Source organism: Jatropha curcas, chromosome 4 (assembly GCF_041381405.1).
Source record: "Jatropha curcas cultivar XTBG-Jc1 chromosome 4, XTBG_Jcur_1.0, whole genome shotgun sequence".
In the NCBI taxonomy this organism is placed as follows: Eukaryota; Viridiplantae; Streptophyta; class Magnoliopsida; order Malpighiales; family Euphorbiaceae; genus Jatropha; species Jatropha curcas.
The window spans coordinates 651,819-910,316 of NC_143154.1; the positions used below are offsets into that span (position 1 = coordinate 651,819).

At 32.7% G+C, this 258,498-nt stretch overlaps 28 protein-coding genes, 5 long non-coding RNA genes and 4 pseudogenes across 43 annotated transcripts; 26 read left to right on the top strand and 11 right to left on the bottom strand.

Moving 5' to 3' along the window:
* The first annotated feature begins 5,501 nt into the window (after positions 1-5,501).
* On the top strand, positions 5,502-14,084 carry LOC105628553 (uncharacterized). Its single transcript, XM_012209986.4, has 15 exons — positions 5,502-5,690; positions 5,782-5,857; positions 5,934-6,047; positions 6,370-6,467; positions 6,612-6,695; positions 6,843-6,979; positions 7,196-7,268; positions 7,373-7,418; positions 7,537-7,646; positions 7,848-7,955; positions 8,034-8,090; positions 9,761-9,822; positions 11,553-11,865; positions 12,789-13,682; positions 13,801-14,084. Exons 1-14 carry the CDS (start codon positions 5,625-5,627, stop codon positions 13,551-13,553), a joined length of 2,109 nt encoding a protein of 702 aa, XP_012065376.1. The 5' UTR covers positions 5,502-5,624; the 3' UTR covers positions 13,554-13,682; positions 13,801-14,084.
* A 6,693-nt stretch (positions 14,085-20,777) lies between these two features.
* LOC149496597 (uncharacterized) lies at positions 20,778-23,115 on the top strand. Of its 3 annotated transcripts, none has more exons than XR_016320349.1 (3): positions 20,785-21,386; positions 22,105-22,182; positions 22,355-23,115. It is a non-coding gene; the product is annotated as an uncharacterized LOC149496597 (long non-coding RNA). The 3 variants fall into 3 exon arrangements; XR_016320350.1 differs by having other exon boundaries at positions 22,878-23,115; XR_016320348.1 differs by having other exon boundaries at positions 20,778-21,386; positions 22,105-23,115.
* A 1,411-nt stretch (positions 23,116-24,526) lies between these two features.
* LOC105628552 (G2/mitotic-specific cyclin-2) lies at positions 24,527-27,604 on the top strand. Of its 2 annotated transcripts, none has more exons than XM_012209984.4 (11): positions 24,527-24,773; positions 24,891-25,023; positions 25,119-25,175; positions 25,448-25,493; positions 25,616-25,771; positions 25,889-26,014; positions 26,320-26,409; positions 26,497-26,718; positions 26,804-26,902; positions 26,992-27,170; positions 27,255-27,604. In XM_012209984.4, exons 1-11 carry the CDS (start codon positions 24,719-24,721, stop codon positions 27,397-27,399), a joined length of 1,308 nt encoding a protein of 435 aa, XP_012065374.1. In that variant the 5' UTR covers positions 24,527-24,718; the 3' UTR covers positions 27,400-27,604. The 2 variants fall into 2 exon arrangements, with proteins under 2 accessions (XP_012065374.1, XP_012065375.1); XM_012209985.4 differs by having other exon boundaries at positions 24,529-24,773; positions 25,619-25,771.
* An 893-nt stretch (positions 27,605-28,497) lies between these two features.
* On the top strand, positions 28,498-30,110 carry LOC105628551 (phosphoserine aminotransferase 2, chloroplastic). Its single transcript, XM_012209983.4, has one exon. The coding sequence runs from the start codon at positions 28,596-28,598 to the stop codon at positions 29,865-29,867; it is 1,272 nt and encodes a 423-aa protein (XP_012065373.1). The 5' UTR covers positions 28,498-28,595; the 3' UTR covers positions 29,868-30,110.
* A 1,116-nt stretch (positions 30,111-31,226) lies between these two features.
* Positions 31,227-42,948, bottom strand: ATGRIP (Golgi-localized GRIP domain-containing protein). 4 transcript variants are annotated; one of them, XM_089720457.1, is made up of 22 exons: positions 42,717-42,948; positions 41,709-42,229; positions 41,325-41,440; positions 40,148-40,317; positions 39,347-39,440; positions 38,555-38,641; positions 38,365-38,445; positions 38,016-38,141; positions 36,831-36,939; positions 36,671-36,750; positions 35,697-35,825; positions 35,509-35,609; positions 34,459-34,592; positions 34,234-34,331; positions 34,019-34,138; positions 33,894-33,921; positions 33,692-33,750; positions 32,819-32,890; positions 32,698-32,745; positions 32,013-32,118; positions 31,827-31,885; positions 31,227-31,540 (listed from the first exon to the last, which is right to left on the bottom strand). In XM_089720457.1, the coding sequence occupies exons 2-22, from the start codon at positions 42,178-42,180 to the stop codon at positions 31,430-31,432; spliced, it is 2,400 nt and encodes a 799-aa protein (XP_089576583.1). In that variant the 5' UTR covers positions 42,181-42,229; positions 42,717-42,948; the 3' UTR covers positions 31,227-31,429. The 4 variants fall into 4 exon arrangements, with proteins under 4 accessions (XP_089576583.1, XP_089576584.1, XP_012065370.1 ...); XM_089720458.1 differs by having other exon boundaries at positions 41,709-42,251; XM_012209980.3 differs by having other exon boundaries at positions 41,709-42,323.
* A 523-nt stretch (positions 42,949-43,471) lies between these two features.
* Positions 43,472-47,807, bottom strand: LOC105628549 (serine acetyltransferase 4). Of its 2 annotated transcripts, XM_012209979.3 has the most exons (11): positions 47,332-47,807; positions 46,359-46,556; positions 46,189-46,248; positions 45,888-45,983; positions 45,743-45,767; positions 45,353-45,447; positions 44,756-44,922; positions 44,566-44,639; positions 44,016-44,075; positions 43,863-43,911; positions 43,472-43,775 (listed from the first exon to the last, which is right to left on the bottom strand). In XM_012209979.3, exons 1-10 carry the CDS (start codon positions 47,578-47,580, stop codon positions 43,904-43,906), a joined length of 1,032 nt encoding a protein of 343 aa, XP_012065369.1. In that variant the 5' UTR covers positions 47,581-47,807; the 3' UTR covers positions 43,472-43,775; positions 43,863-43,903. The 2 variants fall into 2 exon arrangements, with proteins under 2 accessions (XP_012065369.1, XP_012065368.1); XM_012209978.3 differs by lacking the exon at positions 43,863-43,911.
* An 804-nt stretch (positions 47,808-48,611) lies between these two features.
* On the top strand, positions 48,612-52,082 carry LOC149496598 (uncharacterized). The gene is made up of 2 exons (XR_016320313.1): positions 48,612-49,417; positions 51,431-52,082. It is a non-coding gene; the product is annotated as an uncharacterized LOC149496598 (long non-coding RNA).
* A 1,704-nt stretch (positions 52,083-53,786) lies between these two features.
* Positions 53,787-57,178, top strand: LOC149496599 (uncharacterized). The gene is made up of 2 exons (XR_016320341.1): positions 53,787-54,736; positions 56,750-57,178. It is a non-coding gene; the product is annotated as an uncharacterized LOC149496599 (long non-coding RNA).
* A 2,722-nt stretch (positions 57,179-59,900) lies between these two features.
* On the top strand, positions 59,901-66,444 carry LOC105628547 (isocitrate dehydrogenase [NAD] regulatory subunit 1, mitochondrial). 2 transcript variants are annotated; one of them, XM_037641400.2, is made up of 4 exons: positions 59,901-60,559; positions 61,241-61,468; positions 63,515-63,593; positions 65,707-66,444. In XM_037641400.2, exons 1-4 carry the CDS (start codon positions 60,035-60,037, stop codon positions 65,979-65,981), a joined length of 1,107 nt encoding a protein of 368 aa, XP_037497328.1. In that variant the 5' UTR covers positions 59,901-60,034; the 3' UTR covers positions 65,982-66,444. The 2 variants fall into 2 exon arrangements, with proteins under 2 accessions (XP_037497328.1, XP_012065367.1); XM_012209977.4 differs by having other exon boundaries at positions 59,902-60,559; positions 61,229-61,468.
* A 1,064-nt stretch (positions 66,445-67,508) lies between these two features.
* LOC149496600 (isovalerate--CoA ligase AAE2-like) lies at positions 67,509-71,644 on the top strand. 2 transcript variants are annotated; one of them, XM_089720845.1, is made up of 3 exons: positions 67,509-67,960; positions 68,586-69,061; positions 70,129-71,644. In XM_089720845.1, exons 2-3 carry the CDS (start codon positions 68,714-68,716, stop codon positions 71,566-71,568), a joined length of 1,788 nt encoding a protein of 595 aa, XP_089576971.1. In that variant the 5' UTR covers positions 67,509-67,960; positions 68,586-68,713; the 3' UTR covers positions 71,569-71,644. The 2 variants fall into 2 exon arrangements, with proteins under 2 accessions (XP_089576971.1, XP_089576973.1); XM_089720847.1 differs by lacking the exon at positions 68,586-69,061 and having other exon boundaries at positions 67,510-67,960.
* Positions 71,645-73,659: 2,015 nt separating this feature from the next.
* LOC105628545 (protein STRICTOSIDINE SYNTHASE-LIKE 5) lies at positions 73,660-76,854 on the bottom strand. The gene is made up of 4 exons (XM_012209973.4): positions 76,404-76,854; positions 75,140-75,447; positions 74,284-74,413; positions 73,660-74,208 (listed from the first exon to the last, which is right to left on the bottom strand). Exons 1-4 carry the CDS (start codon positions 76,812-76,814, stop codon positions 73,927-73,929), a joined length of 1,131 nt encoding a protein of 376 aa, XP_012065363.3. The 5' UTR covers positions 76,815-76,854; the 3' UTR covers positions 73,660-73,926.
* A 10,664-nt stretch (positions 76,855-87,518) lies between these two features.
* Positions 87,519-95,142, bottom strand: LOC105628613 (protein DETOXIFICATION 45, chloroplastic). Its single transcript, XM_089720385.1, is given in 12 exon segments — positions 87,519-87,876; positions 87,969-88,084; positions 88,334-88,429; positions 88,565-88,681; positions 88,766-88,837; positions 88,978-89,141; positions 90,046-90,146; positions 90,238-90,334; positions 94,196-94,234; positions 94,237-94,330; positions 94,564-94,704; positions 95,131-95,142. Coding segments are annotated over 12 exon segments (1,167 nt in total). The 3' UTR covers positions 87,519-87,758.
* Positions 95,143-95,165: 23 nt separating this feature from the next.
* On the top strand, positions 95,166-98,586 carry LOC149496601 (uncharacterized). The gene is made up of 2 exons (XR_016320492.1): positions 95,166-95,827; positions 98,085-98,586. It is a non-coding gene; the product is annotated as an uncharacterized LOC149496601 (long non-coding RNA).
* Positions 96,923-98,371, bottom strand: LOC149496602 (protein STRICTOSIDINE SYNTHASE-LIKE 4-like). Its single transcript, XM_089720354.1, has 2 exons — positions 98,078-98,371; positions 96,923-97,097 (listed from the first exon to the last, which is right to left on the bottom strand). Exons 1-2 carry the CDS (start codon positions 98,369-98,371, stop codon positions 97,026-97,028), a joined length of 366 nt encoding a protein of 121 aa, XP_089576480.1. The 3' UTR covers positions 96,923-97,025.
* Positions 98,587-104,359: 5,773 nt separating the features above from the next.
* Positions 104,360-109,485, top strand: LOC149496603 (uncharacterized). Its single transcript, XR_016320574.1, has 3 exons — positions 104,360-104,610; positions 104,827-104,965; positions 106,226-109,485. It is a non-coding gene; the product is annotated as an uncharacterized LOC149496603 (long non-coding RNA).
* Positions 109,486-130,060: 20,575 nt separating this feature from the next.
* On the bottom strand, positions 130,061-131,659 carry LOC149496604 (uncharacterized). Its single transcript, XM_089720386.1, has one exon. The coding sequence runs from the start codon at positions 131,657-131,659 to the stop codon at positions 130,061-130,063; it is 1,599 nt and encodes a 532-aa protein (XP_089576512.1).
* Positions 131,660-132,618: 959 nt separating this feature from the next.
* Positions 132,619-137,168, bottom strand: LOC149496605 (uncharacterized; annotated as a pseudogene).
* Positions 137,169-140,659: 3,491 nt separating this feature from the next.
* On the top strand, positions 140,660-143,626 carry LOC105628546 (isovalerate--CoA ligase CCL2). The gene is made up of 2 exons (XM_089720059.1): positions 140,660-141,170; positions 142,118-143,626. Exons 1-2 carry the CDS (start codon positions 140,823-140,825, stop codon positions 143,555-143,557), a joined length of 1,788 nt encoding a protein of 595 aa, XP_089576185.1. The 5' UTR covers positions 140,660-140,822; the 3' UTR covers positions 143,558-143,626.
* Positions 143,627-145,735: 2,109 nt separating this feature from the next.
* On the bottom strand, positions 145,736-149,129 carry LOC105628543 (protein STRICTOSIDINE SYNTHASE-LIKE 5). The gene is made up of 4 exons (XM_089720355.1): positions 148,626-149,129; positions 147,206-147,513; positions 146,353-146,482; positions 145,736-146,277 (listed from the first exon to the last, which is right to left on the bottom strand). Exons 1-4 carry the CDS (start codon positions 149,034-149,036, stop codon positions 145,996-145,998), a joined length of 1,131 nt encoding a protein of 376 aa, XP_089576481.1. The 5' UTR covers positions 149,037-149,129; the 3' UTR covers positions 145,736-145,995.
* Positions 149,130-151,073: 1,944 nt separating this feature from the next.
* Positions 151,074-157,342, bottom strand: LOC149496606 (protein DETOXIFICATION 45, chloroplastic-like). 2 transcript variants are annotated; one of them, XM_089720641.1, is made up of 16 exons: positions 157,256-157,342; positions 157,023-157,085; positions 156,877-156,934; positions 156,315-156,632; positions 155,973-156,139; positions 155,358-155,498; positions 155,115-155,281; positions 154,746-154,881; positions 153,672-153,768; positions 153,480-153,580; positions 152,440-152,603; positions 152,228-152,299; positions 152,027-152,143; positions 151,796-151,891; positions 151,424-151,545; positions 151,074-151,331 (listed from the first exon to the last, which is right to left on the bottom strand). In XM_089720641.1, exons 4-16 carry the CDS (start codon positions 156,608-156,610, stop codon positions 151,250-151,252), a joined length of 1,758 nt encoding a protein of 585 aa, XP_089576767.1. In that variant the 5' UTR covers positions 156,611-156,632; positions 156,877-156,934; positions 157,023-157,085; positions 157,256-157,342; the 3' UTR covers positions 151,074-151,249. The 2 variants fall into 2 exon arrangements, with proteins under 2 accessions (XP_089576767.1, XP_089576768.1); XM_089720642.1 differs by lacking the exons at positions 157,023-157,085; positions 157,256-157,342 and having other exon boundaries at positions 155,115-155,266; positions 156,877-157,016.
* Positions 157,343-164,379: 7,037 nt separating this feature from the next.
* Positions 164,380-167,253, bottom strand: LOC149496607 (butanoate--CoA ligase AAE1-like). The gene is made up of 2 exons (XM_089720111.1): positions 167,002-167,253; positions 164,380-165,961 (listed from the first exon to the last, which is right to left on the bottom strand). The coding sequence occupies exons 1-2, from the start codon at positions 167,197-167,199 to the stop codon at positions 164,519-164,521; spliced, it is 1,641 nt and encodes a 546-aa protein (XP_089576237.1). The 5' UTR covers positions 167,200-167,253; the 3' UTR covers positions 164,380-164,518.
* A 7,643-nt stretch (positions 167,254-174,896) lies between these two features.
* Positions 174,897-176,633, top strand: LOC105628541 (endochitinase). Its single transcript, XM_012209964.3, has 3 exons — positions 174,897-175,386; positions 175,614-175,761; positions 176,160-176,633. The coding sequence occupies exons 1-3, from the start codon at positions 174,939-174,941 to the stop codon at positions 176,530-176,532; spliced, it is 969 nt and encodes a 322-aa protein (XP_012065354.1). The 5' UTR covers positions 174,897-174,938; the 3' UTR covers positions 176,533-176,633.
* Positions 176,634-178,378: 1,745 nt separating this feature from the next.
* Positions 178,379-180,845, top strand: LOC105628609 (NAC domain-containing protein 6). Its single transcript, XM_089720486.1, has 4 exons — positions 178,379-178,567; positions 178,744-178,959; positions 179,401-179,669; positions 180,059-180,845. The coding sequence occupies exons 2-4, from the start codon at positions 178,764-178,766 to the stop codon at positions 180,248-180,250; spliced, it is 657 nt and encodes a 218-aa protein (XP_089576612.1). The 5' UTR covers positions 178,379-178,567; positions 178,744-178,763; the 3' UTR covers positions 180,251-180,845.
* Positions 180,846-183,511: 2,666 nt separating this feature from the next.
* LOC105628538 (endochitinase) lies at positions 183,512-185,336 on the bottom strand. Its single transcript, XM_012209963.4, has 3 exons — positions 185,016-185,336; positions 184,688-184,841; positions 183,512-184,117 (listed from the first exon to the last, which is right to left on the bottom strand). Exons 1-3 carry the CDS (start codon positions 185,281-185,283, stop codon positions 183,745-183,747), a joined length of 795 nt encoding a protein of 264 aa, XP_012065353.1. The 5' UTR covers positions 185,284-185,336; the 3' UTR covers positions 183,512-183,744.
* Positions 185,337-189,980: 4,644 nt separating this feature from the next.
* On the top strand, positions 189,981-193,212 carry LOC105628537 (Tetratricopeptide repeat (TPR)-like superfamily protein). Its single transcript, XM_012209962.4, has 2 exons — positions 189,981-191,528; positions 192,729-193,212. Exon 1 carries the CDS (start codon positions 190,122-190,124, stop codon positions 191,523-191,525), a length of 1,404 nt encoding a protein of 467 aa, XP_012065352.1. The 5' UTR covers positions 189,981-190,121; the 3' UTR covers positions 191,526-191,528; positions 192,729-193,212.
* Positions 193,213-195,400: 2,188 nt separating this feature from the next.
* LOC105628608 (uncharacterized) lies at positions 195,401-196,309 on the top strand. Its single transcript, XM_012210055.1, has one exon. It carries the CDS (start codon positions 195,401-195,403, stop codon positions 196,307-196,309), a length of 909 nt encoding a protein of 302 aa, XP_012065445.1.
* Positions 196,310-197,416: 1,107 nt separating this feature from the next.
* Positions 197,417-198,941, top strand: LOC105628607 (uncharacterized). The gene is made up of 3 exons (XM_012210054.3): positions 197,417-197,535; positions 197,637-197,712; positions 198,187-198,941. Exons 1-3 carry the CDS (start codon positions 197,515-197,517, stop codon positions 198,594-198,596), a joined length of 507 nt encoding a protein of 168 aa, XP_012065444.1. The 5' UTR covers positions 197,417-197,514; the 3' UTR covers positions 198,597-198,941.
* Positions 198,942-199,984: 1,043 nt separating this feature from the next.
* Positions 199,985-201,123, top strand: LOC105628606 (uncharacterized). Its single transcript, XM_012210053.4, has one exon. It carries the CDS (start codon positions 200,079-200,081, stop codon positions 200,976-200,978), a length of 900 nt encoding a protein of 299 aa, XP_012065443.1. The 5' UTR covers positions 199,985-200,078; the 3' UTR covers positions 200,979-201,123.
* Positions 201,124-206,013: 4,890 nt separating this feature from the next.
* Positions 206,014-207,128, top strand: LOC105628536 (uncharacterized). Its single transcript, XM_012209960.4, has one exon. The coding sequence runs from the start codon at positions 206,126-206,128 to the stop codon at positions 206,957-206,959; it is 834 nt and encodes a 277-aa protein (XP_012065350.1). The 5' UTR covers positions 206,014-206,125; the 3' UTR covers positions 206,960-207,128.
* Positions 207,129-208,981: 1,853 nt separating this feature from the next.
* Positions 208,982-210,063, top strand: LOC105628605 (uncharacterized). The gene has a single exon (XM_012210052.4). It carries the CDS (start codon positions 208,993-208,995, stop codon positions 209,926-209,928), a length of 936 nt encoding a protein of 311 aa, XP_012065442.3. The 5' UTR covers positions 208,982-208,992; the 3' UTR covers positions 209,929-210,063.
* Positions 210,064-210,862: 799 nt separating this feature from the next.
* LOC105628535 (Regulator of Vps4 activity in the MVB pathway protein) lies at positions 210,863-214,469 on the top strand. The gene is made up of 7 exons (XM_012209959.4): positions 210,863-211,090; positions 211,200-211,332; positions 212,523-212,626; positions 212,705-212,876; positions 213,098-213,238; positions 213,418-213,506; positions 213,606-214,469. Exons 1-7 carry the CDS (start codon positions 210,999-211,001, stop codon positions 214,297-214,299), a joined length of 1,425 nt encoding a protein of 474 aa, XP_012065349.1. The 5' UTR covers positions 210,863-210,998; the 3' UTR covers positions 214,300-214,469.
* A 635-nt stretch (positions 214,470-215,104) lies between these two features.
* On the top strand, positions 215,105-216,680 carry LOC105628534 (uncharacterized). The gene has a single exon (XM_012209958.4). The coding sequence runs from the start codon at positions 215,242-215,244 to the stop codon at positions 216,406-216,408; it is 1,167 nt and encodes a 388-aa protein (XP_012065348.1). The 5' UTR covers positions 215,105-215,241; the 3' UTR covers positions 216,409-216,680.
* Positions 216,681-217,573: 893 nt separating this feature from the next.
* Positions 217,574-238,150, top strand: LOC105628604 (GDSL esterase/lipase At4g28780). Its single transcript, XM_037636774.1, is given in 9 exon segments — positions 217,574-217,681; positions 220,997-221,197; positions 221,799-221,819; positions 221,983-222,232; positions 222,395-222,595; positions 235,985-236,164; positions 236,591-236,865; positions 237,005-237,266; positions 237,918-238,150. Coding segments are annotated over 9 exon segments (1,731 nt in total).
* Positions 238,151-241,172: 3,022 nt separating this feature from the next.
* LOC149496608 (GDSL esterase/lipase At4g16230-like) lies at positions 241,173-243,329 on the top strand (annotated as a pseudogene).
* A 7,181-nt stretch (positions 243,330-250,510) lies between these two features.
* On the top strand, positions 250,511-252,095 carry LOC149496609 (uncharacterized; annotated as a pseudogene).
* A 2,156-nt stretch (positions 252,096-254,251) lies between these two features.
* On the top strand, positions 254,252-254,847 carry LOC149496610 (putative disease resistance protein At1g15890). Its single transcript, XM_089720387.1, has 2 exons — positions 254,252-254,351; positions 254,468-254,847. Exons 1-2 carry the CDS (start codon positions 254,252-254,254, stop codon positions 254,845-254,847), a joined length of 480 nt encoding a protein of 159 aa, XP_089576513.1.
* Positions 254,848-255,494: 647 nt separating this feature from the next.
* LOC149496611 (putative disease resistance protein At4g27220) lies at positions 255,495-257,168 on the top strand (annotated as a pseudogene).
* Positions 257,169-258,498: the final 1,330 nt, after the last annotated feature.

Sequence of the window (258,498 nt, forward strand, 5' to 3'; positions counted from 1 at the left end):
GTGGGGACAGAGAGGACACCATGATGGCTTGTTTTTTGCATGCGTCTCGATTTTTTTAAAGCTGAATCCAAAAAAAGAAAAAAAAATTTAAACCAAAAGAATATTTAATCCTCAGCCAATGAAATAATGCTACGCCATCATCATACGCCTGCAAAACTCGTATGTACGCGACACATTCATGTAGGATAACAAATACCCTCTACATACATGATACATAACATCATTGTTATATTATACGACGGAATGCATAAAATTCTCCTGAACTTTTTCATTTTAATTATCTGTCAACTTTAACTTTGTAGGAGACCTAACGTGCCTCTGAATTTATTTTTTTATATATTTTACATCCCGTTTAGTCATAAAATTGAGTGTAAAATACAATCAGTTTTACGTGGCATTTTTTTTAAACACGTCAACATATTTTATTTCACATGGCATTTATATGTGCTAAACCAATTTAAACCCATTAGAACTCTATAAACCAATTAAAAACCAAGGAAAAATCCATGATATGGGCCAAATTGGACCTTAATCAACCCGAGTCTGCCCCAACTTAAATCTATCTTCTCCCTTCTCCCCGATTTTGCACAGCCCTCCCCCTTTATTTTTATTTATTTATTTTTTTGATCATCTACTTGTGTCCAGCCAACATTGACTCCTCTTTCTCCATTTTCGACTCCTCCCTCTCCACTTTTTGATCGATCCATACCTGCCGCCGTTGCCTCTCCATCTTCCTCTCTAGTTTTGACCTGTGTAGCGCAGCAATGGTGGAGGTGATGGGCTGCAAAAATTAATTTTAGGGATTTCAAGGATTCAAAATCAAATTTTCAGAAACTTTATTGTAAAGAAATTAAGGAGGAGAAGAAGAGAAAATTGAAAAGAAGAAAAAGAAATACAATTAAAGAGATATTTGTTGAAAAATTTAAAAGAAATATCATTTTCACCCTCTTTTCCTTTCTTCTTCAAATCTTCTTTTCCATTTTTTTACTCATCAAATCTTCCTTCAAACAAAGACCCATTATCAAACAATCATGGAGAGATAAATAAAAAGATAAAAAGGGAAAAACAAGTCTGGAGAGAGAGAGAAAGGGAAAGAGAAAAAGAGAAGAAAAAAAAAAATCAAATTGAGAAAGCAAGAATTGTTTCTTCTCCATAGATTTATAGCTTCAAGAATTGCAAGAAAAAAAAAAGATGAAGAGAAGGAGAGATGGAGGAGAGGAAAAAGTAAGTGTATTAATAATTAAAAATATCAACTGTATGAGAATTACAACCTTCACGTGTGAATTTTAGAGTGTATTGACGCGCCTTATTGACTGGACCAATAAAGGTATAATAGATAAAAAAACGAACGAGTTAAGGTGCACACGCAGTCCCTCGCAAAGTTAGGAAGCACAAATGACAATTTGAAAAAAAGTTCACAGAGGAAATTTTGCATTCGGCCTATATTATGTCAATAGCTAACACGGCTCATATGCTAGGCAAATCATGTTCAAATAAAAGCCCTTCCTCCTACATAGGGGTGGCCATTTCCCGGGTTTCGGAACTGGAACCAGTCCGAACTAGAACTGGAATCGATGGTCTACGTCTGGTATTTTTAGAACCGTTAACCAGCGGTTCCAAGAATTGGCGGGAACCTGTAGTTTTTCTTGCAAGTTAAAACCGACAGTTCGAACCGGTAGTTCTAAGTAAAATTTTAATTTTATTTCAAACAGCTAAAATCGGCGATTCCACTCGATTCTACAGCTTTTTTATTTTTCTAAATACTTTTATGAAATCCCCAAATTAACCCTCCCAATGGCTATATAACCGCTAATTTTAAGGGTATTTGTGAAAATTTAATTTTTTAGATTTATTATAAATACCCTTTTCCATTTACAATCCCTTCACACAAAATTATCTCTATTCTCTCTAATCTATATTATTCTCTACTCTACAATCTCTCCAATTTTCATTTATAAATTGTTGTGGAAAATATTGCGAAATAATTTCTCCAAAGTCTAATTTTCAATTATTCTCTCTAATTTTTTTATTCAATTTTCCAATTTACATATTATTATCCAATAATGGCAAATAAAGAAAAGTCAAGTTCTGCTAAAGGCAAAGGAAAGGTTGGAGAACACAAAATTCATCAATGCCTATGAATGACATGTTCGATTTCACTCCCGACGAATTTGATCTTCAGGGATATCCAAATGAAAATTTGAAAATTTCAACTCAAGAATTTGAAATTGAAAAAAAAAAAATTAAGCTCAAGCTTTTTTTTTTAAAAAAAAAAAAACTAAATTTAAGAATTTTTTTTAAAAAAAATTAATTAAGTTCAAGCTTTTTTTTAAAAAATAAATTAAGTTCAAGAATTTTTTATTTTTTTCTTAAATTTTTTTAAGAAGAAATTATTTGCAAATCTTCAAATTTTAAAATTTAAAAAAAAATTTCCCTAATTTTTTATTTTATAATTATACAATTTGCTAGAAAATTGATAGAGCCGTCGATGAAACTGTTGAGAAATCAAAATCGTAATTATTTAATTTCAAATTATAACCGGAACCGTCAGATTTTGAAACTGTGGCCACCCTAACATCAACTCATCATCCAGGACAACCATCATTCATCAATCACTGTTACAGCACATCTATTTACATCATAAAAATTTCACATTTGTCAATTATGCTCACGAGCTTAATCGAAATCAAGGTACATTTCCTCAGTCAAAATTCAATCACGAGTTTCAATTTTTTCAACATAAATAAGTTCAAAATCATAGTCTCACAGGTTTCTCAGCAGCTTAGTTCTAGGATCTAAAATGTATCAAACTTCTTCTACTGAATTGCTTGGGCAGCATTGCACCATTGGGCAGCATACTCATCCTTCCATGTTCAGAGCTCCAATATTAATTAAGTTACAAAGATTTTATTTTATTTTTAAATAAAAGGCAACTGGATCAAATTGCATATGGGAGAGAGAGAGAATCAGTTCAATTACCAGTTGCGAACTCTGTTCTCCAACTTTAATCCTTCTGGTTCTGGCCTGAGAAAATTGAAGTATTTATATACTGCTGCTGCATCTGACTTATGACATCCAACTCTCCAGTAACAGGCATCGGTCTGATAGGTGCCTGTTACACCTGATGCTTCGTCTTCAACCAGAAATGTTACGTAATACTGATTACCAGTAGCAGTTGCATATATTAATTTAACAAGTTTCAGCTTTGCACACTACACCTTAGTGGACGAACATAAGCTGAACATCTCCAGGTAAAAGTCTGGGATCGACGAAAAAAAACTGAAGGGGAAATGCTTGGTATAAGAAAAAAATTTGAATAACCAAACTAGAAAGAGAATGATCTAATAGAATAATTAAAATTAAAAATAAAAAAAAATGATATTACATCGGACCGATCAAGCTGTCTCCAGTATCTGTGAAATCTCTTCCTGTCGACCTTGTCTTTGTATTCCCCTTCGCTATCATCATTTAAATCTTCGCTATGTACCATCTGAGCTGTCGTCTAAACCGCTACCGTAATCAAGTCTCAACGCCATTAGTTCGGAGGTCGTCTTCATCCATCGCATCCTCAACCTTTTCCTATTCCAAAGTGAGTGGATCTTCACTTGGCTCTTCCGCATCCTCAACCTTCACCTTCTCCTCAGATTGTTCATGGACGCTGCTGGCCTCAACCTTCGGCTTTCTCCGAAGCCGATTCGAAAGTGAGTGGATCTTCACTTGGCTCTTCATGCACCTTTGGATCCTCGACGTTGGAACCCATGATTGAGCCCTTCAATTAAATCTGATCGAGAATTTTATTAACACTTTATTAAATTTTAAAAAATTTTAAAATTTCAATAATACCTGATCAAGATTTTTTTTTAATCTATTAAAATTATGATATTCAATTAAGACTCTTACGAAATCAATAAAAATCTGGTAGTATTAAATTATGATTTTTAAAAGTCCATATAAATTATGATGGTATTCAAAAAAAAATTACCGATTTGAAAGAATTTTATAAAATTATTGATTTTATTAAATTTTAGGGGGGGAATTGGATTAAGATTGTGTTAGATTTAAAAAAAATTGTTACTAGAATTCCACATCGATGGAATTGGTTGGACTTTTTTTTAATAGGTTTTGATTGACTTTGATGGAATTACAATGATTTTTATATATTTGATCAAAATTAATTTCATGATCTAATTGAACAAATTAAAAGGTTTTGAAGCTCAATTGAAAAACAATGAGAGACAAAAAGGTAAAATGCAACATCTTCTTCAAAATCTTCATTAAAACCTTGCCGTCATTGCAATGAAGGGCCTGCAATGGCCAGCGTCGTCGACTGCCATACTGTGCTCTTAGAACAGTCGCGATGTAGTCAAAGACCACAAACTTCTCATCCCTTGACTGAACAATGACCGTTTCATGGGAAAATCACAAGTTTATATATATATATATATATATATATATATATAAAATTTAATCTGCCTATGTCAAACTTTGTCGATTTGTTCTCTTTTATAACTGCTACATGGGGAAGGATAAATTGGAGGAGGTTGGAATGGGAGCGTGGTATATTTGGTTTAGTAGGAACCAGGTTATTTGAGTGGTGAGAAGACTTTGCCAGACATGTTCGTTATACTTGCCCGCTGGTTGTTAGCTGAATGGCGGGAGGCTTAGGTGTCGTGTCTGTCTCAGGGTCAGTAGGAGGAGAGTGCAGCTATCCTACCCCACTGGCTCCCTCCACAAATGGGCATGTGAAATGTAACCTCGATGTTACGATTAATGTGAATTCTGTGAGGTTTGGATTTGGTACTGTATTCCGCAACCATGCTGGTCAATTCTTAGTGGGTATATCTGATTTAATGCATGGAAATGGAGAGGCTAGGCTTGCGGAGGCCATTGCTTTGCGGGAGGTTCTATCATGGATTGAGTTGAGAGGTTTTGTGGATATCCAGGTTAAAACAGATGCCCAGTTGGTTGTTGGTGCTATAGGTAACCATGGGTCAGATCAATCGGAATTTAACATGGTTATTGATGAATGTAACACCTTCTCTCTACACTTACAGGTGTTCATATGAGTTCAGTTCGAAAACAGGTGAATAAAGTCGCTCACGCTATGGTTATGGTAGTTTTTTCTTATGCTTGTTTTCAAATTTGGTATGAGCTTCCAGCTAATATAAAAGTTCTAATTGCCAGTGATGTTCCTTCTTTATCTTAAAGAAATTCATTCCTTTCTTAAAAAAAAAAAAAAAATTAATAATAATAATTATATCGATAAAATAAATTTTAAATAAAAAAAATTTAATAGGAAACCCACAAGTGCGGGTACTTTTATTGGCTTGGTGAGAACTGTTTTCAAAACGGGCCGAGCCTGGATATTGAAAGTTCATTTTTTCAATGAGCTTTTCGACTCGCCCGTTTTGGGACCGAGCCCACGCGGGCAGGATCGCGCGGCCCGTTTTGACAGTGTTGCGACCAACTCTATGCCAAATTTGCAGTGTTCTTTTATATTTCGCACGACGAAGGGTAATTCGATAATGATGCGAGCAAAGCAACCCGTTTTCCGCGGCTATCTTCCCCACCGAGATCGCCACAATAATAAAGAAGCATAATCGCGCCATGAACCTCACTCTCTAATGGCTTTATTCCTCAGAAGCAAAACTTGCTTGCAATCTCGTCTCAAATCTCTATCCACCTTACTGGTCTTTAATTGTCTTATTATTATTATTATTTTTGGTTGTGGCAATTCGTCGAACACTTACTGACGAATGGTTTTTGAAATTTCATGTGCAGAGATTTAACCACACTTTAACTGAATACACTCAATTACCCCCTGAAATGGGGAGCTATGATTTTGCTTCTCAACAAAGTGAGCAGAATTTTGAATTTTCTCTTTGTTACACTATCAAAACTACTTGAGACTTCAATTCTGATTATTGAAGCAGATTCCATTATTGACTTTTCGAAATGGAAGAAAATAAACGCAAAGAGTGTTGGTGTGACCCGTTCAAAGATTCCACCTTCTCCATGGATTGTTTTGAAAATTCTGCATGATAAGGGTATATATATATTTTTTTTCTTTTTGCATTTTCTTTTACTATGTTTGATATGCTTTTTATGGTTTGAAACTGTAAGAAAGTTCATCAACTTAAATGGGTAACCCATGTTTTCTTCAACTTGTACTTTTTTGAACGCTGAATATGCATTAAGATTCTATAGTGTGCCAATCCATTCGGAAGAGCTGGTTTTATTTGATGCTGGGGTTTTTTTTTTTTTTTTTTTCAATTGGTTTATTCTGCACTTTCAAATTATCAATCTTTGCTTTACATGAACGCCTAGTTTGTTTCTGATCAAGTGGCCTACTTTCCCTATGAATTTCAGGATTTGAAGCTTACTTAGTTGGTGGATGTGTGAGAGATTTGCTTCTAAATAGAATACCTAAAGATTTTGATGTGATCACCACAGCTAAGCTTAAACAGGTCTTACACTGCTGTTTTTTGTTTTCATTTCACTGCCTATCATTTTATTATATTTTTGTTGTTGGATTTTTTTTTTTATTAGTAATGAGTTTCTTGGTGTTGATTTCACAACGTTTCTGTTGGTTTTGTACTATCGCATTAAAGGTTAAGAAGCAATTCAGAAGATGTGAGATTGTTGGACGACGTTTCCCTATATGCATGGTGCACATCAAAGGATCAGTAGTTGAGGTCTGAAACTTCTCTTTTAGTAGATGTAATAGATTAGATGCTTATTCATTTTGATTTATGATGGCTGGTACACAAGTATTTTGCATTCTCCCATGTTAGCATATGATCTTACCTTTGGCATATTTATGATTTTCTTTTGGGTGATAGGTTTCCAGTTTTGAGACAGTCGCAAAGCATGCTGAAGAAAAAGAGAAGTTTCTCTTATCTCAAATGCCAAGTAGCTGTGATGAAAAAGACTTCATCCGCTGGAGAAATAGTATGCATCGAGATTTCACAATTAACAGGCATAATTTCTTGTTCTTTTTATTTCTTTAGGGACAATAACTTTTACCATTAATGTAGCAAGATTGTGAAGAAATACGCAATGTTGATTATGTTCTAAATCTAAAGCACAACATATTTAAGATCAGAACTCTAACTTAATTTTACTTTAAAACTAAAGCACAACATATTTAAGATCAGAACTCTAACTTAATTTTACTTTAAAATTGTGGAAGCAGTTTATTCTTTGACCCTTTCATGGATAAAATCTATGATTATGCTAATGGCATAGCAGATTTAAGGTCCTTCAAGGTAAGTTTTCCCTTTTCCCTTGCTAGGAAACTTTATTTCTAGTTTAATGCTTCATTTCAACCACTATGTTTGTTCCTCTATTTTAATTTGTGAGCTTGTCACAGCTAAGGACCCTAATCCCTGCTCCTTTGTCTTTCAAAGAAGATTGTGGTAGGTTCTTCCACCTTTATATATAAGATATTCTTAGGATTTAGAGAGTTAGGATGCCATGTATAACACGTTATAAGTTCAAACTAACTGGATTCCCATTGCAAACTATGTCATTCAGCGAGAATCTTGCGAGGATTGAGAATTGCAGGACGTTTGGGCTTGTCAATATCAAGGGAAACAACACTTGCAATACGTGAACTTTCATCTTCTCTAAAGAATTTGAATAAGGTAACGTAAGAGTTAACTAAGAATAGCCTGCTGCATGAAACTGAAAATAGAGATTCTATGTTGTTCTTGGCCTCTACAAGGAATATATTCTATTTATTCCTTGTATAGTCTTTAGTGCCTGTTATCTACAGTAGTATCTTGTTGAATTCGAATTTCTTAACTTCATCATATTCTCACCAAAATCATTTTGTGTTTGTTCAGGGTAGGATAATGATGGAATTGAACTACATGCTATCTTATGGAGCTGCTGAGACTACCATCTGTTTGCTTCGAAGATTCAACCTACTTGAACTGTTTTTTCCATTTCATGTTTGTATTTCCAACTATATATACTGGGTTATATATCTGTTGGTTTAGTTATTTTTGACTTGGAACTCCTGATTGCAGGCGGCATACTTTAATCAACAGGCTGCTGAAAAATCTCAGAGTCCCATGATGCTGATGGTAAGCTTTAGATGTACATCAAAAGCCTTGAGCTGTGTGTAACTTTATCGATGATAAAGATGCCCTTAGTTGGACATTCAAAAATAGCTGTGATTGATGAAGTTTCAAATTTTAGGAATTGGTTGTGGCTTATGCAATATCATATTAGGTACTGGAAATGCTCAAGAGAGTATCTGAGACAATAACTAAAGCTAGAGAAAAGAAGTTTGTTGAAGAAAATCATATTAATTCATTTTATTCTAGAACTTTCTGAGTAATTGAGATCTGGTTGCAACATAAAATATTACTCCCTTTGTCCCAGAGTTATAGTCCCAGTTCCCATTCTGTGGCTCCCCAAATAACAATCCCATTTATATTTTTGGAAATGTTTTTCTTTTAAACTTCCCACAATATCTTTATATAATAATTCTTATCAATAATTAATATCAGCTGAATTTACCAGATAGTGGCGAAAAAAATCTTAAGATAAATAATTTTGAAACCTTGATATATTAACTATTCATCTTATTTTGAAAGTTTCAAGGAATCATTAATATACAATCTTTAGGATCTTTAAGGGTAATGTATGGAAAAATAAGAAAAAAGGTTATAGTTAAACTAATTTAACTAACTATTTTGAAACTGTTTGACAAAAATTTAAACCTATAATTTTGGGTTGGAGGGAGTATTATCTATGAAAACCAATTTTAAATGGGAATTAGTTTGCTTAAAACGAAATTGAAAGTGATTATTTCTCAGCCCAATATTATAGGCAAATCCTGGAAATACTTAAGATAGAGAATCCAAAATAATAATTTAAGTTGGAGGAAGGAATGTTGTTGGAGAAAAGCACATTAATTTTGTTCTAGACCTTTCTGAATAATTTAGACTTAGTTGGAGTCTATAATATTAAAATTTATGGACATTATATATAATTTTTGGATGTGATTTCGTCTTCTAAAATGAATTCAGGAGTTGGAATCTGGAAGAACTATCTTTCATTTTGATGAAGGAATTTGAAACTGTGAGATTTGAATTTGATGATATAGGTTTGATTGATTAGGACTATGAACCTTAACGGTTCATGAATGCAGATGATTGAGCGTCAATTTGAAATACCTATTAAAGGTGGAATTATAATCCACCTGAAATGAGTTCTTAACCATGTTCATGAATTTATCCTTCATATAGGAGTCTAATCAATTTAAGATTGGGCTGACTTTTTATCCAAATAAGTTAAAATAAAATAAGGTCCAAATCTCATTGCTTCCATCCAAATGTAGAAATTCTTCAGATCAGGAGGGTGATTGGTGACAGTTTGATTGAATAAGTTCCACTTATATTTGCTGATATAGATTCTCTCATGGGACTGGACTTGGCAGTTTCACATGGCATTTTTCTTTGACAGCATAACAATCATGTTAGGAGGGTGATCCACCTACAGCCCACTTGAGTCTTTTAACCCATGTCTGGAACAAGAAGTGGCTGTACTTGATTGAAGCCAGTCACTTCCTACTGGAAACAAATTTTCGCAAAGTTCATAACTGGCTTCTTCTATCTTTATTCTGCTTGCATGTCCTTTGCATATTCTTGTTTGTCTTCCATGTATAGTCCCAGATGAATCGTCATTTTCGAACTGATTTTACACGTGAAATAATGACTTTTCGATAATCTCTCTATCTTCTTGGCAGAAATTGTTCTTCAATTTGGATAAAGTGGTTGGCTGTGATCGACCTTGTGATTACACTCTATGGTGAGATATCTGTTACTATTAATGTCCAGTTGTAAAATTTAATAATTTGTTGATATCATCATTGCCGTCTTGGCTGTCCACTTCTGGCATAGCTGCCAATGCAGTTATTGGAATACTAATGCGACTCTCTTGGAATTTATTGAGTTTGAAGAAGTTTGCCATTTTTTATTCAAAACCATCTGGCTGTCCTTTTGACAAATATAATCACAAAATGTTTTCCTTGTCCCAAAGCTGATTGAATAACATTAAATGTCTTCCCCGAGTTTCATATCTAAATGCCTGCTCAGATTATTTGACTCTCAAATCATTGTCCACGAAAATGATACAGTGCTAGATTGATTTTCTATCAAGATCAACCTCAAACGAGTATGGCGATGTGTGCTAGTAAATTACCATTTTTAACTCGCAGGGTAGGAGATTCAAGCTATCTTGGTGAAGGAATTCACCTTGATGTAATTTTTCAGGCGAGACAGTAGGGGGTTACTGATGGACAATGGTGAAAGATTAAACAGAGATTTAATATTTGATTATTAGAGATTTGAATATTTATGATTCACTTCTTAATAAGGATGCATAATGCTACTTTATCAAATTTGACAATCTGGATTCCATTTCTTCAGTCATTTAGCTGGCTTGGCAGTTGGACTCATACGAATATTATTCATTAGTCCATCATGAACTGAATTGCGAGTTGATTAATATGGTTCTATCATCTTTTTGGATAGCTAAAAGCTATGGATATGAAACTTTGTTTTCTAGTTTTCTACAAGCAAACAGGACCTTATTCTCTAATTGTGTGTCCTTTTTCTTGCTCCTCCCATTTGCTTTTCCCATTCATTTTTGTTTTCCCCTTCTATTCTTCTTTTCCTTGGTGTTGTTGTAACCAAATTTGGCCAAATCCTATTCCAAAATCAAAGTCTGGATATGCTAATCTGAGAGAGATTCAACTGTTACTGCCAGAAAAATGGGAAAGCTAAAAGAAAAGCTTCCTGCTAGTTTGCTGTTGCATCACATTTGATCTCTTACTGCTCTGAACATTTGTAATTGAATCGCATTGCTGTTGTCATGGCTCTTCATTGCTGATGAGCTGTTTGATTTTGCTTCTATTCAGCTATATATTGTCAATGACTATTTTATTTTCTAAGCTAGATGGGCTACTGTAGGATCCATCTATACTCTATGCTATTGATAGTGATAGTCTAAAAGCAGGTAACTTGTGAAAATTTGAACTACTATTCTTTGGACCTTAATATGAAGGGCTATTATGCTGTGCTAAGAATTTTTCTAACCTAAACATTTTCCTCTTCTTTCCTGTGCACAAACCCTTTTTTTTTTTCCGAGGAGTTACCGGGTGACAAATTTTGCCTGGTGGATATATTGACTTGAAGGCCTTGGATCAACTTATAGTTCACAACTATTTTCACTCCGTTTTCAATCCCCATGCTATACTTATCAAATTCTTATTGCCTTAACTCCTGGTAGGTGATCAACCAGTCTGGGTAGGTGTAAGCAGGTTCTTTAAAATGCCGACTTCATGACTAGTTAAATTGTTATGCAATATGTATATATTCCTCTTTCTCCCTGATAATGATATTCTTTTTTTTCTTCAATTGATAGCTTGGGAGGGGATTGAAATATTGGCCAAAGTGAATTCACATGGCATTATATTTTTGCAATCAATGTTCTCATCTCAAGAGATGGCTGCTGATCTTGCTTCATCTTTGGAACAGGGTTGGACTGTTAGCTTTTCACCAAGCATTAGTATCTGACCCACAAGATGCTCTTGTTATCTGGGTCTTTGCTTCTGTACTGTATCATGGATCATGGAAGGAAGGTGTTAAATTTGCAAGAGAAGGTGCTAAACCGCAATATAAATTTGCACCTGAGATGTCAGGGTTCTCTGAATTTAAATCAGATGAAGAACTTGCAAAAGAAGTTAGTCATTTAGCAGCTTTGGTTCGACATTCCATTGGTGCTTTGGTTAATTTAGATATTCTTGCTCAGTCCATGTTGCAATTTCCAGTTTCCGCATATTCTGATTTGGTGAGTGCATATATATATATATATATATATATATTATATTTGATTTGTATGCTTGTAATCTTTTACAATAGTGCTTCATCTAGCTTTTCATTTTCATAGGCAATGCTTACTTTCATAAGCATATAGCTTCAGCTTGTTTTCTAGTTTATATCTTATAATGGCTTACTTTCATATCATGTAGCACATGTGTGATTGGTTAATGGACATGGCATTCCATTTCTGTTTGTTAGACTTGTCTTTAATTGCATATACATGATACGTCCACCATTATCATTTAGGTAACTTTTTATGACATATATGCAACTATAGCTTTTCATGCTAAGGAAATATCTTCTTTGTGTCCAACATGGACATTGGGAAATTGTGCTATTTATAGGAACTAGTGGATATACAAAATATGACCATAGCATAAATAGGAACGAGCTGATATGTTTAAGAAAAATGTAAAAAATACTACGTACAAAGAAAAAAATAGGAGAAGGATAGAGATAGGACCATTTGGAAGATAAATCTACATTTTCATGTGAACAGTATTGCATAATAACACATTCATCTAGATGGTGAGTTAAATGTATATGGATTTGTAAACTTTATTCTATGTCAGTTGCCTCCTTGATCCTGCTCCCAATTGGATAAGCAACGCACCGAGCATTCACCCTTATCCTGGTTAAGGTGAATAGATTATTCAAAATATACTTTAGCCTGATTTTCATACTATCAATAGTCCATGCCAATAACTAGTAGATAACTGACATCTCTGAAAGTGAATGAATTCTGCATGAATCCTTCCATATTCCAACTGGAATTATGAGTTCATGAAAATGAACGCATCATGCTATAGTTCAATGTAGAGTGAAATGTTCTCTCATTATGTATAATCTATAGCTTTTGTGTTTGAGTAAAAATCTTGTGTTGTGCTTCAGGTATTTGTATCAAGGAATGCGGGAAGTTATGTTTCTCAACTTTTTGATGAGTTGGTGGATGATGTTGAATCTTTTGAAAGAGGAAGGAAGAGTTTTATGATTGACTACTACCTGCTTGGGAAGGGAAATCTACACGAGACTAGATGCGTTCTTGGCCAAGTTATTTTGGAAACTTTGAGTGGTGGACTTGCTAAAGAAGGAATGGAGGTTGCCGAGGAGAAATGTGATTTGGAACTGTCTGATATGGTAAAGCATCAAATTGACATTTGGAAGGATAAAAAGCGAATCCTATCAAGATCCGATTCAGAACAAATGCAAGAGAGAGATAAGAAACAAAAATTGGTAATGACAAAAAGCATATCTGAGCCAGAGGTGGATATAAAGAAGGAAGTGAGAGTTGTTAAAAATGAGTCCAAGGAGATGGCTAAGAAGCACCAAAAAGTAGTTGACACAAGTGAATTATCTGAAGGAGAACTAAATATGATCAAAGGGAATATATTAGGGAAAAAAAAGCATCATATGCAACGGCAAGAGAGTGATAAAAAGAACAAAACTTTTCGAGAAGAGAAGTGCCAGGAGAAGATTAGAGAACCTGTGAACCATAATCAATTAAATGTGTCTGGCAGTAGTAATGTAGGCAGTGACAAGAATATTAAGCGGAAAGAGAAGATCGATCGCCACGCACTATTGCCGGAGGTGATCAATGGTAAGACTGAAAAAGTGAAAAGCGGCCGGACTTTGCTGTCTGAACTTTTCAAGCAATAACTGTTTTGTTTATTGTAAAATACGCTAAAGAACCTTGGGGAACAGCATTCGCCATCTTCTTTTCCCCCTCTTTCAGTTAAAGCACATTCCAACAAGTAACAAAATTGCCATGAAGCTATGAAGTGAATGGTAAGTCTCTTTCTGCGTCTCTATCATTATACTCGCACTCGAATTGTATATAGCTATATGCATGCATGTCATGATTTTGCCTCAATGACATAACCTTTATCTTCCTTTTTTGCTGCAGGTTTTCAGTAACACCTAAAGGCTCGTGATAGCTTGTCGACATTGCGAATGTAACATATTTTTAATATAAGCAGATTCTTTCTTTCTGCAGTTTGGTTAGAAATATCATGAGAATCCCATATGGATATCAAAATGTTGTACCATAATGTTCTCTTAGGCTACTTTTTGACTAGTGTTAGAGCAGCAAATATCTTTAGCAAGCCATACAATTTTGGGACAGTTAATGGATGTATGCTGTGCGCTTAATGGATTAGGAAATGAAGAGGTTTATCTTTGTGTGCTGAAGATCTCGTTTTATCTTTACGTTCAATATTCTCGTAAGAATGGATTTATATGATTTAATTTTTTATGTATAATTTTTTACAATTTTTTTTATAGAATTCCTAATTTAATTCAAATATTAATCTTATTATCAGTAATATAATTTTGATTAATAGAAATATTATATTAATCCTTCTCATAATAATAATAATAATAATAATAATGACATACAAATTATTATATAATCCAAACAATTCGTAAATTAGAAAATCAATGCATGGTATGAATTAATTCAACGCAACAGCTTAGGCTTATAAAGGGAGTTCGAGAATTACTCTTTAATTAATATATCTTTTTGAAAAGAGAAGCCTAAGTATTAGCTAGCATAAGGAAAAATTCTGGAAAAAATAAAAATAAAATTAGAAAATTCGACTATGACGAAAATTAAGAAAATGTGCATAACAAGAACAAATAAATAAACTAAAAAAAAAAAATTTAAATTCGAAACCCGCGGTGCTGGAACTATAGTCATACCTAAAATTAGTATTCATACCATAGTTAACATATAATTTCATATTATTATAATATTATTTATTTTAATCAATAGACAGAAAATTATATGCAATTAAATTAAATTTTTTTTTTCAACCAATAAAATTAAAAATCTTTAAATATGTTTTTTTGTAGATGTATAAAATTAGTATGGTTATTTTTTGTAATGCCAATGTTTCCTTGCTCATTTTCACTTTTATATATATTAGTTCTTTTTATGACGTGCGATGTATATTGATTGTATTGGTTATATGGTCATTTTATATACTCGTTTAGCTTTTTTATTTATATAATTAAAGAATAAATTTTTATTTAGATTGCAATAAATATAGTAGTTTTTATCTATATAGTAAAATATTTTTTAATTATATGTCTTACACTATAATATCTCATTGATATGAAAATTAATGTATTTGTTTCTCCCTTTTAAACTAGCAATTTAAATATGAAATATATCATTTATATTTTCTTCAACATATTTGTTCATATAGTTTCTATTATATAATAGTTGATTTTATTTTTTGTTTAAGTACCAAATTAATTTATAAAAATCATCTTATAGCTTTTATTTTAGGTTTTATAATTAACTTACATGTTTTGATAATAATTTTCACTATAATCTCTTTTATTAAATAAATAATATACTTTAACAATAGAATAAGAAACTAATCTAATAAATCAAATTAAATATTTATAAATAATAATTATTTTTATTTTTATTTTTTTTAGCCAATCAAAATTATGAAATCATTTAAAAAATTTATTAATAAAAGAGATAATAGTGTGGTTGATATTTTTAAGCATCCTTCCTGAACTAAAGAAACTTCTAATAGCCTTGAACATGTCTTCTTTAATAACATCCCAATACACGTGAAAAAATTGAGTTGTCATACCATCATCACCAGGAGCTTTTGATGGATGGATGCTGAATACTGCTTGCTGAATCTCATCATCAGAGACCTTCCGAATTACAAAGTCATTCATAGCAGAAGTAACTCGACATCGGATACCTTGAGAGACCCTCTGAAAGTTACAGGGATTGGAAGATGTGAATATCGCTTGAAAATAATCCAAAACAACAGCTGCAATCTCTTTTTGTGCAGTATGCCATACTCTCTGAGCATCTTCAATACCATTAATGAAAATTTTTTTTATACCGCTGAGCTGCTTTAGCATGAAAAAACACAATATTTTTATCTCCCTTTTGCAACCACACTTGTCTGGATTTTTGAGCCCAATAGATTTCCTCTTTAACAACTTCAGCCTTTATTTAGGCTTCTAAGTTTTGCACTCTATTGCTACTCTGGCCATCCCCACTCTGCTTAGCTTCTTTAAGAAGAATTTTAAGTTCCTGGAGTCGTTTCTATGAGTTCACAGAATTATTTTTTGCCCACACCTGTGCTCACTTACATTTCTTGAGTTTGGAGAAAACTTTAAACAAATCTAAGCCAGGTGTCTCATATTACCAAGCCTCTTCCACCACATGACGAACCTTAGGATTTAAGGTCCACCTGTCATCGAAATGAAAATATTTAGGACCCTTGCACACATTTGGATGGACATCAAGGAGGATAGGACGATGGTCTGATCCCAAGTCATCAAGATGATAAACTTTTGCTTTGGGAAACTTGATAAACCAAGAACTAGTAGCAAGAAAATGATCTAGTCTTTCCTAAACATTCTAGGATCTGTCTCTTCGATTATTCCATGTCATTGGATGTCCTTGAAAGCCTAAATCAGCCAGCGCCATACTATTAACAAAATCCCGAAACATAATTCGGTTTCCACATTCCATAAGACACTCCACCTTGTTTTTCTCTTAAACTCAAAATAGAGTTCAAATCCCCAGTAAAAAGAGTATAATCAGACAGGACTTACTGATATTGTATCAGAAAATCAAATTGTTTCTTCCGATGCATATCATCACTATTAGCATAAACACACATAAGATCCCAACATAGATGCAAACTATCATCTTTCACCTGGCATGCATAAAGAACCGTTCTTTTTAATGATCATGACATTTACTGTCTCCCCCCAGATTAATGCTAAACCACCTGCTCTCCCCTCTGGTTGTACTATATCTAGCACCTGGTATCCAGATGTACAAAGTTTCTTAGTCACAAAAGCATCACTATTTTTAGTTTCAGTAAGAAAAACAATATCAGGGGAATGAGATTTAAAAATCCCTTTGAGGTTATGAATTGTCAGGGGGTTCCCCAAACCCTGACAATTCCAGCTCAAAAGCTTCATTGATCCCCTTGGAGCCATTTATGGTAGCTTCCTCCTCCATTGTATCATCAGGGCAGATTTTCTTGTTTTCCAACACCAATTGTTCTGTGAAAGGCCTCTTCCTGGAGCTTCTATTTTGCAACTCAAGCTGGCTTTGTAAAGCTGCATTATTTTCCTCAATCAGTTCTTCTATAACAATCCCTTTGCTATGCGCCAGTCTTTTCCATTGCTTCTTCTTAGGAACAGGGTCTGAAGGAGTATTTTGGCGTAAAATACTGGCTTGATTAATAATCAGGTCAACCGCCTTTGAAGCCTCCTCTAATAGCGTTTCCTGATTATTAGTACTTAAATTGTGGAAATAAAATATTTTTGTAATCAGCACAAGTTTGTCCAAAGATAATTGGTCTAGAGGGTGTTGGCCTGACGAGATAGGTCTTGGAGACCTGTATTGATGGGTTGGATGTTCTCAAGGAATATTTTTTTTCCTAACTTGCCAGGTGATCTTATTCGGCCCAAGAGAAAAGAGTGAGGAAGAATCTGTGTTTGGGATTGGGCGTTGATTTAGAGAATTGGGTATTTGGACCATGTTTTCTAAATTAAGGTTGCTTGTTGGGCTTGATACAGAATGGGCCATAACTGTAGAATGGGCTTGGTCAGGCTGAGAATCTTGGTCTTGGTTAAGGTGTGCAGGTTGATTAGGACTGGCATTTAATGAAGGTAGGTCTTGATGTGATAGGTTGAACAAGTTATCATGAGGAGATTTGATGGATTAGGGTACCACTTGGACGCTCCTGAATGTTGGAGCTACTACTACTACCTTTCTTAGGGCTCTTTAGACATTTACTTAACATACAATCTTCATTTCTAACAGGTGAAGCATCTAATTGATTGAATGTTGTGTCAGACCTCTTGCTTTGCATGCATCTTTCTTGATTGTCTTCCTTTCTATCTTCAGCATGTTTAGCGGTGTGAACCCCTAATCGATTTTAAATCATCTGCCCCAATTCTTCAGTAACTTCTTCCATGTGTTGAGACCTATTGGTGGGTGTAACTGCTCGAAGCCATGGACCAAATCTTAATTGTGACTTCATGTTATGGCCTCTGCATGGCATTTTTTCATAACGAAAGCTCACCCAATTGAATTCACCTTGTGCTTTTCTGTTATTAAATCCCAATAACAAAGGTTGGGTGACATTAACATTGGCCTTAAATCTCAGATATCGTTGCCATTGATGGGCTTCATCCTGCCTAAGATCAACTTCTAATAATCCCCCAAATAAGTTACCAATTAGAATTGCATTAGAGCGATTCATTTGGCTTGGGGACAGACCATGAGCTTGAATCTAGAGAGGGGATAAATTGAAATTAATATCATTAAAAGCAATGTCTGGTGGCCATTCCTTTAGAACTACATGTTGGTTTTGAAGTGTCCAAGGTCTTCCTGCAACAATTCTTTGAACATCACATGCATTATGGAAAGTAAAAACAAAGGTGTTTACCTCTGTTAAGTACACAGAGAAATTCTCCTTACAGAGATAGGCTTTAATCATAATTTCTTTTACAACCTCCGCACTATACTTCCTAGACGTAATAATTTTCCCAGCAAGCACATTCTTACTATTAATGCTTCTATTATCTTCTTCAATTAATGCTAGCACTGGATTGAAATCATGTGGTGCCAAGTTTGGTTGGTGAGAGGCATTAACCATTAGTGCAGCTTTGTCCATAAAGCAAGAAGACGAAAGGAAGGAAAGAGGGACACACAAGTAAGGAAAAGGATGAAGAGGTTAAAGGACAAAAAAAATAACGGAATTTGAAAGAGTAAACATGGAGGTGGAAAGTTGAAATGGCAGGGTACAAAGGGATAACAGGAAGACCCTAGAGTAGAGAGAAGAGCTCTCAGCAAATAATACTATAATAATCTTATAATACTAATGTAACTCACAATTATTTATAATATCAAATATTCATATAATACAATATTGTCATATCATGATCAAGGCTCTCAGGTCATAGTATCCTTAATCTACGGTTTAAATTTCAAACCGGAGAAGACTCAACCATCCTTCATCATATATCAATTTTAATCTCAACATAATATTAATTGAAATTATATCGGTCCGTACAAGTACTAATTGAAATTAAAATTATAATTATACGATAAAATTGCAAGTTTAAGGTGAAATTTGATTTAAAATTGAGTTTTGAATTTCACTTTTTAAAATTATAAGTTCATTTGAATTATGTGATTGAATTGCAAATATTAAAATTGACACTTTGTTGATACAAATTGAACTACAATTCCAATTTATAATACATAATAAAATTAATTTGGTACCATATAGGTGTTGTGCTACAACATATTCAGTTGTTGAACTTAAATCGACCTTCGAACTGATAATCTTGATCCAATTGTGGTTCATTAAATGATAATATTTGTGTGTCTTATATATAATTAGGCATGGCCGGTTCAGTGAACCGCCGGTTCCAGTTCACTGAACCGTCGGTTCGAGATTTTTAAAATTTTGAACCGGAACCGACCCTTGAACCTTCGGTTCCTGTCCAGTTCCGGTTCCAGCACGGTTCAGCACGGTTCCGGCGAACCGACGATTCAAATTACAGTTCTGATTCGGTTCCGGCATTACGCAAATCTTAAAAAAAATAATAAAATTTTGATTCCGAATTCATGAATAAATAATAATTTTAAAATGTTTAAATTTTATTAACTAGATGAATTATTATAAATTTTAAAAGAAAAACTTCTATTAACTAAGAACTATTATTACATTAAATTTACAAATTTTGCTAATTTACTAATATAAAAAACTATAAATGGAATATAAAATTAATGGAATGAGTTGGAAATTATTATTTTCAAATACTAAGAAAATTATTTAAAAAATCAAATGAAGTAAATTTATGAATGGAAAAATTTGAGATCAGAGAAAGAATTTGGAATTGGATGTAAGAAAATAAAAAATAAACAATAGATAATTCCAATATTAAAGAAAATAAAGCAATAGAAAAAATAATGAACTATAAAAATTTGAGAGAATTTTGATTGAGAATAAGAGAAGAGTTAGGATATAATTGATTGTGAAATAAAAAATCATCAACTCATCATATTTATACATGTTTCTCATTTATTAGTTTTCCAAATTGTCACTTATAACAGAAAAATAACAACTATATTTTTGGATAATTTAGTAAATTACAGTAAATAAATAAATAAATGATTAAAAATGAATAAAATTTATTTACTAAAAAATAAATAAAAAACACCTATCATATCAAAAACTATCCGTTACACTCTTTTTTTTGTACATTTGAAAGTATTTTTTTTATATAAATCAACTATTCATGTACCGTTTTTTATATAAATTAAGTCAAAAAATGTGTATTTTTTTCACAACTTTTTATAATTATGTACCTGTAATACCCCGAATTTTTATTTTCGAAATTTTTGAATTTTTATTAAATCAAAAATCATAAATTTTGGCCGTGTGGGCTGCAAATGTAACACAGTCTCAATTCGAGCCCAAATTTTCGAATTGGGCCTAACCCCAAAATAGTTCATTAGGAAATTTTCGATTTGAGAACAGTTAAAATTTTCAAGAAATAATATGAAACACCAGCGATTAATCCATTATAAATATATATAAATTAATCATTCTAAATTTAAAATCATTACTATTAATATTTTTATTATTATTAAGTAAATGGAGGAAATGTTATAGAATCTAATAAAAATAATTAAAATAAATCGAACCGGACCGAGGAATTAAATTGATTTTTTGAAAACTACACGAATAATCCGAAAACCAAGCGAAAAACCTACAAACTGAGCAAGAATCGAGCCAAATCATTGAATTAGACCGAACCAGTTCGGATCGAACCGGAATGGTCTAGAAGCGTTAGCCTTCTTTCTTTTCTTTCTTTTTCTTTTCCTTTCTTTCCTTCTTCTTCTCCAGTCGCGCGATCCCTCCCTCCTCCCTCTCCTTCCGTCTCCGGCCACCAGACTGACGATGGTGGGTGGCGATCGATCCCTCTCATGCCACCGGTCACGTTGCCATCCTCTTTCATGTCGATCAGGCCCTCAGCAGCGACGACGCGAGCTCTTCCCTGGCGACGCGACTGCCTCCTCTGCACCAACGCGATTCTCCGGTGAGGCTCGACGGTATCGGTGATCTTCTATGGCTTAGCTCGATAGGTAATGAATCTTCAACAGTTTTATTAATGGTTTGATCACCGGATGGAGATTTGAGAAGAAATTTAGATCTAGTTTTCAATTTGCGTTGATTTAGGATTTTTGACAAATTGGGTGTTGAACGGTGAAATTGATTTGAGATTTGGGTTCCTTATGTAAAATCGAGTCAAATGGCGTGAAAGGCACTTGGTTCTGGGCATCCGCGACTACCCGGCCACCGTGTACGGCGGCGGAGGCGGCGGCCCGGCGAGACTCCGAGAAGGACTTAAAGAGGCAGAATGGTCTCCTCTTCGGGCGGATCACAAAAATCAAATCCGATTTTTGATCGGTACATTGTAAGGCCTAGTTGCTTGTTTTCGTTATAAATTTCGAAACTTGAATTAATTAATTAATTGAATATAAGATTAATTGAATTAGTAAAAAATTGGAAATTTATGAACATCGATTACAAGGATAATAAAGATTTTCACCGAAAATAGAAATGCTTAAATTCAAATTAATACGTAAATATCGTTAATTATGATTAATTATATTATAAAAGGGAATTAATAATTATAGTACAGCGGTGGTATAAGAACCGGTCTAATTAATTATGCTACTCTCATTTTAATATTGCTAATATTATTAATATCATCATTATTATGCAACACTTAATTTACTAGCGACATTTGTCTAAAAGATATAAACAAGAAATAAATAAACAAGAGTAACGAATTTATATATAGTTTAATAAATAAAATACCGACTAAAATTATTGTCGTTATGAATATCGTATGAACAATCGTATTATCATTATTAATATTATTACTATTATTAGTAATATTAATATTTTGATTAGTATTATCATAAAATATTACTTAACAAATAACTAAACGTTTTATCTAGAGGCGATAAATTAGAATAAATAAATAAGGAAACTCAATATATATCTATAAATACATATATAGTTTAAATTAAGAAGTGAATTAAATGACTGGTAACCAAAACTAATAAATGAATGTAAACTGCATTTCCCAAATTAGAATTCTCATTTAGAATTTTCTTATTATATAGATATTTATAAAGTGTCGGCATGTGAAGACAGGCTGGAACCGCACAATAAGGTAGTCCTTTTAAGGACAACAAAAAACTGTGAGTAATGTTAGATAATTCGCCTCATCCGCCTGCATTCATGCATTCACGGTTAAATGTTATCATGCATTATTTTGTTGAATTGTCATATTGTGTTGCACTATTGTTGATATTAAAAATTGCTTGATTACTTGTGATATGATATTACTGTGCTTTGTTTGTGTGGAATTAGGATGAAGTGGGTCACCATGGGTTTGAGAGGACGGTCGGTAAAGTATGGATCATGATTATGATGAAATTGTGAAATTGGACCGTCGGCCGGGCAAATGGGAGATCGGCGCCCCCGTGTGCACTTGATGATATGATATGAATGATATGGAAAAGAAAAAAAAGAATGTAAAAAAGAATGAGAGGACTGATCATGTGAGGATTAGACTGGTCGGTCAGAATGGGGGATTGGCTCCCTGGTGCACACGTTTGAGAGGATGGGCTGTTTGAGAGGACAACTCGTCGGGGGTTTAGGTGACGCCACTGACTAATTTCCACATGATATGATTATATAAAGGTGATAATAATTGTGATTGCTGTTGTATTGCCATTTGTGTGACAAACTGCATGCTCATATAACCAAACGGGTGATCACATTAAAATATTTTAGCATTTGTATGATTGTGTAGGGTGAGAGGGTTATCTAATCCTACTCACTGAGTTTAGTACTCACCCCCTCCCCCCCCCCCCCTTCCAACCCTTCCCAGGTAATAGATGGAAGAATCCTGGAGTCCAATCGAACGAGATACGGATCGATAAAAGTAATAAGCATTGTACTGAATATGTAAATGCAAAGGATAGTAAATTATGGAGTAGAGTTCCGTAATTGTATTCCAAATGGGTTGTAAATGAATAAATAGAGTATAGATATTTATTATATGGATTGTACTTTGGATATATTTGTGAAAGAAATTATTGGGTCTGAATCCACAATTGTGAATAGAATGCGAGTTTAAGTAATACAGGCTTACTACGGGCTTCGAGGGCCTTAAGCCTACACAGGTCCTAGTGCCGGTTCGGCCCACGGAAATGGGTCGTGACAGTACCGTTTTACTTTTCTTCACCATAAATCAAATCAACTACAATCAAATCAAGTGATATAAATTTTTTTATAAAAATTTTAAGCTACAATTTTTTGTGTATCCGGTTCGAAACGGACCGGAACCGCCGGTTTCGGGCCGATTCTAGTTCATATTTTAACATTCACATGAACCTTAACCGGCCCTTGAACCGCCGGTTTCGGTTCAAAATTATGAACCGCCGGTTTCGGTTCGATTTCGGTTTGTCTACAATACAGTTTGGTTTCGGTTCAGTTCCGATTAGAACCGAACCGGTGGCCATGCCTATATATAACCATGTTTTTGGCCATGTCATCAAGCAATAGATTTTCTTCAATGCATTTATTATCATTTAGCCCTCACCGTTTACAATGTCATTTTAACATGGTTACTATACTTGCTCTAAAAGATATATAGATTATCATATATATTTCAAATTCTCATTTTTCAGCATATGATAAGGGTATTATTGACATTTAACTTTGCAGAACTATTTATGATCTTAATCATAAGTGGTAATCTAATTAGCATCGCCCTATTTATTAGTTAACCGTTATTAACTACAAGCAATTATAACATAAACAATTTATTAGTTAACCGTTATCAACTACTAGCAATTACTATTTGGTAACACAAACAATTTATTAGTTAACCGTTATCAATTATTAGCACAAGAACTTACGGTATATATTATATTTTTAATTTTGAGGAGATTGGCAAAATAAAAAAAAAAAAAAAGGAAAGAAATTTCTACCATGTAAAATTGTTAAAATCCATCCATGCTTCTCAACTATGATTTCAATCTCCCCTCTTCCATCATTCTCTTTCCATAAACATGATTCATGCCAAGACCAAAAGTGATTGAAGTTTTCATGGGAAACATAACATAAAACGGGCTCTAAAATGTATAATAACAATCATAACAACCAAAAAGAACACAAAAATCCATCAAATGCTGAGATGGCAAGATCCTATTTGTCCATCAAGGACTCAAAGTCAAGAGACCCTACAAAAGCCCAAGTGGGGAAGAGCGCATAGGAGCGCAATTACAGTCAGCACAAAAAAGAGTAAACTGAAAGCAACGTATAAACCCACAAAAAAGCCCAACAACTCAAACTCTTAAGAATAATTTGAAATCAGATGCGGCGAGCCACATGCCAACTAAGTGAGTTACCGTTATTAGGACAAGAAAGGAAAGTCATCGTTAATCTCATGATCCAACGGTCATATTTCACTAGCCGTTTGATTTGAAAAAAGGGAAAGAAAAGGGAGAGGGTACTGACTACCTATTTCTTTTACCCGTTGTTGTTGTGTCTTTTATTTCTCTATCTATATCTGGGTTTTGTAGATTCAGTTGCCTTAACGTTTCTTTTAAATGCACTGTAGTTAAAGTTTAAATCTTTAAGGTCTCCTGGGCTTTCTTCTTCTTGTTAGTGGGTGTGATTGTTCCTTCAGATTTTTTTATCTTTGTTAATTTGATTCAAGAAGATATGAATTTATCTGATGAGAACAATCCTAACATCGTCAAACCCACAACTTTTCAAGGTAAAGAAGTGAACTTATGGAGTTTCTTGAAGTTTGACAGAGAGTATATGCTTTTGAACATGAAGATCTGATATGGGTTCTTGTTTTTCGTTTTCTTTTTCTTTCTTGAATTTTTAGGAGGAATGGAGATGGGTAACAGAAAGTTTGGGCAGGAGATTAGGCACAGCAGAAGAGCTTTAAATGTGTTAAATCAGAATTTTATTGGAGCAAAAGCATATCCTTGTGTTGTTAACAAGAGAGGATTGACTGAGTAACTTTCTTGAAACTAGATTTTGAGTATTCTTTCTTTCTTCCTTTTTTACTAATTATTCTGAAGAACAATCTTTGATTTTCTTGTATATTCAGAAATCATGGAGTCTATGAAAAAACCTCACTTAATCTCGCACATCGACCAATTACAAGGTTAGAACCATGATCTTTATGTTCTTAAAATCTCTTTTTGTTTCGCTGATGAGGGGGAAAAAAGAGCATAAAGAAACAAATAATAATAATAATAATAAATTTACATTTGAATAAATACATCTTTTACCACAAGAAAGAAAATAATGCCTGCAACTTAACTGAGTTAATGATTGAGCTAGAGACAAGTTTTTTTTTGTTTCCCCCTCATTTTGGCAAACCCACTGATGGAGGCTCTAATTTTGATTGTGTGATTTGAATTTTCCCATTTTTAGGAAGTTTGCTGCACAGTTGTCAAGTACACATCAGCAATGTCCCCAGGTACCATCTCTTTCTCTATAGAAAGAAAAGATGGATCCTTACATGCATCTTGATCTTTATATAGTGTTAATTATTCTACTATTCAAGAATGGCAAATTTAATTTCTGGGAAAATAATGTTAGCAGGAGGCTAAGAAGCACAAACCATCAGTTCCAAGCACAAATGGATTTGGAGACTGTATATTCATAGATGTTGAAGAAAATAAGGCAGCTGCAGATCATCCAGTACCAATGTTTTTAGAACAAACAGAAGCAATCCATGATGAAATAGATCAGATGGTAATCTCTCTATCTCTCTCTCTCTCTCTCTTTCTCTCACTCTCTCTCTCTCGCTCTCTGGTTATGGGGCTAAATTCTTACTTTTAGAACTGTAATTGATTTTCTGAAATCTATCAGGAAGAGGTTGAAATGGAGGATATAATTGAAGAGCCAATTGTGGATATTGATGGCTGTGATGCAAAGAATCCACTTGCAGTTGTTGATTATGTTGAAGATTTGCATGCCTATTATAGAAAAATTGAGGTAAATAAATATATTTATTAATGACAAGTTCGATATTCTGTGCAGTTCTTCAAACTTCTTTTCTATTAATTTTGAAATCAAAGTTCTGTTAAAATTGATTTCTCCAAAAAATTAAAGGAAAATAAAAAGAATTAGGTTAGTTTAAAATGATTTTGTGTAAATTATCTTGGCAATTATTTTGTGAGTGATGTTTCAGAAATCAATTTGTGAAAATCTAATGTTTTGGAATAATTGCCTGTTATGGCAGCAAAAATCTAAAATTTCCACCTTAGTTTGATGACTAATTAACAGCTCAATTTGTGCAGAATTTTAGCTGTGTCTCCCCAGATTATATGGAACAACAGTTTGACATTAATGAAAAGATGAGAGCTATATTGATTGACTGGCTTATTGAGGTAAAAAAAATGTTCTCCCCACAAAAAAATAATTAGCTATTGAAATGTACATAACTTGATTCTAATAACATTTGAAATTCTGAACAGGTGCATGACAAGTTTGAACTCATGAAAGAGACATTATTTCTTACGGTTAACCTTATCGATAGATTTCTATCACAACAACCAGTTGTGAGAAAGAAGCTTCAATTGGTTGGACTGGTTGCTATGCTATTAGCCTGCAAATATGAGGAGGTTTCTGTTCCAGTAGTGGGAGATCTAATCCTTATATCAGATAAGGCCTACAATAGGAAAGAAGTTCTTGAAATGGTAACTTTTCTTTATCTTGATTTTTGAAAATTGTATCAGAACTCTAAATTAACCACTAAACATTTTCATTTTTCACAATCTGCAGGAAAATCTGATGCTTAACAAATTACAATTTAACATGTCATTTCCAACACCATATGTTTTCATGCAAAGGTTCCTCAAGGCTGCTCAATCTGACAAGAAGGTGAACAATTTCTTCCTTTAATAAACTTGCATAATTTATTTAGTTAGATTGTGTAACTTATTTTTTTAATTTATGACCTGAAAAAACAGCTTGAGCTTCTTGCCTTCTTCTTGATTGAGCTTTCTCTGGTGGAATATGAGATGCTCAAATTCCCACCTTCTTTATTGGCGGCTGCTGCAATCTATACAGCTCAGTGCACTATCTATGGCTTCAAGCAATGGAATAGGACTTGTGAATGGCACAGTAACTATTCAGAAGATCAAATTTTGTGAGTTTCTTTGCTTACCAATTAGCATCTTTCTTTAGATTCTTGCAAAGGAAAGTGCTAATGACGTTTGTTTCTTGGTTACAGAGAATGTTCAAGATTAATGGTTGCTTTACACCAGAAGGCAGGGACAGGGAAACTAACTGGAGTACACAGGAAATACAATGCATCTAAATATGGCTATACCTCAAAATCTGAACCAGCAGCTTTCCTATTAGAGCCTCAAAAATAGCAGGAGGGAATGTGTACAGCTTCTGACTTCTTTTACTTGATATTGGGTTGGTGAGGATCTACACAACAATAATCAGCAACTTTTTGGTTGCATCTTAGGAATTTATTGATATTTTGAATTTTTAAGCATTGCAATATCTGGCTGTTCGATGCTGATATTTTCTCACTGTAATTTTCTTTCAATGGAAAAGAATAATTTTATGACACCTCATTGTATCTTTTCATCTTTTCTCTCTTTTACTCGAGCATTAAAGAAGTGTTTGAGAGGTGTCAAAAATTAATAACAACAACCAAACCTTAATCTCAAACTAGTTGGGTCAGATATATAAATCCAAAATGAAAATATTAAGATACATGTTTTAGAAAATTCCGCACGTGTTTGAAATTATCAAAAATAACGGTGTCGAATACGAATACGATATGTATAATATGTGGTTGGTCTATTCAATAACCATATTGCTATGATTGGCAAGGCAATTTGCTCCTCATATTATTATTTCCATATTTGATTTCAAGGTTCATAGTCCTGCATAAAGTTGAGAAATAGTGTTCCTACTCAAGGAGTTGCAATGAAATTTAAACACCGTGTGCATAAATATATAATACAGTCAAAAACCAAAGGAAAAGAAGTTGGCAATTTCCAATTTTCCTCCATTAAACTAAGACCCCGCCAAAAAAACACCAACCCCGCCGCCACTCCTCTGATTGGTTTTGGAGTGCAAGGAAAGTAAATAAATAGTAAATACACTCTCAGTACTTAAACGGTATCGTTTTTTGTCTTCAAAATTTCACCAACCACCTACCTCAAATAAATTATGCTGAGTGTTATTTTGAGAAATAAAAATTGGCCCTAAATTGTAATAATTAAATTAATAAATAAAAATTCTTGTTTTTCAAAGATTATATGAAAAGTTCGAAGCGTTAATTTAATCATAGTTTAGAGGTTTCATAATTTTAAAAAGTAGACATTTTTTATATTAGTTTGATCAATTTAGAAATAAATTATTTTTTTCTTTTTTATTTTTTAGAATATAATTTTATTTTTATATATTTTATTTAATTTGTTAAATGTTCAAGTTAGCCTATATATTAGTCTCAAAGATTCAGATCTTTTGCACAATTGAAACAGAACATTAACTCCTCTGCTTAAAAAAGCAGTATCTCTGTTTCTCTCTGTTATTTCCTTTCTCAACAACTATGGCAACAAAACTCACCGCATCGCCGAACTCTCTCCTCCTCCAAAACCCTAATCGTCAACACCTCCTAAAACCTAATTCCACCACTACGTTCTCTAGTTTCTCCACCCAAAACAAATCCATTTCAATCAGATGTGCAACCACATCAACAGCTCCCGTTTCTCCAATCCCAGCCCAAATCCAAGATCCCGACCGTGTATTCAATTTTGCTGCCGGACCAGCCACCTTACCAGCCAACGTCCTCAAGAAAGCTCAAGCAGAGCTTTATGACTGGCGTGGATCTGGAATGAGTGTAATGGAGATGAGCCATAGAGGGAAAGAATTTCTCTCTATTATTCAAAAAGCAGAGGCTGACCTCCGCACACTCTTAAATATATCTGACGATTATTCTGTTCTGTTTCTCCAAGGTGGCGCCACCACCCAGTTCGCCGCTATTCCATTGAATCTGTGCAGACCCGATGACCCAGTTGATTTTGTGGTCACTGGGTCATGGGGCGATAAAGCATTTAAGGAAGCACAGAAATTTTGTAAACCCAAGGCGATTTGGTCTGGGAAATCTGAGAAGTACACAAAGATTCCGTCTTTTGATGATTTAGAGCAAAACCCAGATACTAAATATTTGCATATATGTGCAAATGAAACAATCCATGGAGTAGAGTTTAAAGATTACCCAATTCCTAAAAGTGGGCTTTTGGTGGCTGATATGTCTTCAAATTTCTGTTCAAAGCCTGTAGATGTATCCAAGTTTGCTGTGATCTATGCTGGTGCTCAAAAGAATGTGGGTCCATCTGGGGTTACAATTGTGATAATCAGGAAAGATCTGCTTGGAAATGCTCAAGAAATTACTCCTGTGATGTTAGACTACAAGACCCAGGCAGATAATGATTCTCTCTATAATACTCCTCCTTGCTATGGTATTTACATGTGTGGTTTAGTATTTGAAGATCTTTTGGCACAAGGTGGGTTGCATGAGGTAGAGAAGAAGAATAAGAAGAAAGCAGAGTTGTTATATAATGCAATTGATGAAAGTAATGGGTTTTACAGGTGTCCAGTTGAAAAGTCTGTTAGGTCATTGATGAATGTGCCTTTCACACTTGAGAAATCTGAACTGGAAGCTGAGTTTATCAAAGAAGCAGCTAAAGAGAAGATGGTGCAGCTTAAAGGACATAGATCAGTTGGAGGAATGAGAGCCAGCATTTATAATGCAATGCCTTTGGCTGGTGTTGAAAAGTTGGTTGCTTTTATGAAGGATTTTCAGGCAAGGCATGCTTGAATCTTTTGATTGACTGAAATCAATTGAGACTCCAAAAAGTTTCCCTTTATTAGTTTTTTTAAGAGGCTACAAAGGCTTCTCTTGTGTTAGAGATATATAACATTTTTGGGCTTTTCCCTATTGTTTCTTTTCTGTATTTTTTTTTTTTTTTTGAAAGTTATTTCTTTTCTTTTCTGTTTGATTGATGGTCTCAATGAATGTTGTAATGTTAAACTATGTGCATTACTCTCTAGTATTATTCCATCTCATGAGCTCAATCTTTACTTGATGGCTTGAACTCGATAGATTAGTAAAATTTAATTCAACTTTTGACACTTGCTGTAATTGTTGGTAATCCTAGGCGTTCCAAGGCAATTACTATAACAATACAGGTTTTGTGATGGAGCTTAGGTTGCCTACTTTTAGACTGCGGTGTAAATGAGTCTTGATGGCCTGGGAGCTGTTTGAATTCGGCTCGAGAAAGGTTCAAAAAAGTGAGGCTCGAGCGATTAAGGCCTCGTGTGGGGCCTCGCGTATGCTTGAAAGACTTGAAAGACGACAAAAGAAGACAATCATGCGATAAAAGTGTTTGATGCATTTGTTTATTTGGGAGGGTGGAGGAAGATCAGCCGTGGATGGTTTGTCTGTTTCCCTAAAATGCTGTGAGGATGACATTGCTAAAACAAATCCAAAAAAGGTGTGCACCTATTTTCTGGATCAGGTCAAAGTTTTAACACGGGTGGGTTACAAGTTAACTTAGCCAAAGTTTAGGTTCTCGCCATGTAAGTTTGGGTTTCATTTTTGTATAGTGCAGATGCGAAAAAGAAAAAGAAAAAAGTGAGTGAATTTGGCCTGCCTTGCTTATGAGTCGGGAGGATTTAGCTTCATGTCATGCCTTTTTTGAGATCAACATCACTACCAACCCAAGTATGAAAATGATGGATAACCAGTAATTCATTGTTTAAGTCAAAACAAAAATAGCTTTTGCACTTGGTCACACTACTAAACACACAGAAATCCATTGGATGGTGGGGTACGTTATAGCTCTGTCTAATTGAATTTTGCCGCAGTAAATTTTGTCCGTACAAAATAGCATACACAACATTTTTGACAAACGAGAAATTTAAATTTTTTATATTATTCTTATAAGTGAATAACTTGAAGTTAAATAGAAAGTCCTTTCATTTTCCCAAAATAGAATTATTGCGAGATGTCCAAACTGCCGACAATAGAATATTAGTTTATCCAACAATTTTTCCTTTTCACATATACAATGATTTGTCAAAAAGAATAAAACAAAAAAGAAAACAGTTTAAACAAAACAAAAGAAAATAAGAACTGCCTAGCTTCAGGACATTTTTTCCGGAAAGAAAAATAGAATGATGAAAACTGTTTATCATATATCATTCTCTTGTTATTTCCTTTACAATATCTAAACAGAAAAAGATAAATTGGCTTGCGTTACAAAAAGATACACAATGTGACCACTCTCAACTCTGCTTTCAGCGTCAGCAATCACCCAATACAACTGCAGCCAAATAGCAGTTGGGCCAAAAGAATTCTCTAGGATGTTCTTTCAGGTGTTATGAAAAAGAAAATCTTGAGAAAAGAGAGAGTGTTGACCCAGATGAGTCGCTAGCCGGACTTGGTGTTACGTCATTAGCTGCACGATATGCTTGTTGACATTTCACCACCTGCTCTTATAAACAAGGGTAAACAAGAAGCACAATGTTAAGTAAATTGCAATAGCATAAAAACTTGACAAATTAATCCCTAAACCGAAATGTGGTGTAATGCTACTACTATTATTGTCAGCACTGAAATGACAACACGAGCAATAATCGTGGTGTGTGATCATGTAACCCATTGATAAACACAAGGCACAAGAAACTCGAGATTTGAATCTCCAAATTCCACACCATCATTTCTATGATCCACCAAGACTAGTTCCAGAACTAAGGTACAGAATAAGAATTTCACCTCTTGAGGGCTGAATTGCAGAAGCATTGCAATGACAGGCAGTAGAGCCTCCACTTCACCTAGTCAGACAGCATTCAAAGTAAATCAAAATCATCAGAATTTCAAACATGCCTTGTAACTTGATATTCCTATCAATTAACGCAAGGAAAAATACAAAGTTCTAATAATCGATTTGTCGACATGTACCTGTTTCAAGAAGCTTCAAGATGACATTTTTCAGATATGTCATATCTACCCCCTCCCTTTTCTGCGTTCTTTCCATGTTGCGTAGCTCAGCCTTCAGCATGGCTTCCTGTAACCATCAGATTATAAACTATCCATCATCAGATAAAAGGAACTAATTATAAAAAATAAATAAAATAAAAGGGAAAAGAAATGGAAAAGGGCAAAAGAACAGATGACCTTAGCATGCTAGCTAGATTTCCTTATCCACTTTGCTTACTCCCCTTTATTTAAACTAAGCAGTCTACCCCCCATCCAGCACATTTCGAATAACAATACCTCATTCTCTCTTGCTATAGCCCATTTGAACATGTGGTCTTCTGACCACAACAAAGAACTTACAAGGTAACCCTCCTCAAAAAAGTTCAATTAAGATAAATTGCTCACTTCATGAGGTAGTCAAAATTTAATCACTACTAGTTGATTTTCTTGGCATATCATTCAAGAATTAAACTGGTTTCACATTTTCCAACTGACTTCTCACAACTAAACACATAAATTTCTTGTCATTTCTTGCAGCCTATTCATCCATCTCAATGTTGCTACTGCAACTATTCTGATTTCATAAAGACATTTCTCAACAAGAGTTCTGTGAGTCTGCATGGATGTACGGATAATAGAAATCATCAGAAGTCCAGTCATTTTATACCTGTTGGCTGTGAAGACGATTTTCCCGTTCAAGTTCCTCAATTTCCTCCTGAATCAAAACAATTATCAAAAACTGTACTGCATGAAAGTAAACAAAAAACTAATGTGGGAGCATAACATACTTGAAGAGCCAAAATATGCCTCTGTGATTGTGCCAGCTCCTCCTCTCTCTGAGCTTGTTGCCGTGCCAAAAGCTAAAATTTGAATAAAGACTATCAAAAAGGTAATTACTGCACTATTTCAACTTTCCTAGTTCAAGCAAAGTCTGAAGCAATCATTTATAAACTAGTAGTTTGTCTGGATGTACAAGATTGTTGAAAAAAATGAATAAAAAAAGAGAAGATTGTATATAGAACTAAATGAGGTTAAATATGACATATACATGATATTAGGATGCTTTAATATATTGTTTCGATTATCACCAGATCCAGCACTGCAAGCTGTCAGCAGCACTTTTCACATAATTTCATTTTCAGCTTTTAACTATGAAATGACATTTGGAAATCACTCTCCACATAATCAGACAATAATATTCATATATTGCTCTCATGCATCTCTTCCTAGTTCTATGCAGATAAACATTTGAGAAAATAAGTTTCTTGGGGAATCACCCATCTCCATCGAGAGCAGTGTGCTTTTTCAATAAATATAGACATCAAGAATTATCTAGACAAGTCTCATATGAGAAACAAGTGTCAAAGTTCACTGTACAGAAACATAATGAGCCTTTGTGGCAGCAATATTGCTAGGCAGGAACTATGACAAAAGTACACAAAAAAATCTGTACACGTAGGTAAACCAGCAATGTGTTGAAACTATCTTGTCTTTTATACACGATGTGTATTACATGGTTTTTCCAGTAATATATATATATATATATATATATATATATATATATTATATATATATATTTCTGGTTGATGGTTTGAGGTACCCTGATGATGTCATACCCAGCAAATTATAGTGTATGATAACTCCAAGGAGAGTGTTTTTACCAGAATCTGCTGTTCTGCAGCTGAGGTGCTTAAATTTGGTACATCCTGCTTTTTCAAGGCTGAAAATAGCAGCTCAAATAAAGGACAAGTTAGAAGCATGTCAAGCTTCAAATACAAATAACGGTTCAATTTCCTATAATACCATAAAGACTCTAATTCTAGCTCACTGAAATAGATTGGCAAAATATATAGGATTTCATACCTGTCATGTTATTTCCATTTTGATCAACCTGGCACACATGGTGAGACCAAGAGAAACCATTTTATAAGAGAATTTGACATACCATAGTGAGCTTTAAAATTAAGGTCAAAGGAGGAAAAGCTTACTTGTGATCTTGATTCCAAAGAGCTGCGGAGATTTTTATTATCATCAACAAGTTTAGAGATTTCTTTGTCCTTCTCCCCAATCATTCTATCAGCAAGGTCACGAAATGACTCGTGCTCCTCCTGCATGTTACAAATGCAATTAATCCATTAAGAAGTACTTGCTTTATGTAAGCCTGGAAAAAAAGGAGCGGAAGGTGTTGGGAGCAGTAAAATACCTTCAGCTTTTTATACTGTAGCTTGAATTCTTCCAATTCTCTTTGTATATCTTGTCCTGAAGAAACTTCTTTTTCTGCCTTCAATGCCTCGTATCTAGCTGCAAATATTTATAAACTCTAAAATTGTTTCCAATCTCAATCATATGCTGCTTCAGAGGAAAGGCAGCAGAAAGGATGAAAATAATAATTAGAAAAAGATTAGGAAATTAATCATAGATATATTACATTTCCACGATTCTTCCAAGTTCTGAAGGTTGGTTTCCCATGCTTCTTTCTCTAATTGGTGGCGAGCATTGGCAGAATCAAGTTTTATTTCTATGCTCTTAATCTGCTTCTTGGAATTGTTCAGTGCTGCATCTCTGAAATAATTGGAATTGTTAAGTGTAAGACAGATGATCTTCACTACCCAGATTTTCAAGATCTGAGGTCAAAATACTGTTGAAGCACAGTATTCCGGAAGGGATAATAAAATGTGACAGTATTGCCAGCAAAAGAAACACAGGCTATCAAAGAGACATATGTTGATGACAACATTGTAAAAATAATGACAACGAGAACGTGAATTAGCGCTATTATGACACAAATACACAATAAAAAGGAGGTTAAAAAAGAGGGACAAACATAGATAATCAGAAGGAAGTAATTCCAGACATTGAAAAGATAAGCTCAAAGCACAATCATACAAATTCAAGCCTCTTTCAAATTATCTATTTAAGGTACAATAATGAGTTGTCAAGCTAAGGAATATGCAACCTAAAAATTATAAATGCAGGAGTAAAGCATGATATAGAACTGCCATTTTGGAACAATCTACTAAAGCAATATGAATATGCCAATATATCAATGAAATGCTTGGAGGGAGGCATACATCTGAGTGTCCGAAAGGAATGGAAACAATTGCTTCAACCTCGTCATACAGGACACCAATGATATTAGTAACAGGTAACGTGTTGCCCGTCCAAGAACATAAAGAGTTCAAGAGCATTAGATTAGGGATTGGAGTGACAGAGAGATTAGAGACTAGATCCAAAAGAACGGAGCATACAAACATGCATGAGAATCACCCTCGTGATACACATGCAGCACTATGACAGACCTGTCCCTTTCTGAAAATTTTTTATGTCCCCTTAACTTGTACAAACATGGACTACCATTTTACTATCTACCTCAATAATTGCATGCCCATAGTTCTACTGTAATTCCACGTAAAGAGAATGGCAGAGACAGATTTCAATAAAGATACTCCATCATTAAAATTTTGAGAAATTAATTCACCTCTCAGCGAGCTCTTTATCACGATGAGCCAATGCATCTTGAAGATCCTGAAGAGCCTTGTCCCTTTCTGCAGATATTATTGACACTTCTTTTTCAGCCTCCTACAGGGCAAAAGAAGTTTCATCAGCAAATGAAAATATGTGAATCAGCCACTTTTACGACAATTAAAGGCAACCATGGGCATGTACTTTTAGTGCTTCCTCCAAGACTCTAAGTTGTTCAGAGTCCATTGCTGCAGCTAGCTCTGAATCTTTTCTCTGGAGAAGTGCATGAGCACGAACTTTATATGAGGAAAATTCAGTTTCAAGTCGGTTGATCTGCAACATTTAAATTGACAAAGAAATGTATCACATCAGGATTTCAGAAAATTTATATCTGTATTTCCTGTTAGGAGAGTATTAACACAGAAATGTATGTGTTACTAATGGAAGAAGTTCCTGGGTGTGCTCAAGTTTTACTCTGAGGTTTTGTTCTCAGTACTTAAATGAATAAAGGCAGATAAAAGGTCCAATGAGGAAATTTCTACAGTCAATTCAAAAAATAACTGCAGGTTATCATCCTATACATGTTCACTTGAACCACCACCTCTATTTTGAGGTCTGCTTGAGAGACTACAGCCCAGTATATTATACTATTATGCAAAGAAGAAACACTAGGCTTCCATTCTTTTCTTTTCTCGTGTTGATTTGATGGTGGAGGATTGAATCAAAAATACAGAAGAAAACTGCCTTAGGTTTAGGAGTTTCAATAATAACTATGCTCAAACACAGATGCCTTAGCCATGGGAAAGTAAGTTCAATCCACAAGATGTCCGAGTTCCTAATAATAGAGATTGCTCTTCATGAATTTTTAGTTTACTTCTTAGAGCACCCTTTCAACAAAGACATTACAACTGTACTTGGAATATTTGGCTCAACTGATTGACAGATCTTTTTTTTTTGTTTTTTTTTGTATAGGTAGGATTGAGATCAAAGGACCAATTTGTCTCATCATGAGCTCTTCTTGCAGCAATTAACACAGATTTTGAAGGAACATTTCTTTTCAGATTGACATGAACTAAAGATAAGAACACCCTCACTACTACTACAATGTCAATCATTGTATAAGCTCTCTCTCTCCCTCTCTTATTCCAAGATGAAGTTGTGGAAAAACAACTGGATACCTCCTCTTTGGCAGCCAACAGTTCAGCATCTTTTTTATTTAGCATCTGCCTTTGCACCGACACTTCTGATTCCAGCTGACCTGCCCAATATTCAAAGCATGAATAATTCAACTAACGAGCAAAAAAGCTAAATAGAATTGAAATAATGAGTTGTACATACTTCTCATTTTAGCTGCTTCAATTTCAGCACGTATGCAGTTACTCTCAGCAATTTCAAGTTTCATTTTGAGACCCTGGGAAGCCGCTTCCCAGCTCTCCTTTTCTTTCTCCTGAAAGTATGACACACATTAAGGAAATAGAAGTCCTAAAATACATGCATGTAGATTAGCTAATACACATAATAATGAAAGAACAAATGTACATATGTGGCAAAAAATTATCTCCATTTTCTGAAGGAATCACAAAATGGAAAGCAAACCAATGATCTTCACAAGATAGAATGGATGATATTCCAAAAACAAAAGAATTATTTATTAATTGCCCAATAAAGATTTTCTTTTCTTATAGATAGGTTGTCATTATAAGGATTTGGGACTATAGCATCTCCATGATCTAATAGGCGCCTACCACCCCATTAGTGCAGTGTGTAGTCCAATGAAAAAATGGTGATCAGCTAGTGCTCACACCATGATGCTCTCCAATGATTGTTATAAGCTGGTCATTTTGATCAGAAGAATTATCTTAAAACCGCATCAAAGTAAGACAAACAGACAAAAAGTGGAATATATGTGGAATGCGCTTACGGCAAGCAAATAATCTCAATATAAATTTTGCAAAAAATATTTTCCTAAGATACATACTGTGCATTTTCTGGCGTTTGAAGCACTCAAGAAAATTTGTCAAGAGGGAAGTCATTTCCGAAATTTAAAAAATACATCACAATGAAAGGGAAGCACAAAAAAACAGATCAATTAATCTACCCAATAATCAGTGGTCACCATTGCCATCACCATCGGCTATTGCCAACCACCACTGATCATTGGCAGTGTCCACCGGTTGCCAACAACCACCTGAATTTACCATTTTTACGCATTTTTTCTCATATTTAACAATATAAGTACAGAAGTTTTCTCATATTTAACAATAAATTAATTTTCAATGTTGAAACCAAATAACATAAAATGAGTTCTTTGGAAAGTAATTTTCAAGAAAAACATTTTTATGGGAGAATATTTCGCAGAACAAATAGAGAGTCAGTAAGACTAGGGAAAACTTTTTACAACTCAAAAAAGTAAAAAATAAAAATAAAAGAGACCTTCAGTACATATACTAGACCATACAACATTTCAGGGAAAATATCAGTCCATTAAGGTATTCAATTTTTCAATCTAAATATTTAACTCACATGTTCGTGTTTTTGGTGAGCAAGCTCTCCCTTTACACTTTCCAAAGCAGCTCTAAGCCGAGCCACTTCACCACTTGAAGCAGCATCCATCTCTGCAATTTCAGACTCTTTCTCTGCAATCAGCACCTGCAGAAAGATAGCCTGGCCAGTTGAACTTATCTCTCGATTTCCAGAATCAAGCAGCATCTATCTAAAACTAGTTCCTTGCACACTTTTAAAGCCAAATGTTATCTTCAGCTGGTATTTGTCTACTAAATGTTAAGAATGAAGTTTTTTTAAGAAAAGAAATCGAATACTAAGGGAGAAAATACAACCACTGCTTCAAGCCTGAACCATTAATGAGTCTCACCTGCAATGAAGATATAGTTTCAGTAGCCTTGGTCCTATCAGCTAAAGCATCATTGAGTTGGCCTTCCAAATTCTCTATATTCTAGCAAACAGAAACAAACTTCAGGCAAACATTCTTCTAAAAACAGAATGGCAAGTAAAGCAACTGCATCTCAACAGTTGAAAAAAAATATGCCTTAAAAACAATTTACCTTCTGATGTTTAGCAGATAGTTCAGCTATTGAAGCTTGCCTTTTCTCTTCTGCAGATTGCAGCAGACCTCTCATGTCTTCTAACATCTGAAAATTGCAGTGTTATATACAATATGGGTAAAAAAGGAAAGAATATCATTTTTCAGCATGCATGAGTAAACAGAAAAGGTACAGACACAAAATGCTTGGAAGAGTTTAACAGAAACTAGAAAATTAGTAACTAAAAAGTAATTTGCTACTAAATTGGAGGAGATACATGCTGAAAAAAAAATTTGTACTAATGCATTAGTAGGAAAAGAATATGGCCTGGTGAAACACAACACACTGCATCTTAATTTGTGACAAGATATGACATAACACAAGTCACCAAAGATCCCAAACATAGTTATCATTGACACTGAAGTGCAGAAACTAATCTTGGTTGCAAATATAATAGGACTTAAGTGAATAAAGAGAAAATTGAGAGGTTTCAAAATAAATTATAGCTTTGGATGGGCATTAGGGACATCTACAAACAAAAATAGCCATGTTGTGTGAAGAGAAATTCTCATTCATGTGTGAAAAAATAGTTACAGGCCTATTTATACTTAGGACTAAGATTATAAGTAAAGACCTAAGCTACACTTAATCTCCTAAAATACACAACTAACAAGACAACAATGAGTTTATCATGAACATAAGATAGAAAACACACGCGTGCACACATGCGCACGCACATATACATATATATCTGTGCATGTTTGTGTGGCTATTGGTATATATATATATAAGCATATCATAACCATTCAGCACCTGCTCTTTCTCCAAAAGTGTCTGTTGTAATGCCTCAAGAGCATTCTCCTTAGGTTGAAATGAACGGCGCAACTCCTCAATATTGTCGCGGAGTCTGGAAATTACGTAATTGTTACTATTTGGAGAATAAAATGGAAACAAGAAAAAGATATGAAAAATCCAAATTCAACTATAGAGACATTTGTTCCCTTACCACCCCACAGAATAACATTAAGAGCCATATAATGCATGAGAAAGTCATGTAAGTAAGTTTCACCTATCATGGAGATTTATTCTAATAAGCTTACAGTACCTAACTAACTTTTATCAAGAGATCACAAGTTGACAGCAGTGATCAGGACGTTACCACAATTGTTCATTAATCTGCTTAAAATTAAAAAGTTTCAGCCGGAAAAATATGGAGAAGGATAAATTTTAGTCCTCATATTAGATCAGAAATGACAACTCTAGTGAATCCTCTCTCTCTGCCCTACCTAGAGAAGGAAGAAAAACACATGGCTGTTTATGCGCACAGAGGCACAAGCTGATGGAGAGTTTGCTAATAATTTAATGGGGACAGATATATAATGTAAAATCAATTATAAAGACAGTTTTCTCCATCAAATTTATCTAGAAGCGGAGTCACAAATTTGCAAGTGATGAACAGGCACAACATTCTGATATTTGAGCACAAATTATCTAAATGTGCAGTTTTTTTGTTTTCCTCCTTTTTTTTTCTTTTTTTGAGGAGGACAGAGAGGGATAGAGGAAGGGATTGACCAACGAATAGATAGAAAAAATGTAGCGAAATAAATATTTTACTTATTGTTGGCACTTCTTAATTGCTGCCTCTCTGCATCCATTGCTCTCAATGCATCATTCGCTTGTTGCCTAGTGCGCTCCAGCTCTTGCTGCAGTGCTGAATGCTGGGATGATGCTCGCTCGGCCGTTTCATTTACATCACGAAACCTGGCTTCGAGATCATCCTTTTCCTGAAAAAGATAATCTCAAAGCAACAATTGAACTCAGTTTCTGAACAATTACAAATAATCCCTTGAAAAGAAATATATTTCTTAGTAGAGTTGCAACCTTTAAACCACCCACAAAAAAAAAAAAAAAAAAAAAAAAAAAAAAAAAAAGAAAAAGAAAATGAGGAGGTGACACTTGAAAGCTAAATGATTTCCCCTTCCTAAAGTTTTCCATTAAACCCATGCACATAAGGGCAGTATGGTGAAATAGTTTTCAGTCTAGATTTGTCCCTCAGCCTCCATTATTAGATTTAAAGGCTCACACTTCTGTTTGTCTTTACTTGATTCACTAGAATATATACTAAAGGAAGAGACTTGCCATGGAAACCAGGGGGAGAGAGAGATAAGGAAGGAGGGAAGACTGTCCTAATCACTACGAATAACAAAGATTCACAAAATTTTTGCAATACACTTTCAGACAAGAAACAAAAAAGGATACTCATGTCCAAGATATAAAAGTGTTATAGGAAATGCTAAAGAAGCATTTTCCATTGAATTTAATAGAGCCTTTTTCATTGGTTTTTCTGTTTCCTCTGTTTTTGTCTGGATTCTGGAAAATGAATTCCCAAGAAGGTTCAATGACACAGTTCCAGAATGGTTCTACAAATGGACATGGAACCAGTCAAATCATTCACGTTTTCGTGAATTTAATAGAGCCTTTGTCATTAGTTTTTCTCTTTCCTCTATTTTCATCAGGAAAATGCATCCCCAAGAAGGTTCAATGACAGTTTCAGAATGGTCCTATGAATGGATATGGAACCAGTCAAAACATTCATGTGCTCGTGTCTGAAAAATGTGAATAAAAAAGTAGATAACATTTTATATTAACTCAAACATCTCTAGCCCTTTCGATTTGGACAGATAACAGAGTATACACTATCCTTCTTTCCTCCATTTTACTCTACATATAATAGTAGTTTAAAACACAAAATAAGGGTGTGCAAGGAAAATGATCCAGAGACAGAAGTTACCTTCTGAACCTCTTGAATCCGCTGTTTCGCTCGTTTATGAAGCCTTTGAAATTTGGAATCGAGCTCAGAGTACTTCTCTTCACGCTCTTTTATTTCTTGATCCAACTTCTGTTGAGCTACCCAAAGAAACCATGCTATGTATTTAGAGTTTCAACAAAGAAGGATAAAATGATTGTGATATTATTCCTCAAACTACTAAACTTTAGCATCGTGCAATGCAGCAATTGCAACAACTTCCTTTTCTTATTTAAGATTTTCACAAAACAACATAGAGCACAAGCCTCTGTCCAACAGATATAAACATTTGTTTCCATCAACATCAATACAATTTCATCGGTATTGAAGATAATATAAAAAATCCCAAATAAACAGACAGAATCCGACCTTCAGTAAGCTTTGTGAGGAGCTCCTGGGCTTTTGCATCCGCTTCAGAGTATGCCTCACGAAGATGATTCAAAGCCACCTCTGCAGCACCACGTGTTTGTTTCTCTTCACTAAGTTCTCTACTCAAAGACTCAATCCTTTGACGAAGTTCTTCCACATCAGTAGATCCCACAGTTTTCTGATCACTTACTTCTGTTCTCTGTTGTGACTCCTCACTTGCTGATTGATTATTTTTCAAACCCTCAAATTGTGATTTCAAGAACTCATTCTGAAACTTAAGCTCAATAACCATTTGTACAAGCTGCTCCTGTGTATTTTCTACCAATGGAATGCCATCATGCAACCCATTTTCCTTCACAAGATTTTCATTCTTTCCATGGGGTATATCAGACAACTGTTTCTCAGGATCCAAAGGAGAATCTTCTGTCTGAGTTTCCGTTGTTTCACCAACATTGCCTTCCCCCATTGACATTGTAGCAATCTTTGAGAACAACTATATTTCCCAACTTCTAAACTCTCACCTGTTAAAAACAAGTGGAAGAACTAAAACAGAGGGTATATCACTGTAACTGTAACCATATAATCCACTCCATGGCATAGTAATGACAAAGCAAGCTAAACAAAAACCAAAACAGAAAAGTCAGAGAAGAAACGGCATTACAATTAGAACATGAGAGAAGCACAGAAACACCAGATATGAGAGTTATCGCAATCCTAACACAGCTAATTACGGACTTTTATTACTTCACAGACATAAAGTTACTTCTGCAACTGAATTATGCAAATTTGACACAAATCGCTCATATGTCGAATAATTTAGATAGAAATAAAATTGAAAATAAGCAAATGGAAATTCATTGGATCTTCTTTACATTTGAAAATTCAATAGCTACAAAACGCAGGAGATCCAAACTCATCTAGAACTAATCAAATTTATAAATAATCAATATACTGAGTTAAAGTATAAAACAAAATACCAATATGAAGAGGGAAATGCAGTGACTCTACCTGTTCTTATAACCGTATAACGGGAGATCTATCAAGTTAAAATCCCTAATCTTGGTTCAATTTTAATTAGGGAATTCAATTGGGATTCGATCAACAATGGACATGGATGAAGATCAGAAGATGGGATCTGAAGCTGTCTACTATCTAGCGCGCGAGGGCCGATTAGAAAACGTTGCCGTTTTTACACGCCCCCTTGTTTCCTTTCCTGCACATGCGCAGGGCAGTTTTGTTATTTTGATTTTTGAGAATTGTGGAATTTCATAATTATGGTTCCGTCATTTGGAATATTCAGTTTCATTCATTTTCAGTTAGGTTAATTTATGTTTCCCGGTGGGCTGGGCCTTAAGTACAGCCCACTTTCATTTGTCCGTTAAAATGTGAACTCCTGAGTAGTCCTGCCATCCTGTTTTTCTTTTCTATTTTTTTTTTTTTAATAAAAGTCTCCTGTATTAAAAGTTAAAACTAATGTTGGTCGAGCATTTGGATGATTCAGTTTAAGTTTAAACCAAACCAAATTACTATGAAAACCAAATGAACCGAATCAATTTGATCTTTATAATTTTTTTTCTGATTTTATATAATAAAATTAGTCTACACACTTTTTTTTTTCATGGAGTAAGAAGTCTCTGTTCCGAGTCTTTTTATGATAAGAATTTTCACCGATTTGCGTGCATTTCACAGCAGTATATGCTAGCCCATGAACCATTGAACAAAGAAAATCGAAAAACCATACCAATTTTTCATAACCAAACCCATCAGGATGAACGTTTAGGCCTTTATTTATAGTAGAAACAATACAGAAACCAGGTTCTCCAGCTAAAAACCTGTTGAACCTTGAATAATAATGGCAAGAGAGCTCAACGTCTCAGCCTAGGTATTACAAGCGTGTGACTACAAATGATTACTCATTACAACACCATATTAAATTTAATCTTTAGCTATCTTTTATGAGGTTCTGTTTCTCCTGCGGTTCACTCTTGAACTTGCATCGATAGAGAAGGTAAATGATTACATAAATCTCTCAAGTTTCTTTGTCTTTTTTCCCCTGATCAAGACCTCCTGAAAAGAATTATTTTTGATTCAGTAATAAATATGAAAAAAGAATGTAGTAAAGACTACACCGATATTTGTATGCTCGATGCTTACCAAAAAATAGAATTAGTGAGCACCTAATCCAGAGGTTTTAATTAAAGCTCTGAGAAAAGCAATGACATCCCAAAATTTGATAGCTTTCTTGAATTTTTTAAAAACCAAATGAAATAGTGTAGGAAAAAAAAAAAAACACAGGCTTGCACTTACCACTTGATATTCCCTCTTTAAAAGTAACAGCAACAAGTTTAAAGAATTCTTTCGAGGCATCTGCATATTCAAACATTATTCACAATAAGAATCTACATCTTTCGATCATATTTTAAATGCCAATCTCAACTCACATTGAGGAACATAGGCATATAGTTCACATAATATACTGTTTTCTTCTGTCAACTGTCTTTTACTGTTCCAATAGTGGTTTTAAATGCTAATTCTGTCGTGAATCTCCCATACCATCCTCCATATTAACCAGGAACTATCAGGTCCATAATTTTGGCCAAAGCACTCTTTCATAAATCTAATCATTTAATAAGAATTTCTATATGCTCGCTAAACTTGAAAGGCAGTTTTGTTCTGTAACACTAGCAATTTTTCAGCTTATAAATGATAAACCATTAAACCAAAACAAAATGAGCGTATGCCTATCTCATAAGAGTTTTAGCTAAATGCTGGAGACAGAACCTTCAGTCGCAATGGAAATTGTAGATTTCTGAAGAGAAGTGATGACTATAAGTCTATGCTCATGCACATTACATACCATGCTTCATTGTAAGAGATGGATCTTTCCCAACCACATATCCTATCAACTTTGCTGGTGTTCCTGCCATCATGCTTGAAAACAGCACCCGAAAAAAGAAAGCACAAAACCCAGATTATCATTATGGTTAAAGTAATTTTACAAAGTACTGCTTTGGACAATGCTGATAAATTAGGAATTGGTATCCTACCTGTGTGGGTCAACATTTTTTAAGACAAGAGAACCAGCAGCTATCATTGCCCCTTCACCTATTTTTATATTCCCAAGTATCGTTGCACATGCTCCAATCAGTGCACCATCACCTACTTTGGGATGGCGATCACCAACTTCTTTCCCAGTCCCTCCTAAAGTAACACCCTGCAAACATCTTAATTATAAGCATAATACAATCTCAAATAAACAAGCTGTTGGAGACTAGGACTTGGACAGATTTATATGGATTGATTATTGAATGAATTCCACTGACTAGCAGTCAGTAAAGGTTTGAAATTTGACATTTTTTTTTGGGAGAGAGAATGCCTTTTCTCAATGGGCCAGAAAGGCAGGCATTAAAAAGCTCTGACGAAAAGGAATTTATGACATTTCTGAACAACAAATTTATACCAACAAATAACAAATGTGAAAATGAAAAAAAAAAAAAAAAAAAAAACTTCTCAAGGAGAGATGTGGAAGCACTTCAGAAAGCATTATACCTAACTAACCAAGGTAACTGCATAGAACAATGTGAAGACAACCACACGAACTATGAGTTAAATAATAGCAAAAGTGAAGAATGAGGCTGACTCACATGCATCAATGAGACCCTGTTTCCTACAACAGCAGTTTCCCCAATAACAACACCAGTCCCATGATCCAATAATATCCCCTCTCCAATTTTGGCAGCTGCAAAGTGAATGGAAATGATATAATATACCCTTAGACAATAGCAAGAAATAATCTTCATTGTTTGACAAAAAAACACAAAGGCAAAAAGCACTATTCAAGGATAAAATTGATTAATCTTCAACTTGTTCTTTTGATTTCAGCAAAGTTTTCTTAGCAATATAATATACAACTACTTTCTACAATTGGTACCAGCCAATTACACATGAACGGTGCCACTCTAATTTTACTCAGTCTCAATGATATGCATATTGATGAAAATGGCATAGGACATGTCAGAAAGAAAAGAATGTACCTGGATGTATGTCAATTCCAAAAACCTGGACAAAGTAAGCATAGTGTTACAAGGATATAAAACAAAACTTGGAACCAAGAAACCTATGGTGTTACTATTAGTTACTGTAATGCCCATATGAAGTGTCAGACAAGTATGGAACTACCTCACTGATTCGACTTTGTAATGCCAAGGCCAATATTTTTCGCCCCTGGTTCCACAACACATGTGCTACTCGATAGGACTGCAAAGAATGGTAACCCTGAAAAGCAAAATAACTAGTCAATTGATAGTCAGCTTGTCTATTTTAGTTCCAACACTTCATAACCATACAAGCAATAAGATAGAATTATCATATCAAAGAGCCAACAACCCCTACAAAAAATTAATTTAAAATAAGAAAACAAAATATAGCAGTATTAAAGTAAAGAGACACTTCTGATCTCTGAAAGGGAAAAGAAAAATACCTTAAGATATAATAATGTTGAACAATATGATAAACAAGCAGGATCCCGGTCTTTGAATGCCTAGAAAAAGGAAGGAAGATGCGGTAAATTACAATCACATTCACCACTTGTATCAATGAATGATCACCAACAGGGAATGAACATATTCTGTGAATTACAAATTAAATTACCTGCATGTCTAGGCGAATTGAATGCTTAATACGTCTATCATGCATTATTACATGAGAAATTATATCTAACAATTGAGTTGCCAACAAAGTAGGATTTTGAAGCCGATTCGCGAGAACAAATGCCAATGCTTGCTCCAAGCGATCATGGGATAAGATACTGGCATACAAGAAGCTACTTAGTATGGGTTCTTTTTCTGCCTGCAGGATTACATGAAAGCTATAGATGTATGAGAATTATCAAACAAATAAATCCTCAGACACAAAACAGTTCGTATATTGTTTTCGGTTCCACCCATTTGTCTGAATCATAAAATTCATATATTCATCCAAAATAATCAAAGCAGCAAAGAATACCCCTCCCTATCTCCAAAATAATAACAGAAGCCTGTATGATCAATCATGCTTCAAGGATGCATTGATTTTAAATTCAATATGAATTTAGAAAGGAACAGAAACAAATTACTAAAAATTATCAAAATGGATTTATTTATTAAATCTTTTAGGCAACACTTGATATTCTCTCACTGTGTATTTATGATATTACTGGTTTAGACACACGTAGCAACCATAGTACTATTGTTCTTGCAGCAACTATAAGATACACAAACACATCACTAGAAGTTTTATAATAGCTAACTATACATTACATCAAAACTTGAAGTACTACCACCAACCCGAATGAATTGAAACTCACAAGTTGGTGGTATAGTAATGATTGAAAACTCGATTGATTTTCCACGCTAATCAAGCAAATCTAATTTCCATGAAAGGGTAAATCAATCTATATAAGATTGAATATTAAAACTCAAAATAAACACTGTACCAAGGACAAGGTGCCATGCAAGAATTTCACATAATTAAGCCTATAAACCTTAACTTCACCGCACAAAATTAAAAAAAAAAAAAAATCCTTTCTTTACCGATACATAACCAACCCAATAACAAAAGCAATAAAAAATAACGAAGTGAGTACCTCCAACTTAGCCTCTTCTCTCACAGCGTCCCAAATCGGGTCGCCCGAATCACCAGGCGATACAACAAACTCGGAGTCTGGCTTCGAAAACCCCATTGCATAAACTGGAAAGACCTTCTCAATAGGAAAAGGAGTAGAATTGGCCTCTGCTTCTCCATTTTCTTGGTTGTCTTTCAAAGATAAGCGCCTGGAGAGCATTTCAGGAAGAGAAGAAGAAACCCAGCAGCTCTCCTCGCTTAAACAAGCCATGAGAAGAAGAAGAAGAGAAGCTATGGATTGATTGATATAGATAAGAAAGATGACATCTCATGAATATTTTTACGAATGAGAGGGAGACGGCTTAGAAGAGCAGCTAGCCAGGTTTCATTATGCTGTTAGTTTTGGAGAAAGAGGGAATGCAGGTGAGAGGGATATAAAGATGTGAGCGAGAGCTACTCTTGTCTATGAGTAGCGGAGTGGTGGTGGCTTTACTTTTTTTTCAGTTTTTCTATGCTTCACAAATATATGCCTCTATCAATTTTTATTTATTTTTTATTATTATGTAAATACCAAAATCAAGTATAAAGTAGTTGATGCATGAAATTATATCCTAGGACAACTTTAGGACATAGTAATTTATCCTAGTAACTTTTTTTCTTATTGGGGATCTAAAATCATTTTTTATTTGATATATAATAATAATAATAATAACAATGTAAATTCCTATAGGCAAAAATTCTAGTGGAGGACTAAATTATTTTCAACTTTTATTATTTCTTGTCATACTTACCTCTTCCATGGATATTTTTCTTTTATATCCAACTCTTACCTTTATGAAAGTTAACCATAGAATTCAAGTATTTTCTTAATGTATAGTTAAAAATATTATCACTTAAAAAAAATTATTTTTTGTTGGTTTTGAGTGCGCTGGTAGACCACATTTAGATAAGTTGATCTCTTCTTTTAATTGATTATATTAGGCAATGGCTATTCAATTAACTTTTAACGTTTTGACTAAATATTATTTTTATAGTGTTTGATAACATAGCGTTTGAACTAACTTTTAGATAGCATTTTATAAAATATTAACCCTTTAGCTTTAGTGTTTTATGAAAAACTAGCTTTTAGGTAGGGTTTGATAAAATGTTAACCCTTTAGCTTTAACGTTTTATAAAAAAACTACTCAAATAACTAATAATTAAATGCTGCTAAAATAGCTAATTTTGCATCTTAGATTAAACTTGTCTATAATGAATTATGACCTTAGATCGTATCTGAAACGACCCGAAAATTTAATTTCGTAGAATTTTCATTTAAAAATTAATTTTTTTATTTCAACCAATGAGATTATACCACTAGTATTTTATTATTGCTAAACTGGACCCATAAATCAATTTGATTTTTTGAAAACCAAGCGAAAAACTCGAAAATCAAGCAAATTGAGCCAAATCATAGAATTAGACCAAACCGGTTCGAATCGAACCGGAATGGTCTAGAAGCTTTAGAATTCTCCTTCTTTTCTTTTTTTTTCTTCTTTTTCTTTTCTTCTTCGGGGGAACAGCGTCGACCCACCCTCCTCTTCTCCTCCTCTCGTTTTTCCGACCGCCTGAGACCAGTGCCGATTCCGCCTCAGCCATTGCCTCCCTGCCGCTGCCGCCTCCTCACCGCAGCGTCTCCGGTATCTCTCCCTTTCTCCCTCTTTCCGTTCGATTTCAGCGCAAGACAAAGAGAAGCAGGAGGCTGTGTAATCGCGAATCGAGCTCCACCTGCGATTCCGGCCACCTGAGTGTGAGTCACGTCGACCTGAGCTCCTTGCTCCGTCCCTTCGCCGTTCATTTTCTCTCCTCTCTTCCGGCGAGCACAGTAAGAGTGAGCTGCGATTTCACTTCGATTGGCAGACTCCTTCAGCGCTAACCTCTGCTTCTCCGGCAAGACCAACTAAAGACCGGCCGATTAGACCCTTCCATTGTCGCTAACAGCTTCGCCGGCCACTGTTTTCGTCAGTTCCGATCAAGCTAACGCCGGCAGAGCTGGATTTCGGGTATTTGGGTTACCACCGATGACTTAAACCGGAAATTATTCAACTTCCGATGCATTTTGTAGCCAGGTAAATTAATTTCAACCCGTTTCAATACATTTCATGAATTTTGATCATGATTAGGAGAGTTGATATAGAAATGGAAATTCTTAGCTACTGTTATGCAAATTAACTAAGAAATGTTGATAAATATTATTAATGGGAGCTACAGTCTAAGTTTTGGATAAGTTAAATAGGATATATATACTATATATGCTAGACCATTGAGGAAATTTTGATTAAAAATGAAAGATTTGAAGCATAAATTAAGCTATTGCGGAAAATTTAGACCCTAGCTTTTATTGTTTATGCATTCTTTAAGGGAATTTGGTTTTTTTTTACTTTAGTCTGAATTAATAGCTAATTTAATGGGTAAGCATGAATAAGGAGATTTTAGTTTAGAAATAAGTATAGCGTGAGGGTGGCAGCAACCAATATTGTTAATTGGTTGAACTATTGTTGAACTATAAACCAAATGAAGTCGTGAATTAAGTTCTTAGTGCGGTAAGCATAGTATATAAGTTTAAGCAAGGGAGAACCTAGTGTTTGATGGGCAGTAGCTATTGCAGATAATTGATACCATTTTATATATAAACTAATGTAATAATGGACGTACATATATTTTCAATGTTTTTATATGATTAGTATTGGTTATATCTAGAAAGGGAATTTTTATGTCAAGATGGAGAAAGATTCATGAAGCTTTAATTGATATATAGTTAAGTTGTTAATTGGGTTACTTAGAATATGCCTTTATTAAATTGTAATTTAATTGAACCATCGGTTCTTAATAGCTAGTTTAGAATTTAATAAATGTTTAAGGACGTTGTTGACATCTTAAGTAAAGAATGGTTGATAATATTATTGGACCAGGTTGAAAGTTACTTTAAATTGTAAATTTATAGTTGAGTGTGACATTGCTATTTAAGGAGGACGGGTGTTTAAATTGGTTGATCGCCCGATGGATGGGCTGTGTGATTGATGATTGTTAAGTATATTATTGTGATATTTGAATAGGTAAATAGCCCAATTTTTAGGGGAGGTGCTACCGAAATTTCGATAGAACTTAGACTAGTTTTAGTTAACAATATAAAGTAATAAGTTTATTTAGAATAATTCTATAACTTGATACATAATAAATAAAGTATTCTAATTATTTTACTATCATCACTATTTACTTAATTATTCAATTACTTATTTATTTTCATTATTATTATTATTTCTATCATTGTTGTTTATTGTTAATATTATTTATTTATTTGCATTTGAGTATGAATGTCTAATTGTGCATTGCATTCCGATGTTTAACTTTGCAATATTTCTGCAATTAATTGCAATGCTTGATTAGTTGTGATGTGACAATGCCTTGCTTTGTTTGTGTGGAATTGGGATGAAGTGGGTCACCATGGGTTTGTGAGACTGTTTCTGTTATACGGATCCTGATTCTGATTCTGTTATATTCTGATTCTGTTATATGGATCCTGATTCTGTTTCTGTTAGCCGGGTAAATGGGAGATCGGCGCCCCCGTGTGCACCTACCGTTACCGTTACTGTTAACCACAGGTTGGCTTCTTTATTGGGCGCACCGGATAATCTAGATTTGATCGCAGCCCGCAGGGTGGCCTCCTGTTGTGAGCGCCTGATGATCTAGATTTGATGGAGACGACCGGGTTGCCTCCTGTTGGTATGGAAAAGAAAAGAGAGAATGGAAAAATAATGAGAGGGCTGGTCAAGTGAGGATTAGACCGGTCGGCCAGTATGGGGGATCGGCTCCCTGGTGCACATGTGAGAGGATGAGCCATGTGGGAGGACGGCTCATCGGGGGTTCGGTGACTCCACTGACTAATTTCCACGTGATGTGATTATATGAAGATGTTAATAATTGTGAGTGCTGGTGATATGCCATTTGTGTGACTGGCTGTGTGAGCATATACCTAGTCGGATGACTAGGTTGATATATTTATACAATTGTGTGAATGCATGTGTTGTGCAATAATTATTATTCATTAATAAACTCACATCTCTTTTGTTCAAATCTTTCAGGAAGTAGCATTTTCTAAATCCCAGTTATAACTCTGCTCTTCACCGTTAAAATGAAATTCGCTAATTTTAGTATTGATCAATTAAATAGATAAATGTCCGAAGACTTATATGTATACATCCGTCAGTAAACTCCGCAGTTATAGAACTTGTATACTTTTAAGTTGTGTATTATTATAGATGGAATAATTCTGTGAGCCTGTATTATAACTATAGTGTATTGTAAGCAGGGAAATTTGTAAATGTTTAAAATTTTACTGAGATAGCAAATTTGTAGTGTTTCAGGCTTGCTACGGGCCTCGGGGGCCTTAAGCTTACCTGGGCCCTAGTGCCGGTCCGGCCCATGGAAATGGGTCGTGACAAAGTTGGTATCAGAGCTTAGGTTAGGGTTCTAGGACACAACTGCGGAGTATAGGAAATTTCTTTATGTTGGGATCGGCCGTAACCAACATAAGGAAGGAAACTTGTGATTTTCCTCCCTAAGGAATAGAGTAATACCTGATGGTAGTGGATTGGCCTGATCACCCAGTACACTACTTTTCATGCGAGCTCTATTCCTATAGTGAATAGGATGGTGTAGAGAATAAATAGATTTTTCATTTGTATGGTGGATTGATGAATTTTGGGTGATTAGGAATCGGTATTTTAGTATTCAGTTCGGCTACTGAATTTCTTTAAAATTTCTTTTTATTGTTTTATTTACTTGATATTGATATTTAAATTTAAAACCTCATTTTTATTTTGAATTCAAATTGTGTTATGATAAATAAATTGAAAATTGATTATTTGTATAGAAAATTATTTTTGAAAGTTGTCTATTTATATCACGGGGCCAGTTAGGTAAAACAACAAGGTAAGTTGATCGTGAGTATGGTTAGAACTTAAAAGGAAAGTTTTAAGAAGAACAAGATTAAAGGTAGTAATGAGAAATGATGATGTTAATAAGAAGTAAGTAGACAATTAATAGTTGAAATAAGGACACAAATGTTGGAAAAGTTTGAGGAGACAACTTTAGTTTAGAAGCGAGGTTGCAAAATAAATGGAAGGAATAACATTAGGAATGGACTTGAATGGTTTAAGGATATAGAAATGGTATATGTAACAAGGTGTAATATATGCTAGGAGCAAGTGGTAGACAAATCAAAGTAATTTATAAATATCTTACTCGACTTGAATAAGAGAATATTGTTTGATTAAGGACAAATGAGATAGGTAAGTTAAATATAAAGTTGACTCAAGTTAGTGATAGGTAGACGTATGGCTAATTAAGACTTTTAATTAAACGTTAAGACTATAGTTTAGAAAATTCTAGTCCATGACATGGACAGAAAAGTGAGAAGTTATTAGTATATATGCATTAGGCGATAAAAAGCTAATGAGATTGATTTGATGTGATATTTGGGTGTTAAGATAGCATTAGGTCAGGACTTAAGAAATTTTTATAGAAGACATTTGTATTGATGTGTAATTTGATAAAAGCGTATAGTTAGAGTAAATAATAAGTTTTAGATCGAAATGTTGGTGATTAGATAGATCACGATTAACAATGATTAATAGACGAAATAATTAATAAGAATACTCTAATATATCTAGAATGGATTAATAGGCAACATAAGCACAATGGAAGGTTATCAAATGAGATTTGGGTTATTAACTGAAATTTGAACAATTAAAAGATGTTATTATGAAAGTCGATTTTAGTGGTAAGTATTAAGATAACTTGAGGAATAAGTACCAGAAAGAGACGCTGGCGGTTAAGTGGAAGGAGTGAAAATTTTTATAGGAGTGAAATAGCTAGGGGCCACAGTGATCTAGGAGCTATATAACAGATGAACTAGTCTATGGTAAAGATATCATAGGGACAATCAAACTGGTATAGATGAGAAACAAAGACAGTTATTTCGAAGTGCCCTATGATATAATAGACAACGGAAGTAACAGACGATTTTTCTTAAAGTTTTGAATTAAAGTAATAAGTTCTTGAATATTTGATTAATAAGAGTTTTAGTAAGTATATATGTAAATTAAATGAGATAATTTTTATCACTATATATAAAATCAAATTTCAATTATTTTTAGTTTTCGTAAGCTATGTATTATTATTATTATTATTATTATTATTATTATGCATGTTACTGCTAAACTCGGTTTTATTGAATGACTTCCTAAAGATTTCAGTAGCTGACTGATAATAGAAATTGGAGGTTATAGTAATAGACTTAAGTTTCCTGTGAGTTTTAATCAAGTGACAATAGATGTAATAGATGGTTGAATGAATACATTTTGAGTGTGATGGAACCTTGTTTGCTAGTTTAAGGGGTTTGAGTTATAATGAAACCATCCATTCATTATTCTTGGATGTCAATCAAATGATAATTTGTTTGTTAAATATCCTTACATGCTTTCTTTTCTAGTTGCATTCCTATTTCTTGCTTATTTCTAAAATTCGAGGACGAATTTTTATAAGGGGGGGAGATTGAAACGACCCGAAAATTTAATTTCGTAGAATTTTCATTTAAAAATTAATTTTTTTATTTCAACCAATGAGATTATACCACTAGTATTTTATTATTGCTAAACTGGACCCATAAATCAATTTGATTTTTTGAAAACCAAGCGAAAAACTCGAAAATCAAGCAAATTGAGCCAAATCATAGAATTAGACCAAACCGGTTCGAATCGAACCGGAATGGTCTAGAAGCTTTAGAATTCTCCTTCTTTTCTTTTTTTTTCTTCTTTTTCTTTTCTTCTTCGGGGGAACAGCGTCGACCCACCCTCCTCTTCTCCTCCTCTCGTTTTTCCGACCGCCTGAGACCAGTGCCGATTCCGCCTCAGCCATTGCCTCCCTGCCGCTGCCGCCTCCTCACCGCAGCGTCTCCGGTATCTCTCCCTTTCTCCCTCTTTCCGTTCGATTTCAGCGCAAGTCAAAGAGAAGCAGGAGGCTGTGTAATCGCGAATCGAGCTCCACCTGCGATTCCGGCCACCTGAGTGTGAGTCACGTCGACCTGAGCTCCTTGCTCCGTCCCTTCGCCGTTCATTTTCTCTCCTCTCTTCCGGCGAGCACAGTAAGAGTGAGCTGCGATTTCACTTCGATTGGCAGACTCCTTCAGCGCTAACCTCTGCTTCTCCGGCAAGACCAACTAAAGACCGGCCGATTAGACCCTTCCATTGTCGCTAACAGCTTCGCCGGCCACTGTTTTCGTCAGTTCCGATCAAGCTAACGCCGGCAGAGCTGGATTTCGGGTATTTGGGTTACCACCGATGACTTAAACCGGAAATTATTCAACTTCCGATGCATTTTGTAGCCAGGTAAATTAATTTCAACCCGTTTCAATACATTTCATGAATTTTGATCATGATTAGGAGAGTTGATATAGAAATGGAAATTCTTAGCTACTGTTATGCAAATTAACTAAGAAATGTTGATAAATATTATTAATGGGAGCTACAGTCTAAGTTTTGGATAAGTTAAATAGGATATATATACTATATATGCTAGACCATTGAGGAAATTTTGATTAAAAATGAAAGATTTGAAGCATAAATTAAGCTATTGCGGAAAATTTAGACCCTAGCTTTTATTGTTTATGCATTCTTTAAGGGAATTTGGTTTTTTTTTACTTTAGTCTGAATTAATAGCTAATTTAATGGGTAAGCATGAATAAGGAGATTTTAGTTTAGAAATAAGTATAGCGTGAGGGTGGCAGCAACCAATATTGTTAATTGGTTGAACTATTGTTGAACTATAAACCAAATGAAGTCGTGAATTAAGTTCTTAGTGCGGTAAGCATAGTATATAAGTTTAAGCAAGGGAGAACCTAGTGTTTGATGGGCAGTAGCTATTGCAGATAATTGATACCATTTTATATATAAACTAATGTAATAATGGACGTACATATATTTTCAATGTTTTTATATGATTAGTATTGGTTATATCTAGAAAGGGAATTTTTATGTCAAGATGGAGAAAGATTCATGAAGCTTTAATTGATATATAGTTAAGTTGTTAATTGGGTTACTTAGAATATGCCTTTATTAAATTGTAATTTAATTGAACCATCGGTTCTTAATAGCTAGTTTAGAATTTAATAAATGTTTAAGGACGTTGTTGACATCTTAAGTAAAGAATGGTTGATAATATTATTGGACCAGGTTGAAAGTTACTTTAAATTGTAAATTTATAGTTGAGTGTGACATTGCTATTTAAGGAGGACGGGTGTTTAAATTGGTTGATCGCCCGATGGATGGGCTGTGTGATTGATGATTGTTAAGTATATTATTGTGATATTTGAATAGGTAAATAGCCCAATTTTTAGGGGAGGTGCTACCGAAATTTCGATAGAACTTAGACTAGTTTTAGTTAACAATATAAAGTAATAAGTTTATTTAGAATAATTCTATAACTTGATACATAATAAATAAAGTATTCTAATTATTTTACTATCATCACTATTTACTTAATTATTCAATTACTTATTTATTTTCATTATTATTATTATTTCTATCATTGTTGTTTATTGTTAATATTATTTATTTATTTGCATTTGAGTATGAATGTCTAATTGTGCATTGCATTCCGATGTTTAACTTTGCAATATTTCTGCAATTAATTGCAATGCTTGATTAGTTGTGATGTGACAATGCCTTGCTTTGTTTGTGTGGAATTGGGATGAAGTGGGTCACCATGGGTTTGTGAGACTGTTTCTGTTATACGGATCCTGATTCTGATTCTGTTATATTCTGATTCTGTTATATGGATCCTGATTCTGTTTCTGTTAGCCGGGTAAATGGGAGATCGGCGCCCCCGTGTGCACCTACCGTTACCGTTACTGTTAACCACAGGTTGGCTTCTTTATTGGGCGCACCGGATAATCTAGATTTGATCGCAGCCCGCAGGGTGGCCTCCTGTTGTGAGCGCCTGATGATCTAGATTTGATGGAGACGACCGGGTTGCCTCCTGTTGGTATGGAAAAGAAAAGAGAGAATGGAAAAATAATGAGAGGGCTGGTCAAGTGAGGATTAGACCGGTCGGCCAGTATGGGGGATCGGCTCCCTGGTGCACATGTGAGAGGATGAGCCATGTGGGAGGACGGCTCATCGGGGGTTCGGTGACTCCACTGACTAATTTCCACGTGATGTGATTATATGAAGATGTTAATAATTGTGAGTGCTGGTGATATGCCATTTGTGTGACTGGCTGTGTGAGCATATACCTAGTCGGATGACTAGGTTGATATATTTATACAATTGTGTGAATGCATGTGTTGTGCAATAATTATTATTCATTAATAAACTCACATCTCTTTTGTTCAAATCTTTCAGGAAGTAGCATTTTCTAAATCCCAGTTATAACTCTGCTCTTCACCGTTAAAATGAAATTCGCTAATTTTAGTATTGATCAATTAAATAGATAAATGTCCGAAGACTTATATGTATACATCCGTCAGTAAACTCCGCAGTTATAGAACTTGTATACTTTTAAGTTGTGTATTATTATAGATGGAATAATTCTGTGAGCCTGTATTATAACTATAGTGTATTGTAAGCAGGGAAATTTGTAAATGTTTAAAATTTTACTGAGATAGCAAATTTGTAGTGTTTCAGGCTTGCTACGGGCCTCGGGGGCCTTAAGCTTACCTGGGCCCTAGTGCCGGTCCGGCCCATGGAAATGGGTCGTGACAGTATCTTTTTTTTCTTTTGTATATAATTAAAAATACTATTGTTTCAATAAAAAAATTTATTTTTTATTAATTTAATCTATAAATGAATTTATGGAGCGGTAAATTAGGTCTATGCAAATCAATCTCACAAACATATGCATAGCACATTGCAATACACTTTTTTTTTTTTTTTTTTGAGCAAAAAGACATAGTACTAGTAACGTGGACGTGGGAGCAACCCATATCAAAAGTACATATGCAAATGCAATTCAGACTTCACTAGAGGCTTTATGAACATGGTCATGAATATGGCTAGAGACATTCTCAAATGTATTATTCCTGCCTCAAATCATTCGTGTCTGAAAAATCTTATATAATATATATAGTGCTCTGACTCATATTTGTATTCTTTCCCTAACAAATGCAAAGTATTAAACTTTATTGTTTTTGTTTTGAGGTTGTGGTGGACAATCCATTTTTGTTTTCCAATGCCATTTTGCGGAGCGGATGCGCCTACAAAATGCCGCATCAAACGTTCAATCATTCTCGTATAAAGTCGTCGGTTTGTATAATATAAAGTGATTATATTTAAAATTATATTATGATAAACATAATATTTATATTTATATTAAAAATGTAATTTTCTAAATTTGAGTTAGTCTAAACATTGTTGGGTAGTGATATCTATTTTAATAGTCGTTAATCGTTCTATTAGCCGTTAACTTGTGATGGAAAAAAAAAATTAACTAAATTTTGTGAATGCAAAATAACATTTCATAAAAAAATCTTTTCAAATTTTAAAAATTATTATAAAAGCTAAAATTAATATAGATTGAAAATTGACTTAATCAAGACACTAAAAGTTAACTCAAAAGCTACTGTTAGACATGACTTAAGTACATTAATTGAGCTCAGCCTTCTTAAACAAGTTATATTGAATTTGATTTGGAGCATGTGTAAAATTCACTTAAAAGTAAGAATAGAATCAAAACTAGTATTTTTAGAGTACTTATCTCATTTTGATCGGTTCAATGAGAATATAGGTAATTGTAAATGAGTTTTTGAGTTTAAGACAAGTACGAGTAGCGAATTACTATTTGTGATGATACTTGTAGGGTATATGTATAGATTTTTGAGTTCATGCTACTCATTATTTACTATAATAAACGAGTTTGGTCATGTCTATTCCTAATAAAAAATGTATTTTAAATAAGTTCGGATTTGAATACTTGAGAATGTATTCTAATTTTCTCTTTTAAATAGGAAAATGTTGTCTAGACATTAATAAAATTTTTCTTTTTGTCAAAAAATTAATAAAATCATTATAATTTGATAACCCATTTATTAATCCAATGACTATTAATATTCACAATTACCAATTATCACTGATCACCATCGATATAACTATAATAATCGGTTACTACTCACCATCAACTGTCATAATTTATTATTTTTATATATTTTATCATATTTAATAATAAAATTTTTATAATTCTAAATATTATTATAGACTTATAAAAATAAAATTTTAACATATATTTAATATTCTTTAAATTGTAACTTAATAACAATTATTTTCTGAAAATAAACGAAGTATTATTAATATGAATCATATACGTCTAGTTTAAAAAAATTCCCCGACCCTAGAATTCTTTATTGGGCCCAGTTTGAGTATTGATGCTTGAACCCATATTCTGGCCGAGCTTGGCCGATGATTCCTGACCCAGTGCTCGAACTCTTGTTTATGCGCGTCTATATTGGCTGCTGCTGCGCCACGGAACAAATACGTTTTCCGAAGACGAATATTTTTCGAAAATAGAAACAATTCGAAAGTCATTTATCGTGTTGACAATTTCGTTGACTTAAACAGCCAACTAAAACTCAACACATAAGATGCCTCTAGCTCCAGTCAACGCTATACTTTTCTGCTATTGGCCATGATAGAATCACTGATAATCTTTCTCTTAGTCTTGAGCGCAGCGGAACATTATAGACCAATTAGGATTTACTTTGTCAAATCCTTTTTTATTGTTTATTAATAAAAAAGTATTCAATTTAGAGTTAATTACTATTTGCCCCTAATTTTGCCCTAAACATACTCTGTTGGCCCTTCTATTTAAAAAAATATAAAAATTAAAAAGGTCAACTATTTAGTCATTTATGTAAATTTATATTATGTTAACCATTTATCCTCATATATTAATAAAATTCTTAATTTTCTTAAATTTTACTTTTTTATTCATAAAAGGCACAATGGGTCGAAATAACCATAGGCTATAATGTAAAGTAGCCATTCTCTTTAAATGTCATTCACCAAATTAGTGATAACTTTTCTAATGGAGGTGACTCGAAGTTTAAACCTCTCACTTTCTATATCTTCTATAAAAAGATATATAAAATGTAAGAAAATCAACCGGATCACGTCTGATTGACAAGATAATTAGAAGAAAGGTGATAGTTTTTCTTAAATTTTATTTTCTTATAATATTCTAAAATTTTATGTATAATCACAGTCATCAATTATAACTTATTGGAAGTTTATTGAACATTCAATTTATAACAATGAAATATATTTATTTAACTAATAATTTGTTTATCTCCTCTTTAAAAATGTTTTTTTAACTAATAATTAATAACTAACTAAAATCACTATGATCTACCATAGAATGATTAAATAATTTCACTTTTTAAATTTGGAAGACGAAATAACATATTTTAAAAATAACAATGACTGATTAGTGTATTATTAAAAATTATGGGGCAAAAAGTGAATTTACCTTTACTAAGTCACCGTCTCCCTGTAATTAGGGTCTTTTTTTTATCTCGCCCCTTCTCTTCAATGCTTTCCATTATGGCTTCTCCGATCGCCTAATTGATCAAAAGCCAAACATCAAAACGGATAATTTCTTAGAACCTAAACTTCGACCCGGAAAAAAGTCCAGACCCGATGGCTCGACGATCCATTCCAATCCTGAAGAAACTGCTCTCTTCATCAAACAATCCCTCTCCATCTTCCAGACTCACTTCTTATAGATCCGTGACTTACATGCCCAGACCCGGTGACGGCGCTCCACGCGCTGTAACCCTAATTCCTGGCGATGGAATCGGCCCTTTAGTAACCGGCGCCGTTGAGCAAGTGATGGAGGCGATGCACGCACCGGTTTATTTCGAACGCTATGAGATTCACGGCGACATGAAAAAGGTGCCGCCGGAGGTCATCGAGTCGATTAAGAAAAATAAGGTTTGTTTGAAAGGAGGATTAGCAACTCCCATGGGCGGTGGTGTTAGTTCCTTGAATGTGCAGTTGAGGAAAGAGCTTGATTTGTACGCTTCGCTCGTTAATTGCTTTAATTTGCCTGGATTGCCAACCCGCCATGAAAATGTTGATATTGTTGTGATTAGGGAGAACACTGAAGGAGAATACTCTGGTCTCGAGCACGAGGTCGTTCCTGGTGTTGTTGAAAGCCTTAAGGTAACTCTTATTTATCATTCGTTTCTGTTTTTGATTGAATTAAGAACTTTTTTGTTATAAATGAATCTGAAAATATAAAAATCACGAAAATATATGCAATTCCAATTTTGTTGGAACCAAACGGGGTCTTGCATAGTTTTTTAGAAAAATCCATATCCAATTCATATCATTTGCGAATGAATTTTCATATTCGGATCAACTACGGAGTTCAATTTTAAATAGCCAGTTTGAATTCATTAGCTTTTGTGTACTTTTATTATTTTTCAGTTGAGATTTTATTTGCAAATTCTATCAACTTTGGAACAATTTGGTCCAAGCATAACCAATTACATGGAATTAAAAATGTGAAATTCAGAACAAATTTTTATTTTTGCCAAACATCAAATTTTGTGTTTGTGAATGGATTCTGTAAAATTTTAAGGAATTCAATCATAACAAATAATTGATGTTGCACGGACACGGAAACGATAGGGGGAAACGACATTTGAAATATAATTTTACATGGAAAATGGTATTTTACATAGGGAAATGTTTCCGAATCCTTCCGTGCATAATAGCTATTAATGAATGTCAGTTTTTTTTTTTGGGTTTGTTAGGCTATCAATGGAACTATTTTGGTTTTTTATTTTTATTTTAATTTTTAAAATCTAATTACTACCAATTTGTTAGGTGATAACAAAGTTCTGCTCTGAGCGTATTGCCAAATATGCTTTTGAGTATGCGTATCTGAACAACAGGAAGAAAGTGACTGCTGTGCATAAGGCAAACATCATGAAGCTTGCAGATGGTTTGTTCTTGGAATCTTGTCGGGAAGTCTCTTCAAAATATCCTGGAATCAAATATAATGAAATTATTGTGGATAACTGCTGTATGCAACTTGTTTCAAAGCCAGAGCAATTTGATGTCATGGTATTGAATTTTTATTCAACCAATTCTGTTGTCTTTTTTTTTTTTTTTTCCTGCTCGTCTTCGTATTTTCTGTATGTGTCTCCTTATATTTGCAAGTATGGTTTTTGTTGGAAAACTGTGGTCCTATATTTGAGGTTCTAAGTTATTTAAACAATTAACAAACCCATTGATAAAGTGAATTACTTCTAGAAAAACCGATAGCACTAACATGCTCATTGTTCATTGTTCTTACTGTCTTTCTACCTGAATGTTGCAATCAAGGCAGCTGTAGGGAATGGGACATAAGTTTTGGGGATTAGATTACAGATTCCAGTAATAACTTTGGGGAAGTCAGTGAGTTAACATGTTTTTAGGTGCTGGCAAATTGAGGATCCTGATTTTAGGTGGCCATTTCTTTTCTAAAGATCTGTAGTAATTTCTAATCGGGAGAGAAACCCTTCATCCTTACTATTGCAAGGATGAGCATCTAATTAGTTTAGCTATCTTAAGAAAATGAATATTTCCAGCTTTTGACATTAGATGCTAGAGAAGGATATCCTCTTTGATGTAGGTGGCATCACTTAATAGTTAATACTAAAATTCTGGACTGTATACTGTAGGTAGCTTGTCTCATACATTTTAGTACTGAGAAGGATTTATCAAGAGAACTATTTTCTTAAAAGCTGGGAGTTAGCATTATTAGTTAGAAAAATAAAATAAGAAATGAAGAGAAAGCAAACAAAATTGTATGCTTACTGATATATTTTATGGTTTTCAGATTTCTCATTTTGGTTATGGACTCTGTCAGTATCACCCCTTTTAGTGTTTGACGAATATTCACTTGTCAAAAAAGGGGGGAAAAGGGAAAAGGATTTTAGATTTTTTTTTTATTTACTATTCATTAGAGGATTAGGATTTATTAGAATTTAATTTAGTCTCCATTTGGACAATTTTGACCTTAGTAGAATAGAATGATGTGGATTGAATTTAGAGTTGAGGCTGTGCCAAATTTGTACTGTGGAGCTCTGTGTATTGTATTATCAGCCATGATAAGGGATTGGAGAAGGATATGAAATTTACCGTTGAGGATGGTTAAAGCGTTGAGCTAGCAAGATATCAATCAGTTGGCATAAGAATCTTTCTTTTTTGTAATTTTTTCAGTGCTGTCACCAGGCCTCGCCTAGGCACAAAGGGGAGGTGAGGGGTTGGTGCTTGGTATACCTTAAAATGAGGCGCCTTCAACTAGGTGCTGCCTAGATGCCAAAGTGCAAAAAGGAGGGGCGACAGGTAGGCGAGCGACTCAAACTAATTTTGCTATTTCCCTATATAGCTACTAAAAGATTAGGTTAACAAATGTGGGGATCAAAACAAAAAGAAAGCGGCTAGAAATTGGAAAATTGGACAGCCATTAAATAATTAAGTCAAAAACTTCATACAAATATGGAAAAGAAAAAGAAAGTGGCTGGAAATTGGAAAGTTAATCTACCATACAAATATGGAAGAAAATAAGTTGCTGGAAATTGGGAAGTTGGACAGCCATTAGATAATTAGGTTAAAATCTAACCTAACCTAACCATTAAAAATAAGTACAACAAATATGTAAAAGAAAGTGGCCGGAAATTGGAAAGTTTGACAGCCATTAAAAAAATTAGGTTTAGTTAAATCTAATAGTTATGTTAAATGGTTTTATGTGCTTTTTGGAACCAATGTTTTGATGCATAAGTTCTAAATGAATGACATGGTTTTGTTCTTTAACAATACATCTAGAATTCTAAATTATAAATAACCTAAAATTCCTCACTTTACTCTGGTGAGCGCCTCTAATAGTGCCTAGTGCCTCGGGCAATGGAGGACCTTGTCGCCTTAAGGGCGCCCATCGCTTTGACATCGCTGATTTTTTTATTTGAGAATTCACTGCTAGGATGTTCGTGCCTGTTATCGCTGATTGTATTTGGCATTAATAATTGGGTTTTGCTCAAAATCTCAATGCTTGGTTTCCATAGATTGAAATAGTGAGGGAGCGAACATGAGTTCTTTCGCTGATGAGGCTCGGTTTACATTTTGCAGGTGACACCTAATCTTTATGGGAATCTTGTTGCAAATACAGCTGCAGGTATTGCTGGTGGCACGGGAGTCATGCCAGGAGGTATATCCACGAATATAATTTGTTGTAGAACTTTGTGTTTCTTTAATGTTTTTCTTTTTGCAGTTTTGGAATTAGTGATAGAAAGGCCATAATAACTTGACCAATGTATAGTTAATGCCAGGTGATTATTCCAAAGGCATCTAAATAAAGCTTCGTTTTAGTAAACTTCAATTGGTTGCTACGTTCTTTAAAATTACTTCATGGTCCATATGATTCTTTTAGGCTTCTGAGTTTTGATTAACAAAAATGAGTGTCTTCGATGGCCTTAGTTTGTCTGAGAGCCTTAGAGATGCTGCAATAATGCTGTGTGTTTTCTACAAGATATTTGTGTCAGGAATTTGGTTTTGGTACGTCAATTAGGGGCCAGCATATAAATTAGGTGCTTGCATCAACTTTAAGAAACTGACTGAGCCTGATTTGTAATCAGTGAACTTTATAGTCATTGGGTCAGTGGCCACTGGAAGTGATAGAGGAAATCCAGTTTGTTGTGGTTTATTTAAACACTAGAAACCTGCTTGAGCTTGACCCTACTTGAGCAACGATTATTAAGTATTGTCATTTTATATAAGCTATAATTGTGCTCTTGAGAATCCTTTTCTTTGTCATCCTCTCTTTTAGTTATTTCATTTCCCAATTCTTCTCTCTCTCTCTAAGCCTGTTTCATGTCTGATCTCTCAATCCTGAAATCTGGTCCTCAATTGGAATCCTTCAGTAGCTCAAACAAATATTTCTCATTTTGGCCTGCTAGATATTTGCTTAGATATGTAATAATACATATTATAATTCTTGTTTGTGAAAGTATTTAATGAATTCAAAGTTGGGTTTCTGATTGCATGAGATTTTTACCGTTAATTGAAGCTTGATTTCTTGATGAGTATCTGAGGGCCTATGATTTGATATATTGTAGGGAAACAAAAATGCATGGACTCAGTTTCTATAAGCAAATTTGCATTTTCTTAAATGTATTTTGCAATTGTTCTCACACTTGATTTCCTTCAGTTCAAGTTGAGAACTCTATGCTATGTTTAAATGATGTTGATGCTAAGGGTTTGATTCAGAATTGTTGATACTTGAGTGTTTATACCCTATCCCCAAATAAAGTTGCATGCATGTGCTCAACTTGATGAAACTCCTATAATTTCATGGTTTTGGCGCCCTAAATTCAGAATCCGATTGCATCATTTCAGGCCACCATTTGATGTACAATCCATCTGATCTGATCCATGTACAACCTTTCTAATAATGCTGAGCTCAAAATCAAATGCTTCCTAGATCTTTGGAGCATTTGATTTTTTTTTCATGGGCTGCATTAATAAAATCTTTCCTGAACTTTAGTGCAAATATTTTCCTAGAGCTTGGAATGTAATGTCTTATACAAGTCTTGGGAAATTAATGTCTAAGATTGAAGATAGCATATGTACTTGTTCGCTGTCCTTTACAATTGCACCTGTCACTAGCAATTAGAACAACTCTAAACAAGATTAACGTTTTATTGAGTATAAGAGGCATACAGAGTATTGGTCTTAGGTAGGAGATATAATATGGGCAGGTTTTGATTTGGAAATGATTATAAATGCTTTTGCGAAATTCAACTTGAAACTGCTGTTTATCTGTTCTGGAGTCTGTTATGGCTAAAACCTACAGAAATATATCTTATGTGCTATTTCTTATAGATTTTATCTACATATTTCATATGCTCTTTTCTGGTGAACTTCACCATAATGCCAAACTTACCCTAAATCATATATCAACTCCATCCATCCAAAGTTTGATATAGTCATCTTCTCAAAAATTTTGATATAGTCATTGATGCATTGTAGATAAACGCGCATGTTTGTACGGAGTTTGTTATGGCTAGAACCTATAGAAAGTTATCTTAAGTGCTATTTCTTATGGGTTTTTATCTACATATTTCATATGATAAACGCTCATGTTTGCACAGAGGGTTGAGAATCTACAGTATTATTTGCAATTTTCTCTTACAAATGTTTCCCTGCCCTTTTGTTTCCTCGCGAACAGGAAGAGTAAATGAGAATTTTGCATAATTTGTTTCTTAGACAATTTCTCATTCAGAATTGCTTATATTGCCAAAAAATGGGTGCTGATATTGCAGGCAATGTTGGTGCTGATCATGCTATTTTTGAGCAAGGTGCCTCAGCAGGAAATGTGGGCAATGAGAAAATAGTGGAAAAGAAAAAGGCAAATCCAGTGGCGCTGCTTCTCTCATCTGCTATGATGCTCAGACATCTTCAGTTCCCTTCATTTGCAGATCGATTAGAAACTGCTGTGAAACGGGTAATTTTAGAGGGAAAGTATCGAACGAAAGACCTAGGAGGAACAAGCACTACCCAAGAGGTTGTCGATGCAGTCATAAGTGCTCTAGACTGATCGAGTAGATACTCATTTAGCTGCAGACCTTACTAAATCATTTGCAGAGCCAAACATGATATTCTTTATGACACTTCTATTTCCAACATTTCCTCATTGCTGCTTTCACCGTTGAGATCATCATTTCCTTTTTTGTTTAAATAATCTCAAATGGAGATATGACAAAAATGCATTTGTTAATCGAGTTAAATACCTGTATAGGGAGGAGGTCAAATTCTGTGTTTGCTGCAATTATCAAGTTCACCTTTATATTTGAATTAAGTGAAGTCATGACCATATTCGAGGGAAGTGGATCTTGAATATGGTTTTTTGGTATTTTTTTAGCTTTTTCACTTTCCTGTTCAGTGAAGGATTGTGATGCCCGAGGATTTTTGTGAAACTGTGTTTCTGTTTTCTTGCATGTTTAGCATATTGGGGATAGAGAAAATCCTGTCAAAATAATAAAATGACAATTAGTAACCAAGTACTGATTCTTAGGTCCTTGTTTGGATTGATGGATTTCAATTTCATGGATGTGTACAATCTCTTGTTTGGTATAGGTTCATTTTATGAATTTTTTGGCCAAATTACTCCAAAACTTAGATGAATAGTGTCAATTTGCCCATTAGTCTACGGGTCAAAATTTTAGATTTTGAGTTCGAGCTGGATTTACATTTACATTCCTACTTACAAGCATGCTTTAAGAATTTTTCTAATGTAGTATAGAATATTTCCCAAATATTCATCAATAAGGTGATATATTAATCAACAAGTCCATCAACGAGAAAGAAAAAATTAATCAAATCCAAACACAAACTTAATTTTCATATATTTATATAAAAAAATAAAAACAAGAAATATTGATTAAAAGAAAGAAAAAGAATGAAATGGCAACAAAAGGAAAGACAAATTTAAAAAGGCTTTACAAATAGATCTGAAAATAAAGAGAAGACAGATACAGAAGAAGAGAGAAAGAGAAACTGAAAATCAAACTCTAAGGGGCAAAAACGCAATAGTTTCCCAGTAAAAGAAAGAGGCAAAGAGCTCTGGCAATTTAGGGTTTTAGCTAAATTTAACAAAATCTATTCATCAGCTTGTCCCTTTCTCCTTTGTGTAATTTACCTTATAATATATATAATTTATATTTATAATCATTGACTATTTACATTCTAATTTTAATAATAATAATATAAAAAAAGCAGTATTCCTTCAAATTATTCAACATCTATAATTTAAAAAAAAACATTTATTTAAAAAATAAAAAATAAAAACAATAAAAAGCTTCATATTTAGTTTTTTACTATAGTAAAAATAAGCTAAAGTAAATGATTCAACCAGTAACTTCTTGTCATGTCTAATAAATTCTAGGTCCTACTAATAATAAATGACATTGGCTAAATAATTATTGTTCCTGAATATTTAGGTTTCAGGGTGATTTAGTAAATAACAACAAATGAAATTCAAATTATTACGAAATAACTATAATATGAAATTCAATTGAAATCTGCATTTCAAATTGCATTGGAATGAATTTCCATAACTGTCTTAGAATCCATACGTATAGAATACAAAGTTTGATGATATCTATATATATTAGATAGCTCTTTTATTGGTGGTCACAAAGTAATTCAAAAGTTAAGCACTTGGTTTGGTTTAATTTTGTTGAATTAGGCAACATGATCCAAATCTTCAGAGCTCCTTTGATTCAAACCAGTTCAAACCGATTTGGTTTAGATTTGCATAAAAAATCTCGAGTCTTCTCTCATTTTTCTGGGGATTTTGAGAAAGAATCATTGAAATCCATGGAGGGTCTTATTCATTGCTCTGTAAATTACGTTCCTTTATCTCCTATAAGCTTCTTGGAACGAGCAGCTAAGATATATGGAGACAGGAAATCTGTTATTTATGGTTCTTTGGAGTACAGTTGGAGTGAAACCTATAACCGTTGTCTTGGGCTGGCTTCTGTCTTGACACAGTTGGGAATTTCTAATGGCGATGTGGTGAGTTCATTTCATTGTCTTTTCTTGAAAATTATCATTTTATATCTTATCAAAAAGGAAATGTTTCTATAGTGTTGTCTAAAATTTTTATGACTGAAATATGTGAAATTTGATTTAAGAAAGCATTTTTGGTTAACTATAGTTAAATAATAATTGTTCGAATTCCTTCCATAAACTTAACGAGCTAAGTAATTTATTTATGATGCTCATTTAACAAAAAAAAAAAAAAAATTGAACTTAAACTTCATTCGAGTTGGATGAATTATAATTTTTTTTGATAAATAAATTATAGATGAGCTAATTTTAAAGTTTGAACCGGAAACCTATTAATAATTTTAAAAAGTAAATAATATAACTGCAATGAAATAAAATAATTAATTTTTAATTTTTTGGAGGGAAATTACAGCGAAATACATTTAACTATATAAAAATGATTAGCTCAGACGTTTTATTGTAAATATTTTTCTTTATAAACTTGAAATAAAAAAATTAATATAATATTCATCACAGCAAATATAATTTTCAGCACATAAGAACAGTAATAGATTTTTCATGTCAGCCAAAGGACTTGAACTTTGTATTACATCATCCATGATTTTATCTCTTATCTTACATGCTTCGGCAGTTCAAAGACTCTGTTGACAGTGTTACGTCTCCAATCCCAGAGGAAAGCTTTGCTTTGTGTTTCATTTTCTCGTATTTGCCACTGGAGTCTGCTACCTGTTTGTTTAAGTTTCTCTGTTACCCACAAACATGAACCACCTTTTCAAGAACAAATCCTATTATTTTTACTGTACTCGTTTCATTTCCTCTAGTTTCAACCGGTTTCTTTTCAATTTCCCACAAAATTCCCGCGTTTTGTCTCATTTTCCTGGGGATGTTGAGCCTGAATCATGGAAAACTACGGAGGGCCTTGTTCGTTGCTCTGCAAATTTCGTTCCCTTGTCTCCTATAAGTTTCTTGGAGAGATCAGCTAAGGTGTATAGAGACAGGAAATCTGTTGTTTATGGTTCTGTTGTGTATACATGGAATGAGACTTATAAGCGTTGTCTTAGCCTTGCTTCTACTTTGACCCGATTGGGAATTTCCAGAGGTGATGTGGTGAGTTGATTTTGATTGAGCTGCTTTTTTGTACTGTTTTAGGAGAAATTTGCTCTTCTGGGTTGGCTTTAATTAATAAAAAGGTTTTGATTTTTATTCTAGTTTTTAGATTACTGCCATTGACATTTGATCATTATATTTTGATTTTGATTGTTTTCGAGTTCATCTAGATTTTCTTCTCAAATGACTCAATCTGGTGGATATTCTATACACTGGACCGGATAAATCCCCTTCATTTACTGGTGGATCAGCAGCCTTCATTCTTCTTTGCCATTAATATTTTAAATCATTCTCTACACTTCTTTTCACCCTTTTTGTACTTTTTTTAAATCTCTACATCAAAATTCAAAACAACCATTGATCATCTTTCTTCTATTATTTAATTCATTGATAAGATTGAGTAGGATTTGGTCGATGAAGCTTAGGTCAGTTGGGTTAATCCATTGGATGTTACGTAAACTATCATGCATTTTTAGTTTATTGTTTTGTTGAATTTGAATTGGCTCAATAGTCAATACACAAACTGACAGCTGAACTTAAAAAAAAAAAAAAAAAAAAAAATAGTGACAGTTCTAACTTTTAGATTAACCCTTGAATGCTTCAATTATTAAAAATTATAATGTATTGATATTTTAAATCTAAAATTTCATATGTTAAACTTTGTTTTTATAAAATTTAGATGTCAATTTATAATTTCTGCATTTATGAGTTTATCAATTTGCTTCAGGGGGAAAACCACTAGCTCGTGAAATAAGTTTGTTCTCCAGATTGTTTAACCATTTATGCTGTAGAAACCCTACAAAATGGGATACGACAAAAACATTGAAAATTTCAAGCCTTTTAAGATAGAGTTGTTTATATTATCTATTGGTGTACAGAAAAAAAAAAAAAGAAAAAGAAAAAGAAAAGGGAGGCGACTTTGTTGTTTTCTAACTGTTTTCCTGGAGTAATTGCTAGTATTTGTTTATCTTGTCTGTTTGTGCGTGTTCAAATATTGAAAATGCTGTTTTACTGAGTCTATACTTAAATATATCAGCATTTAATATTAGAAAGAAACATTAACGCAGGTTGCTACTTTGGCCCCTAATGTTCCAGCAATGTATGAGCTGCATTTTGCAGTCCCAATGGCAGGAGCTGTTCTTTGCACGCTTAATACACGCCATGATGCAAATATGGTTTCTGTTTTGTTGAAACATTCAGAAGCCAAGATCATTTTTGTAGACTATCAATTATTTGATGTTGCTAGTAAAGCACTTGATCTTCTGGCAAATACAGAAACAAAACCACCTATAATGGTCTTAATTTCTGAATCTGATGGCCCGATGCTCTCTGGCTTTACTTCAAACACTTATGAGTATGAAAGTCTCTTGGAAAATGGAGATAATGCATTTGAGATTAGACGACCGAGAACTGAGTGGGATCCAATCAGCATAAATTATACTTCCGGCACAACTTCACGACCCAAAGGAGTTGTTTATAATCACAGGGGTGGATATCTCAATTCTCTTGCTACAGTTTTCCTTCATGGGATGGGAGCAATGCCCGTTTACCTTTGGACTGTGCCTATGTTTCACTGCAACGGATGGTGCCTTACTTGGGGAATTGCAGCTCAAGGTGGCACTAACATATGCCTCAGAAAAGTCTCTCCAAAAGGCATTTTTGACTGCATAGCAGAGCACAAAGTGACACACATGGGAGGAGCTCCAACTGTATTGAACATGATTGTGAATTCTCCGGTTTGTGATCGAAAACCACTTCCTCACAAAGTGGAAGTAATGACTGGGGGTGCGCCACCACCCCCTCAAATCATTTTCAAGATGGAAGAGTTGGGTTTTGGTGTATCCCACTTGTATGGCCTTACAGAAACTTATGGTCCAGGAACTTATTGTGCATGGAAACCTGAATGGGATTCTCTGTCTCATAATGAGAGAGTAAAGTTGAAAGCTCGACAAGGAATTCACCATCTTGGTTTAGAGGACGTTGACGTAAAAGATCCTATCACTGAAGAAAGTGTACCGGCCGATGGTAAAACATTAGGAGAGATTATGTTCAGAGGAAACACTGTAATGAGTGGGTACTTCAAAGACTTGGAAGGAACAAAGGTAGCTTTCAAAGGTGGATGGTTTCGAAGTGGGGATCTAGCTGTGAAACATTCTGATGGTTATATAGAAGTAAAGGACCGGTTGAAGGATATTATAATTTCTGGAGGAGAAAATATAAGCACAGTTGAAGTAGAAACAGTTTTATACGGCCATCCTGCAATTCTTGAAGCTGCAGTAGTTGCAAAACCAGATGATCACTGGGGACAAACCCCTTGTGCATTTGTGAAGCTAAAAGAGGGATTTGATGCAACCGAGCAAGATATAATTAAGTTTTGCCGAGATAAATTGCCTCATTATATGGCTCCTCGAACTGTCATTTTTGAGGATTTGCCAAGAACCTCAACTGGGAAGGTTCAAAAATTTATTCTGAGGGAGAAAGCGAAGGCTATGGGCAGCCTTTCTTGAGAAAATGTATCAAATTGTGTAAAATATATCAAATAACATATTGAGTTTAAAATAAACGAAACTCGATTCAACTTTAGATGATTGATTTACATCTATATTAAAAAAGTTATTTTAAATTTTAAGTGGAGAAATTTTTGAATTTTATCTTTTAAGCCACATAAACAAACTATTAATAAATTTTTTTGAATTTTACTTCTATTATAAAGAAGTTCAACGTAAAAATTCAAAAGCTTAAATAGCCAAAATATTAAGGTCTCGTTTGGTTGGGATAAGTAAACGGAGGAAGTTGAAGTTTCCAAGAAATATAGATTTTGAGCATGTTTAGTTGGCACAAATTGTGTAATTTCTGGAGACTTAAAAATAAAACTCCCCCGCCGTTTACTTCCCCTGCTCACCCATAGGAAGTGGAGTTCCTGTACTTGTGATTCAACACATGCTCTTTCCTTATTAAGCTTTTTTAGAGAATTATTATTCTTATTTTGTGTGTAATTATAACATTAACCAAATAAATAAAATTATAATAATATTTTGTACAACATGTAATTAAAAGGTTATATTGATTACAAGCAAGTGGATCATATAAAACGAGTTTTATTAAATTTTTTTAATGAAATATTTCAATTAAAATTTTTTGAATGAAATATTTCAATTATTATATATAATAGGGTATTTTTGTCATTTACAATCTCACATTTCATTAACCGAATTTTACTTTCTGGAAATTCAATGTATCAATCAAATACAGTCCCACTCAACTTTTCGGAAAGTAATTTTTTTAAAACTCTACTTACTTGGAAGTCAACTTTCCAGGAAATAGATCTATGCTAAGTTCCAAATAGATATTTTATTCCTATGAAATTCAATGACGTTTTGGTTTCAATGTAAAAGTCAAAGAGATCTGTACAAATCTTGAAAGCATCAGCGATTCCAGGGGGTCTCCCACCAATATTAACCCACTTTTAAACAATCGAGTCAGACACCGAGTCATTCACCGTGACTCGCTTGATCCACCCATCTTGACAGCTCGTGTAAATCAGCCCCGACTTGCTGTCATATGCTATATCTTCGGGTCCCTTTATCCAAAAGTTCTGATCTTTCAAGGACATGACTATTTTGCATCAACACATTAGGGGGCTGAGTCAACTCGTGGATGGGAATAAAAGCTGGGTCGAACGAGTCTATTTGGTAAATAAGTATAGCAGCTATAACAGGAGATATTATTGAAAAGGCAATAGTGAAAGAAAGGCATGGTCAACTCTTTCCTGATATGTTATGATATGATTTTGTTGGATTCATATTTTCTGTGGTAGCAATAGGTTGGAGATGCGTGTCAAATTGAAGAGTTTTAGGCCTTGTTTGGAAGTGACAAGTGAACTCGGAAACTTCAACTTTTGGAAAAGTAATGAATTTGATCATGTTTTATTTCCACAAATAAAGAAATTCTTATGAGGAAATTATTTCCTTTCCTCAATCTAAGGAAGTGCATTTCCTAAAAATTTGATAATCTCCAGTTTGTCCTTTCCTATTTGATGTTACTGCTCAACAGTTGAAAGCCATTAGAGCTTCTGGAAGTTCGGTATTTGGCTTAAGATGATTTGGATGCATGCAAATATGATCATATTGGTCTATTCAACCATGCGAGGAGTGAAAGCTTTCAAGTTCGAGTTTTCTTGATCACAGTTATTTTTATCAATTTGGTGAGCCAAAAGAGAGTTATTCCTGTTGTGTAGCCCGGAATATTATTTCCGCCTATAAAAGCCTCTAATGAATTAAAAAAAAAAAAAAAAGAGATCATGTTGCACTTCACATGATGCCCATGCTTGTGGAAACAATCCAACCTCTTAACAGCCCTGGTAAGTTAATTTCATTTGTTAATTTACTGAACTCTTCCACAAACACAAAACTTTTGTAATTAATTAAATTAATTGTAATATTTTCTATGTTCATTTACGACAATATTTTGTTTATTATTATGTTAAAAAAATTTTTGTATTTGATTATAAGGTGAGTGAAATGGTGGCAAATATATGTGAAATGCGCTTCGTAATATTTTTTTCACTAAATTATTTCAATTATTATATTTAGGTGAAATTAAATTAAACGCGGCAAAAACATCATACTATTACTATATTCAATGAGAAATGTTTGCTAGACAACTCTGACAATTTCTATAACATTTGCATAGTGTAAACACATTTTTTGAAAAAGAAAAAGAGGATTACTAGATGTTTTAGTCATTGCCTCTGTAAGCTCGGATAACTAGTCAGGTGTTGATGGCCCGATTGAGGACAACCCATAGGGCGCACCAACCCTCTGAGCACTGATGAGAGACATTAGTATAGCATTAATCTACACAACTTAGGTATTGGCAAGTGCAGGATACTTGGCCAAATTTAGACGAATAATATAGGGATAGGTGATAGAACCACAGTATAGATGATTTCCAATTTTTACACTACTAGAAATCAATTTTAACTCAGGATCATAGTAATGGGAAATCAGTTTCCCTTCCAAATCCACCACAAAAACTCCTCCATTTTTTCCTGTATCACCTATATTTCCTTTGTGCTTCAAAACAATTCCTGCAAGCTTTCGGACAAAAGGATATTTGAATACTGCCTTCCAAAATGTTGTGATTTCCTGTCAAATTGATCAAAATTACTAATCTGCTCAAGTTAATTTAACAATTACTTTAAATATATAAAGATATTATACCATGGGTAATGCAATCCAGAAGTGGCCATGTCCATCATAATGGATATTGTCTGGCATTCCAGGCAAATCAGTAAATTTTTCCAAGCTTCCTTTTTTATTGCCTTTTATGTAATATTTTCTACACCTCCTCCTGTAGTGAACAAGTCCAAACCAGGTTTTTAAAGTCAAATTCAATATATAAAGGTGTAAGTAAGCCGAGTCAAGCTTGAACTTGACGAGCGCAAATCTCGGCTCGGAAATCAACAAGCCTGAAAATTTTAAATTCAAGCTCGATTTGAGCTCGACTTGAGGCTCTTAGTTCAATTCAAAAAATTTTAAGTTTGAGCTCGGCTTGAGACTCGAGACTTGAGTAACCTATTATACATATGTATATAAAAAAACTTGATAAGGCTCGACAAACTTTTAAGCTGAACTTTATTAGGTTCGAGCTCAGATCATTTGCTAAATGAGGAGGCTTGAGATTAAGTTTGAGCTTGATTCGAGCTGAACTTTTTCGAATGCAAACAGTTCGCGAGCTGACTTAGCTAATTTACACTCCTAACAATATATTAACAAAAATCTAAGTATATGCTTGCATTACAAAAGTTTAAAGGTTGAACCAAAAAAATTATTTGAAACAAATAAATATTTTAATTATTTTATTAGACTAGCAAACAATCTAGTCATAACTTTATATGTAATACTTGAATATGATTCAATCTATTGATTGACCTACTCAAGTTCGAGTTCGATTTAGTTAAAATTGAAGCAAGTTTGAATAACTCCTAAAGTAACTCGACTCGACTCAATTAAACTTTTAGAATTCTCATTAGAAGCTAAGTTTAATACCAAAAGATTTTAGAGAACAATTACTTACATGGAAGTTTCACAGAAGATTAAAGAGTCTTGATCGGGAGAAATTGCAAGTCCATTGGCAAAATATAGGTCACTGACCAAAACTTTGGTGATTCTGGTTGCAGGATTATAGCTCAATACCCTACCGTGGGGCTTACCCTCCAAAACGTCCCACAAATGGTCATGAAAATTGTACTTATAAGAAGCATCTGTAAAATAAATAATGCCATCTTCTGCTATATCTACACCATCTGTAAGTTTGAATTTCAGACCCTCTGCCTCATCTGTTAATAGCTCTATTTCACCATCTCTACTAATCTTTAGCAATCCCTATATATTGCACATCAACATTAATTTGGTAAATATCAAAACATTCTTGAGATTAATTATTTTTTTTTCCCCTAATTTCATGGTTAGCATTTCTAGACTAATGCGTTTATCATAAACACTTATGTGGAACTAAGCTACTGTTTGTTTCCGAAAAAAATAACTTACTACCTCCGTTCCTAAATACTCATCACATTTGTGGTTTGAAGGAATAATAATTTTTTTTCATATTTACCCTAAGTGTATGACCAACAATTACTATTTCAATTCCCGAAAATTTGATTCTTAGACATATTAAATTAAGGATAACATAGTTAATTTACTCAATAATTTAGTATATTCCATCCGTTTAAAAAACAATAGTCCGTTTTTCCTTTTTGATTTGTCTAAAAATATAGTCCACCTTCCTTTGTACATTATAGTTAATTTTTAAATTGTCTATTATACTCTTATTAAATTTTATCTTATTTTCAATTACCTCATTAATTTCTTGCTTATTACTCACTCTATTCCAAAGTATAAGTCGTTTTTAGATAATTATTTTGTTTCAAAATATAAGTCGTTTTGAGCATTTTAATGAGTAATAAATGACGTTTTTTCAATGTTACTATTATTTGCATTAAATACAATAAATATACTTTTATAAATAACTATTGATTTTGAGATAAAAGATAATTTAGTCAAGTTATCTTGGTTTTATTAGAATTTACGTGAATTAATTGTTTTCTTAATATTTGTACAACAACGATTTATATTTTGGGACAAAAGGAGTATTTCAATATAATAATAAAATTATCCTTTAACCACGATAATTACTACCGTAAAGAAATGCAAAGAAATATCAACGCAAATGAATTCGTTTTAATGATTTTTTTACGTTAAATTTTTTTATGGGCACATATTTTATATACACACGACAAATTGGTAGTATGTATAAGATTTTGTCTTCAAATACTGACCTTGTAGGCGTCAGCAACAATTACATCGTTATCTTTTCCCAGGACGAGTCCAAGTGGTCTACCACCAGTGTTAACCCAGTTCTCCACAACCGAGTCAGACACCGAGTCATTCACTGCGACTCGTTTTATCCACCCATCTGCACACGTTGTATAAATGACTCCTGATTCGCTATCGTATGCTATATCTTCCGGTGCCTTCAACTGCCCAACACCAAGAAATTCTGAGCCTTGAAGAAGGCGACCAATCTTCATAGAAGCCTCCGGTGGCGGGTCAGTCAACTCGTGGATAGGCATAGGAGCTGGATCGAACGAGTCAAGCTGGAAAATGAATATAGCAAGCAGAACAGGAGCTAAGATTGAGAAAATAATAAAGTAAAATGGCCATGAATGAGATGTGGTGTTTGCAGGCATTTTTAGTTTCTGAGAGAGAATGTATTTGAAACCATAGACGGAGCTATTAATACTACACGTAGGATCCTAATTAGTAACGTTGAATATTAAATATTAAATTAAAAAAATTGAAAGTTTAGATATTTAATTGTTATAATTTTCGTTCAAACGCTAAAATAAAAAAAAAAAAGTATATGCACTAAAATTAACGTTATCTCCTTATCTGCCGGTTGCTTTCAGATAATGTGTGAGTTGATTTTGAGTTAATCCACTCTATGAAAACAAGAATGACAGGCCGACAAGGAGCTTTCGCGTTGAAAGTTGATATTTTCAAAGCTTATGACAGAGTTAATTGGTGCTACCTACAGGCTGTTATGCAGGGCTTGGGTTTTAGCCAGCGTTGGGTTGATTTGATCATGTTGTGTGTTTCATCTGTTAAATACTGGGTTGGAGTGAATGGGGATGAGGTTGGCCCAATTATTCCAGAACGAGGGTTGAGACAAGGTTGTCCATTATCGCCCTATCTATTTGTTCTTTGTGCTGAAGGACTGTCAAAGCTGTTTTGTAAGTCTGAACGAGAAGGTCGTCTCACAGGCTGTAGAGTCTCGAGAGCTGCTCCCCAGTTATCTCACTTGTTATTTGCGGATGATAGTTTGTTCTTCTTTGAGACCTCACAGACTCAAGCTCTGGAGATTAAAAATATTCTAGCTACCTATGAAGCAGCTTCAGGTCAAGCAGTTAATTGGCAAAAATCCGGTATTTTTTTCAGCTCTAACACTTCTGAATTGGATAAGACTGCTGTTACAGGTGTTTTTAGTGTGATTGCTCCTTTGAACCATGGACGATATCTTGGCCTGCCATCGTTAATTGGTAGGGAAAGGAGACGTGTTTTTTCGTTCTTGAAGGATCACGTGAGGAAGTTGGTCAGTGGTTGGAACCAGAAACTCCTATCCAAAGCGGGTAAAGAGGTACTCATAAAGGCTGTAGCACAAGCTATCCCTTCATTCTGTATGAGTTCTTTCCTTATACCGGTATCTATTTTAGTGGAGCTTCAGCGACTAATGAATTTCTATTGGTGGGGTGGGAAGATGAGATGGTTGAGTTGGGAACGGCTTTGTGTAGCGAAGGAAAATGGAGGTTTGGGTTTTAGACATTTACAAAGTTTCAATCTGGCCTTATTAGGAAAGCACTGTTGGAGGCTTTTACACACTACAAACTCTCTCTTTTATAGCTCTTTCAAATCTAAATATTTCCCAAGTGGGAATTTTCTTGGTGCAGGTGTTGGCCGTAATCCAAGTTTTGTATGGAGAGGGATTTGTGCAGCCAAAGATGCTATATGTTCTGGTTTTCGATGGAGAATTGGAGATGGTCAATCAGTTAATGTCTGGACCGAACCGTGGCTATTGAGGGATAATCAGTTTCGGGTTCCCTTACCTATTCTTCCTGGCTTTGAGCATATACGGGTTTCCAATCTTATTTTGACACATGGGGCACATGCTTGGAACTTGCCACTGATACATGGTCTTTTTAATCCTTCAATTGCTTAAATTATTACTTCTATTCCTTTAGCTGCAAATGTTCAGGACTACATCCTTATATGGCATTGGACAGATTCTGGGATATACTCTGTGAAATCTGGATACAGAATAGTAGCATCTCAATATGTGGATACTGAAGATGCTTGGCGGTCGCGTTTCTGGAAAACTCTTTGGTCACTTCAAATTCCGCCGAAAGTGAGGCATTTTCTCTGGAGATGTTGTCGTGACATCCTGCCAGTTAAAGCAACTTTGGCAAGAAGGGGACTGGAGCTTGATACAGGATGTGATTACTGTGGTACTACTGAAACATTAGTCCATGCTCTCGTTGAGTGTCCGAGAGTAAGCTTTTGTTGGCAATTTTTTGGTATTCGGCTGAGTATTGGGAATTTTCCAACTTTCTTACAACTGTTGGAACATTTACATCATGTGTGGGAGAACGAATTTTTTGAGAGCTTCGTTATGGGACTATGGAGTGTTTGGTTGAGCCGTAATGCGTTGAAATGGAATCAAGAGGAAGAAAGACCTTATCATGTGGTTACTCGTGCCAGAAGTATGCTCGTATCTTGGAAGAAAGCCCATCTGAAGTTGCCAGGTTCAGGTACAGGTACAGGTACTCCTGCAAGTCGAATTTGGTGTCCGCCACCTGTCGGCACTCTTAAAATAAATTTTGATGCAACTCTTCTCCCCTTTGTCGGCTATGGAGCCGTTGGTGCAGTAATTTCAAATTGCAATAGCGGGTTTGTATCAGCAGCAACGTCTTCCTTGCAAGGTTGTTTTTCTCCTGCAGTAGCAGAAGCTCAGGCGTTAAGAATAGTGTTGTCTTGGTTGCTGTCAGGCTACTCCAGCTTGAAGATTCAGATTGAGACCGATTGTCTGCAAGTTTTCTGTGCTATGAGAAACTCTGTCCAAGATTGGTCTGAGTTTGGAGTTGTTATTTCTGAATGTAAGCTACTGTTAGTCCAATTGCCAAATGTCACGTTGGTTTGGATTAGAAGACAAGCTAATGATATAGCTCATGTTTTGGCTAAATCAGTTCCTCGTGGGGCTTGTTTTCAAACTTGGAATATTGTGCCCACTTGTATTGCTCGTTTTTTTTCTCTTAATAATATATAAACCAATATTAAATGTAAAAAAAAAAAAACGTTATCTCCTTATCTGCCTTAGCCATTTTAACTGGAAATTGTCGTATATATATATTCTAGTTTATAGAGTCTTTTGTAAGGTCATTAAAATTTGATTAAAATAGAAAAATTGATCTAATTCGGTTTTTTCATTTGGTTATATAACATATGCTTTTCGAAAACCGATCAGAATTAATTAAACCGAAGAGTTTAGTTCAATTCCAAATAAAGTTGGGTATGGTTTCAATTTAAGAAAAAAAGGAAATTCCTTTTGAGAACCGTTTGCATACCCCTTGTCTTTTGCTATTGTCGCTAGAAGATGATTGATTGATTCAATTTGAATGCAATTTGCTTTTGTTGGTTGTGGATGAACAATTACTATTAACTTGAGCCTGAATTGCTAAATTTCAAATATAAATGGCTTAATTGACTGCAAGTAGAAGTGATGGGCTTAATTGTTTTCGTCAATAAGTTGAGGGACTTATCAGAAATTATGGCCAAATTTAAATTATCATTAGAAATAGGATAAATGACAAATTTGATGCCTTAGCTTTTTAAAAATTTTCAATTTGGTGTATGAACTGAAAATGAGTTTCTCGACTTTTTAAACTATGCAATCAGGTGTTTACCGATGAATTGACAACTGGAAATATGAATCATCAAGTGGCTCAGTGACCCACTTGAGCATAATCACATACTGATATGACATGACACATCACTGATGACCGGTTCAAAGAATAAAATAACACGGCAATTGTTGTGAATTTACCCCTTTGCTCTCACTTTCAATAGCTCGTTAAAGGTTTTGTCAGTTGCATTGAAAATGAATTTCTCTTCCATCGATTATGGCTCACTGGACTTCAATGTTGTCTCTGCCCAGCAAATTTCAAGATTTTGTCATCAAAAAAATATTAAAAATCCTAAAAATTCCAAGCAATTAAAAAATCAAAATAACTAAATAATTGGCCTCAACCTTATTATTTTTAAATTTTCAGATTATTAAAATAAACAAAATATATATTTTCTACTAGAATTTTTGATTCCATAATCAATGAACAAAAAATGAAAAACCAAAACTGTGACATCCTACTGAGTCGAGTCATTTCATAGAGTCGAGTTGAGTCGGGCCGAACCAAACCCGGTTGGGGTAGAATGGGATTATAAGTGGACTTACTTGAATGAGAGAAAAAGATCAAAGTATAAGGGTTAGGATTTACTTGCATTAAAAGATCAAGCTTGGGTATTAAGTTGTAACCTGTTGACTATTGAGGTACCATTTAGTAAGTTTCACATATAAATTCATTGATATTTTGATGGCCTACCCGTGATAACCATTTCACTTTCCCATTTTCATCTTTATCTTCATCTCCTTCGTTTCCCTTCCTTTCTCCATCCATTTTCATGGTAGTTAAGCATTAAGGCAACCTCTATTTTCTACAAGTAAGTAGAATTTCTTGAAGCTTTATGTTATTCAACCTCTAATTGAGTTATATTGTAGATAAGTTATAAGAATTCTGATGTGTATAGGAGAAGTGAGTTCAAAGATTGTAGAAAAAGGAAGCTAAAGAAGAGCTCAAGCTTTTTGGAGTGAAGGTTTGATATCTCTTGGCATTTACCATTTTCTTTGCATGAGACTTTGTGTGGTGTGTTGATAATGAGATAATATGTTGCTTAATGTTGAGTGAGAGGCCTGGAAATGGTGAGAAAACATGGGATGAACTGAATAAATGAAGTAGATATTGAGTTATGCTGAAACAGGTTTTGCTGGAAAAAGAACCAGTGACTTCACCTTGATTTTGACCCTATTTAATGATGGAATTAGGAAGTGTCATAGAAGAATTATTTGTTCCTCTATGTGTTAGCTTTACATGGGTTTTTGAATCACCCAAATCGGAGTTATATATTGAGAGATATGACCAAAAGAGTACAGACTGCGCAGGCTGGAAAACACGTCGCGCGCTCGCGAATTTCATTTGCGCGCTCGCGACTTGTGCCTGGAAACTCTTTGACTCTCATTTGGTGCTTTTCGCGCTCGTGACTTTCATTGCGCGCTCGCGAATTTGGCTTGGAAACTCACTGACTCTCATGTGTGCTTCTCGCGCTCGCGACTTTGCAAGGCGCGCTCGCGACTTGTGTTTTTATGCTCTTTTGGACTTCATTTTCTATGCAATTGTATTCCTTTGCTCAACTTGTATGCCTCCAATCATTTTAAAACAAAAAGACAACATTAGAACATGTATCAAAACAACCTGCAAGCATGCAAATGATGTGAAATCAAGTAAACATTATGATTTATGAAGTTATGAAGCTATTAATATGATGTTGTGTTATACTATTGACATACCAACATTATGCTCCATTGAGGTTAGGTAGAAACCATGTAGATAAGGCTATGTCGCGACATAGGATAGCAGATCTGCACCCCATACAGTTTGGTACTCCGGCTAAAGGCCGTCGAGTGGATATGATTATATATGGGCCATAGCAGCCAAGCATACAGTTTCATCCAGTTTCATACAGTTTTTCTTATCACTTCGGTTTCACTATAACCTTATGGAGCCATATAGATATCTTGACTTAACATTGCATAAATCATACAGTATAATAAACAGAAAGAAAGACCATCAAGTTAAAAGGAAAGTATCATGATATGTGTGCTTATATGTGCCATATGTGTTTACATGGTTCTTTCTACACATGTATGTGCTTAATTGTTTCTTTTTATGTTGAGATATCCACTGAGCTTTATTTGCTCAGCGAGTTACCTGTTTAACTCGCAGGTTTTGAGACTAGACCGTAGAGAGTCAGCTTACAACTGCTGCAGTTCATCTGTAGAAGACTCAGTCTTCAGGGTAGCTACTCCTTTGGATGTGTATCTTTTGTCTATCCTTTTCATGGCATGTACAGGGCACACAGTTGGGCCCATTCCATTTTGAAACTAGTATCATGTCTTGTAAATATTAAGTACATTATTAATGAAACTAGTATCAGCATGATATTATATTCAATATACATTATGATTTCAGCATGTTAGGCCATAAAGTCAACCAGTTTGTAGCGTCTCGGTTCGGTTCATTCGGGTTAACGGGTGGACTGGGAAGGGATGTTACAAAAACCATCTTAGCAATTCAAAATTATAAGTTAAATATGTTATAATTTCTTTAAAACAAAAACGTTAAATTCCAAAAGTTAATATTGAAAGGAAATGAAAAGGTGGAATATGGAGCCAAAGAACCAATACAAGAAAGGCTTATGGACGGAGGAAGAAGGCAAGATCCTCATGGACTATGTAAACCTTCATGGAAAGGAAAATGGAATACATTTCAAGCAAGACAGGTTATTATCATTGCTTTATCCCATCTAAATAGACAGCGCTTCGATTTCTTTGAAATTTTGAATTGTGGAAGCTTTTTCAGGTCTTTGGAAGACAATTGGGAGTGTGTTGGGGGAGAGCAGCGGAAAAGGAGGAGGAGGATAGCCGCAATGTCTAGGAAGAGAAAGAAAAGAGTGGTAATAGCTGTCATTATCATTGCTTTGAGAATCATAGATAGGACTGAGGTTTTGATTTTGGAGATGGCGACTACGACAGAGAATCGATAGAAGAAGATGAGAGAGTTCGCGCAATTGAAAATGAGGGCAAAGGGGTAAATTCTCACCATTTGCCACGTCATTTTATTTTTTAAACAGTCACCTATGACATGTCATGCCATTCAGCACTTGATTAGTCTAAAGTGGGCCCACTGCTTGCTGATTCATATTTCCGGTTGCAAATTCACCGGTAGACACTTAATTGCATAATTTAAAAAGTCTAGAAACCCAATTGATAAAGTTTTCGGTTCATACACCAAATTGAAAATTTTTTTAAAAGTTTGAGACTAAATTTATCATTTATCCTTACAAATCAAATAGCAGCGAACTTCCATGAAAAAGCTTCAACCATGAACAACAGATTTATGATAAAAATAATGAAGTCAACTGAAATGAATCAAGGCTGTACATCATGTAAATCTGGAAAGAATTGGGTTTTCTATATATTTCGTATTGAATAATACAACTCTATTTATACAACTCTGTATATAGAGTAGTTACAAAGGATAACTATAAGAGTGTAAGACTATCATTAGAATACAACTACATGCAGTCATTTAATAACAAATAATATAACCAATATTATCTGTAACAGCCCCCTTCAAGCTGAACGGCAGGAGACTACAGTCGAAGCTTGCATGAGTGAGATGCAAATAGTTGCTACCCCAAAGGTTTGGTCATGATATCTGCGATTTGCTCTGAACTTTTAAGAAACCGAATAGAAACAATGCCAAGCCGTATCTGATCTCGAATAAAATGATAATCAATTTCAACATGCTTTGTTCGAGCATGAAAAACAGGATTTGAAGTAAGATAGATAGCACTAACATTATCGCACCATAAAGTTGCAGATGCTGCAGGAGCATATCCAATCTCACATAAAAGAGTAGTAATCCACATTATCTCAGCAGCAACATTTGCAATAGCTTTATATTCACTTTCTGTACTTGAGCGTGCTACCGTTGGCTGCTTCTTACTAGACCAGGAGATTAAATTGTCACCAAAATAAACTAGATAGCCTCCTGTTGACCGTCGATCATCAGGACAACCAGCCCAATCACTATCTGAATAACATTGAAGTGAGAATGTTGATGAAGGACGAAGCAAAACACCTCGAGTGGTTGTACCATTAAGATAATGTAGCAGTCTTTTGCATGCTTGCCAATGAACATCTGTAGCGCAATGTAAAAATTGAGCTAATTTGTTAACCACAAAGGCAATGTCCGGTCTAGTAAGAGTTAAGTACTGTAGAGCCCCGACCACTTGTCTATACTCTGTCATAGAATCCAATAAAGTTCCTGTTTGTTTACTGACATTTGTGTTGCTTGTAATATTTCAGAGAGATATTTGCTTTCAGAAAGCAATAAACCATCCGGCGTCTTCGTGGCCTCAACTCCAAGGAAGTAATGTATCTCACCAAGATCTCGAACAGGAAAGGTAGCAGCCAGCTTATGAACAAACCAATCAATGATTGAAGATTTGGTTCCCGTGACAAGAATGTCATCTACATAGACAAGCACAAATAATTTATCAACTCCATTGGTGTATATAAATAAAGAATGATCAGCCTGTGTGCTGCAAAATTGAAGAGAACATAAAAATTGCTTGAGTCTTTCATACCAGACCCGCGGTGCCTGTTTTAATCCATAAAGAGATTTCTGAAGTTTGCAAACATAATCCGGTTTAGTACTATCAACAAAGCCTTTTGGCTGCTCCATATACAAATCTTCTGTTAAAGAACCATGGAGGAAAGCATTTGAAATGTCTAATTGCCACATATCCCATCCTTTTGTTACAGCGAGAGCCAAAAGAATGCGAACAGTAGTGAATTTCACAACCGGAGAGAACGTTTCTGTGTAATCAAGACCCATCTGCTGTGTAAATCCTTTCACGAATAGACGAGCTTTGTAACGCTCAATATGCCCATTGGAGTGCTGTTTGACCCGATACACCCATTTATTTTGAATAACATTCACATTTGCTGGTTGTGGCACCAATATCCAGGTTTTATTCTTTAATAATGCTGAAATTTCCTCCTACATTGCATCACACCATTCCTGTTTGTTTTTAGCTTGCAAGTAAGTTTTTGGTTCCTGAAATGAAGCAAATTGAGCAACAGAAGCATATTTTGGATTTGGTTGAGGATTTGTCCTTAAAACCATAGGATGGACTCGAATTGGAGGTGGACTGAGTGAAGCAATATCAGAGACAATCTGTAAACCCGTGGAGATTGCAGATTGTGGTGTAATTTTTGCAGAATGATGAGAAAATAATGAGATTGAATTGGAGTGTGTGGGGAAGATGGAGTACAAGAGAAGGACATACCTGATGAAGGCGTTGGTGAAGATGGCGATGTACAAGTAACTTGAAGCCATGTGGGATCAGCCTGCGATTCTTGTATACTTTTTGACACAGTCATCTTGGCATAAGGAAATTCATTAGTCACAAACTGAACATGCTTCGCCAAATACACTCGTCCTGTTCTAAAATCCAGACATCTATAGGCAGAATGAAAAGGACTTTGCCCAAGATATACACATTTAGCAGATTTGTAACTAAATTTATGATTATTGTAGGGTCGCAATAATGGGAAGACACTACATCCAAAAGGTTGAAAGGACAAATAGTTGGGATCCTTAGAGAATAATTTAAAGAAGGGTGAAATTTTGTGCAAAACATCAGAAGGCAAGGTGTTAGTTAACATAGCACTTTGTTCAATAGCAAAATTCCAGTATTTCAAAGATAACGAAGCATGAGCTAAAAGGGTGAGACTAGTATCTACAAGATGTCGAATTTAGTCTGAATGAAAAGCCAAAATAGGCATCCTAAATTGACGTTTGATTAGTTGCTCAAACTGAAGAAAAATGTCATACACCTTAGTTTTATTTCTCATGAAATAAACCCAAGTAAAAAGAGTAAAGTCATCAATAAAAAGAACAAAATATCGATGTCCCAAACTAGATTGTACAGGTGCAGGACCCCATACATCTGAAAATACAGTATCAAATGGTTTTCGACTTGTATGTTCTTTAGAAACCAAAGACATACGAGACAATTTGCCTAAGTGACAACTAGAACAAAGACTCATCTCAGTATCAGAAACTGAAATTTTATTCTGCTTAACTAAATCAAACAATTTTTGAACGTTCGGATGCCCCAACCGCTGATGCCAATCATTCATGGAAGAAGCTGCTGACACTTGATTTGCCATGGGATGTGGTCGAAGTTGAGTTAACTTGTACATACCATCTTCACTTGGGCCTTGCATCAGTGTGTTCTTGGTGTACTGGTCCTTTATTGCAAAATAATGAGGCCAAAATTCAAAGAAAACAGAATTATCAGTGGCAAATTTTTGAACAGAAAGCAAATTTTTTGTAATTGCAGTCACACATAAGACATTATTTACCTTAAGCTGGCAATTTGAGTTGGAAATAAGACCATTACCAGTATGTGCAATCTGCAGACCTTGCCCATTCCCAACCAATAATTGATCATTACCTGAGTATTCATTAATAGCACTCAGTTGTTGCGAATCTGGTGTAACATGGTAATTAGCAGCAGTATCTGGAAACCAAGAAACAGAAGCAGAATCTGTCATAGAAGGAGCAGTCGGGTAAGTGCCTGTATGCACCATATTGGCAGCAGGTGGTCGATATGGTCGAAAAGGATGATAACTTGAATTGTTGCCGCTAGTGTAACCAGATTGAGTACCATTGTTATTCTGCCCAATATTTCCACGATAAAACCGGCGACGACAATTCAAAGTAGTATGATTGGGTTTATTACAGATTTGGCAAGTCACACGAGTCTTCGAGAAATCTGAGGGAGTAACAGGAGCAGAAGTTGTTGATCTTGGTGTAGATGAACTTGAACGAAGACTGAGATTAGCCATTGGTTGATGGAGATTATTAAGAAGCAGTTCATGTGCAACGAAATGGCTATGTAACTCGAAAAATGAAACTGGTTGTGGACGAAGATTAAGATTTGTGATAATTGAATGAAATTTGAAACCCAGATTTCGATAGATTATCGCATTAAACTCAGCCGGAGAAAGAGGACATCCAGCTGCACCAAGTTCATCGGCCAGAGATTTTGCCTTCTTAAGATAAGCAGAGACGGAGAGATCATTTTTCTTGAGTTCTTGAAGCTCAATATGTAATTGAAGCTGACGATCCTGAGATACAGCACCAAACGCGTTGGCTAGAGCTTGCCAAACTGCATATGAAGAATTGAGTCCATAAACAAGAGAGTAAACCTCTTCTGTAAGGGAGGCTAACAGCCATGAATGAAGCATGTGGTCTTTATTAAACCAATCCTTATATGCTGGATTTGGTATAGGTGTAGTATCTGTGGCAGATGCGGGTATAGTTTTAGGAGGAGCTGCTTGCGAACCATCAATAAAACCATTGAGGCCTTGGAAATTTAGTATTGGACCAAACTGGGTTTTCCAAGTTAGGTAATTATTGTCTTTTAATTTGATTGAAAAAGAAGACGCAGAAGTGATAGTTGAAGAAGAAGAAGAAGAAGAAGATAGAGGAACAAGAGCCATGATGAGGAATTATGGTAGCTCTGATACCATGTAAATCTGGAAAGAATTGGGTTTTCTATATATCTCGTATTGAATAATACAACTCTATTTATACAACTCTGTATATAGAGTAGTTACAAAGGATAACTATAAGAGTGTAAGACTATCATTAGAATACAACTACATACAGTCATTTAATAACAAATAATATAACAAATATTATATGTAACACATCAGCTATTTTCAAAGTTTCATCAATGTCGTCCTGCAGGAACCACCATGGCCCATTTCTCGATAATAATCTGATAAAAAATGTAAGGAAATGCAGTTGAAAACTAAAGAGTGAAGTCATTTCTCAGAATACTAAAAGAATAAGGGATAGTAAATCCACTAGCTCATATATCCAGCTATTGTTCTCATTTCCATGAAAAGAGTCAAGCCAGACCATACTCCAGAAAGGCCAATAATGGAGGGTGCATAGAGCATAAATGCAGAAGAAAGTGCCCCAACCACTATCTATTAGCTATTTGTTAGACAACTTGAAGCAGACTATGTTCCATGGAAACGGAAATGAAGAAATGTGGAAATTTGGAAACGATATTTAAAATGTAATTTTATACGGAGAAATAGTATTTTATATGGGGAAACAGACGCGTGGAAACGTTTCCGAAACACGGAAATGCCTATGGCTAGAAGATTTCATGCATCATAGAAGCAGACCAATATATTAAAATCATAACTGAAATTTGTGAGATGAAGTCTTACCATAGACCAAGCAGCATATGAAAAGTCTGATATACCATAATGAAGACCATCAAAGATATAAGCCAGAGCATTAATCGGTTGACTGGCACTGACAAACTGTGGTAGATTTAGATTGCATTCATAAACCAAGTCGAGAAACAAGTAATTGATTCAGAATCATAATTAATTAAAGAGTAAAAGAATTGACACCTTGGAAACAAAAAAGAGCAAGAACAGATATTTTAGACTCACCAGTAACCCAGCTCTAACAATTGCTAGTACCTCAGCATCTTTGGTGAACAAAGTTGCTAAAGAACTAAATGATACACCCAATATGATGGCTAAGGAAATGCCGGTAAATAATCCCGTCTAAGGGAAAATGTATAAACATTTTATGAATCTTTGTGATATAGAAGATAATACTAAATTGCAGCCAAATAAAAGAACAATCACCTTTAAAGCACACAAAGCAATTTCTTTCACTTTACTATAGTCGCCTTTTGCAGAAGAACTTGCAATTAGGGCCTGTAAGTGTTTCTCAACTATTAGAAAATAAAGGTTATACCACCATATATAAGGACTAAAATGAAAGAATCAGAATGGATATTGTTGGAATTTGCATATTCAGTTCAAGAAGAGGTTAACGGGAATTGAAATTGAGTTACCTGCCTAGATGCAGCTTGAGCATCTACAAGGAGTGAGACAGATAACCACACTTGTAAACATATTTGATGAGCTGCCATGGCTAATGCTCCCTGACGAGCAGCCATAGATGTACTCAATGTTATTGTCATGACAGCAGCTAGCGTTCTCCCAAGAAGAAAACCACCTGAGGAAAACCAAATCTTCATCATTGCAAATGTCTCTTACAGAAGCAAAAAAAATGCTGATTGATTTGGAACCAGAAGTACTGGAAATATATGTATAAGCATACAAGTAGCATGCATGAAGAAACGAAATATTTGGAACCAAGTAACCAAAATTTTGCTTGTCTGTCTATGATAGTTGCAAGTAAAAAAAGATACTGCATTAAAATAAGTTCTAAGAACTGAAAATATATACATAAGCATGCAAGCAAACAAGGCAGTGAGTCTGTAATTGCCTCAGAAGACACAGACATCAAGCAAACATCATTCTCCATGCTTTTCACAAAAAGAAAATGAAACAAAAATTGAGTTACAAATGATCTCCAGTTTAAGAGAATCAATTTTTGTTAAGGATTCAGCTATAGATCATAACAGAAAAGGACACATGCATAGCAGTTGAAATCAACCATTGGGTTCATCTTCCTTAATTTTGTTGATTAATTTAATCGCACATTAACAATTGATTTAACAGTTTTCGTACAGAAAACCAGCATACAGCTTTAATTGTAAAAAGACAGAATACTACAAAAGCATTCTCATAAGATTAAAGAGACCAAGTATTCACACATTAAAAAAAGACTGGTGATACTTCGCCAGAGGGGCAGGAAGTAAGCCCTTCAACCATCATTGTGTAAACTTTCAATTAGATACAGTAGCTTACTACATTAATTCAGGGTGGCAGGCAGATTTACTGATCTCAGGAACTTGCATGATTCAAACACCAAATATCCTGCCGCATTATTGTGAAAATCCAGTACTGGAATACATCCTACACATATATTCTGACAAAAAGATGCAATTCAACCATAACAACCACAAGTGGATGGTACTTAAAGGGTTTTGCATAGCTAAGTCAGTAACACTTACCAGATTTTAAATAGCCACCAAAATGCAAACCTTTTACACTAGGAAGTAACAATACCGTCCTCTTGTTAAGATGCCAAATCATCAGAAAGCTTATAATGTATCTGAAAATTTTGAAGCATAACTGTCACTAAAGATTCATACTGTCGTAAAACTATAAAAGTGACTAAAATATCAAATGTTAAAAGCACATACTGAGACACAACAGTAGAAATGGCAGCACCAGTTACACCCAAGTGAAAACAATAAATTAATATGGGAAATAAGAATACAGCTGACAAATTGCCCAATCCTGCAATTCAGTTTCCTTATTATTGGTCAGATCAAAATAATATCTATACATATATTGCTTGAAGAATGCGTTTGTACTGTAACAGTTAAGTGGTCTTAATATTTTAGTATTACCTACATCAAATAGAATTCTTAACTATGCATTAAGTTTGGTCTAAATAAAAGTTAACTTATTGTTACCATCAGAAAAGGAATGAAAAGAAGTTAATTGGATGAGCTTTATCATTTTATAAGGCTTTGTAGTCTGTTACAAAATCCATTAAATGCTTAAAAGAAAAATATAATTCTTCGTTCCCCCACATAAGCAACATAACAATTGTGGGTTCCCGTCTAAAAACTTGGAGTACTTGAAGCATATAATTAATTGGGGGCAACATGGAAAGATACCGTTAAAGTTACAGCTACAACTCCATTGAAGCTAAAATTGATGCAAGTGTTGTTGACAGTTTTTGAAGAAATTTTGTTAAAGTCATTTAGATTTTGTTGTACTTTGTTGAAGTAAGAGGTAGGTGAACTACCTTGCTTTTAGGTAAGTTTGGTGAACAAATTTCTTTGACTTATGGAAGGTTGGTAAACAAACTTTAGAATAGCTCTAGTATAAATATTTACATTATGCTGTAATAAAAATGAGATGTGAATATTTGTTTCTCCACACTTACAAAATCTGCAGATTTTTCCTTCTCTGCAGAATTTTCCTTCTCTTTCTTATTTTTCAGCTCTTCTAAACCAACAAGTGGTATGAGAGCAATCTTGATCTCGAAGGGTTGTGTGTGTATTTGAGTGAAAATCATAGAGAAAGCCATCAAATAAACTAGAATTTGTGAAGTTTTCAGTTTATTTGCTTTTCCTCAAATGGCGTCCAGCAGCATGTCTCTTTCACCACCTCATTTTAATGGGGAAAACTACCATGTTTGGGCTGTGAAGATGAGAGCTTATTTTAAGGGGCTTGGATTATGGCAGTATGTGGAGGAAAACAGAGTACCTCCACCTCTTAATCAAAATCCAACCCTTCAGCAGATTAGACAACGAGAAGAAGAGGTTGCTAAGGCTCCAAAAGCTCTATCCTATATCCATGCAGCTGTTGCAGATCCTATCTTCACCAAGATTATGACATGTGAGACAAAACATGAAGCTTGAGAGAAGTTAAAAATTGAGTATCATGGATCTGAAAAAACTAGACAGATGCAGATATTTAATTTAAGAAAAGAATTTGAAATGTTGAAAATGAAGGACAATGAAAAGGTGAAAGATTATGTTGATAGAGTTATGAAAATTGTAAACCAAATTCGATTGTTGGGAGAAGAGTTAGAAGAGAAGAGAATTGTGGAGAAAGTTATGGAGACTCTCCCTGAAAAATTTGAAGCCAAGATTTCTTCTCTTGAAGATACTTGGGACATGTCACAAATATCATTGAATATGCTTTCAAATGCTCTACAAGCTGTAGAACAAAGAAAAGCCTATAGGGAAGAAGAGAACTTTGGAGAGAAGGCTCTTGTAGTGACTCAACAACCAAAAAAGAAGAAGAATTTCAGAAAAAATTGGAGGAAGGATAGATTTCCACCTTGTCCACATTGTAAAAAAACAAACCACACTGTAAAAAAACAAACCACACTGAGAACTACTGCTGGTTCAGACCTGGAGCTCAATGTAAGGTTTGTAAGCAATTTGGTCACACCGAGAAAGTTTGTTCTACAAACCAGAATCAACAAACACAAGCCCATCATCCACAAGTCACCGAAAATTCTGAAAAGTATAAAGAACAACTATTGCTTCATAAGAAATCGAAAAATATGGTGTGTCAGTTGAAGCTAAAGAAGCATGGCTTGTTGATACTGGCTGCACTAACCACATGACACCAAACTTGGTGAATTTCGATAGCTTGGATACAAACTATTCTTCAAAAGTCAGACTTGGAGATGATAGGCTTATTGATGTCAAAGGCAAATGAGTTGTGATTGTACAAACTCCTTTAGGTACAAAGCTTGTTTCCGATGTTCTTTATGTACCGGAACTAAATCAAAGCTTGTTTTCGGTTGGTCAATTGCTGGATAAGAATTATAGCTTGCTATTTAAAGATAAAACTTGTGAAATAAGTGATCCTTCTGGCTCAAAGTTATTTGCTGTCAAAATGAAACGGAGAAGCTTTCCTCTAAATTTAAGAAGATTCGAAGAAGAATCTTGCTTGAGTCATAAAGAAGAATCTGATTTGTGGCATAAGAGACTTGGTCACACCAATCTCAATTCATTAAAATTGCTACAATCCAAGAAGTTAGTTACTGATTTGCCATCTGTAGTTGAAAACAACAATGAATCCAAAGCCTACAGAATTTTGAATCCTGTTACTAAACAGGTGTATGTCGGCAAGAATGTCAAATTCGATGAGAAATGTGAATGGGATTGGAGTAAAATGGAACTAGAAAATTCTAAATCAATTCTTGAACAAGATCATTTTCAGCAAGAGGAACAACTTCCAGTTGACAATAAAGAAGAATCAAATGAAGATGATTATGCAATTAAAGGGACTACATCCCTAGATGAAATTTACAGCAGATGTAATGTTGTCTCACTTGAACCAACTCAGGTGGATGAACCCTTAAAATTGCCTGAGTGGAGCGTTGCCATGGAGGAGGAGTTGAAGATAATTATGAATTTTCATCAAGAGAATCCAACTAAAATACTTTGTGACAACAAATCAGCTGTTGCTATGGTTAAGAATCTAATCTTCCATAGAAAAACCAAGCATACAAAAATCAAGTACCATGCAATGCGTGAAGCTGAAAAGGAAAATAAAATTCAGATTGTTCATTGCAGTTCTGAAGACCAAACAGCAGACATTTTCACCAAGGCATTGCAAAAAACCAAGATTTAAATTTCTTACGAATAGACTTGGTGTTTGTCTCAACTCTTGCATCAAGGAGGAGTGTTAAAGTTACACCTACAGCTCCATTGATGCTAAAATTGATGCAAGTGTTGTTGACAGTTTTTGGAGAAATTTTGTTAAAGTCATTTAGATTTTGTTGTACTTTGTTGAAGTCAAGAGGTAGGTGAACTACCTTGCTTTTAGGTAAGTTTGGTGAACAAACTTTTTTGACTTATGGAAGGTTGGTAAACAAACTTTAGAATAGCTCTAGTATAAATATTTACATTATGTTGTAATAAAAATGAGATGTAAATATTTGTTTCTCCACACTTACAAAATCTGCAGATTTTTCCTTCTCTACAGAATTTTCCTTCTCTTTCTTATTTTTCTGCTCTTCTAAACCAACACTTACATAGCCTGATTTAGAGAGGTATATATAACTTTTGGGTGGCATGAGTCTATTGAATCCTTGAACAATTCAACAAATAAACAACTCTAAGTTTTTTCAAACAAATAGGAGAGACTATTCTTTGATTCTAAAGAATCCATGAAAATGTGAATCTAGACACAAAAGGACAGTAGGTGGAGCAAAATGATTCTTGAAGTCAACCCCCAAGCCTTTCGAATTAATATATAGTTATACTGAGTTACGGAAATTGACTTTAAACTAGAAAGTTAATGTTCTTTGGCACTACTCATTATCATCATCTAGGTAATTTGGGCATAAATCTCATATTTCCTTCATTGAGTGGCTTTGGGTTCTATGTATCATTACATGTGCATGTGTGTGTGAACGCCATCATTGTGCAGGTTACACTTGACAGATTGATAACACCTTGGCCATTTTTACATGGTCATATTTCCTCTTCATAGGATTCTATTTGGACATTAATTCTAATAAAGTAAGTAGTTGGCATGATGATCTCTCACATGATTATATGTGATCAATCTACAATGTCCGAGTTAATAGTGAAAATTGCAAGAGGTAAGTGAGCAACTGGCCTAGACATAGGACAGGAGTCCTTGTATCCTTAAACCCCGGAATATACCCTGAATGGCAAGATAAAGGACAACTGCGGGAGCACCGATTGCTCTTAGTTTGAGAAATCTTTCGGCTGGAATCCGCATGGGTGAAGCCTGCCCAAAAAATGAGTTTTAGAAAATAGATAACCTTTTAAATGGAATAGTTTATGTAAAACATAATCCTGCGATCAAAACATAGAGGTGTGAAATGTCAACAGAATGGATCCTGTTCCAGAAAATAATACAAAAAGTCTGGTACCAGATTTTGAGTGCAACCAAAATCATTCTAAAAACAGAAAATTATGAAATACAATAAAGTGATCTATTACTAATTATTTATTACTTACAGATGATATGCCCATCATGTTGAGAAATATTCCCGACCCCAAATACATTGCCAAAGCCTCAAATATTCCAATTCCGACAGCTAAAAGTAAGGCTGTAGAGACAGAAGGTAGTGACTTCTGTCTTGACACAGTTGGGAATTTCTAACGGCGATGTGGTGAGTTCATTTTCATTGTCTTTTCTTGAAAATTATCATTTTATATCTTATCAAAAAAAAAAAAAAAATTCTATAGTGTTGTCTAAAATTTTTATGACTGAAATATGTGAAATTTAATTTAAAAAAGTAGTTTTGTTTAACTATAGTTAAAAAATAATTGTTCGAATTTCTTTCATAAACAAACTTAACCAGCTAAGTAATTTATTTATGATGCTCATTTAACAAAAAAAAAAGTTGAACTTAAATTTCAACTCGAGTTAGATGAATTATAATTTTTTTGATAAATAAATTATAGATGAGTTAATTTGAAAGTTTGAACCGTTTCACGAAACCTGTTAATAATTTTAAAAAATAAATAATATAATGCAATGAAATAAAATAATTAATTTTTAATTTTTTGGAGGGAAATTACAGCGAAATACATTTAACTATATAAAAATGATTAGCTCAGACGTTTTATTGTAAATATTTTTCTTTATAAACTTGAAATAAAAAATTAATATAATATTCATCACAGCAAATATAATTTTCAGCACATAAGAACAGTAATAGATTTTTCCATGTCAGCCAAAGGACTTGAACTTTGTATTACATCATCCATTATTTTATCTCTTATCTTACATGCTTCGGCAGTTCAAAGACTCTGTTGACAGTGTTACGTCTCCAATCCCAGAGGAAAGCTTTGCTTTGTGTTTCATTTTCTTGTATTTGCCACTGGAGTCTACTACTCCTTTGTTTAAGTTTCTCTGTTACCCACAAACATGAACCACCTTTTCAAGAACAAATCCTATTATTTTTACTGTACTCGTTTCATTTCCTCTAGTTTCAACCGGTTTCTTTTCAATTTCCCACAAAATTCCCGCATTTTCTCTTATTTTCCTGGGGATTTTGAGCCTGAATCATGGAAACCTATGGAGGGCCTTGTTCGTTGCTCTGCAAATTTCGTTCCTTTGTCTCCTATAAGTTTCTTGGAACGAGCAGCTAAGGTGTATAGAGACAGGAAATCTGTTGTTCATGGTTCTGTTGTGTATACATGGAATGAGACTTATAAGCGTTGTCTTAGCCTTGCTTCTACTTTGACCCGATTGGGAATTTCCAGAGGTGATGTGGTGAGTTGATTTTGATTGAGCTGCTTTTTTGTACTGTTTTAGGAGAAATTTGCTCTTCTGGGTTGGCTTTAATTAATAAAAAGGTTTTGATTTTTATTCTAGTTTTTAGATTACTGTCATTGACATTTGATCATTATATTTTGATTTTGATCGTTTTTGAGTTCATCTAGATTTTGTTACTTGAACTTTTTGTTTCTTCTCAAATGATCCAATCCGGTGGATATTCTATCCACTGGACCGGATAAATATCATTTACTGGTGGATCAGCAGCCTTCATTCTTCTTTTCCATTAATATTTTAAATCATTCTCTACACTTCTTTTCACCCTTTTTGTACTTTTTTTAAATCTCTACATCAAAATTCAAAACAACCATTGATCATCTTTCTTCTATTATTTAATTCATTGATGAGATTGAGTAGGATTTGGTCGATGAAGCTTAGGTCAGTTGGGTTAATCCATTGGATGTTAACTAAACTATAATGAAAGAGATGTGCTATATAAAATAATGCATTTTTAGTTTATTGTTTTGTTGAATTTGAATTGGCTCAATAGTCAATACACAAACTGACTGCTGAACTTAAAAAAAAAAACAAAAAAAAAAAAAAAAAGTGACAGTCTTAAATTTTAGATTAACCCTTGAATGCTTCAAGTATTAAAATTATAATGTATTGATATTTTAACTCTAAAATTATTAAACATTGTTTTTATAAAATTTAGATGTCAATTTATGCATTTAGTGAATCTAATTGGATTATGTTACACTGTCTTGTGCCAAATTTAGTTCATCAAAGTTGAGCTTGTAAGCCAATGAGACTTTAGCCTTGTGGGGAATACTGAGGCTTTAAGACTCAAAAAGTTCTCATATTTGATTCTTGTGTATATTGGGTATATGAATTATATTTATAATTTCTGCATTTATGAGTTTATCAATTTGCTTTAGGGGGAAAAAACACTAGCTCGTGAAATAATGGGATACGACAAAAACATTGAAAATGCTTTAGAAACCATTTATGCTGTAGAAACCCTACATAATGGGATACGACAAAAACATTGAAAATTTCAAGCCTTTAAGATAGAGTTGTTTATATTATGTATTGGTGTACAGAAAAAAAAAAAAAAAAAAAACAAAAAAAAAGGAAAAGGGAGGCGACTGTGTTGTTTTCTAACTGTTTTCCTGGAGTAATTGCTAGTATTTGTTTATCTTGTCAGACCCTCTGCCTCATCTGTTAATAGCTCTATTTCACCATCTCTACTAATCTTTAGCAACCCCTACATATTGCACATCAACATTAATTTGGTAAATATCAAAACATTCTTGAGATTAATTTTTTTTTTCCCTAATTTCATGGTTAGCATTTCTAGACTAATGCGTTTATCATAAACACTTATGTGGAACTATGCTACTGTTTGTTTCCGAAAAAAATAACTTACTGTCTCTATTCCTAAATACTCATCACATTTGTGATTTGAAGGAATAATAATTTTTTTTCATATTTACCCTAAGTGTATGACCAACAATTACTATTTCAATTCCCGAAAATTTGATTCGTAAACATATTAAATTAAGGATAACATAGTTAATTTACTCAATAATTTAGTATACTCCATCCGTTTAAAAAACAATAGTCCATTTTTCCTTTTGATTTGTCCAAAAATATAGTCCACCTTCCTTTGTGCATTATAGTTAATTTTTAAATTGTCTATTATACCCTTATTAAATTTTATCTTATTTTCAATTACCTCATTAATTCTTGCTTATTACTCAATCTGTTCCAAAGTATAAGTCGTTTTTAGATGATTATTTTGTTTCAAAATATAAGTCGTTTTGAGCATTTTAATGAGTAATAAATGATGTTTTTTTGATGTTATCCTTATTTACATTAAATACAATAAATATACTTTTATAAATAACTATTAATTTTGAGATAAAAGATAATTTAGTCAAGTTATTTTGGTTTTATTAGAATTTATGTGAATTAATTATTTTCTTAATATTTGTACAATAACGATTTATACTTTGGAACAAAACAATATTTCAATATAATAATAAAATTATCCTTTAATCACGATAATTACTACCGTAAAGAAATGCCAAGAAATATCAACGCAAATGAATTCGTTTTAATGATTTGTTTACGTTAAATACAATAAATATACTTTTATAAATAACTATTAATTTTATGGGCACATATTTTATATACACACGACAAATTGGTAGTATGTATAAGATTTTGTCTTCAAATACTGACCTTGTAGGCATCAGCAACAATTACATCGTTATCTTTTCCCAGGACGAGTCCAAGTGGTCTACCACCAGTGTTAACCCAGTTCTCCACAACCGAGTCAGACACCGAGTCATTCACTGTGACTCGTTTTATCCACCCATCTGCACACGTTGTATAAATGACTCCTGATTCGCCATCGTATGCTATATCTTCCGGTGCCTTCAACTGCCCGACACCTAGAAATTCTGAGCCTTGAAGAAGGCGACCATTCTTCATAGAAGCCTCCGGTGGCGGGTCAGTCAACTCGTGGATAGGCATAGGAGCTGGGTCGAACTAGTCAAGCTGGAAAATGAATATAGCAAGCAGAACAGGAGCTAAGATTGAGAAAATAATAAAGTAAAATGGCCATGAATGAGATGCGGTGTTTGGAGGCATTTTTGGTTTGTGAGAGAGAATGTGGAAGAAGACATTGGGTTGTATTATGCTATTTTTATAATTGTCTAAACCAAGACAACAGTCTTAGTTGGGCCGTGCGATGTGATTCGCTTGTTGATTTAAATTTGCTAGCAATAAAGACTTTTATGATTTTAGATAATAAAATATTTGAAACGCTAACAATATTACACGTAAATAAAATATTCGAAACCAACGACGGAGCCATTAATACTATACGTAAGATCCTAATTAGTAATGTTGAATATTAAATATTAAATTAAAAAAATTAGAAGTTTAGATATTTAATTATTACAGTTTTCGTTCAAACGCTAAAATAATAATAAAAAAAGACAAGTATATGGACTAAAATTAACGTTATCCCCTTAGTAGACTTGGCCACGGTTCCGGAACCGAACCGAAATGGTCCGGTTCCGATTCCGGTTTGGAACCGTCTGGTTCCGGTTCCGGTTCCGATTCCGATCCGATTACAAAACCGACGGTTCCGATTGGTTTTCCTGCGAATCGCATAATTTTAAATTTTAAATTTTGAATGCTGGTTTAAAAAAAAAAATTTATTTGAACATAAAAAATTAAAAAATACAGTTAAAAAATTTTAAAATTTGAAGACTGGTTAAAAAAAAATTATTTGAACATAAAAAATTAAAAAATACACCTAAAAAATTTTAAATTTTGAAGACCGGTTTAAAAAAAATTATTTGAACATAAAAAATTAAAAAATACACCTAAAAAATTAAAAAATACTTCAATTAAATTTATTTTTTTAAAGACTTGAATTGTTGAGTGTTGAACATAATTATTTTTTTAAAAAAAAATTTGAACTGAATTTTTTTTTTTTTTTAAGTTTGAACATAATTTTAAAAAAAAAATGGGCTTGAACTTAATTTTTTTTTGTTTTAAAAAAAAATTAAGTTGCCTACGTATACTCTTGGGGTTTAGAGGAATCAAAACTCACGTGGTTCTTACTTACCTTATATCAATTTCACCCTTTTTACCTTAATCGCTATTTGCACCATCGGTTGATGTTCCCGTTGAGGATCCATCGTATAAATCAAATAAATCTTCATTTTCTTTTGGATTTTCTTGGGCTCTTAGTTCGGCTTTGGTCCAATCATCCACGCACGCTTGTGCTTCTAATGAATCGGGTGTCATACGAGATCGTGTTTCATCAAGTATGTTTCCTCCTTGACTAAAAGCTTGTTCAGCCGCAACAGTGGAGACCGGAGCTGCTAAAATTTGTTTTGCAAGTAAAGAAAGAATTGGAAAAGTATTTGCGTGACGACTCCACCAATCTAAAATTGGAAAATCTGCATCTGCATAATCATCACCAAACTCAAAAGAAGTTGTTAGATAATTATCAAATTCAGAAATAGAACTGGATTCCCTTGTTCTTTTTTGTCTTTTCAATAAAACTTGTTGAGCAACACCAACACCACTTACCCTTTGTGTTGAAAATTGTGGAATATTAGATTGAGAAGAAGTAGAAATAGAAGTAGATGAACTAGAAACTTGAACAAATTCATTATATAATTGCATAATATTTTGTGTAATTTCATGCATTACTACATTTATATTAACATTATCTTCTACATCAAGATTTAATACGTCATAATAAATAATCAAATAATCACATAAAACATCCATTCTACATCTAGGATCAAATACAATAGCAACAAGATAAAGAGGTAGTATATTTTTAAAATAAGATAACCATTTTTTTTTCATTGAAAAAATACAATCTTTTAATAAATCATCATTTTGAAATTCTTGGAGTGCAGTAACAATATTAATACACATAGGTAAAAATAAATTAGATGTGAGATAATAAACCCCACTAAATTTATAGGTAGCATCATTAAAAATTTTTAAAATATCTAAAATTTTTACACAAATCTCCCAATTTTGTGGATATAAATTAATATCCTCAATATTATTAGTAACAAAAAAACATAATAATTCTTTATAAGAAAAAGACTCGTTTAGTAATTCATATGTTGAATTCCAACGAGTTGGGACATCCCTTGGAAAACGTTTTGGTCTTTTATTATTTTCTTTACAAAATTTAGGCCAACTTTCATCACTTGGGAATGTGTCCATAAATATGAAATAGTTTTTTTAATTGGAGAAATAAAAGAATCAAGAATTTTTAAACCATCTTGTACACATAAATTTAAAATATGGCATGCACATCTTATATGAAAAAATTTACCACAAATATTTGGTTCACAAATTTTTTTAAGTTCAATAATTGATCTAGTATTTGCAGAAGCATTATCAAATGAAATTGAAAAAATTTTTTTTGTCAACTTATATTTATCTAAAATTGAAACAATTATTCTATAAATATTACTTGCAGTATGTTTATCATCAAAAACACGAAAACCAATAATTCTTTTTTGAATTTTCCAATCATCATCAATCCAATGACATGTAATACCCATATAAGAATGCATTTGCCAATGATCACTCCAAACATCACAACAAATTGAAACACGAATTTTCAATTGAGAAAATAAAAGTTCTAACTCTTTTTTTCCTTTATTATATAAAAAAATAATAGTTCGTTTTACAGTATTTCTTGGTACTCTTTTAGCAGAAGGATTTAAAGCTTTTTGACAATAATTATTAAAACCTACTTTTTCACCAAAACTAAAAGATAAATGTTCCATAGAAATCATTTTTGCTAATTCTTCTTTTTATATTTTTTCGAAATATTTAAATAAAGAAAGGTTAGAAGCGTACCCGGAAATTTATTGTTGAGACCGATCAACTCCTATTTTTGTTGGATGTTTTGTCTCCAAATGCTTCCAAAATGATCCATAGCCGCCCGCTTGTTTAAATTTATAAGATTTTCTACAATAATTGCAAATTACATTGTACATTTTCTCACCTTTGAATTTTTTTGTGAAATGAATGGAGAATATGTCGGAACTTTGTCTTGCTCTTGTAACAATTTTTGCTCGTTGCTCTTGCTCTTGCTCTTCATCTTCTTGAAATTGCTCATTAAATTCAGATTCTTGAGTTGGAATATCCAAATTTTCATTTGAAAAACCCTCAAAATTAAATTGATCGGGAATCATATCATAGATGTCGTTTGTAGGGATAGATGATTCTTCAATTTTTCCCTTGCCCTTACCCGAATTTGAGTTTCCTTCACTTGCCATTATATGATAATAAAATATAATTTGGAAAATTGAATAAAAAAAATTAGAGAGAATAATTACTTAATAAGAGAGATTGTAGAGTAGAGAAGAATAAATGAATAATATAGAGTAGAGTATAGTATATTGTAGAGAGAGTAAGTAGAGAGTATAGTATATTGTAGAGAGAGTAAGTAGAGAGAGTTGAGATTTTTTTGTAATGAATTTGTAAATAAAATGAGGTATTTATAATAAATCCAAAAATTCATTTTTCCAAAAATACCCTTGAAACTAGCCGTTATGTAGCCATTTATGGCTGTTGGGATGGGTAATTAAGACATTTCACAACACATTTAAAAAAAAAAAAAAACTGCAGTTTCTGACAGTTACAACGGCTAGAACAGCCGGTTCGAACCGGTTCAAACCGGCGGTTCTAACCGGCCGGAGAACCGGCGGTTCCAGTCCGGTTCCGACCGGTTCTCTGGAACCGCCGGTTCTGGTTCCTTATTTGCTGGAACCGGAACTGAACCGGATTTTTCGGTTCTCACCGGTTCTGGTTACGGTTCCGGGCCGGTTCGAACCGACGGTTCCGGTTCCCGGAACCGTAATATGGCCAAGTCTACCCCTTAGCCGCCTTAGCCATTTTAGCTAGTAATTATCATATATATTCTAGTTTATAGTCTTTTGTAGGGTCAGTAAAATTCGATTAAAATAGAAAAATTGATCTAATTTAGTTGTTTCGTTTGGTTATATAATATGTGCTTTTCCATAAAAAATCTCGAGTCTTCTCTCATTTTTCTGAGGATTTTGAGAAAGAATCATTGAAATCCATGGAGGGTCTTATTCATTGCTCTGTAAATTACGTTCCTTTATCTCCTATAAGCTTCTTGGAACGAGCAGCTAAGATATATGGAGACAGGAAATCTGTTATTTATGGTTCTTTGGAGTACAGTTGGAGTGAAACCAATGACCGTTGTCTTCGGCTGGCTTCTGTCTTGACACAGTTGGGAATTTCTAATGGCGATGTGGCGAGTTCATTTTCATTGTCTTTTCTTGAAAATTATCATTTTATATCTTATAAAAAACATATATATATATTTCTATAGTGTTGTCTAACATTTTTATGACTGAAATATGTGAAATTTAATTTAAGAAAGTATTTTTGTTTAACTATAGCTAAATAATAAATAAGAGTAGAATTTTACCGATCGGTTAAATAATTGTTCGAATTCCTTCCATAAACTTAATGAGCTAAGTAATTTATTTATGATGCTCATTTAACAAAAAAAAAAAAAATTGAACTTAAACTTCAACTCGAGTTAGACTAATTATAATTTTTTTTGATATATAAATTATAAATGAGCTAATTTTAAAATTTGAACCGTTTCATGAAACCTGTTAATAATTTTAAAAAATAAATAATATAATGCAATGAAATAAAATAATTCATTTTTAATTTTTTGGAGGGAAATTACAGCAAAATGCATTTAACTATATAAAAATTATTAGCTCAGACGTTTAATTGTAAATATTTTTCTATATAAATTTGAAATAAAAAAATTAATATAATATTCATCACGGCAAATATAATTTTCAGCGCATAATAACAGTAATAGATTTTTCATGTCAGCCAAAGGACTTGAACTTTGTATTATATTATCCATTATTTTATCTCTTATCTTACGAAAGGGAATAAAAAAAAAAAAAAAAACGTTTTCACGCTTCAGCAGTTCAAAGACTCAGTTTCCATTGTTGTCTCCGATCCCAACGGAAAGCTTTGCTTTGTGTTTCATTTTCTTGAATTTGTCACTGGAGTCTACTACCTGTTTGTACTGTGGATATTCTATCCACTGTACCGGATAAATCCCCTTCATTTACTGGTGGATCAGCAACCTTCATTCTTCTTTTCCATTAATATTTTAAATCATTCTCTACACTTCTTTTCACCCTTTTTGTACTTTTTAAATCTCTACATCAAAATTCAAAACAACCATTGATCATCTTTCTTCTATTATTTAATTCATTGATAAGATTGAGTAGGATTTGGTCGATGAAGCTTAGGTCAGTTGGGTTAATCCATTGGATGTTAACTAAACTATAATGAAAGAGATGTGCTATATAAAATAATGTGCTATATAAAATAAAATAGATATTTTATTCCTATGAAATTCAATGACGTTTTGGTTTCAATGTAAAAGTCAAAGAGATACGTACGAATCTTGAAAGCATCAGTGATTCCGGGGGTCTCTGTAATACCTCGAATTTTTATTTTCAAGACTTTAGAATTTTTATTAAATCAAAAATCCGAATTTTTTTTATAGTATGAGTTGTGAAGACCGAGCATTTCTAACTTAAGCCTAAATTTGAATTGGGCCCAAGCCCAAAAACAGAGCGTTCGGAAATTTCAATGAAATAGAATGGAACTCTACGATATAAACTAATTATCCTAAATTTAATGTTATTATTATTTGTTGTATTATTAGAAAGTAAATTGAAGAGATATTTTATGACCCAACTAAATAATTAAATAAATTAAACCGGACCTAAAAATCAATTAAATGTGTCAAAACCACACGAATGATCGGAAAACCGAGCGAAAAACTCAAAAAAACCAATGAAATGAGACTAACTCACTGAATCGGACCGAGCCGGTTCGAATCGAACCAGACCGGCCCATTTCTTTTCTTTTCTTTTTCTTTCTTTTTCTTTTCTTCCTTCTCCTTCTCCAGTTGCACGACCTCCTCCTCCTCCTCCTCCCTCCTCTCCTTCGATCTCCTTCCTCCGGCCACCAAATCCGGCAAGTGAATACTCTAAAAACATGTACTCAACGCAAGGAAGAAGAATATGGCTTTGACTTGAACTGAAACTGCATCTATTTTGAAAGGAAAGAGCTTGAAGTTTCGGCACCGTAGCGACACCTTTTTCCGGCGATTCACGCCGTTTCAGGCAAGCCTAGGACGCAAGGTGAGTACCAAATGACTCCTCTCTTCTTCCTCTTTAATTTGATGGCCTCCTCGTCGACTGTAATAGCCGGAATTGGAAAACCCAAAATGGGTTTCACCGAACCTTTCCGGTCAATTTCCGGCCAAATAGCTCATACCCACCTTGATTTGGATACATATTAGTGATCCTCTCATCGAAACGAATAAAATGATATATTGTTTGTTAATTTTGGTGAAGATTTGACTTTTTCGGCCACCGTGCACGGTGGCGGCGGCGGTGGTCCGGCGACCGGCCGGCGACACTTCGGCGAGGCACCAAAAGGCAGAATCTTCCTCTTCTCGTGTAGGTTGTGGATCCGTCGTCTGATTTTCAATCGGTACACTCTAAAGCTTAATTCGCAATTTTTGAATAAATCCCAAATTAATTAATTAATGAATTTAATTAAGTATTTAAATGAATTAAATTAGATATTGTTAAAAATATATCAATGAATATTAATTATAACTATAAGGTTGCTACTGAAATATAAATTCCTAGCTAATAATAAATTTTAGGAATTTTATTAACAAATAAATAGTTATAGAACAATTAATTATAGTGGACTGTGTGAATTGAATGGACGGATGAATAATGGTTATGGCGGATGGGATTAGTTAATGTGAATTGCCCGATGGATGGGCTATGTGTTGACATGTGGCTTATGTGAAAATTTGGATAGTCCGGTTTATAGAGGAAATACTGCCGAATTTTTAATAAAACACTTATTGAAGAATTAAATTAGTTATATTCTTAATAAGTAGTAACGATTAAAACTTTAGGTATTATTATTATTATTATTATTATTGTTGTTGTTGTTATTATTCTCATTAGGAATATCATTAGTATTATTATAATTAGAAATTTTATCCAAAGGTTATAAATTAGAATAAATAAATAAATAAATAGGGAAACTATATATATATATATATATATATATATATATATATATATATATATATATATATATATATCCCATTCATCCTATATATATATATATATATAGTTTCAGAGCCTAGTTTTTTGTTAATACTATGAATCTACATACATATAAGGATACCAACTGAGATATCTGAAGTGGCTGGGCCTACCTTTCTGAACCCGTTTGATGGCCATGTTGTGTTGAAAAGGCCGAGTGTAGGGTATAACCAGGTGACCGTCGCCAATTGTTGATATCATAACATGGTTCCTCTAATATGTAAATTGCTTAATAGTATTAACATGGCTGATTCTGAATCCTCATAAATTAAAAGGGTCATAAACAGAAATGAATCACTTTTCCAAGATTTTAAAACTTTTGATGAATGGGCATTAAATATCCAATTAAATGTTTTTAATCAAAATGATCTTAATTTAATTTTGTCAAATCTTTATTCAGTCTCTATCTCTTTTAAATTACTAGAAGATCCACATGTAGAGAAACCAACTGAGATATTATACACAGTTTTGGGTATGCCATCAGTGGCAGTGGCCGCAACTTGTTGGTATCATAATATGGATTCTTTCTTGTGTTCATTACCTAGTAATCTTAAATTAGATAATTCTGATAACATCCATAATCCTGATTTTTATTCGGTCTCTATCCGCTTTGATTTACTAGACGACCCACATCAAAGGAGGCCTACTGAAATATCATTCACAGTTTTGGGTATGCCTTCCCAGGCAGTGGCCGCAACTTGGTGGTATTATAACATGGAGCCCTTCATGTGTACATCAACTAGCAATATTACATCGGATGTTACTGCAATAAAATTCAGTAAAACTACATTTATAAACGATAACGAATTAAATGTTTTTCGAAAAAATGATATTGAAAAAAGTTTAATAAAAGAAATTTCTAAAACACAGAATTTATTAAAAATGAAACAGATATTAAAGCATTTTACTTTTGAAGAACTAAAATATGAGTATTTCAATTATAAATTAAATAATTCAATTGACATTCAATTCTTTGTTTGGTATGACACATTTAAAGCAAATACTTCTGTTAAGAATTTAAATCCTCTAAATGTTGGAAATAAACAACCTAATACTAAGAATAATTCTAAAAAGAATTATAAAAATTTAACTTGTTTTTGTTGTGGTAAAAAGGGACATACTTCTAAATTTTGTAAAACAAACTCCCTCTATAAATTACATAGAGAATTAGATAAATTAGATAAAAAATTAACTCAATTAAATACAGAATTAGATGATATATATAAAGAATTGCAAGACGTAAAAACAACAGTTCAGTGTTGTGTACCCAACCCCCATTCTCAAAACAAGTATACATCCTCACATAAAATCTCTTTTAAAAATTTAATTTGTTATACTTGCGGTAAAAAAGGACACTCATCAAAATTTTGCAAGCTTAATCAAACATTGAATAAATTATCTATAAAAGAAAATGTTTTAAATAAACTCCATATTGATGAATTAGATAAAGCAACTAGTTCATCTGCAAAATTTTTACATATGCTTACTAAAGAACAAGTCACTATTTTAGACGCAGTCAATACTATAACTGATAATGAAATGAAATCCCAACTTCTTCAACAATTAATCAAAAATTTTGAAGAAGCTCAGCAAGTAAACGAATTAACTCCTCAATTGGTAATTATTACTTATGATCTAAAGACCATTTTCAATAAAAATAAACCTCAAAAGTTAGAAACCTCTAATCATACTTTATATCAAGACATTAAAACATTAAAGCATGAAGTGCAAGAATTAAAAGTTAATTTTCAACAAAATTCTCAAAGATTAAAATATTTAGAATCTAAACTTCCTTTAAAACTAAAAAAGAAAAAGCTTTCTAAAAAACCACTAATTCAATAATTCATAATCTATATCTTGATAACTCTATTCATGGATTAGGTTCCACATCTAGTTCCTCTAAAAATATTAATGGTAAACCGACTTAAATGTTTTATTTTCAAATTCTGTCATTACTTTTGTCTAATAAAACCTTTATATAAATATTTATCCTTCAATTTAAATATTTTTACATCTTTATGTATCCTTCCATTTAACTAATTTTATTAAGTGTTTTTGAATTTTAAATTAAAAATATATTAAAATTTCTGGCCCATGAATTCTTACATGCACAATGGGAAGAAAGGCGGATAAAGGTGAAGACCTAGTAAACCACTGACCTCAGTAATACTAAACCTACCCCTACTAAAGACCTTCAACAATGGATTGAGGTATTTTTTCTCAATGTCCAGCTGCTCGTAAAGTAGTATAGCATCCTCTTCCATAGAGGACTCAGGTATGACTTCTAAATCTAAAGCGATCGTATCCGCTTATGATACGGCTACTCTGTCTCAAACGGTAGACAGTAAAGAGTAATCAAATCCGTTGAAGGCTGTGGATTTGCCAAAAATTCAATATACTAATACTACTAAGTGGTTTGTTAAAAGTTTTGTATACATCCAATTATTTCTTATTATAAAACACGCGTCATCCATTCTAAGGATTGACCCGTATTTTCTTTATATACTCTAGTAAAACTTTTGTATAAATACTATCTGGTATATAATTATTTTGATTTTCAAAACGTATGGTACATCAGTACATTAACGCCCATTGTAAACCTTGCCCTGATGATAAACGAACTTAAACATCCTTCCCTGGCTTCTCCATAAATTGCCTAGCCCATTTAAACCACATTTAAATTATCCAACCCATCATCCCTTACAACCCATAAATCCATCATCGTCCATGATAAAACCCTATAAACCCATGCACCGATAAGCCCACTCAGTATAATCCCATAAACCTATCACAGTAAATCCTCAAAGACCATGCGTCATTCTGTTTCCAAGTAAAAACTAATTCTCATCATCATCCTTTTCTTTTTGGTGGGGATAGTAATGATAGTAATATGTCTCCCATATTTAACATACAGTAGAAAACGATAAAGATACAGTAGAAAAAGATAAAGAAAGAAAAGTTAAAAAGAAAAAAGATAAAAAGGCAAAAGAGATAAAGAAAGACAAGATAAAGAGAGAGAAAAAGATAAAGAAAGAAAAGTTAAAGAGAGAAAAGATAAAGAGAGAGAAAAGATAAAGAAGTTAAAGAAGGACACGTCAGCGTCCTCAATCATCTTAAACAGGCAGAAGAAACCTTAATTCCTTCAATATTTGCAGCAGTAAAGACAAACGTACAGTAAAAAGCCAAGCTCTTATATTCAACATAATCAAGTGGCAGACAAAAAACTATTCATCTACAGTAAAGGTCAACCACTATTCCTTTAATTTTTGCGGGGTAAAAGACAGTAAAAGTTTAGTAAAAGTTCAGTTATTATTTCCACAGTAAAGGCCAAGCTACTATGTCAACAGTAGGAGCCGAGTCTCTATTCAAACAGTAAAAGAAAAGACGCAGTGACAGACAACCCACTGTTCAACCAACAGTAAAAAGTCAACTACAGTAAAGATTCCGTGGCGGACAGAGTACTGTTCATCCACAGTGAAAACAGTAAAGCTCCGTGACAGACAGTCCACTGTTCGTCAACAGTAAAAAGCAAACAGTAATGGCGGACAAGGCGCTGTTTATCAGTGTAAAGTAAATAGTAAAGATTCCTATTTTTCCTATATAAAGGGAGCCTTTCCCCTTGTGAAGGCAGGCGTTTGTTTATAGAAGCCTCACTCTAAAACCAGGCGTTTGTTTATAGAAGCCTCACTCTAAAACCTTAATAAGCTTAGACTCTAAAATTATTTATAAGCCTCTCCCCTCTCCTTACTACGTTCTCAAAAGTTCATTGTAAGGATTCAAGATTAGAGATTCTATGTAAGTATAAACTAGTTTGAGCTTATAATTTAAATTGTAAAGTTTAAATTTAAATTTTGTAATTAAATAAAATTAAATTTTATATCCTGTTACTATTCTAAGACCGTGTTGACGGCACTCTTCTTCTTCTCTCTCCACACTCTGACTTAATTCTGGGGATCCCAGGTTAAGGTTGCAGGAACCCTAAACCTTTGTGATAAATATATTGATAAAATTGGTTGAGTTGATTGATAAATATTATTAAATTGTAAAATTTTGTTTATGATAAGTATGTTCTGTGGATGCGGCTTAGTCTGATCTTCCACATCAGAAATTATTGTTTCATTTGTTTAAAATTGTTCAATAAACAGTACTTGTTTGATTTAAACAGTAATTGTTTGTCTAAGAAACAGTACCCGTTTGATCTGAACAGTATTTGTTTATAAACAGTATTGATATACAGGCTGGAAACCCAGAAGTGCGGGCTACTGGTCCAAAGGACTATTTTATAGTCATCTTCTTGGTATAACAACGCCACGTATCATACTTAAAATAAAATGTGTTATATTTATATTTATAGATCCCATTCATCCTGAGATTTATATTTTTATTTATGACTTATAAAACGATTCAGAATTGTTAACGGATCCTTAAGCTTTTGTTGATTGTAAGGATTCAAGGTTAGAGATTCTATGTAAGTATAATTTAGTTTAAACCTTCTCATTTAAATTTGTATACTTAAATTGTATATTTCAATCTTGTATTTAAATATTGTAATTAAATAAAGTTTTAAAGTTTTTGTTTATAAATTGCTACTTCTTAAAGCCCGTGTTGACGGCACTATTCTCTTCTCCCTCCTCAATCTGACTTAACTCTGGAGATCCCAGGTTAAGGTTGCAGGAACCCTAAACCATTTAAATTGTGTGAAATTATTTGTTGTATAAGTATGCTCTGTGGATGCAGCTCAGTCTGATCTTCCACATCAGAAATATTGTTTGTTTGTAATTATGATTTAAACAGTAACTCTAATCTGCACAGTAATTGTTTGTATGTTAAATAGTACTTCTAAATAATATTTGATCTAAACAGTACTTGTTTATACAGTAAGTTTAATTTAAACAGTATTTGTTTTTAAACAGTATCGATATATCGGCTGGAAACCCAGAAGTGCGGGCTACTGGTCCAAAGGACTATTTTATAGTCATCTTCTTGGTATAACAACGCCACGTATCATACTTAAAATAAAATGTGTTATATTTATATTTATAGATCCCATTCATCCTGAGATTTATATTTTTATTTATGACTTATAAAACGATTCAGAATTGTTATATATATATGAATATTTAATTAAAATGAAAAAGATATTAAAAACTTATACTTTTGAAGAATTAAAATATGAATATTTAGATTATAAATTAGATAATCAATCTGACATTCAATTCTTTGATTGGTATGAATCAATTAAAGAAAATAAAAGTTTAAATCCCATAACTATTCGAGATAAAAGACCAGAGTGGATAGTAAATGATCAAACAATAAAAAGTGATTTTCCTCCTAAAACAATTAGTAAATTAAAATATCAAGATAATGAAGTTGTATGTGCACCATACAAAATTGCTCATGAAAATGATACAAATAAAAAAGTAATTGAACAAAACAATTTTAGTAATGCAAGTCTAATTTGCTTAAATACACAATTAAAAAGAATTGCACATTTGTTAGAAGATAAACCAACTGTAAATGAAAATGTAAAAGGTAAAGAAAAAATTACATCCCACATGTTTAAACCTTTTCAAATTTCTAAATCTAGTCAAAATGAATTTGTCACCAAATTAAAAGACCAATTAAGTAAACTTGAGGTTCGATCAGAAACTACTCAACAAGTAGCACCTGACACTCCTCAAGCATCAAGAAACATAAACACTCTAGAAGAAAATTCTAATTCTGATGTTAGTGAACCTGACTCAGAAGATGTTAAACAATTTCAAGTAAATCCTATTCCACAGACAGTCATATCTGGATAGACCTCAAAGGAGATCGGTCCTTCACTTAAGCTTGTCTTCAACAAAAGATTTTTAAGGACCGTTAACAGATCTGAATCTAATTACAAGTCATAAATAAAGATATAAATTTTAGGATGAATGGGATCTATAAATATATATATATATATAACACATTTTAAAAGTATCACTGTTTAGTTCAATAATTTATTTTACAAACAAACTATATTTCTGATGTGGAAGATCAGACTAAGCTGCATCCACAGAGCATACTTATACAACACACAAATCACAATTGAATTTAATATTTATCAATCAACTCAACCAATTTTAATTTAATTTATTTAAATTAAAGGTGTAGGGTTCCTGCAACCTTAACCTAGGATCCCCAGAGTTAAGTCAGAGTGTGGAGGGAGAAGCAGAATAGTGCCGTCAACACGGTCTTACCAAAGTAACAAGATATAAAATTTACTTTACTTGAAAATTTAAATTACAAGAGTTATTTACAAAATATACAAATTTAAAATTTAAATGATAAACTTAAACTAGTTTATACTTACATTGAATCTCTAACCTTGAATTCTTACAAGAACATTGAAGGGAGAATATCAGTGTAAGGGTGTTATCTCTAGTATAAGCTTATGCCTTCACAAAGAGGAGAGGCTCTTTTTAAATAACAAAAATGGAATCTTTACTATTTGCTTTTTACTGTTGATGTACAGTGTCTTGTCTGCCATCAAATATTACTGTGGATGAACAGTGGGTTGTCTGCCACTGTGCTTTTTACTGTGGAAGATGCTCTTTACAAAGTATCCGAGGAAGAGGACGAAGAAGAGGACGATGAGCTGTCCTTCTTTTTCTTTTTTACTTTCTCTTTTACTTGTTTTTTCTTCTTTCCCTTCTGCTTTATCTTTGCTTTTTCTTTAGACTTTTGACTTGCTTTACTTTGAATTTTAATAGCGGATTTGATGCTTTCATTATCACTATCAGTGGATGAATTGGAATCCGATGAAGATGATAATGACGCTCAATTTATCATCTTTTTACCTTTAAGACGAGCGTTGGAGGATTTACTGGATGAGGATGCACCATGTGCTTTACTGGAGGATGGTTTTACCATGGGGTCCGAGCTGGTTGACAGCTGTGCAAACATTTCTTGACAAATGAGTTTATACTCCTCAGGAGTTTTAGCTGCTGCTAACTGGGCCTGACATTGGGCTTTTTGGATCCCAAATTGTGGGTTCTCTGGAACTGCCAATGTGCTAGCATAGGTTAAAGCTGGTTTTATTGGGTTGGATAATTTATTGCGAATCCATTGACCAATTTTAAGTTCAGTGGTGGTATTTTTGAAAGATCCCCACCATTTGATTTTATGGCGCTTTACTAACATGGGAATTTGAGTTCCCGAAATATACTGAGAATCAAAATACCATTGGTAAACCCAAGGTGTGAAGAAGGTCATACAATAATACATTAGGGATGGTATATGTATTTCTTCAGGTGTAGGTTTATAATGGGTTTTAAAGAAGTGAAATAAATAATGGATTTCATGAGGGATAATCTCCTCAGAGATGCCTTTAAATTGCCACCAACGTTTAAACCAGTTGGGAACTTTACCAATTTTAGCAAAAGAGGTTTGGTCAAAATAAATCAACCAAGAATGAGTATAAGTGGGATTTTGAATACTAAAAACCCTTTCCCACGCATCTTTATAATCAAAATAATTATAAATCCAACAATGTTTATACAACGTTTTAAGTTTTACGGAAGTATATAAAGAAGATACGGGCCAATCCTTAGGGTGGATGACACGTTTGATTTGTATAGAGGAATAAGAAATGATATTTTTATTATGTTTATCAAAAGTATGTTTAATTTTTATTGATCCTGTTTCAATTAAAATATTACTATAATATTCTTGAGTTTTAGCAAGATCAGTTGGCATAAAATACCAATGCTCAGGATAAAAAGTTTTTACTATTTGCCAAGGATTGATATTATTATATCCATTCTCAACTTCTATTTCAAAATCATACATAGGTTTTACAAACCATTTATGAAATGAAGATTGGATTTTTGGCAAATCCACAGCCATCAACGGGTTTGATACTTCTTTACCGCCTACCGTTTGAGACGGAATAGTCGTATCATGAGCGGATACGATCGCTTTAGAGGTAGAAGACATACCTGTATCCTCCGCTGAAGAGGATGCCATAGTCTGCAGGGCTTTAATAACTTCTGGAGATTGAGAGAGTTCCTCAATCCATTTTTGAAGATCTTTACTATGGGTAGGTTTAGTGTTTGAGGTTTTACCAAGGTCTTCAGAGTGCTCAGAAAGAGCTTTACTAGGTGAGGTAGAATCCTCTTTAGGTTCTTGTTTTTGTGCTTTATCTTTCTTTCGACCCATCGTTCTGTAAGAATTCGCGGGTTAGAAAGTCTGGAAATTTTTACAAAAATATCTAAAACTAAAAATTTAATAAAAGAAATATCTAAAACTAAAAATTTAATCAAAATGAAAAAGATATTAAAAACTTATACTTTTGAAGAATTAAAATATGAATATTTAGATTATAAATTAGATAATCAATCTGACATTCAATTCTTTGATTGGTATGAATCAATTAAAGAAAATAAAAGTTTAAATCCCATAACTATTCGAGATAAAAGACCAGAGTGGATAGTAAATGATCAAACAATAAAAAGTGATTTTCCTCCTAAAACAATTAGTAAATTAAAATATCAAGATAATGAAGTTGTATGTGCACCATACAAAATTGCTCATGAAAATGATACAAATAAAAAAGTAATTGAACAAAATAATTTTAGTAATGCAAGTCTAATTTGCTTAAATACACAATTAAAAAGAATTGCACATTTGTTAGAAGATAAACCAACTGTAAATGAAAATGTAAAAGGTAAAGAAAAAATTACATCCCACATGTTTAAACCTTTTCAAATTTCTAAATCTAGTCAAAATGAATTTGTCACCAAATTAAAAGACCAATTAAGTAAACTTGAGGTTCGATCAGAAACTACTCAAAAAGTAGCACCTGACACTCCTCAAGCATCAAGAAACATAAACACTCTAGAAGAAAATTCTAATTCTGATGTTAGTGAACCTGACTCAGAAGACGTTAAACAATTTCAAGTAAATCCTATAACCCATAGAGAACTAGTAAATAGGGCACCAGACCTAGGAATCATTGATAAACCTAACACTATATCTCAATTTAAATATAATGCAACCACTATATATGAATGGAATATAGATGGACTTTCTGAATATAATATATTGAGTATTTTGCAGCGAATGACTATGGCTGCTAATGCATATAAAACTCAATCTATTATTTCGGATAGAGCTATCGCAGAAATACTTATAGCCGGTTTCACAGGCCAATTAAAAGGTTGGTGGGATTATCATCTTACTGAACCACAACATTTAGAAATTTTAAATTCAATTCAAGTAAATGATGACGGTGAACCTATATATGATGAGAATGGTGAAGTAATTCAAGATGCAGTATCATCTTTAATTCTCACTATATCATTACATTTTATAGGAGATCCATCTCACTTAAAAGATAAAAATGCAGAGTTATTAAGTAATCTTAAATGTAAACAATTAAGTGATTTTCAAAATTATAAAACAACTTTCCTCACTCGATTAATGTTAAGGGAAGATTCTAACCAAAGCTTTTGGAAAGAAAAGTTCTTGGCTGGCTTACCTTATTTTTTGGGTTAAAAAATTTAGGAATTTTATTAAACAACAATATGGTCAACCTATACCTTATAGTAAACTAACATATGGACAATTAATTAGTATAATACAAAAAGAAGGTTTGCAAATCTGTCAAGATTTAAAACTTCAAAGAACTCTAAAATATGAAATGCATAAAACTAGAAAAGAATTAGGATCTTTTTGCAAACAATTTGATTATGGCATGACATCAGCTCAAAGATGTAATGGCCAGTGTTCTAAAACACCTAAACCTAAAAAACGTTATACAAATAAAGATTATAAAAGGCAATATAGGTCCACACCAAGTAAAAATAAATTTTATCATAAAGAAAAATTTAAAACCAATAAGAAAAATAAGAGAAAACAACCCTATAAATCTTCAGGTAAAACTTCTTATAAAGATTTAACTTGTTACAATTGTGGTAAAAAAGGTCATACTGCTAAATTTTGCAAATTTAATAAAAAGTTAAATGAATTGCATTTAGATGATGAAGTTTTAAATAAAATTCACGAACTATATCTTGATTCTGATACTTCAGAATCTGAGAATATAGAAAGTGATAATCAGATCGATGAATTAGGTTCAACAACCAGTTCATCTGACAAATCTTTAAATATGCTAACCAAAGATCAAAACACACTCTTAGAAGTAGTAAAAACTATAGAAGATCAAGAAACTAAAGCTAAACTTCTGCAAAAACTCATAAAAAGTTTTGAAGAAGAAAAACCAATAAAAGAGGATATAACCCCTAAAATTCAAACTAATACTTATGATTTAACAACTATTCTCAATAAAAATAAAAATAAAAAGATAGCTATAGAAAATTCTAATCAAGATTTATATAAAGAAATTAAAACTTTAAAGCAAGAAGTAAGTGAATTAAAAATACAATTTCAATTACATGATAGGTTAATAAAATTATTAGAATCCCAACTCATTTCTAGTTCTTCCTCCGATGAAGAACCAGATAATGATATAAAAGATGAATTAAACCAATTGGATGAAGACATAGATAGTAATTTTCTAAATTTATTACAAGAAATAACTTCAAGAAAATATTTAGTAAAAATAAACCTTAAGATAAATGATTTTAGTATAGAAGCAATTGCACTATTTGATACAGGTGCAGATTTAAACTGTATAAAATCTGATTTAATACCTAAAAGGTATTGGTTAAAAACTAATGAAAAATTAAGTACTGCAAATAAATCTAAATTAGAAATTATAGGCAAAACAGATGCATATATAGTGAATCAAGGTTTAGAAATAAACACAGTATTTTTACTATCCCCTCAGATAAATTATATGGTAATATTAGGAACTCCTTTCATAAACCTAATAACACCATACTCAGTTAAAGAAGATTGTATTAAATTCAAAGTACGAAATAGTAAAGCTAGGTTGGAATTCACAGAAAAACCTAAAAAGAAACAATTAAACTTATTAAAAGCTCATTCAATTAAAATATTAGAAATTAATTCTTTAATAAAATCTAAAGAAGAAGATTTACAAGATGTAAAAAATAATGTGTACTTAAATAGGATTAAGAAACAATTAGACGATGAATTTATACAAAATAAAATCAAAAATCTAAAAGAATATATGGAAAATACACTATGTGCTGATCATCCAAATGCTTTTTGGAATCGTAAACAGCATATGGTTGATTTACCATATGAACCTGATTTTGATGAAAAAACTATTAAAACTAAAGCTAGACCAATTCAGATGAATCCTGAACTGATTGAGCATTGTAAAACTAAAATTCAAGATTTACTTAATAAAAAATTAATTGCTAAATCTAGAAGCCCATGGTCTTGTGCAGCTTTTTATGTAAATAAAAATGCTGAAATAGAACGTGGTGTCCCAAGATTAGTAATAAATTATAAACCTTTAAATACAGCTTTAAAATGGATTAGATATCCAATTCCTAATAAAAAAGATCTTTTAAAGAAACTTTATAATGCAAATATTTTTAGTAAATTTGACATGAAATCTGGATATTGGCAAATTCAAATTGCCCCTAGAGACAGATATAAAACAGCATTTACAGTTCCATTTGGTCAATACGAATGGAATGTAATGCCTTTTGGTTTAAAAAATGCTCCTTTTGAATTTCAGAGGATCATGAATGATATTTTTAACCCTTATTCTAAATTTTGTATTGTCTATATTGATGATGTGCTTATTTTTAGTACAACTTTAGATGATCATTTTAAACATTTAAAAACTTTTTGCATGATCATTAAGAAAAATGGTTTGGCATTGAGTAAAAATAAAATGGATTTATTTAAAACTAAGATAAGATTTTTAGGACACTATATTGAACAAGGTACAATTCAACCTATAGAAAGAACGCTTGTTTTTGGAGAAAAATTTCCAGATGAAATTACTAATAAATTCCAACTACAAAGATTTCTTGGTTGTTTAAATTATGTCATTGATTTTTATCCTAATTTAAATTGTATGATTAAACCATTGCATGATAGATTACATAAAAATGCTAGTCCTTGGACGGATAAGCATACTCAAATTGTAAAAAAGTTAAAGTCTTTAGTAAAAGAAATACCATATTTATACATTCCTAATCCTACAGCATTTAAAATAGTTGAAACTGATGCTTCTGATATAGGTTATGGTGGTATTTTAAAGGAAAAACTTAACGATAAAGAGCGTATAATCCAATATACTTCGGGTCATTGGACTCCCGCTCAAATTAATTATTCTACTATTAAAAAGGAAATTTTAAGTATAGTAATATGTATAAATAAATTTCAGTCTGATTTATTAAATCAAAAATTTCTGCTAAATTGTCAAGAAATGTTTGCACATGGTGCATCCTCATCCAGTAAATCCTCCAATGCTCGTCTTAAAGGTAAAAAGATGATAAATTGGGCGTCATTATCATCTTCATCGGATTCCAATTCATCCACTGATAGTGATAATGAAAGCATCAAATCCGCTATTAAAATTCAAAGTAAAGCAAGTCAAAAGTCTAAAGCAAAAGCAAAGATAAAGCAGAAGGGAAAGAAGAAAAAACAAGTAAAAGAGAAAGTAAAAAAGAAAAAGAAGGACAGCTCATCGTCCTCTTCTTCGTCCTCTTCCTCGGATACTTTGTAAAGAGCATCTTCCACAGTAAAAAGAACAGTGGCAGACAACCCACTGTTCATCCACAGTAATATCTGATGGCAGACAAGACACTGTACATCAACAGTAAAAAACAAATAGTAAAGATTCCATTTTTGTTATTTAAAGAGAGCCTCTCCTCTTTGTGAAGGCATAAGCTTAGACTAGAGATAACACCCTTACACTGATATTCTCCCTTCAATGTTCTTGTAAGAATTCAAGGTTAGAGATTCAATGTAAGTATAAACTAGTTTAAGTTTATCATTTAAATTTTAAATTTGTATATTTTGTAAATAACTCTTGTAATTTAAATTTTCAAGTAAAGTAAATTTTATATCTTGTTACTTTGGTAAGACCGTGTTGACGGCACTATTCTTCTTCTCCCTCCACACTCTGACTTAACTCTGGGGATCCCAGGTTAAGGTTGCAGGAACCCTACACCTTTAATTTAAATAAATTAAATTAAAATTGGTTGAGTTGATTGATAAATATTAAATTCAATTGTGATTTGTGTGTTGTATAAGTATGCTCTGTGGATGCAGCTTAGTCTGATCTTCCACATCAGAAATATAGTTTGTTTGTAAAATAAATTATTGAACTAAACAGTGATACTTTTAAAATGTGTTATATATATATATATATATTTATAGATCCCATTCATCCTGAAATTTATATCTTTATTTATGACTTGTAATTAGATTCAGATCTGTTAACGGTCCTTAAAAATCTTTTGTATCTGTTTACGATTCCAAAAAGCATTTGGATGATCAACACATAGTGTATTTTCCATATATTCTTTTAGTTTTTTGATTTTATTTTGTATAAATTCATCGTCTAATTGTTTCTTAATCCTATTTAAGTACACATTATTTTTTACATCTTGTAAATCTTCTTCTTTAGATTTTATTAAAGAATTAATTTCTAATATTTTAATTGAATGAGCTTTTAATAAGTTTAATTGTTTCTTTTTAGGTTTTTCTGTGAATTCCAACCTAGCTTTACTATTTCGTACTTTGAATTTAATACAATCTTCTTTAACTGAATATGGTGTTATTAGGTTTATGAAAGGAGTTCCTAATATTACCATATAATTTATCTGAGGGGATAGTAAAAATACTGTGTTTATTTCTAAACCTTGATTCACTATATATGCATCTGTTTTGCCTATAATTTCTAATTTAGATTTATTTGCAATACTTAATTTTTCATTAGTTTTTAACCAATACCTTTTAGGTATTAAATCAGATTTTATACAGTTTAAATCTGCACCTGTATCAAATAGTGCAATTGCTTCTATACTAAAATCATTTATCTTAAGGTTTATTTTTACTAAATATTTTCTTGAAGTTATTTCTTGTAATAAAATTAGAAAATTACTATCTATGTCTTCATCCAATTGGTTTAATTCATCTTTTATATCATTATCTGGTTCTTCATCGGAGGAAGAACTAGAAATGAGTTGGGATTCTAATAATTTTATTAACCTATCATGTAATTGAAATTGTATTTTTAATTCACTTACTTCTTGCTTTAAAGTTTTAATTTCTTTATATAAATCTTGATTAGAATTTTCTATAGCTATCTTTTTATTTTTATTTTTATTGAGAATAGTTGTTAAATCATAAGTATTAGTTTGAATTTTAGGGGTTATATCCTCTTTTATTGGTTTTTCTTCTTCAAAACTTTTTATGAGTTTTTGCAGAAGTTTAGCTTTAGTTTCTTGATCTTCTATAGTTTTTACTACTTCTAAGAGTGTGTTTTGATCTTTGGTTAGCATATTTAAAGATTTGTCAGATGAACTGGTTGTTGAACCTAATTCATCGATCTGATTATCACTTTCTATATTCTCAGATTCTGAAGTATCAGAATCAAGATATAGTTCGTGAATTTTATTTAAAACTTCATCATCTAAATGCAATTCATTTAACTTTTTATTAAATTTGCAAAATTTAGCAGTATGACCTTTTTTACCACAATTGTAACAAGTTAAATCTTTATAAGAAGTTTTACCTGAAGATTTATAGGGTTGTTTTCTCTTATTTTTCTTATTGGTTTTAAATTTTTCTTTATGATAAAATTTATTTTTACTTGGTGTGGACCTATATTATCTTTTATAATCTTTATTTGTATAACGTTTTTTAGGTTTAGGTGTTTTAGAACACTGGCCATTACATCTTTGAGCTGATGTCATGCCATAATCAAATTGTTTACAAAAAGATCCTAATTCTTTTCTAGTTTTAAGCATTTCATATTTTAGAGTTCTTTGAAGTTTTAAATCTTGACAGATTTGCAAACCTTCTTTTTGTATTATACTAATTAACTGTCCATATGTTAGTTTACTATAAGGTATAGGTTGACCATATTGTTGTTTAATAAAATTCCTAACTTTTTCACCCAAAAAATAAGGTAAGCCAGCCAAGAACTTTTCTTTCCAAAAGCTTTGGTTAGAATCTTCCCTTAACATTAATCGAGTGAGGAAAGTTGTTTTATAATTTTGAAAATCACTTAATTGTTTACATTTAAGATTACTTAATAACTCTGCATTTTTATCTTTTAAGTGAGATGGATCTCCTATAAAATGTAATGATATAGTGAGAATTAAAGATGATACTGCATCTTGAATTACTTCACCATTCTCATCATATATAGGTTCACCGTCATCATTTACTTGAATTGAATTTAAAATTTCTAAATGTTGTGGTTCAGTAAGATGATAATCCCACCAACCTTTTAATTGGCCTGTGAAGCCGGCTATAAGTATTTCTGCGATAGCTCTATCCGAAATAATAGATTGAGTTTTATATGCATTAGCAGCCATAGTCATTTGCTGCAAAATACTCAATATATTATATTCAGAAAGTCCATCTATATTCCATTCATATATAGTGGTTGCATTATATTTAAATTGAGATATAGTGTTAGGTTTATCAATGATTCCTAGGTCTGGTGCCCTATTTACTAGTTCTCTATGGGTTATAGGATTTACTTGAAATTGTTTAACGTCTTCTGAGTCAGGTTCACTAACATCAGAATTAGAATTTTCTTCTAGAGTGTTTATGTTTCTTGATGCTTGAGGAGTGTCAGGTGCTACTTGTTGAGTAGTTTCTGATCGAACCTCAAGTTTACTTAATTGGTCTTTTAATTTGGTGACAAATTCATTTTGACTAGATTTAGAAATTTGAAAAGGTTTAAACATGTGGGATGTAATTTTTTCTTTACCTTTTACATTTTCATTTACAGTTGGTTTATCTTCTAACAAATGTGCAATTCTTTTTAATTGTGTATTTAAGCAAATTAGACTTGCATTACTAAAATTATTTTGTTCAATTACTTTTTTATTTGTATCATTTTCATGAGCAATTTTGTATGGTGCACATACAACTTCATTATCTTGATATTTTAATTTACTAATTGTTTTAGGAGGAAAATCACTTTTTATTGTTTGATCATTTACTATCCACTCTGGTCTTTTATCTCGAATAGTTATGGGATTTAACCTTTTATTTTCTTTAATTGATTCATACCAATCAAAGAATTGAATGTCAGATTGATTATCTAATTTATAATCTAAATATTCATATTTTAATTCTTCAAAAGTATAAGTTTTTAATATCTTTTTCATTTTGATTAAATTTTTAGTTTTAGATATTTCTTTTATTAAACTTTTTTCAATATCTTCTTTACTAAGAACATTTAATTCTCTGTTTATATCACAAACATTTTCAGTTATGGCTGAAGCTGTTGGTGATTCTGGGGATGAATTTACTAAAGTAGATTGTTGACTTACATAATTATCTACAGGGTTATAGACTGCCTGTGGAATAGGATTACTATAGTTAACACCTTTCATTTTATTTGGAATATCTGAGGTAGAATACCTAGGTTTTTACTAAAGTCTGAAAAAGTGGTTTACTATCAGGTTCTTTATATTTAGCATAAATCACAGAAGGTATAGAGGAACTAGGTTTATCATTTTCATCTGTTGTCACAAAAGAAGATGACCCTGTATACCTCATACTTTGACTTCTATTAAATTTTAATGTAACTTTACCATCTTCAAATTGTTCAATTTTTTGTAGATTGACATTTGGTTTTACTGGTTCTGGAACAGGAGGAGGGACAACCCCTTCCAATATCCATTCATCTGGAAGAGTAATGTCTTTCCATTGAATAGTTTTAGGGATTACTGTGTTCGTTTTAGTTAAATCTGTTTGAAGAAATCTTGTTTCTCCAATTTTAGGTTGTAATTTATATTTAGTTCAAAGCTGAGTTCATAGCTTTATAATGAATTTTATAGATTAAAGCAATAGGAATGGATCCCTGCTTCATTTTATAATTATGGGTTTTAATTTCCAAAACTATACTTTCTAAAATATTTAAATCATTTAATGAGACAGTCATATCTGGATAGACCTCAAAGGAGATCGGTCCTTCACTTAAGCTTGTCTCAACAGATCCTAATAAAGAATCTTGAAAATTTAAAAATCTAGCATCTCTTACTAGTGCAAGAATACTAGTGTTTAATCCTTCTCTTGTTAAAGGTTTTATTCCTACCTGAATTAAACCTATATGAATATATTTATATTTTTTACTTTTATGCTGTTGTAAAGTCTTAGAAGACAAAAGAGTTATCCTTTCAAAAGGTTTACTAAGTTGAAAATCTCTTTCTTCAGTTTTAATAACATAATCAGTTTTAAATAAATTAAATTTTAAAACTTTATAAATTTGTTATTTATCAACTTTAGGTATTTCCCATTCATCAATTGCTTTACTAAAATCTTGCAAAATTAATTCATTTCTATTTATGACCCTTTTAATTTCTGATGATTCAGAATCATCCGATTTAATACTACTAACTGACCTACACAATAAAGGATCCATTTTAGAATCTCAACAGGTTGCGGCCACTGTCTGCGGTTATACCCTAACTCAGCCTTAACACACGGCTATCAAACGGGTTCAGTGCAGGCATACCCAAAACCATTTATGAGCAGTCCAAATGAATTCTTTAAAGTATAGCTAATTAGTAATTTAAAAAGGATTGGCTCTGATACCAACAAAAGATTTTTAAGGACCGTTAACAGATCTGAATCTAATTACAAGTCATAAATAAAGATATAAATTTCAGGATGAATGGGATCTATAAATATATATATATATAACACATTTTAAAAGTATCACTGTTTAGTTCAATAATTTATTTTACAAACAAACTATATTTCTGATGTGGAAGATCAGACTAAGCTGCATCCACAGAGCATACTTATCCAACACACAAATCACAATTGAATTTAATATTTATCAATCAACTCAACCAATATATATATATATATATACAACACATGGCTATTCACGGGTTCAGTTCCCATTTATTATATATATATATATATATTTTAAATGGAAAATTCCTAAAGTAGATAAAGAACAAATTTATAAAGTTTCTAAATTTAATTTATGGAAAACTGATTATGTCATAAAAACAGAAGAAAGAGATTTTCAATTAAGTAAACCATTTGAAAAAATAACTCTTTTATCTTCTAAAACCTTACAACAACATAAAAGTAAAAGATATAAGTATATTCATATAGGATTAATTCAAGTAGGTATAAAACCCTTAACCCGAGAAGGATTAAACACTAGTATGTTAGCGGTAGTACGAGATGCTAGATTTTTAAACTTTCAAGATTCTTTGTTAGGATCAGTTGAGACCAATTTAAGTGAAGGACCTATATCCTTTGAAGTATACCCAGATATGACTATCTCATTAAACGATGTAAATATTTTAGAAAGTATGGTTTTAGAAATTAAAACCCATAATTATAAGATGAAGCAAGGATCAATTCCTATAGCATTAATATATAAGATTCATTATAAAGCAATGAATTCAGCATTTGGTTCTAAATATAAGTTACAACCTAAAATAGGAGAAACAAGATTCCTACAGACAGATTTAACTAAAACTAATACAAGGTCATCATCTTCTGTCGTTACGGATGATATTGAAAAACCCTCTTCAAATATACCTTCGGTTATTTATGCAAAATATAAAGATACTGAACCTAAACCTATTATTCAAACATTAGTCAAACCCAGATACTCTACTTCAGATATTCCAAATTTAGGACAGTCTCTTAAAATGAAAGGTGTTGATTATAGTTCTTCAATTCCACAAGCAGTCTATAATCCAATAGAAAACTATGTAAATCAGCAATCAAATTTAGCAAACTCATCACCTGAATCACCAACAGCTTCAGCTATAACTGAAAATATACATGAGGTAAATAGAGAACTAAATGTACTTAGTAAAGAAGATATTGAGAAAGGAGAGATATCAAAAACCAAAAATTTGATGAAATTAAACAAGATACTCAAAACTCATACATTTGAGGATTTAAAATCTGAATACTTAGATTATAAACTAAACACTCAAACTACAATCAAGTTCTTTGATTGGTTTGCCCTAACTAAAGAAAATTGTTCCAATAAAAGCTTAAATCCAATCACCGTTAGAGATAAGAGACCCGAATGGATAGTAAATGATAGAATTATACAAAGTGATTTTCCACCTAAAACAATTAGTAAATTAAAATATCAAGATAATGAAATTGTTTGTGCCCCATATAAAATAGCTAGAGATAATGATACAGATAAAAAACTAATAGAACAAAATAACTTTAGTAATGCAAGTTTAATTTGTTTAAATACACAATTAAAACGACTAGAAAACTTGTTAGAAGAAAAACCAGATCTAGATGATAAATTAAAAGGTAAAGAAAAGATAAAATCTCACATTTTTAAACCATATCAACTTTCTCAATCTAGTCAAAAGGAATTACAAAATAAATTTCTAGGAACATTAAAAGATCAACTAAGTAAACTCGAATTACTTTCAGAATCTACTCAACAAGTAGCACCTGAAACCCCTCAAACATCTAGAAATATAAATATAATAGAAGAAAACTCTCACTCTGAAATCACTGAACCTGAATCAGAAGATATTAAACAATTCGAAATTAACCCAATATCACATAGAGAAATAGTAAATAGAGCACCAGATTTAGGCTTAATAGATAAACCAAATCATATATCTCAATTTAAATATAATGCTACTACAATTTATGAATGGAATATAGATGGATTATCTGAATATAATATCTTAAGTATATTGCAACAAATGACTATGGCAGCTAATGCTTATAAAACTCAGTCAATTATATCAGATAGAGCCATATCAGAAATAATTATAGCAGGATTTACAGGCCAATTAAAAGGTTGGTGGGATTATCACCTAACTGACCAACAACATTTAGAAATATTAAATTCCATTCAGGTCAATAGTGAAGGAGAACCAATATATGATGAAAATGGTGAGACTATTCAAGGTGCTGTGTCAACATTAATTCTCACTATTTCATTACATTTTATAGGAGATCCCTCACATTTAAAAGATAAAAATGCAGAATTACTAAGCAATCTAAAATGTAAAAAATTAAGTGACTTTCAATATTATAAAACCACTTTCCTTACCTGATTAATGTTACGAGAAGATTCAAATCAAGCCTTTTGGAAAGAGAAATTCTTAGCCGGATTACCTTTTTTCTTGGGCGAAAAGGTTAGAAATTATATAAAACAACAATTTGGCAATCCAATACCTTATAATAAATTGACATATGGACAATTAATCAGTATAATTCAAAAGGAAGGATTACAAATTTGTCAAGACTTAAAGCTTCAAAGAACTTTAAAATATGAGTTACATAAAACTAAACAAGAATTAGGATCTTTTTGTAAATAGTTTGATTATGGCATGACATCTACTAAGCAATGTAGAGGCCAGTGTTCAGAACCACCTAAACCTAAAAAACCCTATAATCACAAGTATTATAAGAAGCCATACAAGTCAAAACCAAGTCAAGATAAATACTATCAAAAAGAAAAGTCTAAACCTCATAAGAAATATAAAAGGAAGCAATAATATAAATCTTCAAATAAAACTTCTTATAAAGATTTAACTTGTTATAATTGTGGTAAGAAAGGACATACGTCAAAATTTTGTCGATTCAATAAAAAATTAAATGCATTAAATCTAGAAGAAGAAGTCTTAAATAAAATTCATGAGCTGTATCTCGATTCAGACACCTCCGAATCAGAGATGCTCGAGAGTGAAAATCAAGTTGATGAAATAGGAACAACAACCAGTTCTTCAAAGCAAACAATAAACATGCTTACTAAAGATCAAAGTACACTTTTAGAAGTGGTAAATAATATAACTGATACTGAAACTAAAACACAACTTCTTAAAAAATTAATAAAAAGTTTTGAAGAAGAAAAAGAATTAAAAGAAATAACTCCTAAACTACAAACTAACACTTATGATTTGACTACTATATTAAATAGAAATAAAAAAGTAGAAATGGAAATCTCCACTAAAGAATTACAAAAAGAAATTAGGACTCTAAAGCATGAAGTAAACGAATTAAAAGGACAATTTCAACAAAATGCTAAGCGAATAAAACTGTTAGAATCTCAACTCATATCTAGTTCTTCTTCTGAAGAACCAGATGATGACATAAAAGACGAAATAAACCAACTAGAAGAAGAAGAAGAAGTAAATCCTAATTTTCTATTTTTATTTCAAGAAATTACTTCAAGAAAATATTTAGTAAAAATAAACATTAAAATAGCAAATGATTTTATCATAGATGCAATAGCATTATTTGATACAAGAGCGGATTTAAATTGTATAAAATCAGATTTAGTACCTAAAAGATATTGGTTAAACACTAAAGAAAAACTAAGCACGACAAATAAAACCAAATTAGATATAGTAGGCATGGTAGAAGCATTAATTGTAAACCAAGATTTAGAAATAAAAACAGTATTTTTAATTTCTCCCCAAATAAATTATATGGTAATTTTAGGAACACCTTTTATAAACATAATAACCCCTTATTCAGTGAAGGAAGATTGTATTAAATTCAAAATAAAAAATAAAACGGCTAGACTCGAATTTACAGAGAAACCTAGGAGAAAGAACTTAAATTTACTAAAAGCTCATTCTATTAAAATGCTAGAAATCAATTCATTAATAAAATCCAAAGAAGAAGACTTAAAAGATTTAAAGAATAATATGTGTTTAAAAAGAATTAAAGGACAGCTAGAAACCGAATTTATACGAAATAAAATAAAAAACCTAAAAGATTATATGGAGAAAAAACTTTGTGCAGATCACCCTAATGCTTTTTGGAACCGTAAACAACATATAATTGATTTACCATATGAAAATAATTTTGATGAAAAAACCATTACAACTAAAGCCAGGCCAATTCAAATGAATCCTGAATTGATAGAACATTGTAAAAAAGAAATCAAAGAATTAGAAAATAAAAAATTAATTTGCAAATCAAGAAGCCCATGGTCATGTGCGGCATTTTATGTTAATAAAAATGCAGAAATAGAAAGAGGAGTACCAAGATTGGTAATAAACTATAAACCACTAAATGCAGCAGTAAAATGGATAAGATACCCAATTCCAAATAAAAAAGATCTTTTAAAGAAATTGTACAATGCTAATATCTTTAGTAAATTTGACATGAAATCAGGTTATTGGCAAATACAGATTCATCTTAAAGATAGGTATAAAACAGCATTTACAGTCCCTTTTGGTCAATATAAATGGAATGTAATGCCTTTTGGATTAAAAAATGCACCTTCAGAATTTCAAAGAATAATGAATGATATATTTAACCCATATTCAAAATTTTGTATAGTATATATTGATGATGTGTTAGTATTTAGTCAAACTATTGAAAACCATTTTAAACATTTAAAAACCTTCTGTATGATTATAGAAAAGAATGGTTTAGCACTTAGTCAAACTAAAATGGATTTATTTAAAACTAAAATAAGATTTTTAGGACATTATATTGAACAAGGAATAATCCAACCTATAGAAAGACCTATGATCTTTGGAGAAAAATTTCCTGATGAGATCACTACTAAAATACAACTTCAGAGATTTCTTGGTTGTTCAAATTATGTCATTGACTTTTATCCTAATTTAAATTGTATGATAAAACCTTTACATGATAGACTTAGGAAAAATGCTGGTCCCTGGACTGCCAAGCATACACAATTGGTAAAAAAGATTAAATCATTAGTAAAAGAAATTCCTTATTTATATATCCCCAATCCTACTGCATTTAAAATTGTAGAAACAGATGCATCCAATATAGGATATGGAGGCATCTTAAAATAAAAAATCAATGGTAAAGAGCGTATAATCCAATATACGTCAGGACATTGGAACCAGACACAAATAAATTATTCCACTATTAAAAAAGCAATTTTAAGCATCGTTATATGTATAAATAAATTTCAATCGGATTTACTAAATCAAAAGTTTTTACTCCGAATTGACTGTCAATCTGCAAAAGATGTTTTGCAAAAAGATGTTCAAAATCTTGCCTCTAAACAAATTTTTGCTAGATGGCAAGCACTCTTAAGTATTTTTGAATTTGATATTGAATATATTAAAGGAAATACTAACAATATCCCAGACTTTCTGACACGCGAATTCTTACAGAACAATGGGAAAGAAGAAGGATAAGGGAAAAGAGTCTATGCAAGAACCAGATTCACCCACTAAAGCTCTTTCAGAGCATTCTGAAGATCTCAATAAAACCCTTACCCTAAATAGTAAACACACCCCTTCTAAAGATCTCAAAAAATGGATTGAAGAACTCAGTCAATCTCCAGAAGTATTAAAGGCTTTGCAAGGTATGGCATCTTCTTCCACAGAAGATACAGGTATGATTACTAAACCTCAAGCGATCGTACTCGTTCATGGTACGGCTAGTCTGTCTCAAACGGTAGACAGTAAAGACTTAACAAATCCGTTGATGGCTGTGGATTTGCCAAAAATCCAGTATTCTAATAGTATTCATAAATGGTTTGTAAAAAATATTTATGATTATGAAATTGAAGTCGAGGACGGATATAATAATATCAATCCTTGGCAAATCATAAAGCATTATTACCCTGAGGATTGGTATTATGTTCCAACTGATTTTTCAAAACCTCAGGAGTATTATCATAATATTTTACTAGATACTGGTTCTGTAAAAATAAAACATACTTTTGATCCCAAAAATAAATCTGTAATTTCTTATTCTTCTATTCAAATAAAACGGGTTATTCATCCTAAAGATTGGCCCGTATCTTCACTTTCTACTCCAGTAAGATTTAAAGTTTTACATAAACACAATACTACATATAATTATTTTGATTACAAAGAGGCTTGGGAAAAAGTTTTTTGTATTCAAAATCCAACTACCACTCATTCGTGGTTAGTATATTTTGACCAACATATTCGAACCGATTTAAAAATCCCAACAAATCTTTTAAAAAATCGATCCCAACAAAAGCAAATGGATCGATTTTTTAAATGATAATATAAACGCAGACATACAAAAGATTTTACAAAAGTTTAGGGTTCCTGCAACCTTAATCTGGGATCCCCAGAATTAAGTCAGATTGTGGAGGGAGAAGAGAAAGGTGCCGTCAACACGGGCTTAACACCAACAAACATAAACAATTTTATTTAAATACAGAATTTAATACAATATTTTATACTTACAAGGGTTTTATAATTAGATTTTCTCCAACTTCGAACGCTTACTGAGAACAAGAGGGAGAGAGGGATATCTAGTACTGTGGACATAGTAACCTGGCTTCTACTGTGGAAATAGTAGCTTGGCCTTTACTGCTGAAAATTAATGGGTGGAAGGAATAAGGTTCCTTCTGCCGGTTTTATATGGAATCAGAATAAGATGAGGACGATGATGTGTCCTTCTTTTTCTTTTCTTTTCTTTTTATTTTTTCTTTTCTTTTTTCTTTTTGCTTTATTTTTTCTTTTCTTGCTTTTGCTTTTTTATCTGCTTTACTTTTGATTTTGATTGTCTGCAGAATATTATCTTCATTACTATCTTCAAAGGAAGATATAGAGACTGCTGAAGATGATGATGATGGAATGAATTTATTCTTGCCTTTATGACTTGTCTTAGATGAGGATTTACCAGATGATATTCGTCTAGGTTTACTGGATGATGGGTTTACTGGAATTTCTGAGCTGGTTGAAAGTTGTTGGAACATTTCGTGACAGATCAGTTTATATTCTTCTGGGGTTTTAGCCGCAGCCAACCGGGCTTGACACTGGGCTTTCTGGATTCCAAATGTAGGGTTATCCGGAATAGCTAGTGTACTAGCATAGGTTAATGCTGGCATGGAGGAGCTAGCTATTTTAGTACGAATCCATTGACTGATCTTTATTTCAGTAGTGGTATTTTTGAAAGATCCCCACCATTTTATTTTGTATCTTTTTACCAACATAGGAATTTGAGTTCCCGGAACATATTGATAATCAAAATACCACTGATATACCCAAGGGGTGAAGAAAGTCATACAATAATACATCAAGGATGGAATATGGACTTCTCCAGGATTAGGTTTATAGTGGGATTTAAAATAATGATATAAAGAAATGATATCAGGAGGAATGATATCCTCAGAGATACCTCTAGACTGCCACCACTTTTTAAACCAGTTTGGGATTTTTAAATCGGTTCGAATATGTTGGTCAAAATATACTAACCACGAATGAGTGGTAGTTGGATTTTGAATACAAAAAACTTTTTCCCAAGCCTCTTTGTAATCAAAATAATTATATGTAGTATTGTGTTTATGTAAAACTTTAAATCTTACTGGAGTAGAAAGTGAAGATACGGGCCAATCTTTAGGATGAATAACCCGTTTTATTTGAATAGAAGAATAAGAAATTACAGATTTATTTTTGGGATCAAAAGTATGTTTTATTTTTACAGAACCAGTATCTAGTAAAATATTATGATAATACTCCTGAGGTTTTGAAAAATCAGTTGGAACATAATACCAATCCTCAGGGTAATAATGCTTTATGATTTGCCAAGGATTGATATTATTATATCCGTCCTCGACTTCAATTTCATAATCATAAATATTTTTTACAAACCATTTATGAATACTATTAGAATACTGGATTTTTGGCAAATCCACAGCCATCAACGGATTTGTTAAGTCTTTACTGTCTACCGTTTGAGACAGACTAGCCGTACCATGAACGAGTACGATCGCTTGAGGTTTAGTAATCATACCTGTATCTTCTGTGGAAGAAGATGCCATACCTTGCAAAGCCTTTAATACTTCTGGAGATTGACTGAGTTCTTCAATCCATTTTTTGAGATCTTTAGAAGGGGTGTGTTTACTATTTAGGGTAAGGGTTTTATTGAGATCTTCAGAATGCTCTGAAAGAGCTTTAGTGGGTGAATCTGGTTCTTGCATAGACTCTTTTCCCTTATCCTTCTTCTTTCCCATTGTTCTGTAAGAATTCGCGTGTCAGAAAGTCTGGGATATTGTTAGTATTTCCTTTAATATATTCAATATCAAATTCAAAAATACTTAAGAGTGCTTGCCATCTAGCAAAAATTTGTTTAGAGGCAAGATTTTGAACATCTTTTTGCAAAACATCTTTTGCAGATTGACAGTCAATTCGGAGTAAAAACTTTTGATTTAGTAAATCCGATTGAAATTTATTTATACATATAACGATGCTTAAAATTGCTTTTTTAATAGTGGAATAATTTATTTGTGTCTGGTTCCAATGTCCTGACGTATATTGGATTATACGCTCTTTACCATTGATTTTTTATTTTAAGATGCCTCCATATCCTATATTGGATGCATCTGTTTCTACAATTTTAAATGCAGTAGGATTGGGGATATATAAATAAGGAATTTCTTTTACTAATGATTTAATCTTTTTTACCAATTGTGTATGCTTGGCAGTCCAGGGACCAGCATTTTTCCTAAGTCTATCATGTAAAGGTTTTATCATACAATTTAAATTAGGATAAAAGTCAATGACATAATTTGAACAACCAAGAAATCTCTGAAGTTGTATTTTAGTAGTGATCTCATCAGGAAATTTTTCTCCAAAGATCATAGGTCTTTCTATAGGTTGGATTATTCCTTGTTCAATATAATGTCCTAAAAATCTTATTTTAGTTTTAAATAAATCCATTTTAGTTTGACTAAGTGCTAAACCATTCTTTTCTATAATCATACAGAAGGTTTTTAAATGTTTAAAATGGTTTTCAATAGTTTGACTAAATACTAACACATCATCAATATATACTATACAAAATTTTGAATATGGGTTAAATATATCATTCATTATTCTTTGAAATTCTGAAGGTGCATTTTTTAATCCAAAAGGCATTACATTCCATTTATATTGACCAAAAGGGACTGTAAATGCTGTTTTATACCTATCTTTAAGATGAATCTGTATTTGCCAATAACCTGATTTCATGTCAAATTTACTAAAGATATTAGCATTGTACAATTTCTTTAAAAGATCTTTTTTATTTGGAATTGGGTATCTTATCCATTTTACTGCTGCATTTAGTGGTTTATAGTTTATTACCAATCTTGGTACTCCTCTTTCTATTTCTGCATTTTTATTAACATAAAATGCCGCACATGACCATGGGCTTCTTGATTTGCAAATTAATTTTTTATTTTCTAATTCTTTGATTTCTTTTTTACAATGTTCTATCAATTCAGGATTCATTTGAATTGGCCTGGCTTTAGTTGTAATGGTTTTTTCATCAAAATTATTTTCATATGGTAAATCAATTATATGTTGTTTACGGTTCCAAAAAGCATTAGGGTGATCTGCACAAAGTTTTTTCTCCATATAATCTTTTAGGTTTTTTATTTTATTTCGTATAAATTCGGTTTCTAGCTGTCCTTTAATTCTTTTTAAACACATATTATTCTTTAAATCTTTTAAGTCTTCTTCTTTGGATTTTATTAATGAATTGATTTCTAGCATTTTAATAGAATGAGCTTTTAGTAAATTTAAGTTCTTTCTCCTAGGTTTCTCTGTAAATTCGAGTCTAGCCGTTTTATTTTTTATTTTGAATTTAATACAATCTTCCTTCACTGAATAAGGGGTTATTATGTTTATAAAAGGTGTTCCTAAAATTACCATATAATTTATTTGGGGAGAAATTAAAAATACTGTTTTTATTTCTAAATCTTGGTTTACAATTAATGCTTCTACCATGCCTACTATATCTAATTTGGTTTTATTTGTCGTGCTTAGTTTTTCTTTAGTGTTTAACCAATATCTTTTAGGTACTAAATCTGATTTTATACAATTTAAATCCGCTCTTGTATCAAATAATGCTATTGCATCTATGATAAAATCATTTGCTATTTTAATGTTTATTTTTACTAAATATTTTCTTGAAGTAATTTCTTGAAATAAAAATAGAAAATTAGGATTTACTTCTTCTTCTTCTTCTAGTTGGTTTATTTCGTCTTTTATGTCATCATCTGGTTCTTCAGAAGAAGAACTAGATATGAGTTGAGATTCTAACAGTTTTATTCGCTTAGCATTTTGTTGAAATTGTCCTTTTAATTCGTTTACTTCATGCTTTAGAGTCCTAATTTCTTTTTGTAATTCTTTAGTGGAGATTTCCATTTCTACTTTTTTATTTCTATTTAATATAGTAGTCAAATCATAAGTGTTAGTTTGTAGTTTAGGAGTTATTTCTTTTAATTCTTTTTCTTCTTCAAAACTTTTTATTAATTTTTTAAGAAGTTGTGTTTTAGTTTCAGTATCAGTTATATTATTTACCACTTCTAAAAGTGTACTTTGATCTTTAGTAAGCATGTTTATTGTTTGCTTTGAAGAACTGGTTGTTGTTCCTATTTCATCAACTTGATTTTCACTCTCGAGCATCTCTGATTCGGAGGTGTCTGAATCGAGATACAGCTCATGAATTTTATTTAAGACTTCTTCTTCTAGATTTAATGCATTTAATTTTTTATTGAATCGACAAAATTTTGACGTATGTCCTTTCTTACCACAATTATAACAAGTTAAATCTTTATAAGAAGTTTTATTTGAAGATTTATATTATTGCTTCCTTTTATATTTCTTATGAGGTTTAGACTTTTCTTTTTGATAGTATTTATCTTGACTTGGTTTTGACTTGTATGGCTTCTTATAATACTTGTGATTATAGGGTTTTTTAGGTTTAGGTGGTTCTGAACACTGGCCTCTACATTGCTTAGTAGATGTCATGCCATAATCAAACTATTTACAAAAAGATCCTAATTCTTGTTTAGTTTTATGTAACTCATATTTTAAAGTTCTTTGAAGCTTTAAGTCTTGACAAATTTGTAATCCTTCCTTTTGAATTATACTGATTAATTGTCCATATGTCAATTTATTATAAGGTATTGGATTGCCAAATTGTTGTTTTATATAATTTCTAACCTTTTCGCCCAAGAAAAAAGGTAATCCGGCTAAGAATTTCTCTTTCCAAAAGGCTTGATTTGAATCTTCTCGTAACATTAATCAGGTAAGGAAAGTGGTTTTATAATATTGAAAGTCACTTAATTTTTTACATTTTAGATTGCTTAGTAATTCTGCATTTTTATCTTTTAAATGTGAGGGATCTCCTATAAAATGTAATGAAATAGTGAGAATTAATGTTGACACAGCACCTTGAATAGTCTCACCATTTTCATCATATATTGGTTCTCCTTCACTATTGACCTGAATGGAATTTAATATTTCTAAATGTTGTTGGTCAGTTAGGTGATAATCCCACCAACCTTTTAATTGGCCTGTAAATCCTGCTATAATTATTTCTGATATGGCTCTATCTGATATAATTGACTGAGTTTTATAAGCATTAGCTGCCATAGTCATTTGTTGCAATATACTTAAGATATTATATTCAGATAATCCATCTATATTCCATTCATAAATTGTAGTAGCATTATATTTAAATTGAGATATATGATTTGGTTTATCTATTAAGCCTAAATCTGGTGCTCTATTTACTATTTCTCTATGTGATATTGGGTTAATTTCGAATTGTTTAATATCTTCTGATTCAGGTTCAGTGATTTCAGAGTGAGAGTTTTCTTCTATTATATTTATATTTCTAGATGTTTGAGGGGTTTCAGGTGCTACTTGTTGAGTAGATTCTGAAAGTAATTCGAGTTTACTTAGTTGATCTTTTAATGTTCCTAGAAATTTATTTTGTAATTCCTTTTGACTAGATTGAGAAAGTTGATATGGTTTAAAAATGTGAGATTTTATCTTTTCTTTACCTTTTAATTTATCATCTAGATCTGGTTTTTCTTCTAACAAGTTTTCTAGTCGTTTTAATTGTGTATTTAAACAAATTAAACTTGCATTACTAAAGTTATTTTGTTCTATTAGTTTTTTATCTGTATCATTATCTCTAGCTATTTTATATGGGGCACAAACAATTTCATTATCTTGATATTTTAATTTACTAATTGTTTTAGGTGGAAAATCACTTTGTATAATTCTATCATTTACTATCCATTCGGGTCTCTTATCTCTAACGGTGATTGGATTTAAGCTTTTATTGGAACAATTTTCTTTAGTTAGGGCAAACCAATCAAAGAACTTGATTGTAGTTTGAGTGTTTAGTTTATAATCTAAGTATTCAGATTTTAAATCCTCAAATGTATGAGTTTTGAGTATCTTGTTTAATTTCATCAAATTTTTGGTTTTTGATATCTCTTTTATTAATCCTTTCTCAATATCTTCTTTACTAAGTACATTTAGTTCTCTATTTACCTCATGTATATTTTCAGTTATAGCTGAAGCTGTTGGTGATTCAGGTGATGAGTTTGCTAAATTTGATTGCTGATTTACATAGTTTTCTATTGGATTATAGACTGCTTGTGGAATTGAAGAACTATAATCAACACCTTTCATTTTAAGAGACTGTCCTAAATTTGGAATATCTGAAGTAGAGTATCTGGGTTTGACTAATGTTTGAACAATAGGTTTAGGTTCAGTATCTTTATATTTTGCATAAATAACCGAAGGTATATTTGAAGAGGGTTTTTCAATATCATCCGTAACGACAGAAGATGATGACCCTGTATATCTAGAACTTTGGCTTCTATTAAATTTTAGTGTTACTTTACCATCTTCATATTGCTCAATTTTTTGTAAATTTATATTTGGTTTTACCTTTTCTGGAATTGGAGGGGGTACTATGCCTTCTAAAATCCATTCTTCTGGTAATGTGATATCTTTCCATTGAATGGTTTTAAGAATTACTGTATTAGTTTTAGTTAAATCTGTCTGTAGGAATCTTGTTTCTCCTATTTTAGGTTGTAACTTATATTTAGAACCAAATGCTGAATTCATTGCTTTATAATGAATCTTATATATTAATGCTATAGGAATTGATCCTTGCTTCATCTTATAATTATGGGTTTTAATTTCTAAAACCATACTTTCTAAAATATTTACATCGTTTAATGAGATAGTCATATCTGGGTATACTTCAAAGGATATAGGTCCTTCACTTAAACTGGTCTCAACTGATCCTAACAAAGAATCTTGAAAGTTTAAAAATCTAGCATCTCGTACTACCGCTAATATACTAGTGTTTAATCCTTCTCGGGTTAAGGGTTTTATACCTACTTGAATTAATCCTATATGAATATACTTATATCTTTTACTTTTATGTTGTTGTAAGGTTTTAGAAGATAAAAGAGTTATTTTTTCAAATGGTTTACTTAATTGAAAATCTCTTTCTTCTGTTTTTATGACATAATCAGTTTTCCATAAATTAAATTTAGAAACTTTATAAATTTGTTCTTTATCTACTTTAGGAATTTCCCATTCATCAATTGCTTTACTAAAATCTTGTAAAATTAATTCATTTCTATTGATTACTCTCTTTATTTTTGAGGATTCAGAATCATCAGATTTGACACTACTAGCCGATCAACACAATAAATGATCCATTTTATGATATCAACAAGTTGCGGTCACTGCCTGTTATACCCTTTCTACGCCCAACACATGGCTATTCACGGGTTCAGTTGGCATACCCAAAACTATCTATGATATTTTAAATGGAGTCTTTATATATATATATATATATATATATATATATATATATATATATATATATATATATATATATATATATATATATAGAAAAATATACAGCTTAGTTTGATATGTGAATAAAGTGAATAGTAACCAAAACTAATAATTAAGGTAAAAGTACGTTTCTTGAATTAGACCTCTAATGTAGAATTTTCTTATTATGTTAGATGTTTATAAGTTCCGAAGGTGGAGATAAATGCTGGGAGCGTGCAGTAATAACGATAGTCCTTTAAAGGACAATAAAGAACAGTGAGTAGTGTTAGATAATTCGCCTCATCCGCCTGCATTCATGCATTCACGGCTAAATGTTATCATACATTATTGCTATATTGTGATGCACTATTTGTTGATATTAAATATTGCTTGATTAGTTGTGAATGTGATATTGTTGTGCCTTGTTTGTGTGGAATTGGGATGAAGTGGGTCACCATGGGTTTGTGAGACTATTACTGTTATATGGATCCTGATACTGATTACTGTTAGCCGGGTAAATGGGAGATCGGCGCCCCCGTGTGCACCTACTGTCACTGTTACTGTTAACCACAGGTTGACTTCTTTATTTGGGCACACCAGATAATCTAGGTTTGATCGCAGCCCGCAGGGTGGCCTCCTGTTGTGAGCGCCTGATGATCTAGATTTGATGGAGACGACCGGGTTGCCTTCTGTTGGTATAAAAAAAAATAAAAAAAAAAAAAGAAAAGAAAAGAGAGAATGGAAAAACAATGAGAGGGCTGGTCAAGTGAGGATTAGACCGGTCGGCCAGAATGGGGGATCGGCTCCCTGGTGCACACGTGAGAGGATGGGCCATGTGGGAGGACGGCTCATCGGGGGTTTCGGTGACTCCACTGACTAATTTCCACGTGATGTGATTAAATGAAGGTGATAATAACTGTGATTGCTGTTGTATTGTCATTTGTGTGACACTGCATGATCATAAAATTAATCGGTGATCAAATAAAATATTTCAGCATTTGTATGATCGTGTGGTGTGAGAGGGTTATCTAACCCTACTCATTGAGTTTGGCACTCACTCCTGCCAACCTATTTTTTTCAGGTAATAGGAGAAAGAAAAATCCTATGGAGTGAATTATAGAAGATTGTTAATGATAAACGAAAAATGATGTAAATGTACAGGTAGAGTTCCGCAATTGTATTCCAACTGGGTTGTAAATGAATAAATAGAGTGTAGACATTTATTATTTGGATTGTACTTTGGATATAATTGTGAAATAATTTATTGGGCCTGAATCCACAATTGTGAATAGAATGCGAGTTTTAAATAATACAGGCTTACTACGGGCTTCGGGGGCCTTAAGCCCACCCAAGTCCTAGTGTCGGTCCGATCCATGAAAATGGGTCGTGACAGTCTCCCACCAATATTAACCCAGTTTTAAACAATCGAGTCAGACACCGAGTCATTCACCGTGACTCGCTTGATCCACCCATCTTGACAGCTCGTGTAAATCAGCCCCGACTTGCTGTCATATGCTGTATCTTCGGGTCCCTTCATCCAAAAGTTCTGATCTTTCAAGGACATGACTATTTTGCATCAACGCATTAGGGGGCTGAGTCAAGTGGATGGGAATAGGAGCTGCGTCGAACGAGTCGAGTTGGTAAATAAGTATCAGCTATAACAGGAGATAGTATTGAAAAGGCAATAGTGAACTCTTTCTTGATATGTTATGCTATGATTTTGTTGAATTCATATTTTTTGTAGTAGCAATAGGTTGAGATGCGTGTCAAATGGAAGAGTTTTAGGCCTTCTTTGGAAGTGACAAGTGAACTCGGAAACTTAAACTTTTGGAAAAGTAATGAATTTGATCATGTTTTATTTCCACAAATAAAGAAATTCTTATGACGAAATTATTTCCTTCCCTCCATCTAAGGAAGTGCATTTCCTAAAAATTTGATAATCTCCAGTTTGCCCTTTACTATTTGATGTTACTGCTCGACAGTTGAAAGCCATTAGAGCTTCTGGAAGTTCGGTATTTGACCTAATATGATTTGTATGCATGCAAATATGATCATATTGGTCTATTCAGTGAGGGCTTTCAAGTTCGATTCTCCTCGATCACAGTTATTTTTATCAATTTGGTGAGCCAAGAGAGGGCTATTCCGATTGTGTAGCCCTGTAGTATCCGCCTATAAAAGCTTCCAATGAATTAAAAAAAAAAAAAAAAAAAGATGATGTTGCACTTCACATGATGCCTATGCTTGTGGGAACAATTCGAACTCTTAACAGCCCTGGTAAGTTAATTTCATTTGTTAATTTACTGAACTCCTCCACAAACACAAAATTTTTGTAATTAATTAAATTAATAGTAATATTTTCTATGTTCATTCACGACAATATTTTGTTTATTATTATGTTAAAAAAATTTTTGTATTTGATTATAAGGTGAGTGAAATGGTGGCAAATATATATGAAATGCGCTTCATAGCATTTTTTTCACTAAATTATTTCAATTATTATTTTTAGGTGAAATTAAATTAAACGGGCCAAAAACATCATACTATTACTATATTCAATGAGAAATGTTTGCTAGACAACTCTGAAAATTTCTATAACATTTGCATAGTGTAAACACATTTGAAAAAGAAAAAGAGGACTACTGCATGTTTTAGTCGTTGCCTCTGTCAGCTTGGATAACTAGTCAGGTGTTGATGGCCCGATTGAGGACACTGCCATAGGGCACACCAACCCTCCGAGCACCGATGAGAGACATTAGTATAGCATTAATCTACACAACTTAGGTATTGGCAAGTGCAGGATACTTAGCCAAATTTAGACGAAGAATATAGGGATCGATGATAGAACCACAGTATAGATGATTTCCAATTTTTACACCACTGGAAATCAATTTTAACTCAGGATCATAGTAATGGGAAATCAGTTTCCCTTCCAAATCCACCACAAAAACTCCTCCATCTTTTCCTGTATCACCTATATTTCGTATGTGCTTCGAAACAATTCCTGCAAGCTTTCGGACAAAAGGATATTTGAATACTGCCTTCCAAAATGTTGTGATTTCCTGTCAAATTGATCAAAATTACTAATCTGCTCAAGTTAATTTAATAGTTACTGTAAATATATAAAGATATTACACCATGGGTAATGCAATCCAGAAGTGGCCATGTCCATCATAATGGATATTGTCTGGCATTCCAGGCAAATCAGTAAAAATGATTAGCTCAGACGTTTTATTGTAAATATTTTTCTTTATAAACTTGAAATAAAAAAATTAATATAATATTCATCACAGCAAATATAATTTTCAGCACATAAGAACAGTAATAGATTTTTCCATGTCAGCCAAAGGACTTGAACTTCGTATTACATCATCCATTATTTTATCTCTTATCTTGCATGCTTCGGCAGTTCAAAGACTCTGTTGACAGTGTTACGTCTCCAATCCCAGAGGAAAGCTTTGCTTTGTGTTTCATTTTCTTGTATTTGCCACTGGAGTCTACTACCTGTTTGTTTAAGTTTCTCTGTTACCCACAAACATGAACCACCTTTTCAAGAACAAATCCTATTATTTTTACTGTACTCGTTTCATTTCCTCTAGTTTCAACCGGTTTCTTTTCAATTTCCCACAAAATTCCCGCATTTTCTCTTATTTTCCTGGGGATTTTGAGCCTGAATCATGGAAACCTATGGAGGGCCTTGTTCGTTGCTCTGCAAATTTCGTTCCTTTGTCTCCTATAAGTTTCTTGGAGCGAGCAGCTAAGGTGTATAGGGACAGGAAATCTGTTGTTTATGGTTCTGTTGTGTATACATGGAATGAGACTTATAAGCGTTGTCTTAGCCTTGCTTCTACTTTGACCCGATTGGGAATTTCCAGAGGTGATGTGGTGAGTTGATTTTGATTGAGCTGCTTTTTTGTACTGTTTTAGGAGAAATTTGCTCTTCTGGGTTGGCTTTAATTAATAAAAAGGTTTTAATTTTTATTCTAGTTTTTAGATTACTGCCATTGACATTTGATCATTATATTTTGATTTTGATTGTTTTTAGATTACTTGAGCTTTTTGTTTCTTCTCAAATGACCCAATCTGGTGGATATTCTATCCACTGGAGCGGATAAATCCCCTTCATTTACTGGTGGATCAGCAGCCTTCATTCTTCTTTTCCATTAATATTTTAAATCATTCTTTGCACATCTTTTCACCCTTTTTGTACTTTTTTTTAAATCTCTACGTCAAAATTCAAAACAACCATTGATCATCTTTCTTTTATTATTTAATTCATTGATAAGATTGAGTAGGATTTGGTCGATGAAGCTTGGGTCAGTTGGGTCAATCCATTGGATGTTAAGTAAACTATAATGAAAGAGATGTGCTATATAAAATAATGCATTTTTAGTTTATTGTTTTGTTGAATTTGAATTATATTTATAATTTCTGCATTTATGAGTTTATCAATTTGCTTTAGGGGGGGGAAAAAACACTAGCTCGTGAAATAATGCGATACGACAAAAACATTGAAAATGCTGTAGAAACCATTTATGCTGTAGAAACCCTACATAATGGGATACGACAAAAACATTGAAAATGTCAAGCCTTTTAAGATAGAGTTGTTTATATTATCTATTGGTGTACAGAAAAAAAAAAAAAAAAAAAAAAAAAAAAAAAAAAAAAGAAAAGGGAGGCGACTGTGTTGTTTTCTAACTGTCTTCCTGTAGTAATTGCTAGTATTTGTTTATCTTGTCTGTTTGTGCGTGTTCAAATATTGAAAATGCTGTTTTACTGAGTCTATACTTAAATATATCAGCATTTAATATTAGAAAGAAACATTAACGCAGGTTGCTACTTTGGCCCCTAATGTTCCAGCAATGTATGAGCTGCATTTTGCAGTCCCAATGGCAGGAGCTGTTCTTTGCACGCTTAATACACGCCATGATGCAAATATGGTTTCTGTTTTGTTGAAACATTCAGAAGCCAAGATCATTTTTGTAGACTATCAATTATTTGATGTTGCTAGTAAAGCACTTGATCTTCTGGCAAATACAGAAACAAAACCACCTATACTGGTCTTAATTTCTGAATCTGATGGCCCGATGCTCTCTGGCTCTACTTCAAACACTTATGAGTATGAAAGTCTGTTGGAAAATGGAGATAATGCATTTGAGATTAGACGACCGAGAACTGAGTGGGATCCAATCAGCATAAATTATACTTCCGGCACAACTTCAAGACCCAAAGGAGTTGTTTATAATCACAGGGGTGGATATCTCAATTCTCTTGCTACAGTTTTCCTTCATGGGATGGGAGCAATGCCCGTTTACCTTTGGACTGTGCCTATGTTTCACTGCAACGGATGGTGCCTTACTTGGGGAGTTGCAGCTCAAGGTGGCACTAACATATGCCTCAGAAAAGTCTCTCCAAAACGCATTTTTGACTGTATAGCAGAGCACAAAGTGACACACATGGGAGGAGCACCGACTGTATTGAACATGATTGTGAATTCTCCGGTTTGTGATCGAAAACCACTTCCTCACAAAGTGGAAGTAATGACTGGGGGTGCGCCACCTCCCCCTCAAATCATTTTCAAGATGGAAGAGTTGGGTTTTGGTGTATCTCACGTGTATGGCCTTACAGAAACTTATGGTCCAGGAACTTATTGTGCATGGAAACCTGAATGGGATTCTCTGTCTCATAATGAGAGGGTAAAGTTGAAAGCTCGACAAGGAATTCACCATTTTGGTTTAGAGGACGTTGACGTAAAAGATCCTATCACTGAAGAAAGTGTACCGGCCGATGGTAAAACATTTGGAGAGATTATGTTCAGAGGAAACACTGTAATGAGTGGGTACTTCAAAGACTTGGAAGGAACAAAGGAAGCTTTCAAAGGTGGATGGTTTCGAAGTGGGGATCTAGCTGTGAAACATTCTGATGGTTATATAGAAGTAAAGGACCGGTTGAAGGATATTATAATTTCTGGCGGAGAAAATATAAGCACAGTTGAAGTAGAAACAGTTTTATATGGCCATCCTGCAATTCTTGAAGCCGCAGTAGTTGCAAGACCAGATGATCATTGGGGACAAACACCTTGTGCATTTGTGAAGCTAAAAGAGGGATTTGATGCAACCGAGCAAGATATAATTAAGTTTTGCCGAGATAAATTGCCTCATTATATGGCTCCTCGAACTGTAATTTTTGAGGATTTGCCAAGAACCTCAACTGGGAAGGTTCAAAAATTTATTCTGAGGGAGAAAGCAAAGGCTATGGGCAGCCTTTCTTGAGAAAATGTATCAACTTGTGTAAAATATATCAAATTAAGTGTAATTTTAACATGTTGAGTTTAAAATAAACGAAGCTCGATTCAACTTTAGACGATTGATTTATATCTGTATTAAAAAAGTTATTTTAAATTTTAAGTGGAGAAATTTTTGAAATTTTATCTTTTAAGCCACATAAACAACTATTAATAAATTTTTTTGAATTTTACTTCTATTATAAAGAAGTTCAATGTAAAAATTCAAAAGCTTAAATAGCCAAAATATTAAGGCCTCGTTTGGTTGGGGGTAAGTAAAGGGAGAAAGTTGAAGTTTCCAAGAAATATAGATTTTGAGCATGTTTAGTTGGCACAAATTGTATAATCTAGGAACTGAAAAATAAAACTCCCTAGCCGTTTACTTCTCATTCTCAATTTTACTCTTTTAGCTTACACTGCTTATTTTTACTTTAGTCCACTGTACTTCTAATTGAACACATGCTCTTTCCTTATTAAGCTTTTTTAGAGAATTATTATTCTTATTTTGTGTGTAATTATAACATTAACCAAATAAATAAAATTATAATAATATTTTGTATAATATGTAATTAAAAAGTTATATTGATTACAAGCTAGTGGATCATATAAAACGTGTTTTATTAAATTTTTCTTCAATGAAATATTCTAGGTTATTAAATTTTTTTCAATGAAATATTTCAATTAAAATTTTTTTAATGAAATATTTCAATTATTATATATAACAGGGTATTTTTGTCATTTACAATCTCACATTTCATTAATCCAGTTTACTTTCTGGGAATTCAATGTATCAATCAAACACAATCGCACTCTACTTTTCGGAAAGTAACTTCCTTAGAAACTCTAGTTTCGCGGAAATCAACTTTCCAGAAAATAGATCAATTTTAACCAAACAAATCCTAAGTTCCAAATAGATATTTTACTCCCATGAAATTCAATGACGTTTTGATTTCAATGTAAAAGTCAAAGAGATATGTACAAATCTTGAAAGCATCAGCGATTCCAGGGGGTCCCACCAATATTAACCCAGTTTTAAACAATCGAGTCAGACACCGAGTCAGTCACCGTGACTCGCTTGATCCACCCATCTTGACAGCTCGTGTAAATCAGCCCCGACTTGCTGTCATATGCTATATCTTCGGGTCCCTTCATCCAAAAGTTCTGATCTTTCAAGGACATGACTATTTTGCATCAACGCATTAGGGGGCTGAGTCAACTCGTGGATGGGAATAGGAGCTGGGTCGAACGAGTCGAGTTGGTAAATAAGTATAGCAGCTATAACAGGAGATAGTAATGAAAAGGCAATAGTGAAAGAAAGGCATGGTGAACTCTTTCTTCATATGTTATGATATGATTTTGTTGAATTCATATTTTTTGTAGTAGCAATAGGTTGGAGACGTGTCAAATGGAAGAGTTTTAGGCCTTCTTTGTAAGTGACGAGTGAACTCGGAAACTTAAACTTTTGTAAAGGTAATGAATTTGATCATGTTTTATTTCCACAAATAAAGAAATTCTTATGACGAAATTATTTCCTTCCCTCGATCTAAGGAAGTGCATTTCCTAAAAATTTGATAATCTCCAGTTTGTCCTTTCCTATTTGATGTTACTGCTCAACAGTTGAAAGCCATTAGAGCTTCCGGAAGTTCGGTATTTGGCTTAAGATGATTTGGATGCATGCAAATATGATCATATTGGTCTATTCAACCGTGCGAGGAGTGAAAGCTTTCAAATTCGAGTTTTCTTGATCACAGTTATTTTTATCAATTTGGTGAGCCAAGAGAGAGCTATTCCTGTTGTGTAGCCCGGACTATTATTTCCGCCTATAAATGCCTCTAATGAATTTTAAAAAAAAAAAAAAAAGATCAGGTTGCACTTCACATGATGCCCATGCTTGTGGAAACAATCCAACCTCTTAACAGCCCAGGTAAGTTAATTTCATTTGTTAATTTACTGAACTCTTCCACAAACACAAAACTTTTGTAATTAATTAAATTAATTGTAATATTTTCTATGTTCATTTACGACAATATTTTTTTTATTATTAGGTTAAAAAAATTTTTGTATTTGATTATAAGGTGAGTGAAATGGTGGCAAATATATATGAAATGTGCTTCGTAATATTTTTTTCACTAAATTATTTCAATTATTATATTTAGGTGAAATTAAATTAAACGAGGCAAAAACATCATACCATTACCATATTCAATGAGAAATGTTTGCTAGACAACTCTGAAAATTTCTATAACATTTGCATAGCGTAAACACATTCGAAAAAGAAAAAGAGAACTACTAGATGTTTTAGTCATTACCTCTATCAGCTCGGTTCACTAGTCAGGTGTTGATGGCCCGATTGAGGATACTCTCATAGGGCACACCAACCCTCCGAGCACAGATGAGAGACATTAATATAGCATTAATCTACACAACTTAGGTATTGGCAAGTGCAGGATACTTGGCCAAATTTAGACGAATAATATAGGGATAGATGATAGAACCACAGTATAGATGATTTCCAATTTTTACACCAGTAGAAATCAATTTTAACTCAGGATCATAGTAATAAGAAATCAGTTTCCCTTCCAAATCCACCATAAAAACTCCTCCATTTTTTCCTGTATCACCTATATTTCGTATGTGCTTCGAAACAATTCCTGCAAGCTTTCGGATAAAAGGATATTTGAATACTGCCTTCCAAAATGTTGTGATTTCCTGTCAAATTGATCAAAATTACTAATCTGCTAAAGTTAATTTAACAATTACTGTAAATATATAAAGCTATTATACCATGGCAGATGCAATCCAGAAGTGGCCATGTCCATCATAATGGATATTGTCTGGCATTCCAGGCAAATCAGTAAATTTTTCCAAGCTTCCTTTTTTATTGCCTTTTATGTAATATTTTCTACACCTCCTCCTGTAGTAAACAAGTCCAAACAAGGTTTTTTTAAGACAATTCAATATATAAGGGTGTAAGTAAACCGAGCCAAGCTTGAACCTGACGAGCTCAAAGCTCAGCTCGGAAATCAACAAGCTTGAAAATTTTAGGTTCAAGCTCGACTAGTGGCTTTTAGTTCAATTCAAAAAATTTTAAGTTCGAGCTCGGCTTGATACTCGAGCTTTGAGTAACCTAAAATAATATTATACATATGTATATAAAAAAACTTGATAAGGCTCAATAAACTTTTAAGCTGAACTTTATTAGGTTCGAGCTCAGATTGTTTGCTAAATGAGCAGGCTTAAGATTAAGCTTGAGCTCAATTCAAGTTGAACTTTTTCGAATGCAAACAGTTTGCGAGCTGACTTAGCTAATTTACACTTCTAACAATATATTAACAAAAATCTAAGTATCTGCTTGCATTACAAAAGGTTAAAGGTTGAACCAAAAAAATTATTTGAAACAAATAAATATTTTAATTATTTTATTAGACTAGCAAACAATCTAGTCATAACTTTATATGTAATACTTGAATATGATTCAATCTATTGATTGACCTACTCAAGTTCGAGTTCGATTTAGTTAAAATTGAAGCAAGTTTGAATAACTCCTAAAGTAACTCGACTCGACTCAATTAAGCTTTTAGAATTCTCATTAGAAGCTAAGTTTAATACCGAAAGATTTTAGAGAACAATTACTTACATGGAACTTTCACAGAAGATTAAAGAGTCTTGATCGGGAGAAATTGCAAGTCCATTGGCAAAATATAGATCACTGACCAAAACGTTGGTGATTCTGGTTGCAGGATTATAGCTCAATACCCTACCGTAGGGCTTACCCTCCAAAATGTCCCACAAATGGTCATGAAGATTGTACTTATAAGAAGCATCTGTAAAATAAATAATGCCATCTTCTGCTATATCTACACCATCTGTAAGTTTGAATTTCAGACCCTCAGCCTCGTCTGTTAATAGCTCTATTTCACCATCTCTACTAATCTTTAGCAACCCCTACATATTGCACATCAACATTAATTTGGTAAATATCAAAACATTCCTGAGATTAATTATTTTGTTTCCTAATTTCATGATTAGCATTTCTAGATTAATGCGTTTATCATAAACACTTATGTGGAACTAAGCTACTGTTTGTTTCCGAAAAAAATAACTTACTACCTCTGTTCCTAAATACTAATCACATTTGTGGTTTCAAAGAGTAAAAATTTTTTTTCATGTTTATCCTTGGTATATGACCAACAATTAATGTTTCAATTCCCCGAAAATTTGATTTTAAGACATATTAAATTAAAGATAATATAGTTAATTTACTCAATAATTTAGTATACTCCATTTGTTAAAAAAAAAAAATTCATTTTTTCTTCTTGATTTGTCCTAAAATCTAGTCCACTTTCTTTTTTTACATTGTAGGTAATCCTTAAATGTCTATTATACCCTTATTAAATTTTATTTTATTTTCAATCACCTCATTAATTATTGCTTATTAGTCCCTTTGTCCTAAAGTATAAGTCGTTTTTAGGTGATTATTTTATCTTAAAATATAAGTCATTTTGAATATTTAAAGAAGTAATAAATAACGTTTTTACAATATTACTATTATTTACATTAAATACAATAAATATTTTCATAAATAACTATTGATTTTAAGATAAAAAATAATTTAGTCAAATTACCTTTGATTTTGTTATAATTTACGCAAATTAATTGTTTTCTTAATTCTTATGTAAAAACGATTTATATTTTGAAACAGAAAGAATATTTTAATATAATAATTATTCATATATTATTTAAAATAATCCTAATATAAAAATTATATAAATAAAATTATCTTTTAATCATAATAATTATGAAAATAAAAATTAAATTATCTTTTGACAACGGACAAAACGAGCCAGACAAATTTAATAGTCTTTTTCAAAGGACGTCACATCACAAGTATTTTGGTGCGTTAGTCTACGTGTTCACAGCTAGAAAACAGTATACCGAATTGACATTAAAGAAATATACGCAAATGAATTCATTTTTATGATTTTTTTAAAGACATATTTTATAGACACACACGACAAATTGGTAGTACGTATAAGATTATGTCTTCAAATACTGACCTTGTAGGCATCAGCAACAATCACATCTTTATCTTTTCCCAGGACGAGTCCAAGTGGTCTACCACCAGTGTTAACCCAGTTCTCCACAACCGAGTCAGACACCGAGTCATTCACCGTGACTCGTTTTATCCACCCATCTGCACACGTTGTATAAATGACTCCTGATTCGCTATCGTATGCTATATCTTCCGGTGCCTTCAACTGCCCGACACCAAGAAATTCTGAGCCTTGAAGAAGGCGACCGTTCTTCATAGAAGCCTCCGGTGGCGGGTCAGTCAACTCGTGGATAGGCATAGGAGCTGGATCGAACGAATCAAGCTGGAAAATGAATATAGCAAGCAGAACAGGAGCTAAGATTGAGAAAATAATAAAGTAAAATGGCCATGAATGAGATGTGGTGTTTGGAGGCATTTTTAGTTCGTGAGAGAGAATGTGGAAGAAGAATATTGGGTTGTATTATGCTATTTTTATAATTGTCTAAACCAAGACAAAAGTCTTACTTGGGCCATGCGACGTGATTCGCTTGTTGATTTAAATTTGCCAGCAATAAAGATTTTTATGATTTTAGATAATAAAATATCTGGAACCATTGACGGAGCTATTAATACTATACGGAAGATCCTAATTAGTAACGTTGAATATTAAATTAAAAAAAAAAATTGAAAGTTCAGATATTTAATTGTTCAAATGCTAAAATTAAAAAAAAAAAAAAAATAAATATATGCACTAAAATTAACATTATCCCCTTTAGCCGCTTTAGCCATTTTAGCTAGTAATTGTCAATAAAATCGATTAAAATAGAAAAATTGATCTAATTTGATTTTTTCATTTGGTTATATAACATGTGCTTTTTCGAAAATCGATCAGAATTAATTAAACCGAAAGTTTAGTTCAATTCCAAATAAAGTTGGGTATGGTTTCAATTTAAGAAAAAAAATGGAAATTTCTTTTGAGAACCGTTTGCATACCCCTTGTCTTTTGCTATTATCGGTAGAAGATGATTGATTGATTCAATTTGAATGCAATTTGCTTTTGTTGGTTGTGCATGAACAATTACTATTCACTTGGGCCTGAAATGCTAAATTTCAAATATAAAGGGCTTAATTGACTGCAAGTAGAAGTGATGGGCTTAATTGTTTTCGTCAATAAGTTGAGGGACTTATTGGAAATTATGGCCAAACTTAAATTATCATTAGAAATAGGATAAATGAAAATTTTGGTGTCTTAGCTTTTTAAAAATTTTCAATTTGATGTATGAACCGAAAACTTTATCAATTAAGTTTTTAGACAAACTATGCAATCAAGTGTCTATCGATGAATTAGCCACCGAAAATATGAATCAGCAAACTGTGGACCCACTTGACCATATTCCCATGCTGATATGGCATGACACGTTACCCATGACCGGTTCAAAGAATAAAATGACATGGCAATTGCTGTGAATTTACTCCTCTGCCCTCACTTTCAATTACACAAAGTTATGCGTTTAAGCTCATAAAAGGTTTTGTCAATTGCATTGAAAATGAATTTTTCTTCCATCAATTATGGCTCATTGGACTTCAATGTTGTCTCTGCCCAGCAAATCTCAAGATTTTGTCATCAAAAAAATATTAAACATTCCAAGCAAGTAAAAAAATCAAAATAACTAAATAATTGGCCTCAACCTTATTATTTTTAAATTTTCAGATTATTAAAATTAAAAAATATATTATCTGCTGGAATTTTTGATTCCATAATCAATGAACAAAAAATGAAAAATCAAAACCATCTTAGCAATTCAAAATTATAAGTTAAATATGTTATAATTTCTTTAAAACAAAAACGTTAAATTCCAAAAGTTAATATTGAAAGGAAATTAAAAGCTGGAATATGGAGCCAAAGAAACCAATACAAGAAAGGCTTATGGACGGAGGAAGAAGGCAAGATCCTCATGGACTATGGAAACCTTCATGGAAAGGAAAATGGAATACATTTCAAGCAAGACAGGTTATTATCATTGCTTTATCCCATCTAAATAGACAGCGCTTCGATTTCTTTGAAATTTTGAATTGTGGAAGCTTTTTCAGGTCTTTGGAAGACAATCCATTCGCAGAATTGGAAAGGCCGGAGTGTGTTGGGGGAGACCAGCGGCAACGAGGAGGAGGATAGCCGCAATGTCTAGGAAGAGCAAGAAAAGAGTGGTAATAGCTGTCATTATCATTGCTTTGAGAATCATAGATAGGACTTTACGTTTTGATTTTGGAGATGGTGACTGCGACAGAGATAAGAGAGTTTGTGCAATTGAAAATGAGGGCAAAGACGTAAATTCTCACCATTTGCTACGTCATTTTATTTTTTTAAACAGTCACCTGTGACGTTTCATGCCATTCAGCACTTGATTAGGCTCAAGTAGGCCCACTGCTTGCTGATTCATATTTCCGGTTGCAAATTCACCGGTAGACACTTAAATTGCATAATTTAAAAAGTCTAGAAACCCAATTGATAAAATTTTCCGTTCATACACCAAATTGAAACTAAATTTATCATTTATCCTTACAAATCAAATAGCAGCGAACTTCCATGAAAAAGCTTCAACCATGAACAACAGATTTATGATAAAAATAACAAAGTCTAACTGAAATGAATCAAGGCTGTACATCAGCCATTTTCAAAGTTTTATCAATGTCGTCCTGCAGGAACCACCACGGCCCGTTTCTCGATAATAATCTGATAAAAAATGTAAGGAAATGCAGTTGAAAACTAAAGAGTGAAGTCATTTCTCAGAATACTGAAAGAATAAGGCATAGTAAATCCACTACCTCATATATCCAGCTATTGTTCTCATTCCCATGAAAAGAGTCAAGCCAGACCATACTCCAGAAAGGCCAATAATGGAGGGTGCGTAGAGCATAAATGCAGAAGAAAGTGCCCCAACCACCATCTGTTAGCTATTTGTTAGACAACTTGAAGCAGAGTATGTTCCATGGAAATGGAAATGAGGAAATGCGGAAATGTGGAAGACGATATTTAAAATGTAATTTTATAAGGAGAAATAGTATTTTATATGGGGAAACGGACACGTGGAAACGTTTCCGAAATGCGGAAATGCCAATGGCTAGAAGATTTCATGCATCATAGAAGCAGACCAATATATTAAAATCATAACTGGAACTTGTGAGATGGAGTCTTACCATAGACCAAGCAGCATATGAAAAGTCTGATATACCATAATGAAGACCATCAAAGATATAAGCCAGAGCATTGATCGGTTGACTGGCACTGACAAACTGTGGTAGATTTAGATTGCATTCATAAACCAAGTCGAGAAACAAGTAATTGATTCAGAATCAGAATTAATTAAAGAGTAAAAGAATTGACACCTTGGAAACAAAAAAGAGCAAGAACAGATATTTTAGACTCACCAGAAACCCAGCTCTAACAATTGCTAATACCTCAGCATCTTTGGTGAACAAAGTTGCTAAAGAACTAAATGATACGCCCAATATGATGGCTAAGGAAATGCCGGTAAATAATCCCGTCTGATGGAAAATGTATAAACATTTTATGAATCTTTGTGATATAGAAGATAATACAAAATTGCAGCCAAATAAAAGAACAATCACCTTTAAAGCACACAAAGCAATTTCTTTCACTGTACTATAGTCTCCTTTTGCAGAAGAACTTGCAATTAGGGCCTGTAAGTGTTTCTCAACTATTAGAAAATAAAGGGTATACCACCATATATAAGGACTAAAATGAAAGAATCAGAATGGATATTGTTGGAATTTGCATATTCAGTTCAAGAAGAGGTTAACGGGAATTGAAATTGAGTTACCTGACTAGATGCAGCTTGAGCATCTACAAGGAGTGAGACAGATAACCACACTTGTAAACATATTTGATGAGCTGCCATGGCTAATGCTCCCTGACGAGCAGCCATAGATGTACTCAATGTTATTGTCATGACAGCAGCTAGCGTTCTCCCAAGAAGAAAACCACCTGAGGAAGACCAAATCTTCATCATTGCAAATGTATCTTACAGAAGCAAAAAAAATGCTGATTGATTTGGAACCAGAAGTACTGGAAATATATGTATAAGCATACAAGTAGCCTGCATGAAGAAACGAAATATTTGGAACCAAGTAACCAAAATTTGCTTGTCTGTCTATGATAGTTGCAAGTAAAATAAGATACTGAATTAAAATAAGTTCTAAGAACTGAATATATATATATATATAAGCATACAAGCAAACAAGGCAGTGAGTCTGCAAACATCATTTTCCATGCTTTTCACAAAAAGAAAATGAAACAAACATTGAGTTACAAATGATCTCCAGTTTAAGAGAATCCATTTTTGTTAAAGATTCAGCTATAGATCATAACAGAAAAGGACACATGCATAGCAGTTGAAATCAACCATTGGGTTCCTCTTCCTTAATTTTGTTGATTAGTTTAATAGCACATTAACAATCGATTTAACAGTCTTCGTATAGAAAACCAGCATACAGCTTTAATTGTAAAAAGACAGAATACTACAAAAGCATTCTCATGAGATTAAAGAGACCAAGTATTCACACATTAAAAAAAGACTGGTGATACTTCGCCAGAGGAGCAGGAAGTAAGCCCTTCAACCATTATTGTGTAAACTTTCAATTAGAAACAGTAGCTTACTACATTAATTCAGGGTGGCAGGCAGATTTACTGATCTCAGGAACTTGCACGATTCAAACACCAAATATCCTGCCGCATTATTGTGAATCCAGTACTGGAATACATCTTACACATATATTCTGATAAAAAGATGCAATTCAACCATAACAACCACAAGTGGATGGTACTTAAAGGGTTTTGCATAGCTAAGTCAGTAACACTTACCAGATTTTAAATAGCCACCAAAATGCAAACCTTTTACACTAGGAAGTAACAATACTGTCCTCTTGTTAAGATGCCAAATCATCAGAAAGCTTATAATGTATCTGAAAATTTTGAAGCATAACTGTCACTGAAGATTCATACTATAGTAAAACTATAGAAGTGACTAAAATATCAAATGTTAAAAGCACATACTGAGACACAACGGTAGAAATGGCAGCACCAGTTACACCCAAGTGACAACAATGAATTAATATGGGAAATAAGAATACAGCTGACAAATTGCCCAGTCCTGCAATTCAGTTTCCTTATTATTGGTCAGATCAAAATAATATCTATACATATATTGCTTGAAGAATGCGTTTGTAATGTAACAGTTCAGTGGTATTAATATTTTAGTATTACCTATATCAAGTAGAATTCTCAACTATACATTAAGTTTGGTCTAAATAAAAGTTAACTTATTGTTACCATCAGAAAAGGAATGAAAAGAAGTTAATAGGATGAACTTTATCATTTTATAAGGCTTTGTAGTCTGTTACAAAATCCATTAAATGCTTAAAAGAAAAATATAATTCTTCGTTCTCCCACATAAGCAACATAACAATTGTGGGTTCCCGTCTAAAAACTTGGAGTACTCGAAGCATATAATTAATTGGGGGCAACATGGAAACTTACATAGCCTGATTTAGAGAGGTATATATAACTTTTGGGTGGCATGAGTCTATTGAATCCTTGAACAATTCAACAAATAAACAACTCTAAGTTTTTTCAAACAAATAGGAAAGACTATTCTTTGATTCTAAAGAATCCATGAAAATGTGAATCTAGACACAAAAGGACAGTAGGATGGAGCAAAATGATTCTTAAAGTCAACCCCCAAGCCTTTCGAATTAATATATAGTTATATTGAGTTACGGAAATTGACTTTAAACTAGAAAATTAATGTTCTTTGGCACTACTCATTATCATCATCTAGGTAATTTGGGCATAAATCTCATATTTCCTTCATTGAGTGGCTTTGGGTTCTATGTATCATTACATGTGCATGTGTGTGTGAACGCCATCATTGTGCAGGTTACAGTTGACAGATTGATACCACCTTGGCCATTTTTATATGGTCATTTTTCCTCTTCATAGGATTCTAGTTGGACATTGATTCTAATAAAGCAAGTAGTTGGCATGATGATCTCTCACATGATTATATGTGATCAATCTACAATGTCCGAGTTAATAGTGAAAATTGCAAGAGGTAAGTGAGCAACTTGCCTAGACATAGGACAGGAGTCCTTGTATCCTTAAACCCGCGGAATATACCCTGAATGGCAAGATAAAGGACAACTGCGGGAGCACCGATTGCTCTTAGTTTGAGAAATCTTTCGGCTGGAATCCGCATGGGTGAAGCCTGCCCAAAAAATGAGTTTTAGAAAATAGATCACCTTTTAAATGGAATAGTTTATGTAAAACATAATCCTGCGATCAAAACATAGAGGTGTGAAATGTCAACAGAATGGATCCTGTTCCAGAAAATAATACAAAAATTCTGGTACCAGATTTTGAGTGCAACCAAAATCATTCTAAAAACAGAAAATTATGAAATACAATAAAGTGATCTATGACTAATTATTTATTACTTACAGATGATATGCCCATCATGTTGAGAAATATTCCCGACCCCAAATACATTGCCAAAGCCTCAAATATTCCAATTCCGACAGCTAAAAGTAAGGCTGTAGAGACAGAAGGTAGTGACTTTCTTTCAATCAATTGATTATTGGAACGGCCACCATCTGTAAACAAAACAACTTACAATTTTAAATAAAATGTCAAATTATGTGGTAATGTTACATGCTCATTCACTCATTAAAATTGTAGAGTTACCTGAATTACATCCAAAATCACTCTTTGAGATATCTTCGGCCACAAATGAAGTTGCAACACTAAGGAGAGGTATATTGAAAACCTTTGAAATAATATTGAAGATTGACATGGAAACACCAGCTGATGCCAACTCCAAAGGCCCTTTTGAAACAATTTCAAGAGTATATTAAACTTGATGTTTTTCATGTAATATTTTGTGAAACTAAAAACCGGAAAGGTTCATCAATATGGCTAATAGGAAAACACCAAAAGAATAGATGTGAGTTTTAGTAGATCATATGTATGGGACATGAAAAACCAACAAAAATCAGAAGTCCCTCAAAAGTTGAAGTAATCATATTGTATGTTGCACCAAAAAACAGTATAAATCTTTTCATATTTGACCAAATTAAATAAGAACAACAGTTACAAAAAAAAAAAAAAAAAAAGTTAAACAAATGAACTAATGCGCTCAATACCAAATAAACATGTGCAAGCCAACTTAAATGTGGCCTACTACAACTACAATGTACTATGGTTCATTAGAATCTATTAAAAATAATGACCCTTTGGTTAATACAGTTCCAAGAATAAATAAATTAAAAAAAGACAAGGCATGAAACCCGAAAAACTTACCCAGTCTACCAACAAAAGCTGTTTCCATTAGTTGTGCTAACGGCTCAATTGCCTGTCCAGCAATTGCTGGTATAGAAAGCATTATAAGCTCTGTTTGAACACTTCGAGCCTCTGATTGACTAGTCAATAGAGGCTCTGTTGAGTCACTTGGAGAAGACCCAGAATTCCTGTAAGTATATAGTCCCAAATACAATTATCACAGAAGCAAATATGTTTTAGTTCACCAAAACTGATGCAGTCAAATTTAATGAAATATAGGGCTAAAATATGCAGTTTCAGGTTGCAAATGCATAAATGAAAAATATTGAATGCCTAGTGGATAAAAAAGTTGTTTTATCTTACAAAATTCCATTTCCCTCGTTTAGTGATCTTCCATTGTTTGAATCTAACTTCTCCTCCAAACTTGACAAACTCGAATCATACTCAGTAGTTCGTTGTTCACTAATTGATCCACTACAGTTGACACCATTGTTGAACCTCAAACCCCTCTTAGCATTCACCACAAAATAATTACGGTGAGAAGATTTTATTGCGTTTTCATATGCAAAAGCTTTACCCCAGTTTTTGATTGCTCTCCTCTCACATTTCCTACCATTGAATCCATAGAACTTTGCTCCTGTCAATTGAGTGGCCTTCATCTTTGCTAATCAGTAAATTAGCCTGCAAATTCCAAATAAAATCAAGGCAATTCGTTTCAAATGATCAAAGAACAAAACAAACCCATATTGTGTTTCTCAGCAACCAGACAGTAAATGCCATGAAAATTCGAACACAATCCTTTAAAGAACATAAACTTTAACTAAATGAAAGAAAACCCAAACCTAAAAACACCATTTTGTTTTCTTTTTTAATTTTACAAATCAGATCAAGAATTGAAACATTGTGGAGAGAAAGCAAAGAATACCTGAATAGACAAAGTTGAAGCCTTTTAATGCCAAGAAGGCACAGTGCCACAATCTCAACTGAGAAAAGAGACTTAATAAGTGGCCAGGAAAGTGACTGAATTTCTCGAATAAACATGTTACAGAAGAAGTGGTGTAAGGAACTCACAGAGTCACAGTTCATTATGGAAAAAAGAGATTGTTGGGGCCGTGGAAAGAATCATCGCTGCACCTAATTGGTAATAGAATAATTAAATAAAATCTAATGAGACTCTGTTTATGTTAATTAACTTAATTTCAAATTTACAGTAGGAGTTGGATATAAACAAAATATTGAAAATTTTCGAAAAATCAAATGTTAACAAAATAATAAAAACTGAATATAAAATTATGAATGGTCACCCCTTCCTCTCAACACTTTCACCCATAAATGAAATGTGAAGCTTCCACAAAAGTAATAAAAGGAGAGGAGCTTTCAAGATTGAAATGACATGTGCACCCAGCTACTGTGAGAGTGACTTGAGCTAATTGCTAATTTTCTTCTTCATATAACAGTTAATTATTAGATAGACAAATTATTTCCCAAAAAAAAAAAAAAAAAAAAACACATGTCTAATTCATCAAACACATGTCTAATTCATCACATGTTCTCCAAAAATATTGGAAGTGAAAGGCACATGCATGCAGGCCACCTTGTCCAATAATAGTGGTGTGAATTCAGAATCTTCATAAAATATACACCACAATCCATTGACTGCAGTTCTAACACTCGGAATCTTCCTCGGTTCATGTGGTTTTAGTATGGTTATTCGAAATTTTAGAGGGGATGATTGTCTAATACAAAGCCAGGACTTTACCATTTTTGGGTTTGGAACTAGAATTTTGATGATTAAACTCTAGCCGAATCTTTTTCTTTTCTCAAATGCTCTCATATTATTAAAGATTATGAGATATTTCATCTCTTAAAGTAAGAGATGATCTCTAATTATTCTTTTTGTATAGAGATTTTATTTATTTATTCTGAGTATTAGGTTTTTTTGGATGTATTGAGAAAATTTTGCTGGCTTGAGTCTAATTTTATTCAATTTTGATAAATTTTTTCTTGTTGCTGATGAATCATAATAAAAATGATTTGATTGCTGATAAAAAAAAATAATTCATGGGCTATCGTCTATTCTTTTATAATAATTTAGCTATTTTCTTTGAAAAAAAAAAAAACACTAAACATAAAATCATAGCGTTGTATACACTTTTATGGCTCTTCAAATTATTAAGCAATAATTAACAAACATATCAATTGTTTTATCAATTTTTAAACATGTTTTAATTTATTAAATTTTTACTATTTGTACTGAATTTAATGTAAAAAATAGTTAAATCCAAAAACAACTTGTAAATCTTATTATGACCGTTCCTCATAAGTTGTCCGCAGTTAATGGTACTTTTTGTTGGGATTATAATTTATCCCGAGTAGGGCCCGTGAAAAAATGCTCCAATAATTACGTATTGGATATTGACGATTGAATTCACCAGAAATAATAACCATGATAAAAATTAAATAATTACTGTAAATGCTAGATGAAAAATAAGAACACAGAGATTTATGTGGTTCACCCTTCAATTGTTATGGGCTACGTTCACGGGACAAAAACTCCGAATAATTCTTCCACTAAAAATAGTATGTACAAAAGAGATTACAAAAATAGTGGCACTCTAAATGTTTCCCAAAAACACCCCAAAATTACAATCCTCACTATTTTCTCTCTTTCCCAATTTTAGGAACCCTTTCCTAAAATTATAATCTTTGTTTTATGTTTCGTTTTTGTACATCTATTTAAGGAGAATCCTTCTCCTATTTATAGGAGAAGGTTGAGAGAGAGAGAGAGAGAGAGAGAGAGAGAGAGAGAGAGAGAGAGAGAGAGAGAGAGAGAGAGAGAGAGAGAGAGAGAGAGAGAGAGAGAGAGAGAGCCGTGCATTACCAATGCACGACACTCCTTTGTCAAATGGCATGCCAACCTTTGAATGGTTGGCTGCCAACCTTTGAAAAATAAACAAAAACGTGTTTTTTTTTTCTTCCTTTTTTTTTTTTTAAACTTGTGTGGGTCCAACATGTTGGAGGGACCCCACAATAATTCTCCTCCTCTCGATTACATGGTGGGACTCTCCATCCCTACTGCTTTGACACATAGCTCAAACTTCTCCTTCGGAACGACCTTTTTCAATATATTTGCACCATTTCTGTCTGTGTGGATCTTTCGCAACTGAAACTGCTTCTCTTCAATGGCAAGTCTGAGCCAATGATATCTTACATCAATGTGCTTCGTTCGTGCATAATACATAGTATTTTTGCTCAAGTCTAATGCACTTTGACTATCACAATAAACTATATATTCTTCCTGCTGCACACCCAATTCTTGAAAGAGTCGCTTTAACCAAAGCATTTCCTTTCCTGCTTCTGTTGCTGCAACGTACTCTGCTTTAGTCGTTGATAACGAAACACTTTTTTGTAATCTCGACTGCCATGAAATAGCTCCCCCTGAGAATGTAAATAGGAAACCTGATGTAGATTTTCTTTCATCAAGATCACCGGCCATATCTGAATCTGTGTAACCAACAAGTACAAACTTTTCACCTCCAAAAGTTAAACATAATTTTGAAGTTCCTCTCAAGTACCTGAAAATCCACTTTACTGCTTTCCAATGTGTCTTCTGGGATTTGATAGAAATCGGCTCACAACGCCAACTGCATGAGCGATAGCTGGTTTTGTACACACCATTGCGTACATCAAACTTCTGATCGCTGAAGAATATGGAACATTTGACATATCTCCTTTTTCTTTCTCTGTTGATGGGTATGATTTCTTACTCAACTTGAAGTGAGCGGCAAGCGGAGTGCTAACTGATTTAGCATTCTTCATATTGAACCTCTCTAGAACTCGTTCAATATATTTTTCCTGCGATAACCATAATTTGCAGGACTTTCTGTCTCGAATAATCTCCATTCCGAGAATTCGCCTTGCCGATCCCAAATTCTTCATGTCAAATGCTTTTGACAAATCACTCTTTAACTTGCTAATCATATGTGCATCTGGTCCAACGATTAGCATATCATCAACATATAAGAGAAGGATGATAAATTTACCATCAGGGAATTTCTGAACATATACACAAGGATCCGCATCTGTCCTTTTGTATCCTTGATTCACCATGAAAGAATCAAACTTTTTATACCACTGTCGTGGTGCTTATTTCAACCCATACAAGCTCTTCTTTAAGCGACAAACCATGTCCTCTTTTCCCTTGACCTTGAAACCTTCTGGTTGTTCCATATAGATTTCTTCCTCTAGATCCCCATGCAAGAATGTGGTATTTACATCAAGCTGCTCTAACTCAAGATTCAAACTGGCTACTAGACCTAGCACAACTCGAATAGAACTCATTTTCACAACTGGTGAAACAATCTCATCAAAGTCAATACCTTTCTTTTGAGTAAAGCTTTTGACGACCAATCGAGCTTTGTATCTCACTAGGTTGCTATCATCTTTCCTCAATTTGTACACCCATTTGTTCTTGAGTGTTCTCTTCCCTTTTGGAAGTTTTACCAGCTCATACGTGTTATTCTTTTTCAAAAAATTCATCTCTTCTTGCATGGCCTTTCTCCAACAATCTCTATCTTTGCAAGATTGCACACCTTGGAAGCTCTCTGGCTCCCCCTCATCAGTAATCAAAATGTAATCAGAACTAGGGTACCTTGTAGATGGTTGGCGCTCTCAGGTTGACCTTCTTAACTGAGGTTCAACTCCTTCTGGTGGAATGGGGTTCTCTGGCTCCCGCTGCTCAACACCCTCTGCATCATTGTTATCATCTACAATTGTCTCTTGATCCCCTACGACTGGCTCTTCTTCTTCTTCTTGCTCTGATTCTGGCATTCCTCCTCCTGTGGCATCATCTGTAGGAATGCTTCCTGGTGTAATATCAATAACACCATCACTTGTAGATTTTTCACAAGTTGAATCTGCCACGATCTCATTCTCGTGGAATACTACGTCTTGGCTCTGGACAACTTTCTTTTTCACTGGGTCCTATAACCTGTAGCCAAACTCTTCGTCTCCATAACCAACAAAAGTGCAAGGAACTGACTTATCGTCAAGCTTTGATCTCTGCTCCTTTGGAACATGCATAAATGCCTTGCAGCCAAATACCCTCAGGTGAGAGTATGAAATATTTCTACCTGTCCAGACCTTCTCCGGGATATCAAAATCCAGTGGTGCTGAAGGTAGTCGGTTGATTAGGTAGACATCAGTATTGACAGCTTCTCCCCAAAATGGCTTAGGTAAGTTGGCCATTTTGAGCATGGATCTGACTCTTTCAATAATGGTGCGATTCATCCGTTCAGCAATGCCGTTGTGTTGAGGCGTACCAGGAACTGTCTTTTCATGCCTGATACCGTGCTGACTACAATAATCTCTAAACTCCTTAGAGATATACTCACCACCATTATCCGTACGCAAACACTTCAATGCCACTCCAGTCTCCCTTTCCACCATCGCATGGAATTGCTGAAAGTGCTTGAATACTTGGTCTTTTGTGCGCAACATATATATCCATGTCTTCCGTGAGAAATCATCAATGAAGGTAAGAAAATACCTACTTCCTCCAAGTGATTCTACCTCCATGGGACCACATACGTCAGAGTGTACCAACTCCAACTTGTTGTCTCTCCTTCTAGAGCTTTTCAAAAATGAGACCCGATGTTGCTTCCCAAATAAACAATAATCACAAGGGTTTATTTTACCTTTGGCTAATGGTATGAGGGACTTCTTAGCCAACATATTCAACCCTTTCTCACTAACGTGCGCCAGCCGCCTATGCCACAAATTTGGTGAAGCATCATCTGCAACTGTATTTAGTTGTCCCGCACATATTATTGCATGCGTCTTATATAGCGAGCAACATAATTTTCCTCTCGCCACCACCAAAGACCCTTTGGTGAGTTTCCAATTACCGCCATCTGTATGATGGTGATAGCCTTCCTTGTCCAGTACACTCACAGATAACAGGTTCAACCGAAGATCGGGAATATGTCTCACATTTTTAAGTGTTAATGTGCACTCGACACTTGTCTTTTATGCAGATATCACTGATTCCCACCACTTGCGAGACACTATTATTTCCCATTTTAATAGTGCCAAAGTCTCCTGCTTTATAAGTGGAAAAATATTCCCTTTTTGGAACACAGTGGTATGAAGCACCGGAGTCTACTATCCACTCGGTATCTGCATCTCCAACATGACAACAATCTGCATCATGAGTGACTAAAGTCACCTCACCATCTTCTCCTGAGACTGTAGCAGATGTATTTCTATCATTCTCCTGTCTTCGGTCTGCATTATCCTGTCTGAGTAAATGACAATTTCTTTTGAGATGACCCTCCTTACCATAATGGTAACATTTTCTCATCTCTCTGGATTTGGATCTACCACCTGACTTTACATGCCTTGGACCTCTACTCTTGCTTCGGCCCCTATTCTCTGTGACAAGGGCTTGAGAACTGGTACTGGCAACATCTCTTCTTCGTAATTCTTCATTAAGTAGTCTATTCTTTACCATAGACATCGTTACCACACCATTTGGAGCTGAGTTACTCAATGATACAACAAGAGTATTCCAGCTATCCGGTAGAGATCCAAACAGTAGACATGCTTGCATCTCATCTTCTAAGGACATACCGCTAACTGCTAACTCAGTTACGAGTCCTTCAAAATCGTTCAGGTGTTGTGTAATTGATCGTCCCTCTGACAGCTTCAAGTTCATGACTTTACGCATCATGAAAACTTTTCCTTGAGCATTCGTAGCCTCGTACATATTCTCTAATTTTTTCCAGAGAACTTGAGAATCTTTTTCATTTCTCACATGGTTGTACAGGCTAGCATCTATCCATTGGCGTATTGTACCCAATGTCTGCTTTTTTAATTTCTCCCACTGTCTTTCTTTCATTTCTTCCGGCTTTGCACTGTCACCTTCAATTGGATCATACAGATCTTTGCAATTGAGGTAGTCCTCCATTCTGGATTTCCACATTGAATAGTTCGAATCCGTCAATTTGATCATTGCCCCGTCGTTAGCCATGTTGAATTCTGAATCTGACAAAATTTCACTGTTCACGAAATTCACTATTCACGTGAATAGTAACTTTGACAGAATTTACCAACCAAAGGCTCTGATACCAGTTGTTGGGATTATAACTTATCCCGAGTGGGGCCCGCGAAAAAATGCTCTAATAATTACGTATTGGATATTGACGATTGAATCCACCAGAAATAAAAACCACGGTAAAAATTAAATAATTACCGTAAATGCCAGATGAAAAATAAGAACACAGAGATTTACGTGGTTCACCTTTCAACTGTTATGGGCTACGTCCACGGGACAAAAACTCCGAATAATTCTTCCACTAAAAATAGTAGGTACAAAAGAGATTACAAAAATAGTGGCACTCTCAGTGTTTCCCAAAAACACTCCAAAATTACAATCCTCACTATTTTCTCTCTTTCCCAATTTTATAAACCCTTTCCTAAAATTATAATCTTTGTTTTATGTTTTGTTTTTATACATTTGTTTAAGGAGAATCCTTCTCCTATTTATAAGAGAAGGTTGAGAGAGAGAGAGAGAGCTGTGCATTACCAATGCACGGCACTCCTTTGTCAAATGGCATGCCAACCTTTGAATGGTTGGTTGCCAATCTTTGAAAAATAAACAAAAACGTATTTTTTTTTCTTCCTTTTTTTTCTTTTCAAACTTGTGTGGGTCCTACATGTTGGAGGGACCCCACGACACTTTTCGTGAATATGAGATAAATGATTTTTTTTTCCACGAATCAAACTCCTAATTTTAAAAGAAATTTGTCGATAAAATTCAAACATGTTTTACCACTTGAACTGCTCGTTATGAGATATGAATAAGATTAAACAAAATAGAAAACAGAAAAAAATTTTCATATTGTGAAGGTTACTGATTGCAAAATGTTAGAGTGGCATCCTTTTCTAAGATTCTTATAAGTGACGTTCTCAAGTAAAATGCAAGCGTAACCTAAATGGGTTTGATGGCTCGATGGGCCAAAGTCCGGATTTTATGTCATTGGGCCTGGTCCAGTATTGATTCGGACTAAAAAACCCAGACTAGATTCAAATTGGGTCAAACGGGACATGAATATAATTGAGCTCATATTCTTGCGAAGAAGTGAAACTAGTCCAAGCAGAAAATTATCAGTGCCATCTTGCTTTAAACCATAAAATAAATTTTGTTGTTTTTTCTTTTTCACACTTGAGAAGTTTAGAGATGATTTTTGTAAGGTTAAGGGTTTGATCAGTAGAAAAAGTACTCAAAGAAGCAACTATGAACATCGAAACAAGAATAGTCTTATACTCAAATGGTATAAGATACTCGGTGGTAATATATACGAAAAAAAAAAAAAATATTACCGTGTATATATATATATATGTAAACTTATTGTGAAAGTATAGAATGAAGAGCAACCATTCCCAATACTTAAATTTGTAAAATCTGTAAAGTTATTAGCACAATTAATAATAGTAGAACCACATGAAAATACCAAGAAATAAAATACAACAGGAAGGGAAATGGACAGAAGAAAGAAAAATCACCTTCACTTACAATTGGCAATGTTAATGGCATTAACTTTCTCCCTTAAAACAAACTTTTGCACCTTCCCAGTGAAATTAATTGGCAAATCCCCAAAAATTACAGACTTTGGAACCATATAATTAGGCAATTGACCACTACAAAATTGAATAATCTCTTGTGCATTAGCATCAAACCCATCTTTTAATTTTACAAATGCACAAGGCAAAACCACCTCTTTCAAACCATCATCAGATTTTCCAATAACAGCAACCCTCAAAATTTTTGGATGACTTAACAGAATAGCTTCTACTTCTAATGTGCTTATAATCTCACCTTCATTAACAACAATAATGTCTTTTGCTCTATCTTTCATTTGTATGCTCCCATTTGGATGCCTAACTCCAACATCTCCTGTATGATACCAACCACCATTAAAAGCTTCTTGTGTAGCTTCTGTATTTTTTAAATAACCTGACATCAAAATATTACTCTTAAACATTACTTCCCCTAGAGTTTTCCCATCATAAGGTACGCTCTTCATTGTATTTGGATCTTTTACATCAACTCCTTCCATTAAAGGGTTCTGTAACTCCCCATTACTTGAAGCTGAGTCAAGCTTCAATGGCTGAACAATCGCCGGTCCAAGAGCCTCTGTCATCCCATAACCATCAATCACATTAAACCCTAATTCTTCAACCTTCAAAAGAATTTTAGTGTTTAACAATCCACCGGCTACAATTACATTAACTTTGTGCCGACTTCGATTTTTTTCATCAGGTAATGCATTAGCAATAACGTTCAAGATAGTTGGAGGACCGCACAAGTGAGTTACCTTGTGAAGTATTATTGCTTCAAAAATTACTTCAGCTGAGACATTTCTTAGGCAAATATTAGTACCACCAATTGCAGCCATTGCCCAAGTTAAGCACCAACCATTGCAACGAAACATGTCCAATGTCCATAGAAAAACTATTAGTCTTTCTCTCATATCACATCTAAATATATCTGCTAATGAATTCAAATATGCAGCTCTATGGCTATATATCACTCCTTTAGGGTTTCCAGTTGAGCCTGAAGTAAAACTCACAGAAATTGGATCACACTCATTTTTTGGTGGTATTACTTCAAAATCAGAATTACCCATTTGAAGAAGAGCAATATAATCTAAGGTAGATGATGATTTATGCTTGCTGGGTGTTGAAGGAGTTGGTTTCTCAAATTCAGGGATTAATATAAGTTTTGGTTGCTGTTTGATATTTTCTGATGAAAGTATGTCTAGTGCTTGAAGGGCGACAGTAAGACATTGGTAATCCACAAAAAATAGTTTGGCATTTAATTGTTGTAACATAAATGCTAAAGTGGTTGCATCTACGCTTGTGTTAAGTGCAGAAAGAATCGCTCCAGCCATTGGAACACTAAAATGCAACTCATATAATGCTGGAATATTAGGAGCCAAAATTGCAACCTGTTGATGAAAAGGAAGTTAAGGATGTCATGCATATTTTAACCCATTTAACTTAATATAAAATGTAAATTTTCAGTTAAATTTGAATATTTTTGTTTTTGAGAGAGATTAAAATTGGATTTTCATCATGTTGAAATCTCTAATTTAATGCTGGGAATTCTAGAAGTACTCTTAAATTGAAATATTTATGAATTATGGTATTTTAATATATATAAAATCAAATTCTTTAAATTAAATTTGATATGAGTATGAAAACTTAATCAATTTCTACGCACAAAAAATGGACTTGCATGTTGTTGCTATGCACGTAATTGACTTGACGACTCAGTATTATTATTATTAATCTTATATTTTGATGGACTTGACTCATCAGTTTCGTAAGCAATCCTACTTCTGATGGGATCATCCTTCATAATTGGTGTACTTCTTTAATGTATTCTAATATTCTAATATTCGATGCACTTATTTTCTAATATATCAAGCCTGGCAAAGAACAAGAAAAAGAATAATAAATAAATAAATAAACATTTAATTTGTTTTATCTATTATGGTAGGGAAGCTAAAGGAGACGAAGACTTTGGAGTTGACATTGTGTTTCAAGTCTTCTTTAACTCCAATCTTTTTGCAGAAATGAAAGAAAGAAACAATCAAACCCTAAAAATCCTGTATATATATATATCTCTCCTTTTCATTGTGTAATTCGATAACATCTACTATTATTGAATTCCTTCTTTCTTTCTAGTTTTCTGTTTTGGTTCCTTTTTCTCAATTTCTGGAAATTATCATAGGTGTATGGACATTTTTCTTAATCAAATATATATATATATATATATATATATATATATATATATATATGCCAAAATTTTTTTACTTTAAGTTTCTCTTAAAGTTAAAAATACTATAAAGCTAAAATAACAAAGTTCAAAGATGAATTTATATATTTTGGCGTAAAAGTAATTAAAATGAGATGACTTCATGGCTCATGTAACGCAATATGTATATAAATAAAGAAGAGGAGAAAAAAAAAATAATCGACTTACAACATCACCATGGGAAATCTCCAACTGGACCAAAGCAGAAGCGACCTTCAGACACCTTTCATAAGTTTCTGCCCATGAAAATCTAACAGTACCATAAATAATAGAGGTCTTGTCTCCATAAACAGTGGCTGCTCTTTCTAAGAAGCTTACTGGTGTTAGAGGTAGGTAATTTGCAGAGCACTGAACAAGACCCTCCATTTTCTTTTCTTTTCTTTTTTTTTTTTTTTTTTTTTTACGTCTTTTGATGAGTTCTTCTCGTTCATATATATGGGAGGATTTATATACAAAAAACGACAATAGAAGTATTAAGATATGATATCCTAATAGTCAGCCATAACATTATTATTAAATGGGAAAATATGTATCATTCATTCAATTAGATCCAACCAAGCATCCAATCCAAATCAAGAACCAAAAACCGAAATAAGATAGACCAAAATTTGGTCTGGTGGTTGAAGCGCACTAGATCACACCCTGATGATCTTAAAATTGAGTTGTGGGGTCAATATCTTAGAAAAAACTTTTAACATAATTGCTATCGATAAGAAAGAAATTAATCTCTCGTCTAAACGTGGAAGAGGTCAAGTTCTTTGCAAGTGGACGTGCACATGATGGAGTTTTAGTTGGTCGTACTTGTAGCCTTTTTGTCTTTTCAATTATTTTTTTTTAGAGCTTTTAGATTGCTTTTACACTATATTTGTTCCAAATGAACTATAAATGTAGAATTTATTTATAAATATTTAAAATTGAGGCTTTTTTTTTATTCAGCCAAATATATGTCATAGATTATAATTTCAACCAATGAGGAAACTTGGGTGGTAAGGGGTGGCTACCGCCCACTTGTCTAAATTTTTTTTTTATTAATTAATGCTTTATAAATTAATGTAAACTTTTTTTTTTATTTTTCTTCCTAATTTTTTTAAATTTATTAATTTTTCCTAACTTTAGTTGAGTCTGCCACTGATGTCAACAATTAAATATAAAATATTATTTTTAGAATGTGAAAATATAATATGATATATAATTAATAAAATATACATGATTTTTGTTGATATGACATCATGTGTATGACATAGTAATGGTAAGTCATCAACGGCTTGCAAGTCAATTTAATTTATAAAAAAAAAAAAAAAAAAAAAAAAATTCCACTATCTAATTAGTTGAAGGGTGAGTTAATTATATATATTTGTATAGTGCTTTCCTTTTGTGTTACTTAAATAGCTTTAGCCTTTTGCGTCAGATATACCAATATTATCTATTTTAATAGCTGTTTAATCATTTTAAGAATTTTCAATTATTGTATTTTGGACGAGAGTATTTCTTTTTTTAAGAAAAATAAATATGAAAAAACTATATTTAGAAAATGGAAGAAAAATATTGGAGTAATATTTTATTTATTTTCCATATGAACATGTATGTTTTGAATCTCTCTATTGGAAAGAAAATGGAGTTAAAAGAAAATTTCATTTATTTTTATTAAATTATTTAAATATTTCAAAATAACTAGAATCACATATTATTGTTTAAAAATAGATGAATATCTGACCTTTCATACTTTTTAACAGATTTAATTAATATTTTTAATTTTGGCAATTGTAATCTCATACTTTTTTTTTTTTTTTGAATTACACTCTTCATCCAGAGTCCATCAATTTGTTATTTATTTGACAGTTTGCTTTTTTTTTTTTTTTTTTTTTTTTTTTTTGTCAATTACACTCTCTAGCTAGAGTCCATCAGTTTGTTATTTATTTGATAGTTTGCTTTTAGAATCTCTAAGTTGAAAAATTGTGTTCTTAAGACAATCCCCTTAGCATTTCACTTGCAAGCTAGCTAGAAAGAATTTCTTTGCTCATGTAGCTGCATCACTCGATTACACCCGATCAGACTCTAGACATAGACGATAACTGACAATAAAAAATAAGTACATGAATATTAATTGACAAAATTAAAAATAAGTTTAGGATTTTTTTATTAATTAAACCTTTATAATAATAATAGTTTCTTTCCTCTAAAATTTATTATTTTTCTTCACTATATCCAAACAAAAGGATGAAAAATAATTACGAAAAAGAAATTTACAATCGATCGTCATTTTCCTCTATTACATTTGATAATCTAATTCTTTTAAACTCTAAATAACTGTGTATAACCGTGACGTTGTCAAACATTATAAATAATAAAAAAGTATTTTAATTAGAGTAAAAATAATAAACGTTATTTTAAATGTTACTGCTACGGAACGGAGTCTACCTTTCATTTTTGTGCACTTTTTTACTCACATTAAATGCTAATTTAAATTGTGTATAATTCAAGTATTAAATAGCAGTTTATTCTAAAATTTTTATATTTTTTACTTATCTTTACCTTCAACTGACAAAATTTAATAAAAGAAATTATTAAAAAAAACTTTCTACTTACCAAGATCATAAAATGCTTAAAGTTATAAAAACTTATTTATGTTTATTAAATATGAGAAAATATATATCATAAATTATTATATTTGCCGACTATTTATAAATATTGTTGGAGATAATTGATGATCTGGCCGGTGATATTGGTTACTAATAAATTAATAGATATATGTTTATTTACATTATTTTTTATTTTTTTTAGAAGAATACATTATTTTATTAAGAGAGGTTTGATTAATGAAATTGAATATTTCCATGGAAAATAACTGTTTATGGCAGTATTCGGTTTTTGGTTACAAAAAAGCAGCACTCATGTTCCATATGGGTGCTAACTAGTTTTTGCAAATTAGACGCGTAGCCGTGTGGAAGGAGAGTGTTTCTTTAAGCCGTATACGGCGGAATATGGGGAAGAGCTGAGTAGACTTGCACCGTTCAAGGCACTAAATCTGGCGTCAATTAATTGTTTACTCCACCGTGAACGTGAAGTATGTGCCAAGTTGAAGATTTTGCCCTTATCAGGTGCGGTCCACGTGGAGAACATGCAAGCATTGTCAATTTGTCGTTATTAGGTAAGCTAGGATTATAATGTTTCCGTCTTGTTTGTAAAATATTATTAGAATCCTATATCACTGTTTAGGGATGGTAATGGATTGGGTAAGAGTGTAAAATGAATATTCGAATCTACGCTGATTATAAATTTGAATCTGTTTCAAATTCATTTAAAAATTCAATTTAAAATCTGAACCCATCTAAAAATCCGTTTAGCATTAAAATTAATTTTAATTTTAATATTTTTAAAATAAAAATATATAAAAGCTATAAAATTATTTATTTCGATTTAATAAAAAATATAATATAAATATTAAATAATTATTGTATAAATTATAATTTAAAAGGGTGTTTATATAATTTTTTTTTATTTAAAAAATAATTATTTTAAATATTTTGAATATTTATTAAATAGGTAATGGATAGCGGGTACCGCGTACTTGAACTTGAACCCGCTACAAATAGTAAAGATACTATCCAAATCCGCTAAAATCGGATCGGGTTTAAATTGTTATCCCTACATGTGTTACATCCGAAAAAATTACTTTACCTTTATATTTTTAGAAATAAACTTTTATATTTTTATATTTTGAGTCCATTATATTATATTGTCCTTTGTTCAATATTTATCATTTTAGACGTTAAAAACATATAAAATGACAGAATTGACCTTAATTTCACCCTTAAATTGCCTATCTTTTCTTCTACTCATCAAGCAAATCCCAATCCTTTCAACTAAAATATAAATTGTTTTTAATTTTTCCAGAAATTAAAAGAAAAATCAGATAATTAAGTAATTATTTGTGCTTCAACGATGCAAAGAAACACTGCAGATCTCTACGCTTCATCAAATTTACTAAATTTTTCTTTGAATAACTAGGTTTTTGGATCTACACAGATAAGGGAAAGACACCATGGAAATATCTCTGTGCTTCCACTGATTTCCAAGTTCCAACTATCTTTTTCTTTGAATGACAACTAGATTTTCACCACGGAAAGATCTCTGTGCTTCCACTGATTTCCCACTATCTTTTTCTTTGAATGACAACTAGATTTTTAATTGTCAGCAAATTTAAAAAATCTTCTTCTAAAATTATATCTTAATATAAATTATAAATTTTTGACGGTAGTGATTTTGGTTTAAGAAGCAACAAACAATGATATCGACGTCGAGGATCTAAACTTGCCTTTCTGACTTATTCAAGTAAATCAAATATCATTGTTGAGTTTTAAACACAAGGTTTTGTGACTTTCAGATTTTAAAGATTAGACGAATGCAAAAGTAATTCCAAGGTATATTTAGTATTATATGTCATGGTAATCATATTATTTTTTTTTACTAAATTATCAATAAAAAGCCTGAATTTTGAGAGTTTCGGTAAATTTAATCAAAATTTTTACTTTTGTTAATTACTATTTAAAAATTTTTTTTCTTATTAATTACGGCATTTATCTAGAGTCTATCAGTTTATTACTTATTTGAAATTTAAATTGACCTCATAACACGCGATACCTATCTAAATTCCATCGGTTTGTTGTTTATTTGGCTATCAATTGATCCTATTACACGTCAGCTCACATTCATGTGGTGTGACTATTCTTTGAGAAGACAAGTTTGATTCACGGGAAGTATATACATGTGGAGATGCAAAAATTTTTGTATCAATAAAGGGTTGGTCAAAATAATAAAAAATCATAATTTATGTAAGGATAAGAATAACAATTTAATTTTTAAGAAATGCTTAGTGGAATAAGAAATGCTTAGTGGAATAGTAAGAACATCACTCTGCCGATCAAAGGAAATTAACACCATTTGATTTTAAAAAAATAATAATAAAAATTTAAATTTGTATATGTAATTATCTTTAAACATAGTGTATGCCACCAAATTAATCTTTTGCGGTATGGTGGGAAGGGCATATCATATGCCATCATCTTCTTGTTTGGCTATAGTGTGTATAAATATGTGAGCTTTGAACCATGTAAGTTTTGCACTAATGAAGTGGGTCTTTCGTCATATCATTATAATGTTTCTACAAACCCACCAATCACATGGACATATGCTTGTGCATTTAGATAACGATAGTTATTAGGATAAACTTCAAAATAAAATTAAAATTAAAATTAAAATAAATGCAAACCACTGCCTAACTTATGCATTTAAATGTTTACGAAGATATTTTGTTCAACTATTTTATATGGTTGATAGCTGATTCGTATCTAAGAATTGAATTTTAGGCATTTAGGAAGCTTTTAAATTAGCAATTGATAGTTGATAATTGATAATAAGTTGTGATTCCATTAGCTATGTTTTGGAGTTTTTTTTTATATGACTGATAGTTGATTTGTATTTATATTATATTTGAATTTTATTAATAGCATAAAAAATATTATTAAATAAAATTACTAATATTTTATTAAATAATATTTAAAAATTTAACTATATTTTTATTTATATTATATAATAAAATAAGAATAATATATTTACTTTAAAATTTTAAAATATATATACATAATATATAAAAATAATCATAGCTTAAATTATCACTTTATATTTCAATAGAAATTGCTATCAAAATTTTATTAAACATCAATATGCATCGGCTAATCGCTATCAGCTATTAGTTGATATGAACAGCTAAATTAAACAATCTGTAAGATCTATATACCTCCACCAATATTGTATAATATCTTTTCTTTTATTTCTAAAAAGAGAAAAAGGAGGAAAAAGAGAACACTAGTCCTGGATGAGTCATTAGAGCTACACATGACCCGTTCTAATTTGACTTAAACCAACCCAACCTAACCTTGTAAGTTTGAAGATATAATGGATTGGGTTGGATGAGTCATCTTTATAATCTACAGCTTGGGTTGGATCACGGATTCATTAGATAAACCCGCAGATCTAACTCAACCCGTATGTACAATTATGTATTATTCGAGTTAATTATTTGTTTTGCAATTTTGGATATAAATATTAAATTGTTTACATATTTAGTGATTTTTAAATTATTGCTTTTTTCTTTAATATAAACTTATTTTGAATTTAATTCGAAAATTTAATTTTGGTTGTTATTTCGTATTGTTATTAAGAAATTTAATTTTAATATTATTATTGCAATATATTTAATTATATATAACTTCCAAAACAAAATGAAATAACTCGATGATATAATTCAAATTGATGGTTATCAAACAATAAGGGACAACTTTCCGCTTTGAATAACATTCACAAAATCGGTGATAATCTTTGTAATGGAGTATCTCTCACGCCCTGCATCTTTTACGAAAGATAGGAAGACCAATCAAATCAGATCGGACTGATTTACAATCAACTTCACATTTTTATCCTCATTTTTATAGTCATTGGAAGGACATAATTGTAAAAATATTCCCAAAGCAAACAAGGCTAGCTTTAGTCTCTAAACTTTGGATTGGATCAATTAATGTCCTAAATCAGACCTTGCTGAAGGTCTAAGCCCAGTCAACAAATTAGCTTATTATCCACTTAGTTGGACAAAAATGTTGGATCCAATTCAAACCACAATAACCTAAATATTCAAAAAAAAAAAAAAAAAAAAAAAAAACTTAATTGAGATATCGAATATTCAAATTTATGCATTAAGATTCTTTTACTATTGGAAATTTATGAAGATATATATAAATTATTTGAATTTCCACTACACTTAGCCATCAATTAATCATGAAAAAAAAATGTAAAGCTCAAAATTATACTTTCATCAATGTAAACTTTTGGTTAAATTTTTTAAAACCTTAATTATAATTTAAATCACATGATAATTGTGGTAAAAAAAAATAAATAATATGAAAATTGATGATGATTTTAAAATTATTATATCGTTATTAATGAAATCTTGAAATAAATAAAATTAACATATCAAGTTCTAGTCTTTTAATAAAATTCTATTTAATCAAATGTTCGATTAATTTTGAGAATAATTTAATATCATTTAATTTTTGTGGATATTAACCTAAAGGCATATTATGAAAAATAAGCAAAAATTATAATTTAATTTTATTAATTAAAATTTTTTAATTCATGTGTATGTGAAATCATGAAATGAATTATGAGAGGAAGGAAATATTATTTTATAATTAATTATTATCATTGTCTAATATAATCTAAATATGGACTTAAGTTAACTAAACATGGAAAGGACTTCCATTGGAAAGTGAAGACGCTATCCATAAATTAATCACGGCAAGTTAAAGACCGGTTCCTATCCTATCAGAGAAACCGTGTTGCGCCCAAACTTGACAAAGGCTCTTGCTCCACCTTATCCTACTCTAATTTTCTTATTTCTATCTTCAAATTTTTTTTTTCAAATCATAGTTATCCAAACTCTATTACCAGTACTGCGTAATCCGGTTTGGGGTTTAGTTACAGTTAAAGATATCTGCCCTTTCCTGCAGGACCATTTAGTGGCGATTGAAACTCTTCCCAAATGCCTAACCTGCGTTGACAACCGAGCCACAATCCGTGTGTATTTCATTTTCACAGTTTATATATATATATATATATATATATATATATATATATATATATTTTTTTTTTTTTTTGTTGTATGTAGTGAAAGAAAATTATGGTTTTACATCTGTATTTGTCATAAATCTGACTCTCATTAATCCAACTCTTATGAATAATGAAGAACAACTGATTCTTAAAATTAAAAATAATGACTCAATTTATCAATTAATCCTATTCTGATCTTTTTTTAAAAAAAATAAGTTTTATTCATTTTTTTCCGATCGGTCCAGCCTGTCGAATTTCTTCTCCTACGTATAAAGATACAGAGTTTTCTATGGAAGATACGCTAAATCAATGGAAGATGAAGTAGTCAGCCTCCCTTGTTGAATTGAAAAGTCATAGGTATCCAAAACGCTACTCTGTCAATTATCTGTCTATATATTGCCTTTCTTTTTCATTATTCTCACCACAAAAATCATTTGAAAAATATGAAGTTGTACACTTTTATCCTCTTCACTTTAGCTTCGTTCTTGGTTGAAACTTCAGCAGAACAATGTGGAAGACAAGCTAATAATGCTCAATGTCCAAACGGGTTATGTTGTAGCCAATTTGGTTGGTGTGGCAACACACCTGAGTACTGTGGTGCTGGTAATTGCCAAAGCCAGTGTCCTGGCAGCGGCAGTGGCGGTGGCTCAACCCCTACACCAACTCCTAGCGGTGGTGGTGGAGACGTTAGCAGCATAATTACTCCAGCTCTTTTCGATCAAATGCTTAAGTATCGAAATGACCCAAGATGCCAGAGTAATGGATTCTACACTTACAATGCTTTTATTTCTGCTGCAAGGTCCTTTAATGGCTTTGGCACATCTGGAGATCTTGATACGCGTAAAAGAGAGCTTGCCGCTTTCTTGGCTCAAACTTCTCATGAGACTACAGGTTAGTTAATGTACCCTGTACAATCTCTCCTTATTTTTTTCTTTGTTTTGGATATGTAGTCTATGATGCACCGAAAGTCCTGGCCATGGGAGCTGCCGAATCGTTTTTCCCTGTCTGTTTTCCTTATAAAATACCATTTTTCCGTATAAAATTATATTTTAAACGTCTTCATTTCTACTTTCGTAGAACATAGTTTGTGAGGATTGTTAATTTGGGTATGTTCACAGGAGGATGGCCAAGTGCACCAGATGGACCATATGCATGGGGATATTGCTTTGTTAGGGAAAATGATCGTCAAACTTATTGTTCATCAAGTGAATGGCCATGCCCTGCTGGTAGACAATACTATGGCCGAGGGCCAATTCAACTCACTCAGTGAGTTACAATTTTCTCTGTCTATAGTTTTTTTTTTAAGCGACAAAATTATACCACGGATTAGTTTTTTTTTTTTTTTTTTTCTGTCTATAAACCACCGATGTTCGAAAGCCCATTAGATTCTAATTACGTTCAGTTTAAATATTGTTTGACCCATATAGTAGCAATTTTCATTTTTAAAACTCGGACTTGAGACCTTTATACTTTAGTTTAATCCATAGGTAAGACAATAAATTTGGTCTAAGTAAATATTTTTTATTACCTAATGCGGATTATTGTAACATATCTTAGAATGTGCATGTAGTTCTTATTTTTTAGAGCTTTCCTCTCCTTGTAAAACACAAATTCAGACAATGGTTGATTGTGACTGTTGACTGTTGACTTGTTGACTTTCTCAGCAACTACAACTATGGGCTAGCGGGTAGAGCTCTTAGGGAAGATCTAATAAACAATCCGGATTTGGTAGCAACCGACCCGGTGATATCATTTAAGACAGCCATATGGTTTTGGATGACCCCACAGGGAAACAAGCCATCAAGCCACAACGTTATCATTGGACAATGGACACCGTCTGATGCAGATAGGGCAGCTAATAGGGTCCCAGGCTACGGTGTGATCACCAACATAATCAACGGAGGACTTGAGTGCGGACAAGGTGCTAATGATAAGGTGGAAAGCAGAATTGGGTTTTACAGAAGATACAGTGGCATTTTGGGAGTGAGTACAGGGGGAAACCTGGATTGCTACAATCAAAGGCCTTTTGCTCCTTAAGGCATAACCTATTTTTGGATCCAAACATATTCCATATCCACTAATAATAAATGAGTAATTCTATCAATATCTTCTAATAAAAATATTATTTTTAATTGTTATTTTTTTTTTTAATTTTAATTACTTTTGTTATGGGCCATACGAGCAAATTGAATAAATAGAATTTTTATTTAATAGTTGTGATCTTACGAGTTTGTACATTGAATAGATGAATTTTACAAATTAAAGCGTATTAATTATTAATATATTTTTCATTTTTAATATTGCCAAACTTATATTCATCGAAATCTCAAAAATATTTGAATTAATGGTTGATGTTAATTAAGAGAACAAAAATTGTTTGTAATGTTTGAATTTTCTATTATTGTTATACAAGTACGTGATTGTTATTTCTCTTATCAATAATACTGTTTCTCTGTCACTACTAAATGAATAAATAAATGAATATTATTTTTTAATTGTTATTTTTTAATTTTTAATATGTGGCAGTTTTAGAGCCGTTTGATTTTAGTTCGATTTCAATTTAATGATTAAGTTAAATAACTTTTTTCAATTTTTTCTTAAAATTTTTGATTCTTTTAGTTTTGTATCATGAATAAATAAATAAATAAATAATAATGGTGATGCTAATAATAGTAATGAAAATTTTAAATGATTTTAGTAAAAAATCTTAACATTTATTTAAAAAAATTATAACAAAATAGAAAATAAATTGAAAGTTTCATTGATAGTTTTTAATTTAAATAATTTTTATTCTTTTCTTTTATAGTTTCGAACAACAGCCATTGGTTTCATTTATAAAAAACAAGGAACCGGAATTGAACCATAAGCATATGGTTATGCTATGGTCTATAATCTAGAACCATTGACCATGATTTTATTCCAAACCAAGGTATGCTTAGAAATAGAATAAATGTCAAGTAATTGTTATTTAGACTTGAATCCATAATAATTTATACATAATACAAATCTCATCTTAATTGCGAACTTTTTTTTTTTTTCCAATGAGATATGCTATATATTAACATAGGGGTGGCTAAAATTCGGTTTTCGGAACCAGAACCATCGGTTCCGAACTGATGGGAACCGCAATCAGAACCGGTGTGAACCGGAACCAGAACCGGTCTAAATCATTTTGGTTCTGGTTCCACCAATTTTGGAACCGTGAACCGGCGGTTCCAGCTTCAGTCGGAACCAACGGTTCTAATTCAATCTGAAACCGGCCGGAACCATTTAAAAATCGGTCGGAGAACCCGCCGGAACCGTCGATTTTGAAACCATTGAGAAACCGGAATTAAAACCGTTCAGTTCCAAACCGAACCGAAACCGTAACCTATATTGACAAACTTGTGGAGAGGCGAAGGGGAAGTCGAAAAAAACTTATTTATACCGAGTCATATAAATTTTTTTATCGAAACGAGGATAATCTAACCATACACTTGAAAAAAAAAAAGAGATAAAATAGAAATAATTTTTAAAAAATTCTTGATTTAGTTGCTTTGGTCCATGAATGGAGTCATGGACTCAGTCTAGGCAAATAATTTTCTTTAAAGTCTGCCTTTTTATATTTAATCTTAGCTTCGTTCCTACCCGACCGGACAACAACCTTATCACTCAAGATAGGCATCATTCATCATTTAATAATTGTGGGCAATTCAGAATAGACTGATATGAACAAGAAATTTCGTGGAAAACACACAATTTTTTCGATCTTTTAAAAGATTAAAGCTTATAGCTTTTTCTTCATTTCTTTCTTTCACTAGTGTATGCCTTTGTCAAATCAAAACATATGTAGCAAAAGAAAACAAAGAATCCTCAGGATTGTCTATTTTCAATAATAAATAATACTCTCTCTTTAAATAAAATTTGTTTCGTCTCAGAAGTAGCCAAGAAAGAAGAAGGAAACCACAGCTACAGTCATCAATGTAGGTCTATTCTCCCCTTTTGCAATTTTCAATTCTCGTACTTGGCTGTAGCAACTAAGTGAAGAATAAACTATGGTCCATTCACGTCAATGGTCATCCAACAAAACCGCGTGAGACCCACTGCTTGACCCTTTTTTGAATTGAATTTCAATTTTCTTTTTATTACCCTAATCATTCTTCTTTCAACTTTTCATTTCATATTTGTACACATATGTTTATATATATGGAGGCTTTTCATTGCTCTCTTGTCTTGTGCACTTATATGCCAACTTAATTTCATACTCAGAAGTTTATGTATCACCTTCAATGGAGTTTGGACAGCTTCCTGAAGTTTATGTATCACCTTCAATGGAGTTTGGACAGCTTCCTGGCTTCAGGTTCCATCCAACAGAAGAAGAGCTCTTGGATTTTTACCTTAAGAAGATGGTTTTAGGAAAACATTTTTGTTCTAATATCATTACTTTCTTGGACATATATCACCATGCACCTTGGGATTTACCAGGTAATTCATTAAGGATTATATATATTCTTCGGTTTATTGCATTCATAGATATTCTTAAACTAGTTTACCCATCCATTCGGATTATATTATTCCATTTGTTTACAGCTATAAATGAGCTAAAACACTTGTATAGACTTATCTACACTCGGTGAATAGGCTCACCTATATGTCAAAAGAATCACAAATAATATTTTAATTCAAACGAGTGTCTTTCTGGTCATACAATAAAAAAAAAAAAGATAAAATAATATTTAAAAATTTTTTTTTTTTTTATTTAACTTGGTATATGAGACTACCCGTACATCAAATACAGACAAGTATTTTCTCCTAGCTATTTAAGGAGCTATTGATTTATTTAATTTAATTAAATTGAACTATTACTAATTAGTGCATATGACATTTTAATTATATCCTAATCTACTGCCATAAATACAATTATAGGGCTGGCAAAAACAGGGGAGAGAGAATGGTATTTCTTTGTCCCAAGAGAAAGGAAGAATGGGCATGGCGGAAGGCCCAGCAGAATTACTGCAACTGGTTATTGGAAGGCAACTGGGTCGGACCGGCCCATCCGGTGCTTGACGGATCCGAAAAGGTTATTGGGTCTTAGAAAGACTTTGGTTTTCTACACTGGGAGAGCACCAAAAGGCTGCAAAACTGATTGGGTCATGAATGAGTATAGATTGCCCACTGCCTGCTCCTTACCTAAGGTTTGAAAGATTAAAATTATACTCTTAAGTAAAGTTTTCTAAAATTAAAGATAAAAATGCTAAGCCATTCGGGTGATAATTTGATTGGTCTTCTTACTTATGTGAGAAGTGCGAAGTCTTGGGTTGGACTCCTCCCTCGACCACAGTTATTTCCACCAATTTAGTGAGTCAAATGAATGATTATTCGTGTTTTGTAGCCCTAAAAATTTAAGAGGAAAACCTTAAATACTAAAATAGTTATGATTACAAAATTCCTATAATTTTGATTTGTATTTCTTGCAATTTTTTTTTGTTAAAACGTGTTAGATTTTATTTTTTGTTTTAATTAATTTTAAAAAATTATTAAACATATATTTGCCCCTCTCAACATACAAACATATTTGGTGCAGGACATAGTGCTCTGCAAGATATACCGAAAGGCAACGCCATTGAGAGTGTTGGAGGAAAGGGCAGCCATGGAAGAGGTTATGGCATCCCAAATTACATCTTCATATCCTCTACTAGAAGAGGATGTTTATTCTTTCTATAACCAACAAATGAACTTTATGCAAGATTTTGTGGAGGAAGTAGAAGAAAAGTAAGTGGCAATACTAAAAGGAAGAGGAGGACATCAACTAAAATTTTGAAATTTAGTTTTCTTCTTCTTCTTCCCAAACAAGTCCACTTTCAAAATGGGTCATCAATCCTATGTTATGTCCATTAGTTGCACCTCTAATCATGGTAATTAGTAAGCAAGCAAACCAAGTGGCCAATAAAAGATTGATTTGCCTATGAGAACGAGCGAGGATTAATCGGGCTTACCGTGAACTATTAAAATAGACACGGGTCTGAACATCTCATGGAAATATCCAAAAAAATAAAAATAAAAATAAAGAGTTCATTAATTCTAATATAATTTCTGCTTTTGTCAATTAGTCATGTAATGCAATTTCCTCTCTCTCCCTCTTATAGAGTTTTTTTATGGTTAACTCTTGGCTTGTAGGAGTATGTCCTCAAAACTAGTTTTTGCCTCTAATTGTGTTTTGGAGTGTATGTTAATTAAGTATGATTTAGTTAGTGGTTACTCTCCTTGTCTAAGAGTATGTGAAAATTTTTTGCTTTTAGGATAAGTTTACAAATGTAAAATCTCTTCTTGAATAGAAGTTATATAACATAGTATTTAATTTTAGTTATCTATTTAAGATTTATTATTTTACATAAACATTTCAATTTATATAATTAAACTTATTAAAAAATTTAACTTGAATATTTTAATTTACAATATTAAATCAATTAAATAACTGTTAGATGGTTTACGGTTCATTTCAAAAATTGTGGTAACACACGTCAAATCAAAATTTTTGAGAAGAAGAACCCTAAAAATTTTAGTTCCAAAAGATATAAAAAATGGTATTTTAGGAGCACAATAAGTTTCCCTCGAAATTGAAAGTGTCACGAGATTTAAGTGAAAAAGCTTGAAGGCAAGTTTATGTAATATGGTCTTGATAGATAAGATCGGGTCGGTTGCTACAGCATCCGGGTCATCCGATATAAGTTTATTTCCTTTCCTGCTGGACTGTAGGTGAACTGTCAATAAAGACAAGACCATGTGATGCTTTAAAGGTAAGGTGATAGTTATAAATGCAGGAAAGAATTGGAATTTAGAAGGATAAAGAATGGCTTTTCATTGCATCAATGCAATTAATAAGAGTGACTTCGGATGATAATTTACTGGTTCTAAGCCCACTGTAGAAGCAAATTTGCAATATTTTCTTTAATGAAAACTATTATTTAAAAAAAAAAAATAAACAGAACAGTGATAATATAATGAGATATATTAGAACTTACAAATGAACTTCTATGGATACTTAATTACTGGAAAATAAGACAACTTAACAACAAAACAACACCACAACCTGTCGATACAAAAGAGATTATCAGTGTTTGAGCTGCCGATCGAAAATGTCAGAATGCTATTAATATGGTGGGAACAATGTCAAGCTACTGTCAATCTCCAAGTCAAAAATCCGTAACTCGTTTCTTCCTCTGAAACAAACATGATTCCCCTTCTGACCAAGCAGGTCATTTGCAAAACAATAGAAAGACGTATCATCACCAATGAATAACACAAAATCTCCTTGTTTAGCTTGTAAATGTTGCATAGAAGTGGATTATTGTCTTCATAAACAGGAAATATTTCATAAATATTTTCTATCAAGAATAAATCCACAACCAACTCTATCAAGTGAACATAAGCGGAAAGGTAATAAATGACCAATATCTGTAATCTGAAAATTCTTGGGATCAGTACTGTTATAGTCAATTCATTAACATCAACAGCATAGAATTACCCATCGGGAAAAATAATATCAGTAAATATACACTTCTCATTAACATCATTAATACGATGTTCATGACTAATATTAGTCCATTTTTCAACTCCAATTTTCCATATTTGTAGATTCACGTCCTGATCCAAGATAATCACTGCAAATCCATCTCCAATCTTATGAAAAGATGAAGAAACAACTCTTCCTTTATATAATTAATAACTACATTGTTTTTACCTTTGTCAGGAAACTCATTTAGTCCCTAAGAATTGCCAATCTCAGAAACTTTATAATCCAACATGTTGAAAAACTTTGGGCAACTCATCATAAACTCCATAGCAATAAACGTTGGATTCTTCCAATCCATGTGATGGGAATCGAGAGAGTAGGGTTCTAAGAACAAACTTACCAGATTTTAGCTCTTCAGCTTTAATAATCCAAGTCTTGGTGGGGTTAGCTAATTTAGAGGTTGGATAGAGTAAATTGTGGATTCAGTGAGGATAAGATGGACATGATCGACGTCAAACATATTCATATATTGATTGGGAACATTAGGTAAAGGGAGATGTAGAGACAGAGATTTTGGAGGAAGACGGATAGAAGAAGATCGCCATGAAGAGCAAACAGCGCGAAAGGAGAGTAGGTCTATGGGAGTGTCTAAGAGCTTGGAGATGGTGAATAAGAGTTCTGCTTGAAGGTTGGACCATTTAGGTAAGCGATGGGAATCCATTTCTAAATTAGCAGAAACAAGATTGTGCAGTTGTTATGTGAGGTGACACTTATATATAAATGCAGGGAGCAATTGGAATTTTAAACCACCGAGACTTTATTATCAGATACCAGTCTAATCCAGACTCGGAAGGCGTAATCATAGTTAAGATTCTTTGCTCCTCTCTGCAGGTGTGTTTAACATGGATTGAACCCGAGAGCTCTTCCTACATACCCAGCGTGCGTTGCCAATTAAGTCACAACCAGTAGATAAATAGTAATAATTTTCTTGAAACTCAAATATTTGGTAGATGAAGATTTCTTAACTAAATTTAAGATGAGAGAGATTTTAATATTAGTGAGATTCTTGACAGTTTCATTGTTGCATGCTGTATAAATTAATTAACCCTCGTTTATCTATCTAATTTATCTTGTTATCGGATCTTGAAACCTCACTTGATTGAGTAACAAATTCCATTTTTTCATAACCATTAACCATCTCATAAATTAAGAAAAAGAAAATTTCTATTTACCTTTGTATTTCTTTAAAATTTCCTGCATATAATCTTCAGGAGCCATCTAATATTCTATTTACCTTTAATATTTTCTGCACATATAAATTATTTCTAATGGCATATCAATGGTGAAGTTGTATTTAACATATAGAAAATTATAATAGAAAAATTATTATTTACATGTGCATCAGTGGAATCCAATTAGGGTTTCGTACCGATATTAGTATTTCCGATATTAGTATTTCCGCATGAAATCTAAAGATCAAGGTAAAAGTTATTGGAAACAAAAATAACTAAACAGTTCAGGAACTAAAAAATTATTTTTTGATTTCATTTAGGAGGTATGTAAACTTTGTGTATTGTCATTAAAAGCTGATTATAATTCAAGCTTATAACTTTTTAACTTTGAGATACATGGTCAACCAAACCTCTTCTCCGAAAGACCATTTTATCCCCACCCATTATTTATTACATATTAAGCATTATTTATATTTAAATTAAACATCTAGCAATGCTGACATGGCAGCAGTTTAACTAGAATTTCTATTGACCAAAAGGCCTTTGGTTATAGCAGTCCAAGTTATTGCCATAACCCACTTTGAAAATGTCACAGTATCTCTTATAGAATCCGATACGACCTTCCACTCGCGGGTTCGACCCTTTACCGCATTCGACACCACCGTTAATTATGTTGGTGATGACCCCATATCCGGGAACCCGACCCGCTTGTGTGTCTGAGGCAGATGGTTTCCATTGGCCAGTAATGACAGCGTGGCATGATGGTTTTGGTGACTGTGGGGTCATCCAGAACCAGAGAGCAGTCTTGAAAGATATGGTCGGGTCGGTTGCTACAGCATCCGGGTTGTTTAATAAGTCTACGCCTATTGCCCTTCCTGCTGGACCGTAGTTATAGTTGCTGCATAAGTCAAAGTCAATAGTCATGGATATATTTTTATATATATTTGATCCTTAATTTTAAACCTAATGATTAATTATTTGATTTGAATACAATAGTTTTTTTATACTTCCACAAATTATCTAGGCCGTGTCCGTTTTTAAGTTCGCGGTAAACCCAATTAATATTTACTTGCTTTTAAAGATAAAAGAGCTAACAAGGAGAAATTTGTATTACGAGGATCGAATTCTTAACTTAAATCATAGCTATCAACTCCGCAAGTGTTTTTTTCCACCCGAGTAATTGAATATAATAGTTAGTATGCTCAATTAAAAAACTCGAATAATAAATATTAACTACAAATAAAATAATAAATAATAAATTGAAATTGTTAGGACTATAAATAAAATAATATTAATATCAAATTCAAAATCATATAAACAAAATAATTTAGTTCTTAGACTCTATTTTCAGTATAGTAAATAGAAATTCATTACTACGTAATAAATATTAACTTGTGCAAAAGTTGGTTATGGACCTCCTATCCTAATCTATGAAAAGCATTTATGTGGTAAGAGAAGTAGAACTTACTAAGAAATTTGGATGGGACCTCGTCCATAGTACTTCTTACCAGGAGCACATGGCCATTGTTGATTTGCAACACAGTAATCTCCTGGGTTGCCTTGTTCTTGTTTGAAGCAATAACCCCAAGCATATGGACCATCTGGTGCACTAGCCCACCCACCTTCGCAAGTCCAAAACATGACAGAAAAACTTAGAGCATGACAGAAAAACTTACTACACTAACTCACTTGAGATGATGATAACAAGAGGAATATACATATTCCTGATGTTTGAAGTGAGTTATTCAAGAAAAGTGAATTATTTGTCAACTTGGAAATTAAGAATACGTAAAAACCTGTAGTTTCTTGTGAAGTTTGGCCCAGAAAAGCAGCAACCTCTCTTTTACGAGTGTCAAGATCACCCGTCGTACCGAAAGCTCCGAATGATTTAGCAGCAGCAATGAAAGCGTCGTAAGTGTAAAACCCTTTTGCAGGGCAATTACCATCGTTACGATGCTTTAACATTTCATTGAACGTTTCTCGGCTAATTAGCGAACTAACGTCAGCCAAGACTCCTGACATAGAGACAAAAGATAAAAGAATTGCTAATGCTCGCAACATCATTTCTGATTTTTGCTTTCTGTTGATGAGTAACTGGTTTTGGTTTGTTAATGAAACTGGGAAGCAAGTGTTAGGTGTTATTTATACAGAAGGGAAGGTGGGAATATTGATTGGGGAGACGTCTCAATCTAGTTTAAAGACTAGATAGTAATTCTCTCTCTAATTGATTACTCTAAGTAAAGGGGTTTGAATATTCAACTGCGAAAGGCATTAATTTAATTTATTTAATCCTTCTAAAAAATTAGTTTCGATGTCATCATTCACAATTCTTGCAAATTTGCATCATCCCTGTAGACTTTTGTACAAGATTAAGCGTGTTATCTTGTAAATTTATACTTCCTCCGTCCCAAATTACAAGTTTATTTTGAATATTTAAAAAAAATAGTAATAAATAATATATTTTTAATATTATTTTTATTTATATTAAATACAATGTATAACTATATTTATAAGTTACTTTTGATTTTTGAGTTAAAAGTTAATTTAATCAAATTATTCTTATATTTATTATAATTTAAAAGAATTAATTATTTTATTAATTTTATGCAAAAAAATCAAGACAACTAATTTTTCTATCTCTAATTAAAATAATATTTCAAAAAAAAAAAAAAAAAGTAAAATCGCTGATGTGATTTTATTTTATTGGGTGGTTCTACGGAATTTCTCTCAAGATAAACAGTCAATGTCAAAGTTCAAATAGACCGCTAACTTTAATTGACCTCTTTTTGATAAGGTTGGGGGAGAAGTTAGGCATCAGAATCCCTTAGGTTCAAATTAAAATTTACTCTATTTTTGACAAATCAAAACCGCTTTAGAACCATCTATTCAAATAAATTAAATTCATTGAAACTAGCAATTGTAAATGCTGGTTCAAGTTCAAGGAGAAGACAGAAAATGCATCTTCAATTTTTTAAATTTCCAATCGAAAAAGGATAGTCAATTTTGTAATTATTTAAAATAAAGGTAGACAGATAATTTAATTATTTAAATTAATTTACAATTCTTAATTAAATATGGAAAGAAGATTTAAATTGAATAAATAATTAAATATGGAAAGTAAATTATTATTAATTATTCTATTTTGAATTATTAATCATATATAAAAAATCAATTTTGATTTATAATTATACAAAATCAAATATACAAAGATAATTATTTAATTTTTAATTCTTAATCAATTATTATAATGCCTTGAAACCATGTAACTTATTTTGTGTACTATATTTTGTTTAATTAATCAAGGAGTTCATAATTTTTAATAATGTTAGATTATCTATAAAAACTAATTTATAATATATAAATTATATTGATTTTTATGAAGAATTGTGAGTAGAATCAAATAAACCTTTGAATAAAAGAACAAGATTGTATTCGGTAATAACTTTTTAAGTAGCTTTTAAATTTTTGACTGGTCAAAACGCTAAACGCTACTTAAAAAGTTGTTCAGTATTATCTTGTATTTTTCTTAGTTAATTTAAATTTAGTAAAATATTAAAAAAAATTTATATTATCTTGTAGTTTAATTAAACTCATCCTAAATTCATGTGTATTTTTTTAAAATAACCCATATTATATATTTAGATAAAATATTCATTTGATTTTTTATTTAATTATATATAAGTAATCTTTGAATTAATTAAATTTTAATGTTAACTGGAATTAATCCTATCTATTCTAGATTGTTTTCAATAATTCTTATAAATATAATTTTTATATTATTTACTTACAGAAACTTTTAAATAAAGTTTATTTAATTCGAATCTTCTGAACTTATTTTAGAGATTATATTATATTAAGTGAAAGTCTATATATTATAAATTTTAAAATATAGGATTTATACATTGGAATTTATCTATTCTTTTCAATATATTTTTACAAATTTTCTAAATGAAATATTGACATGCATCACACACATATATATATTATAATAAAATTAATAAAATTGGATATTAGAGGTATATATGTAAACGTGTGATGATATTGGAGGTCTCTAACAATACAGAATTTAATAAAATTAGGTTGTAAATAATTTTTCCATGTTCATTTTTCCAACTTGTTTTATAAGTTTGACAAATTTCACATTTCTTTTCTCAACTTTACATTATAATTACTAAATAAACATCATTTTTTTTCTGATTAACAAAATATTTTGCTATCATTTCTGTTTTTAGTGTAAACTATCGGTATGCGTTTGTCCATGTTCATTTTTCCAACTTGTTTTATAAGTTTGACAAATTTCACATTTCTTTTCTCAACTTTTACATTATACTTACTAAATAAGCATCGTTTATTCTTTTTTTGGTGTAAACTGTCGGTATGCGGACCCTATTATCAGGGACTAATTAAATCCGGCTTGAGGCTTAGTCAAAGTTAACACTATTCGCTTCTTTCTGCAGGTGTGTTTAGTGGAGATTGAATCCAAGAACTCTTTCCATATATCCAACCTGCATTTTCAACTGAGTTACAGCTCGTAGGTTATTTCTTTTTCTTTTTTTTGTAAAACAAATAAAGTGAAAGTGATATATATAAAAAGACTGAAATTAAAATAAAAGTTGAGAGTGATATACGCATACAATATAAAAGAAATTCAATTAAAAATATTATATGCTATTAATTTATTTAATAAATTTTTACACCATGTTTAATGGATTGTTTTCTTAATTTCTTCTTTCTTTTTCTCCCTTGCTTTTGATTATTTTATTCATTAAAGACTTACAATAAGTCTTTAAAAATTGGAAATTTACACCTTTAAACAAAGCAATTAAATTGTTGTAATTTTTGTTATTATTAACATTCTAATAATTAAGTTTAATGCTTGAATTTTCAGTTAATTATAAAAATAAAAAGAACATTTCCTTTTTGAGATCCTTATCAAAGTTGTATTGATAAAATTGGTTTATGAGATTTGCACCTTGTAAAGAATTTTCAACATAAAATGCAACTAATAAAGTGGCTGACCTAAAAATTGCTGAAATTTTATCAGTTAAATATGATTATTTAAATAGTAGCTAACCTAAAAAAATATATATATATTTTTACTCTGATATTTATATATTTTTTTTTTCGATAAAAGGAGAGCAAAGCTCAAGAAATTACAAGTAAAATCTAGAGTGAGCTGCATGTATTTTATGGTCTTGATTTGATTCAAACCGAACCAAACCGACAGTTTGCTCAGTCCTAATCACAAGTACAAATTATTAACATTAAACTTTCTTCAGTGAGCTGTAATGAAATGGAAAGTAATATAGTTATTTGTATTTTTAATACAAATACTTCATTAGAGGTGGATTTAATTATATTAATTATATTACATTATATTCCTTTACTATTTAACAAATGGGATATAAGTGTATATATCTTATTCAATGAATTAATTTCTATTCAATGATATTGTTATCATTTATTACTGAAATTCCAAATGTGAGGAAAAAATTCCACATTGAAAATGTATGAACATAGTAAGTGACATGTAAGTGAATGAAGGCTCATAACCCATTCTTTAAGATTTTAAGTTAAAATTACAAGACTTATGAATTTTTTTGTGTAAACTATTGGTATTCGGACTCTGTCACCAAATACCGTCAAATTCGGCTCGGGACTTAGTCACAGTTAAAACTCCTCAATCCTCCCTGTAAATGTGTTTACTGGGAATAAAACCCGAGAACTCTTTCTACAAGTCCAATTTGTATTGTCAATGAGTCACAACCCATAGATATAAGACTTAGAATTTGAAAATTTGACATCAGATTGGGTTTATGGATGAATCGATATGAGTTAGAGCAGATCTTTAATGTTAAATTTTTCCTAAGTATGATTTGTTTCAAAAAGATTGATAGAATTTTCAAATCTAACATTAAATTTAACAATATTATAAGTTAATAAAACTAAGAAATATATCCTACTAAAAAAAACAAGAAATTTATATATAAGCTAGTAAATTTCAATATTTGACATTAATTTTATATTTAGTTGAAACATAAAAAATTATGAATTCTTTATTAATTTTACCAAAAATTAATTTTAAACCGGAACAAAGACTAATTAGACCCTTCAACCTGTTTTGAGGGGTCAAAAGGTTTACCCCTCAAATTGTTTAAAGGGATTAAAATGGTCATACTTGACATTTTGGGTCAATTTAATCCCATAAACTTGCTTAAAATGATTAAATTTAGCTTTAAGTATTTGCTAGGCTTGTAATATTGGAACTTTGTATAGAAATTTTTTAAAACTATTGCTGGGATTGAACTATATAATTTATTAAAAAATAATCAAAATTAACTGATAATCTTTAGTTCAAAAACATATCTTAATTTGAATAGTTTTTTTTTTTTTACCGAGTTTATTCCATATGAAATCCAAAATTCTCATGGAACATATTAAAGTTGTAATACATATTTTGTGAATTTCCTATGCATCGGAAGAAATAATACTTTTATGAAATTTAAAATTGTATTTAAAAGTGTTGAAAAAGTTTGATATAAGTATCTTTTGTGTAGAACAAGAAGAAATACAAGTCATCTTATTGAATTGAATCAATTAATCGATTTGCAAAAGTTAAAATAAGTTTAGGAGATAAATTTAAAGTGTCATAGTTGATTTTTTTTTAATCATTTTAAATAAAATTAGGACTAAATTAGACTAAAATGTGATTTTTGTCTTTTTAAACAAGTTCAATTGACCTTTATTCCTTTTTGAAACCCCTAACCATCAACCTTTCGCCTTTGGCTAGTGGAGGTTAGCATCAATGCGGCGTCGTTGTAATTCTACATCCTCTCCAACTCTGTAAAACCCTAATCGAGCAATCACGAGCCAAAACCCTCGACGAAGAAGGAGAAGCAGACATGGGGAAAGTCCCACCTTCATTACGTTCAGCTATTTCAACATCACTAGTAAAAAAGCCTGCTCCAATCCCCTCAGAATTCTCATCTCCTTCCGATAAAACCCATTACTTTCCCAAGAAAAAACCTTCTCAACTTTCCAAGAAAATCCAAGTTCCAGCCTCTCCGACAACCCAGCAACGAAAGCCTCTTTTCAAGTCTCCAGAACTCAATGAAGCCAAGAAACTTTTTAGTTCCTTTATTTCCACCACTCAAACTCCTCTCAACAACCGCATCCACAATTCTTTCCTCCAATCCTATGCTTCAATCTCCACCGTTGATAACTCCATTGCTCTCCTCCACCACATGACCAAAACTCTTCCTTCTTTTACACCTGATCGATCCACTTACCATATTTTAGTGTCCCAGTCCTGCAAAACACCTGATGCTTCTCTCTCCTCTGTTCACCAGACTCTCAATCTAATGGTCAATAATGGGTTTAACCCCAATCGAGTAACCGTTGATATTGCTGTGCGATCTTTATGTTCCGTTGGCAAAGAGGATGATGCTATTGAATTGGTAAAGGAATTATCTTTAAAGCATTCAAAGCCCGATACTTTCACTTATAATTTTCTTGTCAAGTGTTTGTGTAAGTGCAAGGCACTGACTACTGTTTATAGATTTATTGACGAACTGAGAAGTGCTTTTGATATCAAACCTGATCTTGTTACTTATACTATATTGATTGATAATGTTTGCAATTCTAAGAATCTTCGTGAAGCTACAAGATTGGTTAGTGTATTAAAAGAATGTGGATTTAAGCCTGATTGCTTTGTTTATAATACAATTATGAAGGGTTATTGTATGTTAAGTAAAGGGAGTGAGGCTATTGAGGTTTATAAGAAAATGAAAGAGGAAGGAGTGGAGCCTGATCTTGTTACTTATAATACAATGATTTTTGGGTTATCGAAATCTGGGAGAGTGAGTGAAGCTAAGAAGTATTTGAAAATTATGGTGGAATCGGGTCATTTTCCTGATGCAGTTACTTACACGTCATTGATGAATGGATTGTGTAGAAAAGGGGATGCGTTGGGTGCATTGGCATTGCTAGAGGAGATGGAAATGAAAGGGTGTAGTCCAAATTCGTGCACATATAATACTTTGCTTCATGGGTTGTGCAAGGGAAGATTGTTGGAGAAAGGCGTTGAATTGTATCAGCTGATGAAAGAAGGTGATATGAAGCTCGAAACAGCTTCTTATGCAACGTTTGTTAGGGCACTTTGTAGGGAGGGTAAGGTTGCAGAGGCTTATGAGGTTTTTGATTATGCAGTAGAGAGTAAGAGTCTAACTGATGTTGCTGCTTACACAACATTGGAAAGTACACTTAAGTGGCTGAAGAAAGCCAGAGAGCAAGGGCTTGCTGTTTAACTGGTATGTTCATTTTTACATTATTAGTTAACTTTGCGACAACAGTTCATGTTATTTTCCTCTATCTTGATTCTGGTAATTAATTAATCTCAGACTAACTTAATTCATATGTTTGGAAAATTGGCCAGTTAATCCTAACTATGCTGAAGTTGAACCTCTGTCCTGCCTTTGCTTGTTAGTTGAAAATTTTTGATCTCATTAACGTTTCTGGAATGACTAGGAGGATAAATAACACAGTTTATTAGTTATATTATTTTGATGTTGATACGAAAGAAAGACAACATCAGAAACTGTAATGTTATACAAATGTACAGAGGATAAACTTTTAGTTAGTCTATCCAGTAATTAGGCAAATTCCATTTAGACAAATATATCAAGGGCCAGATCGATGTGTGGATCAAACTTCTTGTTTTTATAGATCCTTTGCACTTGTTGGGATAGCTTGAGTAAAAAATATATTATGTGCAAAGCACTTGCTTGGAAATTAAACCAGTTGACTTTTGTTGTCATTTGGTTCTCTAGTTAATTTTTTAAATGATATGTTCTACTTGCATTACCTGATTACCTTTTTCTGATAATCAGTAACGGTTGCTACAGTTTTATGTTGATCGGGTCTTATACATAGGTCTTTACTGCTGATCAAACATAGTTCGTTTAATTCTAGCTCGGTGCTTCTCTACAATTTGTCCACTCAAACTGAGATATCTTGTCATCTAAACTTATTTTTTTATGAATAAATTTTGCAGTGTCATCCAAATTCTGTGTTGTTGTTGTACATCTTGTATTCCCTTTTTACATTAGTGAGAATTTCTAACGGTTAAAATTTTAGGATTTGGTCACTTTCCACTCTTTGCCTTTGATTTTTGTACCTTTAACGCTAGAAAATAATCATAATTTTGAACCTGGATAGATGTTTTGAATCTAGAAAATAATAATTATCTACCTTTAACGCTAGATAATTTAATTTAATTTAATTCATTTTAGCGGCTTTTGAACCTGGATAGATGTTTCTAGTTTGCTAGATGCTTTCTACTTAGCCACCATGGCTGCTCTGTGTTGGTAGCAAAAGCTTCCATTTTAATGCCCCACGGTTTTGACGCTGACATGACTCTATATGTACTGCTGCCATTTTTTTTTTTTTTTTTTTTTGTGCGTTTGTGTATTGAACATCTTATTGAAAAATATATACCCTGTTATTGCTAGTTCTACTGGGGCTAAAGATGATGGAAGTTATTATATAAGTGATGTATATAGTACTCCTTGAAGCTTCCTTGGCATTTAAAGTTGTGCTTGATGTGGAGAGAGATTTTGGCTGCCATTCATGGAAGATCTGTAGAAGCTGCAAAAGTGAATTTGGAAATTTGTCTTTGAAAAGACCTGTACTGCAGAGTTGGAGTTACCTGCATTACTGAGCATCACATTGACATCATTGGTTTCTCCTATTTATTGTTGATTAGTCTATATGAAATGACAGGTTGCATCATCCAGTTTTGTTAGAATTACATTCACATTTTATTCGGAATGCAATTCTTGTTCTCATATTATTGGGAAAATAAAGAAATAAAAATGTGATAAAGCAATAGTAAACAATGGCATGGAGAATTGATGCCAAGAAGATGTTTGAACATGTATTTAAGTACATTCAAAAAACAGTTGTAATGTTTCAACTAGTATTCCTTTTTCATTATCCTTGCTTTCAGTTGATCATTTAAAGGTAGCATCATGTGAAATTGTAGGTGAAAAATTTGTCAAATTGGGGACAGTTAACCAAATGGGTTTATCTTAATTCATTTATCCATATGTAATTGTTGGTGGGAGGTTCATCATCTAAGGCTCTAAACCCATCTTTGAAATTTAAAATAAAGAGCAAATAGATAGAGATGTATCGATTAGTATCTCATGTTTTGGGTTGTTGTGGTGCAGGATATTCATAATTATGATAGTTTGTTATGACAATGGGGATTCGTCAATGATTTGACAGCCTTGAATGTGGATAGTTTAGTCTAAGCATTCTTAACATGCTGTAATAGTTTAATTTTCTCTTGACTGGCTATATGGAATATTTATTCAACTGCTGTCTCTGAAAAGTTTTCGCACCCTCGGTGCCAAATGTCAACAAACATTTGACAATTGAAAATGGCTCTAGACCTTTTTATGTTGCTAGTTTGTCAAGGGAATAGCCAGACAATACATATAGCAGCCTACCAAAGAAACAGAAAAATATTTGAGCAGTAAAACTAGAATTGTCTTCATAGGATTTGTATAATTAATAAGTTCTAATGCATAAATTTGATCATTTTGAGCTATTATTTTTATGACTTTCAAAATTACATGGGAAATTTATTATAACCCTGTATTTTTATTTTCAGTAATATCTATTAATTTTACACTTTTATATTTCAATAATATCGAGTGTGTGGCGGAGTAAATAGGGCATGTGATACAAATATGGGCAAGCCTTTCTAACTAACAGCTTGCCTTCTTACCCTGACATGATATTGTTTTGTTTGTCGGAAGAAAATTAAAAAGAAAAGGAAAAATCCTTATTGTTGTCTTCTTGTCTCTCCATATCCCACATGAAATTCTTTGCCACGATACCAGTCCCCATGTGGTACACATTATTTCTACGGAATTCAGTGCCCGTATAATGGATTTGGAAATGTTTTTACTTTATATACACATGACTATAGGTTGTGAATGACTCCTGTTGAACGTGAATTGCTCGAGACTCGGTTTGAAAAAAATTCATACAAACTCATTTGATAAGTTTAATAAATTGAGTTTAAATTTATTTATCAAATTCATTTAATAAATCTGTTAACCTGAGGTTAGGGATAAGTATTCGATTAACCAAATTGAATTGGCTCGGTTTTATTTATCCGAATATGTTTTTATGGCATCTAAATCCCAAACTAAATGGTACAATAATCGATCCAAATGGAATTAAATCGGTTTGGTTCAATTTAGATTCAATTATTTCAAACTTAATTCAATCAGTTATATATAGTAACCAAATAAAAAACTAAACAGTTTTATATATTCAAATCGATCGGTAATCGAATTTTTAGAATAACTATCCAAATTTGACCAATTGAAAAAGTTTGGTTCGATTCTTAATTAGAAATAGAGAATTTCTCACCTTTATATGGGGCTGAGTATGTGAAAATTGAAGATATATTTTTTTTTCTTTTTTTTTTTAATTATAAATTATAAACGTGTCGAATTCGAGTTTGATTCTTCAAACTCGACTCGAGTTTAAACCCAACTCTCAAATCAAGGTTGAATTATATGAATCGACTACTTTACATCTAACGATAACTAATCCTTATACCATCATATAAAGTTTTCAGTATACATGTAAGGATGTAATTGAATAAAAATTTATTATGATTTATCAAATATAATATAATGCAAACTGTTGACCTATTTTGTTGTCCTTATTACTCCTTTTTCTCTAATATATTCTATACCTTTCTCTTAAATTAAACAGTTATTCAATGCCAGCCTTTTCTGTTCATAACCCAATTACAAGAACATGCATGATTGAATCTTTGATAAAGACAAAGGGCACAAATGATTAGGGAGGCAAAACGGCAAACGACCTTCACTTTCTAGTGTGGTTTGTTCACAATTTCACAACGACAATTCTAAATATTAAATAAAAATGCCCATCTCATTGCTTAAATATTGTTGGCTAAAGCCATTACAAGATCTTACAAAACTCCCTGACCCACATTTCCTTCACATGCCTAGCTCCTCCTTCCATTCATATAAATAGAATCAGAAATTAATCATAGCCATTCAAATCACCAATTCCAAAATTTGAGTGTTATATTCATCATTAAGCTAAATTAGGGTTTTCTAGTTTTCTTGCAATGGATTCTTCGCACGTTCCTGTTAGGTCAATTAGCTTGCCTTCTAGGTTACACCCAAGCTCTCTCAAAATTGAAGCAGAACTAACCAAGCTAAAATCTTGGGAATTATTATCTTCTTCTTCTACTACTACTACAAGTCGTTTAGGAGGTGAGACTATTCAAATAGCATTGACCAAGCTTGCAGAGTTGTTTATTTGCATTGAAGAACTCACTAACTCTCCTCAAAGCAAAAAAGCTCTTCACCATCAAAATTTAAACCAAGTTGAGCAAGTTCTTGAAGGCTCGGTCGGGTTAATAGATGTTTGTAGTACTTCAAGAGACATGTTCTTGGCAATGCAAGAACATGTTCGAGACTTGCAATCCGTGCTGCGAAGGAAAGGTAAAGATTTGAGCATTGAGAGTAATATGCAAGATTATATTAGTTTCAGAAAAAGTGCAAAGAAAGAAGTTTCTAAGTTGCTTTCAACCTTGAAGAAATTGGAAAATAATGACTTACCCTCTTCCATTCCAAAGGAAGACAATCACTTATCGTATTTGGTTAAAATGATTAGAGAAGTTCAAGCTATTGCAATTGTCATCTTTCGATTTGTAATTTTGTTCTTGTCTCCACATTCGATGAAGACAAGTTCTAGTGGATGGTCAATGGTATCAAAATTGGTACATTTAGGGTTTGTTGATTCTGATAAAGGTGAAAAAATATTCAATGAAGTGGGGAGAGTTGATATTTCTCTTTGTTCTATTCTTGGAAAGATCAAGAAAAATACTGATGCCAAGTTTGATTTGCAAGAAATGCAAGAGAAGTTAGAGATTCTTGCTATTAGCATCCAAGATCTTGAAGATAAACTAGATTGTGTGTTTAGATGCCTAATACAAAATAGAGTGTCTCTTCTTAATCTTGTAACCCCTTGAAAAATACCTTTTTTTGGTTTTTTTTTTTTTTTTTTTTTTTTTTTTTTTTTTTTTTTTTTGTTTTGTAAATCAATTGTAGAGAATGAATATAAATAAATATATGCCTTGGTTATTGCCAAAATCATTTTCTTATGAACTACTCCTTCTGTTTCGAAATAAGTATTAGTATCTTTTAGCTCGACGCATAGACTAAGGAATATAATTGATAGTCTGTATGTTACAAAAATTACTTTGTAAAATATCTATTTCGCCCTTTAATTAAATTAAGAGAGTAATTGAAGGAAAATTATATTCTGAGTAGAATACTAAATAAATAATGATAGATTAGAAAAGAAAAATTAATGGAGCCTTCAAATTATAAAAACAATACCTTATTTTAAAATGAAAAAGGTAAAAGAACGACACTTATTTTGAAATGGAGAGAATACCACTTTGGTATATCTTTTATATTGATTGAAAGAACGATATATTAATACTTTAAAATGTATTTAAGATAATTGAAACTTATAATTGGCTCGATATAACATTTAATTATATACTGTGAATAAAATATTAATTTAATTGTTATAATAAAGTCCTGAGGAGGCATTTTAAAGTGAGCAGTCTGAGTTCAAATGCATAGTAAAGCCAAATTAATAATTTTTTTCAATAAAAGGATAAAAACATCATACTAACATTGCATATAAATTATAATAAAAAATAATTTTTTTTCCATTTTTATTAGGTTATTCAAAATGTATACTGTCTTTGAAGCGCTTAAATGTTTTATATCTCAATAATTTAATAAAGGAAAATGCTCATGAAAAGCATAATTGAAGCAAAGGTAAAATCTTCCAAGGATATGATAAAAGTGTAATTAATTTCGAATTTCTACCATTGCATTTACTAATTCGAAAATGGTAAGTCTTTGATGATTGAATCTGTAAATGATATCTTTGTGTCTGCCAGAAATGGTAACGGTGGATAACTATTTCACTACCATAACTTGCATATTTCATTGCCTGCAAGTCATGAAAAGATGCAGAAAAAAGGAAATTTTAAATCCTAAATCATAAATCATGGAACCAAAATTAATCTAATCCCTTTAAAGTGCAAATCGAACCGACATAAATACTGTATAAATAGCCAAGATCAGTCTGGTTTAAACACTAAACTCGTTTCCATTGTTAAATCGAAACCCAGTTTTTGAAAAAGAAGTTGTGATTATGGATTCTGCTGGACACATGGTTAGTACTCTGGATTTCATTTTCATTATTTTGATGTAGTTCTTTAATTATTTCTCCATTGTATAGACTAGAGAGTTTGATTATGAATTATGTTTTTGCAGACATGTGAACTGAAAGTGGAAACCCAATCTCCTGGATGGCATAAGACATTGATCAAAGTATTGAAAAGTATTGAAGGTAATTATTATTTTTTTATTGTATTTTAATATTATTGCAGAAATTATCGATCAGAAATGACATATCTATCCCATTTTATATATAATTGTTTATTTTCATGTTTGATGAAATTAAAATGTAATTGTAGAAATTGAAATAAAACAATAATATGTATAAACAATTCAGTTATAATTAATTTTATAGATTTCTTTTTTTGAAAAGATTTAATTTTATAGTTTGGAGCTTATATGAAAAAGGTTCTCAAAAATATAATAATCTTATAAAAAAAAAATTAATGAGCAAGTATAAATTATAATGTCCTTCAAAAGTTAATAAATTTTATTAGTTAAATTAGTGTGCCAAATGAATAATAAAATAAAAAAAATATTATTGAATCACTAATTAAATAGACTAGCGAGACATAATTTCTATATTCACTTCATTGATATAGCAATCTCTTACACAATTTTTTTTTTTTTTTGGGGTGTTAATTAGGAGTATCTTTCACCATAGATGCAGAAATGGGGATTGCAAGGGTCTCTGGCAAAATAGACCCAGACAAGCTCTTGGTAATGCTAGCCAAAGCAGGGAAGCATACTGATCTTCTTTGGCTTGACTCAGGAAACCATCTTACAAACGCCTCTTCAGTTCATAGAAATGTGGTTTGGCCTCATGGTTACAATCTCCATGGCAATTTTGGCTATGGGTATTACAATAACCATATGTCATGCCCTCCATATGGGGTAATTGACCCATATATGAAGGGTCCTTTTCCTCCACAAAGATCTTTGTATTATGATCCACCACATTACCAACCCTATTATGAACCACCTGCTCCAAGCTTTCCTCAAGCTCCACCACCAGTGGAAGACCCTAGGCTCGAATCCTTTTGTAACATGATGTGAGCTATTGACTCGCTGCTAAACTTTGCAGAGGACCTATTTGAAAAATATAAAATTTCTTTTGTAGGTTTTTTTAAGCCGTACCCCCTAAATCTGCAATGTTTTAATGGAGTTTCTAGGGGTTTTCGGTTTTTTGAGTTTAAGGTGTGTGAAATAGTGAATTTGCTTGAGTTTTCATGTTCTTCCATCTCCAGATTTTTAGGGAGATGGTTTTGGATTTTCAAGTTTGAATTTTATTTTTTTTTATTTGATTTTTTTCTTTTCCTTCTCCAAGTTTTTATGGAGAATCTAGGGTTTTAATCACTTGAATCCCTTCTGTAACTATTTGATGTGGAACTTACAAAGTTACTATTACCTTTCTTTTGAATATTTATCATCTTCTTTTATTATAATTTCAGGCAATTAGGCATGATATAGGCAATTTGATAATACTAGTTTATGTCTCTATTTCCCTTTATAGTTTTGTATCCATATTACTAATTATCTAATATGATACATTTCAGATTTCTAATTAATTCTACTAATCTTCTGTTAATCACATAGTTTAACAAAAGACAAGGCAGAATATGAGGAGATGAGTTTACAAACCTATGCTTCTTAGCTTCCTCTAAGCATAGCAAAGAATGACTTGTAAACTAGTAAAAGAAACTAAAATTCAATCCATGGCAGAATCTTGTTGTTCTTTAGGTTTCCATCTCAAGGTTCAAGACTGTAGCTAAAGGCTAGCTAAAACAGCATCTTTTTATATTCAAACAGAGTTTTCTCTCATGGAATCCAATACGTAGGTACATTGCATGTACAATGTACGGTTTTGTAATAAAAAGGTTGAGGTTCAAGAACCATTGGAGACAAGAAGAATCCTGTCCTCTTAAACATGTGGTTGTGGTCTTATGGTGCTAAAATTGCCAACATATGGATTTCTGATGTAATTTTTTTTAGCAAGTTGTCCTCTCAAGCATTTTTCTTCTGATTAAATAAAAACAACATTGTCATTTTGCCTGCTAAGGACAAAAAAACTGTACTGTCAATACCATTCCATATGGTTTTCAATACTTAAATGCAATTTGGTGCTAAATTCACTAATTGGCATGTTGATTAATTCTTATTATAAGCTTAGATTCGTGCCCTGTGATTAAATTCTCAATGTTTTAACATCTATTCTGATTCCTGAGCAAGCCTATTGATGTCTGAATTATTGAATTTCTATCAAACACATAAATATTCAATGAATAGTATTAAACTGTGGGTTGAGAGGATGGCACTAGCAATGATAGGGGAGGCAAGGAGGCAATGGGTATAAACAGGACTAATGCTTGCTGCAAATTGTTGGCTAAAATTGCTACAAAAGGAATCAGAAAAGCACATGCATATTAAAAGAATTGGTGAAACATCTTCATTGTGTTAACATATAAAGACTGAGAAAAGTAGGCATTAAAGCATCATTTCATTTCGGTTTTTTGATATCTTTAGCTTTTGCATTCTAAAATGGCATCTCCTCCTTCCCTGCATATTCCTATTAGGACTGTTAGTTTACCATCTAGAGAACACCCCATTTTGCATAAATTTGATGCAGTACTTAATCACTTAAAAACATGGCAGATATTATCAGAATCAGAAACAGCACCTTTCGGAGCGGAGAGTATCCAAATAGGCCTAGTTGGTCTTGCAGAGTTGTATAACTATGTTGATGAAATTATTCTTACTCCGCATTCTCAACAAGCTATTTTTCGCTATCGAAGTGGAAAGCTAGTAGAAGATGCTCTTGATGGGTCATTGACATTGCTAGATACATGTAGTATTGCGAAGGAAATAATTGTAATGATAAAGCAACATGTTTTAACCCTTCAATCCGCTTTTCGCCGCAGAAATTCAAGCATTGGAAGTAATATTCATACATATATTCATTCAAGGAAGAATGTACAAAAAGAAATCTCCATTTGCCTTGGAGCATTGAAGAAATTAGAAACCAAAGTTGGGTGCTTTACCTTTTCTGATGCAGATCAACCTGTAATGGAGGTTGCAAGAGTTATAAGAGAAGCAAGCAATATCACTATATCCATTTTTAGATCACTTTTGCTTTTCTTATCAATGCCTGTAATGAAGACAAAAGTTGGATGGTCATTAGTTTCAAAGTTAATGCCTTCAAGAATGTCATCTTCAAGAAAAGGACAAATGGTTATTAATGAAGTCAAGAGTTTAGATCTCTCTCTTTTCTATCTGAGTGAGCATTTAGGAGCCAACAATTCAAAAGATGAAATGAAAAAGATACAGAAAATGTTGGAGACTCTAAATCTTAGTCTTGATAGCCTTGAGGCTGAATTAGAATGTATGTCTAGGTGTTTAGTACAAAATAGAGTCTCTTTACTTAACATTCTCACCCAGTAGTGATTGGTACTGAAATTTTGTATATCACAAATTGATGATGGCATATATCCATATTTTAGAGGGTTTGCTGTTCTTCAAAATCTCAACTTGTACAAATTGAACTAATAATTTTAAAGATTTCTATTGTTGCCAATTTTTTGGTTAACGTATATGCAGAATTTGCAAAAGTTACTGCAATTATTTTTATGATTTTCCAGGAGTCATAGGTTCTGCATAGGAGCTGAACAGTAAGCTATAAATAAATTTTTACTGTGACGTACTCTCAGTGCAAGCAGATGAAGTAAGCTATAAACTGAATTCACTGCAATAACTATCCCGATCTATTATGCACCGAAACTTCTAATTATGAGCATTTTTGCATTTCAGAAACTTTTCCACTTGTCCGTTTTCCCCATATAAAGTACCATTTCTTCGTGTAAAATTATATTTTAAATGTCAGTTTCCCTTATTGTCTCTGCATTTACACGTTTCTTTGTTTCCGTTTCCGTGCAACATAGATCCCAATCTTAACATACAAACAATTAACGGCAAGTAACTGAACACTTGTTAGGACAGCAAGCAGAGACATGTTCTTGTGCAACCAGAAAAATAGAAAATGAAAGATGCAAATTTTTGAATAATTAATGAAGTATAATAGAGCATTAGCAGACAAAACAGACAAGAGGGATACAAACCACTCGTGCACACATTTTAATTGTGGCTTCAAATGCAATAATGATCTTGAAATTCTAGCCGTGCATTTTCTTTATATGAATAGATCTGGATCTTGATTTCTTTAGAGATAAATTATTTTTCTAGGTTCTCCTAATTGAGACAACACAGACAGTCCCCATATTATTTTATGATAGGGCAACTTTCTTTATACATTTGTGATAGTTACTAAATTTAACAGTGATTAGTATAAGAAAATTTTCAAAAAATTTCAAGAGTTAAAAGAAGCGAAATTGAAAAATTTACTATTTTAAAGGATAAAATAAAAAAAATTTTAAAATTTTATGGGATAATTCTTCAAAAAAAAATTTGATTAGGGGTGCAGGGGCCGCCCCTGGCCTCCCCTAGCTCCGTGAGTGGTAGTTAGGCTTTGACTACCAAGCGAGAGATACTTATAACTACCAAGCAGGAGACATGGGGAATAAATTGTCTAGGTGGCAGTTTATAATTATGTAGTTTGGCTAATTACTCTCCAATCATTGTTTAATTATACATTCCATCATCTTGAAACTGCAGGCAGAGGGTAATTTGGCAGTTGGGAATGCAAAATTTAGATGAATCATCATTTTATGTTTATACAAACGACATTCAAATGAATAATAACAAGACAACTCATATCGATTCCATACCCATCAAGAAATTAGAAAAAACAAAAAATTGCAGTTAGAAGAATACTCATCTTTTTTAATATTTCTTGCAGCCTATGGAAGAAGAACCAATTCATTTGGTTAGACCATCTAATTTCAAGCTTCCTGATAAAAGATAAGGCCAATAATGGCCATCAAATGCCATGTTTGATCAATTAGCTTGCCTTCAAAATCCTATCCTATTCCTATCCACACTTGAAATCAAGGGAAGCAACATCAAGGTCAATTCTAACTGGCTTTGCTGGACAAGAAGAGTTGTACAAATGGACAGCAAACTTGATCACGAGGCATCTCCCTCTCCTAAACCAAGATCATAATTTCACAGTAGTGATTCGTATGCTTGAAGGTGTTAAAGCAATGAATAATTCTATCTTCCAATCCCTACAGTGGTTCTTATCAGCATCATAGCCAAAAGAATGCAGGTGGTGAAGGTCACGGGTTTCAAAGCTAATGCTAATCCATAAAGGAGCATTAGCATGTTAGCAAAAGTAAGAAATTGTGAATCTTGCATTATTCGAAGAGTTTAATTTTTTTTTTTTTGGTATAAGCAGGAGCCGTTATCTCTTGGGTAGTAAAGTATAAATAGTTTTGGCTCTTCCTAAAGCATAAAGGTTTTTTGTTCTCCTAGCAAAGTGCACTCCATGGGGATCAAACTTGTGTTTTAACCCTTCCGGAGATTTACCATCTCAATCAATACCTTGTTGAATGCAAAGAGTTTGATTTTGATAAGATGCAAATTACAAACAAAAGGCTGGAGGCTTTGGATTGAATAAACTCAACACAATCACAGTTGCTATATGGTTAATGTATTGAATCTTTGCATGGAATGAGGAATTACACCAAGAAAGAGTAATTAGGATTTAATCTCTACTGCTAAATGATCATGAATGTTATGTTAAAAGGGTTCATTAGATATGGTGAGATGGCTTGCTGTAAGTTTGAGGAAAGAAAATTGCAGAACAGAAAAAAATGAAGGAGAAAGAAAGGCAGTATAATTTCATTCCAGCAAAGTGAGTATTTATACAAAAAATGCAAGATAGGTTTTTACCAACTCTTTAACTTAAAACTTAAGTTAAGCCACCCCAAACATGAGTTTTACTTCCGTCATTTTCTTCAATTTTACAAGAAAACAAAATATCAGAAAAATAAGTTTAAGTGACAAATGACAGCACAAGTGTCACTGCTTACTGCTGCTATTAATACTTCCTGCTGGGACCATTTCATTTTGTAAACTGTAGGTTTGCTTTCTTGAGATCAACATTTTTGTCTTTGACAGAGATGATTAAATACTAGAAATAATAAATGAATTAAATGAGACTTTTATATTTAGCAAGGGATTATTAATCTTCTTTTTTTTTTTTTTTTAATTTTTTATCTTCCTGCAAATTGGTAATTACTGTTCTTTTATGTGAATTGCATGAATTTATCTAGTGAGAAATTGAACTAATTATTATTTCAGAAATCAAATTGCACATTTACAAAGTTAGATGGAGCTTTTGAAGGCAAATAAATTTTAAAGCATATGCACAGAATTGTTCTTTAAATTCAGATATATCTATGTGAATCAAATTCTACAGTTAAAGATTGAATATTTGCATTCTATAACACATCAATAATTACAAGATATACACCAGGGTTAGTCTGAATGGAAAAGACTCGTATTCCATAAAGTTGTGATCAGCAACAGTTTTTTAAGTAGCTTTTAACGTTTTGGCTAATCAAAACAGTAAAATGCTATTTAAAAAACTATTCAGTAACATAGTATTTAAAATAGCTTTTTGCGAAAAGTTAACCTATATAATGTTCTTTTAGCATTTCATAAAAAGTTACTCAAATATCTAACAGCTAAATGCTACTAAAACAATTAATTTTACCGAACAAACCCTAAAGGATGTGATGCTGAGAGTATTTCCCTATATGAGCCTGACAAAAAAAAAAAAATTTCCAAGATGTATCATTATAGGTAGAATATCATTATTGTAGCGTTGATATGAAATCCACTTATAGGTAGAATATGATTATCAAACAGATCATGTCAAAAAAAAAAAAAAAAAAGATTATCAAACAGATGATTCTCCCTTTATTCTTGTTTGGGCCCAACTAATGTGGGCTTGAGTTGAGTCCACCACTTTTTCTTACTTCATTTACAATATAAGCCCAATAAAGGAGATAATAACATAAAGTGGAAAATATAAGTTTGGTCTGGGTCCGGAATCCGGAGAAATAACAGAGGAAACGGCAGGTGGTTTCCGGAAACGGCAGCTGGTTTCAAGAAACGGCAGGTTATATAACATGAATCTCATTCTTAATTTTGATTGATTAATTAAATCTTTGTTATTAATTTTATTCTTAAGAACCCTCTAATTTAATTTTCTTCTTCTATTGCTAAATTTAAAAGCTTTATTAAATTCATTGAGGCAAACAAATGATCTGTTCATCGTAAAAATATACTAAAATAGCAATCCTAATGCCTTAAGAAGAACACAACGGAAACATGCCACTCGTGCAACAATAAATAAATATAAATTTCTTAAACATCTGCAGACAAAATCAAGGCAATGACAACAAATTTTTCTTACATAGATGTAAACCACTCGTGCACAAAGTATATAATAATATCTCAAATTGAGGTCGGCCGGTTCATTGAATTGAACTGAACCGACGGTTCCGTTTTAGTGAACCGGCAACTTCATATCTCATATGCTTTCGGGATCGAATTTTATAATTTGTTTTACCCTTTAGAAGACTCATCGGGCTAAAAGAACACTTTGAGTCTCACAAAATGGGTGGTTCTCCTCTTTTCTCACTAAATTAGTGAGGACAATCTTGTGATTAAGAGGTTCTAAATCTAAGATCTCTCACTCTCCATATAAGTGAGAAGACAGACTAGACTACATCTGGTTAGTCGAATCAAAATATCTGTTTATTGATAGAAAATAATAATTCAATAGGGTGGGGCAAAAAGTTCATAAATACTAAAATATAAAAATTACATATTACTTCCTCCGTTTTCAAATATTTGTCACATTTGAAAGTGTAATATGTTCACAAATACTTATTACATTTTTGGATTTTATAAATAATAAATTATTTTTTTTCATTTTTACCTTTTGTATATGATTAATAATGATCGCTTCAGTTGCTTAATAATTTATTATAACTTGGACAAATTAAGGGCAGTGCAATGAATTTACTCAATAATTTATTATAACTTGAATAAATTAATAGTTTTCTTAAGAGAAGTGTAATATCTAAATGTGACAAATATTTGAAAACGAATCCTCACGAATGGAATTATGAACCGAACCGACTGGGCTGGTTTTGGACTAAACCGGACTAGTGGCTAAGTTTACCTGAAATGAGACATACCAGTGTCTACTGTATATATTCTAATCACAAAGCTATATCAATTATAACTGCAGATCTAGTTTTATATTTGTTTAGTGCATTCTCTTATTGAGACCTACAAAGGTGGCAAGAGAGGAGGCAAAATCGGAGATGACTCATCTTGTTATCTTGAGAAATGACAAAGTAGCAGGACACCTCATACAAGAAACCATAATTGGGAGTCTCTCAAAGCTAAAAGAATAATATTAATAAAGCTGTGTTTGCTTGAAATATAACATGGTTGCCATATTTAAAGGAGAGCTCACATTGGCTTCACATGCATGCACACACCTCACCATTTATATTCTTGGAACCAAACCCTGTCCTATATATATAGACAGACTCATTATTGGTTAAACCATCAAACACCAAACCAAAAACCTTTCTCTAACACGAACAGAAATGGCTAATAGGTATAATGTTAGATCTATTAGCTTCCCTTCAAGATCTCATCCCACAACTCTTAAAATAGAAGAGCAGATAAAGAAACTTAAAACCTTGGTGATATCTTCAGAGTCGATCTGCCATGGCATGTTAGGGTTAGAAGATTTGTATAATGGTGTTAATGAGCTGCTTAACTTGTCATCAACCCAACAAGTTCTTTCTCACCATCAAAATGGGAAGTTTCTTGACAGGTTATTGGATGGATCTGTCAGGTTATTAGACATTTGTGGGATTACAAGGGATGTTCTACTGCAATTTAAGGAGCAAGTTCAGTCTCTTCAATCTGCTTTTCGCAGGAGAAAAGGCGATTCGAGCTTGGAAAGCAACATAGATAACTATGCTTGCTTTAGGAAGAAGATGAAGAAGGATGCCAAAAAGTTTATTGCAGTATTAAAGCAAATGGATACTAAACTTGAGGCATCTCTGCTTGAAGATCAAGATTACCACTTGATCCAATTGTTTAAAGAAGTTAGTTTAGTTACTAGCTTTACCTTCCAATCTTTCTTGTCATTCTTGTCAACATCAAGGCCAAAGAAAACTAGGTGGTCTGTGATTTCAAAGCTAATGAACAAGGGAGCAATAGAATGTGAAGAAAAGCAAGAAATTGTGAATCAATTGGAAAGTGTTGATTCTTTATTAAAAGAAAGGCTTAATGCTGAGAAGATGAAAATTGCACAGAAAGGGTTAGAGGCTCTGGAGATGAGCATTGGAGACCTTGAGAATTGCTTGGAGAATATGTTCAGGCTCTTGATTAAAACAAGAGCTTCCATTTTGAACATAATCTCCCAATAAAGCCTTGTCATTACTGGTTTCTATATCAAATCCTTCAATGGCATCCAAATTTTACAGGATTCCAAGGATTTTCATTTTTCAATCACAAATCTCTATATGTACATGAAAATCAAATCTCATAACTGTACAATGAAATATATATACAAAGTTTGTTACTATTTTGAGATGATTTCTTTTCTTTTGTTTTCTTGATTTCCCATTGTCATTAATTAAAAAACAAAAAAGCTTCATACAAAAACAAAATAATTGCATCCTGAAATTTGCTTCCGCACCTAAAACGACTTGAAAGTGGTAAATGAATGCAATTCAAGCAAAGGCAACAAAAATTGTACAATTGAGTTTATAGCAGGCAAATTCACTTATGGCATCAAAAGATGGAAGCAGAGCACTCTGTTGTCAAATTCTTGCTTAAAGAAAACAAAATTGTGATAAATAGAAACTGATAGTATTGAGAATAGAAAATCAAGAACAGTATCTGAATTATATTTAATAAATGAATGTGATACTTTCTTTCTCATTTTGCTTTAAACAATGGCTGATAAGTTTATTATTACGAGTGTGAATCTCCCATGCCAAATTTAAAATTTGGATGATATCTAGGCATGTGATGCTAAATGCTACCCATACTCTTATTTTTATTTTCCATTTCTAATTAATTTATATTTCACCATCTGTCAAAGACAAAGACTTCCACGTGGAACTCGAGGCAGGGAACTAATAACAGAACAGCATAGTCTATATTTATACAGAAGTTGAAATCAGAAGTTTGATTTTATGTGGACTATCCTTTACTTGAAAATGTTAAATGTGGTTCATTGTTCTATAAGATACTCCACCTCTTTCTTGGTTTTCTCTCCAAGCAATTGCACTTTCTTGATCATGTGATTCCAAGCACTAACTACAAATTAAATTTCAGAATACAAGGGTTCTTTCTACAACATGACATAATCATTCCTCAATCAGTAAAAAAATGGGTAAACATAATTGGGCCCTAAATTATTTCTGAATTGACATTTAAGTACCGCATTTGAGAAATAACTATGACATTTTAATTTATACTTTATCTCATTATCAGGTCTTTTTATTCAAAATGTGGGACTTTTATGCCCAAAAAGTGAATATATTCCATCTAAAAAAATGTGTCTAATTAACGATAAAGAGCTCAATTTTTGGACGGAAGGACCTAACAGTTAGATGAGAGCATAAGTTAGGAACGTCATAGTTATTCTTAAACGAAAAAAATTCCTAATTTTATTCAGAAATATATGATATTATATTAAAAATTCAAGTTCAATTTCAAAATTATTACAGACAACGATACATGATAAATATACTGAATAAAGAAATTGAAATAACTTTTTCAAAAAGTATTTTTGAAACAAGACAATTAGGCACCCCACACACCCTTGATCTACTTGAAGAAGTAGGATTCATGGATTTAGTACAAACTGTTGATCTGTATCTAAATAATATAATCAAAGCAACAAACAAATGTCATAAAAAGGTAGGTAGCAAAATGATGGGTGGGAAGCATAGTGAGAACATGCCACGCGTGCAACTATAAATTTTATATGTTTGCCAATTCTAACTACCATATCCATCTTTATTATTATATAAAAAATGAAGGTTCCTAATCTTCCCATATCTCAAAATCTAGATTTTCAAAGTTCTCCATATCCAGAGAACTTAGTAGGATACACATGAAACTATGGAGTTTGGCAGTGGCGAAAAAGGCGGTGCATGGGAGGTAGAGAAAGAGATAATGCTAAAAATTATTTAGATGGAAACAAAAAATTGCATAGTGAGATGAGTGGTTCGGTAAAATTTATCATGAATAAAGTAAATATTCACCGAGAGCATTTTACCTTTTAGTGAACAAATTGATTCGGTGCAAATAGAATTTACTTGTAATCCGACTAATGGATGTATAGACTTACATACTATACCACTCTTCTGGTCTCCCTATCTTCCATTCCAATCTATCACTATAAATATCATCTAACCATCAAAGTTAATTCAGATTCAAACATTACATGCTAAAAAGATTAACTATGCCTGTTCTATCCACTAAACCTACTCGTTCATATAATGTTCGTTCAATTAGCTTTCCAGCTAGATCACATCCTAGTATGGGAAAAATTGAAGAAAGATTGAACAAATTAAGTTCCACGGAGATATCATCGTTGGCGAATGCTGAAACAATTCGTGCTCGACTATCTAGCCTTGCGGAGATATACAAATGTATAGAGGATCTGCTGAATCTGCCATTGACTCGACAAGCATTAGCAAAACATCAAGAAGAGAAATGGGTAAGTGACACGTTAGAAGATTTGATAAACTACTTAGATATATGTGGCAACACAAGAGATAATATTTTGTTAATGAAAGAAAGTGTTAGAGAAGCTCAATCAGCTCTTAGACGAAGCAAAGGAGGAGGAGACTTAAGCATTGAAAGTGAAGTAAACGCTTATATTTCCTCAAGAAAGAAGATGAAAAAGCAAGCATCAAAATCACTTGCATCGTTGAAGCAGAAAGATAGAATATTTACAGAGTCTTATATGTTCAATTCAGATTATCACTATCTACTTACAATAGTGAAAGCAATTAGAGAGACAAGTTGGATCACCATTTCCATTATTAGTTCACTCTTATTTTTCTTTTCTGTGCCAATCTTGAAACCAAAGAACAGTAAATGGTGTTTGCTTTCAAGATTGGTGCATAAAGGGGCAGCAGGAGCATGTGAAGGCCAACAAGAGAATATGAATGAGTTAGAAAAGGTGGATCTTGCACTTAGTAATCTTTTGGTGGCTAAAGATTTGAAGCTACAGAAGATACAATTTACAGAGAAAATGCTGGAAATCTTGGATATTAGTATCCAAGAATTTGAAAATGAATTGGAATGCTTGTTTAGGCATTTAATTCATACTAGAGTCTCCCTCCTGAATATAGTTTCTCACCAATTAGACTAATTTTTAGTGTATATTTGTATTATCTATTAGTAGAATCCTCAAATTTTGGAGGATCTACACAAAGTTGCTAACCTGTCTAGATAAAAAAAGAAAAAAAAGGAAAAATGTACAATTATGTTCAAGAATTTCATTTTATATTGGAAGATCATAAAAAAAAAAAAAGAAAAATTGTATAGAGAAATTAACTTTTTCTAATGTTTACTCACGATGGCTAGGCATTACGGATTCATTCAATTGCAGGTTTCAAAGAATCGACGATTCAAAATTTTTAAAATATCGAAACTGAATTAGTTTTGAATTGCCGGTTTCGATCCGACTTTGGTTCCGGCTGGTCCGAATGTAGTCTTGATACACTGAAGGTTCTAATCACGGTTTTCGGAATATATGCATTATTTTTAAAAAAAAAAATAAAAATTTGATTTTAAAATTACATATTTTATTCGAAAAAATTAATGTGAATTTAAAATAAAAAAAAACATTGGTAAACCTTATAGAGAAGTATTTTCCATCAATAAAATAGAAGAAGCCACAGAATTAAGCTAGCTAGTCTTGTTAATGTCGGTAGCCAAGCCATTATTGCTAGTATGTCATAATGGTAGAAGTCAGTGGAATAGCTCAATAAGCAATTTCTATAGGGCCCATAAGCAGCAGCCCAATGGAGTAGAACCTGAGGCCCATAGAATTAGGGGTTGGGCCCAAATCAGCTCACTCTTTATTAGAAATATTCGAAAGGGTTACATCAATACCCCCCAGTATTTAAGGATATTCAATTAGGTCCAAGATGACTTTTGGATCAACAAATACAGCAGTATCATTTTCCTTGCACACAACATATTAAGCAACATAACGGCTATTTTTCCTTCCGTAACCTCTCGATCGCATCAATCAACAAGGTCGGCACCTCTAAGCCCTTTTGAACCGTCTGATTAAGACCAAAAAAAGAATCCAATACATGTCAACTATTTTCTTCTGTACAGAGTCAATTAGACCGTTGCTCCTCTACCTAAAAACACCTCGCGAAAGTAACCCACTCTCCACTTTCTTCACATATTTTTCTCTGCTCGTCAGCCATGACTGTAACAAGAGTGGCCGCTTCTCACACGATGAAACTCATGAAGCTCACTCTATCTATTCTTTTCCCACGCTTTAGCTCCTCCAGATGGTACATTTTCTTTTTCAATTCTGTGTCTAGCAGATGGGTAATGTTCTGTTTCGCTGATTAATTAGTAATTTATTTGTGTTCTTTTTTACTGGGTTTTTGTGGAAAATAGTAAAACGGCGGCGAAAATGGCGGTGGCGAGGATAAAGTTGCTGAGGAATAAGAGAGAGGCGGTGGTAAGGCAAATGAGGAGAGACATTGCGTTGCTTCTTCAATCTGGTCAAGATGCCACTGCTCGTATTCGGGTAAAGCTTTAATTTTTATCGTCAAAATAAAGACTAAACTTAGTTTGTGAAATTGGATTCTCATAATCAAGTTATGTTTGAAGTTTATTCAATTTTGGGTCATTGACATTATAACTGTACTTGTAACAATGTTTGTTATGTTAACTCATTCACAGTCTTGTTGCCAGATTGTTTTATAGATGATATACAGAGTGAAATGAGATTTGCAGGAAAATAGATTTTCTCTAAAGAACTGGAAATGGGATTTCAATGACCGATCTTCCATTATTTGATTCTACACGGCTAAAAATCCTGTGATGATTGGGCACCACAGTCAGTTGCTATGTTGATTCAATTTGAAAATAATAGAGAAATTGAGATTGAAAATATTGGGGTTTTTGGCAACCTCTGTGCTCTTGCTAGAAATTTCTCAAAACCAGATCATTTGAGCTGCAATAGTGAAGTTCTATTGAGCATCGGGTTATGGTCAATGTTGTTATGCCTCCACATTGCGCTACCAGTGCGAACTTAAGTTTCTAGAATAAGAATATCCATGGGGAATCCAGAATGCCACCCCCTTAGCAAATGTAAAGCTTAAAGCAGTGATTGATAACTAACAACTTATATAAGTATTTTACAATTTTAATTATTTATGACTTAGAAACCATTCTGCTAGTTGCATGAACAAAAGGTTTAATTTAACATCGTTTATGCAGTCTTATAGTTGCCTTTTTTTTTCCAACTTTTTGGTTTCTATTAAAAAGGAAATCAATGAATTTGTTCTCAAAAGAAATAAGAATATGCCCAAGTTACCGGTATTCATGTCTTAAAGTTAATCTGCCTTCTGCTTTTCCCTTTCCCCTTATGTGAAAAAGATTAGGTAGGCAATAAAATATGGACAAAGTGCAGCACTTTCTCGATAATTGATTTTTATATAGAGTTGATCTTTACATATAGTATCCTGAATTGATTGAATGGTTTGTATTTCTTTATAGTTTCATGTACTTGCATGATCAGAAACCTCCTTCCATGAGAACATTATATATCTCTTGAAAATCATTTCTCTGTTTAAATATGGGGATTTGGAATATGAAACGGATTATTGTGGAATATTGATGTTAGAAGCTGATATAATTTTCGGGGGTTACATTTCTTGCAACATGATTGTAGATTGACATAAATTGCAAATAAGTTTCATGGCATTGTTGTAGGTTGAGCATGTAATCAGAGAGCAGAATGTTTTGGCTGCAAATGAGTTTATTGAGCTCTTCTGCGAGTTAGTAGTGGCCAGACTTTCAATAATTGCAAAGCAAAGGTGAGAATGGTAAGATATGTGTACTGCATTTCATATCTGATATACATACAGTTCTAATGTAGATGTGATTTATTCCAGAGAATGCCCGGCAGACCTGAAAGAAGGGATAGCTAGTATAATTTTTGCAGCCCCAAGGTGCTCTGAAATTCCAGAATTAGTTGCGATGAGAGATATATTTGAGAAGAAGTATGGGAAAGATTTTGTGTCTGCAGCTACTGATCTGCGACCCAATAGTGGTGTAAATCGCATGGTAAGTGCTCTATTGCTTGCATCATGAGATTAGGACTTTAAACAGTCCCAAATTTAAGTATTTCTTGTTCATTGGATAGACAATTTCTAATTTTTGGTCACTGAATATAGTACTTATAAATAATAATATTCGCATAGACCTAGTTCTGATTTAGGTTTCATTGGAAATTTATGTTCTGTCACTCGAGGAAAATAAAAATAAAGTGCTTTCCTTTCTTATAGTTAATTGAAAAGCTCTCTGTTAGAACTCCTACTGGGGAAGTAAAGTTGAAAATCATGAAGGAAATTGCAAAAGAACACCAGATTGAATGGGATACAGCAGAATCTGAAAAGGAGCTTCTCAAGCCTCCAGAGGAGCGCATAGTGAGTCCCTTGCACACTGCCCCATATCTCTATCTATATACAAACTTTACTTTTACTAGAAAAATCTATTTTATCTATTCTTTTATCTGAAGGAACCTAACACTAGTGCTACAGGTTTACCAGTAGCAGTAATTTACTTTTATTTATGAAAGTCCTTTTTTTTTTTTCCTTTTTATCAGGAGGGACCTAACACTTTTGTTAGTGCTACAAGTTTTCCAGTGAAACCAGCTCCAAGTTCAACTACTGAGACAAAAAATCCAACTATCAAGTAATTGAGCTATCTTTTTTGCTATAAGCAGATTCAAGAAATTTAGACGTAAAAATTATATGCTCATTTTTTCCACATATTTTCTTGTCCCTTGCACAGACGACCAACTAATGAAGGGATAGCAGGCAATATACAGTTTGAAGACACAGCATCAGCTGCAGCTGCTGCTGCTGAATCCGCTAAGCTGGCAATTGCAGCTGCACAAGCTGCTGCTTATCTAGCTAACAAAAACTCCACTCAGGCCTCTCTACCACCTGGCTTTGATCATACATTGAACACTCCAAGCATCAATCCCAGATTTGGAGTGCTTCCCAGCCATTCCACTGGTCTTCCCAGTGCAAACAATCCCTATATCAACCATCAAGTCATGGATCATCAAGCTAACGGCACCAGGAGGTTACATGAGACACAGGACTATGAACGGTCTCGTTATCCGAGCAGTGAGGAGACGAGATCAGTGCAGATGAATGGTGATTGTGAACATAATTATAGGAGACATAGCTACAATGAAACAAGGCCAATGCATCTGGATAGTCAAAATGTTTACAGAAGACATAGCTATAATGCCTCTTCTCCAAAGTCACAAATAAAATTTGATGAATCAGACTGTGATGAAGAAATTGAAATGGAAGATTCACCAGCTGGCATATACCCACCGCCGCCTACACGGCCTCCACCACCAATACCTTCATCTCATGTAGCCCCAGTTCCTCAAGTTCATCCAAAATTACCAGATTATGATGCATTAGCTGCTCGCTTTGAAGCTTTGAAGTATAAGAAGTCGCAAACTTAGAACTTCAGAATCCCTTGAGCCTTGAGCAGCAATTTTTGTTGGCTTTTGACAAGCTTTTGCATGGTATGGATGATCCTAAATGTAATAGATAATTGATAACAAATATATATATATATACACCTATATTTTGTAATATCCATAAAATTATATCATTCTGGTCGATTCTATTATATGAACTCTATTCTCATTGTCAATGTTTATGCGCAGGATTCATTTTTTTTAATAATAAAATTTACGAGCGATTATTTTTTAAATTCAATTATTATTTTTTAAATGAGTTAAATAGCTTGTGAGCGACTTGGTGTTTCCATCAATATAACTATATAAGTTCACTTGAACTCATTTTTTAAAACTTGTTCAATAAATGTGTTAAGTATTACTTGACCAAATGATTAAAAATTTTTGAATAAATTTATGAATTATTAAATTTATAAAAAATGATTAAACAATTAATCATCTTTTTACATAAATTTGATACTTGATTTCCTTTAATTCATTTGTTATTAACAATTCAACGTTGAATTAACTAAAATTTTGCTGTGTAAATTAATTTGGAAATACCCAATAATGATAAATATAAAAAAAATTAAACCAATTAAATATAAAATACTTTAAAGATCATAGTAATAAAAAATTGTAATTATTAAATAAAATTTAGTAATTTTTTAGAGAAACAATATTTATTAATAATTTTAAAATTATTAATTTTTTATTGACATAATAGTAATTTGCCATTTAGAAAACGCCAAGGCATTTTAAGTTTATGAATCACATAAACGACACCGTTAAACTCGCATTAGGAACCTCCCCTAAACCCTACATTTTTGAGCGCCTGCCCCGCCTCTCTCCACCTCCCTCCTTTTGGACTTTGCAGTCGATAAACCCTTTTCTTGCTCTTTCTCTGTAACCATTGCCATATAGCTTTGCTCTGTGTAGCCATCAATGACCACGCCTCCAGCACCATCTGGCGTAAGCCCAAAAACAATAGAGAGAGCTATCGGAGCTCTTCTGAAATGGCGAGCTGCCAAATCCGAGACCCAAAAACCTCAATTGCTAGAAAGTGACGAATTCGTTTACCTAATTTTAACCCTTAAAAAAATCCCACAAAAAGGAGTTAGCCGTGTAAACCCCTACAAGGTCTCCCTCCCTAACCCTTTAATCAACCCTCAAAACGACAACTCTGAGCTCTGCTTAATCATCGATGACAGACCCAAATCTGGCCTTACCAAAGACGCAGCTCAGAAGAAAATCCAAAACGACAACATACCAATCTCCAAAATTATCAAGCTATCTAAGCTTAAGACTGATTACCGTCCTTTTGAGGCGAAAAGGAAATTATGCGATTCCTATGATATGTTTTTCGCTGACAGAAGGGTCATTCCTCTATTGCCTAAGATGTTAGGGAAGCAGTTCTTCAAGAAGAAGAAGATTCCGGTAGCTGTGGATTTGAAGCATAAGAACTGGAAAGAGCAGATTGATAAGGCATGTGGTTCAGGTTTGTTGTTTTTGAGTACTGGTACTTGTAGTGTGGTTAAAGTAGGTAGGGTTTCAATGGGTAAAGAAGAGATGGTGAATAATGTTGTGGCTGCTATTAATGAAATTGCAGAGATTGTGCCTAGAAAATGGGGTGGTATTAGGTCTTTGCATTTGAAATTGCTTGAGAGCTTAGCTTTGCCTCTTTATGAGGCACTTCCTGATTTTAAGCTGAAGATTGAAGGGGTTAGAGAGGAGAAGAAAGAGGAAGAGACTGAGAAAGAGACAGTTAAGGAGGAGAAAGTGGGGAAGAAGAAGGGGAGGATACATGAAATTAGGTATCTGGATGATATTGTCAATGATGATGAAATTGAATTGAAGAGTGACGATAGTGATGAAGATATTGCTAGTGATAATGAGGATAATGAAGGTGAAAAGGGTATTGGTGAATTAGATGTTAAGAAGAGAAAGAAGGGGGACAAAGGGAAAGTTGAGAAGAGAGCTAAGGCAAAGAAAGAAGATGGTGTCAAGGAAAGGAAAAAAGTGAAGAAAATAAAGAATGAGGATAGTGTAACACCAAAGAAGGGCAAGAAAGATCAGTTGCCATTGAAAAAAATGAAGGCAAAATTGAAGTGAAGGACAAGAAGGCATAAGAAGAATTAGAACAAAAGGTTGGTTACATAATTATCACCTTTAGAGGAATTTTTAGGCTGGTTGGACTTGAAGAAAAGGTACTACGATCATCTTTTTGTCCATAGCAGATTTTGGTCTGAGGTTTGACTTTTGTGGGCTTTTTATATTTTAGTACTGTTTGTGAAATTTTTAGAACCTAATTTTACCATTTTTCTGCAATCCTCTCTCTTGCTTCTCATTTTCTTCTTATAAATTTTATAATTTTACTTTCCTAATGTAGGTCGATTTTCTTATCTGTTTCATATGACTGGTGAAGGAAAATTTTCCTGCGTTGGTTTTTCCTGTTCTCTTGGTGAATATGTTGAATTTAGCTTGTCTGTGCACATGTGTTGGTTATTCTTTAGGGGTTGCTTTAGAGATTCTTTAGTGGATTTTTTCAAATTCCACTTTGTTTTGATATGAATATATCCAGTATTTCAACTTGGATCAGGGTATGTGGTAATGGAGGCCTGTGCCATATTGCTATTAAAGTACTAATGGTTTGATAAGGTGCTACACACTATCAATCCCACTTAATAACAGGTCTTCTCTATTTTCTCCTGTGTGGGGAACTTTTGCATACATTACTCAGTTGTTAAGTTACAGATTTGTTGGAGGATAGTTTTTAAGTTTGGGAGCTTAGTGGTCTTTGCACTTGTTAGTTGGCACTTTTGATGGGATTCAGTAGGTAGAGGTAGAAATCTTGTCATCACCTTTAAATTTAAATGGTAGAGTAAGGACTATCTTGGGTTTGAATGAATTTGTGTGACCTCAAGCTTTTTTATGTGCTTGAGAAAAGTCCAACAAGCAGAAACATTCCTTTATTGGTTGATCTTCAAAAACTTGAAGGCTGGAATTAAATTTTGAATATTTGCCTCTTGGCCCTGTGTACAGTTGTCAAATTTGATTGGATAGGAAATTGGAAAAGATAATTGCTACAAAAGATTAGGCTATAATTGCTGGATTGTGGAGTTTATAAATATAAGGGCATCATTCCTTGTGCTAAAACGGCTATTAACATTGCTATATCCTTAATTTATAACTTTCAGAAATATCTTCACGTGGCATCTAGCTTATTAAGTATCAAGTGTGAAATATATCATCAACTTTCCATTGTTTATATTTGGGAATGCCTTTTGTTCTTGGTGTACTTTTTGTTGCAGTTGGTGAGTATGCTGAGTTTGTTTGCAAATTAGCATTAAGGCAATCAAATCCTCCAACTTTTTCTTTTCAAATGGTTAGATTCTTCAGTATTTTAGGGTGAAAGATGATGTTGCATAGCTTGTATTGGTTTAGACATGCTAAAGGCTAGTTATGGGCATAACTCGCATTTTTCTACTAGATTTCTGTATCTTTTTAAGATATATTGGAGATGTAAGAAAAATGGTTGTTAGATGACACTACAACTTGAGGAGTGGTGGAGTTCTGAGCAAACTTTGTACGTTTTAAATTGGTTCTGATGTTGAATGATTGTCAACAGAAATTAGCCATTTTAATTGTTAAGAGAACTATGTTTACCCTTGGAGCCTTAGGATTTCCTGATTTTTTCCCAATTGCATAATTCCAGGATTAGGACCCCTTTAGATTGTTTCTGCAGAGGCTTTCTACTGAGCATCTGTTATTTATCTTGTGCAAGCTTTGGATTTTAGGATATTAACATTTGCATGTAAAATCAGATTCTTGATTAAGATTTAGTTTGTTGGTATTTGCTTCATGAGAAAAAAAGAAGAAACTTTTGAACATAGATTTCTGGAACTTAGTTCTCAACTAAGCTTGAAGGAGGATACAAATTTCAATATTTAACAATGGTTTTGGTTGAAGTGTATGTAACTTTATTGTGGTCAATAGTTTCTTGTCATTTGTTTTATAATAACTATGTTGTTGTCAATGCTGGAAAGCCACTGACGCCTAGTTGTGAATACGGTTCCAATGACAGAATATCAGGGGAAAGAAATTAAGACTAGTAGGAGCTCAGTCTGTATTTGCTTATACATATAATATTCTGAGATGAATTGGCAGAAAGTCATTGGCAGCATATCACTCCAATGACTAATTTCTGTTGGGAATTATGAGATAGGGTTAGTATATAATCAAACTATAGGTCATTTTTTTGCCAAATGACAACTAGGTTTGCTAATTGCTTTAAGAGAGAAATTTCAAAATAATTATAGCACTTGAAGAAATAAACTATAGGTCATTGGTTTGGATGCTTTTATTTTGTGCATATATTATCTTTATTGAAAGCTGAGGCAGGGCAATTAGGGTTACAAAGCATGCATCAAGTGCTTAGCTTATGGTGCATTCAAATGCCAACAGATTCAATTAAATTTTTGATGTGTGGAAAAGGAAAAGGAAGGATATTTACTATTTGGTAAAAATGTTGGGATTGGTGATCCTAATAAAGATTTTATAACCATTTCATATTTTTTTAAATGATTAATCATTTAATTTTTTTATATAATCGGGAGGTTTAATCTCCTTGAACTGTAGAGTAACTATTATGGGATCGAGGTTGCAAACTTCCTCAACCAAAAAATTGTTGGTATATAATTATTTAATTTATTTATTTTTTATCTGAAATTTATATGTTCTTCTAACAAATAATACTCCGACCTCATATATATACACATATTGTGCTTTGAAGCACATGAGAAAAAATTAGGCTGTGTTAAATTATTTAATCCTTTCGTCATTTTTATTATTAAGTGAGAGATTAAACAGTAATTTAATTATAAACATGAGAGACTAAACAGTAATGATATACTAAATCCTAAGGATGGAATAGTCAAATATTACATAGTACTGAGAAAGATAACACTTTTGAAGTCTCTAACTTTTTTTTCCCGTTGAACTATTCGATTCTTCCATGTTTAATTCAATTCTAAACGCGAGGGACTAAATAGTAATAGTATACTAAATGTAGAGGATCAAATAGTCAACTACTGGATTGTATTGATGATAAAAATAACACTTTTAATTTGGATCAAAGACTAACTAGTTTAATGAGACTGAAATTTAGGGACTTCTAGCTCCTTTGAACAAATGAATCTTGCCAGTGGAATTCATTTGCAAATGAATTTGTTATGTTTGCTATACTATAATTTAAAATAAAGAATTTAATTGAATTTCATAAAATTATTTTTGGAATAAATTTTTAAATGAAAATTTATTTGTCTTTATTTCTTATAACACCATTGATATAATAATTTAACAAAAAGAAATAACAAACACCAATTATATTTATTATGTATAATATAATAACTTGTCATTTTGTCATTGAAATATAAATAATAAATTTCATATAAATAAGTACACTAATATTCCACGCTAATTAATTAATTAATTATATAACTAGTACATTCATCATAATAATTATTTTTAATTGATGTAAAAAATTTTGTTGATTTAAGTAATTAATTTGGAAACTAAAAAACAAATATTGAGAATGCTATATTTTTTTAATTGCATTTAAAAACAATTGTTGATACTCATTGTTTACAGTTTCATAGTAATAATAACTAACGATATAACTTGACTTAAAAAAAAAAAAAAAACATCATTGCTGGTTTGAAATTTTTCAAAACAAAAAAACAATTAGGAAACAAAATAAAAATATAACCTAACGTCGTTATTGGATTAAAACAAAATGTTATAGTTTGGAATTTTCTAAAGAAAATAAATAAAAAGGAAAAAAAATAAAAATAGTTGAGTTTATAGTGGAGGTTAATTTTATCAAAAAATATTTCAATAGTCAATTTTATGGAATTCATTTACAAATTTAATTAATTTTTATAGAATTTGAGTTAGACATACCTAATTCCATAGAATTCAATTCGTAAAATTCAAATCTGTATTTTTTTTATTCAAAACACAAGATTTTAGATTTCCAAATGAATTCCAAGAATTCCAAACGGGCTCTTCATGGTAATTTCTCCAAATAGTAAGAAGTAATTTCAGTCAAATCTTTGCGAATTTATTTATATGATTATAATTTGTCTTTTTTTTTTTTTTTTTTTTTTTGTTTTTTTTTTTGTATTTAAGCAAAAGATTTATAAATATCTCATACTAGATTATGTTTGTCTTGTACATGAGCTCAGCGGCCCTAACGAGCAACATTTTATATGAAAGGATCATTTTTTCCTCGCTAGGGCGGCTGAGTTCGTGCACGAGATATTTACAAGTCTTTTGCTTAATTACAAATTGCAAATAAAAATAAAGTAAGAAAAATTTTCAAAAAAAAAAAAAAAAAGAAAAAAAAAGTAAAATCACAATGTATTAAAATGATCAAATATTTAGTCATACATAGATATCAATTAGTTGTATCCGCCTGTAGATTTAAAATAGTTCGTGTTGTCTTAAACCTTAATACAGACTGTAACTTGGGACAATGACCCATTAGAGGTTTGGTAATGTTTGTCGCCTATTATTATTTGCCACTTCTCTGCTTATAAATTCACTGAAAAAATTACTGAACAAACAGCTTAATACACAGCCATGGCAAGAATTTGTAGTTCATATTTTGTTTCATCAGTTATTTTTAGTTTTGCATTAGGTTTGGTTAGTGTGTGCATGGGCATGGAAAGTTCAGTTCCACCAGTTTTTATATTTGGTGATTCAACCACAGACGTTGGTACTAATAATTACTTGCCAGTGGAAAGAGCTAGAGCTGATTTTCCATTTAATGGAATTGACTATCGTGATGCTAAACCAACTGGAAGGTTTAGCAATGGCTACAACATTGCTGATACTATTGGTATATATATATATATATATATATATATATGCTTAATTTCTTTTATGTCATACTCTTATGAAATGGCCATCCCGAACTTGGATTATTGTTTCATTTAGGTTTCTAATACATTATTTGTGAAATTGATTCAGCAAGGTTAATTGGTCACAAAAGAAGTCCACCACCGTTTATAGCTCTGTTGCAGAAGGGAGTAAAGCCATATTTCAAACGCAATGTACTTAGGGGTGCCAACTTTGCCTCTGGAGGTGCTGGACTTCTTGACTTCACCGGAAGGCAATTTGTAATCTCTACGTACCCTTTCACTTTCCTTCCACGTAATTATATTTTCCATTTTCAATTACTTAATTTTCTCAAACCTAGTTAAAACCTCTTTGTTTGAAACTATATGATGAAATGATAGGGGAAGGTGGTAACCATGAGAGAACAGGTAGAGCAATTCGCGATTGTCTGCAACAATATCACACAAGTCATGGGTCAATCTGCAGAGAAAGTTATTTCCAATTCTCTAATTTTTATCAGCATAGGAAGCAATGATATCTTCGACTATTTATTATTCAACGAGACCTATGACATGGATTACTTCATAACTACTGTTATGCAGAGTTACCAGACTCATTTAACGGTATGTACTGTCAGCTAATAATCATACTAACTCGGTTTTATTAATTTTAATACTTTCGACTTTTGATCATAAGAATTAAGAAAATGAATGAAGTATCCCAATAATAAAAAATAAATAAATAAATTTCTGGTAATAGTTCTTCTTCTATTTTTTCCAATTGCAGAATCTACTAACTCTTGGGGCCAAAAGATTTGGTATAATAGGTGTTTCACCGATTGGGTGCATTCCACGATATAGGGTCATGAATCCAAGAGGTGAATGCGTTGAAGAGCTCAACCTATATGCAAAATTGTTCTCAAAAAAGTTAGAAAATGTACTGCAAAAGTTGAGCATAGAGTTTAAAGAGATGAAATACTCATATGGAAATTCATATTTAGCGACTGCGGATATCATTGGAAATCATTTTGCATATGGTAAGCAAAAATATTACTCCCGCTTTCCTATAAATTGTGTTCTAATCTGTCTTGCATACAGATTAAGAAAATTTAATTCATTGCAGCAAAAATGCTAAATTGAAATCACATTTAAAATCAAACGAAACAATGTCTGATATATATCTCCCTTTGCTGCAATAGGTTTCAAGGATGCCATATCAGCTTGTTGTGGATATGGACTTATTGGAGCATAATCACCATGTCTACCAAATGTCACCGTATGCGACAACCGGAATGACTACTTCTGGTGGGATCGGTACCATCCAAGTGAAGCTGGTTGTGAAGTGCTAGCCCTAACCCTCTACGGTGGCTCAAAGCAATACGTTAAGCCTATTAATTTCAGTCGATTGGTTGATGATGATGCTATATGATATATATGTGATATTGTTTCCTTCCAATCTTAATTGCTTTTGAATAACGAATTTATATTAGCCATGACTTGTGTGAACACTTATATACACACAAGTTCTGCAAATCCCAACTTCAAGTGTTGAAAAATAAATTGCTTTCCTTCCAATTGTTTCTGATTATAGTAATTAGATCTATATATAGTTGATAACAGTGGCGGATCTAGAAATTTTTTTTCCAGGTCAATATATAATTTTTTGAAAAAAGAGGGATAAAAAACATAAAAAAAATTAAATTTTATAGATTAATTTAGACAAATATATATTAGAAAATTCCAAAAAGCACTACAAAAAAAACGCCATTTTGCGACCGACAAATCGGTCGCAAAATGGCCAATATCGGTCGCTAATTTCATGTAGCGACCGATTTGCGACCGACAATTGTCGGTCGCAAAAATACTGGTCGCAAAATAATTTTGCGACCGATGAGACAATCGGTCGCAAATTAGATACCGATAAAATCGGTCGCAAAATTGAATAATCGGTCGCAATTTTTGGTCGTGGTTTAATTGGAAATTCAGTCGCAAATTTGGTCGCAGAATATCGGTCGCAATTGTTTTAAATCGGTCGCAAATAATAAATTCATAATTTTTACTTTTGGTATCAAATCGGTCGCAAAAATGAAAAAAAAAAATTAAATATTATTTTGAAACCAAAATATTTCTGCACCTGTGAAAGTTGAAATAAATGCATATATATCACACAACCTATTCAAGAACAGTATAAAAATGTAACTTTTATTGTTCTGAACAAATTAAAATATGAAAATACAAATGAAAAAATAAAAGTCCAAAATCAAATCTATATATGCTGCTGCTCATCTGCAGGATCCGATGTCGGATCTCCCGATATCGGATCGCCGGGAGGAGTACCTGCTGGATGTGATGTAGCGCCAGGAGGGGTGACCAAGGTATCGTCTGCAGCATCGGGATCAGGAGCCGATAGTGGCTGCTGCTGAGACGTCGAAACATATCGGTCTGTAGCAGGCGCAGGATCAGAGGGAGAAGTACCAGCACGGTGCTCACCGGACAGCCGCATCACATGCGCTCTAAGCTCTGCAATCTGTCTCTGCTGATCAGCAAGCTGAGCCCGTATATCATCATCACAGTGCGAGTCACTGTGCTCCGGCTGTCGTGCTGCGCTGGCTGTAGAAGCGTGAGCTGCTGAGCCAGTGTAAAACTGTGATGCCTGAGACTCGATGCCGTATACCTTCCTCTTCTTCTCGCCCCCTACAGCCTCGAGATAAAGCGCTACCTCGTCAATTCTTGACTCAGCTTCGGATTCATCGGTCTGAGAAGTAACAATACGCTCCCGAGCTGTAGTATAGTTCTCCTGAAAACAAAAAATTAATTAATCAATGCAATTGCAAGCTTTATTATATTCAACTTTGTACATCTTCGCAATGATTAGAGGGTAAATGTAAATATTATTCATTGTTACTTACATTGACGCTCAGCGCACGTCTGTCGACAAAGGTATTACGATCGTGGTCCTTCGTGTGAGTATATGTAAACACCTCCATCGGTGTGGGCTCACGACCTAATTCTTTAGCCTGTAATGAATTTTTATGCATGATATATTAATATATATAGTGTCCTTTCATTAAACATCAGTTTCTTGTAAAGGGACTAGTTCACTTACTAATAATCGAGCTGTCTCTATAGCAGATATAGATCCGCCTGTGTGTCGCGAAGGTCCTGCTCCATCACCGCCAGTCTCACTGCGCCTGTTTTGTGCAAATATCTCCCGCTTTCTCTTGAATGCAGGATCCTCCCAAGCCTTTTGCCAGCTCTCCCATATCTCCTGAGACACGCACTGCTGCTTCTTACCGCTTTTTCTCATCCTATAGGTGAAGTCAGCGTATCGATCGGCGCATATCTTCTCCCAGGCTACTTTCAGCATAGCCGTAATGGCCTCATCCCATATGAAATGTTTCTGCAAAAAAAAATGAAATATAGCGTTTAAACACTAAGGATATATCTTGAATTGTAAACATTGAATGATGATATAACTTAAACCAAAGAGTACTTGGAACTCCTCCCAATAAAAGTCTCTCGCCTCTTGTGGTACGGCATCCCATGTGTATCCTTCTTTATGCAGCTGTAGCTTGATTATCTTCAAAATTTGCCTCGCTGCTCGAGAAGACGGATATATGCTGAAAAAAAAAAACAGAAGTGAAATATAATTACACGAAAGCATCACAGTTATGAATAAGTACAAAATATAATTACAAAATATGCCTGCAGAAAATTTGAATAAGTACTTACTGTCCCGCTACCAAACTGAGGGTGATACGTGGATCTGATGAAGCTGCAAAAGAAATGACAAATGTTATAAATTTTTAGATAATTAATATATAATTAAAATGACAGTTATGACATTTATGATTACCTTGCACAGTAGGTGACTGTGCAGCTGGTGGAGTCTGTACTGGTCCAGAAGAGGAAGGAGCAGAAGGCTGTGATGGCGGCAGTACTGGACGCTGAGCAGAGGATGAAGCCCCAGACGTACCTGAAGAAGGATGTGATGGCGGCAGTACTAGTCGCTGAGCATATGACGAAGCCCCAGACGTACCTGACGAAGGACGAGGGATCGACCCTCCTCGTCCACGGGCAGTGCGTCCAGGGCCATGACCTCCACGCGAACCACTGCCGGACGCGTCAGAATCAAACGGTCTGCCTCTAGCCATCTGTACTGCAGATATCAGAACCTAGATAAAATGAATTTATACAATTATATGAATTGTAGAACATGTGGTAAATATGAGTAAAGAAAGTTAATACCATTGAAATTCTTCATTAATAATATTAATTACATATACATTTATCAATTTGTAACAGTAAAATTGCTCTAAGTTTTAAGTGTCTTGAATATCATCTGCTTCCTCCTCCTCTTCATCAGCTTCCTCTTCTTCATATTCGTCTTCTGAGGAACCCATGATGATTTGATCTTCTTCCTCTTCATCATCTGATGGTCCTATTTCAACATAAGATCGGCTTTCATCATCCAATCTATCTGTTAAATCTTCAACAACTTGCATCGGTTGCGTTTCAACCCTAACTTCTTGAAATGCCTCCGATAGTGCGAGTGAAGAAGATTGTTTCGTTTCAAGTGCATGAACAACTGATCTAGCCTTGATTTTACACACTGCCATCCAATCGCATCTATCTCGTTTAAACGATGGATATGGGACATAGTACACCTGTGCAGCTTGCATTGCCAAAACAAAAGGTTCATACTTTGTATATCTTCTTCTTTGATTAATATCAACCAGATTATACTTAGGATGAACCTTCGTGCCAATGTTTGGCGTAGGATCAAACCATTCACATTTGAATAAGATTGTGCACTTCATTGGTAGGCCTGGATATTCTAACTCCAAAACCTCAACCAATTTCCCATAAAAATTGTTTGACACGTCACTGTAGTTTGATCCCTTTATGCACACACCGCTGTTCATTGTCTTTTTGCTTCTCCCATAACCCTCAGTGTGAAACTTGTAACCGTTTACAAAGTATCCAGAGTAGGCATTAGCAACCGGTAATGGCCCCTTTGCCAGATCCGTAATAAATCTGTTACGAATATCGCTTTCCGAGCTTCGAGCCTATGGGAAATAGTAATGACATGAGTCAGATTTAATAAATGTACATTCCGTGTTGTGTACATTGAAAGTAACTTACATAATATTTGAACCATTCTACAAATTCCGTGTCCAGCTTTGCATCAACTGCAGTATCAGTCAAATTGAGATTTTGAAGCCGCAGAAGATTGATATATTTCCTATTTATCAACGAACCATATTAGCATAAGTACGATTTAACAACGGCCCACGTCAAGTTTTGAATCTTTACATTATTTATACTTACTGTACATATGGTGTGATCTCTTCGCAATTCAATAAAATATAGGTTTGAGCCGCTTGTATCTCTGCATCAGTCAATCGTCTTTTTTTTTGATTTACCAATCGTATGCCCAGGGTAGGTGAAAGTTTTTAGATTTCCTTCAAACTCAGATTGAACGCGATCTCCTCCGTCATCGTTACGTGGCACTCTCCGATGCTTGGTGAAAACATGTTGGTCAAAGTAGTGTGAACAGAATGTGGAAGCTTCTTCCACCAAATACGCATTGCAAATGGATCCCTCGACCTTTGCCTTATTGCGCACATTCTTTTTAATTTTCTGTAGGTGTCTGTGATTGTACAATGCCAATATGTAAGTATAAGTTCAAAAAAATGATGTAATCATTAGAATGAAATGTTAGTGAATCACCTCTCAAATGGATACATCCATCGATATTGTACCGGTCCTGCTAAACGACATTCATAGGGCAAATGAACCGGCAGATGTTCCATAGAATCAAAGAAGCCGGGTGGAAAAATTCGCTCCAACTTGCACATCACTACTGGGATTTCTCGCGCTAATTGGTCCATATCATCGCATCGGATAACAGTCATCGTCAATTCCTTGAAAAAGAGACTCAATTCTGTCATTGCTTCCCAAATTTTTCCTGGTAATAATTCCCGGAATGCCACAGGGATCAATCTTTGCATGAAAACATGGCAGTCATGGCTTTTCATGCCAAACAATCTGTACTTCCTCATGTCCACACATCTACCCATATTTGAACAGTAGCCATCTGGAAACCTTAATGATCATAACCATTCGCACAATAATTGCCTTTGGGGTTTATCTAAACAATAACATGCCTTCGGAAACTTACCAGTAAGTACAGATTGCTCGAGTTCCGGTCGACGACAAATTTCCTTCATGTCTGCTCTCGCTTTTGCATTATCCTTGGTTTTCCCTTCAATGTTCATGACAGTGTTGAACAGATTTTCAAACACATTTTTTTCTATGTGCATGACATCAAGGTTATGACGAATAAGAAGTGAACTCCAGTATGGCAAATCCCAGAAGATGCTTCGCTTTTTCCACCCGCTATTCCTGCCAATTCTTGTATTTACCTCATCTGCACCTAACACTGTAACTTTCATAAGCCCCAGATCTTCAATTTCTTGTAATATTTGTGCTCCAGACTTCACAAGTGGAGGGGGTTCAACAATAGTCGTGTTCTTTCTAAAGCATTGTCGATTTCTCCTCCAAGGGTGAGATTCTGGTAAGAATTTGCGATGACAATCAAACCAACATTGTTTACCTCCATTCTTTAGTGTAAATGCATTAGTGTTTTCCATGCAGTGAGGACAAGCCAATTTGCCAGCCGTACTCCACCCAGATAATATTCCAAAAGCTGGAAAATCACTGATGGTCCAAAGCAAAGCAGCTCGCATTATGAAATTCTGATTGGTCGAAACATCGAATGTTTCAACCCCATATTCCCATAAATAATTAAGTTCAGCAATCAAAGGCTGCAGAAACACATCAATTTTCTGTTTTGGATTAGTAGGCCCAGGAACAATAACACACAAAAACATATATTCATCTTTCATACACATTGACGGTGGTAGATTATACGGTGTCACAATGACAGGCCATGATGAATATTGCTGTCCTGATTGGCCAAACGGCTGAAACCCATCAGTACAAAGCCCTAATCTCACGTTTCTCATATCAGCAGCAAACACAGGATGAATGTTATCAAAATGTTTCCACGCTTCAGAGTCTGACGGATGAGTCATTATACCATCCTCATATTCATGCAAAGCATGCCATGTCATGTGTTCAGCTGTCGCCTTAGATGCATATAATCTTTGAAGGCGAGGAATAAGAGGGAAATAATACATATTCTTAAAAGCCTTCTCTTTTTGTTCTCTACCAGTCCCTTGACCTCGCCGTTGATATCTTGGAAGATTACAAAACTTGCATTCTCTGAATTCCGAGTCAACACCCCAGAATATCATACAATTATTACGACAACAATCAATCTTTTCTACCGGTAGTCCCAACCCCCGAACTAATTTTTGTCCGATAAAAATTATCAACCATTGAATGGCCTTCAGGCAACATTTCTTTTGCTAACTGCACAAAATCATCGTAACACCTTTCTGAAAAATGGTGCTCCGCTTTCATGTGTAGTAATTGTGCAACAACAGACAGAACTGAATGATTCTTGCATCCAGGCCACAGTTCACTGTTAGCTGCACTTAGCATGTCAAACAATTGTTGTGCTGCTACGTTTGGCGATTCCTCCATATTATCCCATTCACATTGTACTCTACTCGCATCGATTACCATATCATTGCATTGATTACCATACAGAAATTGATAAGGCTGAACTTCTAAACTTACCGGAATGGAGTGGCTTGATCCACTGGCAACTCGAGCTTCACCATGATGTATCCATTCGTAATAATTTTCCACGAACCCATGTTTGCACAAATGAAGTTTCACTGTATCGATGTCTAAGAAGGCTCGATTTCGACACTTCTTGTGATTACATGGACACCTCAACTTATTACCATCCATAAAACTGGGATTACCAACTGCAAACTGTATAAACGCCTCCAATCCTTGCAGGAACTCTTGTCTTAATATCCCATTGACCTCGAACCTCCAGTACATCCAATCTCGATTATTTTGCATTTTTTTTACCTAATTAACAATGTGTTTATAAAGGGTCGTGTCATGTAATTGCATTAGTCTAAATCATCCTTAAAACATGCACCTAATGTAATGTTCAATTTACAATACTTATAAGTAACTAAGGTTATTTCTATAATAAGGGTAACTATATATAAATGTAAAATCACTAAGTTCATTTATTGAATACAAAGACTACTGTAATAAAGGTAAGTGTACTATTCTACATATTGAATTTTTGGGAAAAAAATTCGGCAGCATTTCGGCACAACACAATTAAATCTCAAATACAAAAACAAATCAATAAACACTTCTATATCATACCAACATTCTCCAAAGGCAAAATGGCCACTACTAGGCCTCCAATCCAAACTCATCATTCATTTAAGTCAAAAACATATTTAAGAAAAATAACGACAATAATATAAAATAAAGAAAAATACAGCCAAAACTTCTCAAGAAAGAGTTGCCAATAATTAAGAACATATAATAACCTAAACACACAAAAAATTATTTATATACATTCCAATTATTCTTCAAAAAAAAAAAAAAAAATTGGAGCAATTAGTTTTTGTACTTGTTATTATTTTTGTTCAGTACTTTCACAGAGTTAGTTTTTATGCATCAACTACGTATACACTGATTTTAAGATATTTACAATTAGTTTTTGTAGTTTGGAGCATATATTGAAAACTGAAAACTCTTAAGTACACATCGCATTTGCATATTTCTTTTATATTTCTTTTTCGATTAACTTGAATAAAATGTAAAATATTATATAATAAAAAGAAAATTGCTTTCATTTTCAATCCCATAATATTTATATTCTGTATATTTGAAATGACACTTGCTTTGAAACTTTGAAACTTTTCCGAACTGGTTGCAGACTTTGAAATGGTCTACTAAAGTATCTATCAAAGTTTGATTAAATTTTTTTAATAATTTAATTATTTCGGTTCAATTTTAAACTTTGATGAATTTGTGAAAGGTATTTTATAAGTTATTAAAAATTAGATCACTTATTAGATTTGAGAAATTTTGATGGATAAAATGAGTTTATTTTTTTCTACATTCAACAATTTTTTTAGTAAATAAATGTTGAAATAAGAAAAACTACTAAATGTTAATTTCACATTTTTCATTAAAAGTCCTAACAAAAAATATATATAATAAATCAACCACAATATATTTAGAACCTTTAAAATATTGTTTTTCTCTCCTAATAACAACTGTAAAAATCATTCTACTATATATTTACAATAGTTTTATATGTATTGATTACTAGATTTTATATTAATAAAATAGAACTTTAAAGCAAAAAGAAAATGCAATTTTTAATGAATAAAATGTTTTTTTAGAAAAGATAAATAAAAATAGAGATTGAATAAGGAAAAAAATTTGGCGTTCTCACTAATCACATTCAATTTTGTTGCTAAATTTCATTATCACCCATCGGTAAAATTGCAGAAATTAATGTAATTTGAAAATTAAAATTTTTATCGCTCGATATCACTCGAATGTATCTCCAAATGTCGTTCTTCCTAAATATTAATGGCGCGTTCTATTTTATTCGATTCAATTTAGTCAAATTTGTATGATAAAATGATATTTATCTATTTGCTTGGATATTAAGGGTTATTAATTTTATATATAGCAACAATTTTTAAATTTTTTTTCGTTTTTTAAATAAAATATGTAACAATATATAATTACGGCTTTTTGTTGACTGAAACTCTCAATTTTTAATTTATTTAAGTTGCATATATATATGTTAAATTAAAATAAAAAAATAACAACAACAACATTAACAATAATACTAATAATAATAATAACAAGTACATTCACAATAATAATAATAATAATAACAACAACAACAGTAACAATAATACCAATAATAATAATAACAACAACAATAACAATAACAATAATACTAATAATAATAATAATAATAACAATCACAATAATAATAATAATAACATTAAGAATAATAATATTAATAACAACAACAATAATACTAATAATAATAATACTAATCATAATAATAACAACAACAATAACAATAACAATAACAATAATACTAATAATAATAATAATAATAACAATCACAATAATAATAATAATAACATTAATAATAATATTAATAACAACAACAACAACAACAACAACAATAATAATAATAATAATAATAATAATAATAATAATAATAATAATAATATAATAATAAGAACAGTAGTAATAATAATAATAATAACAATATAATAATAATAATAACAATCACAATAATAATAATAATAATAATATTAATAATATTAGTAATAATAACAACAACAATAATACAAATAATTATAATAATAATAAGAACAGTAATAATAATAATAATAATAATAATAATAATAATAATACCCTAAAAAAATTCTAATCGCAACTCTATATACAAAATCAACTATAACTAAATACAATAAAAACAAATAAAATCGAAAAAAAAAAAAATTGGAAAAATTAATCGCAAAATAAAACTAACCTCAGATTTTCGCAACAGGCTGACCGGAGTGCAAAGCGAGCGGGGCTGCCGGCGTTAGGCGGGCTGGAACGGTGTCAGGAGGGGCCGGAGTGGCGCTGCGGACGGAGGAGAGGAGAGGAGAAGGAGAAGAGAGAAAGAAGAAGAAAGAAAAAAGAGAGGGCCCGACGCTTAAAGCCCTAAATTTTGCGACCGACATATCGGTCGCAAATGTTATAACTATCGGTCGCAATTTTTAATGAGCCGACGTCGTTTGACTAGGCTCAAAATTTGCGACCGATTTGCGACTAACTATATCGATCGCAAAAAATCGGTCGCAATGTAGTCTCCAATCGGTCTCAGAACTTTGGCCCATTTTTTACGTGCGAAGTTTTGCGACAGAAGAACATTTAGTCACAAATCGGTCGCAAATCCGTAGTACAGAGGTCGCAAATCATTAACCATTCTCGCGGGAACTTTCAGCTCCAAATTTTGCGACCGGTGGCTTATAAGTCGCAAATCGGTCTCAAAATTGCGACCGAATTAAGTCGGTCGCAAAAATCGGTCGCAATTGTGCGTTTTTTTTGTAGTGAAGAAAAAAAGATGGGTCAATTGACGCCTCTTTTAATCAACTGCATCTCTGGCCAGTGGTTGATAATCATACTAATATTAGTTCATAAATAAGTGAAATAATATGATCATTCTCAAAGTAAGATAAAACTTGTTTATACTCGGTGTATTAGATCACTCGTGCACTAAACCAATTAAGAAAAAGATTTTTATAATAATTATTACTATTTTATCTTCTCTTTTTTTCCAAGTAAATAATAAAAAATACCTTCGTCTGAACCAAAAAAGTGTTTTTGATTGATTAAGTATATGAGATGGATCCCTACATGTGTAAATAAGTCTTTCACTCAAAGTATTTGTAAAAAACATTTGCATTTAAAATTTGATTCTCATAACCATCATCTAGTGCTATAACAGTATCAATAAACTATACAAAATTCTAAGCTTAATTAAATTTAGTCTGATTGGTTTTCTCACTTTCTATAAAAATACAAAAGGTGAGAGATTACGAGCTCGAGTCCTGCTATGTTATACAGTTTCAAGCAAAATGGAAGAAAACAAAGCTATTGCAACTTTTAAATGGCTCACACATGATGTAAACTTACTACAATAGAAAGAACAAAATACAAAGAAATTGAGTATTAAAAGAAAAAAAAAATGGCCATTGTATATGTCTAAGAGAATGAAAACATATAAATAAGAAAAATAGAAAGTCTAACAATTTTAATTAATTATTAACCTGAAATGTTTTATGGAATTTTAAAATTTTAGTAATAATCTAGTCAAATTTTAGATATTTTTAGCATTCTTCAAATAAAAGTGGAGCATCAAAATTAAAATTCATGGAATATTGAATTAATTTATAAATATTTTTATGATATAGTTTATATTTGAATAACTTAAATTTATGTCAAAATCACACCTTTTAATTTGGAATATATTATTAAAGATTAATCATCAAAATTTACTTATTTCTTTCCAAATTAATTTTTTAAAATTAGGTTTTGTACTCAGTTCAACCCATATATCCAGCTAGCAATTTTATTCCAATAATATAACTTCAAAAGCAAACAAATTAATATCCCGTGCGGCTATAATTCCTATAAATTTTCTTTACAAGACTTGAGAGTGGAAACTGTAGAGATGAAAGTTACATTCAGGGTAGAATGATTGTAGTGACGTGGAAAGATTCAGTTCGATTTTTGCAGAGTCTATTCGATAAAGTTAGCTATTTTAAATGATAGTAGCTCTCAACTGTTTAACTAATATATCCCCCAAACTCTAAATACTATTACAATTGTTAGTTTATCGAACATGATAAATAATAGAACTAGCGTTTTGATTTATCAAAACGTAAAAGTTATATGAAAAACCGTTGCTGAACGGAGTTTTAATGTTCGTGGCAAAGAAAAGAACAAATGAATGTTACCCGCAACTCTTGCTTATCGACTATTGGTCGAAATTTTCTTGCATTCAAGGAAAAAAAACTTGAATTTGAATTTTGAACGGGCATTATAGGACAACCGTCGTTCCAAACAAGGGTGGAGGAGACATAATTAATCAATGTCATGTCTACCTACAGGAATACTTGCAAGCCCAAACAATAGCAAGTTGCCGCATAAAATTTCTACCTATCCTACATTTCTCTCTTTCGGAGATTTATATATATACAGCTCTTTGAAAATGAACTACTTCCATATCATATTTTAATGTTTACATACTCATTGTAAATAAATTCGTAAAATCAAAATTCATATCATATCAAAATTGTAGCATTAAATTTATTTTTTTTAGCAATCATAGCCACTGTCTAGGAATCGTTAGAATCTCAATGTGGTTATTAGTGGACCTACATGTCATTATGTCAAAATAGCTTAATGTCAAAATATCAACCTATTAGATGAAACCACATCATATACTATTTCTTAACTATCCAACAATAAATTTTTAATACGATTTTTAAATTATTCAGCTCAATAAGCTATTTATTCAGATTCAATTTTTATAATTCAGCACAAGTACATTACGTTAAAAATAACTTGTAATTAGGGAAATATCGTTGGCACCACATTTAAGTTTGTCCTAATGCTATTGATTAATCCTATTTTATCTGAATTTCTTGAAGAAAACCATTAATTAGCTTTGAAGTTTGTCCTAATGGCATTGAGTTAGCTTTCATAAATTGGAAGGAAGGAAAAAAGCCAAACGAGATAATATCTAAGTAGAAGATCGAATCTCTCTAGGTAACCTCTTCTAGCTAGTTAATTTCTTTTTTCATTTTTAATTGTTTTATTTAACTATGTCCTCGTAATATTCCATAAACCTGGTAATTTTTTAACTAATTATATTCCAAAAACCGAAAATATTATATTAGAAAAATTAAAAAAAACTATTAATGTCTTGAATAATTTTTTTTTTTTTTTTTTTTGAGGATGTCTTAACTAATCTTGAATGTAAATCATATATGTTTAATTAACACATGCTTCAAATTTAATAAGTTAAATTTAGTAAGTAAAATATTAGTGCAGTATAAAGCAATTATAACAAAATTCTAATTAGTTTGTGAAAACATACCAATGCTAAGCAATTATAATAATTTTTTAAAAGTATTATTTAGCTATTTTGAAAATGACAAAAATCTACTAAGGCATGTTCGATAATACTAGCTATTTTAATAGATGTTAATTATTTTAATGTGCTGTTACATATTTTACTAAAGTTATTGTTAGATATTAGCTTTTAGCTGGTAGGCTTCTAACTATATAACGGTTTAAATTAGAATTACTCGGTAAAAATAGTTGTTTAATTAGTTAATTAACTTAAAATGACTAAAAAAGACATTAGATGTTTAATTAATTGAATAGGAGGAAAAAAATGGATATGATTATCAAAAAATTTAATTAATCTTAATGAAACGCTAAATATTAAGATATTTAACGTTTGATAAAAAATTTCATCAATCTCTAAAAGCTATTATAAATATTATATTACCGAACGATATAATTAATAAAATTAATTTTTACCTGGAAAAAACATAAAGTTAGCTCAAAGATTGTTATCCAACATGCCTAAATCTACTTATTAATAGTTTTCGAAGAAATAAAAAAGAGACAAGAATGAAAAAATTATTAGAGAATCTCATTTTTATAAGCAAGAAGTATTTTATTTTAAAAAAGAGGATTGGAACATGGAAATGTGCAATTGTATATTATTTTAGTGATCTAGTATGTGATTGGCTTCCTTTCAAAAAAAAAAAATGTGATTGATTTATTTATTATGAAATTGGAAAATATTCAGATACTATGTTCCACATGCAATTAAGCACATACGTAGTTATATGAGACAAATTACAAAAAGTTAATTTACAAGAAAAGATTGCATAAATTTAGACAAAAATCATATTTATATCCTAAGCTAATTCCCATCAGAAAATAGCTTAATCCGCCCATTTTAATGTCAATTAGCTCTTCTAGGTATTATTATGTTTCTGATAATGACGTTGCTACCTTTACCTGTTTATTCATTTTTGCAAAAGAATAAGAATAATAACAATAATATGAAAATAAAACACTAAAGTCAGAAACAAGTTCGTATATAAAAATGAGACAGATACAGAGAATTTTGATATTAATTCCATTGATTCTGTGATTCATGGAGAAGGGAAAAATGTCTTTTGCTTATAGTTATTTCTTCCTCTTATTAGTAACTATTTCTATTGTAGCAGTGGAGGCCAATCCACCACCAATTTTTATATTTGGTGATTCTACATTTGATGTTGGGACCAACAATTTCTTGAATGGAACGATTGCACTTGCCAATTTCCCTTATAATGGGATTGATTATCCTAACTCAGTTCCTACAGGGAGGTTCAGCAATGGGTATAACCTTGCCGATCGACTTGGTACGTATTTGTCTAAAGGGTGTGTCCTGATCCTGTCTCATGCATGTGTTCAACGTTCTTTTTTAAAGTAGAAAAAAAAAAAAAAAAAAAACTATAATCGACATATCCATCTTAATTTAGCATTCCAAGCTTTATGAAAATAGTAATCAGTGAAGATTTAATTCATCTGAAGAACTGTATTAAATTTATGTTATTGTATAGAAAATGATGAACATTGATTGATAATTTCTGCTTGTAATTTTTATTTTAGCGATGCTATTCGGATACGAGGGAAGTCCACCATCTTATCTTTCTCTTGTCAACAATATGTCGATTTCCAAGGAGGAAATACTGAAAGGAGTTAACTTTGCTTCTGGAGGATCTGGAATTCTTGATCAAACTGGAAGCAAATTGTGGGTGAGTATTTATATAAAATTAACGATTAATAATCTTGATTCTTGGTTGTTGGATTTTGTTCTAAAATTCAAAAAATGTAGCACGGAGTTGTATCATTGAGAGATCAGATTCAGCAATTCGGACTGATCCGTGAAAATATTTCCGAGATGAAGGGTGCTGATGAAACTGCTAAGAATCTTTCCAACTCTTTGTTCATACTCAGTGTTGGTTCAAATGACATCCTCGATCCCGTTCGTTTAGGAATCAACGTAACCAAAGAACAATTGATGACAAATCTCCAGTCAGCTTACTACCAACATCTAAAGGTATATATAAACCGTATAGCTAGCAGATAAATCCCTTGTTCGATTCGATTAAAACCCATTATTTATAAATTTGTCAAATAATAAGATCCATTTGAATTCAGTTTAAGGATAAGATTTCTCGTTTTCATTAAAATGGCAGGATTTATACAATCTGGGAGCTAGGAAATTTGGTATTTTAGTTGCTGCACCACTTGGCTGCTGTCCTTTTTCGCGTGCTTTGAACAAGAGTTTGGGTGGCAATGGTGGTTGTTTGAGAACAGTAAATGAATTTGCTCGACGTTTTTACCACATTGTTTACGCTGTTTTACAAAGAATGACATCTGAATTTCCAGAAATGAAGTATTCACTTGGAAATATGTACAATATGACTAACTTTGTCATGAAGAATCCTCGTTCCTTTGGTAAGTGTACAGTTTAAGGATTATTATTATGTTCAATTTATTTCTTTAAATTGATTGTGTATACTATAACGAGGGATCTTAATAATTTAAGCTACTCTATGAACTTTGCATAGCTTCGTTCCGAAAAAGCTCATTTGACAAGTTTAACAAGTCGAGTTCAAGTCTTATACAGTTCATTTAATAAATGAACCAAGCTCGAGCCCAAATTTAATTGGAGCATATAAATGAGTCGCAAAAAAAAAAAAAAAAAAAAAAAAATTTAACTAACAAGTTGAATTGAGCCGAGCTCTCTATTTATACTAAACTTGATTCAACTTGATTTGTTTACAGCCTAATTATAACTAATTACGGAGACATATTGTAATAAATATTAGATTTACTCTACAATTACTTAGTAAATAGTCACGTTTTGTTGCTTACCCACTTTATAATATCGATTAGACTTGCCTAAACTCATCTATAGATCTAGCTATGGTTCAAACTAATGAAAATTGAAGTTTTTTAAAAATTTGTTCTCTTTTCTTAAGTGAATTGTCAAAAATACTCTTGGTTTTAATAAAATTTATTTTTCATAGATTTGGTCTATAAACTCGATTTAAGCAAGTCAATTCTAACAGTTACTAACACAACCATCACTTTTTAATGTCTTAGGTTTCAAGGAAACAAAGGAAGCATGCTGTGGATCCGGAGATTACAATGGCGTAGGGTTCTGCAATGAAGCACAAAGTCCTAACCTTTGTAAGAATCGTAAAGAGTACTTATTTTGGGACTTATATCATCCTTCTGAGGCCGCAACCAACCTATCAGCCCTAGCTCTTTATTATGGAGACAGTCCATTCGTGAAACCAATCAACCTTCGCCAACTGGCAGAGATTCAAATCTAACTTATATTACCACTGTGGTTCAGTATATAATAATGTCTTATATATACTCTAATCCAGTAATTTATCAATTCAATAATGTTATTTTCGAGTTAAAATTATAAGAGTATATTTGTTTTGCCTGTATTTTGGTTCTTTTTTGTTCGGTTTTCTCTATAGTTTAATTAATGTTGTCATTGCACACTAAGGCATATAGTCTAATGATCAGTGCATTGCGATCGAGCAATAGATCGAGATTCAAATTTCCCTTTTTCAATATTTAAAAAAATAATTAATGTTTTCGTACATCAAATGATATAGATTTGAAATTATAAACCACTAAAAGTAACCTAATATTCCATTTCAGGATATATATGATTAATTGAATTAAACAGGATATATATCCGAATCCAATAGACCTCATTTCCAATACTTGTTGGTATTTCAATAAGCATATTTAATGAACAAATATTTATTGATATTCTTTTATTTTCACAAATTTTTTCTTTTTTACAATTGTCAAAAATGAGGAATTGAAACCAATTTCTATACACCTAGTTGGTTTCGATTATAGTGTAAAATTAAAAATTATTCGATAATTTAGTTTCAGTTTCGACTGATTCAGTTTCAATTTAAAACCAAACTATAGTCATGCCTAGGTTTACTGGGAGGGTTTTTATGGATAGATATACTCTAGTTTAATGATAGCTAATTATTTCATGAAAATAGGTCTAATTCCTTTTCATACTAATTCAATGTATATATACATATATGAGTAGCGTTATTTCCGAAGCATGTTTTGTTAATTCAGATAAAGAAATACTATCTCCGTTCCATTTTATTTATATGGTTTGATAAAACACGCATATTAAAAATTTAGTCAACAAAAACTATTTTATCATTTAAACCTAAACTATTTTATCATTTAAACCTTAACTGATTAAATATATTAATAAAAGTCTCTCATTTAATAAAGTATCATAGGTTATCATGAGAAAAATAATGGTTTACATGTCTAAATTTAAAAATTTTGCAAACATTTTGAGACGATAAAAAAAATTAACAAACAAACGAAAAAGAATAGAAGGAGTAGTAAATATTGTCCTAATTGAGAATTAACATTTGGATTTTAGGACCATACAAATTTTAAAAAACTTTCAGCTGTTTCTTCGCATTGCTTCCGCATCTACTCCTTTAGCTTGCTCAATTCCTCGTCCAGAATATCCTTGCAGAGAATCAACGTTGATTCATGAAGTTCGACTGCTCCTTTCGGTCAAAGTTAGTTTATTAATACTTGCTCTAACATTAACAAACAAGCTCTGAAAATAATGCTACCCAATAATAAATATAGTTAAATAATAATTCTTTGCTAATTTTTTTTTTTATATATATATACCAATTTAAAAACATAAATGAGCCATGATTTTAATTTGTTGCTTATTCCAAAATTTGACTAACATGTTTGCTAACAAAAATAAAAATTTAACTGTGGTTGGATTAGCGGAAGTAGAATTCATCCTTTGAGGGAACCTTTTTTTTAAAAAAAACAAATTATAATTTATGATAAGCCAAAAAGAAAAATTAGTTTATTTTATGGACAAAAGGACATCACAGAAATTTTTTCTTGTATTCTGCATAGGGCTGTGCAATTTGGATTCCGGTACGGTTCTTAAGAAGAATCAGAACCGAACCAAAAATTCAGTTCTTTCATTTTTAGGAACCGAAAATGAACCGAACTAAATTCAGAAAGAAGAAGGACCAAAATTATTTAAGAAAATTGATTTTTCCCATGTTTTTTTACCATTGTCTTTTTATTTTTAGGAAAATGGTTTGGCACTTCTTGGAAAAAATCAATGAACAAGAACATATTTGTTTGATTAATATGTAAATATTATCAGTAGGGCAAACATCCGCCCTGTCAATGATGTAGTTGTCTTATATCATAATCGATTAGCACCCAGCTAATATTCAATTTTATAACATAAATGTAAACAACAAGAAAAATGCCTTGAAACAATGCTTAACTCATTCATCCTAGTTGATGATGTTGAATTTTTGGTAAAAAAAAGTCACATTGATGCTAATGTTGATTGACGTTGAGTGATTGAGTCTCCTTCTCTCTTAATCAAAAGTATCGAGCTTGAATATTGGGTACGAAAATTGTTATATTTAGAAGATCACTTCTTCAATGGACCCTGCAGTACTCGAGCCGGATATAGTCGAAATTCAGTGATAATGTCGATCTTGCTCATATATATAAGAAAGATTCTTAGAATTAAGCTAGATCCATTAGCTGACAATTGTTAACTGTTAAAATATGTAATGATCATTAAGAATATACTTTTTTAATATATTATGAAGTAATATGTATGTTTAAAAAATTTTAAGATGGATATTTTATTTTTATTTTTATCTATTATAAAAATAAAAAATACTGATTAATTTCTTTAAATAATATTAATTTCAATTTATTATTTTTAAATAACTATAAATAAAATAAATAAAAATATTACTTTGAAAAAATTAAACTAAAGCTAGAATTGCAACGAAAAATTAGTTAAAAAGAAAAAAACAATTGAATATGGCAACATGCAATTGGGTATTTTTAGTGATAAACTATGCTATTATTATATTCATAAAATGGCAAACAATGGGCTGTAACTTTAGTGGGTGCGTCCAAAATATGCGGAAATTATTGCAAGAACATATAAATAGCTGCTGTAGTTCATTCAGACAATAACATATGGTTATTTTACAAATAAGGTTTCATATATTTGGCCAAAAATTATACTTATATCCTAAGATAAAATTTGCGAATGAGCAAATAGTTTAATCCGCCCATATATAATGTTAATTAGCTCTTCTATGTATTATTATGTTCTGATAATGACACTGATGTCCTTACCTGTTCATTCATTTTTGGAATATATGACAAAAATAAAATAAAAATAATGATAATAAAGACAGAGCCAAGTTCATATATATATAGAAGAAATACAGAGAAAATTTTAGTAGTAAACAATAATTATTTTCTTCGATTCATTTCATGGCAAAGGGAAAACTGTCTTTTAGCTACAATTATTTTCTGCTCTTGTTAGTAAGTCTTTCCATTGCAGAAGTGGATGCCAAGCCAGCAGCAATTTTCATATTTGGTGATTCTACATTTGATGTTGGGACTAACAATTTTCTGAATGGAACGACTGCACTTGCCAATTTCCCTTATAATGGGATTGATTTTCCTGACTCAATTCCTACAGGGAGGTTCAGTAATGGTTATAACCTTGCTGATCGACTTGGTACGTATTTCATTTCCGAGTGATTGTCTCGGGTTATTAACGATTGACTGAGCGTTATTGAATCTTCTGAGGTTGTAACGCTCGGTCTTCTATAATATTTATTATGTCTTTCAACGTTTTTTACTGTCATTTACATCTTAACTCTTTACAGATATGTTCTTAATATATTTATTAGGCTATCAGTACGTATAACAAACATGTATGGATCTCAATTCTAGCATTAATTCCAAGCTCCATGGAAGTAGTAATTACTGAGGATATGATACTTAATTCATCTTAAAGAAATGTAATAAGTCATCTTATATGCCAAAATAGTTTACTGATAATTCTTGCTTGTCAACTTTTGTTTCAGCAATGCTGTTTGGATATGAAAGGAGCCCGCTACCTTATCTTTATCTTGTCAACAATATGTCGATTTTCAGAGAGGAAATACTGAAAGGAGTGAACTTTGCATCTGGAGGATCTGGAATTCTTGATCAAACTGGAAAAATATTATGGGTGAGTTTTATATAAAATGCTATTCTGAAGTGTTAATTAAGTAGTTAATTAGCAATCTCAACCGAGGTTTCATCCGGTAATGAATTTACTGTTCAGTGTTAATTAAGTAGTTTTTGTTTCTTTATATAGTTTTGGTCGGAGCATAATTAAAAACTAATAATCTTGATTCTTGATTGTCGGATTTTGTTCTAAAATTCAAAATATACAGCATGGAGTCGTACCATTGAGAGATCAGATTCAGCAATTTGCATTAGTCCGTGAAAATATTACTGAGATGAAGGGTGCTGATGAAACTGCTAAGAATCTTTCCAACTCTTTGTTCATATTCAGTGTTGGTTCAAACGACATTCTTGATACCCTTCGTTTAGGAGCCAATATAACCAAAGAACAATTGATGGCCACTCTCCGGTCAGCTTACTACCAACATCTAAAGGTATATATAAATCCAATAGCTACCAGATAAATTTCCTTGTTTGATTCTATTAAAATCCGTTACTATAAATTTCTCAAATAAGATCCATCGCAATTCGGTTCAAGAATAAGATTTCTTGTGTTGATTAAAATGGCAGAACTTATACAACATGGGAGCTAGGAAATTTGGCATAATAGGTGCTGCACCAATTGGCTGCTGTCCTTTTTCGCGTGCTATGAACAAGAGTTTGGGGTGGTAACGGTGGTTGCTTGAAAGCACCAAATGAATTTGCTCGACGTTTCTACTTCGTTGTTCGCTCTCTCTTACAAAGATTGACATCTGAATTTCCAGAAATGAAGTATTCACTTGGAAATGTGTACAATATGACCAGCTATATCTTGAAGAATCATCGCACATATGGTATGTGTGCAGTTCAAGAATTATCACAATTAAGTAATTATATTTCTATGAATTGGTCATTTAACACATACTATAACTAGGTTTATAAATAAGTCAAAGCAGCTCAATATCTCTTTGACATTCTGGTTTTGAAAAAAAAGTTTATTCAATAAGTTTAACGAGGTGAGTTCCAGCCTACTTATTGAATTCATTTGATAAAGGAGTCAAGCTCGAATTTGAATATATAAATGAACCACAATTTTTTAAACTAACGAGCTGAGTTTAAACTTTATTTTTAAGCTTGAACGGGACTTGATTTTTCAATAAAATTACTAATAAAATCTTCACTTTTTGAATACCCTAGGTTTCGAGGAAATAAAGGAAGCTTGCTGTGGGTCGGGAGATTACAATGGAGTAGGGTATTGCAACAAAACAGAAAACCCTAACCTTTGTCAGAATCGGAAGGAGTATTTATTTTGGGACTTGTATCATCCATCAGAAGCTGCAAACCAATCTAACAGCCCTAACCCTCTATTATGGAGGCACTGACTTTGTGAAACCAATCAACTTTGGTCAGCTGGCAGAGATTCAACTCTAATAGGATAATTAAAAAATAAATAAAACAATATATATATATATATATATATATATACACACACACACCACACAGCATTTTGGTTTTGTAATAATGTTGAATCCAGCAATTAATGAATTCAATAATGATATTGTCTCATTAGAATAAAGAGGGTATCTTTGTTTTGTTTGTATTTTTGGTTTTATTTTGTTTGTTTTATATAACTATGACTATGTTATTTCAGTGATTAAGTTTATGCCCTTTAAACTTTTCTGGAGTTCAATTATAATCTTACACTTTTATATTTTAATAATAACTATTTACATCACAGAAATAAAATAATTTGACACATATTACATTTTAATGAGAGGTATATTTGTTGCTCAAATGTAAAATTATAGGATTATGATGGATTACCCCTAAAATTTAGGGCGCTAGCTACAAAAATAATCACCGAAAATATATAGTGAAATTTATACATTGGGCCAATGGAATTACAATATGTGTAGCACTTGGCAAACCTTGTAACATTTGTAATCTTTTATATATAAACAGGGTTAAAACCCCACAATAAGGGTTACGTGATTACTCCCACTTCACTTGGCTTTTTTTTTTTTTTAATTAAAGTTAATTAAAGAAAAGCCGCCTTGTTTAGCCACTACTTTTTATGTAGAGTTTACTCTTTGGAAAATGTTTACATGGACTTGGTACATGATTCCAACTACGGACCAAACCAATGCAATAGAAATTCTTTTCAAAAATTATTCTTAATTTATCTTTTTTTTTAATATATGGTTATAAATACTTATTTTCAATAAAAATTCAAATTTTCATTGATTTGGTCTATAGATAAGACTAAGGACCGAGCCTAGACAAGTCAATCTGCTAGCATTTTGACAAAATAGCACTTTTATTAATTATATTATTTGGTAATGTAATATTTATAGTAGCATCCGTATATCATTTGCTAATGAAATATTGATAAGGCAGTACTTCTATTAATTATATGGTTCAACGTAACATAAATATTTATAATAATGTTTATAGGCTAGTGAGTGTTTCATATGTTTAGTATTTGATAAGTACAAATAATTAAAATTTTAGAATTATTTTACCAATTAATCAAACAATTATTTTTATTAAATACTTGTATTTTAAACACTAACATCTAACCGCTATGAATACCCAAATTTTGAGGCTCAAGAGCCAGTTTTCCCCGGACTGCAAACAGTCCGGCCGGACCGGAGGCCATTTTGGAAGTTCACCGAAAGTATGTCAATATGGTATTTGACACATCCGGGACGTCGCGAGGATCGCGGAACTGGTCCCGGAATATTTTTCGGAGGTCCGGAACTCCCGAAAAAGCCTCCGGAACGAAAATTAGCAAAACCACTGGGCACGGCGGCTCGGACCGCCGGACACGGCAGCCCCGGCCACCGACCCCGGCGGCCCTGGCCGCCGAAACAGTCCGATTTTTGCCTATAAAAGCAGCCTCGGGCCTTCTGTTTTCCTCACCCAGTCTGTGTTGACGGACGCTCCTTCTCCCTCACGCTCCTTGCGATTCTTTACTGCTTTTCTGCATTTTAGTTTAGCTTTTATCGCTTTCTTGCTTTGTTATTTGGTCACTAAAGCTAAATTAATTAATATTCCCTTAACGAGGAGCTTAACCTGGAGTTGAGAAGTGGCTGTCGATTAAATCAGGTATGTAAACTAAACTCTGCCTATTTAATTTTAGCACTTCATGCATGCTTCTCTTCTACTCCTAATAACTCTACAACTGCATAAATGCATTCATGTCATCACTAGGCAATTAAATTTGCCTCAATTAAACATAATTAGGCTTAAATGCCCGATTAATCAATAATCGTGGTATTAAAGCCTAAATCCGACAATATTGACTTAAAATACCTAGTTAATTAAATGGCTATGGTATAGTTACCTTTATTTCGAACAGTCCAGGCTTAAGTCCAATTAATCAATAATTGTGACTAAAAAGCTTTAATTAAACACGTTTTCTCTCAGCAAAAAATTGCCTACATTGCAATTAAAGTAATTAATTTTGGCGACAATCGCCCAATCATCAGCTTTTGGCATAATTTGCCTAAATCAATTTATTTTCGCTGAAAGCCTAAAAAATAATCAATTTTGGCGACAATCGCCTAAAACAGCAATTTTTGGCAAACTAATTGCCTAAATCAATCTTTTTGGCTGAAAGCCATCAAAATCAACATTTTGGCATCAAATGCCTAAAAAATCAACTCTTTGACAAAATGTCTAAACAAAATGCACAGAGCATACACACACTCATGCATAAAGCATCCCCTTTCAAAGCCCTTCAAAGGAGGCCTATCGAACTACGCTGACTTTGATCTTCCATTCAAACGGAAGTACGTAGGCACGTTTGGGATTTAACCCCGAGTGGCAAGTCGCATCACTTAAAATTGGTCCATATCGCATTAATCACCTTGCAAAGCATTCATTTCATGGTTAGTTTATCAGCATGACATAGACTCAGGATCCATCTCGGGTTTGCACACCATGCCTTAGACATTGGAATAATTAATCTAGTAACTAGATTAATTAAAATTAGAGTCACTTAGGGTTTTTCCTAGTTTACCCTAAAACAATTAACAAGGTGGCGACTCCACACGCATTCACGTGCATTTCTTCCTTAGTCACATACATTTGTATGCATTGATATTTGGGGAGGGGGTTCACACCGCTATTACAACTAACAACGAAAAAGAAAATTAAGCGTACATACAATTGCAAGAATAAGATCGTTCTCCTGCGGATGAAATCTTCCAAAAGGAAAATGTAGAAAGAACGAAAGACTAATAAATTTATCTTTTTCACGTTTTTTACCATTTATCTTATAATTTTTATGAAAACGGTTTTATATTTCTTGACAAATGCTAATGAATAAGGATGAATTTTGGTTTTAGGGCAATCCGTTCTACCACTAAAGTTGTTTTGTATTATGATTACAATAATTAATATTCATTTTATAACATAAATTAATGTAAAAAACAAGAAAAATGCCTCCAAAAAATGTTTAATTAATTCACCCTAGTTGATGATGTTAATTTCTTGGTGTAATAAAACAAAAGAATGGTGTTCATGCCTGCTGATATATATATATAAGATAGATTCTCAGAATTAAGAAAGGCAAGAAAATCAGACAAAAACCCATTACTGATTTCCTTTCTCATGGCAAAAATGTCAAACTTTTCTTCTTACTTTCTCCTTTAGCTCTATGTGTTGTTGCTATTAACCCTACATATGCATATGAGAGGACCTTGCCTGCTATTTCATTTTTGGAGACTCTGCCATTGATATTGGAACTAACAGTTTACTTAAATTCCTATGCAAGGGCTAATTTCCGTTACAATGGGATTGATTTTCCTCATCAGACCAACAGGAAGGTTCAGCATGGCTATAATATTGGTGACCAATTAGGTACAGTTTCAACAGTAGTACTATCTCTTTTTTCAGTTTGATGGCTATCTCTCTTTATATATACTTACTGCGTTATTTGTGTGTGGTTTATTATTATTTATTAGCAATGAAGTTTGGGTTTAAGAAGAGTCCAGCAGCTTTCTTGACATTATGAATCGGACAACCCCCATTCATTTTCAAAAAGAAGATTCAACGAGGTGTGAACTTTGCTTCTGCTGGGTCTGGGCATTTTCGATGATACTGGATCCAAAGCATGGTGAGTCCTGTTCTTAAGATTTTGTTTAGATATATTTTATACACTTGAAATTGATACGTATATTTAAATTTATGTTTCAAAAAAAAAAATCATTAAAACATCAATTTAATGTTAAATCTAAATACTGAATCGTTAGCCAATGATGTTTGGCTTAACAGTACAAACTTTTATCTTAGGACTTAATTATCCCAAGTTCGATCTCCAAGTTAAACCTAATGAGCCCTTGATGTAATATATAACAAATAATGTATTTGAAATATTTATCTCCTTGGATACTAGAAAAGAAATACTGAACAATTTCAATTGTCTTAGAGGTTGTTAAACTATTTTTTTACATGCTTCTATAAGTAAATAGGGAAACACAAACACTTATCTACACCCGGTGTATGTATCCATTTATACACTAACCAATTATAAATAATGTTTTAATTCAATGAAATATTTCACAAAACGGTAATATTTTTAAAAAAACTTTTGTTTGATTAGCTTCATGCATGGAACCATCCTAGACCCGCAAGAAATTTCTAAGAAGCCAAAAACAAGGCATTTTAGTTTATTTATATAAACTCGTTAATTTGAATCAACTTTACTTAGTGATGATAAACCTAACAATAGATTCTTGATTTGGTGGAAACCTGCAGAATGCAGTTGTGCCTCTATCGCTGCAAATTCAACAATTTAATACAGTCATAGGAATATCACACAAGTTAGAGGTCCAAAGGCAACAGCTAAGATTCTTTCCAAAGCTTTATACATTTTCGGCTTTGGAGCTAACGAATTCTTTGATTACATGCGGGCAAAAAACAATACACCCAAAGAAGAGTTCGTGCTGGTGTCCATCTGCATACCATGGTCATTTGAAGGTTCTATCCTGATCTTTTTTCCCTTTTATAGTACTGGGAACTTTGTTTAGGACAAATAACATTCACCTTTCTAATGGTTTTGTTCACCAACTTATGGGTTTTATCTTCTTTTTTTCCTTTTTTTTTTTTTTTCTTTTGCATGCTTGTATTATGACAGGATGTGTATAATATGGGTGCAAGGAAATTTGGTATAATAGGAGTTTCCACCAATTGGTTGTTGTCCATATGCAAGAGCCATTAATGAAAAAGAAGGTGGTGAAGGTTGTATGCAGCTTTTGAATGACTTTGCTCAAGCTTTCTATAACTCAACTCTCACTCTATTGCAAAGGATGACTTCAGAATTGCCAAACTTCAAGTATTCTCTTGGAAATACCTATGCTATGACTATGGATTGTTTGACAACTATCCTTCTTTGGTAATTATGCTTATCCCTGCCATTATATATACACACACACGCGTTAGTAAGGGTGAGCAATTTTCGGTTTCTAGCCGAGAAACTGAGCCAATTTATTTTGGTCAGATTCAGATAGTTATTTTAAAAATTTGATTACAAATCGGTTTGTATGTAAAAAACCCATTTGGTTTTCGATTTTTATCTGGTTACTGTATATAACTACCTTATTTTAAGTTCAAAATACTAATTAGATTTGGAGTAATCAAATTCAAAACCGAACCAAACCAATTATCATTTATTATACTATTTGGTTTAAAATTGATACATCAAAAATATTTTTGCATAAACCAAAATCGAGCTAATTCGATTTTGGCTCGGTTGCCGGAATGCTCACTATAAACATTAGACGTTAAAGAACTACTGTAGGGAGGAACCCACATATATAGGGCCCAAAAGGGGCCTTGGGCCCCCAATATAAAAAAAATTTCAATTTTTCTCGTTAAAAAAAATTGAAAAAAATATTTAAATTTGGCCCCCTCATCAATCAAAATTATAGTTTGACCCTTACTTCTTCGAACTGGGTCGGTACCTGTACTACTCAACATTAATTTGGGCTAAATTATGAAATTTTCAAGTCCTAATTAGTTTCCTCATGCACTGTTTTTTTGAAATTTTTATATGTTAAAAAGTTCCATTTATAAATTTTAGGGTTCAAGAACATCAAGACAGCCTGTTGTGGATTGGGAAATTACAGTGGAGAAGTAGGATGTTATGAACCTATAAAATCCAATTCTTTGTAGCAATAGAAGTGAGTATTTGTTTGGGATTTGTATCATCCATCCTCAAGCAGCTTCTCAATTGTTAGCTTACAGCCTCTACAATGGAGAGCTAAGTATATGACACCAATGAATTTTAGTCAATTGGCTGATGTTCAAGTTCACATCTAGGTTATTTATGTAATGGCAAGATAATAAATTTAAATAATTTCAAGAAATTACAAAATGTTTATCTCTCTCTCTCTCTAGCACCTCTTTTGAGAGGAAGGCTGGTTGGAATTGCTTCTTGGCCTGCTCATAATCATCCATTGGTTGTGTGAGTTACAATTTCATCTAACAAAAATATGTTTTTTCTTATTTGGCTTGATTAATCTGCAATCATGAAAATAATATTTTTTTTTAGGCTCCGTGTATTTGCGTAAAATAAATTGCTAGAACATATTTTTCACAATTTCCTGTTGTATAGAGCGTTTATGAAAATAAATCAATGGAAAATATTTTCCTAACAAAAAAAAATTAATTCATTTTCAAGGAAAATGACTTTCTATTTTCATGAGCGTAAAACATTTTTCGGATTTTGACAAACTTATTATAACCTTTTAAATTTTATAATTTTTTAATTTACTAATATCGATAGCTACCACTACCACTCACCGGCCACCACTACGGCCACCACCATTGGCTACCACCGTCGGTTACCAGTGGCTTTCATAATTTATCATTTTTTTCACTATTATTATATTAACAATAAAATTTTAAAATATGAAAATTTATTATTATTATTATTATTATGAATTAAAATTTTTTAATATTTTTAATGAATTTTCAATATTGTAACCGAATAACAGTTATTTGGAAAATATTTTTCAGTAAGTTATTTTTTGGAAACAGATGGAGCTTAGTTACATAAAGTTATCGTCCAAAAAATTATGTCAGCTATATATCAAACGGCTATTTGCATATCAAAATCAAAAATCTTAAAAACTTAAATTGTTGGTATAGAAAGTACACAAATTACAGAAATTTACAAGTTAAGTACATGATAACATTAATTCTTATATTTCAATTTTATACTTATTTTTGAAAATTGAACTGATTCAATATTTTTTAATTTTTGCCTTAAAATTCAACAAGAAGGTAATAGGATGACAACCCGATATGATAAAGTCCGACTTGAGGAAGACCCGCAAATTCCACCTAACTAAGCTGATCTGATATCAATTTACGGCTCGACCCGATATATAATCTGATCCAGATGATAGCGCAAATAAAAAGAAAAAGGCAACTATTTCCAGTTGGAAGTTGTCAAAATGGCTTAATTCTCATATCCTTGACGGCTGCTTGCTTAGCACAAAATATATTTGCTTAAGAGAAAATAGTTATTCGTTCGGTGCTTGCTTTGCGGTTTGCACGAGGTAGGAATCCTAACTCATAAGTTCTCGCACGAAAACCACCAGCCTGCAAATCGAAGACGAACAGAATGCTTTTCCGTTCATTTCTAGTTCACAAATCAATCTTTCACTCTCTTCAAGCTCATTCAAGACGCACTGTCCATCACCCAATTTCTATATTCCTTCGTTTTTCTCTTGCTCTACTTTACCATCTTCTTCACAGTCAACCCAACATCCGCCTCATACTCATTACAAACTGAACCATAAAGACTGGTTGTCTCCAAATGAAGTTTTAAAAAATTTTCGAAGACATTAAAGACCCAGATTCAGTTATCTCTATCTGGAATCAATACTCAAGAGAAAAGACTATAAACCCAATGAAGCTATTTTCACTGTTGTTATAAACCAGCTTGCCTGTGCCAAAAACTTTGATGCCATTGAAGAAATTATGGAAAGAAGTCAAATTTGAAAAGTCATGTCGTTTGTCAAACGATTTCTTTTACAATGTAATCAAGATTTATGGCCATTTAGCTGGTCGAATCAATAAATCAATAGAAACCCTTCTAGATATGCCCAAGGGTATAATTGTTGGCCAAATGTGAAAACTTTAATCTTGTGTTGAATATGCTAGTATCTGCAAAGCTTTTTTATGTAGTTCATGAGATATATGTGAAAGCTCCCATGTTGGGTGTAGAAATTGATGCTTGTTGTCTTAATATTCTCATTAAGGGTTATGTGAAAATGGGGATTTACAGTTTGCATTCAATGTGCTCGACGAATTTCCCAAACAAAGATGCAGGCCTAATGTGAGAACTTTCTCACGCTGATGCACTACTTCTGTGCAAAAGGGGAGGTGAATAAGGCATTTGGTTTGCTTGAGAGAATGGAAAATGAGGGTATTGTGGCGGATACAATCACTTTCAATATTTTGATTTCAGGGTTAAGGAAACAAGGAAGGATTGAAGATGGGATGGAGCTGCTGCAGAAAATGAAGCTCAAGGGATGCGAACCAAAATGCAGGGTCTTATCAAGAAGTTCTATATGGTTGCTTGATGCCGGGAAGTTTCTGGAGGCAAAAGAATTCATGGCTATGATGATTTGTGAGGCTAATAGTCCTAGTTTTTGCATCTTACAAGAAGTTGATTCATGGGCTTTGCAATGACAGGTGATTAGGGAGGTTGAGTTGGGTTTTGAAGCAAATGGTGAAACAAGGTTTTGTTCCAAAAATGGGGATGTGGAGAGAGATTCTAAGAAGTTTATTTTCAAGGACTGCTGCTTCTAATATCTGTATTAGTGAGATTGTCAATGGCTAGCATCACTGAACCTTTTGTGTTGAATTTATGCTTACCAGAAGTTGACGTTTGTTATTTGCCGGAATATGCCTGAAAGGATCACCTAATGAAACAACAACAATATATTGGCTGATTAGAGCAGTCTTTGATGTGATCATCTGATTCTAGCTGAAGATTTTCCCCGTCATGCTTTCCAACATCAGATACTTGCTTGGCCATATAAAAATCGAGCTTGTTCTGATGATATCCATTTGTGCTTCAACGAGGAACTATCTGAGTTGCACGTGATCAGTGGACGGCAGTTTGCTGTTCTGCCTTTGCAGTTCTGATGATATACGATCATATGGCTACTCAACTCATACGGACTGATCAATGTACAAACGTAAAATTTGATCCCTTTTCGTTTTTATTCAACATAAATTTCTGCAGAGATTTCGACTTCTATATCCCTTACCTTTTCTATAGACAACATATTATTCAATGAAATGCAAATTTGGGGTCTGCAAGATTCTTGCAAGTCAGTCTGTTTTCTGACGAGAAGGAAAATCAATTAGTAAGTGCCGTTGGGCCTCTTGTGATAACTGCTTGTTGGGCGCTCACACAAAGAATTAAAAGAAAAGCGAAAAAATAGAAATGAGACACGCAGAAATTTACGTAGTTTACCTTTAACTGTTTTAGAGCTACGTTCACAAGATAAATTCCGAATAAATAATTCCTCCACTATTAAAAATAGTAGGTATACAAAGAGAGCAATACAAAATAGTGGCACTCCAAGTGTTTTCCAAAAAAACCCTCCATAATAATTTCATCACTATTTCTCTCCTCTAGTTTTAGGAAACCTTCCTAAAACTAGATAATTCTCTCTCTCCATTTTTTTCTTTCTGTTGTATATTGACGAGGAAAAAATCTTCTCCTATTTATAAGAAAAGAGACACATTAATTACGTGTCTATGACTGAACGTGCTTGTCCTTTTTTTTTTCTCGCAGCCTTATTTGACTTTTTAAAAAAAACATGGGATTTCTTCTTCTTTTGTGTTTTTTTCTACAAGCACGTGCTTGTCCTTTTTTTTTTCTCGCAGCCTTATTTGACTTTTTAAAAAAAACATGGATTTCTTCCTTTTGTGTTTTTTTCTACAAGCTTAAGTGGGTCCCATATGTCAGAGGGATCCCACAGCAAGTGCTTGTTTTTTTTTCCAGGTTTGATATATGTATATATTTATTTGCTTAAAAAGTTACTGTTGCACCGACAAGAATATTGCAGAAGTTCAAACACCATTAATGTGATTAATCCTATAATTTTTTAGTTCTTTTTTTAATCTATGCCATAGAGTTAGACAGTTAGTGGCCAAGTTCTTTTTTTGTTTTTTTTTAATAATCAAAGGCTTACAGCTGGCCTGAAATTTGTGGACCCAATATCAGCTTAAATGGTGTCTGGTGTAAAATATCAGCTAGATATGCAATCTATAGAAGATTTTTATGTGGTACAAGGCGGCTACTACTGACTCAATGTCTACAAACCCACGCGCCTGCTAAGCTTCATAACAGAGGAGGGGTACAACTACAAAGTGCTAAGACGAATTTTATAGCTTTACTTTTCAAAGGCCTCACGACAAATATTTCTACTCTTAAAATAGTCGGTGGTTATTTTCAGTCAGAATATTGTATTATATTGTTTCCTTTACACAACAAGGAATTTGCTACTGATCTTCCTCTTACTGATTCAGTGAACCGTTTTTTTTCCGCGTACAAGAAAATTCAATTTTCTATTCTCAAATTCTTAAAAGGGAGGAGACACTGGCAAGGGAGTTTTGTGGTACTTAAAATAAATCAAAGTTAAGATCCATCAATCAGGTACATTTATTCTGAAAACTTGCAGATTGGATCTACCTGTCATTATTTTGCTTTGATTCTTGTGGTTACTAGTTGAAGAATTTTAAATGGCTAATTGCAATGCTATTAACTTACAACTAGTAGTTGAAGAAGTGAGTTGAGTGTTTGATTCTTGAAATCTTTGTTTCATGATGTAAAAGTAGCTTTTTCTCCACCCAAAAAAGGTTCTTTTGACTGCTTTCATGAAATCTTCTGATTCTTGATTGATTGCTAATAGTAACTAAACAAATTTTATGATTAAATTCTTATGTTTGATTTTTCAGCAAGGACTTACAAAATATTTGCCCTTATGCATCAAAATATAACTTAGAAGAAGTAGTTGAAGAAGAAAGTCGTGTCTTTGATTCTTGAAATCTTTGTCTTAATGTAAAAGTAGCTTTTTCCCCCTAGATGATTCCTTTGACCCTTCTTCATGAAATTTTGGATTCTTAATGGATTGCTAATAGTAAATAAACAAATTTTATGGTTAAATTCTTTTGTTTGATTTTTGATCAACGACTTGTAAATATTGTCTCTTATGCATCGATCTGTAGATGGAGCTTGCTGGGTCAGTTATAGAACTTGTAAACAAGTTATGGACTCCAGTAGGAACTGCTGGGAATATCATAGACACATGGACCAACATATGAGATTTGAGAAGGAAGTGAATGAACTAAACAGTCGGAAGGAAGATGTAGATTCAAGATTACGTGCAGAGCTTATTCCAGGGAAATTACTAAAAAGAGGTTGAGCTTTGGTTGCAAAATATAGAGACTATCAACGTGAAACTTTTGCAATTGAGCAAGAAGTTGCGAAGCGGAAATATCTTTCACGTGCACGCTTGGCAAAACTTTTTAAGAAGATAAAGAAGTGGAGGATCTTCGTCAAAAGGGTGATTTTGGTGACAGTTTGATGATTGATGAACCTGCAGATGTTGGAGAGATCTTACCTGTAACAACATTAGTAGGTGAAACAGCAAAAGAAGATGGAAGAAATTTGGACTGCTTGATGGATAATGATGTTAGAAAGGTTGGAATTTATGGCATGGGTGGTGTTGGAAAAACAACCATTATGAAGCATATCAACAACAGACTCCAAAGAGGCCGTGACAAATTTGAAAGTGATTTGGGTGACAGTGTCACAACCACTAAATTTGGGAACTTACAGAAAGACATTGCAGCTGCATTGAATCGAGATTTTGCACAATATGGGATGAAACAAAATGGCTGTCAAGTTATTTAAATGGCTGGGAAAGAGAAAAACTGGTTGTTAATCCTTGATGATATGTGGGAAGCATTCAATCTTGAGGATGTAGGAATTCCTGAGCCTACACCTGATAATGGATGCAAATTAGTATTAACAACTCGATTGCTTGACGTTTGTCGGAGAATGGATTGCAAGGATATCAAAATGGGCTTCTTACTGAAGAGGAGGCATGGAACTTATTTGTGGAAAAAGTTGGAATCAAGTTTTTAATACCCCGGAATTAGAAGCAACAGCAAAACAAGTTGCTGATGAATGTGCCTGCTTGCCTCTTGCAATTATCACTATAGCTGGTAGTATGAAGGGCGTAGATGACATATATGAATGGAAAATGCTCTAGAGGATTGAGGGAATCTACAAAGGGGCTTAGTGACATGGGTAAGGTGTTTGAGCAGCTAAAATTTAGTTATGCGCGTTTGAAAGATGACAAGTTCAGGCAGTGTCTCATATATTGTGCATTATACCCGGAGGACTTTTTGATCAAAAGGACACAGCTGATAAGGCATTTGAGGTTTAGGAATAGTAGATAAAATGAAAAGTAGCAAGCAGAGTTTGACAAGGGATACTATGCTAAACAAGCTTGAAAATGCTTGTCTTTTGGAAAGCATTTGATAAGAAATATGTGAAGATGCATGACCTAATTAGGGACATGGTAATACAGATGAAAAGCATGGATCGTCAATCCTTGTAGAAGCTGGAGTTCGGTTAAGAGAATTACCAAATGAGAACAGATGGATGGAGGAACTTGAGAGCGTATCCTTGATTGACAATCACATATCAGAAATTCCTTCTAGATTGTCACCAAAATGTCCAAAACTTCAAACCATGTTACTGGCACAGAATAAAGATCTGGTTAGAATTCCAGATTCTTTCTTTTCATGCATGCATGTTTTGAGGCTTCTGGATCTGTCTTTATACTGGAATTAAGAATTTACCAAACTCCATCTCACATTGGAGAATCTTGTTGCATTGTATCTTAAGCATTGCAAACGATTGCAGTCCGTGCCTTCTGTAGCAAAGCTAGGTGCACTAAGGGAGTTGGATCTAGATATACTGGAATCCAACATGTACCTGAAGGCATGGAAAGTTTGATCAATCTCAGGTATCTTAATCTCTATGTGCGAGATCTAGAGTTACCAATCGGAATATTAAAGCTCTCTTGCCTTGAATACTTCGACTGTGGTGCAGATCAAAAAATTTGAAAGTAAAAGGTGAGGAATTGGTAGGCTTGAAAATGATAGAAAAAATTGAATGTCAATTACAGTTTATCTAGTTTTAATATATTTGTTGGGTCTCTGCATGGCCGAGTGCTGAGAAAGTACTTTCTACAATCTGGGAGAGGAGGACTTGTATACAGCTGAGACTTCAAAAAAGTTGTAAGAATAATTGATTATGGCATCAGTGAAAAGGCATAGAAGATTCACTTTTGGTCCCAATTGATGTTGAGTACCTGAGTATTGAGAGGTGCCACAATTTCAAAACCTTGAGCTATTTTTCAACACAGAAGAATGAAATTCATTTTAATTCAGGAAAAGAAAGCCTGGCAATGACATCACTTCTTTGCATGCTACACCACAATCAGTTCTTCCTAGTGCCTTTTCCAGTCTCACAGTTCTCAAAATCCAAGGTTGTTCAAATATAAGGAGTCTGTTCAAACCTGGGTTGCTTCTACTACTTCAAAACCTTGAAGAGGTTCTTATTTATGACTGCCCACAAATGAAGCAGTTTTTACAACAACAGATGAGCAGGAAGCAAGCAGCAGCAACCATTTACCAATGGAAAATAAAGGTATTGCCATGAGGTTTGTTCTCCCCAACTTGAGGAGTCTCTCTTTGTGTAGGCTACCAGAATTAAAAGCATCTGTCTGGGGTTGGTGCTTTGTCCTTCTCTCCTTTACATGACAGTTACTGCATGTCCAAATATAAGAAGGCTCCCGCTTGAGCTTCCGATTGTTGATGGTAGCATTTCCTCCACCTAATCTCGAACAGATCTATGTTCAAGATGAAAAATGGTGGGAATCACTGGAATGGGATCAACCTGGCTCTAAGATTGCCCTTCAACCTTTCTGCAAGTTTCTATATATAATTAATGCAATCTGACAAGGATAAGCTGTTCAAGGATCTGTAAATGCTCAGGCAAGCATTATTTTCTAGCTAGGCTACTATTATCTATCCTTAAAAGGCTCAAAGCTCACCAGGAGCTTGTTTGGGGTAAATGAATTCCATAAAATTGTATGGAATTCATTTATAAATCCCATTTTTCATGTTTGGTATAAATAAAAATTCATTTGAAGTTCCATATGTTTAATTCTATGGAATAGTTGTGCTTGGACCAAATTATTCGAAATTGATAGAATTTGCAAATGAATTCTAAACTTGAAGGAATACAAAAGCTAGTAAATTTAATAAATTTTAAGTGCAAGTTAGTAAAGCTATATAGTTTGAATTCTATGGTTGATCCAAAAATCAAATGAATTTCATTGAGTTACCTTATGAAATCAATGATCTCAACTACGACTATCTTGTGCTCACTGAATACACAATTAGTTTGAAAAAGCAGAATATCAAATTGTATTCTAATTTTTTTTTTTTTAAAGGTATATACAAGAATATATATAGGAGAATTGATACAAGCTAATTTTAACTATTGACCATATAATCAAGGACACTAATTATGCTTGAATTGATACAAGCTCATTATTAGCTATTGACCCTATAATCAAGGACACTAATTATGCTTGACTATTTCACAAAGATTACTAAAATCAAGCCTAAAATATCTCTACACAATTTACTCTATCCAACCCTCACCAACCGTACCAAGAGTTGGATTGTTAGAGCTAAAGAATCAAATCTGGCAAGGTTATTATTACAAACCCACTCTCCCGGTTCCCTTTTGATCGATTTAAGAAAACCTGGTTGGGTTTCTACGTTTGGTGATGGAGTTTTTGATGAGTTTCCTGAGTTCTTGACTCGTTGGATTATAAAGTTTTTGAGATCGGCAAGGCTTATTTAATTGATGCTCCTGACAAAGGTGGAAGCGTTATCCAAGACTTAAAATAGCATATTAATATAAAGAAAGTGGTGATTTCTTCGAGTTTTTATAAGATTGGGAACGAATTTGCAGATATGGTACTATTGGTTGACATGGGACGTGTCACAACCACTAAAATTTGGGAACTTACAGAAAGACATTGCAGCTGCATTGAATCGAGATTTTGCACAATGTAAGGATGAAACAAAAATGGCTGTCAAGTTATTTAAAGGCTGGGAAAAGCGAAAAAACTGGTTGTTAATCCTTGATGATATGTGGGAAGCATTCAATCTTGAGGATGTAGGAATTCCTGCCTACACCTGATAATGGATGCAAATTAGTATTAACAACTCGATGCGTGACGTTGTCGGGGAATGGATTGCAAGGATATCAAAATGGGGTTCTTACTGAAGAGGAGGCATGGAACTTTGTGGAAAAAGTTGGAAATCAGTTTTTAATACCCCGGAATTAGAAGCAACAGCAAAACAAGTTGTGATGAATGTGCCTGCTTGCCTCTTGCATTGTCACTATAGCTGGTAGTATGAAGGGCGTAGATGAATATATGAATGGCAAAATGCTCTAGAGGAGTTGAGGGAA

What these genes read in the sequence shown, in the direction of transcription:
- LOC105628552 (XM_012209984.4), top strand. Translation starts at nt 24,719, where the DNA reads ATGAATTTATCTGATGAGAACAATCCTAACATCGTCAAACCCACAACT. An exon ending in CAAACCCACAACTTTTCAAG is followed by an intron (nt 24,774 to 24,890) that starts GTAAAGAAGTGA and finishes TTGAATTTTTAG; the next exon opens with GAGGAATGGAGATGGGTAAC. An exon ending in CACATCAGCAATGTCCCCAG is followed by an intron (nt 25,494 to 25,615) that starts GTACCATCTCTT and finishes AAATAATGTTAG; the next exon opens with CAGGAGGCTAAGAAGCACAA.
- ATGRIP (XM_089720457.1), bottom strand. Translation starts at nt 42,180, where the DNA reads ATGTCAATGGGGGAAGGCAATGTTGGTGAAACAACGGAAACTCAGACA. An exon ending in TGAAGCAGCTAAAATGAGAA is followed by an intron (nt 36,751 to 36,830) that starts GTATGTACAACT and finishes AATATTGGGCAG; the next exon opens with GTCAGCTGGAATCAGAAGTG. An exon ending in TCTTGGAGGAAGCACTAAAA is followed by an intron (nt 35,610 to 35,696) that starts GTACATGCCCAT and finishes TTTGCCCTGTAG; the next exon opens with GAGGCTGAAAAAGAAGTGTC.
- LOC105628543 (XM_089720355.1), bottom strand. Translation starts at nt 149,036, where the DNA reads ATGCCTCCAAACACCACATCTCATTCATGGCCATTTTACTTTATTATT. An exon ending in ATCTTCTGTGAAAGTTCCAT is followed by an intron (nt 146,483 to 147,205) that starts GTAAGTAATTGT and finishes TGTTTACTACAG; the next exon opens with GAGGAGGTGTAGAAAATATT. An exon ending in TCTGGATTGCATCTGCCATG is followed by an intron (nt 146,278 to 146,352) that starts GTATAATAGCTT and finishes TCAATTTGACAG; the next exon opens with GAAATCACAACATTTTGGAA.
- LOC105628535 (XM_012209959.4), top strand. Translation starts at nt 210,999, where the DNA reads ATGACTGTAACAAGAGTGGCCGCTTCTCACACGATGAAACTCATGAAG. An exon ending in ATGCCACTGCTCGTATTCGG is followed by an intron (nt 211,333 to 212,522) that starts GTAAAGCTTTAA and finishes GCATTGTTGTAG; the next exon opens with GTTGAGCATGTAATCAGAGA. An exon ending in TCAATAATTGCAAAGCAAAG is followed by an intron (nt 212,627 to 212,704) that starts GTGAGAATGGTA and finishes GATTTATTCCAG; the next exon opens with AGAATGCCCGGCAGACCTGA.
- LOC105628537 (XM_012209962.4), top strand. Translation starts at nt 190,122, where the DNA reads ATGGGGAAAGTCCCACCTTCATTACGTTCAGCTATTTCAACATCACTA.
- LOC105628553 (XM_012209986.4), top strand. Translation starts at nt 5,625, where the DNA reads ATGGCTTTATTCCTCAGAAGCAAAACTTGCTTGCAATCTCGTCTCAAA. An exon ending in AATCTCTATCCACCTTACTG is followed by an intron (nt 5,691 to 5,781) that starts GTCTTTAATTGT and finishes TTTCATGTGCAG; the next exon opens with AGATTTAACCACACTTTAAC. An exon ending in CCACAGCTAAGCTTAAACAG is followed by an intron (nt 6,468 to 6,611) that starts GTCTTACACTGC and finishes ATCGCATTAAAG; the next exon opens with GTTAAGAAGCAATTCAGAAG.
- LOC105628609 (XM_089720486.1), top strand. Translation starts at nt 178,764, where the DNA reads ATGGAGTTTGGACAGCTTCCTGAAGTTTATGTATCACCTTCAATGGAG. An exon ending in TGCACCTTGGGATTTACCAG is followed by an intron (nt 178,960 to 179,400) that starts GTAATTCATTAA and finishes ATACAATTATAG; the next exon opens with GGCTGGCAAAAACAGGGGAG. An exon ending in CTGCCTGCTCCTTACCTAAG is followed by an intron (nt 179,670 to 180,058) that starts GTTTGAAAGATT and finishes TATTTGGTGCAG; the next exon opens with GACATAGTGCTCTGCAAGAT.
- LOC105628551 (XM_012209983.4), top strand. Translation starts at nt 28,596, where the DNA reads ATGGCAACAAAACTCACCGCATCGCCGAACTCTCTCCTCCTCCAAAAC.
- LOC149496606 (XM_089720641.1), bottom strand. Translation starts at nt 156,610, where the DNA reads ATGAAGGCCACTCAATTGACAGGAGCAAAGTTCTATGGATTCAATGGT. An exon ending in AGCTTTTGTTGGTAGACTGG is followed by an intron (nt 155,499 to 155,972) that starts GTAAGTTTTTCG and finishes TTGTTTCAAAAG; the next exon opens with GGCCTTTGGAGTTGGCATCA. An exon ending in ACAATAGCTGGATATATGAG is followed by an intron (nt 151,332 to 151,423) that starts GTAGTGGATTTA and finishes ATTTTTTATCAG; the next exon opens with ATTATTATCGAGAAACGGGC.
- LOC105628541 (XM_012209964.3), top strand. Translation starts at nt 174,939, where the DNA reads ATGAAGTTGTACACTTTTATCCTCTTCACTTTAGCTTCGTTCTTGGTT. An exon ending in AACTTCTCATGAGACTACAG is followed by an intron (nt 175,387 to 175,613) that starts GTTAGTTAATGT and finishes GTATGTTCACAG; the next exon opens with GAGGATGGCCAAGTGCACCA. An exon ending in GGGCCAATTCAACTCACTCA is followed by an intron (nt 175,762 to 176,159) that starts GTGAGTTACAAT and finishes TGACTTTCTCAG; the next exon opens with CAACTACAACTATGGGCTAG.
- LOC149496604 (XM_089720386.1), bottom strand. Translation starts at nt 131,659, where the DNA reads ATGGGAAAGAAGAAGGATAAGGGAAAAGAGTCTATGCAAGAACCAGAT.
- LOC105628605 (XM_012210052.4), top strand. Translation starts at nt 208,993, where the DNA reads ATGCTAAAAAGATTAACTATGCCTGTTCTATCCACTAAACCTACTCGT.
- LOC105628536 (XM_012209960.4), top strand. Translation starts at nt 206,126, where the DNA reads ATGGCTAATAGGTATAATGTTAGATCTATTAGCTTCCCTTCAAGATCT.
- LOC105628546 (XM_089720059.1), top strand. Translation starts at nt 140,823, where the DNA reads ATGAACCACCTTTTCAAGAACAAATCCTATTATTTTTACTGTACTCGT. An exon ending in GAATTTCCAGAGGTGATGTG is followed by an intron (nt 141,171 to 142,117) that starts GTGAGTTGATTT and finishes ACATTAACGCAG; the next exon opens with GTTGCTACTTTGGCCCCTAA.
- LOC105628534 (XM_012209958.4), top strand. Translation starts at nt 215,242, where the DNA reads ATGACCACGCCTCCAGCACCATCTGGCGTAAGCCCAAAAACAATAGAG.
- LOC149496607 (XM_089720111.1), bottom strand. Translation starts at nt 167,199, where the DNA reads ATGGAGGGTCTTGTTCAGTGCTCTGCAAATTACCTACCTCTAACACCA. An exon ending in AGATTTCCCATGGTGATGTT is followed by an intron (nt 165,962 to 167,001) that starts GTAAGTCGATTA and finishes TTTCATCAACAG; the next exon opens with GTTGCAATTTTGGCTCCTAA.
- LOC105628608 (XM_012210055.1), top strand. Translation starts at nt 195,401, where the DNA reads ATGGATTCTTCGCACGTTCCTGTTAGGTCAATTAGCTTGCCTTCTAGG.
- LOC105628545 (XM_012209973.4), bottom strand. Translation starts at nt 76,814, where the DNA reads ATGCCTGCAAACACCACATCTCATTCATGGCCATTTTACTTTATTATT. An exon ending in ATCTTCTGTGAAACTTCCAT is followed by an intron (nt 74,414 to 75,139) that starts GTAAGTAATTGT and finishes TGTTCACTACAG; the next exon opens with GAGGAGGTGTAGAAAATATT. An exon ending in TCTGGATTGCATTACCCATG is followed by an intron (nt 74,209 to 74,283) that starts GTATAATATCTT and finishes TCAATTTGACAG; the next exon opens with GAAATCACAACATTTTGGAA.
- LOC105628607 (XM_012210054.3), top strand. Translation starts at nt 197,515, where the DNA reads ATGGATTCTGCTGGACACATG. An exon ending in TGGATTCTGCTGGACACATG is followed by an intron (nt 197,536 to 197,636) that starts GTTAGTACTCTG and finishes ATGTTTTTGCAG; the next exon opens with ACATGTGAACTGAAAGTGGA. An exon ending in AGTATTGAAAAGTATTGAAG is followed by an intron (nt 197,713 to 198,186) that starts GTAATTATTATT and finishes GGTGTTAATTAG; the next exon opens with GAGTATCTTTCACCATAGAT.
- LOC105628606 (XM_012210053.4), top strand. Translation starts at nt 200,079, where the DNA reads ATGGCATCTCCTCCTTCCCTGCATATTCCTATTAGGACTGTTAGTTTA.
- LOC149496610 (XM_089720387.1), top strand. Translation starts at nt 254,252, where the DNA reads ATGAGATTTGAGAAGGAAGTGAATGAACTAAACAGTCGGAAGGAAGAT. An exon ending in AGGGAAATTACTAAAAAGAG is followed by an intron (nt 254,352 to 254,467) that starts GTTGAGCTTTGG and finishes CTTTTTAAGAAG; the next exon opens with ATAAAGAAGTGGAGGATCTT.
- LOC105628547 (XM_012209977.4), top strand. Translation starts at nt 60,035, where the DNA reads ATGGCTCGACGATCCATTCCAATCCTGAAGAAACTGCTCTCTTCATCA. An exon ending in GTGTTGTTGAAAGCCTTAAG is followed by an intron (nt 60,560 to 61,228) that starts GTAACTCTTATT and finishes CCAATTTGTTAG; the next exon opens with GTGATAACAAAGTTCTGCTC. An exon ending in CACGGGAGTCATGCCAGGAG is followed by an intron (nt 63,594 to 65,706) that starts GTATATCCACGA and finishes CTGATATTGCAG; the next exon opens with GCAATGTTGGTGCTGATCAT.
- LOC105628538 (XM_012209963.4), bottom strand. Translation starts at nt 185,283, where the DNA reads ATGATGTTGCGAGCATTAGCAATTCTTTTATCTTTTGTCTCTATGTCA. An exon ending in AACTTCACAAGAAACTACAG is followed by an intron (nt 184,842 to 185,015) that starts GTTTTTACGTAT and finishes GGACTTGCGAAG; the next exon opens with GTGGGTGGGCTAGTGCACCA. An exon ending in GGTCCCATCCAAATTTCTTA is followed by an intron (nt 184,118 to 184,687) that starts GTAAGTTCTACT and finishes TGACTTATGCAG; the next exon opens with CAACTATAACTACGGTCCAG.
- LOC149496600 (XM_089720845.1), top strand. Translation starts at nt 68,714, where the DNA reads ATGAACCACCTTTTCAAGAACAAATCCTATTATTTTTACTGTACTCGT. An exon ending in GAATTTCCAGAGGTGATGTG is followed by an intron (nt 69,062 to 70,128) that starts GTGAGTTGATTT and finishes ACATTAACGCAG; the next exon opens with GTTGCTACTTTGGCCCCTAA.
- LOC149496602 (XM_089720354.1), bottom strand. Translation starts at nt 98,371, where the DNA reads ATGCCTATCCACGAGTTGACTGACCCGCCACCGGAGGCTTCTATGAAG. An exon ending in TTGTTGCTGATGCCTACAAG is followed by an intron (nt 97,098 to 98,077) that starts GTCAGTATTTGA and finishes TGCAATATGTAG; the next exon opens with GGGTTGCTAAAGATTAGTAG.
- LOC105628549 (XM_012209978.3), bottom strand. Translation starts at nt 47,580, where the DNA reads ATGGCTTGTTTAAGCGAGGAGAGCTGCTGGGTTTCTTCTTCTCTTCCT. An exon ending in GAGAAGAGGCTAAGTTGGAG is followed by an intron (nt 46,557 to 47,331) that starts GTACTCACTTCG and finishes GTAATCCTGCAG; the next exon opens with GCAGAAAAAGAACCCATACT. An exon ending in TACAAAGTCGAATCAGTGAG is followed by an intron (nt 45,768 to 45,887) that starts GTAGTTCCATAC and finishes TACTTTGTCCAG; the next exon opens with GTTTTTGGAATTGACATACA.